We start from the raw sequence: 288358 nt of genomic DNA on the forward strand, positions 1-288358 counted from the left end.
AAAAAACTAAAAAAAAAACATTGTTTAAAAATGTATTTGATGTTTTATATTTACTGAAAATAAATTGACGCATTTTGGATAAAGCAAATGCCTATTAATACTTCTTGAAGAAACTCATTTAACACTGTTATTGTATAAAGTGTCTTGTCACAGTAGTGGCACCTTCACAAATCAAATTTGTACCCTTAATAAAGGTACACTATTGTATATGCAGGTTTTAAAAACCAAAGGTACATTTTGGTTTCCCATGGTACAAATCATATCCTTAAAGATCTGTTCCATAAAAAGGTACTGACCTAGTGACAAGGGTTTGTACCTTCTTTGGTACACGATTTTTTTTTTCTTTTTTTTTTTTGAGAGTGTACATCCAACCTTATTATTTAACATTAAATTTAGGTTGACAATATTTATGGCTTTAATTTTAGTTGTAGAAAAAAATAAAATAACCACATAAATCTTTAATCTTTAATATTTCCCAAATGATTTTTAACAGAGCGAGGAATTTCCTATAATATTTTTTTCTTCTGGAGAAAGTCTTATTTGTTTTGTTTCCGCTAGAATAAAAGCAGTTATTATTATTATTTTCAAGGGCAATTTTATTAGCCCCCTTAAGCAATATTTTTTTAAACCACTGTTGTACAATGACTTGCATAATTACCCAAACTTGCCAAATTAAGCCTTTAAATGTCACTGTAAACTGAACACTAGCAACTGGAAAAATATCTAAAATATTATTCACTGTCATAATGGCAAAGATAAAAGAAATCAATTATTAGAAATGAGTTATTAAAACTATTATGTTCAGAAATGTAAAACTTATTTGCGTTAAAGAGAAATTGGGGGAAAAAAATAGACAGGGGGGCTAATAATTTGGGAATTCAACTGTATATTGAAACCACAACTGACAAAACTTGAAGAAGAAAAATAGTGATGAAAATCCAAAAGAGAGAGTCTGCTTATTGTAAAAAAAAAAAAAAAAAAAAAGTATGAGCGATCTCGAACCGAAAGCAATTAAATAGCCGTTACGGGGGTCTGGTGACATGTGTTCGGTGTTGGTGAAACGCATAGCCCTTCATAAGCCTGAATAATATGTGGAAACGCTGCGGCATTTGTTGTGCTGTCGGCCTGCCATCTGATAGACACTATCCTCTTACACAGACGAGCCTCTCCGTCGCTGGACGCATTCACAACTGCTGCCAGGGCCCAATAAATCAGACACTATCAAAGAGGCCATGTAACGCTTGCCGGATTGCGGCATATGTGGAATCGGGGCCTGTCTGTCAGCGCTGGTTGAGCCAGTCAGGGGCGCGGGGTGGAGTTCAGCGGGACGTCCCGGCTCTAATGCCGACCATGTGTGGACTGCCGCACGGGGCGCTACCTGCTTTCATCCAACTGTCGGCTGTCCCGAATATGAGGGGAGCCTATATCACTTTCGAAAGGGATTTGATAAAGAGGGATGAGTTTTTAAACGCTCACATAAACAACAGGCCAAAGCGGTGGAAATTTAACATGATGATATTTTAAAAAAATAAGCATGTTTTGTCCTTTTCGACAGCAATTGTAGTGTATATTGACATACAATTCATTATTGGAAATCAATATCAAGTTGTTGATATCCAAGATTTTTAATATTTACATTTAAAACAAAATGCTGCTTGTTCAAACTACTTATTAAAAATAAGCTGGGGGCAATTTGATTGTTTTATGCTCACTCCACTTAAATTTGTAAAAACAATTAATTGAACATAATAGATTTTGAAATAGTGTGGAACCCAGCGTTTTTACGGTGTAGTCTGAAAGAACAAAAGTTATCCTGTGATTTTATTTATTTATTTATTTTTTTTTAATATATTTTCCGATCACTGATTTTTTTCAACACATTTTATAGTTTTATGAATAATTTCTTTTCTCTTTGTTATGACGGAATTACATATTTTCCTTTTTCTTTCTCAAGACACTATTGAGCTTCAAGTGCATTTTAAAGGCTTAACTACACTCAAAAATATTTGTTTGCTGTTTGTTTAAACTACTTATTATAAATGAGCTAAACAACATAATTCTTCAGTTTTTCTGGAGACAAATTAATAGTTTTTTTGTTCAACCCACTTAAATTATTAGTCATATATAAGTCATAAGTTAACTTAATTCCATAATGTTGTCCAAACACAAACTGATTGCATGGAACCCAGCATTTTTTAATTTTGTTATTTATTTGGCAGTATATATATATATATATATATATATATATATATATATATATATATATATATATATATATATATATATATATGAGACAGAATTATTAGCCCCCCTATTATTTTTTTATTTCTTTTTTTAAATATTTCCTAAATGATGTTTAACAGAGCAAGGAAATTTTCACAGTATATTATTTTTTTCTGTTTCGGCTAGAATAAAAGCAGTTTTAAATTTTTTTAAAACATTCTAAGGACAAAATTATTCGCCCCTTTAAGCTATTTTTCTTCGATAGTCTACAGAACAAACCATCATCATACAATAACTTGCCTAATTCCCCTAACCTGCCTAGTTAACCTAATTAACCTAGTTAATCCATTAAATGTCACTTTAAGCTGTATAGAAGTGTCTTGAAAAATATCTAGTAAAATATTTTTTACTGTCATCATGGCAAAGATAAAATAAATCAGTTATTAGAGATGAGTTATTAAAACTATTATGTTTAGAAAAGTGTTAAAAAATCTCTCTGTTAAACAGAAATTGGGGAAAAAATAAACAGGGGGGCTAATTATTCTGACTATATATATATATATATATATATATATATATATATATATATATATATATATATATATATATATATATATATATATATATATATATATACTGGCATAAGGTTAATTATGGCAAGATATTGGGCTACTGTGTTTCAGCCAATTGAAATATATATATATATTATTTTATTTATTTATTTTTTTTATTCCAGACAATCTAAAATAAATATTTTTGTTTTATTTTGAAGAAAAAAAATATTGTAGTAATCACTGAAGATTTCCTTATAAAAAGTCAAATTAACAGGAGGGCAAATAATTGTGCCTTCAGTTTTATATATTTTTTTCTTACAATATAATATTTTTAACTTTTCAGTACTTTTCTAATTTTCAATATTTTGTATACTTTTCATCTTTCTTTTTTGTTCTTTTTCATACATACTCTACAACCTTGTTATATCATTACATTCATTACACCCATGTCATTATACAGATTTGTGTCCTGATATGTCACAAAAACACTAAACACAAACACACACACATTTATATGTTACTCAGAAAACTTGTTTCTAAAGGTGCCGCTGACTTGAAATTTTCACCGGATGTTAGTAACAACCAAAGAAATCTATTGATGCAAAATAACCTAATTGTTTACAAATTAAGCTATGTGTAATAAAATTAAATGACAGAGGGAACATGTGAAGAAAGGGAGGTGTATAAGGCATGGAAAACCCAGACAGCCGCTGAAATCTCTCGGTAGTTATTCAGCAACATATTTTAGATAGCACATTAGTGAGGTTATATTTATAGAGTAAATCGTTGTATTTTTTTCTTATTTATGAGCCGTCATCAGCAGTTAATGCAGTCTCAGATGTACTAGTTGTTGAAATGCTCATTTGTATGAAGTGAGACACACATTTGACCATGTCAGAAAGTTTGAGACGACCCTCGCTGTCAGCTGCGGTTTTAATTTCCTCAGAAACCTACTCTAGCATTGCAGACTCTCTCATCTCTCTATCTCTCTCTCTCTCTCTCTCTCTCTCTCCTGCTGCTTTGTATTTAAGCTTTGCGATCCTTCTTTCCTCTCTATGAAGCTTCAGAAATGGGTTTCAGCAACTGTGTTTCTGTTCAAGAATAATAACAACAATAATAATAAAATAATAATAATAACAACAATAGTAGTAGTAGTAGTAGTATAATAGTAATAATAATAGTATAAATATTAATAATATTAATGAGAATAATAATAATAACTGTGTTATTAGTGTTTTTAGATTACTTTAACCAGTTACAGTACATTAGCTGCATTTTTGCAATAAAATACTCAATAATAATAATAATGAAAATAATAATAATAACAATAATGCAATAATAATAGTATTAATAATAATAACAATAGTAGTAGTATTACTAATAATAATAATAATAATTATATCAATAACTGTGTTATTGATGTTAGATTACTTTTATTGATATTAGATTACTTTTACCAATTGGATTAGCTTCATTTTGCAAAAAAGTACTCAATAATAATAATAATAATAATAATAATAACTGTGTTATTAGTGTTATTAGATTACTTTAACCAGTTATATAGCTGCATTTTTGCATTAAAATACCCAATAATAATAGTAATAATAATAGTAATAGTAGTAGTAGTAGTAGTATTTATAATAGTAGTAGTAGTAATAATAATAGTAGTAGTAGTAGTAGTATTAATAATAATAATAATTATATTTATAGTAATTACTGTGTTATTATTGTTATTAAATTAATTCAACCAGTTACATTAGCTGTATTTTGCATTAAAATACTTAATAATGATAATAATAATATTATTATTATGACTATTATTATTATTCTTAAGTATTTCAAAGCACAAACGTAGCTAATGTAAATAGTTAAATTAAAAAAAAGTGAATAATAAAACATTTGCTATTCTTAGTTAATTACAACAATAATATTTTTATATAATTTAATATTAATGTAACTCAGGGGTGACCAACCATGTTCCTGGAGATCCTGCAGGTTTCAGCTGCAACCCATATCAAACACACCTGCCTGTAATTATCAAGTGCTGTTCAGATCCTAATTAATTGGTTCAGGTGTGTTTGATCAGGGTTGGAGCTGAACTCTCCAGGAAGGTAGATCTCCAGGAACAGGGTTGAGCACCCCTGATGTAACCGAACTAAAAATGAAAACCAACAAGGACTGGTAAAATACAATCTGTACCTACAAAACAGCGAGACACTCTGATATTTCACTTAGTTCGAGAACTGATATAGAACAGTATGCTAATGCTCATGACAAGTGACCGCTATTATCCAGCCTGTGTGCTGTGTTATTTGTGCAGATGCGTGTCTGTGTCCTCCGTCCAGCTGAAGGTGACAGAGACTCCAGCTCATCGATCGCTGTCTGGCCTCCTCTCTGTTATCAAAAACTAACATCATTATCTGCTGACCTCTGACCTTTTCTGACGGACACAGGTGACAGCAGTGCTTACATCAGCGCCGCGAGGTGAGAGGGTCATTATTATCACATTATTCTCATCCTCTATCAGCTGCTGCGCTCTGTGTCTGATCAAACTCGTATCTCTGGAAAACAAAAAACAGAGAACCAAACTGAGCTCTTGTTTTGTTAGAGAGAAGAGAATTTGTGGCTCTTGTTGCTGTGAGATTTACATAATAATAATAATTTAGGGATAAAAATTTAAGAATGAAGCCCATACAGGAAGTTGATATCACAGATTAAAGTAATTTAGCTGTTGTATAAGACTGAAGGGCTTTATCCCGCTCATTAAACTGTATACTTGCGACGAAATATAAACACTAGACACTAAACATAGTTCTGAGCTGAAATATTTAATTAAGGGTGCTTTCACACACAGGGCCAGAGCAAGCTGAACTGCCACTCTAGGCAAAGGACGGTCACGCCATCCTCAACCCTTTAGTGAAAACCGGGGGGGTTGGGGGCATCGCGGTCGCCGCCCTCTCTATTCTGCTGCCATAGACGCGGATATAACTGAGGGCGCGGGTGGTGAGGGTAGTGTCGGGGACACCGCTCTCTCTATTCTGCTGCGCTAGACGTGGATATAACTGAGGGCGCAGGTGGTGAGGGTAGTGTCAGGGATGCCACTTTCTCTATTCTGCCGCCCCAGACGCGGAAATAACTGAGGGCGCGGGTGGTGAGGGTAGTGTCAGGGACAACGCTCTCTCTATTCTGCCGCACTAGACGTGGATATAATTGAGGGCGCAGGTGGTGAGGGTAGTGTCAGGGACGCCGCTCTCTCTATTCTGCCACCCCAGATGCGGATATAACTGACGGCCCGGGTGGTGAGGGTAATGTCGGGAACGCCGCTCTCTCTATTCTGCCACCCCAGACGCGGATATAACTGAGGGCGTGGGTGGTGAGGGTAGTGTCGGGGACGCCGCTCTCTCTATTCTGCTGCACTAGACGCAGATATAACTGAGGGCCCGGGTGGTGAGGGTAGTGTCGGGGACACCGCTCTCTCTATTCTGCCGCACTAGACGTGGATATAATTGAGGGCCCGGGTGGTGAGGGTGGTGTCGGGGACATCGCTCTCTCTATTCTGCCGCACCAGACGTGGATATAATTGAGGGCCCGGGTGGTGAGGGTAGTGTCGGGGACGCCGCTCTCTCTATTCTGCTGCCCCAGACGCGGATATAATTGAGGGCGCGGGTGGTGAGGGTAGTGTCTGGGATGCCGCTCTCTCTATTCTGCCGCACCAGACACAGATATAACTGAGGGCGCAGTTGGTGAGGCTATTGTCGGGGACACCGCTCGTTCTATTCTGCTCACTAGACGCGGATATAACTGAGGACCCGGGTGGTGAGGGTAGTGTTGGGGACGCCGCCCTCTCTATTCTGTCGCCCTAGGCAGCCGCCTAGGTCACCTCTATGGATGGCTATATATTTCATAGCAATATTCTAGCAACCACTCAAACTATTGGCCAGCACCACCCTGGAATCTCAGCAACATATTGTAAGTTGCATGAGTAAAAATAAATGCTTTCCTGGGAATAGATTTTTTTTATGGTAGCTTTTAGTCACCACCAAAATTCTATAATTAACTTTTAGCATTTACCCAAACAATTGCATGGCAACACCCTGGCAACTATAGAGGTTCCATAACAAACCTTGACATTCACCCTAAAATTTCTGTCACACCACGTTAGCAACCATCCTTGGGTGTTTTCACAAGCTTTGGAGACGTAACGCAAATTCCGCCTTTTAAATAATAGGTCACCTGAGCCACGCCATGCGTTCAAAATTGCCTAAATGATTTCAAAGTTAGGAAGGGAACACAATCGTCAATCGCAGATTGCTAAAGCTAAGCTGTAGAAATACTTTGAAACTAAATTGCAAGTAAGAGAGATGACTTTAATGTTTTTTTCTTTAATCATTACAAGTTTAAATGTTGGAATGTTTGAAAAGAATAGACATACATATAACTGGGAACAGAACACAGCCAGGAACTATACTTATAACTACAGTTCTAGAGGTGTAGTTGCAAGCCTACAAGTTTACAATGCAGTTTGAGAAATGAACAAACTATGTTAGTAACAACGCAACTTGCAACCTTAGTTGGCTAACCATTGTTTTCAGAAACACACCCCTGAAAGGTCCATAGCAATACACCCTAGATTTGTCATAGCAATACCCTGGCAACCACACAAACAATTGCCCAGCAACACCCTGGCAACCAACCTAAAAACTCAGCAACAAACCTTATGTCGCATGAGTAAAAATGAATGCTTCCCAGGAATGCATTATTACCAGACCAATTTGACGAGTAAACATAACTATTTCACGTTTTGTCAGTTTAGTGGCTACAACTCTAGTTCAGTCAAAGAAAGTGTGGCACTCAACTCAGCCCCTAAACCCAACCATCATTGGGGGATGAACAAATTGTACTAAATGAGATCATACAAATTCATAGAATTAGTCACTAAATAAATCAAAAAGTAATGAATTCCCGTGAGAAATAAATTAAAAAGTTACCAATTCCCATGAGATTGTGTTGCTATCTCTGGTAAAAAAAAAACAAAAAAAGATTTTTTTAAACGTATTTATTGTTTACTGCAATCCGTTTAACTCTTTGTCGCATCATGATCACAGTCATTTAGTGACTAATACAGTCGTACAAATATGTATGATTTTAAAAAAATAGGCATGGCACCCTACCCAGCCCCTAAACCCAACCGTCATTGGGAGATAAACAAATTGTACTAAATTGTACGAATGAGATTGTACGAATTCATACGATTTAGCCACAAAATAAATCAAAAAGTTACAAATTCCTGTGAGATCGTGTTGTTATTTCCGGTAAAAAATAAATGAAATTAAACATTTATTGTTTACCACAGTTCATTTACCTCTTTGTCACATCATGATCGCAGTGATTTAGTGGCTAATTCTTACAAAATCATACGAGTTCAGTCATACAAAAATTAATGATTTTAATAAAAGGAGGCGTGGCACCCAACCCCGCCTCTAAACAAATTGTACTAAATTGTATGACTGGGATCATACGAATTCATAAAAATTAGCCACTAAATAAATAAAAAATTAACGAATTCCCGTGACAAATAATTAAAAAGTTACAAATACCCGTGAGATTGTGTTGTTATTTCTGGTAAAAAAAAAAAAAAAAAAAAGATTTTTTTGAAACGTATTTATTGTTTACTGCAGTCCGTTTAACTCTTTGTCGCATCTTGATCACAGTCATTTAGTGGCTAATACAGTCCTACAAAAATGTGTGAATTTAAAAAAGTAGGCATGGCACCGTACCCAGCCCCTAAACCCAACTGTCATTGGGAGATGAACAAATGGTATTAAATTGTATGAATGAGATTGTACGAATTCATACGAAGTAGACACATAATAAATCAAAAAGTTACAAATTCCTGTGAGATCGTGTTGTTATTTCCGGTAAAAAATAAATTAAACATATTTATTGTTTACCGCAGTTCGTTTACCTCTTTGTTGCATCGTGATCAAAGTGATTTAGTGGCTAATTCTTACAAATTCGTTCAATCGTACAAAAATTTTGATTTTAAAAAAGGAGGCGTGGCACTCAACCCCGCCCCTAAACAAATTGTACTAAATTGTATGAATGAGATCGTACAAATTCATACAAATTAGCCACTAAATAAATCAAAAAGTAACGAAGTCCTATGAGATTGTGTTGTTATTTTAGGTAAAAAAATAAATAAATAAAAGTATTTATTGTTTACTGCAGTCCGTTTACCTTTTTGCCACATCATGATCGCAGTACAATTGAAACATCTGAGAGGACAAAGGAGTAAATAATTAGTAAATGGACTAAACATATAAATAAATAAACGGCCCTCTTCACGCTGCAGCTGCACTAAATTGCCAGATTGATTAAGTTCTTTGTTGTCCGGAGTGAATGAAAGTGTTCTCTCAGGGGAAAGGCTTACAAGACAACATGTCAAAGGCAAGCTTTCGCCTCTCACACACAAACACACACACAGACACACTCCAGAAATGCAGAACAGCTCCGGGCCGTGATTCCTCGAGGGTCTTGGCGTTTCAGCTCTGGGTTATTGGCTCTCTGCTCCACTTCATGTAAATGACTCGTGGTGTAATTGAAAAAAGAAACTCTCAGGCGTGTTTGCCCACTTAATCCTTTTAAGATCATTATGAGCGTAGTCAATTGGCTTGACCCAGCTGCAGCGGGACGGGGAACAATGGGGTTTGTCTTCGGAGCGGGTCGATCTCCAGACCCAGCGGGCCAGAGGTTAATGAATGATTATTTCTCACTTTGTAATCTAGCTGGATCCGTGTCTGACTGCAGGGCTCTCAGTCCCTGGAGGACGTTTTGGGGGGAACGGAACAAGCACAGTCAGGCGTATGGGGACACATTAGACACACACACTGGTGATTACAGTTTTACGTGTGTTTGGGCTTACACTAGTGTAGGAACATTTGCGGTCAGTAAGTTTTCTTTTAAAAAGGAGTCGCTTATTCAGTGTCAAAGTATTGGCACAAAATGTTTCTATATGAAATAAAAAGCTGTACGTTTGATTCATGTTTTAACATTGATCTCTTTTCAGTTTTATGCAGACTGATAAGACTCCTAAAGGACTTCAATACATCATTGAATATTGAGCTAGACATTTGACAACCTAGGCTCATTCTGGAAACGTAGTCCCGCGGACGTTTCTGGAGACCGTGAAATACATCCTGGGACGTACGTATTTATGCAGTTTGTACGTATTTGTGCAGGCTCCTGTGCGCACTTTTTCTCGTCTTGATTACCTCACGCGAGCACGCCCGTGCTGTTCTTGCGCAAAAAACCGCTGGAGGCCGCTGTCGAGCGACCGTCTGTCCGACTTGCTGAATGACTGAACGATTGACTGGGCGGCAGGCCAATCGGTCGACCCGGCCACCCTCCTCCTCATTCTTCCCTAAACCCAAGCGACGATTTATAAAAGCAGAAAAAGAAAATTCAGTAAAAGAAAAGCCCTCGTCCGATTTTGAACGCATTTTCGGATTTCACCGCAGTCTCACCCCGTAACGAATTTGTTCGCTTTATTTTTTGGATTCTGTTTTTTATCTTACGTGATTTCTGAAACCACTCTTCCCCGGACTTGAACCCGGTCGTCGAACGCAGCCTGCTCTTCCGGGCCTCCGCTCCGCCGACGTAACACGACAAGCTAACCGGACAAACTGGTTGCGGCAAGAAAGCCCTCCACACAGAGGAGGTGAGCCGTCAGCCCAGCCGGCTTGCGCGAAGAAGAGCGCTGTATCACTGCCCCATAGCGTTCGCTTGAAAAAACGATGCGGCCATACATACCTCCGGCCATGTAAATCGCGGCCTCCAGAAACGTCCGCGGGGCTACGTTTTCAGAATGGGTTGACATTTGATCCATTTGAATATATCAGAGCTTGTTAATAACTTATTTGAAACAGTGCCAGTAGAATAATTTAGATTGTATCACTTTATTTAAACTACCTACTTAAAAAAACTTTATATATGTATACAGCAGGGGGAAACAAGTATGGAACACGTTGCACTTTTCTCAGAAAACATTTTTCTAAAGGTGCTGTTGACTTAAAAATTTCCCCAGATGTTGATAGCAACCAAAAAAATCACATATGCAAAGAAAACAAATCTAGTTACAGTAGTTTACAATGTTTGAAAGGAATAGGCCATAGGGGGGATAACTGGGAATAGAACACAGCCAGGAACTATGCTTCTAACTATAGAGGTGTAGTTGCAAGCGTACAAGTTTGTGATGAAGTTTGCGAATTTAAGCTGTAACGATGGATTTGGAGTCTGGCAAATTAACAAACTATGTTTGTAATGAGGCTACTTGCGACCTTAGTTGGTTGACAATGGTTTTCTAAAACGCACCCCTGAAAGGTCTATAGCAACACCCTGATAAGACTCCTAAAAGACTTCAATATATTAGGCAAGACATTTGATCCACTTTAATATGTTACAACATTTTAATAACTTATTTAAAACATTACCAGTAGGATAATTTTGGTTTTATCACTTCATTTAATTTACTTACTTAATAAAACTTTATATACAGGTATTGACAAGTATTGAACACGTCGCCATTTTCTCAGAACACATTTTTTTTAAGGGGCTGTTGACTTAAAAATGTCCCCAGATGTTGATAGCAACCAATCATAAATGCAAAGAAAACAAATCTAATTAGTTTACAATGTTTGAAAGGAATAGGGCACAGGGGGGACAACTTGGAATAGAACACAACCTGGAACTATGCTTCGAACTGTAGAGGTGTAGTTGCAAGCGTACAAGTTTGTGATGCAGTTTGTGAATTTTCGTTGGAACGATGGATTTGAGAAATGGCAAATCAACTTGCAACCTTAGTTGGCTGACGGTTGTTTTCTAAAACGCACCCCTAGAAGGTCCATAGCAACACCCTGATAAGACTCCTAAAAGACAGGCTAGACATTTGATCCATTTTAATATATAACAACATGTTAATTACTTATGTGAAACAGTACCAGTAGAATTATTTTGATATCACTTTATTTAATTTACCTACTTAAAAAAAAAAAACTTTATATACAGGTATTGACAAGTATTGAACATGTCGCCATTTTCTCAGAAAACATCTTTCTAAAGGTGCTTTTGACTTAAAAATTTCCCCAAAGTTGTGCTTGGTGCCAAGGGAAACCACATTAACCATAGACCATATTTCCTATATTTTCTGTTTGTTTTTAATAAAGAGACTGATTGATTATATATTGTGCAAAAGATGTAGGTCAACAAAGTGCTAGGATTTTTGAACAGGGCACACTTTTGTGGTTTCCCAAATATGTAGCCCTGGACACATATTCCAAATGAGCCTGTGTTGAAAATATCTTAAATTGGGATCTGAAGATAAATGCAGGTTCTCAAGGAATTGTAATAATAGAGTGAGTAATTAATAACATAATTTTAATTTCTGTGTGAACTAACCCTCTAAGAGCAGCAAGTGTTTTAACTAATCCTGCAGACGTGGAAGTGCATGTTCTGAGACTGGAGAGAGCTTGTGATTCACAGCCAGAGATGAGGAAATCAGACTTCCAGAAGTGTCAGGAATATCTCCATCTGAAATAACATTGACGCATTGTGTCTGCTAGGCGCTCAATGACTAATATCTTCCGAGGTTATTGCGTGCAGCACTTTCTTCTCCAGAAAGCGCTGCAGAATAGAGCGTCCCGGGCCATTGTTTGGCGCTGCGCTGTTTGATGTTGCAGGGGCTTCCTGGACACTTCCTGTATGAGCGTTTTGTTTGGCTGCTAAAGAACTTGTGAGATGAAAGAGGGCCGCTGCGTCCCGCTCACACAATGGGTTCAGGACGGCTGGTGAATGATTGGACTGTGGACAAGGCTAATGCCTTCCGCTCGCCTGATGAATATCAGTGTGTACAGATTTATGCCCTCAAAACTATAAACAAACACTGAGGGTCCAGAAAAAAAATGCCTGCATTGAAACCTATATTGAAATATGATTAAATAAATGAATAAATTATATATATATAAATATAAATATATATATATATATATATATATATATATATATATATATATATATATATATATATATATATATATATATATATATATATATATATATATTTATATGTGTGTGTGTATATATATATATATATATATATATATATATATATATATATATATATATATATATATATATATATATATATATATATAATGTGTGTGTGTGTGTGTGTCCGTGTGTGTGTCCGTGTTTGTTTCTATTATTAATATTTGTTATTATATTTGTGCATACACAATACATTAGATTAATCAGTACCTAAGTAACTAACAATAACACTCCAATAATTAGTAGCCTACATACTGTACACATGTTAGGAAAAAAATATTAAATATAAATTTAAAATTAGATAAATTTGTGGTTTTTAAATGAATTTACACATACTATCTTTCTATTTTTAAAGATGTTCGGTGACTAAAATATTATTTTATTAAATATATATATATATATATATATATATATATATATATATATATATAACATTTGTATATATGAAGAAAACAATAATAATTAATTTATGTTATAATGATTATGATAATGTTAAAAATTATCGTTTGAACTGTTGCTTCCAGTATTAATTTGTAATATTGGTTACAACATTTATGTAGTTTGTAAATAGTAATATTAGTTGTTACAGAAAATAATATTAGTAGTAGTATTTCATATATCAAAACAATTAGTGCTAAAAATATATCAAAATGCCTTGTATGACATTATTAGTTTGGAAATACTAATGCATATATTACATATACATACATAAAATAATAATACATTTTTTTATTATTATAAATAATAATAATTATTATTATTATTATTAGTATGATTACTGTTGCTATTGACAATAGCTTTTCATGACTATATTATTAAAATGCTATTTCGTAATTAATTTACTTCATAAATAAGTTTTGTAGGTATTTTTATTTGTATGGTCCAATAATATTAATAATAATAACAATAATAATAATAATAATTAAATACTATAAAAAACATTTAAATAGATAATTATAATACATTTATAATAATAAATAATAATAATAATTCTATCATTGTTTATTATAATTGTATTATAATTATTTATTTGAATGTTTATTAAAATATTATTATATTTGTGCTCATACAATACATATATTATATAATACATAATATTTAATTGTTACTATTACTATTATTATTATTGATAATTTTGGAAATCTTTCCAGTAATTGACTTGTCAACTGACAGACAGAAAACTGACACTGACCCGTGCACCATCACAGCCCCACATAAACACTTGTTGATTTATCGATCTGCTCTCTTCACCCAGAAAGAGTCGCCGTCTCCTGTCTTTATTTTCACACTTTCATTCTGTCATACTCCTCCACAAAGTCTCCTCCTCTGCTTCAGGTGTCTTTGCGAACTCTCTTAAGCCAAAATAACTCTTCATTTCTGTCCATTGGTGGAGTATTGGTCATTTGCCACATGCCTCTTAGTTTACAGTCAATCACAATTCAACAATCACAATGATACTGAATCAGACTCAAACCTCATTGAACTACAACAAAACAAGCACTCTGTGGAAGCGAATGTACAGTTGAAGTCAAATGATTAGCCTTCCTGTTAATTGCTTTTACTTTTTCAAATATGTCCCAAATGGTTTAACAGAGCAAAGAATTAATATTAAAATAATATATAAATTATTATTTTTTCTTCTGGAGAAAGTCTTATTTGCTTTATTTTGGCTAGAATAAAAGAAGTTTTTAATTTTTTAAAACTATTTTAGGTCAAAATTATTCCCGATTGTCAACAGAACAAACCATTGTTATATGATTTGGCTAATTTCCATAACCTGACTAGTTAACCAAATTATGCCTTTAAATGTCACTTTAAGCTTTATACTACAAAGAACGACAATGAAATGAATTATTAGAAATGAGTTATTAAATGCTGTTTAAAATATGTTGAAAAAAATCTTGTCTCTGTCAAACAACACTTGGGAAATATTTTTTTAAAAATAATGAAAAGTTCTAAAAATTCTAATCATTTTTCTTCCCCGATTATCGCCTGTTTTCTATCTAAATCTGCTTTGACAAAGTTTGCATTGCTTAAAGGACTCAAGAAATCAAAATATAAACCATCTTCACGTTTCTCCCATGGATTTTTTGCCCACAGTATCTGTACCAAATTATTCGGCCATTAAATGTTAACATAAACCAAACACATGACTGAAAAAAAAAGCGAGCTGAAAGTCAGTTTTCTGCTAGATTAAGTTGGGTTATGTGCAGTAGTTTCATGCAGAACACAAAACATCTGAAAGACTTTAAAGTGATTGACAAAGCGTGTAAAATTCAGTCCCATGCAGCAGAAGCCAAGCCTGCCAAACTCTTCAGATTGAGTCTTAAACGTCTTCTTCAGCGAGCGTATACTGTACTCTACTGTACTGTACGTCTGACACTGAGATGATCTAATCATGAGAACTACTTACAGCAGAAGAATTATCGGCATTGTTTTGAGAATAACAAGCCATGTGAGTGCAGCAGGAAACACTATAAATCTTTAAAATAATAAAATAATAAAATATTTATAATTAATAACTACAGTATATTATTTTGCATGATGCTAATTTATTGACAATTTTTTTATTTATTCTTCTAATTTCTTATTTTCTTCTTTCTCACAATTTTAGATAATGATACTTGTATGGATATAATTATTACTATTAATTATTATTATTATTAAAATATAAACTGCATGACTAGATTATTATGTTATATGCTGAATTAGTTTGTTTCTAGATGTTATTAAACTCTTACTAATTTTAATGACATCATTATTAAAGTACTAAGATACTAGCATATATAACTTTATTACCAAGGATGAATGTTAAGTCACATTTCATTTTTTTTATTATATTCTTTACATTTCTTATTTTCTTATATATATATATATATATATACAATTAGAAATATATAAAAATGTATATTGAAAAATTTATTAAAAGTAAATAAATATGTAAAATAAAGATTGCATGACTAGGAATTTATTATACAGTTATTTATATTATTATTATATTATTATTAATAAATATTTTATTGATTTAATTTTGACTATATTTTGTTACATGTTGAATTTACTGAGTATTGTTTTCATTTCTTTGTTTTTAGTAGTTATTATACGACATAATTATTAGCCCCCCTGAATTATTCGCCCCCGTTTAATTTTTTCCCCAATTTCTGTTTAACGGAGAGCAATTTTTTCAACACATTTCTAAACATAACAGTTTTAATAACTCATCATCTCTAATAACTGATTTATTTTTTCTTTGCCATGATGACAGTAAATAATATTTGACTAGATATTTTTCAAGACACTTCAATACAGCTTAAAGTGACATTTAAAGGCTTAACTAGGTTAATTAGGTTAACTAGGCATGTTAGGGGAATTAGGCAAGTCGTTGCTCTGTTAAACATCAAGGAAATATTAAAAAAAGAAAAAAACTAATTTAAAGGGGGGCTAATAATTCTGAATTCAACTGTATATATATATATATATATATATATATATATATATATATATATATATATATATATATATATATATAGTTTTCAAATAAAAATTATTGATTTACTTAATTACTATGAATTAATAATAATAATAAGTGTTTTAAAATATAATTTGATATCATTTAATCTTCTTCCAATAAAGTCTTATAAGTGAATGAACACTTTTTTTGTAAATAAAAAGATTACTATTAATAATAATAGTACTAAAAATATTTATACTTTTACTTAAATTAATAACATTGTTAATAAAGTATGTAGAAATGCAACATTTAATTGCATCATTATTTTATTTACTTTTCAGTAAACTTAATTTCTTTGAATGAATTTTATTGCAATTTTTTATATTTATATAATTATTTTTTTCAAACGTCTTTGTATTTTTTAATAACATGATTACTATTAATAATAATAATACTATGTTAAAAAAAACTATTTGAGATCATTTGAGTCTTAACAAAGTCTTGTCAGCGCATGTACTATACATCAGACATATTGATCCGATCAAATCAAAAGTACTTTAAAGCAGCAGAATTATCGCCGTTGTGTTTTGCAGATAGCAGGCGGTGTGTGTGTGTGTGTGTGTGTGTGTGTGTGTGTGTGTGATCATCTGACTGCAGCAGGAAACAGTATAAATCCTGCTTTCGCCGCTGCACTACTGTAATAGAGCAGCATTTAGGAAAAGCGGCGTCTGCTTGGCAACTCCAGCAACTCTCTCACGCTAAAGGATGTGCTGAGAGCCAGATCCTGTGTCTTTACTAATCACAGAAAAAGCATTTCACGCTCTGTCATTTCCTCTGCTGGAGCTTCTCTCGCCGGACCCCCGAGTAAATATAACCCGTCTGACAGAAATCCAGCGGCTGGAGAAATGATGTGTGCTCGTGCGATTCGGATAAATCTGCTCACCGTCACATCAATCTGTCCGGTGCAGCGCAAAGGCCTATTTCTGAGATCCTGCCTGACAAACACAGGCTGGGCTCTTTTATTCGTTGATATACAAGTGTTATGAAAATACATTAATGAATACTGGATGCTGATTGGCCAATCGTGGCATTCTGTGATCATGTATTATTCTGACGTTATCCATAATAGACACAAATACTGTATATTTGGTAAATATTTTTTGAACATCTGTGATGGCTTGGTGGACATTTAATGTTAGTTTAATTAATTATTTTATCTATCTATCTATCTATCTATCTATCTATCTATCTATCTATCTATCTATCTATCTATCTATCTATCTATCTATCTATCTATCTATCCATCCATCCATCCATCCATCCATCCATCCATCCATCCATCCATCCATCCATCCATCCATCTATAGGCATTATTAGCATTATATATCACATCATTGTGTACCTCAATTTAAATTCTATTATTTGCAGTGATTTAATTAATTAAATATTTTTTTAATTAATTTTTTATTTAAAAGTATTATTACAATTTTATCATTCTCATAGTTATAAAATTATTAATTGTTATTATTACTATTATTTTATTATGATTATTGTGATTATGAATACAATTATTACTATTAATAACACTGTACTTTATCTTATTACTATTTTAATATTATTCATATATTTGTTTGTTTTCAGTTATACTGTTATTTATATAATAACATTATTAAACTACATTCAGAATTAGATTTTATTATTATTATTATTGAGAAAAAAAATTTGCTAATGAATGATAACTATGGTACTTTGCATGATGATTATGCTAATTTAATAAAATATATATTTATTCAAATTTCTTGTTTCATATATATATATATATATATATATATATATATATATATATATATATATATATATATACACACACACAACAGTTCTGTCTGGTTCTCGAATCTGATTGGCTGATAGCCGTGATATATTTAAGTAATATCAGCACCCATACAGCCTCTTTACCCTTTGTGTATTACTCCGCCCACATACAGCCAGCAAAAAGCAAACAATACAGATCTTAAGTTTAAAAGATGCTTGCACAGCTGTTTAACTGTTAGCTTATGATTTGAATCTAATGCGGAAGAAAGTAGTTTCTCATACAAAAGGGTTTTTGTGACACTGCTATGTTTGATTTTGTTTTTATATACACAACTATGCCGTCAAATTGTTGTATTAACGCAATATCACACTCGTAGCAGGCCTGTGGCCTCGTGCCAACTCATGCCTCCCACCAGTGCCGATATACAGCCATCTCTTGTGATATTGCTCATATATATATATATATATATATATATATATATATATATATATATATATATATATATATATATATGTGTGTGTGTGTGTGTGTGTGTGTGTATATATATATATACACACATACATACATATATACTGTATATATATATATATATATATATATATATATATATATATATATATATATATATATATATATATATGAGCAATATCACACGAGATGGCTGTATATAGGCTATATATATATATATATATATATATATATATATATATATATATATATTCTTCTGGAGAAACTTTTTTTTATTTCGGCTAGAATAAAATTAGTTTTTAATCTTTTAAACACCATTTTAGGGACAAAATTATTAGCCCTTTTAAGCTGTATTTTTTTTACAGATCAAACCATCATTATACAATAACTTACCTAATCACCCTAACCTGCCTAGTTACCCTAATTAATGTCACTTTAAGCTGTACAGAAGTGTCTTGAAAATATTATTTACAGTCATCATGACAAAGATAAAATAAATCCATTTTTAAAAATGAGATATTAAAACTAATATACATTCTTCTCTCCAGTTTGTCTGTATGTCTAATAATATTTTTTCTTCTGGAGAAAGTCTTATTTGTTTTATTTCGACTAGAATAAAAGCAGTTTTTTTTTTTAAAAAAACATTTTAATGTCAAAATTATTAGCCCCTTTAAGCCCATTTTTTCTTTTATAGTCTACAGAACAAACCATCATTATACAATAACTTCCCTAATTACCCTAGTTAACCTGATTAACCCAGTTAAGCCTTTACTTTAAACTTTAAAAATCTTCTTTCTGTTAAACAGAAATAGGGGAAAAAATAAACAGGGGGGCTAATAATTCTAATTGTATTTTTATGTATTATTATTATACTATGATGGTTTATAATAATATTATTAATAAAATGTAAAATATATATATATATATATATATATATATATATATATATATATATATATATATATATATATATATATATCCTTACTGATTTTGCAATTAATAATTCAAAATTTCGTTCTTATTTTTTTAAATTCTATAAATAAATGAATTACTATTGCTAATAATACTATTTTTTAAATATAAGTTATAAACTATATTGTTACATGCTAAATTTGTTATTTGTTTGTCTTTACACTGTAAAAAAATCGTGTTTCCTTAATTTTTTAAGCTGAATCAAATTAACCTTATGAGTCCAATGAACGTATATTATGTGTAACTGACTTAAAAATGATTCCATACCTTATAAAATTAAGTTAGAACATGTTTAACTTAGTTTAATAAGCTACAATGAACTAAAACAGAATAGCATTTGCTAAAGTTACTTCTATTAAATAAAAATTTAAATTACTCATAAAAGCACACTGCAAATATCCATTTACTCATTTTCCTTCGTCTTAGTCACTTTATTCATCAGGGGTCGCTACAGAGGAATGAACCACTAACTTATCCAGCATGTGTTTTACACAGCGGATGCCCTTTCAGCTGCAACCCAATACTGGGAAACACCCATCCACTCTCGCATTCAAACACACACATACACACTACATGTGTTTGGACCGTGGGGAAACTGGAGCACCCGGAGGAAACCCAAACCAACATGAGGAGAACATGCAAATCCACACAGAAATGCCAACTGGCCCAGCTGGGACTTAAACCAGCAACCTTCTTGCTGTGAGGCTACAGTGCTAACTACTGTGTTGCCTACACTGCAAATAAGCATTATTCATTTTTTTAGATATGTGTGACTATTTCCAGAGTGCAGCGAGTGTAAATTTAGCCATTCTCAGACGCTTCAGTCTATTCTGTTATTGGTCTGAGGAGCCGCAGAGGAAGAGCAAACGTGTCTCTCAACACCACACAGGAAGTCCCGGCTCCTCTGACGTCAATCAGGGACACTCTCAATGCCGATTGGCTGAACCTTACTCTCCAGGGTGCCAGGGGCCGATGCTGATGCCAGCGGGACGGGAAGCTGCAGTAGGTGGAGTGTTGAAGTTGCCCAAAGCTGACGGGCACCACGCACTCAAGGCCAACAAACGTGCCCGTGTTCCAGAGCCTACATCCGGTCTGGAAACAAACGCTACCTTTCTCAGCCACTTCCTCCTTTTTACATGCCATTAATATTTTCAGTGGGAAAAGGTAAATAAAAGCCCTTTTTGAATCCCTGGCTTTTGAGGATGTTAGTCATTCACACTGATGCAAATAGAGCTGAAAAATCACACTCAAGTAAAAGTATTATATGACAAAATAATGTAGTGCAAGTAGATAAAATAACTGTTCTAAATGCTACTGAAAGTATGATTAATCAGTACCTTTTACCTGAAAATAGTATCAAATTAAAAATGATAAAATATGTAGTTTTTTTTTATTTTATTTTAAAGGAACACTCCACCTTTTTTTTTAAAGCTTCCCTATAGGTAAACGTTTGAGTTTTACCATCTCTGGCAGGAGCACTTTTAGCTTAGCTTAGCATAAATCATTAAATCGGATTGGACCATTAGCAATTCTGTAACAGCGAAGTGACGCTGACAGGGGAGTTGAGGATCTAACCGCATGTTTGTTTAGCAGAGAGATGGTCAGGTAAGCAATGGCCAACACAGGGGCAAACAGATGTACACAGGCAATCCAGAGTCAAAGTCAAATAAACAGGCAGATGATCAAAAGGCAGGCAGCAGGCAACGTAAACAAACAAAACAAAGCAAGGTTCAAAAACACAGAAGGCAAACTCCACACAGAAATGCCAACTGGCCCAGCTACGACTCGAACCAGCAACCTTCTTGGTTTGAGGCGACAGTGCTAACCACTTAGCCACTGTTTCATCTACACTGCAAATAAGCATTATTAATTTTTCAGATATGTGACTATTTCCACAGTGCAGTGAGTGTAAACAGTTTTTAAAGCTTCCCTATAGGTAAACGTTTGAGTTTTACCATTTTGAATCTATTCAGCCGATCTCTGGTGGGAGCACTTTTAGCTTAGCTTAGCATAAATCATGAAATCAGACCATTAGCATCTTTGTAGCAGTGAAGTGACGCTGACAAGGGAGTTGAGGATGTAAACGCAGGTTTATTTAGCAGAGAGATGGTCAGGCAAGCAATGGTCAACACAGGGGCAAACAGATGTACTCAGGCAATCCAGAGTCAAAGTCAACCAAACAATGATTTATGCTAAGCTAAGCTTAAAGTGGTCCCACCAGACCCAGGAATTGGTATTACTTGCCAAAAAAAAATGTAGTGCGAGTAAAATATCTGTTCTAAACACTAGACAAAGTATGATTAAAAAGTATCTTTTAAAAGTACTCAAGATTAGTTTTACAATGTAGGACTGCAAAATATACAGTACCGTTTCAGCTTCAATATCGCAATGTGATCATTCACAATAGGATTTGCGATGTTGAAAACATACATTAATTCATTTCCTTTTCCGCTTAGTCCCTTTAGTAATCCAGGGTCGCCAATGAACCGCCAACTTATCCATCACATGTTTTAAGCAGTGGATGCTATTGACTCTTTTAATATCATTTGGAGGTGTCCATGTCGCTGAGCAACGTGTGTGAAAAAATGAAAAGACTCGTGCAGCCGCCTTTGCTTCTCTCCTGAACTTGAAAATATGATTGACAGGATGGTAGAAATGCTGGATTATTATCGTCTAGGAGGTCAAATCGAGATTTTTACGATTAATCGTGCAGCTCTAATCTATATACACTCATTCACACACATACACTACCGTCAATTTTAGCATACCCAATTCCCCTAAAGCGCAGGTCTTTCAACTTGTGGGGGAAACGTAAAACCAGGGAAAACATGCAAACTCCACACAGAAATGCCAACTGACCCAGCCAAGGCTCGAACCAGTAACCTTCTTGCTGTGAGGCGACAGCACTTCCTACTACGCCATCGCATCACCCTGATGTTGAAAACAAACCTTTTGCAATTAATAATGATTGATTTTCTTTAATTATTTTAACAACGAAGACTACGCAGTATTATTTTGCATTTGAATATTTAATTACTGTTTAATTATATTTAAAAAGAATATTTAATTACTGCTATTAAACTTATAGAAAACAATAAAACATTGTGTATTTAATTTGTGTTTATTTCTTTATTGCATTTTTTCTATGCTTGTAGATTGTTTACTATAACTTAAACAATCTAAAACGATAAATTATTTCCAAGTAGAGATGTTCAAGTCAACTGGTGAAATTGTATTCATATCGCCTGGTAAATGCATTAAAAATGGCAAAACTTAACTTAACTTGTTGCCTCATATATATAGTCCCACCTGGACCAAAAAGCTAAGTGTGAACACACCAAACGGACAACAGAAGCCTGAAACTAGAACGTTTTGTAGATTCTGTGCCTGTTTGAGAGAATTTATCTTTTCACACATGCAGGTGACAGTTTCTGTATTACCATTGCAGAAAGGGAAAGCAGAACTAGTGCTGCACACATAACAAACCTTAAACAAAGCAGCGTTTACAGTGTATCCGGAAAGTATTCATAGCGCTTGACTTTTTCTACATTTTTTTAATGTTACAGCCTTATTCCAAAATGGATTAAATTCATTTATGTCATACCTTTACCCATGTAGCATAAGGGTAACATATCTAAATTGCACAGCATGTTAGCTTGCAAATTTTGCTTGTTTCCCCATCAGACCCCCAGGCTCTCCATCCCCTCCTCATCACTGCCAACATGCCCGTCTACGTCACTGCTGTGTCTATGTGTGCGTGTGTGGTGGGCAAGGGTTCGAGAGGGGATGTAGAGAGTCATGTTGGTCCTTCAGATGTGCTGGTGTCCCGGGGCTCACACCAGGTGTTCACACTGGCGCTAATGAAAGAGAAAAGAGCAAGCGAGACGGAGGGAGCGCAGCCAAACTCAATGAGCGCCGTCTCTGCTTCGGCATTAACATCTCTATTAAACGCTAGCCAACATCTGCTACCGCTGAACAGGCAAACACTGTTCACTTACTCAGCCTGCCCTGCAGTGAGCGATCTGCCATGTGTGTGTGTTGGTGTGTTGCTATTGACTGAAAGGCAACCCGTGAGCCATTTGTCTCTTTTGCCTGCAAGAAAAAGATAGGGAATTTGAAAGAATGGCAGTGCATGATGGGATTGCCTACTACATTTTATTATAGTATATTGTAAACAAATATATGTTAATGAACAATTTCTGTATTTTGTGATTCACAAGAGTTGTGAATTACATTATGACAGCTTGATCTCTGCTTTGTCGACCTTTAATGTTGAAAATTCAACTCTACACTTTAACAAAGAGACTTTTATTCATATTTTATTAATTTGAAATAATAATATAAGCAATAATATATAGAGAAACAAGTCTGTAAAATTAGAGAAAATGTCATTTTAAGGTTCTCGTAGCGTAATATACAACACCAACTCAGACAATGTATCACTTTAAATGACTAAAAATGTTAATAAAAGTCACTTTTTTTTAAGTTTTCAAGGTTAAATGCTGTTGTAAAAAAGATCAAGGTACCATAATACAATTCAAAAGCATAAATAAATGGGAAAAATGAAAACATGAATCACAAAATATGGAAAACTGCTAATTTACGGATATTTTTTACACTGAATGTACACAATAAATCTATTTTTTATTAACTTTCTTAAGTTCTTTATTAAAGCCTAATTCTAATGGCTTTTCTGCTCCCATTTTAGAAGAGAAGCACACTTAATTGCACTGAATGTGTGAATAAAGTTAATATAATTAAAAAACAAACCTTTAACAGGTTGTACACTATTATTAAAGCAATTAAAATGAGCATACCTTCATAGCAAATCATGAAAGTATTTTTTATAATTATTACTTAGAAGTAGCCTACATTGTAAAGATAATAAATGTTTTAGCAATATGTTGTGCTTTAAAGAAGTGAACCAATTTTAATATGTTAATATGATTAGTAATTAAAGGGTTAAATTTTTTAAATTTATTTTAAAAATTAAAACCTGCATTTGGATCCTACCTTCTGTTGTGAGTGTCATCTCCCCGGCGTTACAGTACCACATGTCTTTGAAATTGTGGGGGAAACCTGAGCACCCGGAGGAAACCCACTCAAATGCAGGGAGAACATGCAAACTCCACACAGAAACGCCAACTGAGCCAGCCGAGGCTTAACCCAGCAACCTTCTTGCTGTCAGGCGACAGTACTACCTACTGCGCCACTGCGTCGCCTCATTTTATTATAGTGTTTTTTTATATGTGGTTTGCCAAATTAAAATAGCTTGCCAGGTTGTTTCTTTATGGCCATTTCAGACATAATAATCTACTATTTGTAAAAACCTCAGCTGATGAATGACGTCACCCAGTGAGTGCCTAATTAATACGAGAATACCACTCATTTAACATGGTTTTTTATTACTGTCGTGCAGGAAAAGTTTGCAAATTAAGATGCAGGATCGGTGCCCTCATTAGGACGCTCTTCGTCGCATAAGCAGTTGAGCATGAGTGCGTGAGCGCGAGTAAGAGAGACAGAGAAAGATGACGGAAGAGAGCATCCCAGACTGGGACTTCATCCATCATTGGAATCAGCATGTGCTGTAATTACTGTGTCAAATAGATGGGAAGATGCCTTTGAGGAGGATGGTGTGCGTGTGTGTTCATGTGTGTGTGTGCATCTCCCTCCTGATCATTTTCCTCTCCCGAGTCACTTCCTCCTGCACTGTCATCTGTCATGCCTACATATGCTGTCACTGAGTGCTGGCAGCTCTGGCCAATCCCTCCACTGCAGAACCAGCGGGAGTTCATACGCGCCGAAGGTTATATATCACATCAGTCGATGAGAAGGCTATACGTTAGGGAAGACTGATGCGATTAGGTTGGGACAGCTATTCCACAACACAGCTGTAACCTTTTATCGGCACACAAATATTGTCAGTGCACACTGCGCTGAGCTGAGATCTGAAGCAAACAGTGGAAGTTGTTTAAAAGTGTTAGTCAGAACTGTCGCCTACTGGATAGAACACCACTTTCATACTCACTGAGCCAAAATGTGGTCCGATACGGCCTTAGGCTTGACCTGAAGTTGATGGAACTTTTATGTCAGTATGTTGATGTATTTTTAATTGAAACTGATCATTGAGTAAGGGGTGGGGCTTTCTATCTGTGCATCATTCCCTTTTAGCAAACTAACGGTAAGTGGGGTATGCGCTGTAAATATATCTGTTAATTCACAGTTTTTAAATTAGCAGTTTTTATATTTTGTTTTAAAACTAGATTTGAACCATCTAGAAATTGCTAGCAAATAAACAGTAACATAAAAACTACACTAGCAACTATCCAGAACAACACAGCCCTACTGAAAACAATCAGCCTAAACCAGCCTAGGCTGGTTGGCTGGTTTTAGCTGGTCGACCAGGCTAGTTTTAGAGGGGTTTTGGCCATTTCCAGGCTGGTTTCCAGCCATTTTCAGCCTGGTCTTAGCTGGTCAGCTTGACCAGCCTGGTTTAAGCTGGACATAGCTGGTTTTGGCTGGGCTCCCAGCCTGGCTAGGCTAATCAAGCTGGTTTTAGCTGGATTTAGCTGGTCATTTTCCAGCCTGACCAGCTAAGCCCAGGCTGGAAATGGCTGGAAACCAGCCTGGAAATGGCCAAAACCCCTCTAAAACCAGCCTGGTCGATCAGCTAAAACCAGCCAACCAGCCTAGGCTGGTTTAAGCTGGATTTTTCAGCAGGGAGCAACATGCTAAAATTGGCAATAGTGCAACAGCATGCTAAAACTAACCATCTGGAATACACTTGTAACAGCACAGCGACTTGCCAAAAGTACTGTACATTAGCAATTCTCTAAAACACTCTAGCAACGACATACCAGGATACTGGAACTACACTAGCAACAATCCAGAACAGCATAGCAACATTCTAAATTTAGATTTGCAACCATAATGACATGCTAAAATTAGACTTGCATCCATCTACTGTAAAGTAGAACACCCTAGCAACATGCTAAAATTAACAACAGTGCAACTTGCTAAAACAAACACTCTAGAACACCCAACTTGCTAAAATGGCATTAGTAATTCTCTAAAACACTCTATAACAGTATAGCAACATGCTAAAATTAGCAACAGTACAATTTGCTACAATAATCTAGAATACACAACCTGCTAATATGGCATATGTAATTGTCTAAAACACTCTAAAACACCATGGCAACATGCTAAAATTAGATTAACACCCCACTAGAACACCCTAGCAACATGCTAAAATTAGCAACGGTACAACTTGCTAAAACAAACAATCTAGAACACCCTTGTAACAGCACTGCAACTGGCTAAATGACATTAGTAATTGTCTAAAGTACTCTTAAATATCATAGCAACATGTTAAAATTAGAGTTGCACCCATCTAGAACACCATAGCAACATGCTAAAATTAGCAACTGTGCAGCTTTCTATAACAAACAATCTAGAACACCCTTGCAACTTGCTAAAATGGCATTAGTAATTGTCTAAAACACTCTAGAACACAAGAGCGGCATTCTAAAATTAGTTTAGCACCCATCTAGAACACCCTAGCTACATGCTAAAATTAGCAGCAGTACAACAGCACTGCAACTTGCTAAATGACACTACTGTCAAAAACACTGTAGAACACCATAGCAACATGCTATAATTAGACATACACCGATCAAGAACCAACTAGCAACATGCTAAAATTAGCAACAGTACAACTTGCTAAAGCTAATAATCTAGAACACCCCGGCAGCAGCTCTGCAATAGGCTAAAGTTGCATTAGTAATTGTTTAAAACACTCTAGAACACATTAGCAACATGCTATAATTAGACATACGCTAATCAAGAACCCACTAGCAACATGCTAAAGTTAGCAACAGTACAACTTGCTAAAGCTAATAATCTAGAACACCCCTGCAGCAGCTCTGCAATAGGCTAAAGTTGCATTAGTAATTGTTTAAAACACTCTAGAACACATTAGCAACATGCTAAAATTAGCAACAGTACAGCTTGCTCAAACAAACAATCTAGAATATCCTTGCAACTTGCTAAAATGGCATTAGTAATTCTCTAAATCACTCTAGAACACCATAGCAACATGCTAAAATTAGATTAACACCCATCTAGAACGCCCTAGCAACATGCTAAAATTAGCAACAGTACAACTTGCTAAAGTTAATAATCTAGAGCACACCTGCAGCAGCCCTGCAACATGATAAATGACATTAGTAATTGTCTAAAACACTCTAGAATACCATAGCAACATGCTAAAATTAGATTAGCACCCATCTAGAACGCCCTAGCAACATGCAAAACTTAGCAACAGTACAACTTGCTAAAGCTTATAATCTAAAACACCCTTGCAGCAGCTCTGCAATAGACTAAAATTGCATTATTAATTGTTTAAAACACTCTAAAACATCATAGCAACATGCTAAAATTAGATTATCACCTATCTAGAACGCCCTAGCAACATGCTAAAATTAGCAACAGTGCAACTTGCTGAAACTAATAATCTAGAGCAGTAGTTCTCAAACTTTTTTCATCAAGTACCACCTCAGGAAAAAATTGTCTCTCCAAGTACCACCAAAATGAGCAGTATTGAAATACAGTCGCGTAGTAGGCCGATTACCTCAGATTTTTACCGATTTCTGGCAGATTACCTCAGAAATATAGGCTATGTCATATATGGCATATTATATACATCATTTTTGATAAATTGTGAAATGTGTGTAGCATGTACATGACATATTTAATTTCTCCGCGTACCACTAGAAGGAAGCCTGCGTACCACTAGTGGTACACGTACCACAGTTTGAGAACCACTGATCTAGAGCACACCTGCAGCAGCCCTGCAACATGATAAATGGCATTAGTAATTTTCTAACACTCTAGAACATAATAGCAACATGGTAAAGTTAGATTAGCACTCATCTAGAACACCATAGCAACATTCTAAAATGATCAACAGTACAACTGGCTAAAACTAACAATCTAGAACAGGGGTGTCCAAACTCATTCCTACAGGGCCGATGTCCTACAGACTTTAGCTCCAACTTGCCTCAACACACCTGCAAGGATATTTCTAAAAAGCCTAGTAAGAGCTTGTTTAGCTAGCCAAGATCTGTCTGATCGGGGTTTGAACTTGAAACTAAGCTTTGTAGGACACCGGCCTTCCAGGACCGAGTTTGAGGACCCCTGATCTAGAACACACATGCAGCAGCACTGCAACTTCCTAAAATGACAGTAGTAACTGTCTAAAATGAAATTAGTAATTGTGTAAAACTTTTCTATATTTTCTTTTCATAAAATATTAGTTTAATAAAAGTCCCTTTTACGGTGTTTACATACAGTAAAATCCATAAAAGTAAGTGGCATTGGTGTTGATTCCCCATCCTCAACAGATCCAGGAACTCATGTGTTCACGGAGTGTATAAAAGCGCTGATGTGTGTAAGACATGTTTGTCCTCCCTCACAGGAGCCGAACGGAGAGATGAGGAGAGTCCCGGGGCCATATGGCTCAGCTGGAGGTACCACGAGTGCCCAGGCAGAACCATGAGGTGGAAACGCTTTACTCGCTCTACTGGTTCAGCATGCTATCAAAGAGCCGCTGAACCTGTAAAACTCCCCCAACCCCGTCATCGGCTAAGGTACTGGAGCTGCCTGTGGGACTGGAAAAAAAAATGGCAAAAGCATTTGACCCAGCGCTGGCCACTGTATCCTCCATCCGGATGAGGAGGACGTCTAGTAAAAATACAACAAAGAAGGCTGAGAGACAGCAAGGGGGAACACTGAGGTGGTTTGTGTGGGTTCATGAAAAAGTAAAAAATGGGCTGCATGTAATCAAGAGACGTCAATGTTTGTGAGGATCAATACATCTTTGGCTGGGTCTGATGGGTGTCGGATGATGGGACAGGTAAAAGAAAAGAGCAAGGTTGCTTTTTAAATATATTCTTTTGCATGAAAAAGTGTATGAAATTATCAGTTTTAAAGTCTGCATGAACCAGAAGCTGCAACTTTTTTTGTGGTATTGTGATGCTGTTGCTAAAGAAACTAAATATAATCGAAGAGAATTAAATATGACAGCTGTTGGCATGGGTCATTTATTTTTTTTGGTAACACTTTATTTTGATGATCCATTTGAGTATTAGCAGACTGTCTGCTTAATATCTGTTGATACTGCTATAAGAACTGACTATAGAAAACTTTGCAAGTACATATATGTCCCATAAATGACAAAACACATATGTCCCATATATGCCAGAACCATATATATCCACATATATGCCAGACACATATATGTCCACATATATGCCAGAAACCAATATGTCCACTTATATGCCAGAAACCTATATGTCCACATATATGCCAGAAACCAATATGTCCACATATATGCCAGAAACCTTTATGTCCCATATATGCCAGACACATACATGTCCACATATGTCTTACACATATATGCTACACATATATGTCCACATATATGCCAGAAACCTATATGTCCACATATATGCCAGAAACCTATATGTCCAAATATATGCCAGAGACCTATATGTCCACATATATGCCAGAAACACGTCCACATATATGCCAGAAACCTATGTCCACATAAATGCCAGAAACCTATATGTCCACATATATGCCAGAAACCTATATGTCCAAATATATGCCACAGACCTATATGTCCACATATATGCCAGAGACCTATATGTCCAAATATATGCCAGAGACCTATATGTCCACATATATGCCAGAAACATATATGTCCAAATATATGCCAGAGACCTATATGTCCACATATATGCCAGAAACCTATATGTCCACATATATGCCAGAAACCTATATGTCCACATTTATGCCAGAAACATATATGTCCACATATATGCCAGAAACACGTCCACATATATGCCAGAAACCTATGTCCACATAAATGCCAGAAACCTATATGTCCACATTTATGCCAGAAACATAAATGTCCACATATATGCCAGAAACATGTCCACATATATGCCAGAAACCTATATGTCCTCATATATGCCAGAAACATATATGTCCACATATATGCCAGAAACCTATATGTCCTCATATATGCCAGAAACCTATATGTCCACATATATGCCAAAAACATATATACCCCCTGGCTGTACAAGACTGATCTTGGTAAGTCAGTAAATACAACTTTAGGAAAAAAGAAGTATACTTAAGTAAAGGTCAAATATAAAAGTTTACTTTATTTGCTAAGTAATTAAGCCCAAGATACACTGCAGAGACAAAAGCTACACACTTTGTGGATAAAAAAGATAAAGATAAAAGAAAAATAAATGTTCATTATTAGCTTGTACAGTTGTAAAGTTTAAATAATTATTGTTTCTTACTGTCATTAAAAGAAACAAATTAACACCATGACTCCTTGTGTTGGTGTCAGTCTTAACATGGTAGATGCGGCTCATTGTGGATACGTACCTATCTACATATTTGGAGATTGCAAAATATTCACCCCAGAGGTATGTCTGGCTCCATTTCATCTGTAAACAAAAGCTATGGGATGGTATTATGCTGCTGACAGCTTCTGTTCCTTTTTGCGCAACTGCTGACCGCTTACCTCCATATGGAAGACTATTTCGGTGTTCCCATTTTCCCAGCGACGAGATGATCCCAAGGTTTCCATATCCTGGACCAGGCCGTATCCTGAGCAGCTGCTTTGGTGGTCATGGAGGAGTGGAGAGCATGAGACTGATGCTCCAGGGACAGACGAGTCTTCGTTGAGGCCAGCTTCCAGCTTCCGCTGCTGAGACTGCAGCTCTGCACAAGACTTTTGGTCAGCGGAAAAACTTAAATGGTCGTGTTCAAATGGGTATGGTTTCTCTCAAGGTTTTTTTTCTTCACTTTCGCCAATCGGTGAAGTTTTTTTCCCTCTCCGCTGTCACCTCTAGCTTGCATGGTTTGGGATGGGTAAACCACACTGAACTGAGCTAAACTGAACTGAACATGAACACTAAAAATACTGAACTACACTGTTCCAATTTACTATGACCATTTATGTGAAGCTGCTTAGACACAATCCACATTGTGAAAGCGCTATACAAATAAAGGTGAACTGAATTGATCTTCTGTTTGACATCCCTTACAAACTTATGAGACAAAAAGAGCTGGATCTCAGTGAATATTTGCCTCACAGACATGAGAAATGCATGCATCTGCATAAAGCTAGAAATATTGAAAACGAGCCAACTCTATTTGCCAACAAGCGTTGTGGTGTTTTGCAAACTATATAAAATAGAGTTAAGCTCTTTCCCGTCTGTCCTCATTATCTCTAACCAGGTGGTTGTTTTGGAATTTGTTGCAAGTGTGACACGGTCTAATAGTTGAGACCAGCAAATGGCCATCTAAAACCAGCTAGCAAAACAGCTCCAAGATTGTAGTCCTTTAAAATGCGTTTCATAATTTTCCATTCACGAACACATAATCTCATGCGATCGCGTTTAGGTGAGCTACACTAACAGGTTTTGTGCTTTGAGCGCTGTTGCAGCCGCAGGTCTATTAGGAAGTGGCAGCTCTCATGGGCTATTAGGAGTGTGTAACATTCTGTGCCATATGCTAGCTGGTTGTTTAGGAACAGAAAACGAGCCGCTGTGTGGCTGAATGTAACAAACATTTTGGCAGTTAATTACCACCTTGACATCCATAACCGAGCCTGGACGCCAAAGACAAAGAGACGAGACAAGCCCTTGTGAGACCAATAAAGACAGAAAAAAATTATAGTTTTGCATTTTGCCTGAAATTTATAACCTTTACCATATTTGTTTCAAAAAATTCTAATTATAAACAAAAATCTCCTATTCATTGCAAATAAGGTTGGGTCTCGTTTGGAGTTATTCCGATACCAGTGCTAAATCGCAACTTTTAAAACGTTGCCAAAACAGTGCCTGAACTCCTTTTGAGCCACAAAATTATGGTGGATGACTCTAGAAAAATCTTTTATTTTTAATGAATAATGGTTGTTTTTGTAAATGTTACTTTTATGAATCAAATCAAACTAAATAGAAATGTTTCTATATTTGGTCCCACTTTATATTAAGTGGTCTTAAATGTGTTACTTAATGTGTTCATAATTTATTGCAGAACCCTACTTTTGCTCTAGAGGTGAGATAGGGTAGGGTTCGAGACAGATTTGGTTGTATGGGGAGGTTTAAGTGTAGGTTAAGGTGTTAATTAAAGATGTAATATGCAGGTACTTTTGTATAATGTCATTTGTATAATGTAAAACACATGCTTGCGCCATAAGTATATTGTAACAAATGATTATTTCAGTGTAAGTGTAATGTTCACAGATTCCAAGGAAATTATTTCCATTTCTTATTTCCTGTTTTTACCAGGAATGAACATGCATTTTCAAAGAGATCAGATCACAGATTTACATTTTATGTTAGCATGTGTTCAGTAGTCATGGAAGTTTCGGATAATTTTACTGACTCGGATCTTTGAGTCTCGTTCATCGAGATGAATGAATCTTTTTTCGAATCATTTAGTTCAATTTGCCAAAATATTATTAAAATGTTACGAATTGCTTCCAAACACATCTACAACTAGCCCATAAGGTTGATCACACGACAAATAAGTCATAAATAGAATACTATAAGATGGAGAAAATAATAATTCAATGTCCAATTCTTTTGTCTATGAAGGTATTATTATCTCTTTGCTCAGCTCAGCTCTTCATGTCTTCAAATGTCAGTGGTTCGTTCACGTTACACTAAGTCACATATAAACTTAACCAATGTACACAGTCTGAGTCGATAGGAGCCATGATAATTAGTTCACCTTTCGAGTCTTCTAGTTCTTAAGTCGTTCGTTCATCATGTGACAGAATAACTCAAACCCGAGGACTCGAGAGATGAATAGTTAAATTCTTTTTCTTTTCTTTTTTTTTAAATGACTCAAAAGACTTGAAATGAACGATACCATCTGCACAAATGTGCGCACGCGAGAGGACTTGTAGTTCCCGACTTGAGTCATATTGAAGATTCGTTCAAAATGAACGAATTGTTCATGAACGACCCATCAATAGTGTTCAGGTGAGTCGCCCTCATGAGACCAATAAAGGTAAAATGTTTCAAATTTTGCTTAAATTTTACAACATTTACCATATATTGATAAAAAAAAGAAAAATAAAATCTGTTAATTCTGATGCATTTTCCATTGAAATAAGTGGCATGCATGAAAGTGCACAGCTATTCTGATCACAGCACCAATTCCACTCAGGTAATTGGTTTGCGCGCTCAGTTTCCAAACCTGAACTGTACGCTTGGAGTAACGCCTCAGGTCAGATCTTTATTACGAGAGCAGAATGAAACGTGCCTTTCTTCCCTTCCTCCACTGCAGACACACAAAGCTCAGAGAAGGCGGAGGGTTATTTTAAGCAGCCTCTGGCGGAGTGGCGTGCGGCGGGTAATCAGCATGCAGGGAGAGGTAATTTAAAGATGTCTCGTCGCTGACAAGAATTAAATTGTATTTTGATTTTCTCATTAGCCTAATCTCAAGTGGGCCTCGTTATTGTGTAATTTCCCGGCGTTGACACGACATCTTGTTTTGGGAGCTGACAGCCGTATGCTGTCGGTGGAGGCGGAGGGGTGTTCAGGACACTGATTGGTCCCTCCCTGTGAGCCGATCTGAGCGGAGTTGTTTTATATCGACACCTGGGGCGTGGCTGGGGAGGGGGACGTGACTGGCATGGGCCGCTAAGATGCATCTTTCAATGTCACTTTGTTTTTGAGATGCCATCACTTTTACAACCCAGTAAATTAGCTTTTCAGGGTCCTGGCGTTTCTCTCTGGGAGGCTGTCGGATTTTCCGTCATTTCGCTCACTCTGACACCGGCTTCATATCCCAGTGCTGCCGGTCTCCTGTGTGTCCTTTGAATTTGAGACTGGCGACCTCTAATAGAGCAGATCCGTTCAACCAGTGCTTTTGCCGTCTTCATTATAGTTTTTGTTAACATTGAATCAAAATGCTTGTTTTGTGGTGATATTGCATCGGTCATTTGAAATAATATTAGAATGATTTTTCTGAGTGGCACAGTGGCTTGTTGAGGCACTGTCGCCTCACAGCAAGAAGGTAGCTGGTTCAAGTCCCAGCTGGGCTGGTTGGCATTTCATTGTGGAGTTTGCATGTCCTCCCAGCGTTGGCGTGGGTTTCCTCTGGGTTCTCTGGTTTTCCCCACAGTCCAGACAAGCGCTACAAGTGAATTGGATAAACTAAATTGGCCGTAGTGTATGAGTGTGTGTGTGAATGCTAGAGTGTATGGGTGTTTCCAGTACTGGGTTGCGGCTGGAAGGGCATCTGCTGCTTAAAACATATGCCGGAATAGTTGGCAGTTCATTCCGCTGTGGCAACACTTGATAAATAAAGAACTAAGCCAAAGGAAAATGAATGTATGATATTTTCAGATGATTTACTGGCGTGAGTGAATCTATTAATTAATAGATCCCAATTAATACCCATTGAACAAAAACTACATTTTAAATATTCACTATTTAAATAAAATATTAGTGCAGCAAACATTTCATACTGACTTAAAATATTTATTTTAAATTGTAGTAATACAAAATATTGTGTTTTGTGTAGTAGTTATTTTAATACATAAAATGAACTAAATAAAAACAAATAAAAAAATTAACAAATATAATAATTTAAATAAAATTTAAATAAAAAATAATAATAATAATAAGCCAGAATGAAAGACCCTCGCAATACTGGCCTAGAAATCAGCAACTTTTCATTTTCAGTCAGTTTTAGTGCACAAGAGTCATGCTTTAAATAGGATCATTATCTACACTCTTTGGTCATTTTTGAGTGAGATTCTTATGGTCTTATCCAATTTAACGACTAAGGTAAGCTTAAAAAAAAAAAAAAGCTAAAAGTGCTCTCACCAGACTTTGAGATCGGCTGAATGGATTCAAAAAATAGTAAAAGTTAATTTAAAACTAATTTATTACAAATTGTGTTAAAAAAATAACCAATTGTGTTGTGTATTTACTTTAAGCAAATCAAAGTGTTATGTTACTTTTTAATCTGGGCTGGGCTTGCTTTGTTATAAAAGTACAATGTGAAGTAAATAAACCTCAGGCTGAACAAAACAGCAGAGTTCAGACAATTCTTGTAAAAGTGCTGTTCTCGCATTCACTGGAATTATAGGAATTATTGTTTTTATTGGTTTTAAGGGATACTGAATCTGTCAGTTAATAAATAAGAAAACAAAGTTACTTGCATTACTTTTCTGAAAAAAATTATCTTAGATAATTTATCGGAAATAAAAAAAAATATTTTCCATTAGTTACTTTGAAAAAGTAGTTACTTAAAAAAAGTAATCTGATTATATAACTTGCCTTACTTGTAACACATTAGCTCCAACACTGTTTATGTTGTTCATGTGTTCTAAACACTGTCATTGTTATACACTGAGAAGAATTTTACAATTAATTGTTACTGTTATAGTTATCATGCTTGGTGTGTTACCTTTAGGATAATTCCTAGGATTTTAGAAGTTTCCAAAGTCCTTTTAAGGCAAGTAATTTAACTCGGCGGCTATCTTTGAAACAGCTCTAGGCGTAAGCTTACATTACATATTTGGAATCACCAATAAAATTTAAACAATATCTGTCTCACAAGTTTAGTTTCTTAACGTTCGATTCAAACAAAATCATTGCCTGAGCACTCAAAATGAACGAGATCACAACACTAACCTTATTTATGGCCGTTCTACATATTATAATCCTCAGGATAATGCTTCGTCTGATCACACTGCTCTTCTAAAGTAATCCACTACTTGGTCTTGATGGCGAATCTCCTCCAGAAATGACACCGACTCTTTGTTTACAAGTTTGTGGGCGTTTGAGTAGTTGTTGTCATGTGAGGACGTTTGACAGGACAGACTGTCCCTCGCATTTGTTTCATACAAATTACAAAAGAAAAACTACTTTTGTTTTCAAGTTGGTTTGTTTAAAAAATTTTAAGCTTTATGGGGATATATTTCTTATGTCTGTGAAGCAAGTATTTGCTGAGATTCCAGTGTTTGTTGTCTTCAAAAAATGTCCTAAAAGCACACATCTTGTCCGAGCTTCTCCCCCAGAGAAACGTCAGTCTATATTGATCGTATCGTATTGACCGTTACACTTTTCCCCATTCAAAGCTATACTGTATGAGTGAGATGTCTTGTGTTTTCTATAGTCATTTCCCGTTTCAAGAATCCTGGCTCTGAACTTTTCCACGTAAAAAAAATCCAGCCCAGCATCAACAATTTTTACCTTAACAGAGTAGAAAAAGCGAACTGCACACAATTTAGCAATTACGTTTTTAAAAATACAATTTAGAATTTTTATGAAACAAGGCCCATCAGCATTTCTGCTCAAATCGGAGTGTATCTATTGCATAGTTTCACCCAGAATTATCTCTGACGCATTTTTATAGCCTGTCACCTTTTTGACAGCGGAGATAAATCATCTTCCCTAATATCCTGGATTTTCTCCCTGGTTTTGCTTTCTGTTGCCAGTCTTTAGCAAGCCAAATGTGAACAATGTGACCCTAAGTCTGCTCCCTACACCTGTTGTGCTGAATCCTGAGCTGAGACAGGTATAATGGGCTTCATTTCAAAGCAAAGACAAAAGATCTGTTACGAAACCTGCCTGTGTAGACAGTGTTTTCTGAAACAACAGAGCAAATGGTAGACAGGAATATTACTCTACCTTCTGTTACATCTTATTTTGTTGAAACTCAAAACGTAAAATAACATGTATCCTTTTTGGATTTAATCCCAGAATGCACTGTTAAAAATATTCCTAAATTAGCAGTTTTCCGTATTTTGTGATTCATGTATTTATTTCTTATTTTTCGCAGATTATTTACGCTTTTGAATTGCATAATGGGACTTTGATCTTTCCTCAAACTGTTTAATCTTGAAAAGATGACTTTTATGAACATTTTTAAGATTAAGGTGATATACTGTCTGGGTTGGTGTTTTATATTACACAACAAAAACCTTGTAATAAACTGCCAGTGTGCTTTCTATTAATTTTGACTTATTTCTCCACATATTACTTCTTGTGTAGGATTTAGTTTAAAAACTATTTTTATTCAGAAATTGCTAGTCAATTATTTACAAAGAAAGACGTAATTGCATTACTCAAATTTAAAAGTATACTAAAACTAATTATTGAAATGCATTTTTCTACACTACAGTACACAGTGTGTGTTTTATTTACAACTTTGGAAAAACTTTTCAAATATTTGGAGTCAATAATATTAATTGGTTGGTTTAATTTGGTTTGGTTTGATTTAGTTTGGTTTGATTTGGTTGGTTGGGTTTGGTTTGATTCATGTTGCGTTGATTTGGATTGGTTTGGTTCAGGTTGGTTGGATTGGTTAAGGTTGGTTGGGTTTGGTTAAGGTTGGTTGGGTTAGGTTGGTTTGGTTCAGGTTGGTTGGTTTGGTTTGGGTTTGGTTCATGTTGGTTGGGTTGGGTTGGGTTTGGTTGGTTGGTTTGGTTCAGGTTGGTTGGTTGGTTTATTTCAGGTTGGTTTGGGTTGGGTTTGGTTCAAGTTGGTTTGGGTTAGGTTAAGTTGGTTGGGTTTGGTTTGATTGGGTTGGTTTGGATTAGGTTGATTTGGTTTGGTCTGGCTTGGTTCAGGTTGGTTTGATTTGGTTGAGTTTAATTGGTTGTCTGATTTAAGTGACAACAATATTATTAGCTCCCTTAATTTTGATATATTATTATTGTTTGGCTAAAGCACAAAGTACTGTTGTCCAATGATTTGCCTATTTAACCAAATTTGTCTATTTAACCCTTCAAATGGCATTTTATGCTGAATACTAGTATCTAACCAAATAACTAGTATAAAGTATTATGTACTGTCATCATGACAAAGACAAAAAGAGATTAGTTATTTGAAATATAACTAAAATGTTTAAAATATGTTGAACAAATCTTTTCTCTAATAAACAGTACTTGGGAAATATTTCAAAAAGATTACAAATTTCACAAGAGAACTTTAATTTTGACTTCAACTCTATATATCTACAGTATACATCTTTTTCTGTATCTTGATGTTATTCAATGTTGTTAAAATAAATGCAGCCTTTGTGAGAAGAGAAACTAATTTCTGTGTTTCATCACCATGAAGTGAAGTCAACTACTCTTGGTGAAGAATTATTATATTTAAAGGTAAACCTTCATCCAAACACTTGTAGATTTTCAGCCTGCCCATTTAACCTTTATGTGTTTATCCTGTGTGATAATAATCTACCTTGGAACTGTATAGTGTATTACATAAGATCTTTGTCCTACTCACAGGAAACATTGACTTTGAACACTTTTACGGTTATTGTGTTGCGGTAACTCTGATATAATTTGGAGAGGCACTCTTGAGGTCTATTAGCTCCAGTCAGAATTACGTAAAAGCCTAAAACAAACAAAGGCTCATCAATAAAACAATACCGCTACATAAACAATAGACAGGCTTCAGCGCTCAGACGCAACACTGCATAACCTTGGTTCCCACACCTTAAAACCAGACACGTCATCAAACTATAGGAAAGGGTTTTATGTCGCTCAGTCTTTCGCATCATGACAGCTTCCTGTTTGAATAAGCAAAGGGCTAATTTCCCAGAGTTCCTGCGGTGTCTGTGATTTTTGCGACACACGCACGGACAATCATTTCTTAGCCTCATTTGTCACATTGGCACATCCTGGCCTTTGATTAAGCCAGGTACTCGTTGGTTTGTTTAAGCTAGAGAAGCAGAGGAAATGATGCCTTTTCTTTTACAGTTCTACTGAAAAAAAAAAAAAAACAGTTTTGTGTTAAAAAATCTAATAAAAACACCCAGCAAAACATTTTTTAACTAAATGACTAGAATAAGAAACATCTATAAATAAAAACTAATTTCTGATACTCAAAAGTCTATATTACAGAATTTGTCATGAATGATCATTCATGTAGTAAGAGTTGGTATAACTGAGAAACAAAAGTTATTACAATTGTACATTGTAAAAGTGACTTACAAAAGTGAGTAAACTCAGTGTCTATTAATTATTAGTAAATTAACTTGTTGAACAGTTCTACTGAAAAAAAATTGCATTAAAAAACCCAATAAAAACACCAAGCAAAACATTTTTACCTAAATGATTAAAATAAGAAACATCTATTAATAAAAACCAATTCCTGAGACTCAAGGTCTTTATTACAGAATTTGTCATGAATGATCATTCATGTAGTAAGAGTTGGTATAACTGAAAACCAATAGTTATTACAACTGTACATTGTAAAAGTGACTTACAAAAGTGAGTAAAGTCATTGTCTATTACTTATTAGTAAATTAACTTGTACGTTGTACAGTTCTACTGAACAAAAAACAATGTTTTATCAAAGAAAAATTCTGGATTGGGTTACACTATGGCACCTGTTACAATTAAGTTACTTTTAGGGTGCTTTCACACTTGGGTTACTTGTCTGGTCCGAACCCTAGTTCGATTGTCCCTTGCCATCTTCTCGGCAGGTTGGTGTTCACATTGTCTTTTTTCCTTCTGAACCTGGTACGCTTGTGTCATCAAGCTGCTGTTGTATGTACAGCTGTTGCTAGGTAATGGCCACGAAGGCCAAGGTGCCAAAATGGAGACGCACATCACGGTCATTCTGCTTTTACTGAATCTTTTGGTTTTAATAACATACAGAGAGCCACTTATGTCTATATGTCGCAATAAAATTTAAATTGTTCAGAACATGAAGCCTGGTTTATACCCGAGGCGTCTGCTAGTTCGCTTGAGTGTGCGTGGCGAATGTGACGTCATCGCAGAGTTTACGAAGGTTCACTTTGGGTGCGCGCGACATAATTTCGGCAGGTGAAGCGCATGGTTTTTTAGAGACTTGAGCGAACAGTGTGCATGGCACTGCGTTTGATTTGAGTTGAATATGAATCACTTTAAAGAGATTTTGTTTGGAACAGGTACAACTGCGCAGACATCTTTATGATCCCTGATCATAGAGATAACCAGATGACCAATAATTCTTGGCTAGAAATTGCAACAGCCGTGGCAAAGGAGGAAAGATTTTATTAAAAGGTTTGGAAAAACCTGAGGGATAAGTTTGATAAAGCCAAAAGAGGTCATGGCAAAAGTGGAGACCCAGGTACACAATTACAGAAATTTGTTTTTCCACCATTCATAGGTTGTACACTGATGTATATGTTACAATTTTGAATTTAAAACAATAGTTACAAAACTATAATTAAGGAACAAATTATTATATTGATAACTGGAAAAGGAATAATTGAACCTATTGGTTTACAATATACTCATGGCCTGTTTTTCTAGGCTTTATTGGTGATAATGGTCAGGAATTTTGGAACATTATTGCCTTATAAGCATAAGTAGAGGACAGAAACTAGCTAGTAGGTTAGCTAGATAGTAATGTGTGAATTGTGGAGTTGGCTAAATGTAAAAAAACATCTGTATTTTAAGTAAGTGTACTTTTTTTTTTTGCTTTTATTCTTGCTAAATAAAAACTATAGTTGTGCAGCAACCCATGTTCTCCTGTCATTAATATTTTAATAAACTCTAAAAGGTAGAACTGTCCGAGATATGAACAAAAGCAAGTGATGCATAAAGGTTTAATTTAAAAAAATAAAAAAATCTTGAATTGGTTATAAAAACCCTTAGAATCATTAAAATACTTTATAAAAACAATAAAAATAATTTGTTTAAAAATATTGAATGATATTAATGATATGACAAAGAAATTACTACGTCTCAGTTTATTCTTCTGACTTTACAGTAAATCTTTTTTGACCGACCCCTGTTTAAAGAATAACACAATGGCGTCACAAAGTCAACAGAGGTGCGTGATGCGGCGCCAGGCAAAATATAAATCCAGCTTAACACAATATCCGCAGAAGTCATTTTTGGAGAAAATCATGGTTTGGGGTTGTGTTCAGTATGGGACGTGTGAGAGATCTGCAGAGTGGATGGCAACATCAACAGCCTGAGGTATCAAGACATTTGTGCTGCCCATTACATTACAAACCACAGGAGGGGGCAAATTCTTCAGCAGGATAGCGCTCCTTCTCATACTTCAGCCTCCACATCAAAGTTCCTGAAAGCAAAGAAGGTCAAGGTGCTCCAGGATTGGCCAGCCCAGTCACCGGTTATAAACATTATTGAGCATATCTAGGGTAAGATGAATCCAAAGAATCTTGATGAACTTTGAGAGTCCAGCAGAACGCTTTCTTTGCCAGGTGACTTTATTAATAAGTTAATGAGTCATTGCAGAGATGTATGAATGCAGTCCTCCAAGCTCATAGGAGTCATACACAATATTCATTCTGTTTCTACCCCATCATGACTTTATATTCTGTACTGGACATTATTTCTGTTAAGTGACACGAGTTTTGTCTAAGCAAAGTCAAACCCTACTATCCTAATTAAATAATTAAAATCAAGGCATAATAATATTTTATTTTGGTAAAATAAGCTTAATCTAGAAGCCTTTGCCTTTCATATAAGCCACTCCTGATCCCAAATGATCAACTAGATCTATATTCTGATGTCAAACAAACCTGAGTGCTGACCAAAAGTGCTAGTGTGAAAGAATCCTTAATGAAGGAGAAATAAAAAACATTTGCATGTTTAATTATATTTCAGGATGTCTGCTAGAAGAAAATATAACGTCAAGAGATTGATGCTTTGTCACTGATGAATACAAATGTGTTCTGCGCACAAGTTTAATGGTTTGAATGTCAAATTTGGCACATCCTGGCCTTTGATTATGCCAGCTTTTCATTGGTGTGTTTTAGCAGCAGAGCGGAGGAAATGCTGCCTCGCTGTCTCTTTCTCTCACACTGTCTTTCTTTTACAGTGTCAGAGGGCAGATGACCGGCTCTTTGTTATTATGACAAGTTCAGCAGCTTCTGAAAAAACCCCTCCAGTCGTGTTTCAGCAAGTGATTGAGGTGTCTGTTAAAAATAGCGAGAAAGACCTTGGCCCGACGTCTCTGCTGCTGCTTCGCGGAGATTTGTTTTCCTGCTACCGTTTCATCTGTCTGTTGACATCCATTAGCATAAGAATTAGCCTGCATTTAGGAGACAGGACGGAACATCTGTGTTGATGTGAATTAATTGAAATCCTGAATGCTTGCAGCAGTGCTAATTCGCTGCCTTACTAACAGCATAAGGTAGAAAAAAAACAGTTTTTGCTATTTAGAGATGTCTGTTCTTTTCCGCTAATTAAGAAACAAACAAAGAACGGATGCTGCAGAATTCTTATCGGCTAATTTGCCGCTGCAGTGCTGTGTTGCATATTAAGCATCTTCGTTTGCACACTTGTATCTGCACACTTAGCAATCCTGAAGGTCAAAAAGTCGCCGATCCCATAATGCACTGTAAATGCCAAAGCCGGTGTGTGCCTGAGGTTGGCGTAGCGGTGTGATCTCATTTATATGGGGCTTAATGGGCATGTGGGTGTCAGCTAACGGGATCTGACTCTTACCTACATGTGCATTAGGCAGCCACTGATCTGTAGCGCCTCTCGGTCGGGGTAAACTCTGCTTTACGCTGTGATCTATTGCCACGTTTAACTGCGGTGATCTATCGCACGGAACTGGCAGTAACGGATGAGCCGGCCGAGCTGGAAAAACTCCCTCATTTGTCTCTGTCGCGGCCGCTGAAGGAAAGGAGACGCTAATGCAGGCCGACGGCACAGAGAAGGGATATAATTATGTCTGTGTGCCTCCCCAAGTGCTCGCTGGGTACCCAGCCGTATTAGACGTAATAAAGGCGAGCTTTACCGCGCTGCTCTCCAAATCCCTTCAGGAGCCACAGGAGGCAGACTGTGCTGTGCCTGCATTCCAGATCCTCTCTGGATATAATGCCAAGGGTTAGGATTTCCCTTGTATGCGGGGTTTTAGGAGTCAATTAAAAATGATATTATGTGTTATTAATATATTATATATTATATATATTAGATATTATATTCAATATAAGTAATACATTATTAATATATTCATTCATTCATTCATTCATTTTTTTGTCTTAGTTCCTTTTTTTATTAATCTGGGGTCACCACAGCGGAATGAACCGCCAACCTATCCAGCATGTTTTTACGCAGCGGATGTCCTTCCAGCAGCAACCCATCACTGGGAAACATCCATACAAAATCCATACAATCCTATCCAGTATATGTTGTTACGCAGCGGATGCCCTTCCAGCTGCAACCCATCACTGGGAAACATCCATACAAGCTCAAACACTATGGTCGATTTTAGCCTACCCAATTCACTTGTACCGCATGTCTTTGGACTGTGGGGGAAACTGGAGCACCTGGAGGAAACCCATGTGAACACGGGGAGAACATGCAGACTCCATACAGAAATGCCAACTGAGGCTCGAACCAGCAACCTTTTCGCTATAAGGTGAACGTGCTACCCACTGCGCCACCACGTCTCCTTATTAATATATTATGATTTTTTAAAAATCTTTTATTTTAAGTTGTTGCACTAAAATAACTAAAGCCTACATTTTAACCCTTGCTTATTTTTCAAATGGACTACCCTTTCGTTATGTTTGTGGCTGTTTTTTCATTGAATTTCATTATATGTTCTTCCCATGTTTGCGTGGGGTTTCCTCCGGGTGCTCCGGTTTCCCCCACAAGTTCAAAGACAAGTGCTGTAGGTGAATTGAGTAGGCTAAATTGGCCATAGTGCATGTGTGTGATTGAGTGGTATGGGTGTTTCCCAGTAATGGGTTGCAGCTGGAAGGTTGTACGCTGCATAAAATATATGCTGAATAAGTTGGCGGTTCATTCTGCTGTGGCGGCCCCTGACTAACAAAGCCAAATTTATTAATGGTTTTCTTAATAATAAGGACGTCAATTTGATGTCAAGGTTTAAGATGTTGGCTCGACGTTGGATTTTGGTTACTTTCCAGCACAACCAAAAATCAACCAAATATAAATGTAATTTGACATTTTATTGCAAAGGTAAAATAACATTGTCCATAGATGCCAGCTAGAGATTAAATTTTGGTCATCGGACATCACAACCTAAATCTAACCTAATATTAAGGTCTTATGGCGTTCTGTGCTTTGTGGGATGTGTCAATTCTGACTTTAGATCTCAAAATCTGACTTTATTTCTTGATATTGCTTACATCTCACAATTTTGAGAACAAAGAAAGTTGCAATAACCATATTTTATTATTATATATTTTTTTTTTATTTGGTGGAAACAAGCTTCTTTATTAACAAAATGGGCCTTTTCCCTATGTGATTATTAACGACAAAAGTCCTGCATTGTTCCCCCTACTGCTGAATTTCACCCCACACTCCATATTTTGGTTTAAATGCACATCCGTTTCTGCTTATGAACTTTCCTTTGACTTTATTTGGTAGGACAGCATCTGCCAAGAGCATGGATGCAAATGATGTGTAAATTTAAAACATAATTACCAGAAACCTGAGGGTTAATATTCTCTGACTAGTCCATTGAGAAACGCCATCATATGGTTTATGCGGGATATGAATCAACACACAATTCTCCCTAGTATTGAGGCTGGGAAACGCATGCAGGTCTGTAAATCTGTACACAACAAACACTTGAGCGAGAAGAAGAAAAACACTAGTACACACAAACACTTTTCCTTATGTGATCCTTGAATATTTCACTGTAGAGTCTCTCCAAAAGGCTCCGTTCATCAATATTTTCTAATGCAGTTTTTGTTTTTTACTATTAGCCTTACAAATTAGGTAACTAAACACATTAGAGCAGTGGTTCCCAACCTTTTTCTTAGGGGCCCCCCCCATGAACATATACAAACATTGGAGCACCCCCACCATATAAATACACACGCACGCACACACATATGTACTGTGTATATATATATATATATATATATATATATATATATATATATATATATATTTTAGAGTACTACATGTAGGCTTTGACATACTGTCTAATCTTTTTCTTCACCGCTAAAGAATCATTGCATTTACGTTTCTCTGCCATTTTTGTTTTGATTTTGCCTTTACGAGAAGTTGGACAACCACATTAATTATTTAAAGTTATTTATTTTAATTATTTTTACTATTATGTTGGAATTTTAAGCATGTGTTTTGATTTTTTTTTTTTTTTTGGTACTTAAAAATACATATATAATAGTAGGGCTGCTCGATATTGGGAAAAATCATAATCACAATTATTTTGGTCATAATTGTAATCACGATTATTCAAAACGAGTATCAGAAAAAATACAATAAAATTATTAGCGCTCCTGAGAATTTTTTTTTATAAATATTTCCCAAATTATGTTTAACAGAACAAGGAATTTTAACAGTATTTCCTCTAATATTTTTCTTCTAGGCTTATTTGTTTTATTTTAGCTAGAATAAAATCAAGTTTAAATATTTTGAAAGCTATTTTAAGGTCAATATTATTAGCCCCCTTAAGCAATAAATATTTTTGATGACTTGCCTAATTACCCTAATTAAGCCTTTGAACTGCACTTTAATCTGAATGGTTGTATTTTGAAAAATATCTAGTAAAATATTATGTGCTGTCATCACAGCAAAGATAAAATAAATCAGTAATTAGAAATGATATATCAAAACTATTATGTTCAGAAAAAAAAACTTCTTTCTATGAAACAGAAATTGGGCAGGAAAAGTTAATATTCAGCTAATATTCAGGAGGGCTAATAATTCTGACTTCAAGTGTATACATACAGTTATTTTCCAGCCTGCAAAGGAAAGAGAAATAAATACAATTAAATAAAAATATTAAACAAACTGCTTTAAGCATCTTCACTGTAAGAAAAACACTTTAGCTACAAAAATCCTTCAGAGAAACATTTTCTCGTTATGTTTGATTAATGATAAAACAGGCGGCAGCAGGAATATTTCGCGCTGTCTCTTTAATGGTTTCTCTTTCACGTCTTTTGATTCTCAACTCGTTTGTTTATTACACAAATGGGGGCTAATATAAATAATCACGAAACACCGCGTTTTGACACCTATTTGACCATTAAAGCGCTCACGTTAATGACTTTAGATGTCTGCGCTCCTCTGCTCGTCTCAGTGTGCGAATGAGAGCGAATGCTGACTGGCCGCATGCTTCTGGCTGCGTGTGCGTGCTGCACACACACATTCGCGCTTTTAAGAGCAACGCGTGCACACCTGGAAAGGTGGCGGTATATGATGCATATAATCGTTTATCTTGATTAATGCTTTTTTATAATCGTTTGAAATCGAAATCGGATTTTCGATTAATTGTACAGCCCTATATAATAGTGGAGCATTTTTATGCCTTTTTCTACCTCAATACTTATCCTCTCCCGCGCCCCCCTTGTGAACTCTGGCGCCCCCCTTAGGGGGGCGCGGACCCCAGGTTGGGAACCACTGCATTAGAGAATGTCTTAGTTTACATCTTTTCTATCTGAAATGGATAGTTCACCCTAAAATGTTTCACATTATCATTTTTGTGTAAGTTAAAGAGCAGCAATGCAATGATTCGTGATGGAGAGAAGGTAAAGGATACGGAATGTTCTTTAATTGACTTTTTTTCCTCTTAATATCATACACTTTTCAAAGCTACGTGCCACAAACAATTGAAATAATTAATTGAAAATCAAATGTAGAATTCCATTTATACTTCTTGCATTCATACTGTATAGAACTCACTTTTCTAACAGCTGAGTAGTACGTTTAAATTCAAATTCCGTACCAACTGAGGAGTAGGCGGTATCGGACGCAGCCCAGGTCTACATGCCTAAGTGCATTGAGTTGCTGCCATGTGATTGGCTGATTAGAAGTTTGCATTAACGAGCAGTTGGACATGTGTATATAATAAATAGGCCAGTGAGTGTATAGGGCTTTTATTCCTTTTCAAACATTCCCCACGAAATATTCAACAGACCAAGTAAATGTTTTTTTTTTGTTTGTTTTTTTTTTCTGTATTGTTATTTTTTCTGTTGGAGAAAGTTTTATTTATTTTTGCCCCCTTAAGATTTTTTTTAATTGTCTGCAAAACAAATCACTGTTGTCCAATGACAGGCCTAATTGACCTAACTTGCCTAATTAACCTAGTTAAGCCTTTAAATTACACTGTAAGCTGAACAGAATCTTGCATTATAATAATAATAATTATTATTATTATTATTTTCCCAGAGATGGGTTGCGGCTGGAAGGGCATCCACTGCGCAAAAACTTGCTGGATAAGTTGGCGGTTCATTCCGCTGTGGCGACCCCGGATTAATAAAGGGACTAAGCCGACAAGAAAATGAATGAATAAATGAATAATTATTATTATTCTTATTATTATTCATTCATTTTCTTCCACTTTTTACGCAGCGGATGCCCTTCCAGCTGCAACCCATCTCTGGGAAACATCCACACATACACTCATACACTAGGGACAATTTAGCCTACCCAATTCACCTGTACCGCATGTCTTTGGACTGTGGGGAAAACTGGAGCACCCGGAGGAAACCCACGCGAATGCAGGGAGAACATGCAAACTCCACACAGAAACGCCAACTGAGTCGAGGTTCGAACCAGCGACCTTCTTGCTGTGAGGCAAAAGCACTACCTACTGCGCCACTGCGTCGCCCAATAATAATCACAATAATAATAATAATAATAATAATAATAATAATAATAATAATAATAAAATATGTACTGTCAACATGGAGACAAAATAAATTATTTAACCAAAATATGTTGTTTAAAAATGTGTTGCGAAAAATCTTCTCTCCTTTATAAGTATTTTTTAAATAATAATTTTGCCTTCATCTCTATTTTTTCCAGCAACAAAAATTGTTTTGAAACTTTAAAAGTGTATGGCAACAACACTTGATAAAATGTAACAAATCTAGAATATTAAAACTAAAACCTAAATATAACTAGTTTTATTTAATGCAACGGCCTTAAAATTTATGCTAATATGGAGCAACTTGCATTGAAGACACAAATGTATATCAATTCATGCACTCAGCATTAAAACCATTACATATTGTATTAAGCTTAAGCACACATGGTGTCGTTTACATCATTTTTAGCCCAGTCTCTGTCAGATTCTGGAAATGCTCCAGACCGAGGGTTTGAAACTCTTCAGGATAGCTGCCGTATAGCTGTCGGATCAGAGAAACCCCTTTACAGCCTTCACACAACCAAAGTGACACGGTGGGCTTTGAAGTGTCAGCTGACCACTTGTAGCACGTCTTAACACTTTGCTTTCTTTCACAGCGCAGACCCAGAGACGGAGATGAAGAGCCTGTTATGTCAATTAACCAACCCAGGCTCTCGCGTTTGGCTGCGATTCAAGGTTGCGCAGGAGGATTTGAGCTGCTCGAAGGGAAGGCTATAGTGCTGAACGCCGGAGTTATTCATGTCACCGAGTATTTCCCCAACAACTGCTGCAGACCACATGCGATCGCGCCAGACTGGGAGAGATTATTCCTTCAGTCCTGTAAATGTTGTGATGGATGAAGTCTTCCTGATTTCACATCTTTCTCTTGTGTCTGTGGTCCACTGAACGTCTTGTGCAAATACGATTGGCTATAACGAACAGGAAGACCCCGCTGTTTTATGAGGACCGGCCAGAGCATGAACACACATGTGCTGCGTCTCAATTTGCCTACTTACTGTAGGTCCAATCCTAATTCATTTCTTTTATCCCCTACCCCTTCCCATTGTCTTTTGAAACAGAGAGTGAAATGGAAGGTCTTTACCCCTAAAAAATGGCACACCACACAACAACACTCGCACACGTCATCATATGCGTTGTGAGCTCTTCATGTTTAATTGACTTGATTTTTTCAGTGTGTTCCTCTCATATAAGGTGGAAAGTAGGGCTGGCCGATATGGCAAAAAAATATCAAGATCAATTTTTTATTTTTTCAGTCGATATTGATAATTATCACGATAAATGTCAATCTTTATATCTATAAATTTTTTAAGGGTTTCCAGCCTGCCAATCCCTTTGTGCAGCTGATTTAACACATTTTGCGGAATGTTTTAACTGTCTGACAATATAAATAATAAAATAATAAACAAAATGTAAACAGCAAAGACATTACCTACAAGTTATTGGAAATTATTAGTCAACATCAAAAAAAAAAATAAGTAAAGTTGATTTATAAACTAATTTCGAGAAGAGCACGTGCTTATGATTGCTTATGGTCCCGCATTATTAAATTTACGAATCATCAGTGAGACGATTCTTAAGTCACTAAAAATACCCTAAGTTCCATATCACAGCCATCTTCGTTTTGAAGAACCCCCTTCCACCCCTACTCCTCCTCCTTGCCTAGATGGGTGGCTCGGCAGCCCAGTGGTTAGCACTGTTACCTCACAGCAAAAACGTCACTGGTTCTAGTCCTTACCAAGCCAGCTGACGTTTCTGAGTTCACACATTCTTCCCGTGCTCATGTGGATTTCCCCCGGGTTCTCCGGTTTCCTCCCACTGTCCAAAAACATGCAACTTAAGTTAATTGATTAATCCAAATCGCCACCATAGACATGCTCCTAGTTAGTAGTTATTTTTTAAGAGCAATCACATCTGTTCATTAGCTACTACAGCAGGGGAGTTCTCGAGATCTACCTGAGCTCAAACTTCCCTCTTTGCAAATGGGAGGGAGCCTCAGGCTCGAGTATCTTATGAGCTTAGGGCTCTCTCTCATGGAACAGCATGCCAAAACAATCTTTATAATCAATCTTCAGCTAAGTGTGAACTCTTGAAAACAAGTTTGGAACAAGTAAAAGGTTAGTTAATGGTGATAGGATTTTCAGTTTTGGATGAATTCTCATTTCAATAGTGAATTTAGGGTGAAATATCCTTTAATATATTTTATGTAGGGATGCTAATGATTACTTGATGATCTTTTAATGGTCAAAACTGTTTAATCAATAGACCTTATCGATGACTGATTAAGCATGGACATTTGAAGGTTTAGTTATGCTTTGCACTGTGAGACGTGTTCACGCATTACATAATTAAGTGTGTGCAGGTTACCCTACTTATGGAGTCACCCTTTTGGCATTGCATATTGCAGGATGCATAAAAAACCCTGTGCAGACTCTCATTTTATAAATCGCGCATCACGACGAGGCGTGGGGAGCCTCTCCATTCACTCAACGAGTTTCTGAGTTCTTTCATCCTTCACACCTACAAAGTATGCGGTTCAGGTAGTTGAAAAGGTAGGCTACAAATAAATAATTATTATTTATTTATTTTTATTATTCAAATTGATTTAACTCACCGATGACATAATCCATCGTGATATTTCACATCAGACATCATACAATGTCAAATTGGTCGACATCGCCCAGTCCTAGTGGCCATCTTTGAAATGGATTCAAGCATGCAAGCGCATCTCCTATCATACAATTTTATACAAGACAGTAAAATCCATACAGCTATGGATTTGGACGCTGTATGTAGCATTTACTTAAATTTTTATGTGCAGTGTGTTTTGTAGAATGTGTGCTTAAAAATAAAGCTATTTATTTTAAGCTATGCTATTTGTTATTTATCTGTATGCATTTTGTTTAAAGAAATAAGTCTTGTTATTTGCTGATATTAGCCCTGGTCGGCTAGTACTGGGCAGTAACTTTTGATTGCAAAACAATTAAAACAATTACAAAGAAAGTTTTATTTTCTTGTCCCCAACTGGAAACATTTATTCATTCATTTTTCTTCGGCTAACCATACGTTCACACAAAAAGTGGCAAGAGCGTCAAAGTAGCCAGAAGTCATTCATTTTTTAATGGGAGCCGGTGGCGATAAGCAGCGAAGAGCAGCAAGGCGGTGTGGGCATTGAGGAAAGGTGAAGTCTAGTTAACTTTATGGTAATAAGCTATGACGCGGTTCGGCGGCAAGCAATCAGAATGTAGAAGTCCACCGCTTGAGAGGAGTCCAGAGAACACAGACCTGTGAACTTTGGTTGCGACCACAGTTGTTCCCAAGGGTTTGGTTATTGCGGTCGCCGGTTTTCCAATTATTTGCAATGTTTTCTTACAGAAACATACATTAAAAAGTTACTGGCAAGTTACTGATGTGCATTCATTCATTTTCCCTTTATTAATCTGGGGTCGCCACAGCGGAATGAACTGCAAGTTTTTACGCAGTGGATACCCTTCCAGCCGCAACGCATCCCTGGGAAACATCCACACATACACTACAGGCAATTTACCCTACCCAATTCACCTGTACCGCATGTATTTGGACTGTGGGGGAAACCAGAGCACCCAGAGGAAACCCACGCGAACGCAGGGAGAACATGCAAACACCAACTGAGCCGAGGATCAAACCAGCAACCTTCTTGCTGTGAGGCGAACGTGCTAACCACTGCGCCACTGCATCGCCGACTGATGTGCATTAATGTTATTTATTTATTTTTTCTTTAAAAAAGCGGGAATCTCATGCAACAATATAAGAGTATTTTAGACATATGGACACATTGGATAATTAAATAGAGCACAGCCACACCACATGCAACTTGATCTTCCATTGTTAATTGAATTTGATAAAAAGTGCGCAACATTTTTTTCGCTAGAAAGAATGTTTTAAGCGGGAATGTAACCCTGGAGGAAACCCACGCTAACACGGGTAGAACATCCAAACTCCACACATAAATACCAACTGGCCCAGCCGGGTCTCGAACCAGCAACCTTCTTGCTGTGAGGCGACAGTGCTAACCACAGAGCTACCGTGCTGCCTGACTGGAAACAATTTAATAAAAATTAAAAACATACAAGATGTATGATCCCCATTTTAATTCAACTCATAAATAATCATAAGCTCAATGCTAACTTGTGCACTAAACTTGAAAACATCCCCAGTTTGCATCTCAGAAATCTGGTCACCATTATGAAAGAGCAAATAGTGTTTCAGAGGTCTCTCTTTCAGCTCTTATGATGCAGAAACTGTCTAGAGATGGTTTGCAAAATGAATTACTACGCAAACATACTTTCCAAAAAGTGTCAGGCCTGAGCCAAACTCTGATTAAGCTCCGACCGCAGTGTTACCTCTTCCCTATTCATAACCCTCCTCCCAACCCATTTACCTGGAGAGCGGAGCTGACCTGCAGTGATAAGGACAAGAAGCCTCATCATTAATACAAACAAACCAAGTGAGAATGAACTCGCTCGCACTCTCTTCACTGATGAAGTGCAGTTTTGGTCTGTTCGGCCCATAGGTGTTAAACGTTCACTAATATGTCCAGGATTGTGTCTCCTCAACAGGACAATGTTGCCAAACATGGAAATTACCTGTCATCTTGTGGAGATTAATGTAAGTGGCCTGAGACAAATGCATGTGAGGGGATTACACATATTGTGGATCCTTATAAGAAGCTTTTACAGCCTATAGTTTATTGCAAACTTGCAGTGCAAATACAGTGAGGCTGTCAGCACTTTGTAATAAACTACACAAAAAAGATGTATATAATCATAATAATAGTAGTATATATTTTATACAGGGGCAGGGCCGGAGTGGGACTCCATTTTAGCCCTGGAGTTTCAAGCATTAGACCAGCCCACCTCAGTTCACGACTGACTATATTAAAATAAGGTCATTTCCAATAGACTGATTTCACGCGGCCGCCATTTTCAAAAGCGAAATCGAGGCTGCGGTGGGAAGAAACACGGAAGTATCATTGGGAGTTACATAGGAATGTTGTGTAGCTGGCTATATATCTTATCAGCGAAGATAAAGTGACACAAATTTATCATTTCTCCGCCTTCCGGGTGACCCGAAGGTCCGTTCTGAATGAATGGTGAATGTAAAAAGGGATATCAGAGCTCATTTTCAGCTAAGTTAAGGGAAATGGCACTAGTTAGCTAACGTTTTCTTTCCCAAACACATGTTTTAGATGCTATTTATCAAACTCGAGATAATAAGCTGATTCTTTCATTATATTAGACTTGTCACGATACTAAATTAAAAGAAAAACCGGCAATTTCGCGCTAACATTTAAGGCAATGTTGATGGCTTTCTTAAAACAGCAATGATTTGCCATTGTGTTCACATGTTCAACAGAAATGATTGTGATTGGCCGAGAAGGTCATCAGTTTACCCACTGCTGTATACTAAGCACAAACACAGACGAGCCGAGCCATCCAAGCCGAGTGCTTGATGACTCGATTGTTCTTGACAGCTGCTTCGTGCTCCAGTCCGTGTATCTGTGTTTGCACTGGGTAAAGAGCGGTAAACTGACACGCATACATGAAGACTGAAGCGCGAAGCCGTGAAAATCAGTCTAGTTATCCGCACTCAGCAGTGCTTCCATATTAGCGGGAAATAGCCGGGTTTAAAACTTCAGTACGAGGACAACACTATTACAGACAACACAAGCGTGTGCTGCAGAGGACTGCAGTGTTTTATCATTCACCGGGTTACATGGGCTGAAGCAAGAAAGCATCCTCACGGTGTTTAACTGGTGCCCTGAACTGAAGCCTGGGAGGACACTTAAACGTATCACTAAGATTGTGATCTTGTTTGATGCTAAATTGCTTTTAATTGTTTAAAATAAACTTACTGAATGATATTGAAGCAATGTTTACACCATTTCTGCATTTTGAAATCTCAGCAACAGCTGGAGGTTTGTAGTACACAGCATGTTACTGCAATGTTTAAAGTGCTGGTCCTATACTTCCGGGTTTCTTCCCACCGCAGCCTCGCTTTGGTTCTTTAAAATGGCGGCCGCGTGAAATAAGCGTATTCAGTTTCTAATGACACTATCACGTCTTTTTCAAGAAAACAGCTGCTCTAGAACTTCAAATGTTCAACAACCTTACAGTTGTATATGTCTTAACAATAAAAATGAAAAAAATTTAAATAAAATAATTTCTTAAGTGAGGATTGAACACGGATCGACAACGTCGTAACGCAACGTGCTGACCACTGGACCACAATGGTGATGTTATGATTGTGTTGCCGGAATTATAGTTACATCATCATTACCCTGCAGGCTGCTTTTTGCTCATGGGGCTCATTCATTCATTTTCTTGTCAGCTTAGTCCCTTTATTAATCCGGGGTCGCCACAGTGGAATGAACCGCCAACTTATCCAGCAAGTTTTTACGCAGTGGATGCCCTTCCAGCCGCAACCTATCTCTAGGAGACATTGACACACACATTCACACATATACTACGGACAATTTAGCCTACCCAATTCACCTGTACCGCATGTCTTTGGACTGTGGGGGAAACTGGAGCACCCGGAGGAAACCCACGCGAAGGCAGGAAGAACATCCAAACTCCAAACAGAAACACCAACTGAGCCGAGGTTCGAACCAGCGACCTTCTTGCTGTGAGGCGACAGCACTACCTACTGCGCCACTGCCTTGCCCTGCGGAGCGGAGCTGCAGCAAAATAATGAATAAAAAGAGTGAGGCTATGGTCAAATAAATAAATACATGAAAAAGAAGTGCGACTGCTGAGAGTGCAAGCAGCTAGAAACACCGGCCCTCACGGCCAAAAAACGGACCGGCCCACCGGGAACTCTCCCAGTCCTCCCAATTGGCCAATCCGGGCCTGTACAGGGGTTGGACAATGTAACTGAACCGCCTGGTTAAGATCACAATAATTCAGTATTACAAACTTGTTTAATTTTCTTTCATCTCTTGAACATAAAAGCAGATATTTTGAAGAAAGCTGAAAACCTGTAACCATTGACTTCCATAGTAATTGTTTTACCTACTATGGATGTCAGTGGTTACAGGTTTTTGGCTTTGTTCAAAATATCTTTTTTATATTCAACAGAAGAAAGAAACTCAAGCCGGTTCAAAACAAGTAAATATTGAGTAAACTTTCATTTTTGGGTGAACTATCCCTTTAATGATTGTTACCCAGCCCAGCTGACGCAAAAACATCACTGGCACTACAGAGGCATGAGACAAGAGACGTGTCCACTTGTCCCCTGAAGCAATCGAGTGTTGGTATCTTGGCTGTGGTCTGATCTGGAGCATTTTGGCACATTTCCTCCCCCAGAGATGGTGTTTCTGTGATGGTGTGTGTGTGTGTGAAGGACCTGGCTGGGCTGCCTGTGAGAGAGCTGGAGGCGCTTTACCTTTGTTACCCTCTGCTGGAACACATGAGCGTGTCGTGTGTCATGTTTCATAATTCATGTGTGTCCTTCTCGTTCTCACCGGATGTCCCTCTTTGGCGGATTGCCGTCTTCTGTCTGTATATGACACGGTGACAGATACGAATTACAGACTTACCATGGGATGTCCTCAGTGGTGCATTCCTCACTTAATGTTGAGCTCTCAATGAAACCTCTGCGCAGTCATTCAATATCGTGCTGCGTCATTCATTTCTTAACAGTCTTCTGTGTACTTATCTAGGACCAAATAAGGACAGAAACTATTGCAGGCTCTCAAGAATGTCACATTTAATACTACTTTAGAAATGTATAATGCACTATAGTGTTTTTAAGCCATAATACAACAAATTACTTCAGTTAATTCTTTGTGGTAATTATGTAGATGCTTTGGTAACACAACAACTCTAGTAATACAAACAAAATAACCCAATATAGTAGTTTTCTACAACTATATGGTATTTTATACTGCAATACACCAGTTTACAGTATAAATTAAGTATACTATATTGTGTCCCTGCTGAAAAATCCAGCTTAAACCAGCCTAAGCTGGTTGGCTGGTTTTAGCTGGTCGACCAGGCTGGTTTTAGAGGGGTTTTGGCCACTTCCAGGCTGGTTTCCAGCCATTTCCAGCCTGGTCTTAGCTGGTCAGGCTGGGAGATGACCAGCTAAAACCAGCTTGACCAGCCTAGCCAAGCTGGGAGTCCAGCCAAAACCAGCTATATCCAGCTTAAACCAGGCTGGTCAAGCTGGTTTTAGCTGGATTTGGCTGGTGATTTTCCAGCCTGACCAGCTAAGACCAGGCTGGAAATGGCTGGAAACCAGCCTGGAAATGGCCAAAACCCCTCTAAAACCAGCCTGGTCGACCAGCTAAAACCAGCCAACCAGCCTAGGCTGGTTTAAGCTGGATTTTTTTGTAGGGGTATAACAGGTTGTAGGTTCACTATAGCTAATACAATTATATGCTGTAGCATTCATTAATGAACACTTGTAAATACTATAATAAAACACTTTAGTATAGTATGGTACAAAATCAATACATTTACAATAAATTTTATAGTATTTTTTCATGTGGGTGCTTATGTTCCTGTTAGCATTTAGTAGCATAGACTGTATTAAATTAGCTAAACATTTATAAACTGCCTAACGTCAAGTCACGTCATGAAGTGTATTTCCTTTAAGCTGCTTACTAATAAATATTTAAAGTTCAAGTGCAAGATGAAAAGACATGATTGTACTTTTAATTTTACTTACCAAATTTTGACGTTGGAGTGACCATTTTTTATCTTTCACTTCTCTTGTCGCCATCTTGAGACTGCAAGTTATTGGCGGAAGTTTTTTCCCCTGGTTGTGCTTCGGCGCTGCTTACGCGGATGAATCATCAAGTCAGAGCGGAATCCTCGGCTCGAATCTGAATTGAAATGTCTGTGAAGGCGTATGGGTGGAAATGTCATCTGAACAAGTAAGCAACTTGCACTTATGTTATAAGCAAATGTAATAGTTAATGATTTAACATATAAGTGATGTGTACAGATGATTTCCCAGATCTTATTAAAGAGTTTTTTTTTTCTCGTAGCGCATTATTTACCTCTAAGCCTTCATATTTTGAGAATTCATCATTAGTTAAAGCTGTAACAAATAACAAGCCGTAGATGACTACAAAATAACCTACACAACCGAGTCTTCTTTCTGTTTACAGATGTAACCTCGCAAAGCGGAATGACGTCAAATTGACATTTCCCGCGAAATCGTACCCGTGAGCTGAAATTGCAAATCATTAACTTATACTGAAACACTTGCATATGGTTAGGGATACAGTTTTGAACATTGATGTGTGATGTAGTCCTACTGAATAACAGTTTGTTCATGTTTAAAACAAAAAAGAGTTACTGTATATAGGTATAATGTGTTGTAGCTTAACCAGTTAGACATTTTTAAAGTCAAATGATGGTGAGAAAGTTGTGAAAGTTTGTTCAACATAGCATTTACTTTTCCATGGAAGACTTTTGTTTCAATTGTAGACCAATTTAATGTGGTCATGTCATTAACCCATAAACATTTCCTGTTTGTTATCAAACTATTTCATAACTGTAATAAGAGGCAATAAAATCATAGCCTTATGTTGAAACAGCTATTATAACATTATTTATCATTATGTGGTACTTTATGGATTCTCGGAAGCTATAGAAATTGATAGAAAATGTTTTTCATATTAATGATTTTCAATATTAAATTGAAAGATGCACTCTATTTTGTATTTTTACTGGTATATTTTATATGTTTTGAAAGTAACTTCAAAGTGAAATAATTTGTAATCTGATTACTTTTTACATTAATTAATTAGTAATGTAATCAGATTACAATGTTCCAGTAGTAATCGATTACTTTTTTTAAAGTAACTTACCCTAACACTGCTCTCCAGCACTACTTCTTTTTGTTCACAGCTCATGTGTTGTGATTTGCGATAACCCGTCTCTCTCTTGTTCTTTTTCTTTTTTTCACAGTCATGGCACTTGCTGAAAGCGCTCGGCTTTTCCGTTTCATCTTGGATGATGTGCTCTCTCGTCTCTCCGTGAAGACATTCCTGACGGCCGAGGTAACGCAGATTTACCCTCTGCACCGCAAATGTGTTTAGAAAAGATATGATATACGGGGCCCAGCGTTTTATGACTGGAGCTGTTCATTACATTCCTGAAGTGGCAGCATATCTCAGCCAATACTGGTCTCCTTCACCTCCCAACCTGACCTACGTGTGTCCTCCCAGATCAACAGTCAATTACGCTCTCTCTCGCTCAACTTTCTCCCTCCGAGAAGAAAGGAAGGTTTTCGGTTCGGCCGCGGTGCCACTGCCTGGCTAATTAGAACCAGGGTCTGTTAAAACCAGAGCTTTAGTAAAACATGCAGTAAAACCCTGAAGGCGAACCATAAACTAGCCCATTTCTTTCATTCTTTCTGAGAGGACTCGGCCCGAAACCTGGGCGTAAACTTTTACGAGGACCCCTGGGGTCACCAGTAAACCCGTTAATAGAGATGAGATATGAGGGCTCCCAATGGCCTCCCATTTCGTTAGCTTTTTTCTGTTTTTTTGTGTGTGTGTGTTTTGTATTCTTAAGGAGGGTTAAGTGCTCGGGTTCCAGCTCAGGGTCTCTTCGAGGAGCAGCAGAAAACAAAAACAAAAGAAGCGCAACTCAGACTCTTATTTTACTGCTCCATTTAGAGTATTTAGTTTCGATGTAACAAATTTAGGATTTTGGGTCTCATTTTCTATTGGTTATTATGTTTAAATATTGTGTACTTACATAAAAAAGATTAAATTTTATATATAATATTCTTATTTTGCATAATTTATTGCAAAAAAGAAAAAGTTTGTTGATCCTGAGGTGGGATATTGGTTAAGGTTAAGGACAGGTTTAGTTTAAGGGCTGGTTAAGTCAGTAGTTTTCAAAATTGGGTCCTGGGACTCCCAGGGGGGCACAAGAGAGTGCTGGGGGGTCCTTGGAAATGTTTAGATGAAAGGCAATAAGTATATAAAAATAAAATAAAATAAAACAATAAATAAAAAAATATAAATACAAACAAGGAATATGTAATTGAATTAATACAATAAACCAAAACAGGGGTGAAGCAGTGGCGCAGTTGGTAGTGCTGTTGCCTCACAGCAAGAAGGTCGCTGGGTCGCTGGTTCAATCCTTGGCTCAGTTGGCGTTTCAGCAACCCAAGCTCATTCTGGAAACGTAGCCCCATGGACGTTTCTGGAGGCCACGATTTACGTGGCCAGAGGTACGTATGACCGTGTTTAGTTTTTCTCGAGCGAACGCTGCGGGGCGGTGTGGTGCCGCTCTGCTCCTCCTCTTCGCGCTCGCCGGCTGATGGCTCGCCTCCGAATGGAAGGCTTTCCCGCTGCTACCAGTTTATCTGCTTAGCTCTCAGCGTTACGTCAGCGGAGCGGAGGCCCGGAGGAGGAGGAGCCGGCCGCGGGGACGACCGGGATCGGGTCCGGGGAAGAGCGGTTCCAGAAATCAGGTAAGATGAAAAACAGAATCCAAAAAATAAGGGCGATAATGCGGCGGGATCCGAAAACTCGGTCGAAATCAAAGACGAGGGCTTTTGCTTTTTTTTTTTCATTGAAATAACGCCACAGGTAGTTGGTAGATCTCTTTTTTATATGTTAAGTATCTTTTTTTTTGTTTTACAGTGATCATTCAGAATTCATTTTAGTCTACTGATTCACTGCTCTAGAAAAGAAAAATTGTGCTGAAACTGCTCAAAATAATCATATATATAGTTATAGTTATGTACTTTTGATAGATTTAGTACATTTCATTAAACAGCCAATCAATTAAAACATTATATATTGCTAAATGTGAAATAATTACTAAATGAATAATGACTGAATAATTACTAAATGAATAAACATGAAAATGGCATTAAAGGAACATGTTTTTACATACAAAATATTACATATTAACAAATATACAAGTATTAAAAAATAAAAAATAAAATTGCCAATTTACCAAATGGTTGACCATGTTTTACTGTTTTAAATAATGGCTCACACACACAGCATTGTTGGTTTACAAAAAAATAAAATAAAAATCAAACAAACATCCTGTTGTACTACTACACTTGATATAGTTTTTATTGTAAAAATAACAAGAAAACATGTTAAATGGGAATCTGAAATATTCTTACTTTAAAAAATAAAGGTGATTTAGTATTCAAAAATGTTTTATTTTGAGTATTTTTTAGATTTAGATTTTTCATAAAATGGTAATACTACATTTTTCATGTAGTATATGTATTACGTCTGATACTTTTACCATAAACCAACATATCAACCATTTGGTAGAGGCTGATATTTTAGAAATGATGGAAAGTGTTGAAAAAAAATGCATTGAGTGTGAAATGCAATCCAAATTTAGTAGTTAAAGGGATATATATATATATATATATATATATATATATATATATATATATATATATATATATATATATATATATATATATATAAAACTAAGGTATTTTAAGTGTTGAATGAATTTGATATATTTTTCAAGAGTATTTATTTAGAACTAATGAGACAGTAATCACAATGGCTAAACGTGTATGTATATATGGCTATATATATATAGTCCTTATAATTTAAATTTATTGTCAGTCCATCTGAGACAAATTTAGCAGTCTTTCCCAGAGCAAATGTTTACAGAGCATCTGATACTTTTTCATTTCTAGATATCATTAAGCAAACATACACGTTTAGCCATTGTGATTAATGTCTCATTAGTTCTAAATAAATACTCTTGAAAAATATATCAAATTCATTCAACACTTAAAATGCCTTAGTTTTTATATATATATATATATATATATATATATATATATATATATATTTTTTTTTTTTTTTTTTTTTTTTTTTTTAAATACAGGTTAGTACAATTATCTATTCTTTTTTTTTCTCTATAATTTAAATTTTTTTTTAATTATAGCTAAAAATATGATATATAATAATTAAATTTAGTGGCATGGAAAATCCAAACCTAACTTTATGGAAACTCAAAACATATGTGTTTTAGTAACGTGCAATCTCAAAACCTAAATGGGTTTTGTCATGAAAACTCAAAACTAATTTTTTTAGTAACATGGAATCATAAAACAATTTCGGTAACACTTTACAATAAGGTTCATTAGTTAATGCATTTACTAACACGAACTAATCATTAACATCACATGTACACCATTTATTAATCATAATTGAACATTTACTAATGCATTATTAACATTCAAGTCCATGCTTGTTAACATTAGTTAATGTGCCATGAGTTAACAAACTAACAATGAACTACTGTATTTTCATTACGTAACGTTAACTAACATGAACAAATACAGTAGTAAATGCATTGTTTATTGTTTGTTCATGTTAGTTAATGCATTAGTTAACATTAATTAATGAACCTTATTGTAAAGTGTTACCGCAATTTCAGTGTCATGGAAACTCCAAATATATATTTTTTAGAAACATGAAACTCAAAACCTATTTTTTTGTGTGTCATGGAAAGTCAAAACCTATTTTTTAGCAACATGGACTCTCAAAACTTGTTGTAAAAGCTCATGTTGCTTTAAAAGCAACAGTGTCTTTAGTACTCAATTTGTCTCTAATTTGTATTTGGCTAAATTTTGACAGCACACACACACACACAAACACCCGTTTGGGCCTGAGGGTGAATTTAAGGCCCCGATCGCCCACCCAATCTATTAGCACAGGAATGATGATGCCGTTGAAAAAGCTGACAAAACAATTCGTTAATATTACAAATGATAATGATTTTTCGGCGGTCATGTTGCCCGCGGGCAACAAAAACACACCCGGACGTCACGTCGCAAGGTTTATATGTCAGCGTTAGCATTGTCACAAGGGCAGCGCGCTTCATATTTCGTAACTTTCTCAGGTTACCACGTAGCCTAGCCTTCAGACCACCCTCGATTAATCTTCCCCCTTGTAGCGCCTTTATAATTCGCCATTACAAAAGCCATTAAAGCACAGTCTGATTCAACCCCCGGAGGATATTTTAGCTGAGAGATCGAGAGGCTCCTCGGGGCCCCTGGTGGCCCTTTGCACCTCGGACGAGCCCCGAGTCAAGCGGACAGGTCCTTAAAGCTGGGTGAAAAGATCAGGCAAAAGAAAACAAGCATGATTAATGAGAGAAAACGAGGGCCCTTTGCTTTCTTTCATCTGCTCTGATTCTGGCGAGCCATTAACCCACAGGACAACTGTCCACGGGCCGCAGCGCTGAGAAATGAGCTCCCTGTGCTCGGTTCAGGCAAATGTTTATGCCTCACAAATGAAGGTGGAACTGAGGGACGTTCAAGAGGTGGAAGGTAAAAACAAAGCTCAACTGACCGCTTGGAAGCAGCGCTGTCATTAGTAACGCTCGCGCGGCGGCTAGGCTAATCACTAAATCTCTTTCCACGAGTTCTGAAATGTGAAATGGCTTCATTTGTGGGCCATTTGAAATGAACCGTGAGGTTACAGATCATGTAGTCTACAAAATAATCACAAATCAGTGTTTTTTTAGAAGTAGGGAATCACTCTGAGGGGAGTTCACTGGACAAACTGGAGTGCTGATGTACACTCAGTAAATTGTGTTTGCTGTTTGTTCACTACTTATTGAAAATGAGCTGAAATAAAAAAAAAAATGTTTTGTTTTTTGGGAGGGGCAACTTAATTAAAATAAAAAAACAGGTTCACTTTAGGGCTGCTCGATTATGGGAAAAATCATAATCAAGATTATTTTGGTCATAATTGTAATCGATTATTCAAAATGATTATAAGTTGAAGTCAAAATTATTCATCCTCCTGTGAATTTATTTTTATATATAAATATTTCCCAAATGATGTTTAATAGAGGTTTTTTTTTACAGTATTTCCTATAAATTTTTCTACTTCTGGAGAAAGGCATATTTGTTTTATTTCAGCTAGAATAAAAACAGGTTTGAATATTTTGAAACCTATAATAGCTCGATATTAGTAGCCCCTTTAAGCAATATATATGTTTGATTGTGTGCAGAAGAAATTACTGTTATACAATGACTTATCTATTTACCCAAATTAAGCCTTTGAATGTCACTGAATACTAGTATCTTGAAGAATATCTATAAATATAATGTGTAAAATATAATGTGCTGTCATCATAGCAAAGATAAAAGTAATCAGTTTTTAGAAATGAGTTATTAAATCTGTTATGTTTAAACTGTGCTTTAAGCATCTTCACTGTATTTTTGATTTTATTATTGATTAATAATAAAAACAGTCGGCAGCAGCAGGAATATCGCAAGCTGTCTTTTTAAGAATAGTGCGGCTCTGATATGGTTTCTCTTTCACGTGTCTTTTGATTCTCAACTTGTTTGTTTATTACACAAATGGGGGTTAATATGAATAATCAATAAACTCCGCGCTCTGACACAAATGTGCATGTATTTGACCATTAAATCGCTAACATTAAGATCGCGTTTAGATGTGTGTGTGCTCTGCTGTCCGAGGCCAGACACGGCACGTGCGCACACACAACAGCACGTGCTCTTTTGCGCTTTTAAAATTATGAATGATGCGCATCCCGTGCTGCAAAAGTGACATTACAGCACATGCTTTTAGTCATTTTCATGTGGAACTGAGCTTTGCAGAGGCAAAGAGTTTTCACACGTGTACAACTGGAAAGGGGGCGGTATGTGATGGAATAATCGTTTATCTCGATTAATGGTTTTTCATAATCGTTAAAAGCCAAAATCGAAATCGGATTTTCGATTAATTGCACAGCCCTAGTTAACTTAATTCCTTCATGTTGTCCCAACACAAATCGATTGTGAGGAACCCAGCATTTTTTACAGTGTATTGTACATTCAGAAAAAAACAGAGTTATTCTGCTTGTTCAAACTACTTAATGAGCTGATTCAATGCAATTCTTGAGATTTTTTGAACAACTTGATTGTTTTATGTTCAATCCACTTTAATTGGTACAACAACATCAAGTTTTACCTCAATCTGTTTGTGTTGGGACAACATGAAGGAATTTTGTGCACACAAAAAATAAAACGTTTATATATTTTAAAGTCATGTAATTCACAGAGGCGGTTCATTCCTCTGTGGCGACCCTGGATTAATGAAGGGACTAAGCCGACAAGAAAATGAATGAATGAATTCACAGAACGATGCAGGTAGTTATTAAAATTAAACAACACTTTGAGGGAAAGCATTCCTGCAACACTTCTAGTTTAAAACATTATTATAATATATAATTTTGACACGATTACCAGTGATCGTTCTTCATAAGATCGCTGGATCTCATTCACAATAACCATGGACTACAAATCCGCCATTTCTGGATTACATATTCATACATGCACTCCGTTCACACTTACACATGCTTCCTCATTTAGACTGCTTACACTCGCACCACCTGAGGATTGTCAACGACTGATTACGCACACTATTTAAGCAACACGCTCACTCATTCACATGGCCGAGTCTTGTTATCTGTATAGTAACACTAAAATGCATATATATATATATATATATATATATATATATATATATATATATATATATATATATTTATATATACTAAAAGACTGTGCAGAAAACAAGTGCAACTGTTTTGGCACTTAAGCTTTTAGCTTAAGCATCATAAATTCCCAAGTTAAAATCCATTTAAAATATCTCCTCTTCTTATTGTTTAAACCCCATGTCGAGGACAGAAATAAAAAGCACACATCGGGGCGTAAATATTGGCTCTGTTCTAAGAGTCTGTGAGTGGGTACGGTTCGCAGCAAGTCCAGCCGTCCGCACCTGGACGGGTGAAAGGGAATATGAGCTGAACTCTGCATCTCTGAAGCTGAAGAGAGAGGAGTTGGGGGTCAGGAGAGAGAGAGAGAAAAGGTCACTCGCACAGACACTTTCACACAGTAATGTGTTTCAAAGCTGTTCCCTCGGCAGGGGTAAGAAACACTCGATCACTTTATATCAGTGGAAATCCTGAGGCCTGGCGCTCACCCTGCACTTTTCACATCGCTGAAAGACGTTATGTAGCGATGGCCCAAATGTGATTTAAAAGAGTCTGACCATTTTATATTTCAGCTTTTGCAAATGTAGCTATGACAAATGGCTCGCTGATCTTAAAAAATGGCCTTCATAAATACGAATTTGGGCTGTCAGGCTCAGCGCAACTTCTTTTTTTTTTTTTCTTGGACCAAACTATGAAATCTTGATTCGATCTACAATGCATCAGAATTCATTAGATCGCATTATATGATATTTTTAAAAATGATACATATATATATATATATATATATATATATATATATATATATATATATATATATATATATATAAATAATTATTTTTTTTAGATATTCACTGTCACATTTCTTTAGATTAAAATATTAGAGATATTTACTGTAAATGGTGCAGATGTATATTTCATTTACACACACACACACACACACACACACAAAGAAAACACACACATTAGGTTTTTATTTTTCACTGTGACTTCTCGTACTGATTTTTAACAGAATTGTTTGGTCATGCTTTATTTTTTTTTAGAATTTATGCAATTAACAAACCATTAACTAAGACTTTTAACTCAATAATCTAAAAATAATTTGCTGCTAATTAATAATTATTAAGTTAGTATTTGGGTTTAGGTATTGAGTAGGATTAAGGATGGAAAATTAGATCACACTTTATAATAAACAATAAGTTTGTTTGTAATAGGCAGGTAATAAGCCAGTAGTAAATGGTTTGAATCGTTAAACTAAAGTGTTTCATTTTTTACATTTAAAAATATTTAATTCTGTATGATTTATGAATCGTTTTTCTCATGGGGAGTGTTACATTTTCACAAAAATACAAATCTAAAAATACAGGTTACACTTTAATCAAGGTGTCCTTTTTACACATTCAATGTACTTACTATAGTAATTACAGTTAATTATGCACAAGTACATGTAACTAACTATAGTAAGTTCATGTAAATAATTAATATTACTCTGTAGTCAAATAAATAGTAACAATAGTTATACAACCATACAATAAATAGTTATATGTAACAAATACACCTTAAAATGACCCTATGACAACCTTGAATAATTAATAAATCCAAAATAGCAACATATTATGTTTGATCGATATCTCTGGCGGTAAAACTGCTCTAAATAAACAGCAATAAGGTCACAATTCAAGTCAGTGTTGGTTATTGGTGTAACAATGCACTGTTGTATCAAAAAAAAATTATATATAGACTCAAACAATTGCATTTGCTGTTTGCTCGAGCTACTTATTTTAAATGAGCTGAAACAAAGCAATTCTTGCGGATTTAGGTTCAATCCACCTAAATTTGTATTAAATTTCACTAATCAGTGAACTTAATTCCTTCATATTGTCCCAACACAAATCAGTTGTCTGGAACCCAGCGTTTTTTTTACAGTGTTGAAGACCTGATGATGAGTTTCAGTAGCGTAAAACTATTACTCAATAAATCAAATAAAGTCCATTCTCATAAAGCTTAAAACGTCTCCTAAGGGGACACAAGACTTTAAATGCTTGCAAGAGTGAATAAATTGAGAAACAACTGAAAATGGATTGAGGAAATGGATGAGCTAACGAATTTACACCAAAACTAATTTAAATCACCAAATTACACATAGTTTTAGTAGTATGTTTATTTGAATGCTTTTTTGGTATATTAAGAATATAGGAGCTGAAAACCAAAGACTTGGCATTCAAAAAAATAAATAAAAATGTACTTAAAGTTTACAGTCAAAATCAAGTCTCTATCCAAATAATATTACTCTCTAAATCATACTGCACATAATTAATATATATATATATATATATATATATATATATATATATATATATATATATATATAAAGGTATTAGGTACACCTTATTAGTACCGTGTTGGATCTACTTTTGCCTTCAGGGCTGCTTTAATCCTTCATGGCATAGATTTAACAAGGTCCTTGAAATATTCCTCAGATATTTTGCTCCATATTGACATGATAGCATCACGCAGTTGCTGCAGATTTGTCTGCTGCAAATCCATGATGCGAACTCACATCCCAAAGGTGCTCAATTGGATTGAGTCTGGTGACTGTGGAGGCCATTTGAGGACAGTGAACTCATTGTCATGTTTAAGAAACCAGTTTGAGATGATTCATGCTTTATGACATGGTGCGTTATCCTGCTGGAAGTAGCCATCAGAAGATGGCTACACTGTGGTCATAAAGGGATGGACATGGTCAACTGCAATACTCAGGTAGACTGTGGCGTTGACACGATGCTCAATTGGTACAAATGGGCCCAAGAAGTGTGCCAAGAAAATATTTCCCACACCATTACACCACCACCACCAGCCTGAACTATTGATTCAAGGCAGGATAGATCTATGCTTTCATATTGTTGACACCAAATTCTGACCTGACCATTCAAATGTCGCAGCAGAAATTGAGACTCATCAGACCAGGCAACATTTTTCAATCTTCTAATGTCCAATTTTGGTGAGCCTGTGTGAATTGTAGCCTCAATTTCCTGTTCTTAGCTGACAGGTGTGGTCTTCTGCTGCTGTAGCCCATTCTCCTCAAGTTTGGATGTGTTGTGTGTTCAGAGATGCTATTCTGCAGACCTCGGTTGTGACGAGTGGTTATTTGAGTTACTCTTACCTTTCCATAAGTTCCAACCAGTCTGGCCATTCTCTTCTGACCTCTGGCATCAACAAGGCATTTGCGCCCACATCTCCGCTCCTCCTCTTTGCACTCGCCGGCCGACGGCTCGCCTCCTAATGGAGGGCTTTCCCGATGCAACCAGTTTGTCGGGGACGACGACCGGGATCGAGTCCGGGGAACAGCGGTTCCAGAAATCAGGTAAGATGAAAAACAGAATCCGAAAAATAAGGGCGAGAATGCGGCAGGATCCGAAAACGCGGTCGAAATCGAAGACGAAGGCTTTTGCATTATTTTTTCTGGACGGCTTTTGCAAACCGTCGCTTGGGTTTAGGGAAGGAGGAGGAGGAGGAGGAAGAGAAGGACGGCCGGGTTGGCCGATCCGGCGGCTTTTCGCACGAGAACAGCGCAGGCGCGAACGGCGCACGCTCCCGAGAGGCGCCCGAGACGCAAAAAAACGCGCACAAAGGCCTCTCGCGGATCCGCGAAAACAAAAACCGCTCGAATACATACCTCCCGGGACGTATCTCGCGGTCCGCAGAAACGTCCGCGGGGCTACGTTTCCACAATGAGCCTGGGTTGATTTTATGTATTGTCAGAAAAGTGGATAATTGTACAAATTCATACAGTTCAATTCATACAACAACGTATGACTTTTAAAAAGGGGGCATGTCTCCAATCCCCTCTCCTAAACCCATCCGTCATTGGGGGATGATGAAATTATACTGAGATGATCAAATTATAAAATTAATCAGAATTAGCATTACTTTGAAAAGTTAAAAATTGGTGTGAGATTGCTTTGAATATTTCAGTATTGATGCATGTCTAGTCAGTGCTGCAGCTTCAGTTTTGCTTATAACTTCAGTTTTGCTCTTCACCAATAGTCTCAGTGCAGAAAACAAAAATATATATTACCTAATATTAACAGTCTTTTTAATTAGAGCATTATTGACTAACTATTGGGTGTTTTACTGCAAACAGAAGCCCTTTGAGTCTCCAGCGATTGTAACATCAAAACTGAACTGAATCTAGAAAAGAACAGGCAAAAGAAAACAAAACATCTAAATATTGGCAGGCCAGAAAGCCTGGAGATAGCAATACGCACTCAATCATGTTCTCCAAGTGTCCAATAGCACCTCAGTGTAACGTGAACATGAGCATTGAGTGTTCAGCTCGGCCTTTATGGTCCAAATCGATGAAAGCTATTCTCTAACGGGCCGGCGGAGTCAAAAAATCAGCCATTTCCTCCAGGATGTGCTCTCTTTTTTGCACTCTTTCCATTTGGAGGAAATGTCAGGCGGGTGTTTCTGAAGCGGCTGCTAACAGCTCGGCTGGACGACTGCGGTACTGACACACTGCGCCTCTGTCGATGGCATTTGGTTTGTTTTTACACAACACTGACTCTCGCTGAACTACCGGCGCACTCTTTATAATGTCAGCACGAGGCCTGGGGTCAGTCCGTGTTTATAGCTACTGTGAGAGGGCAAGATATAAACTATGTCTGCTCGCCAGACAGAAATGACAACAAAATCAATGGAACAAACAGCAAGAGTGAGATTTTTAACTGCAGCGAAGTTACCATGATGGGTTTTCAGGCTTATTTCTAGTGTAACAGTGTATAAATATGGAAAAGTCTTCACCACAATAGTATGGGGTCCATCAGATCCTTCAGAGGTGCACCAAGCTTGGTGAATTTTTACGAACTCATCCAGGAGCTGCCTCTAGATGAGGGTTGTTACTTGAGCCAGGGGCTGAGCTAGGGGGTAGCCAGGGCTCAAGGCCCCTCACTGGCCACCCTGCTTGCAAATTTCAAATTTTAAAGAGACAAATGTCTCCCAAATTATGAATAATATCTAGGGCTGGGCAATAAAATCGGTATCGATATTTATTGACTGAACACCATTGTTAATATTGATAAAAAAGATTTGCTCTGTAGTTTCGGTATGAATCGCTATAGTTTTATAAAATTTGGGTGCACCGAGATTCATGTAAGTAGAACTGACTGATCTGCTTCACACTTTGTATGGAACTTACACATTTCAGTAATAACAGCAGATTAAGGCCCAATTCCAATTCTATTTTTGTACCCTACCCCTTCCCCTTGGTCCTTAAAACGGAGTGTGAAGAGGAAGGGCTTCAAAATTTACCCCTAAGAAATGGAACAGCACTACATCACCCTCATATGTCATCGCAATCACATGCTTCATATGAGATCAGACGATTTCGCAATCTGCTGTAGGTTTTCCAGTTGTGTTATCTTTTGGTATTTATCTTCAAGAAATCATTGAAGGCATATATTATGCTATCAAAACGATCAAATGCGGCAGTAGGATCATTACTATACTGTGCATTTACACCGTGGCCATATTCATCTATGAAAACACGCCAAAAACAACATTAGTATTATAGCAGACTTCATGTCAGAACACATGCAAAAATGAGTGCCGTATAGCAGTAGTGAAAAGATTGTAAATAAAAAAGTAAAGTAAGTAAAATGTAAGCATGTCACAAGAGTGGCTTTTTGGTTTCTTTTCTTGTGCATCCCAGCCACAGTCTCCCTATCTGATATAATGACTAATATAGTCAACTTCAACTTGTAATGTTGCAGTGTGTATTTGAATGCTGGTTGTTTTCTGTACTTGAAAGCTCAGATTTGATTATAATAGTTTCTTTTATTTACAGAAATTGAGGTTTACTGATTATTATTGACGTATTTACATATTTACGCGTTACCATTGCACACACCTTTGTAACATTTTATTTATCAAGTTTAAGAGTTTCTTTAACACTTGTGTTTATTTTATGAAGAGATCAGATATTTTGTCTAAATATTTTTGTTTTTGACTATTCAAAGTATTTCCCTTGGTAATGTTGGTAAATTAAAATAAAGTGGGTAAATAACCAAAAAAATAATAATCCTAATATTCCTAAATGGATTGTTAAAAATATTCAATAATTATCGAATTATATGAAACATGATATTGTGAATGTTTTTTTTTTTTTTTGTTTTTTTTGCAATGTTGCCTAGCCCTAATCATATCTATACAACAATGTTTTTAACTGTTGTGAAATGCAGTTTTTCAAAACTGAGAGACAAGGAGTGCCCCTGTGACAGCAAGCTTGGCCCCGTTAAATTTAGAAACTTGGAAAAATGAAACAATAAGGGTGCTTTCACACCTGTGAATCGATTCAGTTGTTCCGAAACAGAGATTACAAATGTTACATTGTTGCTCTTTGCTCTTGGAGCGGTTGCTTTCAAACTGCAAAGTTTCTAATCAGACCAAAAGAGCTAAAACAAGTCACATGTTAGTAAACTCTCCTCACATTGGTCAGAGTTTCAGGGTTTATTTTGCAGCGTCCCGCTCAGCTGTCAGGAGAGGTGGTGGTTTGGTGGTGATTGACAAGGTGCGCGCGCGCGACATGTCTGAGGAGAGATGCGGTGGGGAGGGGTGAGAAGGGTGCGCGACGATGAATATTTGAGGACCAGGAGGGAGATGCGAGATTACCGGGAGATCATCACTCGTTTGCGGGTATCTGGAGACTCGCGAAACTTCCCGCCCTACTCATAATTCTCTCTTCATATAGCCGTATGGCTATTATTTATCCATAAAAGACTGTGATATAACCACGCTCGGATCGGTCGCTTTCTCACTGCAATCGAACCGCTCCAGGTTTCGTTTCAATCGAGCCGAGACCACCTCACTCAGAGCGGTCTCGGAGCGATTACTTTGGCGAGGAACAGAGCGCGATTGCCCTGTTCACATATGCCAAACGAACCGCGCTAACTGGGCAAACGAGACACGTTCCGAAACAAAAGTGTAGGTGTGAAAGCACCCTAAAAGTCCTCTGAAGTGCACATTTTTATTTGATGTTTGACATAATCTCAACCAAACACAAAGATAGGGTGGGACATAGTGTAGCTCCTCCCTTTTTTTTAAAAAAGCCAATAGCCTTTTGTTTTATCACCGCACTGACAGTGAGAGTGGTTAAGTTCAAGTGCATCAAATGAAAAGCAAATGAGAAGGAGGCGGAGCTTGTCAGATACTAGAGAACATTTGATTGGTTATGAGTTGACGAAAAACTGAAGTTTGAGGTGACTTAAATTAAACCGTTGATCCATTTTGATCCAAACTGCAAGCTTTACATGTTTGTATCATCATCTTCTAAATTGTTTTGGAGCACACTAGCTTATAGAGATATCTTAAAAACTCACATTTGATATCATGCAATTTTATCAGTCCACAATTAAAGTGACATGCAGAAGGAGCTGCTGAGGTGCAGCTGTGGAGAACAGAGCTGGTTAATTATTCAGGAGTGTGTGATTAAAGGGAGGAACCGCTGGTCTTTTTATTAAAGCAGGGGTAATTACTGCAGAGCCTCGTTTCAGGCCTACAAAGAGCCGTAACATGGTTAGAGACCGTTCCTAAAGCAAATAACCTGACGTGGAAGCATATTTGAGCAAAGACGGTTGGTACTGTACCAGCCTCAGTTGTCATGATGAAGATAAAGACCAGTTGTGATGTATTTGTTTATGTTAAGTTGTCATAACAAACAATGTCATCCTTGCATTTAAAATGACATGAGCAATTTTTAACTGACACTGTTGTCATAAGCATGCATAAAATCTCCTTCACATTCATGACATGTGCCATGTTGTGGTTATAGAGGTCTTTCAAGAGTTCACACTTAGCTGATGATTGAAAATAAAGCGTATTTGGCATGCTGTCCCGGAAGAGAGCCCTGAGCTCAGAATATCCTTGAGCCAGGGGCTCCCTTCCGTTAGAAGGGTGAGAGATAGTCTGAGTTCAGGTAGGACTCGAGAACTCCCCTGCTTGTGAACGTGCTGAGATATAGCTGGCTAAGAGTTTTTCTTAAGATGCTATTTTGGAATATTCAATTTACTTATGTTGTATGTCTTTGTACGGTGGGAGGAAACCTGGGGAAAACTCACACGAGCACGAAGAGACCATGCAAACTACACACAGAAATGCCAACCGGCCTGGTGAGGGGCCGAACCAGCGACGATCTTGCTGTGAGGCAACAGTGCTAACCACTGGGCCACCGTGCAGTCATATCAGGATAAGGGGAGGAGTAGGGTTGGAAGGGGGATTCTTTAAGACAAAGATGACTGGAGTGGAAAACTCTGGCTATTTATAGTGTGTCAGTATTCATCTGATTGGTGCAATATATTGAGCTGATGCGGTACCAGTCGCGTTCAATCATAATCAGGGTTCAACGCTTAGGATTTTTTTACTGGTCTGATCAGGCCAATGATTCAGATTTTTACTTGCCCTGGCAAATTTTTCGCTGGCCCAAAAAGAGAAGTTAATAGCTATTTTGAGCCACATCTTTTAAATTATGTGTCAAAAACAATGCCTGTGAATCTTGAATTTAAATATTTTTAAAAATTGCATAAAATGTATAATGAGCAAAATTCAAAGTGTTATGCAAACAAAAAGAGCAGTATGGAAAATGTGCAGGTACTGTATTGTCATACTGACAGCAAACTATGCAAAAGATCACAGGTCATGTTGTTCCCTCGTAAATCTCTGCTTCCAAGACGTTAGAAACGTCTTTTCTTTTATCCTTATAATTTGATTTGATTGTTATCAGGTTACCGGGAAAAAAAACATGCTCAAAACAACATATCAGGTAAGAGGAACTGGAAAGCAATATGGTTTTTACGACATCACAGAGAAGGTAGCATCTAAAGACTTAAAGCACAAACTTAGAATGCACACAACTGACAAATTATTGCATGCAAGTGAAGCTTTAGTGACAAGGTGTCAGGGTTCTGCCACTCTGGTCTTGTAAATTCTTGTTTTGGTGGCAGAGTCTGGACACTAGCTCTGTCTTGTCCTGTTTCTGTCATTGTGTGTGTCTCTGTTTGCGCCGTGCAGAGCGTGCGCGATCCCGCTTAATGTGGCCGCGTGGGCTCTGCGTGCTTCGGACGCACGCGCTCTTGTACTCGGGTTTGTGTTTTATTCTGTCGGCGTCACGCTGTTTCATTCTTAGCGTCTTCGTCTAGTTGGTTTCAGTTTTGGTTGACGCTGAGATGAAACATGCGCGTTGCATATGTGTGAGCGCACGGTAAGGTGTTTATCTATCTTGTACTCGTGTCTTGCGTCTATTTGTGTGGTCCAAGCACATGGCTATGTGTTTACATTGTGGCCGCATGCTTCAGTCTTGTCCTGTTATTGCGAACGCGTGGTTAATTAGTTCTCTCATTGGCTACGTGTTCTTGTCCTGTTTTATGTGAGCACATGGCTTGTGTTGTCTCCCGTCTATTGTCTAGTCCCACCCTCCTTTTTAACCTTTTATTAGTATATTAGTTTCACATGTTTAACACCTGTTTGTTCACCTGTGTATTAATTTAATTCTACTTTATATTCCCCTCATGTCTGTTGTCCTGTGCCAGTTCGTCGTCGTTTATACCCCTGTCCTGTCGGGTTTCCAGCTCTGATCCCTCCCAGCCTGCCCAGTCCAGTTTGTGTGTGTATTTATTTGTTTTGTTAATGTTTTCCCCCTTGGGGTAGTTTATTTTGCTGTTTAGTTTTATTTTTACTATTAATAAATACCCATTTCTTGCATTTGAGTCCTCGCTCCTTTTTCCCCAACCCAAGCCATGACACAAGGCAGCACTGTCCTGACTGGGCCCTGTCTACTGTCCCAAACTTCTCACACGTGGCCCCGGGCCATCGGGCAGTCCTTATTGTTGAACCCTGATAAGCACTTAATCCTCTTGAAATTAGTTTTTAAATAAACCACACTTTGAACACCCCTTCAAGTAAAGTGTTACCTTAATATTTTATTTTGTTGTTCTTGTTTTACAACGTTTTGAACTACTAACATCTACACAACTTAATACACAAGCAAACTTAAGGTTATTGCGCACTGAATCCAAAATTTCTTAATTGAAAAGGTCTATTACTTATGTCTATTACAATGTCTTACTATTGGAATCGTAGATTTTTTTTTTACTCTTATGGATATTCAAAGTTTCATTTTTTATATATAGAGATGATGTAGACAGCATATAAATGACAGCTCATCTAAACTGTTTAAATGTCTCCAACTTGGTTTCACTGATCACACAGCGTCTGGATGTGTTTTGATATTCCATCTTTCACTTCTTTCGTTTAGCGCTGGCCCCCTTCTCGTGCGGATCTCATATGCTCTAATGAGTGTGTCAGGCTGCTCGCGAGTGTGTGTGAAGCGTTTTGTCATCACCCCGCGCGTATGAAATGTGTCCGCGCTGATCTTCCTGTCCGTTTGCAGTCTCTACATCACCAGAAAAGAAAAGCAGGAGTTGCTACCAGATGGTTAAACAAACACATCACCCAACTGCACATAACTCAGGCCCAGTTAGTGCGCGCTGTCAAGGGTCCGAGGGGGGAATCGGCGGAACGTTCTCCTCCTCTTTCCCTCTCTCTATCGTTTCTTCCCATTACACACTTCGAGGGAATGAAAACAGGATGGGAAAGATGGAGTGGGATCCATCGCTGTGTGTATTTAATTGTAATCAGCGAGCGCATTTGTCCATGTTGGCGGTGTGTGGAGCGAGGAGTCCGTCTGGGACGTGTGGAGATAAAGGGCTTGATGGGGAAAGTGGAGTGTGTGTTGAGAGATGGAGGACTGGGCTCTTGGTTAAGCGTGTGTTGGGGAGTCATTGAAGACCCGCGGGGCAGAGGTTAAGAGTTTGGAGGTCAGGAGATCACTGCGTTTTCTACTCTCCCTTTGCCTCATCTCGCTCTAAAAGCTCTCAGCGGCGTCCTTATGAGAGTCATTTGTTACTCCCGGTTCATCTGAGCTCACACTGTTTATAATGAAATACACATATTAATAACAGTGTTGGGAAAGCTACTTTAAAACTGTGGGGTTCTTTACAAGATATTACTCTTTATTTCATGTTTTCATACATTAAAAAAGTTAGGCTACATAAAACTATTGTAATTTGTTATACACAAGGGTTAACTATTAAATATCGGCCAAAAATGGAATATTTAAATATTGGTTGTATTTCCCAACAGGGGAATCCACTAATATAAAGAAGACTTCGCAATCAAAAAATGTCACTATAATCGAAGGAAATGGTGCAAAAACAGCCACCAAAATAACCAAAAGGTAGTCAATTTAAACAACACACAGGGGGTTAATTATTAAATATTGGGTGATATTGGAATATTGGCTGTATTTCTTAACCGGAAAAACTACAAACAATCACGAATGCATGATTATATGATGGCATAGCTTTGCGATCAACAAATGTCATTATAATGGTGGTCAATGGGGCAAAAACAGCCACCAACATCATGAAACGGTAGTCATTTTGAACAATACGCAAGTGTAAATTAATGAATATTGGCCAATATCGGAATATTGGTTGTATTTCCCAATAGGCAAAACCACCAACAATCAGGAATGCATGATTGTATGGTGTCATGGGTTTGCTATCAAAAAATGACAATATAATTGAAGTCAATGGGGCAAAAACAGCCACCAACATAACGAATAGGTTTTAATTTGAGCAATACACAAGGGGCTTATTATTGAAATCTGGCCAATACAGGAATATCGGTTGTATTTCCCAACAAGGAAAACCACAAACAATCAAGAACGCATAATTATATGATGCCATAGATTTGCAATCAAAAAATGTTGTTAATATGGAAGTCAGTGGGGCAAACACAGCCACCAACACAATGAAATGGTATTCAATTTGAGCAATAAAGAAGGATTAATTATTGAATATTGGCCAATATCGGAATATCAGTTGTACTACCCAACAGGGAAAATCACCAGCAATCAAGAATGCATGATTTTTTGACGTTATGGCTTTGCATTAAAAAAATGCCAACCCAAGCTCATTCTGGAAACGTAGCCCTGCGGACGTTTCTGGAGACCTCGATTTACGTGGCCGGAGGTACGTAAAGGCCGTGTTTGTTTGTTTTCGACGGCTCGCCTCCAAGTGGAGGGCTTTCCCGATGCAATCAGTTTGTCCGCTTAGCTCACAGCGTTGCGTCGGCGGAGCGGAGGCCCCGGAGGAGGAGCCAGAGCCAGCCGCGGTGGACGACGACCGGGATCGAGTCCGGGGAACAGCAGGTTCCGGAAATCAGGTAAGATGAAAAACGGAATCCGAAAAATAAGGGCGAGAACGTGGCGGGATCCGAAATCGAAGACGAGGGCTTTTGCTTTTCTTTTTTTTTTTCTGGACGGCTTTTGTGAACCGTCGCTCAGGTTAGGGGAAGGAGGAGGAGGAAGAGGAGGGCGGCCGAGTCGGCCGATCGAGCGGTTTTTCGCGTGAGAATGGCGCGGACGCGAACGCCGCGCGCTCCTGAGAGGTGCCCGAGACGCGAAAAAGCGCGCATAGCGGCCTCTCGCGAATCCGCGAAAACAAAAAAACGCTCAAATATGTACCTCCCGGGACGTAAATCGCGGTCCGCAGAAACGTCCGCAGGGCTACGTTTCCACAATGAGCCCGGGTTAAAAAATGCTGTTATGATAGATGTCAATGGGGGTAAAAACAACCACCAACATAACAAAAGTGCATTCAGTTTGAGCAATAAACAAGAGTTAATTATTGAATATCGTCCAATAGTGGAATATTGGTTGTATTTCCCAACAGAAACAACCACAAACAACAAGAATGCATGATTATATGATGCCATGGCTTTCCAATAAAAAAATCATTAAAATGAAAGTCAATGGGGCAAAAACAGAACAACTAAACCAAAAAGTAGTCAATTTGAACAATGCACAAGGGTTAATTATTGAACATTGGCCGATATTGGAAAATCAGTAATTCCCAACAGGGAAAACAACAAACAAGATGTATGATTGTATCTGTCATGGGTTTGCTATCAAAGAAATCTCATTACAATTGAAGTCAATGGGTCAAAAACAGCCACCAACATAACAAAAGGGTAGTCCAATTGAGCAATACACAAGGAGCTTATTATTGAATACTGGCCAATATCGGAATATCGGTTGTATTTCCCAACAGGGAAAACCACCAACAATCAAGAATGCATTATTATATTACGTTATGGCTTTGCAATGAAAAAAATCTGTTATAATGGAAGTAAATGGGGTAAAAACATCCACGAACATAATGAAAAGGTAGTCAATTTGAACAAAATGCAAGGGTTCATTATTAACTATTGGCCAATATCGGAATATCAGTTGTATTTCCCAACAGGGAAAACCACTATCAATCAAGAATGCATGATTATATGATGTCATGGCTTTGCAATCAAAAAATTTCATTATAATGACGGTCAATGGGGTAAAAACAGCCACCAACATAAGGAAAAGGTAGTCAATTTAAACAATACACAAGGGTTGATTACTTAACATTGGCCAATATCAAATTATCGGATGTATTTCCCAACAGGGAAAACCACCAACAATCAAGAATACATGATTATATGATGTCATGGCTTTGCAATAAAAAAACATTGTTATAGTGGAAGTCAATGGGGCAAAATCAGCAACCAACACAATGAAAGGGTGATCAATTAACAATTGTTATGTAACTGGCATGTCATGTGATCAATTAGGCATGTAAACCTATTGTACTTGAGCTTTAAAATCCCATAACATGGGCAATTCACTGGCACTTGTTGCATCACAAGCAAATGCTGAAGATATTGTGAAGACCATGCGTTTACAGTAATGTTGAAGAATGTCAGAAATGCGTTGTGTTACCTACTCATGCCTTTTCTCTTTTAACAGGCTTGCTGAAGTGGACGAGTGATAATGATTATGGCATGCATGTCTCCACACCTCAACGCAGGCAGCTGGGAGGACGCCAACGCTAGCCATGCTCGTTACACTGGGCTTCTCGGTATGTGTAAAAGACGGCTGAAGTTCAAACGCAGCCCAGCGCTGTCACTCCTACAGGTGCTGAAATGTGATTGGCAGAGGAGGATCCGGGGGGAGGGAGCAGAGGTAAACCAGATGTGTGTCAGAGAGAAATGCAGAAGCGGTTTCTCCTGTTGTCTTTGGTTTGGAAGATATTACGCTCGTTCAGCAGATGAGTGAAGGGCTTTTCGTTTTTGAGAGCGCTGCAGTGTGATAAGAGCAATCCATGACGGACAAAGCACAGGCAGCATTTAAGGGGAAAAAGCATATGCTTATGGTTTTATTTAATATCTACATTATGAACTTCAGGGATTCAATATGGCACAACTATCGTGGCTGTTCTCTGTCAGTGACTGTGATTGAGCTTCACTTTTAGAATCAAATAATAATCTGAATTTTTGTTTTGTTTTTCAGTGCCGTAATTTAAGATTAACGATATATTTATTTATTTATTTATTTATATACTTACTCACTTCATTTGGCTTAGTCCCTTATTTATGCCCTTCCAGACACGTTTAATTTAATTTATTTTATAATTATTCATTCATCTGTGCATTTTTTTTGTCTTTAAGTGACTGAATTTATTATTATTATTTATTTTTTATTTATTTATCTATCTGAGCCTAATATGTTTATTTTGCATGAATTATTTTATTTTATGTTTATGTTATTATGTTATGTTATATTATGTTATATTTATTTATTTATTTATTTATTTATTTATTTTATTCACTTCCTTTAGCTTAGTTGTTGATTTATGCCCATCCAGCACCATATTTATTTATTTATTTATGTATTTATTTGTTTGTTTGTTGGTTTGTTTTATTTATTTATTTATTTGTTTATTTTATTAACTTCCTTTGGCTTAGTCCCTGATTTATGCCCTTCCAGCCACATATTAATTAATTAATTATATTAATTATACAAATAAATAAACTATTTATTTATTTATCTATGTATTTATTTTTTTGTTTTATTTATTTATTTATTTATTCATTCTTTTTTTTATTCACTTCCTTTGGCTTAGTTGCTGATTTATGCCCATCCAGCAACATATTTTATTTATTTATTTATTTATTTATTTATTTATTTATTTATTATTTTTTCATTTATTTATCTATGTATTTATTTGTTTGTTTGCTTTATTTATTTATTTACTTATTTATTTGTTTATTTTATTAATTCCCTTTGGCTTAGTCCCTGATTTATGCCCTTCCAGCCACATATTTATTTTTTATATATATATTTGTTTATTTATTTATTTATTTTCATGAGTGAAGAAATTCATGTGGTGCCGTCAACCATTCAACATTGCACTGTGATTTTCTGTGGCTCATTAAATTAAATTTACAACTCAGAGATTGGTTCAGAAAGATTGGTTCTCTGGACCCTTATGCGAAGATAGCAGCTATTTGGAATGCTAACAGATAACATGTATAAACTTTATCCATTCAAAAACCACCATCATTGCCTGCTAACTGTCAGTCTCCATTGGTTGTGTTTCAATGCAGATTATCAGTGAACGAACAGCTCAGAAAAGATGCCGTTGTGACGCCAGACACAAACTGACAGAGTTACAGTGATAAAGCAGGAACTCTCGCTCATGAAGAATGAACTAAAACAGGTGAAAAGGAGTAAAACATCAATCTGTTTACACCACAGCACTGACTCAGCACATATTATTTTCAAAAATCTCTGAAAATGTCAATCACTCATGCCAAACACAGAACTAAGCCTTCGCTATGCATATCTAAATTATTTCAATCTGACAAAAAGGGAGTTTTGCTTCTGATGAACACAAAATTTAAACATTGAGTCAAAGCTGATGTTCCTTGTACTTCACTTGGAATTTCTCTGACAGATTTTTTTTAATATGTGTTGCTAAATCTGAGTAGATATTTACATTTATTTCAACTTGTTTTTTTTTTTGCCTTTTTTTTTATTCCTTTTGAATTTGTATAACTCGCTTCCTCAAGATCTAAGGGGTAGTGATAGTCTTCACACATTTAAATCCCGTCTAAAGACCCATTTTTTTAAGCAGGCTTTTTTTAACAATTTTTTATTATGGTTTTTATTATGTTCTTTTTTATTCGCTATTGTGTTTTAGCCATTTTGGTCAATGATTGTTTTAGTAATATTTGATTTGTTTTAGCATGGCTGTTGATGCTTATTGGAAGGCGATCTTGGGTGTCTTGAAAGGCACCATTTACAAATAAAATGAATTACTATTATTAATTAAATGATTAAGTTGATCTGTTCGATTTGTGTTGGAACAGTATGAAGAAGTTAGGTGGCACCCAGCATTTCTTACAGTGTGGAAAATTCCACCAATCAGAGAGTTGCACATCTATATATACATCATGTATATGCATTCATTCATTTTCTTTTCAGCTTAATCTTTTTATTAATCTGGGGTCGCCACAGCGGAATGAATGTTTTATGCAGCGGATGTCCTATCGGCCACAACCCATCACTGGGAAACATCCATACACACTCATTCACACACATACACTATATATGTATATATATATAGTCAGGATAATTAGCCCCTTTTGGATTTTTTTTTACACTTTTTCAGTATTTCCTAAATTATGTTTAACAGAGCAAAGAAATTTTCACAGTATGTCTGATAATATTTTTTCTTCTGGAGAAAGTCTTATTTGTTTTATTTCAGCAAGAATAAAAGCAGATTTTAATTTTTTAAAAGCCATTTTAAGGTCAAAATTATTAGCCCCTTTGAGTTATATATATATATTTTCAATAGTCTACAGAGCAAACCATCGTTATACGATAACTTATATATATATATATATGGCTAAATTGCAGCCTGGCTTTCCAAATTTTAGAGCAATTTTCAAAACACTTTTACAACTCACACTCTCTCTATCTCTCTATATGTGGTCTTCTTTTGATCAAGAAAGAAGTATGTAATTTATCTCATGCTAAAAAGCTTGTTTTTGTTGTCAGTGAGTGAAGAATTATCTGACAGTGATTTTATCTCTCGCTGTCATGAAGTTAAAAGCTTATTTTTGTTGGACTACAAGTTTGCGTTCAGTTTGGCTCCAGGCTGTTTAGCTCATTCACTCACTTGTTCGCAATCTATGTGTGTGTGTGAATGTGAATAAGACTTCACATATTTTCATTGCAGACAATTTTATGAAAATATCCAACACTATCTCACTTGTAACTTTTCGATTTAGTGGCTAATTCGCATGAATCTGTATGATCTCATTTGTATTTTTTAGTACAATTTGCTCATCCCCAAAAATGGAGGTGAAGTTTAGTGCTGTGGTTGGGCATCATTCTTTCTTAAATATATTAAGAATATTATATTATGAATTATAAAATATATTATATTATAAAATATTATATTATATAAATATTATTTGTATGAATAAGCCACTACACTGAAAAAACGTAGAATAGTTACAGTACGTGCTCTTGCCTTCTTCTGAAGTATTATTTACAATTGTTAATCAACACAATTCTTTGTTTTGTTTTTTTTTTTGCAACTTACTTGATTTCAGTTCAGTCCACTTCAGTTAGTTAAAATTAATAAGCTAACTTAATTCGTTCATGGTTGCCCCAACACAAATCGACTGTGTGGAACCCAGACTTTTTTACCGTGTATGATAGCAGTTCTCTTTTCCATTTTGCAAGTAGTGTTCCCCTTTTTATGTGTGACATTAATGATCAATCTGCAGGTTATTTAGTGCAATAATACACTCTTAAGTTTGCAATCTCTTGAGTTTTTCAGTTTAAAAGTAAATCAGGATTAAATGGCGAGAGTTCCAGTGGGGACGAATGTTTTCAGTGTTTTGGTTCAGATGTTTTATGAAATGAATGCATATTCCCTATAATAATAATAACAAATATTCAAAAATGATAGAAAATGGGAACATTTTGCATTGTTGGATTGTTTTTAAAATATTTGATGGAGCTGAAATTTAAAATGAAAATGCCGTTTAATATTTTTTGCAAAAATAAAGGACAAAATAAGTTTGCAGTTAACATTAACAAGCTCATAGTCTGATATATTTGGTCACACTTTATTTTGATGGTTGGTTTGTTGAATTTAAATGCATCTACATGCCAACTACTCCTCAGTAGATTAAGTAGACTGTTAGGTTGGGGTTGCCATGTACTTGCAAAGTTTCTTATAGTCAGTTAAAAGTCTGTTTAGCAGCAGTATCAACAGATATCAAGCAGACAGTCTACTTATAATCAAATGGACCATCAAAATTAAGTGTTACCATATATTTAAAACAAACTAAATTAAGCCAGTACATATAGCAAATATTGTATTGTATATACCCTACTGACAGGGTAAAGAGTAACAATGTAAAACTTTTGTTTAAAGTAAAGTTATATTGGAGGCTTGATACAAAATAACACCTGATTTTGATAGACCACTCTGGTAAATTAGTATCCAGCAAGCATTTGTTTTTTTCAAAAGATGTCTAATAGATGTCTTATAGTGTCACGAATGGGGGAGAATCACAGAAAACGCAAAAATCCATGTACAGCAATTTATTAACAAAAAGACAAAGGTATCCAAAAAGACAGATTTCCAAGAGTCAAAGGTTTTCAAATCTTGCACAGAACTATAAGCAAAATACAAAAACTAGATGACCAGAGGAAGGAACTGGCAGAAATCCAAAAACGGGTAAATACAAGGACAGGGTAGGAGTGCTAACAAAAACAAACACAAACAGGAATCCAAGAATAATCATAATACAAAAAAAAAAACTAGATAACCAAACAAACATACCAAACGTGAGGAACTAACAAAATCCTAAGGAAACTAAAACAGAGAACAAGAGAGTTTATAAAGACACGACTAAATTAACAAACACGAAAGAGCTGTAACATAACACAATCAGTAATACAAAGGATTATGGGAAATGAAGTGAAACTACAAACAAGTGCCCTCAAGTGTCCAAACTAGGGTACTGCAACAGGTGTGACATAGATAACATAGTTGTCTGAGCTAAAACAAGGCTAAATTTGATCTGTCAGTGAAAATCTAATAGACGTCCAAGGATAGGCCAAAACTAGACTATTCATTCTTTTTCTTTTTGGCATAATCCCTTTATTAATCTGGAGTCGCCACCACAGAATGAACCGCTAATTTATCCAGCATATGTTTTACAAAGTGGATGACCTTTCAGCCACAACCCATCATTGGAAATTATCCATACACATTCATTCACACTCATAAACTACGCACAATTGACCTTATTCTTAAATGCGGAAGTGCGCCTGTTTTCGCGATTGTCTTAGAACTTCCGATTCAGTCGCCTATGGGAGAAATGACTAGGAATAATAAACGGCAGAAAATGGCCAAACTACTTGCTCAACAAACAAATGTTTGCATGACTACACAGACCAAGTAGCATATTATAATAAGAAAATATTAAATTGCAACATCAAGCAGCGTAACGAGCAGTTGTTAACGTCAAAAAATGAATGGAAGTGAATGTGACCGGAAGTCGCGAGACAAAAAGATTCAAATGGCAGCGCCCGCTCGACAGCTGAGAATAAGGTGAATTAGCTTACCCAATTCACCTGTTATACTGGAGTTGTTTCACCTTGATACAGAATAACACCTGGTTTTGATAGACCACTCTTGTCAATGAGTACTCAGCAAGCATTTTTTTTTTTTTTTCAAAAGATGTCTAATAGATATCTAATAGACGTCTAAACATAGTTGTCTTAGCTAAAACAAGGCTAAATTTGGTCTGTCCGTGAAAATAGTAGACGTCTAAGAATAGGCCAAAACTAGACTATTCATTCATTGATTTTATTTTCGGCATAATCCCTTTATTAATCTATGGTCGCCACTACAGAATGAACCGCCAACTTATCCAGCATATGTTTTTATCAGCGGATGCCCTTCCTATCGCAACCCATCAATGAAAATGATCTATACACACTCATTCACACTCATTCACTACAGACAATTAGCTTACCCAATTCACCTGTTATACTGGAGTTGTTTCACCTTGATACAGAACAACACCTGATTTTGATAGGCCACTCTTGTGAATTAGTACCCAGCAAGCATTTGTTTTTTCAAAAGATGTCTAACAGATGTCTAATAGACGTCTAAACATAGTTGTCTTAGCTAAAACAAGGCTAAATTTGGTCTGTCCGTGAAAATAGTAGACGTCTAAGAATAAGCCAAAACTAGACTATTCATTCATTGATTTTATTTTCGGCATAATCCCTTTATTAATCTATGGCCGCCACTACAGAATGAACCGCCAACTTATCCAGCATATGTTTTTATCAGCGGATGCCCTTCCAGCTGCAACCCATCAATGAAAATGATCTATACACACTCATTCACACTCATTCACTACAGACAATTAGCTTACCCAATTCACCTGTTATACTGGAGTTGTTTCACCTTGATACAGAATAACACCTGATTTTGATAGACCACTCTTGTGAATTAGTACCCAGCAAGCATTTTTTTTTTCAAAAGATGTCTAACAGATGTCTAGTTGACGTCTAAACATAGTTGTCTTAGCTAAAACAAGGCTAAATTTGGTCTTTCCGTGAAAATAATAGACGTCTAAGAATAGGCCAAAACTAGACTATTCATTCATTGATTTTATTTTCGGCGTAATCCCTTTATTAATCTATTGTCGCCACTACAGAATGATCCGCCAACTTATCCAGCATATGTTTTTATCAGCGGATGCTCTTCCAGCTGCAACCCATCATTGGAAAACATCCATACACACTCATTCACACTCATACACTACAGACAATTAGCTTACCCAATTCACCTGTTACACTGGAGTTGTTCCACCTTGATACAATATAGCACCTGATTTTGATAGGCCACTCTTGTGAATTAGTACCCAGCAAGCATTTTTTTTTTCAAAAGATGTCTAACAGATGTCTAATAGACGTCTAAACATAGTTGTCTTAGCTAAAACAAGGCTAAATTTGGTCTTTCCGTGAAAATAATAGACGTCCAAGAAAAGGCCAAAACTAGACTATTCATTCATTGATTTTATTTTCGGTGTAATCCCTTTATTTATCTGTGGTCACCACTACAGAATGAACCGCCATCTTATCCAGCATATGTTTTTATCAGCGGATGCCCTTCCAGCTGGAACCCATCATTGGAAAACATCCATACACACTCATTCACACTCATTCACTACAGACAATTAGCTTACCCAATTCACCTGTTACACTGGAGTTGTTCCACCTTGATACAATATAGCACCTGATTTTGATAGACCACTCTTGTGAATTAGTACTCAGCAAGCATTTTTTTTTCAAAAGATGTCTAATAGATATCTAATAGACGTCTAAACATAGTTGTCTTAGCTAAAACAAGGCTAAATTTGGTCTGTCTGTGAAAATAATAGACGTCTAAGAATAAGCCAAAACTAGACTATTCATTCATTGATTTTATTTTCGGCGTAATCCCTATATTAATCGGTGGTCGCCTCTACAGAATGAACCGCCAACTTATCCAACATATGTTTTTAGCAGCGGATGCCCTTCCTGCCGCAACCCATCAATGAAAATTATCCATACACACTCATTCACACTCATACACTACAGAAAACTAGCTTACCCAATTCACCTGTTATACTGGAGTTGTTTCACCTTGATACAGAACAACACCTGATTTTGATAGGCCACTCTTGTGAATTAGTCCCCAGCAAGCATTTGTTTTTTCAAAAGATGTCTAATAGATATCTAATAGACGTCTAAACATAGTTGTCTTAGCTAAAACAAGGCTAAATTTGGTCTGTCTGTGAAAATAATAGACGTCTAAGAATAAGCCAAAACTAGACTATTCATTCATTGATTTTATTTTCGGCGTAATCCCTTTATTAATCTATGGTCGCCACTACAGAATGAACCGCCAACTTATCCAGCATATGTTTTTATCAGCGGATGCTCTTCCAGCCGCAACCCCTCATTGGAAAACATCCATACACACTCATTCACACTCATACACTACAGACAATTAGCTTACTCAATTCACCTGTTACACTGGAGTTGTTCCACCTTGATACAATATAGCACCTGATTTTGATAGGCCACTCTTGTGAGTTAATAACCACAGAAAAAAACATATATTTCTGCTAAAAACATCTTTTAAAACTAGGTTTTTATGAAAAAGGCTACTTTTAAGCGCCCTCACTCCTAAGTTAACTTAATTATTTCTATCTCACAAATGCAATCCATTGTGTGGAACCCAGCAATTATTACAGAGTATGTGTGTGCATTTGTTTCAGGCAAAAGCTGTACTCATCCCGTCTCTCTCTCTCTCTTTCTCTCCGTCTTTCAGCAGGTCCAGAGACTGACAGTGAGACAGTAAGCGGAGATGAGGTGGTGAGAGCGAGTCGTGTGGGGAATTGAGTCGCATTGATCTGTCCTCTCCTCTGTCCCCGAGCCCATAAAAACCATTAACCTTTCTGCCACAGACACGCTAAAGCTACAGCCCAGTATCTAACGGAGGTTAATTAAAACTAAATGCAGGGAAGGGGGTTCGAGAGGTGGCCGATCTCAGGGGAGAGTCACCCAGACTTCTAAATGAGCTCCGCTGCACACACTTCACTTTGACACACACACAATGTCGCCATTGTCCCCATGTTATATGACATGGACGCTAATATTCCTCAGGGTCTTTTCCCAAAGATTAATATAGTCCTTGGCTGTTGCCTGGTAAATTATGACCCCCGTATCGCAGTGAAGGACTTGTTATTGAGTTATTAATAGCGTACTGGTGGGGATTCTAGCGGAGCACATAGATTGTGTCGTGTCAGAGCAGAGGTGAGTTTATTTATATAGTGCATTTTAAACACAATTGTAAATGTTTTACTTAATGGGTTTTGAAATTATCCGTAACAGATGTTTATTGAGGTTTAAGTTTTTTTTGTTGTTGTTGTTCTTCCAAAGCAATACCAAGATTGAAGAAGTGCTGAAATTGGATCTAAAAAAGATTAAAAGATTATTCATTCATTCATTCATTCATTTTCATCTGCTTTTCCAGGGCCGGGTCTTGGGGACAGCAGTCTCAAGAGAGAACCCCAGACTTCCTTCTCCCTATACACTTCCTTCAGCTCCTCAGCTCCTCAGTGGGATCCTGAGGCGTTCCTAGGCCAGCCCAGAGACATAGTCCCTCCAGCGTGTCCTGGGTCTTCCCTGAGTCCTCCTCCTGGTGGAACATGCTTAGAACACCTCCCTTGTAGGCGTCCAGGAGGCATCCGAAACAGATGCCTAGATCGGTACATTGACCCCATTACTGCTGCCACTGCACCAATCCGCCTGTTAATCTCACACTCCATCCTTCCCTCACTCGTGAACAAAACCCCGAGATACCTAAACAATTCCACCTGGAGTAAGGACTTTCCTCCAACCTGGAGATGGCAAAACACCTTTTTCTGTTGGAGCACCATGGCATCAGACTTGGAGGTGTTGATTTTTTAAAATATGGCCGGCAGCTAGCTCTCTGCAACTCTCACATGGTCGCCCACTGAAGCTAAGCAGGGCTGTGCCCGGTCAGTGCCTGGATGGGAGACCACATGGGAAAGCTAGGTTGCTGCCGGAAGTGGTGTTAGTGAGGCCAGCAGGGGGCGCCCAACCTGCGGTCTGTGTGGGTCCTAATGCCCCAGTATAGTGACGGGGACGCTATACTGCTCAGTGAGCGCCGTCTTTCGGATGAGACGTTAAACCGAGGTCCCGACTCTCTGTGGTCGTTAAAAATCCCAGGATGTCCTTCGAAAAGAGTAGGAGGTTTAACCCTGGCATCCAGGCCAAATCTGCCCACTGGCCTTTGTCCATCATGGCCTCCTAACCATCCCCATATTCCAATTGGCTTCATCGCTGTCTCCTCTCCACCAATCAGCTGGTGTGTGGTGTGCGGTCTGGCGCAAAATGGCTGCCGTCGCGTCATCCAGGTGGATGCTGCACACTGGTGGTGGATGAGGAGATTCCCCCATTGTGTGTAAAGCGCTTTGAGTGCCCAGAAAAGCGCTATATAAATGTAAGGAATTATTATTAATTATTATTAAAATAGAAAAAGTAAAAATAACCCTTCAAAATATGTTCCACACAGGGCCGGAGCAAGCTGAACTGCCGCTCTAGGCAGAGGACGATAACGCCACCCTCAACCCCAATGTGAAAACGAAAGTGACCGGTTATGAAAATGAAGTGAGGTGTCGCGGACCTCTATTCTGCCGCCATATGCGCTGATATAACTGAGGACGCGCGGGTGCAGAGGGAGGGAGGTGTCGCCGACGCTGCCCTCTTTATTCTGCCGCCCTATGCGCAGAAATAACTGAGGACGCACGGGTGTCGTGGACCTCTAATCCTACGGCTACGTGTGGATTTAACTGAGGACACGCGGGTGCTGATGGAGGTGTCGCTGACGCTGCCCTCTCTATTCTGTCGCCTATGCGCGAACATATCTGAGGACACGGGTGGTGAGGGAGATGTCGCGGACATAACAAAGGACACGGGTGGTTTAGGGGGTGTTGCGAACGCCGCCCTCTCTATACTACCGCCCTAGGCGGCCGCCTAGGTCGCCTCTATGGACGCGCCGGCCCTGTTTCCACAAAAACCATTCCAAGTAAACAGAAGTTGCACCAATAAACACACATCTACATTAGGCCATTCATACACTGTAAAAAATGCTGGCTTCCATACAATTCCTTCATGTTGTCCTAACAAAAAACGATTGAGTCAACTTAATAATTATTTACAAATTAAGTGGATTGAACAGTAAAAAATTCAATTGTCCAGCCAAAAAAAACTTAAGAATTTTGTTGTTTCAACTCATTTTAAGTAGTTTGATTACTTTTTTAAATTTATTATTAATAACTTAATATAATAACATAGATTTTTTTTGTGTAGGCAACCTACATCCATGCCCAAGATGAAGATGGCTATTTAATGTGAAATATGAAATAGATGTAAAATAATAAGATTACAAAATGTTGTAATAATTTTAGTGGTTTTCAATCATTCATTAGTTTGTTCATTTATTGATTTGATTTATTTTTTCATTTTAATTAAAATAAACTAGTATACATTTTTAAACCTTTGATCAACCAGAACAGCCTCAAAATTCTCAGCAAAATGGACAGCCATGCAGCACATTTTCAAAAATAAAGATTATTAGTTATAATAAAGTTATACGTCGTTGAGTTATCTTCCCTTTGCAGAATAACAGTTTTACAATCTTCCAAATAAAATGTTGTCATTTTGAATTCGAATGAAGATTTCTTTCAGATGGAGCAGGATTTTTAACCCTGATCAGTTTGCGCAAAGGGAACAGAAGTGAGCGATTTTGAGGACAAATATTTATCTAAATGTTCTGCTGAAATAAGACACCAGAGGAATGTTGGTTAGCGTATATTATCATAATCAAGAACTGATCTAAAAAAAAAAAAGTTGCAAGAAAATTTCTTTTAAAAAAATCTAAAAACTGAAACAAAAAACGATCACCTTTTATTATGATTCCACAATCTAAATTCAGATTTTTTTAAAACCCTGGTCTTTTATTGATTGATTTTTTTATTAAATAATACTTTGTAATATTTAAATAACATGTCGAAGGTTCACTCATTAGGATTTTTTTGGATTTTGATTCAAAATTAATTCAATAAAATAAACACAAATAGATTTTTCCAATAATAATAATAATAATAATAATATATATATATATATATATATATATATATATATATATATATATATATATATATATATATATATATATATATATATATATATATATATATTGTGCAAGAAGCTGCAGAGGCTTTTCACTCAATATGTTTTAGTTGGTGATTATGACCTGTACCAGATGTTTATACACTACCTGACAAAAGTCTTGTCATCAATCCCTGTTGTAAGAGCAACAAATAATAACTTGCCTTCTTGTTGATCATTTGGAAAAGTGGCACAAGGCAGATTTTTTTTTTCCAGATGAATCTTCTGTTGAACTGAATCCCAATCATCACAAATACTGCAGAAGACCTATTGGAACCCAGATGGACCCAAGATTCTCACACAAATCAGTCAAGTTTGGTGAAGGAAAAACCATGGTTTGGGGTTACATTGGGGTTACATTCAGTATGGGGGCGTGCAAGAGATCTGCAGAGTGGATGGCAACATCAACAGCCTGAGGTATCAAGACATGTGTGCTGCCCATTACATTATAAACCACAGTCGAGAGGGCAAATTCTTCAACAGGATAGCGCTCCTTCTCATACTTCAGCCTCCACATCAAAGTTCCTGAAAGCAAAGAAGGTCAAGGTGCTCCAGGATTGTCCAGCCCAGTCATCAGAAATGAACATTATTGAGCATGTCTGGGGTAAGATGAAGGAGGAGGTACTGAAGATGAATCTAAAGAGTCTTGATGAGCTCTGGGAGTCCTGCAAGAACACTTTCTTTGCCATTCCAGATGACTTTATTAATGAGTTATGAGCAATGAGTTTTGAGTCATTACAGAGATGTATGGATGCAGTCCTCCAAGCTCATAGGAGTCACACACAATATTATTTCTTTTTCCACTGCAGCATGACTTTATATTCTATACTGTACATTATTTCTGTCTAGTGACGAGACGTTTGTCTAAGCACTGACCTTACTGTCCTAATTAAATCATTAAAAATCAAGGCATGATCATATTTTATTTTGGTAAAATAAGTGTAATCTAGAGGCATTTGCCTCTCATATAAGCCTCTTTTGATATCAAATGATCAACTAGGAGTCAAGATATTATTTGTTTGTCCTAAAACTTGGATAGGCGACAAGACTTTTGTCAGGTAGTGTAGACTTTCAATCAAAATACAGGTCTATTGTTCTCTTTACTTTTTACCGTTTGCTTTGTTTGAATAAAACAGACTTCCAATTCAACATTGAACTCAAGTCAAACAAATAATGCTTGAAGAGTAAATTATTCAAAAGTTTTGCAGGAAAAGCTTTTCTGCAGTTTCTGATTAGACTATCATAGTAATTCGATTGTTGAGGCACATTTATGAATCCTGTCAACTCTGGAAAAGCACAAAACAAAGACAATTCAATCTACAGCGTGCCAATTCATTCCGCTCGTGACTCAAATCTCTGATTATTATACATTTTTAATGAATTTCTTATTGAGGAACTAAAATTACGCCTCGAATAATGACATTTCGAAATTCGTAACCGTAATATAAAGCTGGCTCCGCAGCATAGCAGTGAATTGGATTACTGTAATGCTCTGTAATGACGTACAATATGAGTTCCTCACCGTTTTGTGCTGGATAAACAGATAATGTTGCCGCAGCTCACGGGAACAGGACACACTTCAAGTTTATTGCCGTCTATTGAACATGTTATTGCTTTTCTCCCTGTAGAGTTTCTGTCCCAAGTGAGAGTGGAGACTTGTGTGTGTGTGTATCTGTAATTAAAGCACCGCCGCTGATTCAGCCACTCAAAGAGCAGAGCACAAGAGATCAGCAGCTCAAGTGGAGACGAGGATTAAAGGTGGAAAGTTCAATTCAACTGATCATCATGTTATGATAGTATTAGCACTGGATTGTTTATATATATATATATATATATATATATATATATATATATATATATATATATATATATATATATATATATATATATATATATATATATATCCATCTATCCATCTATCTATCTATCCATGTTTTCATTGGTGTAACCCATCAAATTCAGGTTTATTAGGAAACATAAATTACATTTAAAAACGTTTCTATTTCTTTTAAATTTAATTGTTATCCTTTTTATAGCTTAAATGTATTGTTATCAAACCTGAGCAAACAATTGAGCATTAATAAAAAGTATATTTTACAATATACTACTGAGTATAATCCTGATTAAAAACCCGGATTGATTTCTGATCATTGGATAAAATAACCAGACAAAAAGATTGCCAAATTTTAAGTGAAATGTTTACTTGCAGGTTAATGTTCTTAATCTCTAATGTTTTGCTTTAGATTTATTTTGAGAATTTTAAAACATTTTTTTTATTTTACAAAATCAACAAAATAATAATAATAACAATAATTTATTTTGGCCTTAATTCTAAAGGTAAAAACGCTGGTAAGTTAAAAAAAAAAATTCTGAACAAGGTACATTGAATGTATTTTGTGAGTTTTTTTTTTCATTTTATTTTGAATAAATAATAGAGAAAACAAAAGGTACATAAACACTATATATATATATACAGAAATTGTATTTATTTTTTAACCTATTGAATTAACAAAACAGCAACAAAGTGACATTAATAAATAAATAAACAAATTATTTAATTATTTAATTAATTAAATTGGTAAATAAATACAAATAATAGATAAAACAAAGAATAAATAAAAAAACTATAAATATCAATACAATAAACAAAAAAGAACCTATATTTATTTTTTAAACAAACTGAATTATCTAAACAGGCACAAAGGGAAAAAAAATAAATAAATAAATGCAAATAATTGATAAAAAAGAATAAATAAAGCAAACAATAAATATAAATAATACTATAAACAAAAAAAAGGAAAGAAATTATATGTATTTTTTAACAAGTTGAATTAACAAAACAGCAACAAAGGGAAATAAATAAATACAAATAAAAGATAAATCAAAGAATTAATAAAACAATAAATATAAATAATAATCCAATAAACAAAAAAGAAAGAAATTATTTAGATTTTTAGAAAACAAAATTTACAAAACCGGAACAAAGGAAAAAAAAAAAAAAATATATATATATATACATATATATATATATATAAAGAATAAAGAAAACTAAAATAAAACAATTAAAGGAATGTAAATAAATAAATAAATAAAAAAAATTATATTAAACAACATTTAAGATGATGTTCTTCTTTTATAGAGATGCAGGGAGATGTTCAAGCTTCTGCCAGAAAAGAGCAAGCAGATGAGACTGAAAAAAAAGACGGTAAGAAGTGTGAGGTTGAAACATGTGATTGTTCCTCCTCCACCGGCTGCATGGTGTCCTGCTTGTCAGAGAGCAGCACTACTGATGTATTCAGTATTGTGTTACTGACAGAACCCGCTTTGTTTGTGATGAATGACTGTGCCAGCAGTCCTGACGGCTCTGCTGTTCAATACATATAGATACAATACTGGCTGCCTCCGTGACACGCTGATGGGCTTTTGTCCCCGTTCCTTTCCATACCGTTTAATCTCGGCCACCGTATTGTGGAGATCAGACCAGGCTTTTCTTTTTTTTCTCGCTGGCTGAGCAAAGAGTTTATTAACACACACAACGGCGCAGTATCTGCAGATTTAGGTGGAGTTAAAAGACCTTTTCCTGTTGATAGGAAGGCTGTAGAGTTGGTGTTTTTTATCTTCTGAACGTCACTGGATTGTGAAATGTGTTTGTTTAGAGGAGTAAAACAAAAGAGCCATCAGGCTATTGGAGTAAGGCGGCCTAAAAAGACCTTTTTACTTCTCTTACTCTATATTCATCATGTTATCTGGGATTTGTTTTAACATTTTATAATACTTTTGTTATATGTGTTTAGTGCTGGGTAAAAATGAATGATGAAATGTTTGTTTTGTCATATATATATCGAGTTGAAGTCAAAATTTTTAGCCCTCCTGAATTATTAGCCCCCTGTCTATTTTCCCCAATTTCAAGTGAGGGTAACTAGACAATTCCTTCCAATCCAAAACAAATATTGCTTAAAGGGGCTAATAATATTGGCCTTAAAATGGTTTATTAAAAAAATTATAATAAAAACTGCTTTTGTTCTAGATTAAATCAAACAAATAAGACTTAATTCAGAAGAAAAAATATTATAGAAAATACTGTGAAAAATTTCCTGAATCTGTTAAAAATCATTAAACATCATCAAATATTTCATATTCCCTAAATGATGTTTAACAGAGCAAGGACTTTTTCACATTATTTCCCATATTTTTTTTCTTCCGGAGAAAGTCTTATTTGTTTTATTTCGTCTAGAACAAAAGCAGTTTTTTTTTTTTTTATAAACCATTTTAATATATAGTTGAAGTCAGAATTATTAGCCCCCCTTTAAATTTTCTTTCTTTTTTAAATATTGCCCAAATGATGTTTAACAAAGCAAGGAAATTTTCACAGTACGTCTTATAATATTTTTTTTTCCTCTGGCGAAAGTCTAACTTGTTATATTTCGGCTAGAATAAAAGCAGTTTTCAATTTTTTAAACACCATTTTTAGGGTCAAATTATTAGCCACTTTAAACTATATATTTTCAAATAGTCTACAGATCAAACCATCATTATACAATAACTTACCTAATTACCCTAACCTGCCCAGTTAACCTAATTAACCTAGTTAAGTCTTTAAATGTCCCTTTAAGCTGTATAGAAGTGTCTTGAAAAATATCTAGTCAAATATTATGTACTGTCATCATGACAAAGATAAAATAAATCAGTTATTAGAAATTAGTTATTAAAACTATTATGTTTAGAAATGTGCTGAAGAAATCTGCTCTTTGTTAAACAGAAATTAGGGAAAAATAAACAGGGGGCGAATAATTCTGGGGGCTAATAATTATATATTTATATACACACACACTTACAGTGCATCTGGAAAGTATTCATAGCGCTTCACTTTTTCCACATTTTTTATGTTAGAGTCTTATTCCAAAATGGATTAAATTCAATTATTTCCTCAAAATTCTACACACAACACCCCATAATGACAATGTGAAAAAAGAGTTTTTTGAAATTGTTGAAAATTTAAAAAAAAAGAAACCTTGAAAAAATCACATGTACATCAGTATTCACAGCCTTTGCTCAATAGTTTGTTGATGCATCTTTGGGAGCAATTACAGCCTCAAGTCTTTTTGAATATGATGCCTCAAGCTTGGCACACCTGTCTTTGGGAATTTTGGCTCATTCCTCTTTGCAGTACCTCTCAAACTCAATCAGGTTGGATGGGAAGCGACGGTGTACAGCTGTTTTCAGATCTCTTCAGAGATGTTCAATAGGATTTAGGTCTGGGCTCGGGCTGGGCCACTCAAGGAAATTCACTGAGTTGTGAAACCACTCCATTGAAATTTTTTATCTGTGTGCTTTGGGTCATTGTCCTGCTGTAAGATGAACCGTCGCCCCAGTCTGAGGTCAAGAGCATTCTGAAGCAGGTTTTCATTCAGGATGTCTCTGTACATTGCTGCATTAATTTTTCCCTCTATTCTGAGTAGTCTTCCAGTTCCTGCTGCTAAAAACATCCCCTATGCTTCACTGTAGAGATGATATTAGCCTGGTGATGAGCGGTGCCTGGTTTTCTCCAAACGTAACACCTGAAATTCACTCCAAATAGTTTAATTTTAGTCTTATCAGATCAGAGAATTTTGTTTCTTATGGTCTGAGAGTCCTTCAGATGCCTTTTGGCAAATTCCAAATGGGGAGTGGCTTCTGTCTGGCCACTCTACCATACAGGCCTGATTGGTGGATTGCTGCACAAAAGTTTGTCCTTCTGTAAGGTTCTCCTCTCTCCACAGAAGAATGTTGGAGCTCAGAAAGAGTGACCATCAGGTTATTAATCACCTCCCTGACCGAAGCCCTTCTCCCGCGATCATTTAGCTTAGATAGCCGGCCAGCTCTAGGAAGTGACACTGTGCTCACTGGAACTTTCAGAGCAAAATATTTTTTTCTGTAACAGAAAAAGTCCCAGCCTTGTGCCTTGAGACAATCCTGTCTAGGAGGTCTTCAGCCAATTTCTTTGTCTTCATGCTTGGTTTGTGCATTGACATGCACTGTCAACCCTAGGACCTTATATAGACAGGTGTATGCCTTTTCAAATCATGTCCAATCAACTGAATTTACCACAGGTGAACTCCAATTAAGATGCTGTAACATCTCAGAAATGATCAGTGGAAACAGAATGTACCTGAGCTCAATTTAGAGCTTTATGGCAAAGGCTGTGAATACTTCTGCACATGTGATTTTTCAGGTTTTTTATTTTGAATAATTTTGCAACAATTTCAAGAAAATCTTTTTTTTTTTTACATTGTCATTATGGTGTAAATGTAATAATAAATGTAATATCTATGTAGCAAATGTTGTTCTATGTATGTGTGTCACGTATACGTAATACATATTTTTAATATACAAACATATGTTATGTCAAAACAACCTTTTATATTAGATGTAATTAATCTTTGCCCAACACATTTTTTTTATTAATTTTTATTTATTTATTGAGTTTTACATTTACAATTTAAAGCAAAACGTAACCCCTCACTTTCCCTTCCAAAAAAATGCAAGTATCAAATAAACTTGAAAAAGCCTTCTAGATTAGAGCTGACAGTAATGCCTATAAAGTGGCCTATATTTGTTTAGCGCATACATTATCATTTAGCATAAAAGGCTTGAGAACATTCAAAGAGAAAAAATATATATGGAAAAGAGCATTGTAAAAAAATAAATATGCAAAATTGATGGTAAAAAAACAGCAGCTGCCCAAAATTACCCATAACAACATGGTAGGCACATAAATGTTATTTCTAAATTTAATAGTAAATTATTATTATTATTATTTTTTGGTAAAAGTTGTTGAAATTAAAGTAATGCAATAAACATTATTTCTCAACAGATGTAACAACACTCTAATGTTCATAAAATAAAAAGAAGCATCGTAATTTCAACGAAAAACGTAAAAAGTAAAGTGTCATTCAGGCAAAGGGAATTTACAGTTATTCACCGTATATATTAGGGAAACTTACTGTTAAATAGGTTATGAAATTTACTGTAGCATTTTTTACTTTTTTCCCTAAAAATAAAATGATAAAATGACAATAGGTCATATTAACTTGTTTCAAAAACATTCCAGATTTCCAGAGTTGACAGTGAGGGAGTATTTTGGTGTTATTTAAGTCTATGCTAGAAACAGATGCTGTTTGTGTGTGCTTCGCCACGGTCATTGTCTTTATTGTAACAGCTGTTCTTCAGTATGAGGCATAAAACCAAACCCTACAGTTTTAAATAAATATTTGAGATTAAACTGGCAGTTTTTTTATTTAATTACAGATGTGAAATGTGCACTCTGCACAAACGTTTAAATAAAATATATACAGTATATTAAAACATTATGATAACCTCCTTTCAAAAGTTTGAGCTAATTTTTTTTGCACTTTTTTTGTTAGAAAAGTTATTTTATCTTATAACACAGTAAAAAATCATAAATATTGCAAATGAAAAATTATATATATATATATATATATATATATATATATATATATATATATATATATATATATATATTCATGTAAAAGTATTCAGTGTTATGTAATCATATGATAATAATAATAACAATAAAAACAAATAATAATAATAATAAATAATATTACGGACATTAATACAAACAACAATACTACTACTACTACTACTAATAATAATAGTAATAATAACAATAACAATATAGTAGAAAATAATAATAATAATAATTAAAATAATAATAATAATAGAAAATACAAATAATAACAATATAAACAGTGATGATAATAATAATAACAATAGTAAAAATTAATAATAATAATAATCATTTAAATAATTAGTTAAATGAATAATAAAATTATAAAATATAATATATAATAAATTATAGTAATAATAAAAAATAATAATATTGACAAAAAAAACAACAATAATAATTTTAATAATAATGATAATAGAAAATAATAATAATAATTAAATTAATTATAATACTAATAATAAAAATAATAATAATGATAACAATAAAAACAACAATAATAATAACAAATATTTTAATATTATTATAAAAAGTAATAGTAATAATAATTATCATTATAATATTATACTAAATTAATTATATATTTTTCATTATTATCAAAGTTCAGAACAGCTGCGCTTGCTAAATAAATAAAAAAATAAAAATAAAACTGACTCACTTACTCCAAACACGTTTCCCTCAGAAACCCCCCCAAATTATTATGCAGTAAAAACAAATGCATTATTAGAGTTCAGTATTGTTCTGTTTCAGTGTAATTGCTAGTGTTTGCTGAATCACATTTTTTTGTGCTACTGAGATATGTAAAAACTCAAATCATGCATACTGCTGAGAAGAGGCGTACTCGAAAGTATATTTTACATTTTTACTTGGGAAATGCTGAAACACCTAAAAAACATTCTCTTGAAATAACTAGGCATGTTAACAATCAACCGCAAACATCCAGAACACACAAAAAGAAGTGCACTTAAGCATATTCACAAATCATGGTGGCATTTTGCACGAGAGAACACGTGAGGACTGACTTTAAATGTTTGTTTGATTCATGTATGATTAGATGTAATAGAATGAGCTGATTTGAAATAGATCAGTGGTTCTCCTGTGCCTATCCACTTGAGGAGCCTGCATGTAGCCTTGTTTTCTGACAAATTTACTAGAGAGGTTTAGTTCCTCCTTAACAACTGTCATCTCCTCTTATTTATCTTTTTTCTCCACCAAAAAACAAATCCAGAGTGCTTAAAAGGATAAAGAAAGCGCAACAAAACACACATGCTTCAAAACGTGCAGCAATAAATATCAGTGGTAAGTTAGCAGCTGCCGTCAGCAGAGCGATTGGGTGAATTTGTGTTTCTGCGTTACCTCCCTTTCCATTACCTGAGAGCGGATGGTGTACAGCTGAAGGCTAATTCTGTGTGTTTGGTGACCCCGGACCCCTGGGATATACACACACAGACTCATACACAGACACAGGGACGGCTGCTTGTGAATGGGCTTGAGTGTGAGCCTATTTCTGATATTTATGGGCAACGGGGACACTGTAAGTTATAGCAGGACTGAGGGCCTAGACCTTTCCCAGTTTTTCCCTCGGCATTTTTTCCGATTACATATCTCTCTCCCTCTCAGCTTTCTTGTTATTCCTTTTTTTTTTCTTCCTTTTTTGGACCGTCGGAAAAATTAAGCAGGAGAACAAATATTTAATATTATTTCAGTTGTGTTAACATTTATTATTGTCACATGATCCCCCAATGAGGTGCTTTCGGTAGCTGGATTAGTTTGAGAAACATTTTGAATGGCGATTATCTTTAAACTGTAGAGGTAAAATGTTAGCTCATATTACAACTCTCGCGTATCTCTCAAATCTTAACTAAAGACATAATAATAGATAATAATAGACTTAATAATACACTCAATAAATACACAATTCAGCTTCTGCAAGGAAGGAAAACCTGTACATAAAACAGCAAAGTAGTGTGGCTCAGTGATTAGAACTGTTGCCTCGCAGCAAAAAGGTCACTGGTTCGAGTCCCGACTGGGCTAGTTGGCATTTTTGTGTGGAGTTTGCATGTTCTTCATGTCCGCTTGGGTTTCTTCTAGGTCAGGGGTGTCCAAACCCCTGGGGGCCGGATTTTACTCCAAACAAAAGTGAATCAAGACACCCCTGCCTCTTCATGTGATTATGCAAAACGGATGGGTAAGAGGAAATCGAAGGGTTAAAGCAAGGGTCCCCAAACTTGATCCTGGAGAGCCAGTTTCCAGCAGAGTTTATCTCCAGACATAATCAAACACACCTCAACAACCTAATCAAGGTCTTACTTGGTATACTTGAAACTTCCGGGCAGGTGTGTTGAAGGAAGTAGGAGCTAAACTCTGCTGGTACATCAGCCCTCCTGGACCAAGATTGGTGACCCCTGAGCTAAGGGTTAGAATTGAGATTGGACCTAAATCAGGGGTCACCAATCTTTGTCCAGGAGGGCTGGTGTACGTGGAAGAATTTAGCTCCAACTTCCCTTAACACACCTTTCTGGACTTTTCAAATATCCCTAGCAAGACCTTGATAAGCTTGTTCAGGTGTTTCATAAGGGTTGGAGCTAAACTCTGCTGGACACCAGCCCTCCAGGAACAAGTTTGATGACCACTGGCCTAAATCATGGGCTGTTTTTTGCTGGGGTAATAAAAACCTTTAACTAAACAAGTGTTGACTAATTAGGAACTATGGACACTTAATTGTTCTGATGACAGAACTAAACCTAAAACAGAACATGTGAAAATACATTCCCTTTTTGAAAAGGAAGGATACCATAGCAGAGATGATTAAGGCAGGAGCCAGGGAGGAGGGGAGCGCAGAAACAGCCAGGTGGAGATTCAGAGTCCAACCAAGAGGATGACCTGCTGTGGAGTTGTTGGAAGAGGGATCCTTGGAGGACACTTGGCTGTCAATCCTAGAAGAATAACTGATGGAAACAAAGTTGATGAAGGAGATGATACGGTGTGACAGGCAGAGCTGGAGGCTCACAGGACAAAGGTGTAGACAGTGGAACCAAGTGGAAAAACCAAAGCGACTGAGGTCCAAGGTGGGCAGACAATTAAGAAGACTTTAACTTTAGCCAATGTCAAAAAACTAGTGCTGACAAAAACCAACTGTTGTCGCCTTGTGTTGGCTGTATCTTTGCTTAGTTCCGCCACTTTAGTTTTTGTTCTCATGTTCTAGAGTGTAGTTGAACTGTCAATCAGAGAACTCTCTTTCACTGATGCCCTACATCGATTCTACATGCTGAATTGGGCAAACTCCTTCTGACATGAGCCTGATGAGAGGTGACTTGTGGAGCACACTAAACAAACTAGCCTGACAGATGCTTACCGATAGCCTGATACTGCCCAATAGCCAACCGTTGATTTGGTGTGTCCTGGCCTTCATGGAGTCAGATGTTGGACAACTGTGTCAAGACTAACCAAGGTGGAGTATCAGGGATTCTGGTGGGATTTGAAAACTTATCCCTGTGTAACAGCATGATTGTGGAGCCAGGGTGAAGCAGTAAATTTGAAGGTCTAACATGGAGCCCAATAGAAACACAATGTAAAACCAGTTCATGCTTCTGGTCAGACTCTGGCTCTGGGGTGATTGTTGTTTCACCTTCTCAGGGAAAGCAATTCCCCTGCCTACACTACACTCATCCACTCCTTTGGTTTGGCCTCATACTTAAATCCCTCTGGCTCCATTTGGGCTCCTTTCATCTGACTTCACCTTGGTCCTCAGTCTTCGGAGACCTTCCGGGCCCATTTGTTGTGGCAGACTCGTTGTTTCTTCTTGGTCTTGCCTTCTGTCAGAGTTTAGCTCCAACAAAGATGAAGAAGAGATTAACCAACCAGACTCTTTAAAAAAAGCACTACAACAACGTTGGCACAACATGGAGAATTGAGGATACTGGGGGCTTATATACAGAAAGCAATCAAAGGAACCAACGCAATCTCACGGCAATTCTTAAGTTTTTGATTTAGTGGCTAATTCGTATGAATTCGTACGATCTAATTCGTACAATTTGCTCATCACCCAATGACGGTTGGGGTTAGAGGTGGGGATCAGGCTGAAGGAACAGAGGATAGGTGTGAAATAGAAACTATGGAACCCAGTGACAGGAGATAGATAGATAGATAGAAAGATAGATAGATAGATAGATAGATAGATAGATAGATAGATAGATAGATAGATAGATAGATAGATAGATAGATAGATAGATAGATAGATAGATAGATAGATAGATAGATAGATAGATAGATAGATAGATAGATAGATAGATAGATAGATAGATAGATAGATAGAAATTTGCACGTTTACTAATCTGAAATCTTCCTGTTTGACAGATTTTCTTTTCTTTCTCTCTCCTTTTTTTTTTCAGCAGTCCCCTCCTGTGTTCCGTGAGGAATGTTCCACAGGGGACGAGCTCTTTTTCCTCCATAAGATGACTTACTTCCAGGGAGTGAATAGTTTCTGTTTCGTCCAAAACCAGAGGGGTAATGAAGGTTTGGTCGGGTCTGTTTCTCTGGGATGTTTTGAAAAATTATCTTTTTGTCCTCTCTGACAGGGCCGTTTATCTGCCATTTCCAATTGGACTCTATTTATGGGATCCATCTGGGATATACGCAGCCCTAGTCTTCCTTCTGCGTAATCAGGTTTGGTCTGGTTGTGTGCTGTTTTGCTATTTAGCTAGTCAACCTACATTCCTGTGTGTGAGAGACTCAGGAGCATTTTGATATCTCTAAAGCATAACTAATGACCTTTAAACATTAGAGTTTTCCTCAAGAGAAAAACAGACCCTAAAAATGTATCAATGGCTCACATTTCTGTTAAAGTACTATTAATCGCCTACTAAATTTTGATATAATTAGTTAAAAGTAAAACAAAAGGTTAATTTCAAATGAGAGCTGTTACATATGATACATATATTATTACATATATACGTTTGGGGTCTCTGGGAAACAATACAGTCATTTTCAACCAAACACCAGAGTTAAACGAACACCTTATTCATTTGGATGTGTTTATAAACGTGCATTACTTTTAAAGCAAAATTGGCAATGCGCACTAACAAAGAATAATGCACCTACTGTACTTTGACAACTCTTCCTCTCTGGCTTTCTCCATATGCGCATGTGTGTAGGTGTCATTTAAGTGTGTGAGCCTTGGGAAAGTTCAGCTCTATATACTGGATATGTACTTATCCTAAATATTGTTTGACCTTCCCAGCGCGAGGCCATTACTCTCCATGGAGTCGTGCGCAGATGTATTTTTCATTGCATTAATCCTCCAGATCAGGTGGGTTTTGTCAAAGTGTTAAACTTTAATACTTTGGGTCATTTATCTTTACAGAAAAACCGGCGCTCTGTCAGCGACCAGACGAGCTATTTCCTCATTGCGCTTTCGGAGCGGAGTGGAGCTGGAGAGGGCAGGAGCTGATCACAGCTTAATCAAAGCCGTATGCTCTCCGGCTACGAGAAACTACACACCTCTCCAGAGAGGTGCTTCACCGCATTATATGCAGTATTTATTTGTGAACGCGCAGACATTCAACTTGTAAAATGCTACACGGATGCACCTTCATCACTCCCCCGCTTCCACATGCACTTTACAAAACACTAAACTTTAATGCGTTTCTGCTGTAAAAAATGCTGGGTTCCACACAATTCCTTCATGTTGGCCCAACACAAATCGATTAAGTAACTTAATTGCTTTTACAAATTTAAGTGGATTGAACATAAGTTGTCCCAAAAATGCTTAAGAAGTGTGTTGTTTCAACTTATTTTAAATAAGTAGTTTTGAGTGTATGTTGTTATTAACATAGGTAATTATGCATATTGTACATGTCAGATATTATTGTGTAGGTTAGTGACAAATAAAACATGCCCAAGATGATAAAAAGTCATTTAAAAAGTTAGAATTGGAATTTTTGGTCCCACTTTATATTAAGTGGCCTTAACTACTTGGTATTTGCATCAAAAAGTTTAGACAATATTAGTTAATAATTGCAAGTATTGCAGAACACTTCTGGTGCTCTTGAAGAAAGATTCGGGTTCGGTGGTATGGGTGGGTTAAGCTGTAAGTGATGGTCAATGGTGTAATTATAAATGTAATTACAGAAATTATTTACAGATGTAAATACATGCAGTTGTTTAATCAACCGTGAGAATAGTGTAAAGAGATTCATTTCAGTGTGAGCACATTTTAGTTAGGTACATTTAATACAAAGCGGGCTAAATAAAAAAGAAATTTAGTCATAATTTCATACATATTTCTTTACGTATTTACTATATACATCATTTTTTACCTTGCATTTTGATTATATGAGTAAAAACTACTGCTGAATTATTTTCAAATAATGGTCATGCAGAGAAGAAAAAATATTTTGTTATTAAAATGTACATATTTACAAGAAACAAAACATTATATAAATGTAATAATATAAATATATTATAAACGAAATTAAGCATTTATAAAATAGTGGAAAAATTGTGCAATTTTTGTAACCATTTACATATATAGGAGGCCGCAGGCCAGAGTCATGGTGGCCAGCCAGATTGATTGTCAGGCCACCGTGTGTGTGTGTTTGTGTGTGTGTGTGTGTGTGTATGTGTATATATATATATATATACATATATATATATATATATATATATATATATATATATATATATATATATATATATATATATATATATATATATACACACACACACACACACACACACACAAGTCAATTAAGTTAACTTAATAGTTTTTAGTTTTTGCAAATTTAAGTGTATTGAATTAAGTGGGTTAGGTGGTATGGGTGGTTAGGCAGTAAGAGATGATCAATGTTGTAATCATACATTTATTTATAGAAATTAATTACAGATGTTATTACATTCAGGTGCATTATAAAAAAAGTATTTACACAAAAAGTACAATGTAACAAACGATACATTTTAGTATACATAAATTAGTTATGGCCAGTAAATATAAAGTGGTAAAGTGGGTGGCTCTTTTTTTTTTTTTTTGGTCATAATTTCATTTTTTTTTCCATGTTTAGTTTATAGTTTACAATAATGTTTACAATAATGTAAGACATATATATATATATATATATATATATATATATATATATATATATATATATATATATATATATATATATATATATATATATATATACTTTTTAACTCTGACAAATTGATACTTTGAATTTTGACTATATGAGTAAAAACTGCTAGTGAATTATTTTCAAATACTGTTCATGCAACATTTTTTGTTATTAAAATGTACAAATTTACAAAACAAACATTATATAAACGTAATAATATAAATATTTTATATACGATATAGAAAATGTAAAACAGTGACAAAATGTTTAACTGTCTATATATAATCAATATATAAAATCAGTATTTATTAAACATAAAACAATTAGATTGTCTTAAAAATATTTCAACTAATTGTAAACGAATAGTTTAAACTAGCAGCAAAGTCAGGTGAGATAAGGGTTTGGTGGTATGGGTGGGTTAAGCTGTAGTGATGATCAACTTTTTATTTTATAGTCATATTTTCATACATATTTTTTCTTTACATATTTAAAGATAACAATAGTATTAGACCACATATACACATTTTATACTATATACCTTTTAAATGTAAAAAAATGTAATTGATATTTTGCATTTGGATTATATAAGTGAAAACTACTACTGAGTTATTTTCAAATGCTGGTCATGTAAAGGAAAGAAACATTTATATAAATGTAAAATGTACAAATAAAAAAGAGGATTATATAAATGTAACAATATAAAAATTTTATATATGATATAAAAATGTAAAATAGTGAAAAAATAGTGCAATTTTTGTAAATATTTACATTGTTCACTAATAGGCCTGTTTAATATTTGGTATTTTATGTATAATTTCTTATTTTTTTAAATAATACCAGTTTTCTTTTTTGTTCTTAATAGATCCAATGCTTGTGTGTGTGTGTGTGTGTGTGTGTGTGTGTGTGTGTGTGTGTGTGTGTGTGTGTACTTTCATCTTCAGGAAAAGGATCTACATTTGAATAATTATTAGATACTGGTTCTTCTCTACAATCTTAGTGTTTTCGAAAATAATAATGAGGCTAATTTTTGGAGTCTATTTATTCTTCAACGCTCTACACAAAATTATTATTGCTGCTTGTTCAAACTATTTATTTTGATTGAGGTGAAACATCACAATTCTTAAGATATTTTAAACTGTTCTATGTTCAATCCACTCAATTCTCTAAAACAATTAAGCTAACTTAATTAGTTTGTGTTGGGAGAACGTGAAGTGATTGTGTGGAATCCATGATTTTTAGAGCCTACACTGGGTCCCATGCAATTTCTCCATCTTGTCCCAACACAAACTAATAAAGTTAACTTAATAGTTTTTACAAATTAAGTTGATTGGTCGTGAAACAATTAGGTTATTCTAAAAAAAAACCTTAAGAATTGTGTTGATTCAGCTCTTTATAAAAAAGTACTTTTGAGCAAGCAACAAAACATATCTTTGAGTATAACCTAGTCTACAGAATACATAGAGATATAACTTGTTGGCATTTTAGCTATAAGTAGCAAATTTACAGGATGAGTTCATTGGCATCAAGCTGTGCTGAATGCCGTGCATGTTGCGCGTTTGACAAATCCAGCTTTAAACCTTGGCCTTTGGTCCTCGCGGGGTTTCTGATGAGATGATTCACTCCACCTCTCCTCCATTAAGCGCCCAAGCGGTCGCGGCCAGAATTGCGGTGATTGATTCAGCTGCGGTTCCCACGGAACGGCGTGCTCTTGTGATAGCATTTATCTTCATAAGCGCTGATATGCACCCGGAGTGCACTCCAAATTAAATCCCTCTTTTAAGAAAGCGCACGGTGCTTCTCGGGGAACTACATAAATCGTGAATGATGCTGCGCTTCTCCGGTTACATGCGCCATAATCAGCTGAAGATCACTTATTTCCATCCCGGCACGACATGGTGTCATGAACAGATCTCTTCCTTTCAGATGAAAATTCATTTGCATTTCTGTCTACTGAGTTATTAAAAATGCCTTACAAACGACACCTGGTCGAGCATAAGTCATTTAGATTTTGTATTCATTTATATAGATATATTTTGCTAATATTAACACAAACAAATGAATTATGCTAAGGTATATCTTAAATAAATTATAAAATATAATAGTAATAATTCGATTTTTTACACTTAGTAGCCTGCTAAAATATTTAGGATCATTATTGAACATTGACAAGAAACCCATAAAACAACGGTTTCCAATATATTTTTGTTATTTTGGGTTATTTATTTATTAATTTATTTGGCTTATCACAAATTTGATCCATTTTGTTAAAATGCACGTTTTGTTTAATTTGTGCTTTCCAAACATAGGCTATATATGTGTGTGTGTTAGATTAGACTTCATTAATCCCTAAGGGAAATTTACCTGTCACAGCAGAGCTCTCCGTATGACAAACAAAATAAATATATAAAAAGACAATAATATTAATAAATTTACATTCATACTGCACATTTTAGTTTCAAACAACGAGTAGACATTAGTCCATGTCTACAGTATTAATGCTGTTACAATTCAGCATAATTCATGTGTGCATTGCAGTGCAATAAATTTATTTGTTTATGTCGCTTTTTAAATGTGCTTCGTAAATCTGCTATTGCAAATTGTGAACTACATTACAATCTAAAAAATGCTGAGTTGTTGTAACCCAACTATAAGTATATGGAAAGCGTCAACCGCTGGGTTATGCTAAAATAAATTTAATTTTTTAAAAAAGAACATTGGGTTTGTTTATATTTAAGCCAACAACTGGTTATTATAACAACAGCCCGGGATTTTTAGACTATAGCCTATGCGACAATTGAGGAAATACCGTATTTCATTTATGTAATTTTAATGCAAACATTGCATTTTAACCCACAAAAACGTTATTCTTTACTTTAAAAAAACTTCTCATTACGGAGATTTTAATTTGTCATTGGTCCACGTAGGCTATATCAAGCATATACACAATACATAAATATATAAATAATACACTTCCCAATCGAGTCAGTTTTGTGTTTGTGATTGCAGTGTCGTCAGTGTGGGATCGTGAGCGCGCATCTCTTTGATCATTCGCTCCGTGGTTTTGCATCAGCGAGGCGCTCAAAGGCCAGAATACATCACACATCCGCACGAGACAGGTAAGAGGGAGAGAGAGAGCGATAATGTTTGTCTGCCGCCCCCACAGTAAATTAAAAACAAATCAGACACGTGATACAGGCCTAGTCCAATTTGAAATAGGGATATTTTTCTTTAGGTTTATTTCTTCATATTTATAGTGGCTAAATAATTTATGATTTATTTACAAATTGCGTGCAAGCTAGATTTTTTATTAGATTAAATTCGCAGTTTTCATTATGCAAGTAATTTTTGTCCGCAAAATCAAATCGGCTATGGCAAAAATAGCACAAAAAACATGAGACGTTCATGTGCCTGTAAAAAACCATAAAACAACAAGGATTCACAATATGATTCTTCAATCAGATATTGAATAAAATACAAAATCATGTTTAAAAACGCTGTTTAAAAAATTTGAAATTAATAGCAATTAATTAATTATTATGAGCGTTTATTTTACTGCTTGCTTTAAAATGTTCTTGTTTAGTTGTGATTGTGTAATAATAATAATTATTATTATATTTTATGTATGTTTGAATAATTAATTAAAAAATTCTTTATTTCACCTGTTTTCTTTTGTTACACTATCGATAAATTAAATTATAGACCTCTTTAAAATATTTGGAAAGGATAGTAATTTAAAACACTGTTAGACTGAAACAACCGTTTTTTTTTCTACAACTTGACTAATAATGATAATAACAACAGCAACAAATAACGTGTTTATATAATATGTAATCATGTTGTAGAACAGCTCGCAATTACAGACTTGTTAGTGTCATTGTGATCAATTGCATTCAAATGTTGTCAAATGTTTTTTTTAATTCCCTCCATGAATAAAAACAAATCTGAAAACGAGCTGAAATGAGTCTTCACACATGGACGGCTCTGGCAGCGTGGCACAGTGGCAGTGCCATGGACTGGAACACAGCTCTGTTTTGGCTTCCGCTCATTGGACGCTCAGACGCAGATGTGCGTAATTGCGCGTGTCCATCAGTGAAGTGTGTTGGGGTGTCAACCGTTCATTCAGGTGAGGAGAGAAGGGGTGGAGGGGTTCAGTGGAGAGGGAATGGAAATGTCTCCATGTTAAAATTGATGTGACGTGCAAAAATAACTCGGAGCGACGGTTTGGGTTTTTGGATATACATATGAGGTATTCATTTGTAAGACGTTGACTGTTTGACATGTTTTGATGTTGGTTTGTACTAACAAAAGCATTGATTGCTTTGAGGTTACTGATGTGATTTATTGCACTTTTGTTTTGTGAAGAGCAGTGACCTGCGTCGGATTCCCACGCTTTGCTGATCTATCCAAATAACTGCGTTTATCAGTGCGGACGAATCCATTTCCTCCTGTTCACACCTTTCCTGCTCTTTTTTTCGGAACTCGCGGCGAAAAGCTCCATAATCCTCTGCAGGAGTCGTGCCCCTCACGGACCTTTTTATGATCTCGAGCCGACCCCAGTGGCGCGCTGGCGGGGTGCAACACAACTCTGGTGGGGTCCGAGCCTTTGATCCGCGCGTCCGTTTGTCCGGGCTCGGGGCTGTTGGGGAGGGTGCGTGCGCTTTGGGGAGCCGAGGCATTTGTCATCCACAGAAAGAGAAAACATCAACAGGTACTAAATACGGCTGAACATGACACCATCAAAAGCAACATGGGATGTAAAACAGCAGGCGACTCTGATTATATTGTTTTTAGAGAGAGAGAGAGAGAGAGAGAGAGAGAGAGAGAGAGAGAGAGAGAGGCGTCTCGGTAATAATGAGAGCTTTTTGGACACGTTCAACCAGCGCGCGCCCGCGCAATTAACCTGTGACCGTCAAAAGTGCACGCGCTTCACCATAATGGATTTCCGATTTTGCTGCTCCTTAATTGACTTGAGCTTGTCAAATTGGAAGAAACGCTCATCGATAAGACATTATTAAACACAATTAACACTCATGACCACATTGATTAGCTCATTATAGTCCTGTGCTTCAACAAATTGTCTTTAGTTTAAACAAATAAACCAAAAGTAAATTCTAAATAAAAAAATCAATTAAATAATATGCGTATTTTATGCTGCTATGCTGCACGTGTGTGTGTGTGTGTGTGTGTGTGTGTGTGTATATATATATATATATATATATATATATATATATATATATATATATATATATATATATATATATATATATATATATACACGTGCAGCATAAAATACGCTTATTATTTAATAGATTTTTTTATTAGTATTTATTTTTGGTGTGTGTGTATATATATATATATATATATATATATATATATATATATATATATATATATATATATATATACATACATACATATATACATACATACATGCAAACAATAATAACAACAATAATAGCTGCACATTTTAATATATTTGCATGTAATCTTAAATATAAAAATATAAAAACATATGCATATAAACTCTAATGTGCTTTGCTCATAAATGCTATTGCGCTTTTGATCATCAATTTAGAGGCCCAAATTTTTTTGTTGAAAGCACCCAAATAGATGTTTAACAGTTCAGATACCCTATGAAGGAACGTGTTAATCACACCGTGTGAATTTGCAGCTTCACTGACACTATACCATCCACTTTTTTACCTCTTAATTCTGGATCATAATGGTAAACTCAATAATTCTATAATATTTCTAAAAGAAATCTTACCTCTACCTATATTCATAGGTTCGTTAGCAGTGTGGGATCAAACTGCGTCAAGACAGTGTTTTAGAAAAGAAAAGAAAAGAAATGAATAAAAAAAAATGCACAGAGTAACACCTCACTTCACAACACACCCGATAGGTTCATCACAGTCAAATGTCACCGCTTGGCTCCACGTTAATGCGTATGTCCCCGTATCATGTTTATATAGTAGTTAGTACAGCTGTTTGGGTGAGGGAGAGAGAGAAAAAGAGTGAGCAATGCTAGCAGAAACGAGTGTGTTAAAGTTCAGTGCAGATAAAACATCTGAGGTGTTTTCTGAGAAATACACATTTAATATCAGTCACCGACTCAGCTTTTATTTCTATTCACCTGCTATGACATCTGAGCGTCAAGGATTGAAAATGAATCAGTTAATTGTTTCTTACATTATACAATTGGTATGGATTAAGGTATTTTAGCAAGAACAAAATAAGAGAAAGCAATGCAAAATAAATTAGTTTGCTACGCATTTGTAAAGTATTATTATTTTAGCTTGTTTAATATATCATATTCACCTAGCTTTTGCAACGCTGCAGCTATTTTGATTGAATTGTTTGTAATTGATCAATCTAATTGTGTTACAAACGTAAAATTAAAATAAAATGGTAACAATTTATATCTTGCTACGTATAATATCAGTATAATTTTCGATTACAGAAAAGCGGTAGCAATGTTATAATCTCGTTAGTAGTTATTTGCAAATTCCAAGATTTTATTCATATTTGAGTAATCCATTTAATATTTAACGCGTAAATAGTTCTGTAAGAGAAATAATTTTACACAACTAGATTTTTTAATATTGTTAAATATTGTTCTATTGTGAAAACAATATAAATATATATCAGTTCTGTTTTATGTTGTTCCATTTGTTGCATTGATAAAACGAGTCAATCCCTTGCACAGTAGCTTTATCCCATAAATGTTTGGAGTAGCCCGATCACTGCCACCTCCATCTGCGTATCTGCTGAGGGAAGTGACGCAGACACGGGCTGGGCGAAAATAAAACTCGTGCTCCCCCTAAAGCCTTGATGATTGATGATGTCAGGTGTTCTGTTTCTAATTAACGTTTAAATTAGGCCAAAGAAAAGCTTTCGAATTAGCGCTGCTCCGCTTGAGACCGTCAGGATCCTCTCCGAGCGGTTTGGAGAAGAGAGATGGCGGGGATTATCTTTAGAACTAATAATGCTCGCGCATTTGAGAGAAATGTAACACCATGTTCAGCTTCGGTTTCTCTACCCGCCCTCTGTGGGGTAATGCGAATGTGCTATTGTTGGCGCTGAAGGGCATCATTCTCCCTATCAGAAATCCTATCTATCCACATTACATTAATAGCCGTGTATCATTTAATAGGTTTAGCAGCTTTGCTCTGACCTGGCATTCCGGGGTGACCAATTCGTTAAGGACATTTGAAGCCGACTGGACTGATAAGAGTAATTATTTTTGCTCACCCTTTATAGGTTGTATTAGTTAATGTTAGTTAATGCATTTACTAACATGAACAAACAATGAACAACACATTTGTTGCAGTATTTATTGTTAGTTAACTAACGGTTCATTAACTATTGTTAACAAACACGAATTTGGATGTATTAGTAATTAATAGTGTTTTAGTAATAAATGCTGTACAAGCGTTGTTCATTATTAGTTCATGTTAGTAAATACATTAACTAATGAAACCTAATTGTAAAGTGTGACTTTATTTGTATTATTATTATTATTATTATTATTATTATTATTATTATTATTATTATTATTATTATTATTATTAACGCACATTTTAAACAAATGATAACAAATAATAGGCTGTGTTAAACCTATTTGATTTTATTTACAAAAATGTCAATTGTTGTTTTTTTATTGCATTTTAAATCTAATTAAATTTCTATGATAATATTTATAAAAAGCATGACCTTATTGAAATTTCAAATAGGTGTATTTCTTGTGTGCTCTGTAAAATTGTAAAAAGAAAAAATGTGCATTTCTGAAACAGATGTGACACGCGTAAACTCATTAGTATGTCTTTTGCAGTCTGGTTAGTTACATTTGTTCAATGCATTGGTGCTCATTTGCCATAAAATATTCTATTGAGTTTGGCCCTGTGTCGCCCACGTCGACCGCTTTGGACCCGCACTAATAGAATGTCGTGCTGTTTTTACTGCTCGTGAGCTGTTTGGCTCGTTTCAGTCCCTGTACGGATGTCACCATATGGTGCTCTTGGCACGGACAATGCGATATTTCAACCTGGCCATACATCGCAAATGACTCGTGTAAGAGAGACATCTATCACCCTAATCGATTATTGAAACCCTGTTAAATATTGTCAGATGTCAACGTCGCCGCTTGCTTTATTACCCAGTGTTTTATATTTATAGGGGGACCACCAAAATGTTCACCAGGCCTTAGCAAAGGTTTAAGCGAAGACATTTCAATTGTGTTTATTTTATAGGCCTGTTTACAATTTAGCAACTCAGTCATTAAGTGCCAAACCATTTCATTCATTTTACAAGTGATACAAATTTACCGTTTAAAACAATTAGGAGCACATCAAAAATAGATTATAAAGGCCTATAAAGGAAAAAAAAATGTTAATGTTTAAAAGCAAGGTGAATCGGACAAAGAAAACATATCGTAGCCTATTATGGATGCACCAAGAAATCACGACCTGTTGTGTAAGAATAAAAAAATAGATATGCTTTTGTTAAATATATTCTTCTGGTACATCAGCCGTTGCTTTCATATATCCGGTGCTTTCTAAAGAAAAAAACACGATGTATTCTTACCTGCATATTCTTGCGAGTCCCACGAGCATCATTTGAGATTCTCTCCGACGCGCATTGTGTCAGAACAGCAGTGCTGGAAGTAGGCTATATGCTGCTTTTTCTTCTTTACCCACGAGCATTTTTACAAATTCGTAGAATGGAACTGTCCAGTATATATATATATATATATATATATATATATATATATATATATATATATATATATATATATATATATATATATATATATATATAATTATTGATAAGTTCTTCAAGCGGTCTCTAAAATCATATGAAAAGGAAAAATTCCTGTCAAAAATATATAACGATAATAATCTTTTAAAAAAATGTATGCCCTTGCATAAAAAAGTCATTTAAGTATTGAAGAGGTTACTTCAAAAACCAACACATTTTGTTAGCATCAACATTGAAATGTATGGTGAAATTAGTGTAAAAAGGAATATACAAATTTGTGTATTTATATTGTGTAATATTATTGTTGTCCAATAACTGATGCGGCTTTCTCAGTAAAATAATTTGTATTGTGCTGAAAGCCTGGCGTTATGATGACAGCAGATACACAAGGTGTGAGACAATTACGCTGTCAAAACAGCCTCCAAAAGTGCAATAATCACACCCTGCAATATTAATTAGCAAGTTGTTGCCATTAGGGCAACTCTTGAATATATTATTACTGAAATATTGCATTTTTGAATGTCATCAATGTGGATTTTTATAGACATTTCTATAATGTTTCTGTACATTTTTCATCAATCATATTATTATTATTATTATTATCATCATTGTTGTTGTTTTGAAATTGAGTTGTTGTTTTAAAATGAAATTGTATTAATTAACGTACTGCTTTACTCAAGGCTGTGTTGGTGTTAATGAGCACACACTCTCCCTTTTCAGGGTGGTATACGGGTGGAGCACGTGGTTTTCCCTAAGTGGGAGTGGGATGCATCAACAGATGCATAAACATCCCGAGCCATCTCCCCTCTCTTTAAACTTCAGGGGGAAACTCCTCCTATTCTCGGTCCAATTCATTATTATGGTCTGGCCCTTTAAGACGACGGAGCAGCGGGTCAGCAAGTAGTGTAGTGTTTCTCTAATTGAACTTCACAAAAGCAATCAACAAGAACTCGTTAGCGGTTGCTTGCTGTTTTGAGGCTCCTTGAGACACTAAGGCTACACACGGTGAAGATCTTCATGGAGCAGCTCAGAGAACACCGCGTATGAGGACTAAAGTTCGGGTGCCTTCCTGCATGTGACGCCTGAAGCATGGTGCTTTTGGAGAGCCTCTTCAGAGTGAGGAACAACAACGATTTTTTGTAAAGAAAGGAACAGACAAGGCTTTTGTATGTATAAACAAGTTTGAGCGAGCTAGGTGACTTCTATTCGAAATAGTTTCTTGGGACTGAGATGACCTCCAGCTCTAAAGACATGAAAGCAGGATCCGTTTTGCAGTCCAGCGGCGAGGAGAGGCGGCGGGGTCCCTTGGACCAACTCCCACCTCCGGCCAACTCCAACAAGCCTCTCACCCCGTTCAGCATTGAGGATATCTTAAACAAGCCCTCCGTTAAGAAGTCCGTCGGTAGTTTGTGCCCTCCGCGGGTGCTGGAGAAAGTAACCGGCTCGAGCGCATCTCGGAACGGGATCAGCGCCCCGTCCTCGCCGTTGTGCGCGCTGGAGGAGCTGGCGAGCAAAACATTTAAGGGTTTGGAAGTCAGCGTTATACAAGCAGCAGAAGGTAAAAAGTTCATAATTATTAACGAATTATCGCACTTGTTTTCAATGCACATATGGATTTTTAGTGACGCTTTTGGAAAATGCGAGCCATCATTTTATAAATGCATGTTTTACACGACATCGATTAAACAAAATAGCCTTTTACGAACACATACAAATGTATGTGTACTATTTCTTACTTGTTAGTCAAAAGGAGCATATTTATTTCGCTTTTAGGTAAAAAAGAAGATAACCTTAGCTTATTTATTAAATTCTTTGTCATAGCCTACATATTTTTAAACCGAATTTCAATAGCGGTTCGTAGAGTGTGATTGTCACTATTTCAGGAATTTCACCCACCGCCCTGAAAATCAAAACTTCTTAGATTCTCAAGCAAATATCCCCTCTTAAAACAAGCAATCATTTTCTCGAATTGCTATTTTTAATTCATTTTTTTTTTATGAAATGTTTTGCCTTATCCGTTAATGTCAGTAGCTAAATTACCCTTTTCTACAGAACGAAGTTATTTTTATTTTCATATATATGATATATGATATATATGATATATGATATATATGATAAAAATCGACGTGCGTTTACGAGGATGTTAAAGTGATGGAAATCATTCATGTTTGCTTGACATATTTACTGAAAACAGTTCTAGATCATGACGTTCGTGTTGACATTGCAGAACTGTCTGTCTCTGTGGGTCAAACTAGCAGTTAAGGTCGTCGGTAATACGATTGAGGCCAGTCCTGTGGCGTGATAGGCTGCTTGATTAACACATCAAATATTTCAAATTTACTTGGCAATCAATAGTTCAGATGTTTTGGAAAGTTTCTCCCCTTCTTTCAAGAACAGCTGTTATGCAGCTGGAATGAACAACTGCGGCCTATCACATAACACAACAGTGTGTACACTCAAAAATAAAAGTTCTAATTTGAACCAAACAGGATTTTGCAGCTTGATTATGCAAAAAAAATCTTTAAAAATTATATGTACAGTTTGCTTTGTTGGTGTAAAATTTATAGAAACAAAACACTAATATAAAGAAGTTATTAAGGACTTTTTAGTCTCCAGAGAACCACATAGCAACTCAAGAAACATGTACATCCAAAAATAGGACCACCAAGGAACTTTGAGTAACCTTCATAGAAATTGTAGTCCAAATAAGCAAAAATAGGAAATCCAGTCAAGCTTTTTTACTTAATATAAATCTGTATATTGCTTGAGAATGACTTACCAACTTATATGAAATTGTATAGATCTCTCTCTCTCACACACACACTGCCTGCATGCATTATTTCTGTCATGTGTTCCTGGAAATCAACTCTCCTTTCTTTCCATTTTAAGGTCGTGAACACATCAACGCCTTTGGCCAAAGACAGGCATCCAAAAAACGACGGAAGTCCCGCACAGCCTTCACCAACCACCAAATCTACGAGCTGGAAAAGAGGTTTTTGTACCAGAAATACCTCTCACCGGCTGACAGAGACCAGATAGCACAGCAGCTGGGGCTGACCAATGCGCAGGTCATCACCTGGTTCCAGAACCGACGGGCCAAGCTCAAGAGAGATCTGGAGGAGATGAAGGCGGACGTAGAGTCTCTCAAGAAAATCCCACCACAGGCATTGCAGAAACTGGTGTCCATGGAGGACATGGAAGACGCTCACGGTGGCTCGGGGCCCATTTCTCCCAGTCTTTCCCCAAGAGCCTTTCCACAGTCCCCATCCTCGTCCAGAGGCCAAACCACAGACGAGTTCTCAGAGGAGGACGAGGAAATCGAGGTGGACGATTAAACGCAGGCCCTTGTTTTCAGAGAAGGGCATTTTTCACGACTTTTTGCACGGAAGAACTTGAAATGCAAGGAACGTTTTCTGTCTCCCTTATTTTTAATTTATTGAAAGGACCTCTACATTCTGACGTCCAGATGGAAGACACGGTTTTAAGGAATACGCTTTCATAAGAAACACTTAGAGATAAATGGTACAGTATCAAGACTGCAAAAAGTGTATGTACATTTTAAGCTTTATTTCTCCATTTCTTTTCTCAAAGGAAACCTGTGCAATTGTTTACACCATTTATGACACACATTTATGAACGCTGTAGAAATTCTTAAGCCAAAAGTGATTTTCAATTCAGTTTTCAGCTGAGTAGAATTATATATTTATAAATAATTTCAGAACACAAGATGTCCTCAGAAACCTTTTTTTTCAGTCTTGGTTCTGCACTGTAATTTCCCAAAGTTTGACATTATGTATCCCAGTTCCTGACACAATTCCTACAGGCATTATTTACAAATTATTAAAAAAAAAGATGTATGTCCAAAACAATGCAAGGGCAAGGTTGTGTATATATATAACAAGTTATGATGCATCTAACTCGTTAAATTTATTGTAACATTCTATTTAATCCTCATTTATGTAAATAAAGGGTATATGTAATTTCACAATGTTTCTTTACCTTGAGTCAGTATTTAATCATGCACTGTATATGCTGAGCCGAATTATAAAGTAATATTTCTCCCATGAACACACTTTTCTTTTCCATGATTATGCCACAATTTTAAAATGTCTCTCTGCTTTTACTAAATTTGTAGTTTCTTTGATTAAATTAACAATAGTTTAGCAGCACCTAAAAATTTAAGGCAGCAATTAAATTGAAATTTACCCTTTCATAAGCATTTATACAGTATAATTAAGCACAAGTGCCTTGCATAAAATACTTTATGCAAATTGTTTTATGGCACACTCTCGCGGAGTTAAACAGCTGAAAGAGGCAGAGCACTTTTACACATCGCTTCATTGTGTGCGTTAGGAGTGTTTGTGTGTGTGTTAAGTGCTTGAAGCTTAATTAGGACAACTGAACAAGGTTTCCCCCTCTCACATTGTCACGAGGACAACATAAAGCTTGCGCCATATGGTTTATGAATCTTCTCTAACACAAACTAGTCAACGTGATTGATTAGGTTAACCCGCCTTTGAGCGCGCATTAACAGTTTCGCTCGGTCGAGCCCAAATAATACCCCACATCTGTGCCCGTGTGTTCAAAAAACGCCCATGAATAGCGAATTATTTGCATGCGGTTCCTAATGAATAAATCTCAAAAGGAACCCGATGGAAATGGGGAGGTTTGTTGCTTCTTGACTCTGCCGGATTTATTTCGGCCCATTTGTGTCTGTTGTGAGCAGATCGAGGCAGCGGTTTTGGGCAGCGAGAAGATGGAGGTACAATTGGCCTAATCGCTCGGAATAGTTGGGGTTGAAAAGTCAAGTAGATTTTTATGAGCGCATTGTGCAAAGAGCCGCAGTTCTCAGAGCTGTCTAGGCAGACGCACATTCTCCTGCTGTTTTCTGTCCAGATTGAAGTCTGAACAATAGATCCAAATGCTTTGGGTTCCTACTGAGAATCGAAATGTTTGGAATTCGAAGGTATATGAATATTAATGTGCTCGACTGAAAGCCACGACTTCACAGCGTGAGGCTAGCCTATTAGACAGATAATATTTGCATTTGAAGTGTAATTTCCGAAAAAATACAAAGATAATTTTTGATTAAAGCAGGTAAAATTACTCGATTTGTAAGGCTCAGTGATTTTAACTGTCTTAATGTCTCAAATTTCAAAAACTAAATTTTCGATTTTAAAGGTAAATTAAATATTATGTTGTTGATCTAAATCATTTAAAACAGGTCTTGAAATCTGTCCCAAGTAAAGCTACTCAATTAGGTCCACACCCAATACTAATCGTCCATCTTAAAACATTTTTTTAATATTTGTTTTCATTGCAAAGAGATAAACAACAGCAGTTAGACATTGTTGCAGCGAATTTTCCTTAAATTGCCTAAGCAGAGAAAGAAAACTAATGCAGCACATCCCTACACGAGCTTCCATTAATACAAAAACTATATTTATTAGTAATCCATTAGAAAAGAATACTTAGTGTTTAGCCCTAAGTCTATTTAAATTATAATGGTCTAAAAAGGGTCTTTAAAAAGTCTTAAATTTTACCTGAAGAAACTTGCAGAAACCCTGATGGCTATTTACATGGATAGACAAATTGTTTTTTTTATCAAATATTACATTAAACTCCATTCTGGATGTAACAGGGACTAATCCACAACTACTGGGTTATTTTTTTATTAAATTAATTGGACCAAATTTAACCCATAATTTTCTTAATTTGGGTTTAAATACCCAGCATTTTACATGAAATATCTAATTAATAACCCAGGGTTTTTTTTAAGGAAATTGAGAATAATTTAAATTATTATTCTCAATTTTCTTAAAATGTTGGATTATTTCATATAATATTAAGTATACTGTTGGAATAATAAAAAAAGGTTTATCCATATTTGACCCATATTTTCGTTTAAAATATCCTATAGAGTTTTGTTATTATTAATATTTTTAAGTGTTCCTTTTATTTTTTTAAATTTACATGGCAGCTATGAAAAAAATAATATCAGAAATCAAACGAAATAACGCTTATTTAGTCTGTTTGATTAAATATAGGCTATTAAACTCCATATCATCTTGGACTAAGTAGTTTTACAGAAAAAAATCTAAGCTTGCCCTTTATTTATGTATTTATTTATTTTTTAACGATTAAACAGATATTTTATCTATTTTAGCGATATCATATTTTAAAACAGGCCTTTTATTTTAATCTTAATATGGATTAAACTAATATATTTTATATTGGCCTATAATTATAGGCTACATTAATTGCCTATATATCTGTTTTATTTAAAATATTTAAGTATTAATTTAATTTATAGTTAAGTTTTTAAGATTACTGAAACATTTATTGCAAACAAAGAAGAGCAAAGTCGTGCTCTAAAGCACGTACCTCATAGGGGATTTAACGCATAATATGGCCTATGAAATAGGCCCGTAGCCAGTGGGGTTCGGGTGGTTCGTAAGACCACAAATTCTCGACCCTCAATGACAAGGTCCAGAATGTGTCCCATACATGGACCATTTGTCCTATTTTGACTGCTACACCATCATAAATTTAGAAAATAACCCATTTAGAAAGGCTTTAAGGCCAAGCTGAATCATCTGTTGACTGTCACATCATGTGACTTCAGCTAATCAGTTTTGGCCAATGCAAACTATTATTTTTCATGAGTCCAACATCCAGCTGTGCAAAAAAACATACAATCGGGTGTAAGTGAAGTCATCTTTCACTACTGTATTCTTTTTAAATAGAGAAAACATTTTAAGTAAATTTTATTCTAAATCTTGGAGCTTATTCTTAAAACAAAAAAAAAATATTAATGAAATATGTGAAGCACTAAAAGCAGACCATATTAAAATATATTAATATAAATATTAATATAAAACATATTAATTTAAATACTAATTTGTCTATTGTTGTCATCCAAAAATTTTCGATCAAATGTACTTTTTTTCATAAGACAGGCAAGACAAATCATAAAGCTCTTTTTTTGTTATTATTATTGTTTTATTTTTTAAATTATTTAAATAGGCAAATTCTGACTGAGGAAAGATGATGGTCAGTTTTTTAATTTGCATAATAAATGACAGTAGGCTAAAATTTTTAATCTAAAACTTTAACAGATTCCTATTTTTTTATGTAATAAATTTGTATTTTAAAAATAAGTATTCATTTTTATTTATTCTAAATCAATAGGAAATATGTTGGTACATTAAAAAGTGATTATGATGACCATCCCACAAGCTAATCCAGCTAAAAAATAGTGCTTAAAATGTCACCAAAATGCAGAATGTAAATCCCACAAATAAACAGTAAATGAGGCGAATAGCTGCAAAAAGATCCACAGTTGAGAAAAAAGAACCAACCCTACCGGGCTCGCTATGGGCCTGCTACTGCAGTAGCATAATAAAATAAAACTACACTAATAAACACAAACAAAAAAAATCATATTTGATATGTCTGATTATTTTGAAGCCATGCTGTAAACTACTTTTAAAAGGATGGGGCTGGTCTTAAGAGCAAAAATCAGTGTAGCCATTTAGTCTCAAAGTAACTAACTAACAAAGCGGATACATTCTATTAAAGTGTATCTATTCTTGAAATCGTCCATTTTCAGAACATTGTCCTCACTGACCGACAGAACATCTGAAAATCTGTTGATGTTTGAGTGACAGATTTTTGTTTTCCTGTTTGCGAGAACTGAAGCGCCTAATTACAGTCGTTAGCCTACATAAGAGTTACTATCCCCTCTTGTGACGCTTGAATTTTTGGGGTTGACACAAGTATGTTTTTTCCCTAGTACCGCGGCTAGTACTTGACATTTTGGCTGAGGTTTACATTACATCTAAAGAGCACTTCACCCGAGTTGAAAATGCCTCGAAATGATGTTAACAGTCAATGTGAGGTGACTGACGGCGAGCAGCAGTGTTAGTAAAGCTCTCCTGAAGACCAACACCGCGCCCTAGCGGCTCACTTCGAAATACATCTGTTTAGGTTGTCACTTTATTTTACGGTGTCTTTGTTAACTTTGTAGATTTAAGTAAGGAGTATGTCTACTTACTAAATGGTTTGGAGTAGGATGAGGGTTATGTTTGTACGTATTTAGGCATAACTGTTATTAAGATTTTAAATGCATCGTGTAACAAGGACACTTTTTACGCAATTTTGGTCCCATTTTATTATGCACTTACACTGATATTAATTGTTGGTACAATGCATCTATTTTGTATACATACATTATTGCAAAATACCCGTCTGCACTTAAAAAAATACTTTTGCTGCTTGTTATACTTATTTAGAATAAGTTGAAACAACAATTCTTAAGTGTTTTTTTTTTTGGGACAACTTAATTGTTTTATGTTGAAGCCACTTAAATTTGTAAACACGGTTAAGTTAACTTCATCGATTTGTCTTGAGTGAAGCCCAGTATTTTTTACAATGTCTAATTACACCAGTAACTAATTTCTGTAATTAATTACAGCCTTTAAACCAACCCATTATTCTTAAATTGTTTTTGGGACAACCTAATTGTTTATTCATTCATTCATTTTCTTGTCGGCTTAGTTCTTTTATTAATTCAGGGTCACCACAGCGGAATGAACCGCCAACTTATCCAGCACATTTTTACGCAGCGGATGCCCTTCCAGCCCAAACCAACTCTGGGGAGCCTAATTGTTTATGTCGAATCCAATTAAATCTGGGAAAACATTTACCTTAATAAATTTAACAACATAAAGGAATTGTGTAAAACCCGGTACTTTATACATAATTTCTGTAATTATTTACAGCCTTTAAACCAAGCCATAACAATAAACCTTTTATAAGCGCATTTAATGTGTTTAATCGCATTTATTTTGTTAATGTTTTATTTTAAGGTGTCCTTGTTACAGTAAAACGAATCATTTAATTACTAAGTAATATTAATTAATTGTACTTAACATGTACTTAATGTGGTTCAGGTCAGGGCAAAGGTTAGTTGTACTTAACATGTACTTAATATGGTTAAGGTCAGGACAAGGGTTACATATAATTTTGCGTAATTACTATAGTAGCTACAGTTGAAGTCAGAATTTTTAACCCCCCGGAATTACTAGACCCCTTGTTTATTTTTTACTCAATTTCTGTTTAACAGAGAGATTTTTTTCAACACATTTCCAAACATAATATTTTTAATAAATAATTCCTAATATCTGATGTATTAATCCGCCATGATGACAGTAAATTATATTTTACAAGACACTTCTCTGCAGCTTAGAGACATTTAAAGGCTAGGTTAATAAGGTTATACTGGGTTAATAAGGTTAACTAGGCAGGTTAGGGTAATTAGGCAAGTTATTGTATAATGATTGTTTTGTTCTGTAGACAATTGAAATAAAAATTGCTGAAAGAGGCTAATAATTTTGTCCTTCAAATGTTTTTTAAAAATTAAAAACTGCTTTTATTCTAGTTGAAATAAAACAAATAAGAATTTCTCCAGAAGAAAAAATATTATTAGACATAATGTGAAAATTTCCTTGCTCTGTCAATCATCATTTAGAAAATATATAAAAAAAAAAAAAAAATCTCGAAGGGGGGGCAAATAATTCTGACTTCAACTGTGCATGCAACACGTGCATCAAACACACCTTAAAATGTTTCATGCATATTTTTTTATGCAAAAAGAAAATAATTAAAACCACAATAGAACACGCTCAATACAATTTTAACCACTTAAAATTTATTTTCAAAAAATACAAAACCAAAAAATAAGTTTATATGCACAAGAAATCTATTAAAATAGAATATGTGAAATACAAAATATGTACACCAGTTGATATTTTCACACACTCCTATCTCGTCCGCTTGTCTTTTATAGTGTAATGGAGTACCAGTGGTTGTGCCTAAAAAGAAAGAGAGAGAAAAAAAGAGGAAAATATTCAAATCAGAGACACTTGAATGAAAAAAAAAAAGGCTAAAGATGTTGACACTAAACAGAGACTGCGTTCAGATCATCGGTCGCACTGTAAAACATACAAGACATACGACTACTTGCTTAATTCTCACAACACTCGAAAAACCAAAGCAAGACACTGCATCAGGCAATAAGCAGAACAACAAGACCATTGCATTTTGCAGACCGCAAGGCGACATCAGGCATATGGCTTTTCCTAGTGCTAATAAATCTCGGCCTGCGATTTCCCTCAGAAGATTCCTTCAGCGAGTTAAATCGCTAGTATGTGCCAGATATATCAAGATCCCACCTAATGGGAACGCAAGCAAGGCTGATGGTGTGAAAGAATGCGGTATGAAATTGGCTGGAGATGCTTGAGACTGCGATACCTTTCCAAACCAGTGAGAGAGCCAGAGACGCTTCATGGTCATGTGATCTGGAAGCGATTCGTTATTGAATAACATCTGGACCTGTAGAGCAACAAACAGCAAACAATGAGGACAGAAGAAGAAAACAGGCTGTAAAACAACAGAGCTGAGAGGATTTGATCAACATCTCACTGACTGCAGATCAGTTTGAACCAGCCTGATCTCACGAGGACACGCAAGTATTTTACATTTTGTTAGTTTAGGGATTAATTTGCACGAGTTCAGTCGTACAAAAATGTACGATTTTAAAAAGGAAGCGTGTCACCCAACCCTGCCCCTAAACCCAACCGTCACTGAGAGAGCCGCTGACCCGAATCTCCACCACGTGCACCGCGACAGAAACCCACGCCGAGCCGCTGACCCGAAGCTCCGCCGCGTGCACTGCGACAGAAACCCACACAGCGCCGAGCCGCTGACCAGAAGCTCTGCCGCATTCACCCCGACAGAAACCCACGCCAAGAACTCCAAAATGCACGGCACCGCGCCACGCAAAAGGTACAAGCAATAAATTTGATTACAGCGATAATGTGGTGAATGTTGATCTTGTGTTGAGCCCAATGAGCTTGTCATCAAAAAAATAGAGCAAGGGTGTTCTTTTAGTGATATCGATTTGACTCACATGCTAAAAATGGTGGACGTGCAACAAGTAACTGAGGATATGATCGTGACGCGAGGCTGTCAATCAATATTGGTGGGCGGGGGGACCGCACTCCTACGTAAAATTGCGGTCGGTCTATAACCGCTCCAATTAGTCCACCGTTTTTTTTTTTTGTTGTTAAATTGAAAAAAAAGGACTGTATGTGTTTATATCACCTGAATATGATGGTCTATACACTATACTTACACACATGTCTGTCCAAACAGCTTGAAAAGTAGATTTTTCACCATAGGTGCCCTTTAACATTAAGAAGGGTTAATATGTATTAAATGGATTATAAACCTTACCATTTCGTGAGTGAGTGCATATTTTGAGCTTCTAAATGGCTGTATTTACATTTCTGCCATTTACGCTCGTAATATTTATATAGTTTGCTATTTAATAACCTCATGTGGAACTGAACCTGTCTCATTTCGGAATACATAAGATATTGTCCACCAGATCTCGCATTTCGGTCACGGACGCATGCTTTCAGAGCCTTTCTGAATGAATGAATGAAATACTCGGTTTCCCACCAAGGCAACCCAGGGTGCTGAAATATAATTGGCTAAACTGGCAGTGGACTAGGGCTGCACGATTCTGGCTAAAATGTGAATATCTTTTTTTGCTTAAAATCAAGATCATGATTCTTTCTCACAAATTTTTTAGATGTAAAAAAAAGGTTAATATGAGTGGGTTATTATTATTGTTAATTCTCAAACATTTCGTCACCTTGGAATTATAAGGTTCTATCTGCGTTCTGAATGATTTTGGGATATTGAGCTTCAACGTTTTTGCAATCCATATAGCAAACCGTATACGTGAAATTTTTTTTTTTAAGTTTTAAAATGTAAACAACTTATAAAAAAACATCCGATAATGTAAATAAGTTTTCATTTAGTAAGAATATGTCGATAATTAAATTTTGACAAAAATGTCAGATAGAACTTTATAATTCTAAGGTGATGATATGGTAAAACAACAACAACAATATTGGGCCTATGTGTAGGTCTACTGTTGCTTAAAATGCTAAATTTTGTATAGTCATTATGGTGGACTTAAACAGACTTTCAATATGTCCAGTTTGTTAATTCACAGTAAAATGATGACATCAGAATAGAACTATTCATAATCATGAAGTTGATTTATTATGTTTAAGACATGTGCTCGTCATCTGTTATTGACAGCATTATTAGACCAGTTATTTTTACTGGTAAAATCTGACATGTCATTATCAGATTTCTTTTTGCATTATATTCAACATTACAGGCTAGAGTGCAGACACTGTTAAACATTTATTTTCATGCACAACACTTTGTGTTAGCTATGAAACATATCAAATGCTTGTCGTAATTATATCTGTAAAATGCCATATGATCTGTAGCATTGTTCCATGGCCGCTATTGTTGGTAGAGCAAGCAAGTTTTTTAGTCAGAATCCGTAGGCAAAATAGATGCAAAAAAAAACGTCTTTATTTTCCAATCAACAGAAATCCTTCATCAATTTTCCTTACTCTATAATGTACACTTCTCTGTTACCTTAAGTTGTTACGTTACGTTGAGTTACAGTCAAAAACTGTGTGCTTCCTACCAACGCTCTCTTCCTCCATGCAGTGAAGCCACAGTTATATACTCTCCTACTGACACCTTGTGGCCATTCGCCAATGTACAACGTATGGCTCCTACATGACCATTTAAATGTGTGGCCAGTTTCATTTTCACTTCAAAGTGCTGCTCATGACTGCTGTCACTGTGATTAAAACACACACATGCAAATCATTCTTTCAGCGCAGCTCTCAAATGATCGCTCTGCAACAAACTAAATATTATTTACAACTTCATTACCTGTTATTCACAGCATATGCAGGTTGTGTTCACTAAAGTAGCCGCCATTTATGTGCATGCGTTCTTGACAGTAAACAAACAGCCTCGCGGTCAGCTCACGTGTGATTTGACGGTCGTGAATAAATATTACAAGAAGACAGAAATGACATTTCTGGGTTAATTGTACCATATTAATTCAGTATTTGACTATTTTAACACCATTGGAAGGTGTTCATGTTCCTGTGATGAACTGTGCGACTGCCTTGCTTCTTTCCTGACCTTGAAAATTTAATTGGCTGAATCGTAGAAAAGCTGAATTAAGATCGTGTGTAGGGTCGAATCGAGATCGTGATCCTTTTTTGATTAACCGTGCAGCCCTACAGTGGACAGCTTAAAAGAACATAAACAAAGAGAGCGTTCCAGCAGCATTCCAGAATATCTGACTTCAGCATTGTTTTTCATATAAACAAGAATGTTCACTTAGCATGTTTCTTAAATTTCTGCAAACATATTATGCTATTTTTATGCTTTAGAAGAGTCAAAAACTTACATGCAGCACCTTTAAAGTAATCACAATGAACCACACAGTCAATGAGAGAATGTGTTCAATATTTTGGAAGCATCGAAGAAAAGCAAATGGGATTATAGTCTCAAATGGACAGTGATTTTACTTAAGACTAATAGTACAAAAGTAGTAAACACATTGCTTTAAGCCTTCAATAATCTGTATCTATATCATGTAAAGCTCTGGGCCTGGGGTCTCAGATAACATCCTAAAATTTCTGTTTTTTCAAAGGTAAATGTAGGTGTAGGTTATACGTGCATCGTTAATTGCAGAACTCCTCTAATAATAGAAAAGAAAGAAAGAAAGAAAGAAAAACAAGTTCTAAAGGAGATCAGGCCTCAGCCAGGTCAGAAAAAGAAATGCGAAAGTAACTCAAAAGTAACATAACGCATTACTTACAAAAAAAGTAACGCAGCTGGTTACTCTTTAGGGGAGTAACTCAATATTGTAATGCAGTACTTTCAAAAGTAACTTTCCCCAACACTGCTGACAATATTACTTAGTTATGCAAACTATTGTTACACTGACATTTTAGTGTGTCCTCTGTAAATCACGATAGAACAATCGTAATTTGTATTTTAGAACAAAAAATAAATACAACAACAAGCACATTTAATGTACATGGGGGAAAGGGTTGGCATTACACTTAAAACAGTGTTCATGAGTTGCTTTTGAAATTACAGTCATTCTTTATTTTTTAAAAGTAGGTTTTTGATAGCATTTAAATGTGGGACAAAAAAAGGCAACTGAAGGTAACAATCCGTTTCATTCTGGTGCAAAATATAAAAGCAATGGGGGAAAAAAAGATGAAAAATAGTGTCAGACCTGATGCTTTTCCACGTTGAGTCGATGACATAACACTTTCCTCAAATGCCGTACTTCCGCCCTGACTGAACAACGTACAAATTTCTGCTGCGGAAATAGAAAACATGAAAATGCATCGTCACTTATAATAGTAAAACAGCTAAAGTTAAGAGTAAATGAATGTACGTCCATATTCCTGTTTAGGCTGTTGTCTTACCTGTAGAGTTAATTTATTTTTGTCTTTGCCAGAAAACGACGAACTGTAAAAACAAGACGAAATGATAAGAGGAAGCTTTTGACCACAGAAAAATAAATAAATAAATAAAAATGTAAAATATATACTTCTGAAACATGATTCATAAAGTCTACGTTAACTGGAAGTTGCTGAGACTTTTATTTCAGTATGTTCAACAGAAACAGAATATTGAGCAGGGGGCGGGGCTTTCTTTATGCGCATCACTCTCTCAAAATAAACTAAGGATAAGAGGGGCGTGGCTAAGAATATTGTGGATGAAGTCATCAAACTGACATCATCAGAAAAGGACAGCTACTTCCGACGCAAAAGCAAATTGTCAGATTAAATTAACAATTTACAATTAAATTTAATTTAACAATTAAATTAAAGATTACCAAAACAAATATATTTTGTTTTCAGTAGATTAACTCAATTGATTGAACAATTGATTAGTTATTCGCAAAATAAATGTTGTTTATTTTGAACTGACACATACTTTAGGATTTAACCAATGATGCCTTTACTTACAATACTAAAATATTTGTTTTTTGTTAAAAATGTGTATGATCATTTATGGAAATTACCATATATATATGTTTGATTACTTCATCCACAATATTCTTAGCCACGCCTCTTTTAACATTATTTAACATATATATATTAGGGCTGCACAATATAACTTTAGCATAGATATCGCAATATGATAATTCGCAAGAATCACATCGCAGAATATGCAATGTTAAAATTTTTAACTTTAATAACATCTGAATATTTATTGTTATTTTTACAACGATGTTTATTATTTTGCATTGTATTTTTCAACTACTGTTTCCATATATTATGAAACCTCTGAAAGCATTATATCATTGTGTAATTAATTTTCATCTTTTTCTTCATTGTATTTATCTGCTTGTAGATTTTTTATAAATATTATGCAATCTAAAATCATACATTATTTTACATTATGAAATTGTATTCATATCCCAATATATTGCAGAACAGCAAAACATTGCAACACTAGATTTTTCTGCAGCCTTAATATATATATATATATATATATATATATATATATATATATATATATATATATATATGAATTATTATTAATTTATTATAATTTATTATTATATATTTATGTTTTTGCAAGTTCATATAGCGTTACATTCTAAGAAATTAGTCTATTATGTTGATATGGTGCTCAAAAAACATTCTTATTATTATTATTATAATGTATTTTGAAAACAGTTGTACTACTTTTTGTGGGGGGTTTTTCCAGGCTTGTTTTGAATATTAACTTCAAAGAACAGCATTTACAAGTGTTACTTTTTTGTTTACATGAAAATAATCATGAAAATAAAAATCTAAAAGCTAAGCAACCAACCTCAGAGTTTTGAACAGTGATGTAAAAATAAATTGTTGTCGGCTTACCTTTGTCTTTCCAGACATAAAGAGACCTGCTCATCATATCTGTAGAAGTGGGCTTTTGAGTGGTCAAAGCTTGTGTACGGTAATCCTGTATTATCTGGAACTGATTCTTAAAAAATAAAACATACAATTTTTTACAAAAAAATGAAAAAAAAAAAAAAATCTTAAATTAAAATATAACTAATATCATAATATAATAATAATTCATCAGTATATGCTGTCACTGACCTTCTCCAGATGGCTGTATGATGCGTTCGAGACCTCGTGACTGATAGAACTCTTTTATTCGTTTGTCTTCACCTGTAAAGTTCAAGACGCAGGATTAAACTTCGTTTAAACTCTTTTACGTTTAAACCTTCCACTTCTCTGTACTCACTCTCCTGTAGACCTGGAACCAATTTATAGACGATGTCCTGCATGACTCTGTCCAACTTCAGATTCAGCAGCGGCTGTGTTTCATGGATTTTGATGTTACACATTGGACAATACTTGCTGGTCTGGAGATACTTCACAATGCAACTCTTGCAGACTGGGAAGAGATGGTGGGAAAGAAAATTAGCAGATATTCAACAAAAATAAAGTAGTTGAGAGTTTCTCTAGCATGTAGGCTGTTAAATCTAATAGAGAGTAACTAAAAGAAAGATAGATACTTACATGTATGGAGACATTCTGTGATGGTGGTTGCATCGATAAAGTATCCTGCACAGAGGTAGCACACAATGTGTTCATTTAGGTCCTTTATCTTAATTTTAACTTCTTCCTGTGGTACAATACAGGAAAAAAAACAGGTCAGAGATTATTATGCCAGTGGACATTCAGTAACATTAGCAGAAGTTCATGAATGCGTATCTACAGTAGGTTTGTCAAAAGTGTCGAGTTCGGTACCAAACGGTATTTGGTACTGAAATTTTTAAAACGTCAATTTCTCGCTAACATTTAAGAGCTGTACTTAAACACTGCTGATTGGCCATTGTGTTCATTGTGTTCACATGCTCAACAGAATTTATTGTGATTGTAGGTAGGTGTAGGTCAAAAATTAAGGGGTTTCAAGTATCAAAACAATAAACGTTAAATGCGACTTTTTCATATTATTTTGTTCTAATATATATATATATATATATATATATATATATATATATATATATATATATATATATATATATATTTATATTTATTTATTTTTTATATGTTTTCACACTATTAACAGAAGACAACCAAAAGTATGTCATTCAGTGTAATAATAGTTTTATATACTTACTTTTTTATAAACAGATGAACAAATTACAGGAGACAAATCATGTACAATACAACAAACATAACATAACATACAGGTCAGAAAACTATAGCCAGATCTGTGTGTGAGCATTCATGCATGCATTTTGTAGCATGTAATTTTATAGTATGAACAAGGATAAACGAATAACATTTTAAATTAAATTTTTGAAGATCAAGCAGTTATTGCAATTTTCATTGTGATCTTCATACTATGCCGCTACAATTCCATTCAAACCACTAGGTGTAAACATTTAAAACTGTATAAAATTGTGTATGATCCTTTATTTAAAATTGCGTATCCCCCCAGCTAAGTTTAATTAGTACTGGTCAAAATATTTAGTTATGTTTTTTTGCATCAAATACTGTGTTTTGCTAATTGAAAATGGAGCATTATTTCACATAGATTTTTTGACAATTTATGTTCTCAAAGGAGAAATTCACGCATTATGTATGAGCCTAAACTCACATATGTTAACAGTATATTGAGACATCTGTTTATATGCTTTAAAACAACTAACCACAGAGTTAAGGGTAAAATATGTCAAGGTAACACTTTATTTTGTTGCTCCATTTGAGTATTAGTAGACTGTCTGCTCAATATCTGCTGATACTGCTCCTTTAACAGACACTCAACTGACTATAAGAAACTTTGCAAATACATGTCAACTTACACTAACCCTAACCCCAACCTGTCAGTCTACGTATAATCTAATGAGAATTTCTTGCAATGTAACTTAAATTCAACAAACGGACCATCAAAATAAAGTGTGACCAATGTCAATCTGAAAATGTGTTTTATATTTGACATGAGAGAACCATACATGTGTTATTGATGCTACCAAAGCTTGTCAATTTACAGTAAACAATATAATTTGTAAAAAATTAAGTGAATTAAACTGCACAGTTCAAAGGAAACAATGCTAAAAAAGGAATAAGAGCTGTTTCTCTGTAGAACAATTTATTTTTGTTTACATTTTTGTATATTCGAGGAAAAAGCTTTGTTGTGTTTGTGACAGATGTGAAATTAGCACTTGTGTGACTCTAGTAAATCAAATCAAATACTTTGAACATTTTGAACATTGACGGAGACATTTTTGAGTGTTTGTACAGTACACAAACACCTTAGAAAAAGCTTAATCGCTAAAATAAAACTTATTTCTTTCCATGATATTTGCAAGGAATTGCTCAAAAGTTAATGAAAAACTAATGGACTGTTTACTTGTATGTTTTCTGTGTATTTACAATCCCTTTTCCATATTTAATTTGATGCAGGCTCCAAAATGGGACATCTCGTCTGTGACCCATATACAGTTAAACACTCAATCCAGCACTGTCCTGCATTATAACAGAACCAAAGCGACTTCAAATATTTGAGCTGCTTTAACCTAATTTATCTCCTATAATCATTATGCAGTTTTTATGATCTATTAGTATTTTGAGAGAGTTATTTACTTGGAGTCTGAATTTAAGTAACAGCTGACACATACAGAATATCTAAGCAATGACATCTACACTAACCGGTCACTTTAATAGGTACACCTTACTAGTTCCAGGTAGGCATGGACTGGTAAAAGATTCTGACGGTATGATAATGTTGGATAAAAATATCTCGGTGTCACGGTTTTACAGTAGTGCCATTACTGCTCTAAAATATGTTCTTTTTAAATGTCTGGGTAAAAACAAAAACTGTTTTAAAGAGAATATATTTTATTTTAAGAAACATTTAAAGTATTTTAGAGTAGTAAACATGTCAAGTTAAATAAATACGATAAATCATTGACTTCTGCTGCCTTCATTAGTTTTAAAAACACTGATTTCATGACATCTTTGAATATCTTTTCCACCGGAGATAATGTTGTCCTAAAAAACTTCAAATAAAACATGAATAAAACCCTTACATATATCGTAGGAACGCTATATCTGAAAATGCCTTGCGGTTTTAAAACCTTGACTTTTCCAAAACGCGGTTTACCTTAAAAATGGGTATCATCCCATGCGATTACCAGGTTGGACACCCTTCAGATCTGCCTTAAACCCTTGTGGCATAGATTCAACAAGGTACTGGAAATAAATCAATATTCCATTCTCTTTAAACCCTAGAGATGGTTGTGCATGAAAGTCCCAGTAGATCAACAGTTTCTGAAATACCAACAACCATATCACATCCGAAGTCACTTAAATCCCCTTTCTTCCCCATGCTGATGCTCGGTTTGAACTGCAGCAGATCGTCTTGACCTACATGCCTAAATGTGTTGAGTTGCTGCCATGTGATTGGCTAATTGCAAATTTGAGTTAACGAGCAGTTGGACAGGAGAACCTAATAAAGTGGCCGGTGAGTGTATATTACACTTTTCTTCAGTGGAACAGAACAATCGAAGATTTTCAGCTGAAACCATGGACTCTGGTTACTCATAAAAAGCATGGCAATGGCCACCAATACTTGAGGAGTCCAAAAATAATGCTGGGTAAATATGTGTTAATTATGAACACTTATTTGGTTAACTTAAAAAAACTTGAAGCCAGCAGTAGGTTTTGTGCATATTTTACCCAAGTTTTAGTTAAAGTAACCCACAAACTTTAGAGTATATGTGGATCCTGATGATACACCGAGGTCTTTAAAGCAAAATGTTCAGTCTGAGCAAAAATAACTAACATTATTTAGATCTGTAAAGTTATAGTTCACCCAAAGCGTAAAATTCATACATTATTTTTTCTCACCCTTCACTTGTCAGACTTTCTTTCTTCCATTGAACACAAAAGTCGATATGTTGAAGAAAGCTGGAAAGCATATCATTTGATTTTTCTACTATGGAAGTCAACTGTATTCAGTCAACTATGGAAGAACTGTATTCTGTATTCAAAATATCTTCTTTTGTGTTCAACATTAAAAGCAAACTCAAAAAGATTTGGGACAGCTTGAAGGAGAGTAAATTTGTACTTTTGGGAGGTAAATGCTTGTAATACCTGTATCCCAAACCTCTGGAAATGGTTAAGAGTGCATTAACATTTACAACAGTCTGTTGCAGAAAGCTTCCTGTCACGGACAGGCCGACACTTTCTTCAAGTCCTCAATGTTGACAGGAGTCAAAGGAGTTCATTTTTATTTTGTCTATATATGAGCAATTTCGTGCAAATGTCAACCTTTCCATGAAAAAAATTAAGTTGTCACCAAAATACGGTAACTGTTTCTTGGGGTTTTGTGTAAGCAAGTATTTTACAGTACTTTAGAAATACTCAAAAATGCATCCATCAATGTTTTAAAACTATTATATTTGATTTACTAAAGACACACAAGTGGCAATTTCACATCTGTCACATCCATAACAGAGAGGTGTCAAGTCCATGACGACACTGTTTCCTCATAAATGTGAAAATCTTAAATAAAATAAAATAAATTATGTTTGTTCTATAGAGAGCCAACTCTTATCCTTTTGATTAACATCATTTCTTTTGCGTAGTGCAGTTTAATTCACAGAATTTCTACAAAGTATGTGTACTGCAAACCTGCTGACTTTTTTGTCACATCCATAACGCATCTTTATTTTCCTCATATAAAGTACAAAACATGTTTACAGACTGATATTTTTCTGATCTCATGACTCTGTGGTCAGTTTTTTGGAAAAGATAAACACAAGTTTCAATATAATGTTAAGGTATACTTTCTATGCAAATTTATGTTATAAGTTTTTACTGCAAATGTCACATCCATAACGCTGGAATTGCTCATATTTTTGACTCTCCAGGAGCCAAAGACTGTTTACTTGAGCTTTATAAATCACGAAGGATCACAGTTTCAGCAGAGATTCTTGTTTAATATAGAGGTAAAGTTGGTTTTATATTCGCACATTCTTTCATTTAGAAGTCCCTATACTGTTTATTATGTTACTTTGAATATTCGATTGGAATTAGCATGCAAGTATGACTTCAAACAACATTAACACTATCTAATTCACTGTGAACAATATTGTACTTTGATCGTCATTTGCTGCTAATATGATTGTCCCATTTAGAATTTGCAAATAATACTTTTCTGAAATTATGTTATTTAAGAGAAAGTCTGAATATCCGAATATAAAACCAACTTTACCTCTATTTGTTTAATATCCTACTGAGAGAAAAAAAGTGACCTTGAATGGTCAGAGAGTCAGTAAAAAAACTATTTTTGACTGAACAGTCAAACTGCATGACTGCTTAAAAGTGAAAGGCAAACTAGATATGACCAAAGCAATTTCAACTGTAACAATTGCTTAATTAACTTAAAGCTAAATGATTAAGTATGTTTTTTTAAGACTTAAAAGCCACCCCTGACAACTGTGTGAGTTACAAAAGCGAATTCTGTTGCGTACAACTATCACACGCACGCTCATTTCACTTGGAGCGCGCTTCAGTTTTCAGCAAGTCAGGTGTCAAAATTGTAAACAAACCTGCCATTGGTTAAACGAACCACCAAAGTATCTCCGCGAGTGCGGGTTTAGTATCAATCACTGCCAGCACCACAAGCTACTGAATTAAACATGGAATCGATGTCGAGGTAAGAAAACGCCAAGACACACAAATGCACCTTAGGGGTCACATTACGTCCCATGACTGGATTCTGAAGTGAACGCATATCCCGTCAACACGGGCACGCGCTACAGTTAAAGCACGTTGCATTATATCATATCGATGCACTTGTTCGCTCGTAAGAGCCAGTGCGCATTAATAAACATGTGGGACATCAGATCGCAACACGAGACATGCAGGGTGACCGTTATATTAGTGCAGAGTTTTATCAGCGTGTTCAGTTTTGGAGTTGGGACAAACTACAGGGCACGAGCTTCGACCTGGACCAGATCTGACAAGAAAAGCCTCGCCACGGAGAACAAAAACACAATCGCTAGACACAGTGGATTGATTCTTCGCAACACTCACGCCTGCGCAGACACGCAGCTCGGGCTCGCGCTCCATCTCTCGGCTTTCGCGCCACACAGATTATCGCTCCTCTCACGCGCGTTTACAGCACACGCGGGTGGAGAGCGGCGATGAACGGGACGCTGAAGCGATTTTTGTTTCTTTCACTCACCTCGTTTCTTAGAGGGTCGAGCTTGTAGACGTTCTGCAGCTGATTTCTTAGCCGCATAGCTATCGCCATCGGACCTTGCTCCGCCATCTTTGGGAATTCTGCATACTTCCGGGTAACGGGAGAGTGGGTGAGTTCGGTCGCTGAGAGGCGGGGGGACCTGCTGGTTCTTCCACACACAATCATTTCCATCCCACGCTGACATTATCACCGGGTCTTTCGAAAGCTGCAACTCACAGTAACATAATTGTGAAAGTGGTAGTTGACAGCGTAATAGGCTTCCCACTGTCAGGAACAGATTTCAGACGGAATTTAAACGGAGGTTAACTAAATTAGATATTAAAGTAAATTAAAGTGAATAAATTGCGAATCTGCCATTGAAAAACCCATTATGAGCACTTAATTTTTTTTAACATGAACCTTTTTTTTTGGTTGAAGACTTGATACTAAAACCATTTGAGATGATTTTCCTCCTCTTATAGCTTGTTTCTTAAAACCATAATATTGCATTATTATAATTATGTCACTTTGTTGCTGTTAAATCTGAGTGAAATGAGGATTTTTATTTAAATGATGTAAAACAACTGTGTATTTGTTCTAGTAAGCAGTCAATTTTTTGACAAAATGAATCGAATAAGTGCTAAAAGATATGCATGAGCAGTATTAATTAAAATAGCAGCCTAATATTTCACTTATTTTGCTGGAAATTATAAAAACAAGCATGAATTTTGTAAAGATTCTTGCCCCTTTGGTTGAGTTTGACCAATTACAAACACCTTTTCTTCCTTATGGTTTTTATTTGTTATAACTTTGGCAGTCAGGCAACACAGTGGCTCAGTGGGTGGCACAATCGCCTCACAGCAAGAAGGTCACTGGTTAGACTCTCTGCTGGGTCAGTTGGCATTTCTGTTTGGAGTCTGCATGTTCTCCCTGTGTTCTAGTGGGTTTCCTCCGGGTACTTCAGTTTCAAGTCCAAAGACATGCGCTATTGGTGTATTGGTTAAGCTAAGTTTCCGTAGTGTGTGATTGAGTGTGTATGGATGTTTCCCGGTGATGGGTTGCTGCTGGAAGGACATCCGCCGTGGAAAACATATGCTGGATAGTTTGGCGGTTCATTCTGCTGTGGCGACGCCAGATTAATAGAGACTAAGCGGAAAAGAAAATGAATGAACTTTGGCAGTTTGTTTTTTTTTCAGGTCTGACCAATTATTATGTGACAATAATTTACCATTATCAGCATCAATAATCAGCAGCACAACAACACTTTATTTTATTTTTCACTTTGTTTAACAGTTCAAAAAAGAAATCCAAAAGTTTACATTCTTAATCACCTGTTTCTAAATGGTCTGTCTCTAAAAGGGAGGGCGACGTATACCCCCCCAGTATGTATATATATATATATATATATATATATATATATATATATATATATATATATATATATATATATATATATAATCATTATAATATTTATATATATATATATATATATATATATATATATATATATATATATATATATTTATTTATATTTATATATATCATTATAATATTTATATATATCATTATAATATTTATATTGTATAATAAATGATTATCAGCCCAGCCCTATCTACTTGTGTATAAGTGTGACGAGGTCGACGTGGAGCGGCTTCCAGGTCCAAGCGCTATATCAAACTGTATGGGGAGATTTATTAAATGATAATAATAAATGTTTACAAAGTGATGTAATACTTTCGAAAATCATGAATATATATATCCATGCTTAATATCAGATGACCAGAAAGTGATTAATTTTTATAAATTCTTAACATTTTGGTATTTGTGATGCAGCAAGTCCAGAGATTGTTGTGTACACTAAAATTTACTTTAATGTGTGATATGACTAAAAAGTGGTCATGAACAAAATATTTTCCTAATTCAAATGAGTGGCGGCTTGCACCCGGAAACAGTATTCCATACGTCACCGATACGTCACAACTTAAAAAGCGGATAATGATATATACTTATATGAATCATCTAATTAACCTTTTTCTCTTTCTTTTCCTGGAAGGGTTCCTTGGATGTGAAAGGTTCTTTTTTATGAAACCATTAGTTCAATATGAAAAAATAAAAAATATATGTGTTTTTAAGAGTTTTGAGTGCTGTAAGAATATGTATTACCAATTACCATGTTTATTTTTACTGCAACATTTCAGCTGTCATTGAGTGCAGATGTCACATTCTTAGTTCTTGAATGTGTCACACACAACCAGTTTAGTGGATTGTTGCATAACTGTTTGTTTATCACTCGGCTAATAACATTAAAATGTTTTCTTTCCTAAAACCATAATGATGACAAGAAGTCTGTAAAACTAATATTGTGAAAGGGCAATATCCCTCAGCATATACAATTTTTAACAGTTCAACCATTGTACATTTTCTTTTTAAGACCAAAAATTGAAAATTACTTGCCCTCAATTGGTTCCATAAATGTTTGAGTTTCATTTTGCTGTTGAAAGCAAAATATTATTTTTAGAAAATGTTGGAGACCTGTAACTATTGACTTCCATAGAAAACAAATAATATGAAAGTCAATGGTTACAGGTTTCTGACATTTTTCAAAATAACTTATTCTGTGTTAATGTTTGTGACAAGTGAAGGGTTAGTACATGATGACCAAATTTTCAGTTTTGGGTAACTATTGCTTATACAATTTGATTGCTTCTTATACATTTGATTGTAGCTGTCTAATTTGATTGATTGCTTCCTGAAAAGCTATTTTAAGGTTAACACAACTGAATGATACAAGTTGTCTATAGACCTTACTTATTTAACCAATTTAAAACAACGGTCTTTAAATAGCTAGTTGGCCATGCGTTGAAAAGGTGTAATGCTGCAACATAACCACTAGATGTCCCTGTTCACTTTAACGTTGCTATCGGAGATTCCTGTAATGCTTCAGAAGCAAGAGAACAGCCCACACTTGTTCTACAGCTCAAAGTCTGGTTTCTGCTCTTTTTCATGACTTTTGGAATTTAGCAAATGCACATTCATCATGATTGGTTGCAATTCAAGTTTATTTCTGAACACAATCACATGCGTCTTAAAAACCTTCAGTAGTGGTTAATTATTACCACACAAATGGGGAAATGTTTGATTGTCTTTTTGCAGTTTGTAGATAGTTGGTCTGCACAAGTAATGAAAAAAGCATTTAACTTTTTTTTTTCTTGTGTTTGAAAATTCATTGCACAACATAAAAGATGGGTTGCTTAAACCCAAAGCTGCATTAAATATGGACGAATCCAACAGTTTGGTTTGAAAAATATCATTTAAATAAAAACAAATAACCCTACATTGGGTTTGTATATACAGCATTTCTTTTAGTGTGTAGAACAAAGTATCTTTATGTGCATTGTTTTCCTCATTTTATCCAATACTTTCTCATAGGTGGTCTATTTTGTCTTACCTGTCAAAACCTATTAGAATTAATCCTGTTTTTACCTGTTTGGACTCGATGAGTACTTTACACAAAAGAAACAAGATCTCATCTCGACTGTCATTGTGATCCTGAATGAAGCACTGTTTAACTCGGCAGCAACTGGAGAAATCATATACGTTTTTAACACTGCAAGTCTGAACTGTGAAGCTGTGTTCTCTCTTAACAAAGACATCTGATGGGGTCATCGCACATCTGAGTGACAACACCTGACTCCACATACAAATCACGCCTTTGGGGCGGACAGAACACAACCACAGACTGTGACGATAGCTGAATGCATCAAAGAGAAGAAAGAGACGCCGATCCCTTTGGCGCACTGTGGCATTTGTTTCTACACCTTTATGAACAGTTGTTGTTGCATTTTGTCTAGACACTTATCAATCCCTCTCGCTAGCATCTAAAATAAAACAACAATCTGATCGTTTCACCTGCCTATCAAAGTGAGGAAGATAAAGTAAACTAATGTCCAATACCTGGAGTGGTTTCCATTGGATGGAGATATCCAGTACAGAAGTTTTAATGAACGCATGTCATGGAAATCACAGGCTGATACAATACTTGTTGAGATTCATTCATGTGAGGGAGAAGAACCAGAGCATGTTTTACTGAAGCAATTGCAATCGCCGACCGCCTGCACCCTGAACCCAAGCCAGATCTTGATAAGTGGAAACAATCCGTCTCATTGATTCATTAAAAAGCTGCTTTATTTTCCTCACCGCTAAGATGTGTAAGAGCTCACAAAGGATGACTGGAGATATGTAACCGGTGGAGTGAGTTTTAGATATTCTTCAAACAAAGAGTCTTGCCCAAAAATCGAAATGAATTGTCTGAGATTCCAAAAGGGATTCCACAACACTTATCTGAGATGCTATTTCCTCCTGAATTAAGGGATTTAGTGTGTCTCCTGCGAGGAAAAAGAGAAAAGGAAAAGGCTGTCATGCTGATTTCAGCGCCCCTGGCCTGTAGACCTGTTCGCTCAAAGCTCCAAAAACAACCAAACAAACATCCATACTGGGGAGGAGGCGCGCTTGCCAAGTCATGCCAGAGTGAGGCCTTCGGTTTGGGGCACACAGACTTTTGCCTCCCCTGTCCCAGAGCAATCAGAGCATGTAGGGACGGACACCAAACTTTTTGTTTTCGCCTGCTCCAGCAATTAGCTGCCAAGTGGCAAGCTAATGAAGATAACCCCCTCCAAGGCCTGATCCGCAGCCAGAGCGCTGACGACAGCTCAAAACACAAAGACTCTTACGGGAAGAACAGGGGGGAGTTCGGCATCATTTTATTGTTTTTATTTCTTTTTTTTATAAAATGGGTTGCTGCAATTCTGATCCGTCAGGCATGATTTAAAGCTTATAACATAAGCTTTAAACATGTATATCTGTGACTAGTTGGATTCTGGGCAGCATGGTGGCACAGTGGGTAGCGTTCTTGCCTCAAAGCAAGAAGGTCGCTGGTTCGCGCCTTGGCTGGGTCGCATTTCTGTGTGGAGTTTGCATGTTCTCCCCGTGTTGGCGAGGGTTTCCCCCACAGTCCAAAGACATGCAGTATAGGTGAATTGGGTAAGCTAAATTGTCCATAGTGTATGAGTGTTAATGGAAGACCCATAGTTTCCCAGTGATGGGTTGCAACTTGAAGAGCATCTGCTGCGTAAAACATATGCTGGATAAGTTGGCGGTTCATTCTGCTCTGACATCCCCTGATGAATAAAGGGACTAAGCCGAAAAAATGAGTGCATGAATTAATGAATAATTGAATTCTTTATCAATGCTTTAAGTAAAAAACAGGTTACAGTTATCACTTGGTTTAAAAACAAAAGTTTTTGTTTATAGTTATCGATAATGTTGTGGTTTACTAAAATACTATTTGAAATTAATAGTCACAAATCCAAGGGCGGCATCACGGTGGCAAAGTGGGTAGCACAATTACCTCACAGCAAGAAGGTCACTGGTTCAAACCTCGGCTGGGTCAGTTGGCATTTCTGTGTGGAGTTCTCCTCGTGTTGGCGTGGGTTTCCTCCGGGTGCTCTGGTTTCCCCCACAGTCCAAAGACATGCGGTACAGGTGAATTGAACAAGCTAGATTGGCTGTAGTGTATTCCTTGGGTCGCAGCTGGAAGGGCATCCACTGCGTAAAACATATGCTGGATAAGTTGATGGTTCATTCTGCTGTGGCGAGCACTGATGAATAAAGGGACTTAACCAAAAAAGAAAATGAATGAAATTCAAGGGCATGTAAAACAACGTATTCTTATTTGGTTCAAAAATGCATCCAATTAAATATACTATGTGATTTTTTCATTGAAGGCATATTAAATACAAGTAAATGTAGAATGTTTTAAATTAAATTGGTGAAATATCTTTGAGAAACTAGTGTAACAAATGCATTTATGCATATAAACGTCTACATTGTTGTTTAAATATTTGGCTAATTAGTATGTTTATGGGTTGCACTTTTATCATTTAAACATGCATTTTTATGTCATTAAATGGTTATATATATATATATATATATATATATATATATATATATATATATATATATATATATATATGTGTGTGTGTGTGTGTGTGTGTATATATGTATATATATATATATATATATATATATATGGCTGATAATATAAACTATTGTTACACTGATAGCATTTTAGTGTCTGTTTACTATAAATAAGGGTAAAAAAAAGTATCAAACATGTAATGCATATCAAAAAACAAAATTAGAAAACACATTCAGGATAAAAAAGCAATATTACACTTTTTTGCTTTGATGCTTTAAACCTCTTTTGTTTTTGACAAGTGTAATAAGCTTTACATATAAATTCACTGTATGTAGTTTTTAAGCAGTACAGAAATCAGCTACGTTTCCTAATAGGTAATTAGGCTGTTTCATAGTGAATGAGTACACAATGAAGCTTAGACCTGAAACAATTAGACAGTCTTCCCACTAGAGGGCACTGGAGCAGAATATGAGGTCTTTTGGGCAATTGACAGTCCATCATTCTGAAAATGCCCATGTCTGTTTATTTGTTCTCTAATGACTGGCAGTATTACCCTAATTTGGCTATGCCAGCATACTCTGGTACACTCTGAAGATATTCAACCCATCTTGAGCCGAGAGTGGGCAAATAAAGGTAGGCTATGTTGACTTACATACATCACAATTACATATGTCAGATTTTTAAGATAATATTATATTTATCTTTTAAATGCATCATAAATATATTTCAATAATATTGTGCATTCTATTTTTTCTTTAGGAATACGTCTTTATCAAATGTGAAATAAATGACCAGAAGTTTGGAAGTCCAACATCCACTGGGTAAAGGATTTCATTGATCCATATGATAAACTGTCATTTATTATATGTAGAGATTTATGAAATGTGTTGCTTCAGTGGATATGTTTACAATCTGTTTTCATAGTAACTTCTCAAATCAGAGTGGATTTCGGCAGGGTACACATGATGGCCGTCTCTGATTTCAGCCTCTGGGGAGCAAACTCAGGTGGTCCTATCAGGTGTGAAACTGCCTGCTGTAAAGACAGGGGATCTGTCAAGACAGGCTGGAACCATGCCCAGATTGAAGGGGTTGAAGGCTTTTTAGGCTTTCTTTTAAAATGTCACAATGATGTGATCCACTAAGTGTGGTTGATTGCAAGCAGACGAAATTCAACTGGTTTAGTTGGAACTGGTCTTGACTGATTTTCTGAAGCATGTTCTTAACTTGTGTATAAATGTTGAGTTCTGCATTTAATTTTCAGCATTAAGGATCCATTTTGGGCTCATCTCTGAATGGTTCATACTTTGAATGACAACTTTAATCGAGAAACCTGAAATGACCTATGAATGCAAGAGATACCGGCAAGATTATGTTTTTAATTAAAACTAAACCCAGCAATTCTAAATGATTAAAAACGCAGGTTCCCAATAATCATTCACTTAAATCAGTGACAGGTCTGGGGCCGTTGTCGGCAAAAGACTGAGCTTTTCGGTCTCAGATGAACTGGCATGGCATTCACGCCCGACACTCCTGTTTGTTCAGAGGAGCAGCAGCCGTGCTAGCCTGGCACGGCTTCACATTCCTTTAGAATTGGCTCATTCTGGACTATACCCAATATAAAGAAAATTTGAACAGAGAAGTACCTTTCACAGGTGTTAAGACTGATACAGCAGCCAGTTCAGAAGGGTTGTCCTGAAAGGAATCAGCTAAATGTAAACATCTCTGGGAAGCTGAGTTGTAACATTCTCAGGAATCAGTGGTTTGACCTGCATTTTATTGAGTGGTGCAGTACATGCTTCAAAACATCCAATACCTCTTCAATTGAAATGGAGATTTTTTATTTCCTGTAGTGTCAATAGAACTTTACACAGATTAGGTTATTCAATTAATTGTTCAGTATTTTTCTTGCCAATCATAATTGTTGCTTAATACCGTAGGTGATTGATTAAAATAAACTGCAATGTTTTTATTAAAAGTGCACAAGAATTTTCATGTTTTAAAGCCTTGATAAATCAGTTTAAGGCTTACCCTAAGGTCATAACGTGACACACCAGTTTCCGCTGTCACTACCGAATGGCTGGATGTTTTTTTTCCCCTTATCTGACATGGCTTTTTGAGATCATGTGGGTGCAACTCAATCCTATAAGACGGCAAGAGGCAAAATCCGTGTGCAAATCTAGCCCCACAAGGCCTAAGCAATCACCTAAATGCCCACAATGACGTGAGAGACGCCAGCACCCGATAAACGCTAATCAGAAACGTTGACCGCCCATGAGACGCCCAAGAAACATGTAGCAAGCTGGCAGTGGAAGATAGTGGCCGTCTTTGAAGATTCAGTTACGTTCATTCAAAGCTATGGTTTTGGCTCTTGAGGAGAGCTTTGATGGAGTTACAAAAAAAGGAAGGCAAACCCTTATACCCGTGCTACATTAAGGAGAGGATTGTTTTGGAGACTGTATTCTTCTGTCTGGTCCTCTTTCGAACAACATGCAGGCTTTCTTTCATCTTTGGGTTACATCTTTTTGTTGGTAGCATGCAATGTTACTCGAGTACACTGAAAAAGTAAGAGGGAGACAGACAATGAAAATTCAATCATTTTTTTGTTGCATTTCCAAACAGGATGTTGGCCCTCATCATTTAGATCAAAGAAGGTTTGAGTGTGCATATAGTACTTCTTCGTAGCTGGGCATTGGTATGATGTGAATGGTGTGTGCATTTTGGACTGGGTTTTGCACCAAGGAGTTGAGAATTTAAATTTAAGTAGTAAGTATGGGTGCTGAATTGCAAGTACTTATATAGTCAATGAAATTTCACCAGCCCTAAACTAGTGATGAGAAGTTCTGATCATTTTACCGACTCGGATCTTTGAGTCTCGTTCATTGAAATTAACAATTTTTTTTTCGAGTCATTTCGTTCATTTGGTTCAATTTGTCAAAATATTATTAATGCTTCCAAACACATCTACAACAAGCCCAAAAGGTTAAACACAACAAATAAGTCAAAAATAGAATACTAAAAGAAGGAGAAAATAATAATTCAATGTTTACCTGCTCTTTTGTCTATAAAGGTATTGTTGTCTCTCTGCTCAGCTCACCTCTTCATGTCTGTAAATGTCAGTGGTTCGTTCACGTTACACTGACAGTCACATATAATCTTAACCAATTTACACAGACTGAGCCGATAGGAGCCATGATAATTAGCAATTAGTTCACCTTTCGAGTCTTCTGGTTCTTGAGTCGTTCGTTCATCACGTGACAGAATGACTCAAACCGATAGAGGACTCGAGAGTTGAACGGATCAATTCTTCTGGCTCTAAACGCATATGATTGGCCCGTGAGGAATGAGTGACTCAGACCCAATAGAGCACTCGGGAGTTGAATGGGTCAATTCTTTTTCCGGCTATAAACGCATATGATTGGCCCGTGAGGAACGAATGACTCAAACCCGATAAAGGACTCGAGAGTTAAACGGATCAATTCTTTTTCCGGCTCTAAACACATATGATTGGCCCGTGAGGAACGAATGATTCAAACCCGATAGACGACTCAAGAGATGAACAGATCAATTCTTTTTCCGGCTCTAAACGCTTGATTAGCTTCTGTCTTTTCGCAATGAATGACTCAATAGACTTGAAATTAACGATACCACCTGCACAAATGTGCGCACGAGCGAATTAACGAATCACTCCCTGAGAGGACTCGTAGTTCCTGAGTCATATTGAAGATTCGTTCAAAATGATTGAATCGTTCAAGAATGACCCATCACTACCCTTAACAGAGAGGAACATGGGCACAACAGACAGAACTAATTTTGACCAAAAGATAATTGCACAGCAGTGCATAAATCCATTCTGTAATTAAGAATAACTTATGTGCTCTCTGTCTATCTTGAAGCGCAGCAGGGAGAAGATGCAGGTGAGAATACTTCAGACAGGGAGGGAGCAGATCAACCTTAGGAATTATGTCTGTTCCTGTGAAATTGAATTTAAAAATGAAAACATAAATAATATATGGCAAGTCCATAGATATCTTCAGCTCAGTGGGGTATGTGGCAGACAAAGCACTCAAAAATCACACACAGGCGCACACACACACACACACTAACACAGATAAGGTTGTCTCACTGCCTGAAAATTAAGAAATCATTAGATCCATTCATCATTGTGTTGGTGGGGAAAATCCTCACTCCTTTAAATAATTACTCTGAATCAAAGGCTAAGTGCAGAGAGATCAAAGTCAGGCATTCTTGAGTAATCCTCAAGTGTTGCAAATCTTCGGTAATCTACGTTGCCAGGTCCCCACTGTTTGACATGTCTTTACTGTAGAAAAGGGAAGGGTGCCATTAATTACTGCTTTGCTGTGCAGTTGTTTACTTTCGCTAAACCTGAGTGCTGCTTGATTTGTGGATCACCCTGTTTATGGATCACCCCCATCTTCTTTTTGTTTGCACGGACGTTCACACGATAAGTCTGCCTAGCTTGATGTCTGTGTTTGTGTTTGTCTGCTTGTTCCAGGAGTTAGTAGTGTGTTTGCATGTGTGGGTTTCCGTGCTGGGGGAGTGAGGATGAGATTAGCCATGGACTCTAAGAGATCGGACAGTTTACTTTTGTGTCGAAACGTATTCTTTAAAAAAAGTGGATGAAATTGTGCAATGGTGTGTCCCTCCCTCACCCCAAACACTGCCAATCCCCCCACCACTAAAATCCCACCATCCTCTGCACCTCAGCCCTGATTTCCAAAAGCTATTGTTGTTTAAATTCACAGCAGGGTCAAGGAAGTTCATTTATTCTTTCCCAATGCTAAGCCAAAGAAAGGGTTGTGCACAGGTGGTTTAGGCCTTGCCCTGATAAGTCTGTGCATTTAACATGGTGACCGAGGAGTCACTCCTTCACAATGTGCACCAGCGTGCTGGCAAATTCGTGAGCCAACTGAAGATTTGCGAGTCGGTGGAAGGTCTTTAATTTTCCTCCAGGTCCTGATCAGGGAGGTGGATCAAAGTTACAGTGAGATTAAAGGACATCAGCTTGAGAGTGGAACAGCACACGGAACTCTTTCCCTGCTCCACTCTAATCCAGGCAGCAATCAACAGAGTGCTGGACCACATGGGAAAAGGGGGAGCCCCATTCGAGATGGGAACAAGAGTTTAAAGGTCACATAAGAAATCCAGTAGATTTCTTAGTCATGTGATGAACGACACTGCTAGATATACACAGACGGGCGCTGAGTGATCTATGAGCCCCTTGAGCTATCAATGAGTGTAACTTGGCCAGTCAGTTGAACAGGATAGAACTGATGAAGCACTTTGAAAAGTCTATCCTGGTCATTGACCCCTATTTTAATCTCAGTGTCTACCTCCCATACAGCCACATGTGCAGGATTTGGCCAGAGAAGAACCCTCATCCTCGCCCGAGGAGGCGGGAAAGGGGATTCTGACCGCAGAGGTGAGGTCATCTTTAGCGGAACCTCATTTTCCTTTAAATTACTCTGGCTGATGAACTCGTCTTTTCTTGCAACAATTAACTCTGATTTTCTCATCAACTGAGCAGAAAAATGACCGCAGGGCAAAAAAACAAAGACCACATAGTTAGCCAGGGCCGCTATCTCCCATCAGGGCCGGGATGCTTCTTTGGACGTAACCATTTGCTTTGATTGCAAAGTAGATGTGCTGCTGCCTTCCCTGTCAGACGGAGGGTGACTTTGAGTCAGGCGTGAGGCAGTGGCTGCCGAAACTGACACATATTACAAAACACACTCTTTATCTCAATTATATGTCTCCTGACTTCATTTTAATATCTATATTTTCTCAAGCGTTTACGCAACATTGACGTGTGTTAACAAGCTCTTTTACCGACAATAGGGCGTTAGAAATAAGTCATCCAACAATTCTGAACGTCATCTGTAGATGAAATAACAACCTAAAAGAGAAAAAATGTTGTAATGAATGACTCAAAGATTTCTTACTAAGACAGTAATGTGCGGTATTGTATTCCCCATACTATGCAGCTCATTTGCAAGCTATAAAATATTATGTTAATTTTGTTCAGGTAAGAAGTCCCTTGTGGTCCTCATGAGTGATTAAATGTGCTTCATGGCATTGATGGGAAAGACCTTATTTTGATAACAGCGAGTGATCCACAGGCTCTGAGCTGTATTTGAGAGGACATTGATTTCCCATTTGGCTGGTGTGTTTGGTTCAATCAGTTACAGGTATGTGTGAAGAGCTCAGCCAGGTCAAGATATACCGAGCAGTTCAAACGCTTGCAGAGGAACACGAGATTGCGAGCTAAACCCATTAAGTTAAAAGATGACGAAGTAAACCGAGCGCAGAAAAAAATGTGAGATCGATAACGTTCCAAGACCTCTGACCCCTGGACTCTGTATTCACAAAAGAGCTGAAACTTTCTTGAATTGTTTTAAAAGAGAATAGGGAGTTCAGCTTCCATTTTTGCTTCTTGACTGCTTTGGGTTGCAATATTGTCTTTAGAGAGAAGCTGGGGGAAGACCCTCCTGGACACATCATTGTCTGAGCAGCAATTAAATTTTGAATTACTCCAATGGGGGCAGCCAAACCGTCTGGGATGGAACTGCTGTGCTTGCCAATAGAGTTGGACGTTCTTCAGCTTTGATAACACCTGATCTATGTGTCAATATTTTACCTCTACTGCAAGTGTTAATCGCCTCTAAGATGTCAAATGATCTCATAGTGGGTTCCCTAAAATGGCTAAGCCCACCAGGATGATACTAGATGTCTGTGATCTAATAGGCTATGCAATTGCTTTATAATCCAATGTGTTACTGAAGCATTTTTTCATTATTATGTATTGTCTTCTTGTTATATAATTCAAATTGACCTCTAAATAAAACAAGTGGACTGGACGTTGAATAATTTAAGCTGATTTCAATCAAGTGTTTCTAGGTGTAGTTAGTCCAAACAGTAAAACAAATCAGAAAGAGAATGATTTATTGAGAGTGTAACAGTGATAGGGGTGTAAAGATGTAAGGCTGTGAACAGGAAGAGAAATGTTAGTTTTTATCTTGACCAGCAGGGGGAAGTGTACAGCAAAGCCTTTCAACCTGTCACATTGGTTCTCTTTTCACCGCAAGATGCAAAAAGCACAGTGAATGAAGAGTGGAAAGAGTTGATTTTCATCTTTAAAGCCATATGGATTATGTCATGCAGGCTAAAAAGTATATTTTACTGTAAAAGTGATACGTGCATTCATTTTTTTTTCTTCTTCATAAAACAAATATTCAAATGTTACAGAATTAAGTCTGTAGGTGAGCAGGTCTGTAGGTGAGCAGGTGCCATAAAGAAGAAACCGAAGATATAAGAAACTGTAACCCTAGCAATTTACAACCTACATATGCACTCTAAGAAACTCTGTAAAAGTTTAAAATGCTACAAAATATTTGTAGAAACCAATTACCCAGTGACGGAGTTAGAGAGGTGGACAGCCCTGACATCCGATTGGCCACCCCAAAAATTTTATATGCTGCTGGCAGTTCCTGATGCTGATTGACATCTCATTTGTCTGAAGAACTTTTTGAATTTTGCTGCCGGTGTAACAGAGGCCAGCTAGTGTGTGCTGTGCAGGTAAACATCACTCCTCTGACCAGGCCCGGATTAAGAACTCAGGGGCCCCTGGGCACATTGTCTTGTAAGGCCCCCTACGTGGCCATATATATACATATATATATATATATATATATATATATATATATATATATATATATATATATATATATATATATATATATTTTTTTTTTTTTTTTTTTTTTTAAGGGTATTTCAATGTATTGCCTTTACAAACTTATAAAGCATATTATTGCCATGGCATATAACGCACAATGCTTCTCCAATCCAGTTCTATGAATCTGAGTTCTATGAATCTGAGTCTTTCATAATACAAACACTAATTTACTGTCTCTCTCCTCCTCTCCCTGTATTTTCTCTACTCTTCTCGTGATGAAGACTTGATTATAAACCTAAAAGTATCCGAAATCACAAACACTATACCTCTTCTCTCCCGTCTCTCTCCTCTTCTGGGCCTTTCTCTCTCTCTCTCCCTCTCTCTCTCCTTTTCTGTCTGTCTCTTACACAATGAATCCAGTCCGCGCTGCGCTGCCGTTAGCCTCCTCCGCCTGGTTAATGCTAGCTACTTATTTAAAGTTACCATAACGTCTTCTTCTGTACCCTCATTCTCCTGATCATGGGTCTGTTTAAAGATGGTGTGTATGGAAAATGCCTCAATAAAGATGCCTCCTCTCCTCTTTCTCTCGCGTTTGCTAAATCCACTTGTCCACTCATTTTTGATCTATGACAGATATAACGTTACACTAAAGTCCGCTCAGTTTAGTGCGGGTTATTTCAAAACTGAGGTTTCCGCGCTTGACCAATTACAGCATTCTGTTTAGTTAAAGAAAGAAAGGCAATTTAAATATAATAATAATATTAATATGTGTTCCCGATTTTTTGGCTCAGGGGAAATACAGTTGTCTAAGCAATATAGTTTTTGCAGAGAGGGAGTCACCTATAATAATAAGGCTAAACATTATTAAATACCCACGAGACACTTGTGACTTTATATCACATTTGCATTATTTTTAAAAAATGTTTCCTTCCTGTTAAAAATAAATATATTTCCAATCTGATATGTAAACGGGAGAAAATAAGTAGCACGAGTTCAGCTGATGGTGGATTCGAACCGAGTTTATAATTTATCGCGTCAAAAGACGATGCGGGGCGCCTTACAAGGTGCGCCACTGCAACTGATGATAACAGCAGCTCTATACTGGTCTTGTCTCTATCAATCAGGCATCGATGAGCGTAAACCCTGAATAGCTTATTCCAACTAGATGCGCTATTTGCAATTGGCCAAAAAAGACACTCCGAAATTGTCTTTTTTTTCTCCCCCCTCGCAGGGGCCCCTAGTGCGCACGGGCCCCTGGGCCTGTGCCCATAAGGCCCATTGGTTAATCCGGCCCTGCCTCTGACCCCTAAAGGTGCTCTAGCGACAGACGTTAGGGGCCATGGTTTTTAGCCTCCTTGTTAGAGCAACCGATTCCCATTTGGAAGGTTCCCGGTTCGATCCCAGCTCGGAGCGGGTTGGGTGGTGTAGGTCCGGCGTGGTTACACCGGCAACGTTCAAGCTATTTTCAAATCAATGAAGAGCCAAAGACAAGAGCATGGTTTCAAGTAAGACGAACAGTGTTGGGCAGTAGCGTCGCTTCAGGTAGTGACGCTACTAGCTTAACTACATTTCTCAGAAGCGTGACGGTAGCGTTGCTACTTTCTAAATTAAATAGCTTTTCAGTAGCGAAGCTATTATTTTGAGCAAGTAGCGCTGTAGCGTCCACACAAGCTACATTTACAGATTGCGGATCAATAAGTGACAGTACCGACATTTACGGATGGAGTTCTGAGGCCAGTGTCTAGCCGATGAAAGTAAATCCATATGATGGTGCGAATGACGATTTCTTTCTGATGATTTACAGCACTTGACAACAAACTTTTTGGTGCGTTGCTGCCATCTCTCGCTCTAGTCGGTGACGTCGCCAACCAATTAGGCTAGCATGAGAAATTTGCTTGATGGAAAGACATTTGAGGCAGATAAGTTATTCCTCAAGCAGGATTCCATTGTGACAATACCTTGAGAAGTATATGTTAAGGTGCAATTATGTTAATTCTGTTGTGAGTCAAATTTATTTGAAATAGAATAGCTCATATACTTCAGAAAATTTTTTTTTTAGATCTGTTGCTGATTTTTATTGTGCAGGTATGATAATGGATAAATGTTTCTAACTGGATCAGATGAAACCAGACTTTTATATTTTTGCACAGGGTCAATTAAACATGAAAAGAAAGGGCAAGATATTAGACTTCTCTATAAAAAAGCACAAACAATGTGCTTTTTCTTTTTTAAATCCAGGTCTGTTTGATGTCAGCTATGTGTAATTGCAGTATTTTTTATGCTAATGTTTTTGTAAATAACTTCAGCTTTGTTTTTACAAATAAAACTTTTGAATTCCTTAATTTATTATTTGAGTACAGTGTGTGTGTGTGTATCCCCTGAAATAGCAGTGGCCACCCCATGTAAAAAAAAAAAAAAAAAAATGTAGTTCCGCCACTGCAATTACCTGAAAAAAATAAAAAATTAAGTAAACTTTTGAAAGTTAATATATAAGTTATATAGAAGGTTTTTTGTGTGTGCATGTGTGGTTTTATCAGTAATTATCAGTAGGGTTCAATTTCAAATTTGTTTTAAATAAGTTTGGGTGGAAACAGCACCCAACAAAACATGTTGTTAGAATGTGTGAAAAAAACTAACTAAAATTAAATCTCCATCCATCATGTATGTCTTCAAAGAAAATGATAGTTCATATTGTAAATCTAGTTTTTATTCTATTTCAAGAGTTAACACTTAGCTATTTATTTATCATGAGCTTGTTTGGCATGCAGCCCCGGGAGAGAGCCCTGAGCTCAAGGGATCAAGGGATCCGTTTGCAGAGTGAGAGGGGAGCTTGAGCTCAGGTAGATCTCAAAAACTGCCCAGCTGAAGTGACTAAGGTAAACTACTTTGGGAAGGAAGGGACTAGACAAAGTGCCTGTTTGCGTAGTCTGTTATGTATTATGTATATTTTTGGATGGTGGTAGGAAACCTACGCAGACACTGGGAGAACATACAAACTCTGCACATAAACACTCACCAGGGCCGGCAGAGTTCTTGCTGTGGAGCTAACAGTGCTAACCACTGGGCCACCGTGCCACCCAATCTATGAGAAGAAATGAGGAGAAGTGGGTTTCTTCCAGAGAAAGATAAATGTGTAATGAAAACTGTGGTTTTTTAAGGTAACTTAGGAATCATATGTTTGGGGGATCATGATTAGCTAAGGCGAGACCGGCTGTGGTCATCTTCTTTAAACTAGTTTATTAATAAACTTTACAAATGCAAGCAAGCAGTTTATTTGACGGGAAGGAATATGATAGTTTGAGTTAGTCTTTAGTATTTTTTAATTTTTTAATAATTAGTTAAAAATGTATGCCATGCCGACAATGAAGCCGAAGCATGTTTACGGTTTGGCAGTGTGTTATTCAAGCCTAATTTACCTGCTCTCTAAAGGTCAGTAACTTGGAACATCTCACATTTATTGCCCATATCAAACAATGATGTTATCACTGGAAACTGGATGCTTTCCAAAGTTAAAGGAAACAACCAAGTATACCAGATGTCTTTCTTTTAATCACATAAGTTATGCTTTTTTAGTCTCTCTCTCTCTCCTCAAATATATATTTTTTTTATGTGAAAGTGCGTGTGTTCTCTTACACTAAATGACCAAATTTGTCCATCACACTGTTGTAGGTATCGCAGTACATCAGTTCAGATAAGCCGAGGACTGATTGTGTAGATATGTCCATAAATCTGTTAGATTACCCACATGCACACATAGATGGATACACACAGATGCAGATATTCCTTGCGTGCACATCTCTGTCAGACCTCACGAATCGACACATTTATGCGGAATGGACACATGCAGCAGTTGCATGTTCAAAGTTTCCCCTTTGGCTTTCTTGTAATACTCTTACCTCTCCACTTTTTGGGGAGAATTAACATGCATTGCTTATATTGCTCCAATACATACCCCCAGACACTCACACATGAGTGAAATCCTCCGCTTTTGTTCGAGGTGAGTGTATGTTTTTTTTTCTTCCCCCTTAAGGAAGGGGCTTGCAAGAATGCATGGGGAATAGAAGAATTTCACAGTTCGGAATTCAATCTACAGGTGCAGTGCAACTCAGCTTGGGGTGGGTTTAGTTCGTGTGAGCTTAAATTGAGTCTGACACACATTTTGGCATTTTTGCAGCACAGATGTGCAGCACAGCCTGCCCAGACCTGGCCTGAGCATCCCAGAGATGGGGACATAGTCACAAAACCTCCAAAAATGCAAGAGCGTTGGGCGTATTCAGCATGCATTATCAGTTGGTCACTATTATAACCAAGATCCAGAACTGCTGTCTTTGAAATACTCACATTGACCCTTCAGTGCCACCCAAAATGTTGTTACCTTTAATAGTGCCGCTCATATTTCACATCTGTAGCTATTAGTGACAGATTTTTCTTTGCCTGAAAAAGGGATATGCGGGTGACCTCACTTCGGTTGAAGCTCTAAAGCTAAGGAAAACTCTAAAACATGAAAATAACAAGTGGAGACAGATGTAAATTGACCGGCGCTGTAATCCTGGCTTTCTTCTGAAGTCTTCGACATGTTTACAAAACTCCGTTCATTCATAATGAGTCGTGAATGTTTAAAATAAAAGGGGTTAAACGGAGTGACCGCAGGTTATTTGCTGAATTTGATATTAACTCACCTTTCTGAGACCCGGGGTGAAACCGCGCAGCTTTCAAATCCCACAAGACTTTGCTCTCTGGTCAGCACTTGAAAGACGCTCGTAAATTCCACAGATTAGTTTAACATGACACCATGCACACTTCTGACTTTATGATCATCTTTTTCCTTCTTCAAGGGTCTTGTTAAAATAGCTTTCCTCAGTGGTGGAGTTCAGTCTCAATCTGTGAGGAACCACTGATAATGGTAATAGATAAGGGATGTTGTGTTCTTTACCTAATTACCCTCATTTTAGGATACATTCCTGCATAGAGACTTAACAGCAAGTTGATCGTTGATGTTCTTGTCCATTCCTTCTTTTTTCCAATCTTTTTTCTTCACTTTTTTTTTTTCTGGAGATCACTCACCCACTATCATTCAGGGCTTAGTCCCAGATTTATCAGGGGTCGCCACAGAGGAAAGAACTGCAAATTACTCTGGCACATGTTTTATGTTGCTGATGCCATTCTAGCCACAACCCATCACTGGGAAACACCCATACACTCTTTTACACTGACATTCCCTATACAGCAGATTTTGTCTTGCCCAATTCACCTATAGCGCATGTCTTTGGACTGTGGGGAAAACCAGAGCACCCAGAGGAAACCCATACAGACATGAGGAGAACATGCAAACTCCACACAGAAATGTCTCCTGGCCCAGTCAGGCCTCAGACTAGTGACCTTCTTGCTGTTATGCAACAGCCAACATGCCACCCTTTCTACTTTTCTACATAATACAATTTACATTTAGTCATTTAGCAGATGCTTTTATCCAAAGCGACTTACAAATGAGGACAAGGAAGCAATTTACACAACTATAAGAGCAACAATGAATAAGTGCTATAGGCAAATTTCAGGTATGTAAAGTCTAAGAAGGAGAGCATTAGTAATGGAATTTTTTTTTTTTTGAGTACAGTTAGTGGTAGAACCAGAGAGGTGGTTGCAGATTAGGAAGTGAAGTGGAGACTAAATAGTTGAGTTTTTAGTCGTTTCTTGAAAAAAGCGAGTGACTCTGTCGTTCTTATGCAGTTAGGGAGTTCATTCCACCAACTGGGCAGATTGAATGAGAGAGTTCGGGAAAGTGAATGATGAGAGCAGCAACTGGCAGCCAGTGCAAACGGATGAGCAGCAGAGTGACATGCTCTTTTAGGTTCATTAAAGACCACTCGTGCTGCTGCGTTGTGGAGCAGCTGAAGAGGCTTGATAGAGTTAGCTGGAAGCCCCGCTAGTAGAGAGTTGCAGTAATCCAGTCTGGAGAGAACAAGAGCTTGAACAAGGAGTTGAGCTGCATGTTCAGAAAAGAAGGGTCGGATGCAAAGCAAAGACCCCTTAAAACAACTTCTCCATAGCGCATAGGACAAAAGCTTTTGATGCTTCACCTAGTAATGTTGTCAGGTATGAACCTCGTGAAACTGTATGTTTTTATCTCACTTTTGTTTTTGCAAAACACTCTGTTTGGTTTAAGGTTTGTTGTAGGTGAGACTTTAAATTTAAACCACGGACTGCACATTTCATTCACAAACTGCTGTGATGTGCACAACAGTGTAAAAAACACTGACTGTTTTTGGAGAGTTTCTCCAGACAAACACAATTTAGTACATTTTGTGGTGTAAATTGTTTTTACATGACACTATCCAGCAAGCCATTTTGCGATTAATAGACATCTAAACATAGACATCTTGTCCAAAACAAGGCTAAATTTAACATGTCAATGAAAATGTAATAGACGTGTAACGATAATCCAAAACTAGCCTGGTCATCAAATAGACATAAATCAATGACTACACATGTGACGCCTGTCTATTTGATGACTATTTTATTCTAGTGTTGTTACACGTCTAGTACATTACAAATTAGACAAATCTGTAGCGCGTGGTTTAAATTTTATATATTTTAATAATAGTGCATGTATTCCCAGTGCTGAGTTGCCAGTAATGTGCAATGCAATGACCCCTCAAAACACCTTCTCCATTGTGTTTTCCTTTGTCATTGTCCATGTCATTTACCAGTAGTGCCAATGTGTCTATCAGCCAGTCGGTTACTTTTAGTAGCCAGACTTGCCAAAATGGTAAAAACTTTGAAATTGTTTGAAAATAGTTCCAGATCATTCTTGGATTCCTTCATATATCGTTGTAGAATCTTACAAATATATATATATATATATATATATATATATATATATATATATATATATATATATATATATATATATATATATATATATACACACACACACACACACACACACACACACACACACACACACACATATATATATATATATATATATATATATATATATATATATATATATATATATATTAGTTGAAGTCAGAATTATTAGCCCTTTTGAATTATTCGTCCCCCTGTTTATTTTTTTCCCCAATTTTTTGTTTAACGAGGAGAAGTTTTTTTTCAGCTTATTTCTGAACATAATAGTTTTAGTAACTCATTTCTAATCACTGATTTATTTTATCTTGCCATGATGACAGTAAATATTATTTGACTAGATATTCTTCAAAACACTTCTATTGACCTTATTCTAAAATGCGGAAGTGCGCCTGTTTTCACGATTGTTTTAGAACTTCCGATTCAGTCGCCTATGAGAGAAATGACTAGAAATAATAAACGGCAGAAAACGGTCAAACTACTTACTCTACAAACAAATGTTTGCATGACTATATTGACCTTATTCTAAAATGCAGAAATTGCGCCTGTTTTCGCGATTGTCTTAGAACTTCCGATTCAGTTGCCTATGAGAGAAATGACTAGGAATAATAAACGGCAGAAAATGGTCAAACAACTTGCTCTACAAACAAATGTTTGCATGACTATACAGACCAAGTAGAATAATATAATAAGAAAATATCAAATCGCAACATCAAGCAGCGTATCGAGCAGTTTTTAACGTCAAAAAATGAATGGAAGTGACTGAGACCGGTAGTCTCGAGCCAAAAAGATTCAAATGGCAGCGCCCGCTCGTCGGTGGAGAATAAGGTGAATAGACGAAGTACAATAATATAATAAGGAAATATCAGTTTGCAACATCAAACAGCAAAACGAGCAGTTTTTAATGTCTAAAAATTAATGGAAGTGAATGAGACCGGAAGTCTCGAGCCAAAAAGATTCAAATGGCTGCGCCTACTCGTCGGCGAAAAATAAGGTGAATACAGCCTAATGTGACATTTAAAGGGTTAACTAGGTTAATTAGGGTAACTAGGTAGGTTAAGGTAATTAGGCAAGTTATTGTAAAATTATGGTTTCTTCTGTAGACTATCAAAAAAAGATAGCTTAAAGGGGCCTTAAAATTGACCTTAAAATGTTTTTAAAAAATTAAAAACTTTTATTCTTGCCGAAATAAGTAAGACTTTCTCCAGAAGAAAAAATATTATCAGACACACTGTGAAAATTTCTTTGTTCTGTTAAACATCATTTGGTAAATATTTAACAGAGAAAAAAAAATTCAAAGAGGGGCTAATAATTCTGACTTCAACTGTATGTATGTATATATATATATATATATATATATATATCCTAGGCAAACACATCAGTCTTTAAGTCGTAAGATGTACGTCTAATGCATTCACAAGATTTGCAATGTTTTTTTTTCTATTCAGTGACCTGATTTGCATAAATCAAGGTGCAGAAACAAAGCAGACAGTGAGCGCAAATAAACAACGCTATCAGTGGACACAATTCATTAGTGAATTCCAAGTATGTTTATTTAAAAAAGAATGCGCATTGCGAGGTGTCCTCATTCCAAACGCAGCCTTTGTGATGACAACCACCACAACACTTAGATGAGGGAACTAACCTGTACCGGGGTGGTTTGTTCCTGAAATATTTCAAAATGTTATGAAAATATTTTAGCAGGCTGATTGGGGTAAAAAACTAATTCTTTGGACATGTTTTACTCCCCCAGAGTTCTTATACACCATTAAACTGAAAGACATGTAACACATACCACAAAGAATCAGTTACTCATTAAATGACAGAGAGCAGCTTTAAACATGTGTTGATTCCAGCCACATGCCGTAAACATGTCTGTGCAGTTTTGTGTGAGGGGTGCAGATGTTTCTGCCGTTGATAATGCCATTATCTCTGGGACTGTAATTACCAACAACGAGTCTCGTATGGTCATACGAGCCTCTGCATTCTTCAGCATATTTCTCGTAATGCTTCTTTTTTCTGTTCTTTCTTTTTTAACGGGAGCAAACAGCTGCTTTATCCCAGAGGCAGTGTCCTCCTCCCAGACTTACATTAAACATAGTCTTTACCTTCCTGAAACAGAGAGCATCTGTGCCTCTTCCTGCCAGCGAAATCTGGTCTGCTGAGAGGTGGGGCGTCGTCAGGGAAACCGCTTCATTTGGGGTGTAATTAACATCCATTCTACACAATGGATGCCATGGTAATAAATTCACTTTCAGTGTTCTCAGGGATGACGTTATGCAGGTAATGGGTTGAGCTTGTGTTTTGCTTTTATATCTCAAACAATAGTGGGTCACACTTTATTTTGATGGTCTGTTTGGGGAATTAAGTTACATTGCAACTAATTCTTATTAGATTATAGACTGTTAGGTTAGTGTTAGGTTAGAGGTGCAAAACAGTATGCACTATACGTGTCGTACTGTGTCAAAACAATTTTTTAAATTATCCTTACTTAAAGTTTCAAATAATCAAAATAAATATTTTTGTTAAGAATGTTTATTTTGCATTTTATACAAGTATAATATTGCATTTTATTAAATAAAAAACATATCACACCTCCCCCTCTTTTAACAAATTGATTGATCTGTTACATCTGGATAAAAAAATAGAAAATAATTTTTGGATTAAAAAAATTCCCCTATACTCATTCATTCATTCATTTTCTTGTCGGCTTAGTCCCTTTATTAATCCGGGGTCGCCACAGCGGAATGAACCGCCAACTTATCCAGCAAGTTTTTACGCAGTGGATGCCCTTCCAGCCGCAACCCATCTCTGGGAAACATCCACACACATTCACACACACTCATACACTACGGACAATTTAGCCTACCCAATTAGCCTGTACCGCATGTCTTTGGACTGTGGGGGAAACCAGAGCACTCGGAGGAAACCCACGCGAAGGCAGGGAGAACATGCAAACTCCACACAGAAATGCCAACTGAGGCGAGATTTGAACCAGCGACTTTCTTGCTGTGAGGCGACAGCACTACCTACTGCGCCACTTCCTCGCCCAAATTCCCCTATATAAATTGTATAATGACTATAACGTTCCTTAACCCTGTTAAAACTGACACATGAACAAATAGTAAGAATATGAATATTTTTTTTAAACTGAAATGTTATTTAATCCTCATTTTTATACCATATACATGTTTTTCTAAATGTATTATGTATCATATTGATACATCAGGCCTTTTGGTAAATTTTTTGGTACAGCATTTATTAATCATATTTACTAATGCATTATTAACATCCAAGTCCATGCTTGTTAACATTAGTTAATGCACCGTGAGTTAACATGAACTAACAATGAACTACTGTATTTTCATTAACGTTAACTAACATGAACAAATACAGTGGTAAATGTATTGTTCATTGTTTGTTCATGTTAGTAAATGCATTAATTAACATTAACTAATGAACCTTATTGTAAAGTGTGACCCAAAAACGTTTGCCCATAACATTTTGATAAAACATTTCAGGCAGTTTGTCTCTTGTCTTTTTTTAAACTAAACATTTTACAGTCTTTTTTGTTTCACTTAGTGATAGGAGTAATAGCGATTTCAGTCAATTGTTCATGCAAAAACAGACCCTACACCTCTCACCGTAAGCATGTGAGAAGTGATTGCAAGTTTTTCTCCCTTTAGGACTCATATCTTTTGCTTTGACAAATTCACAAAAAGTACAAAAGCAAGGCATGTTGAGGTGCTGTAATCATTTAGTGAGAAAAACAAAATTGAGAAGAAATTTGGGGTGGGATGAGACGTAAATCTTTGTTACTTAACATGCTTATTGTAATTATACTTTTACTTCATACTATTTCAGTTGTGTTCAGAACTGTAAAATGAATTTGTTTGAAGCATATTGATCAGGAAAAAATATCCTTCATTTATTAATGGGAATATTTTCGGGGCAAAGCTTGAACCTGGATGCCCCTCAGTTGCGCCCCTGGGTTAGGTTTGGGGTTAAGGTTAATTTAAGTTGACATGTACTTGCTAAGTTTCTTGTAGTCTGTTAAATGTCTGTTAAAGGAGCAGGATCAACATATATTAAGCAGACAGTCTACTAATACTCAAATGGGCCATCAAAATAAGGTGTTACCAATAGTGTTAAAAAATGTGTTTGTTATATTTTTATATATTCCCCAAAAGGATAAATTTGCAGTAAAACGGTGGGAAAAAATTTAGGTTCTCAAACTTTCAATTAGCTTTATTTTTAATCTTTCTTCACTTTTACTTTTTTTTTTCATAATCTAAAGTACTTCACTAGCTTGTTTCCATCTAAATATGTGAATTAAATTGCTGAACAAATCCAATCCAATCCAATCCAATGAGTCAAAGAGAACAAAATTGTAACTTCCTGATAAACTGGCGCCAAATATCAACAGTAAAAATTTAATTTATTGTGGTAGGAGTAGCTGCGTGAATCTTTTCCTTAGTTAATAAATTACTTTTGCCTCAGAAGATAATGCCGACATGCAATGAACACGTGGTGGCATTTGAAGGCATGAGACGTAAAGCACAGACGCACTTGACAGTTCTGGAGGTAATTAATAATATAGTAACACTAAAACTGAATTGGTTTGGACATTAAAGAATGGCCAAAACAACATTTCCAATTTGTTGGGTAAAAGCGTATCCATCATAGTTTTGCGCATCTTTCTCATCGAATAAAAAGTTTATCATAGTAAGTTATGCGTGTACAATTTGTATGTGCACTTTCAAAATGTGAATGAAAATATGGAAACAGCTATTGTTGAGTGGATGTTAAAGTTTCTTTTTGGAAACATAGCTATCAATCAGCTTTTTTTTTTTTTTTTTTTAAGATTCCTATAATGCATTTTTACATTCTTTAGCATACCTCTTATGCATAATCCGAATACATCTGGGAAGTTTCAACTCAATATATTTCAAGGATTATTTATTTTACCATGCTGCAAATGCCAAAACACTGTTTTCATGTGTAAATGCAAATGAGCTGCTGTAACCCTTGTGTGTTTTCCAGAAAAGTGCAGAGCATTTTCAACTCATGCCTCAGTCACTCTGTAGTGGGACCAAAATGTAGGACAGTCACAAAATTTAAAGCTTTGTGTGTCCCTATACATCAATTATTACTGGTGTGACCAAATCTAAGTGCTACAGTGAGATCATGTGAATTCATACAAATTAGTCAATGAATGATTTTTTATTTTTTGCTTTGAGATATTGTTGAAAGTACCAGATTAGAAAAAATGGAACACACACACACACACACACACACGCACACACACACACACACACATATATATATATATATATATATATATATATATATATATATATATATATATATATATATATATATATATATATATATATAAATGTGTGTGTGTGTGTGTGTGTGTGTGTGTATGTTATATACAGGGCTTTACATTAACAACCGCCAACCCGAGTAGATTTCAGCTTTGGCGGGTTAGACAGACAATCCCACTAGCCACTTTGGCTGGTTGAAATAAAATTTTTAAATTGTAGTTTTAAAAGCCGGGATTCGACAATATAAGGATGACCCAATATGCGTGAAAATGTGATCTTAAAATCGAGATGTAAAATAATTGTCATCACGCGAGCAGAAGAAAGCAAGTGAATACCGAATGAGAGGATGATGATCACTCGTGCTAACAGCTGATCTGAGTTCTTAAAACGCGTGCGCGCGACTGCTTAACGCGTACACGCTCCCAAATCGTGAAGCAACTGTGTCTGGAACAGGTTGGAAACGCAACTGTCATCGGTTCACTTTCAAATAAACTAGACAAAAAGTGATGAACATGCACTCACAGTCCTGATGCTTTTAAGAGCTCAAAATTTATCTTTTTGTAAGCAGCACCGGTTGCTTTCACTTTGAACAGATTATTAAATTGCCTAAAGTTAACCGTGTGCATGTGATCATCCTTTCATTATCACACACGGTATGTTTCACCTGCTTTCATTTGCTTACGGTTTTCTTTGCTTTCATTTTTGTTAAAATGGTTTAATGACCTTTTTTACAATATTGCTTTAATGGGAGATGAATTTTCCATTCATGTGCAGTTACTGGTGATCCGAGAGATCTTTAGCCACGACAGATTACCAAGCTTATTTTTGATACATGACAATAATTATTTTATTGCTTATCGTTATTTTTAAAGAAATGTTTTGTTAAATAAAAAGTATAGTATACAGCAATATTTTGCTTGTTTTGACACATTAAAAATATATGGCTAAGAAATAATTATTGTTTCGTGTGGTTATAGAGATAAATTAGGTAAATCGTTGTTTTTGAGCTCTAAAAAAAGTCATGTGAAATAAAAACTTATAGCAATATAACATTATGAAACCATGACTCCTTTGCTCATGCTCATTGAGCAAGCTCATACTCGACACACAAAAAGTGAAATGAATGAAGATGCATGTGGACATACCACAAAATTTAAATCAAGTAAGCATTTAAATTTAAATCAAGCAGCATGTCAACGTCAAATTTATGCATATAAAATATATTTTCGCAACAATAATAATTAATAATAATAATAATTTAATTGTTTAAAATTTTTTAACAAAACATCATTAAAGGTTATATATATATATATATATATATATATATATATATATATATATATATATATATATATATATATATATATAAATGGTAGTGTGTGTATGTGTAATATATACATTATATACACATACATACTGTATATACACACTTCACAGACACACACACACACTTATAGTTATTTTTATTCACCTAATGGTAACGAGAGGGTAAGAGAGCTGATTTATCATTCTGATTTATTATTTTATTTATTTATATTTGTATGTAATTATTATTATAATACTATATATTATAATACTATATATGTACTAAAAGTCCTTTTGCTTAACAATGCATATACCCTAGTGCAGGGGTGTCCACACTCGGTCCTGGAGGGCCTGTGTCCTGGAGAGTTTAGCTCCAACCCTAATCAAACACACCTGAACCAGCTAATCAAGCTCTTACTATATACTAGAAACTTCCAGGCAGGTGTGGTGAAGCAAGTTGGAGCTTAACTCCGGCCCTCTAGGACTAATCTGGTTAGCACTGTCGCCTCACAGCAAGAAGGTCGCTGGTTTGAGTCCCGGCTAGGTCAGTTGACATTTCTGTGTGGAGTTTGCGTGGGTTTCCTCCAGGTGCTCCAGTTTACCCCACAGTCCAAAGACACGTGCTAAAGCGGAATTGATTAAAGCAGGGGTGTCCAAACTCGGTCCTGGAGGGCCAGTGTCCTGCAAAGTTTAGTTCCAAGCCCAATCAGAAACACCTAGGCTAGCTAATCAAGCTCCTACTAGGCTTTCTAGAAACGTCTTGCAGGTGTGTTGAGGCAAGTTGGAGCAAAATTCTTCAGGACACCGGCCCTCCAGGACAGAGTTTGGACACCGCTGGATTAAAGTAAATTGACAGTAGTGTACGAGTGTTTTAGCTGGAAGGGCTTCCGCTGTGTGAAACATATGCTGGATAAGTTGGTGGTTCATTCCGCTGTGGCAACCCCTGATTAATGAATGGACTAATGCGAAAGAAAATGAATGAATGAAATTAAATATTTGCCTTGTAAACCATGCATTTCGTTGAATACTATCTGGTAAATGTTGCATGCTTTCTTTTTGCATTCTTGTTTTACCCCAACCAAGTCTGCATCCTCTCAGTTTCCATTTGCTCCCAGACACTGCAAGGCTGGCACAGATTCAAAGACGCACAAAGAACCGTGTACATTAGTCTCCGACAAGCATGAATGGCTTAAATAAACAGCAAAGTGTTGCGAGCGTGTCCTCTGATCTCTGACATGTCTCATTCGTTTGCTCTGGGAGCCCAATGACAGCTTGATTTGGCTTTAGATTGCCGTGATCCATTTGTCAGGCCTTTTCTACAAGACTGTCAGACCAATCGACTGGCACGTTGATCGATTGTCCTCTGCATGTCGGTGCCTGCATTCAACACAAATGCAGAAAAAGAGACAAAAATGGCAGCAGTGAGCTCGGAGATGCCTGCTGGAAATACAGACGAATGAAGAATAGATATTTGTGTGAGGCTCCAGAGTGAAAGCGAAGGCAGAGCCAGATATTTGCAGTGATACGAGGTGAGCGGGAGCAGCTGTGTTCGCTATGCGTACATACATGGAATGCAACACTGCGTCCCAAAGCATACGTTCGTTTTAAAACAAATCACCTACAGAAACAGATGAGTTGTGCAAATACACACCCACCTGCCCACTTACACGCACACACATTATGAAATGGGTAAGCTGCGCTCCTGGGTGGGCCGTGTATTGTAGGAGACGGGTCCCAGTGCATGAAAAGTGAGACTCTGTCAAGGAACAAAAGTGTGTGTGGTGATCGCTGAGCCTGGCCGGTCCTAAGGATATATGGTGAAACAGATTTCTCCAGGGAAGAGGTGTGTGTGTGTGTGTGTGTGTGTGTGTGTGTGTGCGCGAGTCTGAGCACATGGCGAAAAGGAGGCCCAGCAGCGAGTGTATCAGAATGAGGGTGGACTCTCTACGCCTCTCGCCCAGCCAAAGATACAGCACACGTTCCACTCAATCCCGTCATGACCTCAGCCGGCGTTGGGAAACAAACAGCCGTGCTCCGCGCTATTCCTGACGGAAAATCCAGAGCTCCGGGCATGTAGCGCATGACTCAGCTCCCCGCCTCGTATGCGATGGTCAACCTGGAGTGCTCCGGTCGTGATGACATCACTGCGGAGGTCAGTTCCCACCCCGCCATGGGCTGCGGCGTTAATCAGAGTCAGATTGAGCAGGGAGGGGAGAGGACAAACACTCTACCATTTCAGCTGTACATGCTATGACAGAACCATTTCCATGGAGAAATATCCCCAAACTCGAGCCCAGGTCAACAATTCCCAGACAATTAATGGGTACTGGTGCAATTAATATTCTGGGAATTTTCTTCAAACTGTAGCTAGTTTAGATTCATTGTGAACAGACTGAGTTCGGTATATGGGTCAAAGACGAAAAGGGGGGTTATGCCAAAAAATTTCCAGGCATATTTGGAACAAGGAACACTTTAGGTACTGAAACTCGCTATAAACTACTGGATTTTTACCTGCATATTATTAAGATACTGGCTGTTTATTAGTTCTTATGTGACCAGATGACTTTTACCAATCAATTCTATTAAGCAAAGGGTAAATGAAGTGACTTACAATCAGGAAAACATTCATTCATTCATTTTATTTTCGTCTTAGTCCCTTTATTAATCTGGGGTCGCCACAGCGGAATGAACCACCAACTTACTTTTTACGCAGCGGATGCCCTTCCAGCTGCAACCCATCACTGGGAAACATCCATACACTCTTATTCACAAGCATACATTTTGGACTGTACCGCATGTCTTTGGACTTTGGGGAAACCGGAGCACCCAGACGAAGCCTTATAAAAAGGAGGCGTGGCACCCAACCCCACTCCTAACCCCAACCGTCATTGGGTGATGAGCAAATCATACTAAATTGTACGAATAAGATTGTACAAATTCATATGAATTAGCCACTAAATCAAAAAGTTATGAATTGCCATGACATTGCGTTGTGTCAACACAAGGAGAACATGCAAACTCCACACAGAAATTCCAACTAACCCAGCCGAGGCTCGAACCAGCGACCTTCTTGCTGTGAGGCGAACGTACTACCCACTGCGCCACCATGCAGCTCAATCAGGAAAACTATTCATTTTATTTCACAAGTTGTATTATGAAAAAGATACAAATATTTTTAACGTTTAATGTAAATAACAGGTAAAGTAAATAATAAAAAATTAAAACACTAATGACTACCGGTTACCCAGATGAGGCACAGAAGCAGCATTGTTCTCACAACACTCACAGCCACCTAAAAAACTCAAAATCAATAAAGTGACCAAATCACCACACAACCCCAACCACCTTTTTTCCCCCGCCATCCATACAGTGCAGGGAACCCATTTGCAACTGATGGTATAAAGCAAATCTAAAGTAGAGCCTACAAAAGAAAGAAAGGATTAACAAAGGTAAATACAAATAATGCAAGCTCCATTCAAACTCATAGCATAATAAACAACCCAAATTCGCATGCAAAAAAAACGTCAGTAACAAAAATATTAATGTAGATCTAAGGTAAACGGCAATCGTGCATCCCTCTAAGATCCATAAGTTTCCATTCTGACACTCAGGCAACAATCAGTAGGCAATGATCCAGTAATAGCACTCTTTAAATGAGTTTGCAAAGAAGATCTGGCAATATTAATCCTGTTTACTTATCAGCTACGCATCACGTGAAGTGTCAGCTCGGCCTTGATGTGCCGCGACCGGAATGCAAAACCCAGAAGCCAAAAAGCCAAACGAACTTTGTGACACTTATATAGCGCTGAGCAGTCTGGTACTTGTTGTTAATTTACGCTGTAACCAAGAAATAAAGTGTCTGCACGTAAACAACAATACTTACTCACCTGGCGCTAAGCCTGCTGGGACTTGTAGTGCCCATCTGATTGCAATCATAAAATAAATATTCTGCATGATCTTATTCTGCAAAAGTCCATATTTTATACAGTCATTGGTTTTCTCTGGGTGCTCCGGTTTTCCCCATAGTCCAAAGACATAGGTGAATATGCTATAGGTGAATTGAATTAACTAAATTGGCCGTAGTGTATCAGTGTGTGAATGTGTATGGGTCTTTGCCTGCACTGGGTTGTGGCTAAAAGGGCATCCGCTGCGTTAAACATATGCCGGAAAAGTTGACTGTTCATTCCGCTGTGGCGACCACTGATAAATCCCAAAGAAAAATGAATGAATTATAAATACAATTATTTGAAATACCAAAACTACTTACATATTATATGCTTTCTATGTATTGATAAACTTTTGTAAATTGTATTTAATACCAACACTAAAATGGGCCTTTAGTCTTTTACCCAAATACATAAGTAATAGTTTGCAAAACTACAATACAGTTTTTTTTTTCCATACAGGTCACTTCCCTGCTAAAAAATCCAGCTTAATCCAGCCTAGGCTGGTTGGCTGGTTTAAGCTGGTAGACCAGCCTGGTTTTAGAGGGGTTTTTGCCATTTCCAGGCTGGTTTCCAGCCATTTTCAGCCTGGTCTTAGCTAGTCAAGCTGGAATGACCAGCTAAATCCAGTTAAAACCAGCTTGACCAGCCTGGTTTAAGCTGAACATTGGCTGGTTTTGGCTGGACTCCCAGCCTGGCTAGGCTGGTCAAGGTGGTTTTAGCTGATCATCTCCCAGCCTGACCAGCTAAGACCAGGCTGGAAATGGCTGGAAACTAGCCAGGAAATGACCAAAACCCCTCAAAAACCAGGCTTAGGCTGGTTTAAGCTGGATTTAGCAACAGTGTTGGCATATTTTAAAACCACATAATTGTTCGACAAACATTTGCATTTATTTGTAGAAACTGCCATAAAGGCAGGCGCTACAGTACAAGAGGCCCAACAAAAAAAGAGGGAAAGTTGCATAACATCAGTTATTTTTGCAAAAGCTTTTTATTTATATATCGTTTTTTACCAGGTTTCTGTCATCAGGATGTTTCTCTACATTTATATTGATCAAAGCAGCAGATATAATGATGAAATGATTGAGAAAAGCATAATGACCGATACGCAGCACATGCTGACTAGTGATTTTTCTTCATTAAACCAATGCGGTCATCGCATGCCTTTCCCCCATAGAGGATTAGCAGTCGATTGACTTAAAGAAAAAAGCAATGTTGTTGCTACTTTGATGTAGGCCAGAGGTGTGAGGACCACAGAAGCAGCCGAGATCACTTGAGTAACACCAAACCCATCGTCGTCATTAAAGTTTCTCCCGACGGAGCTGCTCTCAAACTGATTCATCGCAGTTACTCGCCATTAGGAATAAACTCAGCACTCATAACTAATAACAAATGCCAAAACATCTCACCTCGTTGACAGTAATGGTCTATGTGAGATTTAGGTGAGCTGCAAAATGAATCACTGAATTCTAGCTGATGAATCACTGCTCTGGAAGTTTGACGGGGGCTTTTAGGAGACACTGAAGAGACCGTATGGGTGTCCGTTCAAACAAAGCTCAGTTACAACAAAATTCCAGTCTGATCGTGGGATAAAAACACAAGATGGGAATCTGATTCTGTTAATTCCGTTGTAAGAAAATCTATTTAAATAGCCTTCAGCTGCTTTTTGGATTGTTAATTCCAGCTTATTTAGTAGCCGAGTAAACAAGGTACATTCGTCCCCACAGGTGATGGCAGTGCGGTCGCCACTTAACCTTCACTCTCTAATGTTGTTCACTGGCCCATGAAGTTTCATCAACTTTATGAGAGGGAAAGGCCTTAAAAGCTTATTTATGAATGGCGAGTGTTTACCCTGTTCTTCTAAATGGATCTCTGAGGGCAACAGGAGAGCGAGGGAAAAGAGAGAGAGGTGAGCTGGGTTATAATAATGAAAAAAACACATTTGTACAGTAAAAATTGTATCATCAGTTTCCCATATATTGTGATCTATTGTTGTTTTCCAATTCAATCTCACGGCAATTGGTAACTTTTTGATTTAGCGGCTAATTCGTATGATTTAATTCGTACAAATTAGTACGATTTGCTCATCACTCAATGACAGTTGGGGTTAGGGGTGGGGTTGGGTGCCACGCCTCCTTTTTAAAATGCATGCATGCAATTCGTACGAATTGGCCACTAAACTGACAAAATGTAAAATACGTCTCCTCTGAGATCAGGCTGTTGTTTTCATGTATTTGTACCATTTGATTGACCTTGATCATCTCTGCTTTTGTTAACTTTTGGTGTTGAAAATGTAACTCTGGAGTTTAATATAGTGACTAATTGACTGTGTAAATAGTTCGGAACAATATATTGCATAAGAAACAATGTTTAAAACTAAATTGTTTAAAAATACCTTTTTAAATGTACAAAAAAAGTTCTTTATCATAATAAAAAGTTATTTTAACAACTGTGAACAGTTTTTAGCAGTTTCAGTTATTTTATTTAGACTATAATAACTAATTTGGGCATTATGGTGGCACAGTGGGTAGCGCTGTCACCTCACAGCAAGGAGGTCACTGGTTTGACTTCCAGGTAGGTCAGTTGGCATTGCTGTGTGGAGTTTGCATGTTCTCCCTGTGTTCGCATGGGTTTCCTCCAGGTGCTCCGGTTTCCCCGAAAAGTCTAAAGACATGTGCTATTGGTGAATTGGGTAAGCTAAATTGTCCGTAGTGTATGAGTGTATGTCCTGGTCCTCCAGGTTGGGAGTTCAGCGTTGGGCTAACGAACCACCACATAAAAATCAGATGTTACAAAACACCAACATGGTACGACTAAATGTCAACTTCAATATAAACGGCCTTGGGAGTAAGATAATAACCCATTTTGATGTGCCAATTTGGTTTCTGCATCAAATTAAATTAAATAATAAATAAGCATAGTAAGTGCAAGTGGCTCTATTGTTTCAAGGAACTTGTGAAAATGAAATGTAATTGCATCATTCAGTGTAGCAAATATATTTATGGAAAAATTAAACATACCAATTCTGATCTGTACTTATTAAAACCCACATGAAACAAAATACTACACAAATTTATAGTAAATACTATAGTGTTTTTGAACCATTATATAATAAAGATAAATATACCGTATATGTATTTACCTTATTAAAGTCCCCAAGAACTTGAAACTGCGATTGTTATTATTATTATTTTTTTTCGTATTAAAACGCAGTTCCTAAAGAAACGGAATATTAAATGAGAACACAGTGGGCGTGCCTTGTTTTTTCTACAGCGGGTTGAATGGATGTAGTAAAGTAGGCATTTTATTCAGAAAGATTGGTAAAGGGGTTTTAGAGGAGTTATTACCACCTAACAAACACCTGCTCACCATTTCTGTTTGTTGTCAAAACTGACAGTTGAACCAGCGTGGTTTAGTATGTATGCCCAATGCTTCAAAATCATGTAATCTGATAACTGAACTGAAAACAAACAGGAAGTGCATTTTCTGATTTATATTAAAGATCACAAGGGCAAACATTTTTTTTTTCTTATGACCTGCAGATAAATTGTTCACCACAAAACTATCAACGTGAGCTAACAAAACCTTATGGTTAGTTTTGATTTCTTGGGAACTTTAATGAATGCTTGTATTAAGTATAGTGAACTGATAAATTGTAATAAATAGCATATTATACTTATGGTTTTTATGACAGTAAACTGTGGTGCATTATAGTATAATATACCCTATAGTTGTTCAAAAATTATAGGTTTTAATATTCCTTAGGAATCAACTATTATTGCATTGCATTTATTTGTTTATATTACTATAGTTTTAGCATTTCCATGGTAACTATAGAACCACCACAATAGATTAATTCAAGTACTTTACTACTATATGGGACAAAAACACTATAATATTAATTATGTTCCTTTTGTATTTTCTTGTTTGTAGGAATATATAGTAAGTAAAGTGTATTTATAAAGCACGTTTAACTTCAGTTTGGCTCTGGCCAAAGTGCTGAACAAAACTAAAACACACATTCTAAAACAGTAAAATAACAATAAAAGTAAGGCAATAGAATAAAAATGTGTCTTAAGTCTGGACTTGAAAATAGAGAGAGAAGAAGCACTCGTAATGTCCGGTGGCAGCTGGTTGCATCTCCTTTCAGTTTAAGTTGTGACCGAGGAATTTGTCGTAAAACTTTATTTGTCGTCCAAAGGGGACAGAGGAGTTGAATGTAAGTTAGTAAAAGTTAGTAGAAAAAAGATAAATAAGCAAAATCTTGAACTTATATGCAGGGCTAGGTCGTGGGGGCAGCAGTCTTAGGAGAAAACTCCAGACTTCCTTCTCCCCAGACACTTCGTCCAGCTCCTCCAGGGGGAATCCCAAGGCGTTCCCAGGCCAGCCGAGAGACATAGTTCCTCCAGCGTGTCCTTGGTTTTCTTCGAGGCCTCGTCCCGGTGGGACATGCATGAAACACCTCCCAAAGTAAACGTTCAGGAGGCATACGAAACAGATGCCCGAGCCACCTCAGCTGACTTTTCTCGATGTGGAGGAGCATGTCGTACTCCGAACTCCTCCCGGGTGACAGAGCTTCTTACCTTATCTATAAAGGTGCGCCCTGCCACCCTGCAAAGGAAGCTCATTTTGTCCACTTATATCTGAGATCTTGTCCTTTCGGTCATGACCATATGTGAGAGTAGGAACGTAGATTGACCAGTAAATCGAGAGCTTGGCCTTTTCGACCTAGCTCCTTCTTTAACCCAATGGACCAGTACATTGACCAAATTACCGCTGCACCGCCTGTCAATCTCACGTTCCATCCTTCCCTCACTCGTGAACAAAACCCCAACATACTTGAACTCCTCCACCTGGGGTAAGGACTTTCCTCCAACCTGGAGATGGCAACCACCTTTTTTCCAGGAGAGCACCATGGCCTCAGACTAGGAGGTGCTCGTTCTCATTCTCATCCCAGTCATGTCACACTCCCCAGCAAACCACGATGAAGCCAACATAACAGCATCGTCTGCAAATAATAGAAATGAAATCCTGTGGTCCCCGAACGGACCCTTTCCAGCCCAAGCCTGCACTTTGTATTTTGTCCATAAAAATTATGAACAGAATTGGTGACAAAGGGCAACCCTGCCGGAGTCCAACATGCACTGGAAACAAGTTTGACTTATTGCCGGCAATGCGAACCAAACTCCTACTCTGTTCATACAGGGGCGAGAAAGCTCTTAAAAGAGCGCCTCCGACCCCATACTCCCAGAGCATCCTCCACAGAATGCCACAAATGACAAAGTTTCATGTCTTCTGCAAATCCACAAAATACATGTGGACAGGTTGGGCATACTCCCATAAACCCTCGAGCATCCTGGTAAGAGTATAAAGCTGGTCCAGTGGACGAAGCCTGGACGAAAACCACTTTGTTCCTCCTGGATCCTAGGTTCAACCATCTTGAACTCAATTCTAAAATTAACACAAAGCCAATGTAGGGATGCTAAAACTGGCCAAATATGAGCATGTTTTTTGATGCCTGTTAAAAGTCTAGCTGCCGCATTTTGAACCAACTTTAAACGTGCAAATAAGGACCAATATACAAGGAATTACAATAGTCTAACATAAAAAATAAAGTGATCATAATCAATTTAATCATGTTCTAAATGTTCAAAAACATGTTGACAAATGGGTAAAACATTTAGTGAATTGAAGAAAATGATAGAGATTTTAAATCACAATTGCATAATGTCTTAAATTACTGTATGCAAGCTTATTTTTGCATTGGTCTTAAATATTTGCTCGGCTAATAATGGATCATATGCAGCATTTAAAAACAGCATAATCTTGCAGAGTAGAAAGATTGTTTGATTTCAATGAGATGGTTGTAGTTTTGCGTCATGTTTTGGATGGGAACATCCCTTTCTCTCCATCCTGCCAGATTCATGACTGGGATTTCAATGTTTGCAGAGAATCAAGAGTGACACGGAATAAAAAGATGAAGAAAGAGCGAGCTTAATTTGTGAAGGTGTTTTAGAAATAGTAAAGATGGCTTTCAATTGATTCCTCAGAGCAGTCCTTCTCCTCCCTGTGCTTTGAAACATGAATTGATGTAAATTCCAGGCGTTTTCTTGCTCCAGCTCTGATGCTCCGTCTCACCGGCATGCTGGAATCTCGTAGGGGTGTGTGAATCTTGCAGTAATGGCATTCCTGCCCGGCTACATTAGCGCTATTTCCCAGGCATCAATCAGAAGGCTGTACTGCAGTGTTATGAGGTGGAGCAATGGACTGGGAGGATGCTCAGCAGACTGATAGCTACTGATATTAGCAGTAGCAGTATGACAACTCCTTAGCCTCTTCAACTTGAGCAATCAAAAGGCCCTGAAGTGTCAAGATTAGAGAGCTGGAGATCATATACTGCTGAAAGTAACATTTTCACACAACTGCAATTTAACACCATGTCCTAACAACACGCAACACATCAAACTTCCAGTGACAAGAAATATGGTTATCTGCACCAAACATGATGCAACATGCCAAAAACATTTCAATACCAGCAACTGCACTCCCAGCCAAATGTTGAAGGCCTTTACTCTAATTAATACATATTAAACCGCTTTAACATAATTAAGTGTGGTTTATTCATAAACTAATTTCGAGAGGATCACATGCTTATAATCAACACGGCTGGCTTTTTATTAGCTCCGTAATCAGCCCTAATAGATGATTACGGAAGCATTATAAATAACCTGAGTTTGTCACTCCAGTTATCTTCGTCTTGAAGCTCCCCCTTTCCACCCCTACATCCTCCCAGTGGCTAGCACTGTTGCCTCACAGCAAGAACACCGCCGGTCCAACCTTTTGGGCCGGTCGGTGTTTCTGTGCGGAGTTTAAATGTTCTCCCCGTGTTCGCGTGGTTTTTTCCCGGGTTACCCGGTTTCCTCCCACCATCCAAAACATAAACCATAGCCAATCGACTAAAACAAATTATCACCCAATACTACCTTAGTTCACACTTCTCACGGTGACAAGCAGGGGAGTTTTCGAGACCTACCTGACCTCGAACTCCCCTCTCGCCCTTCTAACGGGAGGGAGCCCCGGGCTCAAGGATATTACGAGCTCAGGGCTCTCTCCCGGGACAGCATGCCAAATACGCTTTATTGATTATCAGCTAAGTGTGAACTCTTGAATAGGCCACTGAGTGACTGGTGTAGTTGGATTGCACCTAGTCAAAGTTCTGACTCTCATTTTCAAACTGTCTGCTAGATATTTTAATTTCAAGATCTGAAATGATCTGAGGTAGTATGGCCATAAATGCCACGTAAAATGGTATTTAAACTTACATCGGTAGACGTTAACTCTGAATAAAGCACATAATCTGTACCTGAGGTGAAAATGCGATCTACGGCAATTCCTAACTTTTTCATTCAGTGGATAATTCATTTGAATTTGTATAATCTTGTTCATACAATTTAGTATGCTTATCTCCCAATGTCAAGGCTTGGTACCACACCTCCTTTTAAAAATCGCACAAATATGTCAGAAAAATAAAGAAAAACTGCCACTAAACTGACAAAACGTTAAAAAAAATTATGTTTTCTCATGAGATCAGGCTAAAGGTGTTCACTGTTTTAGAAGTACATGCTTTTATTCTGCGCAACATACAGTTTCTAAAATAAAAATTTTGCACATCGTTATCGCAGATTGTTAGGACAAAACTTCTTTGTAACATGAAAACGATTGTGTGTTTTAAAACTGCTTTCATTGTGTATCGCTTCGCAGGGTGTAGTTAGGATACAAGTAGAAAGTGCACTAAGCAAAATATAAAAAGTGCTGGACTTTGTAAAGTATTGGACTAGTGCCGCCGTCACTAGAGTTTGAGCGTGCGAAATTCTGTTGTACAGCATTGCAAAAAGGCACGAGATTACACAATATGATGAGACATTTAAAAGTGAGCGATTGATCCATATTATCATGTTTTGATCTTCGATTGGTCTCACACAGTCACGTGATGCAATTTCGGAGGTCAGAATTCACCGATTTTGAACTTTGCAATGGAGTGAACTGCGAAACTTGTCGCATGAGCTTGTGTTTTTAGTCTGACACATTTGCTTGTGTATGAATGGAAGTCTGTTGAGCGAAATGTGCAGTGCGACCGCAGCTTAAATCTCGAAACACACATACAGCCAATCAACAGTACAGGGGTGTGGCTAGTAACAGTAGCTGAGATTTTTAAAAAGTGTGAGTTTCAGGGGGATTATGGCCGTGTTCATTTTTGGGCTTTCAAGTTTAAAAAAATTGGTTAAGCACAGCTCACACTGATATATCCCTGAGGGAGCTGGAAGTTTTATCACATTCAGTGATCCAATTGTTTCTTGCCTTGACACTCGTAAGAGATTTCAAACTGCAGGAAAGAATCTGGAAATGTCTGACACAGGCAGAATCTCAATAGAGGGGATAATTAATTAAAACTGCCATTAATTGACTGTCAGTGAACATGTCAGACCAACAATATAAGACCACAGATTTTAGGCTAGGATTATAGGGATCTTTTAGGTTTTGACTATAGCCGACTGGATCGATGCAAGGGTCCATCTTGCATTGTGTCTTTGCTGGAATCGGTCTTGACCTCTTGGCTCAGCATTGACCACAGCAATCATCTGTTCTGGATCAGGGCTGGACACAAGGTTATGTAAACCTTGAGATAAAGAGAAACATGAGTGTAGATGCCAAATTCTGTCAAATAACAGTATTTTTAGGGTAGTGTACAGTTCAGTTTTTGTTGTCAGGTACACATAGACAGACTGACACATGCATGACTTAATTTCACTAAATTATGTTTCTAGTTTAGTCAGAGATTATAATAGTATAATTTCCAAAAACTAAAACTGGTTTCCATTTGCAGGCTCCCAAGTACACTTGTGTGAATGAATTGCTATTATTTACAAACAGGGTTAAGTGAATGCCTATAGGTTTTTATCTCTGTTTGAGATATGATTGGGTAAAAACATATGGTTGACTAAACATCCCACTACCTTGCAATCATGGAACTTTATTGACAAATTATTTCTGTAACAATTATCATTGGCCAATGATTAATTTTGGAATTTTGGATGGAAACCCAGTATCTGACTGTTTTGTATTTGGGTTGTTCATTTATTTTCTTTTTGGCTTAGTCCCTTTATTAATCTGGGGTCTGGACTGTGGGGGAAACCGGAGCACCCAGAGGAAACCCACACGAACGCAGGAAGAACATGCAAACTCCAAACAGAAACGCCAACTGACCCAGCCGAGGCTCGAACCAGCGACCTTCTTGCTGTGGTGTGACAGCACTACCTACTGCGCCACTGAGTTGCCCCTAGTGTTTGGGTTACTTTCTAGTTATGTATGTTGATTGCCACCAAAATTGGTCTTGATTTAAAACCTGGTTAGAACTGCTACGAAACAAAAACCAAACCCCCTTCTACAATGCTAAATTGATTTAGGGAACTGTATCCTAACTAGCACTTTGTTATTGAGATTCACTTACAAATATCAATTATGCCAGAAAAGATATACTTTTGCAGCTTGTTACATAACAAAATATTTCAAATGATAAGGGATTTCTTCACATTCCAATACGACTGATTAATATTCCGTTGCATACCAGTCTTCAGGAATATATTAATAGCATGCAATCAATATTGGCAATGTTTACCTTGAGGAATCTCTCAATACCGACAGACCGATCACATCACTGGACACCCAGTTAGTCATGAGAAGCCCCTCCTAAAGTCCTGTCTGTGTGTAAGATATGACATCATCACACATGCGTTATCTGATTGTGACATCATAATTCTATCAGCTGTTGCACTCCCACGAGAGATTGCAGGAGCACTTGTTTTGAGACGTTTTAGAGGCTTCTTTTACTGACACTGGCACTGTACACACTCAGGCATGCAGTACAAACAACCACACACACACACATACAGAGTGAGAGACTGGCGTAAATGGTATAAACCAAAACAAACGGGTGTGTTCTTTGTGTATATCTGTTTCAGAACTTTGAGGGAAGGTCTGAGATACTGAACAATAACATAAAACGTTTACCACCATGAAAGTACTAGCAAATCTTTTACACTAAACCTTTGATGAGCTAAACTAATGTATAAAAGTTTTATAAGTGTTAGTTTGATCCTTTAAATATTTTTTATTTGACTAATGAACAACCTTAAATATTACAAACCGCCCCAGCCCAATGGTGGATATAGAAGGCATGAAGATTTCACATCCCTTAAAACAGGGGTGTCAAACTCAGTTCCCGGAGGTTCCTTGCAGAGTTTAGTTCCATCCTTGCTTTAACACATTTACCTTTAGGTTTCAAACAAACGTATAGGAGTCAGTTAGTTTGATCTGGTGTGGTAAGTTGGGGTTAAACTAAACTGTGCAGAACTGTGGGCCACCAGGAAATGATGTTGACACATGTGCCTTTAAACTCATAACTTCAACCAAAAAAGGCATTTAGTTTGAAGTTAAGCTGCAGTCACACTACACTTTTCGCTCTATGACCTTTCATTCATACTTGCATGAATGCGACAGACCGGAAATGCAAGCTCAGAGTTCAAACTTGGTGAACTCTGACCTGCGAAATCACATCACGTGACTGCGTTAGACCAATCGAAGATCAATACTTAACTTCTTTGTACAGAAATTTTAAATATAGTCCATCGCTTGCTTTTTTTAATGTGTAATTATCTTGTTTACTCCTGCCTGTTTTCGCAGTGCTTGAACTCTAGTGTGACCGTGGCATTAGTCAGGGCTTTAAGTAAAGTTTTACAAACTAATTTCGAGAGGATCACGCACTATGATTGACCACAGCTGGTCCCATGTTAACAATTAGTGATAAACCAATCAGACGAATGCAAGTCTACATAAATAGCATGCTTTTCTCACCTTCCTTACTTTTTGAGGAATTCCCACCATCCACCCCATCTCCTCTTTTTCTTCCTATAGCAAGGGAAGCTCTTAAGATCTACTTGACCTTGAACCCCCTTCTAAGCTAAATGACTAGGCGAGAGCCCTGACCTCAAGGGTCTCCAAGGTACTCTCCCAGGACAGCATGCCAAATTAGCATCAAGCGTTAGCTAAGTGTGAACTCTAGAAACACATTTCACTCAAAGGTTCTTTGGGGAACCAAAAAGATTTTTTTCAATATTGCTGTTTTTGTGGCATTTTGTAAGCTGAAGCTTGGTATTCACTGTGATTTTTATTCTCATGTCACTCTGAAAGATCTCAGTTGTTATGTCAGACTGAACAACAACCATAAAAGCACTCAAGAATACTCATCTGGATATGCCACATTGTCCAGTGCTCATCGTCCAGCAAATATATCCTTCTGATTGGTCAAGGGGTCAGCTTCAGCAACAGATTGGATCCTCCAATCACATGTACCTTCACAATCGACATCTTCCGAAACAATTTTGACAAGTCGAAAATTATTGGGAGCTCATGAGCCTCTCTAATTGGTTCTGCTTATTTTAAAATGAATCTGCTTATTCATTTACCTTCGGCTTAGTCCCTACAGCGGAATAAACCACCAACTATTCCGGCATATTTTTTATGCAGCAGATGCCCGTCCAGCTGCAACCCAGTACTGGGAAACACCAAATCACACTTACACACACACACACTCGTATACTATGACAAACTTAGTTTATTCAATTCACCTTTAGCCAGGGGTAGACTGGGACAGTATTTTCTCCAGGACAGTTATTTAATATTAGACAACTTGAGTGAACGGGGGTGGTGAGGGGTTGGGGGGTCGATCTGTAACTGAAATGCGGGGGTGGGGTGGTGCTGCGATCAGTAACTGAAAAGATGTAGGGGGGCAAACAGAAAACCGAAATCTGCCAACTGATCCAGCCAGGACTCAAACCAGCGACCTTCTTGCTGTAAGGCCACAGTGCTAACCACTGTGTCACTGTGTCGTCTCCAAATTTAAAGTGAAAAGTCAAATAGTTTGTTGAACTTAAAATGTGGAATTAGATTTTTCCATTTGTTGTCATTTGCTGTTTATTGTATTTTCATAGCTTGTTGGAGGAGTTGAGGTTATTACCATTTACATACAGTAGGGCTGTGGATTAGAACGAATTAGATGATATATTTCGATATTTATATATGTTTTTGGTAGAGGAAAAAAGTACAATATTGTGTATATATGATGGATCATAAGATACATTGCTGAAATTGTTTTACCGTCACAGATTATTTGTTCAACTATTTGTTGAACCACTGAAAAAAAAAATTGCTTTCCATTTTCCAATTTATTTTACAGATTGCTGCAGGGATGAGGTTATTGCCCCGCCTGTCATCACAAAAGAGGTAAAGGGGGTTATTTTGATTAAACATTTCGAGGGCACATTCATTTAGAAAAAAGTGAATGATGCACACAAGACACAGTTATCATTCATAGTAAACGCTGTAAACGATATCCCATAATGTAAGAAGAGTTGTCAAATTTAGTTTCATGGTGACTTGGGGAGCGTAAGAACCGCATCAAAACATCTTGGAAATTCAAGCTGTTGTTAGCTTGTCTTTTTCAGCAGGGACAGCTCTTGAAAATGAATTACAAACCCTGCGCAAGGCAAACTAATCCATGACCAATTAGATCAAGCATCCACCTAGTGTTGGAGGGACACTCAAGGAATGGTTATGTAAACCCAAACATTTAAACCCCGCCACAGCGCATTGCTCATCCGGTTGTGCACTATGCTCCAGAGGGCAACTACCTTACTACTTAGTCACCGCTAAAGAGTATGAGCAATGCCTTTCCTCCTTTACAGGCCGGAGTGTTTAGTGCAGATCAAAGAGACGTAATCAAATTTATGCTAGTCTGCATCTTTCCGTCTTGTTCTTTAAACTCATGTGCTGCCATATGCTTTAAAATAAATGACAACATCCATCAAAAGATTGCTGTTATATAAGCTATTTGCTTTTTGGGTGGTTTATGCAACAAGTAAGAAGCATAATCATAAACACTACAGCTGTCAATCACACGTTTTGCTGAAATGAATCCTTAATTTGTGCAACATGCTTTTTATTTGTTTCATTAGCTTCAGAAAACACCGTGCATTTAGCAACCTTAATATTAAATGACTACTGACTCTAAAACGGTTGTTTAAATGGCAACTTAAGGATGAATTGTGCATTCTGGGAGCCTTTGATATGGGCTGGAAACTATTTTTTACTGGAAATTTTATGTTGCTTTTAGAGAGCCATTTCTCTTGTAATCTTAGATTAGAATCAGACAGTGTTTACACTAGACACGCAAAACTTGCTGCGCACTTTGAAGGGTGAAGATCTTCTCATCACTCAGAAGGTAAAGCTCTCAAAAATACCCTGGTTGACCATTTAAAAGCACAACGATGTATCGGCGCCACAAAACGAAAACCTGTTTACCCTTTGGATGAACTCGTTGACATGATATTGATATCCAAAAAAGCTGTAAGCAGCCTAAATAGGCAGCTACCTCTTAAGGAAACATTAGCTGCCACTGAACCTCATGATTTGGTATGATGAACGATTCTTTAAAATGTTGCTTCTGTGGGCGCCTTACTAGGGTTTTTTTTTTAACCTTAATTTTGTTCTTATCGTGACTTATTATTATAAGCTCCTATGGAAACACTGAAGGGGCTTCAAGCAAGTGGTTTACAGAACTTTTAAAGGTGCAGATGTTATGTATGAAACAGCAGTGAAATCTGTTTGGATCCGAGTCTTTCGTAATGTCAGTTTTGGGAGATGGTGTAAGGCAGGGAGTTGGTCATATGTCAAGAAAATCTACTGCTGATGTAAATTTCATACAAACGAATTAAATTCAAGTCATTTGTTTGGCCCGATGATCATTTTTCTTAAAATGTTTACATGTCTTATATGTCATGGTTGTAAAAAAAATGTATGAAAATTACCTACAGTATGATCCAATTTTTTGTGTTATACGAAAGGAGACATGACATTAATCTCCTAAAAAGTTTAGATTTTAAACTTTGAGTTAAAACTTCTAGTTAAACTACTTTAGTTATAATTTAAACTTCTAGTTGGACGAGAATCTAGTTATTAAAGAGTTTTTTTTTGCATGTAAGAATATACAGCCTGATCTCACGAGGAAACGTAACTATTTTACGTTTTGTCAGTTTAGTGGCTAATTCGTACGATTTTAAAAAGGAGGCGTGGCACCCAACCCCACCCTAAAGCCTGGTTTATACTTCTGCGTCAAGAGATCGGCTTGACCCACGACGCATGCAACACGCGTAGCTGTGCATTTATACTGCACGCTGTTTCTGTTGTTCTGCAATAACACTTCCGAAACGCTAGTTGGCAGTGAGGTGTAAATGTTCCTCTGTGTTGAGTTTCTTCACAGGTGTTTTGTTTTTTCTGAACGCTTCCTTAATGTACAAGTGGCTCAAACTCGCTCATTTTTCAAGAGTTCACACTTAGCTGATGATCCATCAAAGCTTGTTTGGCATGCTGTCCCGGGAGAGAGCCCCGAGCTCAAGGGATCCTCGAGCCCGGGGCTTCCCCCCGTTCGCAGAGCTAGAGGGGAGCCTGAGCTCGGTGGATCTCAGAACTCCCCTGCAGCGATAGCTAAGGGAACACTTGAGAAGGGGGGCTAAAAGAGTGCTTGATTCTTAAGCATGATGTATATCTTTAGACAGTGGGAGGAAACCGGAGAACCCGGGGGAAAACCCACGTGAACACGGGGAGAACATACAAACTTCTCACAGAAACGCCCACCGGCTAGGCGAAACTAGGCCGGTAGTGTTTTTGCTGTGGGGCTCTCAGTGCTAACCACTGGGCCACCGTGCCGCCCGATCAATGGTAAAGGAGAAGAATTGGGGAGGAAGGGGGGTTTCATCCAAACGAAGATAAAGTGGACTGAAAACTGTGGTTCTTTATAGTACTTTAGGGCTCATATGATTGTAAGATAATGATTAGCTAATAAATCATAAGCACGTGATCCTCTTGAAATTAGTTTATAAACAAACTTCACTTAAGGCAGGAACTAGTGGACATTCAACAAACTTTACCCATGAGGTAAACAAGCAACAAAACTTTCCATCCGGAGCTCCTTCACGGGATTCCACACTTGTAAACAATCGCTCCATAGGGCTCACGCGGCTCTCGGCCCTGCCCAGAGTTGTCAGTGCTACCAAGCCGACCAATCACAGAGCTTGGGCTACGTGACGTTGCAAAGTGTAGTTACATTTTTTGAGAGGTGCACTCACAAACCCGGATGTATTTTTTTTGTACTTCACTGTAGGCTTTGCTAAGCTAACTCTTTAAAAGCCAATGTCTATCTTTGCATTGAACTTTGAGCGTCTTGCATTTAGAGATGTTGTTTATGTTCACACAGCTACATTACACATAAATTTTAAAACATGATATTGTAGTGGACCACCCCTTTAAATGTAAAAATGTAAACCTGAATTTTCCCACATTAATTCCATTACTAAAAATCTGCTATAAAAATTTTATATTTGGTAGAATAGTCATTTGTTTGGGTCCACTTGCATAAGACACATCAAATTCTACATTTGTAAGGAACGTTTTACAAATTTGCAACATAGCTGACAAAAAAAATTCAAATTAAACAGTTTAAATAATAATTAAAGTGTGATGCCTCGTTGATATCACTGACTTTCTGAATTAGTGACATGTTTTTTCGGCTTGTGCAAGAACGATGACTCAAAGTAAGGTATGGCTCAAACACAAAGCAATAAAAGTTAATTAAGTACTCAAACACCCTGTTAATAATGTCGAGCAATTGTCTGATGTTGTTGCGATTTCTTTAGGTTCAAATATAATTACAGGAAAATGATGTGTGGACTTGGTGAACACCCAAAACTTTCAGCAGCTTGTCACCAGAATAGCTCTGTATTATAAACATGTATGTAAACACACCGAATGACGGAATGATTTCCGATGAAATCCCTTCAATCTCAGAAAGCTGAGTAAGAAAGAGATCCCACGTAAGCTCATGCTGTATAGAAGCAGATTAGTCCTGTTCACTGTACAGCTTTGTTTACGGACAGTCTCATTCCTAAATTCACAAATTAATGCTCTTCGTTCAAGGCTGCACTCAACATGCCGCAGCCAAAACCGTTAAAAGCCAGCGGTACATTACCAGCTCTAAGCCTTATCTTTTTACACATGCTCGCATAATGCCTGAGATCAAGACGGGTCCTCTACAATGTGCCATTAATTTCATCATTCAGGCCTTCTTATCAAAATATTTTGTTCCAGCTTCCATCAAAATACTTCAGTAACCTTGGAATCTGTCAAAACATTGGGGTATTTTGGAGTTTACCTGACGGCCAATGATTCCATCTGAAATTGCTGCCTGAAATATTCTCCCCATCAGAGATTAAAGGCCTGTGTGCTTTAAACAAAGGTGTATTTGAGTGAGTAGAGCCGTGACATTACTGAAAGCGTGAGCCTTCCACTTGGCATAGCGGAGCTAAAATGGGCTGGGAGGAAACATGACTGAGCAATGTTTAACCTGTGACCTGTCTATCTGTCTGCGTCTTTCCCTCCCTCCCCCTCTCTCTCTCTCTCTCTCTCTCTCTCAGCATGTACATATCAGCATGAGACAGATATGTAAACAAATAACTACAGTGTTGCAGTCACTGTTGCTAATATTAGTAGTGTAGTCTGAGAATAAAGTTTTTATCTACTACAAAATTTACACAATATTGTGATAATAAATTTTACTGTTGCAGCGAGTTGGATGACATTTTCATACAAGTTTTTATCAAATTTATACAAAGCAAATGGGGGAAAAATACACAATAGTTACTATTGGGTGTTGGAGAAAGTTACTTTTTTGATAGTAATATTACAGTTACTTTTAAGCAAAGTAACTTTTGCATTACTGTTTTTATCTGGGCTTGCTTAATTGTAAGTATATTAAACTTCTATTTTTACAGATTTTATTGGGGCAGGGTAGCTGGGGCAGCAGTCTCAGCAAGTAACACCAGAATTTCCTCTACAGAGACACTTCCTCCAGCTCATCCGTGGAATCCCGAAGCATCCCCATGCAAACAAAAAGAATACATAGTCCCACCAGTGTGTTTTGGGTCATCTGTTGGGGCTTTTTTGCAGGAGAACAATCATGGGACATCCTGAGGTAGGCATTCAGGAGGCATCTGAAACAGATGCCCAAGACACCTCAACCGTCTTCTCTGAATGTGGAGGAGTTAGGGCTCTACTTTAAGCTCCTCCCAGGTAACAATGCTCTTCACTCTATCTGAGGGTGCGCCCTTGCCACCAAGCGAAGGAAATTCGACAACTTGTATTTCCGATCTTGTCTTTTCCGAGATGACCCAAATCTCATGACCATAGGTTGAGAGCAAGACCATAGATTGACAGGTAAATCAAGAGCTTTTCCTTTTAGCGCAGCTGCTTTACCACAACAGAGTGATACATTCACTGCTTTCCTACACCGATCCATCTGTCCTCTCACGTTTTATCCTTTCTTCTCTCATCAACAAAACTCCAGGATACTTGAAGTCCTCCACCCAAGTCAGAGACTCTCCTCCAGTCTATTTTGCATGTATTTTTTTTTTACTAATATGACACAAAGCCATGTATGCCACAGCCATATCAGTCTGCAGCTCAAGACTTGTTGTCCACTGAAGCTAACCAAGGTTGAGCCTGGTCAGTTCCTGGATGGGAGACCACATAGGAAAACTAGGCTGTAGTTAAAAGTAGAATGAGGCCAGTATGGGTACTTACCCTGCGGCATGAGTCATAATGCCCCATAGTGGCGAGGACACAATACTTTGCGAAAGCACCCTTAAACCAAGATCTAGACTCTGTGTAGTCAATTTTTTTAACCTATTCCATTTTATGTGAAGACTTGGGATGTGATCTTTGTGGCCAAATTTCTTCTGTTGACCCTTACCTATCTTGCCCTCATTATCATCCCCATGTGATGAGAGTCTGAAAGCTCAATATAGTGGCAGGGACACTACACTTTAAGAAGCACCCTTAATCCAAGATCTGCACTCTGTTTGGTCATTACAAATCCTATTGTACTTTTAGTAAAGAGTAGGGATGTGACCCTAGAGTCCTGGCCAGATTTCCTTGGTTGGCCCTTACCTATCACACCCTCATTATCATGTCCATTATCAAGTCCTAATACCCCAGTTTAGTGGCAGGGACACTTTATTTTAAGAAGCACCCTTAGACCAAGATTTGGACTCATTAAAAGATTTGGTGTGGTCATTAAAAGTCCAAATGCACTTTTCGTTAATCTAGAAATGTGACCATGGAGTCCTTGCCAAATTTCCTCTGTTGGCCCTTAGTTATTATGCCCTCATAATCATACCCATACATTGGTTTTATCACTGTCTTTCCTCTCCATGTCTTCAAGTATTACCAAACGTTTGAAAGCATAACAGTGCATTTTCCAAATTGGAGCTCTTGCTCCAACCTATTTGAACAGCTTTACTTTCTCAGATAATCTGGCCAATCCCTCTTATTTTACAACCGCTTTCCTCAAAGACCACATATCACAGTCCATTTGGGTCCCAGTGGATGAAGTTAAATCCCACCGTATATTGTTTCTCATTTATTATCCTGTTTTACTGTGAAATATGTAGGGGTCATTAACAGAGAACAGGTTTCTGCTTTGAAAAACAAAAGATGCAAGAAGTGGAATGATGAAAAATATGCTTTTTTAAGTACCTCTTTTAACTATTGTATGAGGTTGTGGTTGCATAATGCCATTTAATGCATGCTGCAAAACAATTAGTGTGTGTTTATATAGCAAAACAATAAGAAAGTGCAATGGATTAAAATCGTTTATTAAAACAATTCTACAGTGAAACATTTTTACTAGAAGCGTTTCAATTAGAGTTTTGGTCTGGACACAGTGTGGGGACAGCCCTTTTTGGGTTAATGAATGATCTGCAAGTTGCAGCAAATGCTGTGGCTTGTAGCATTTTAGTTTTGCTAGATCACAGTGCCACATTTATTACTATTTGTCACACTAGGCTACTGGACATATTACAAAAGTAGATTGGTTTTTCAGTGTAGCCCTAAAATGGTTTGAATCATATTTTTCAGAACACACTCAATTTGTTTATTCTGGTCCAAACTGATGTGTTCCAGGGGCTCCACTAAAGGGGGGCGGGTGGGGAGTTTAGGGGTTATGGGGGAGTTAGGATGATACTAATGGCGTACTCACACTGTGTACAGTTGCCTTGAACCCGAAGCAGATTGCCCCCTTCCCGTCTCCCCCGACGGCCCACATCCACATTGCATTCGAGCCTGAGCACGCTTACTTCATTGATAATGCGCTGTTCAGTTTAAGAAGCGCTTTCGCTCTGCACAGTAGAGATTTCTTTATATTGTTTTAGTTGTTTTGTGTGCAGTGAGAAGCAGTCAAATATTTAGCCAAACAGATCCGCCACCTTTGACGCTCATAAACAATCATAAACTCCTCATGCTGCAGGAATTATAAGGTTTACTGAAGGTGCAGCTGTCATACAGTGAGGGGTTTGCGTCTTTAATAATATACGACAGTTTACGTTCATTGAACAGTAAGAACACCTCTTCCAACCAGGCCAGGGCCGTGCAACTGAACTGTGCTTGAGCCCGATTCACAGCACTTACACTTCTCAAACGATCCAGAAAATGGGCCTGGGCATGGTTCTGATAGCATAGTGGAAGTGTGCCCTAAGGGGTACAACCCCCCATCCCCCGCTCTTCACTTTTGTCTGCAACACCCACAAAATATTGTCATAGGGCTCGTACAGGCACCCCTGTCTGGTGCAAACTAACTGTTCAATTGTAGGCAGGGTGTGCCTCAGGTGTCGGTATTGGCGCCTACTCTTTTAGTATCTATATATTGCCTCGGGTAGATTAGTCAACAGTAGGGTATATGATACTCTGATTAATATTAGTACTCAACCTGTGTTTGTTCAGCACTCTCAACCTCATCTGCTTATCTGTAACAAAGTAAAAAGACTGCTTTGTAAAAAAGTAAGAAAAAACAACAGTTGCTCGAATTCTTGATTGGAGTTTTGGATTCCATTATGAGACCTTGATCTCTTAAACACTAGAGTTGAACAAAGTGACTTACTTATAGTAATAATTTAATTCATTAATTTTCCGTTGACTTGGTCCCTTTATTCATCAGGGGTCGCCACAGCGGAATAAACTGGCTAATATTCCAGCATACTTTTTACACAGCCGATGTCTTTCCAGCTGCAACCTAGTACTGGGAAACACCCATACACTCTCACATTCATACACTATGGCCAATTTAGTTCATCCAATTCCCCTATGGCACAGGTCTTTGGAAAATGGGGGAAACCAGTGCACCCAGAGGAAACCCACGTCAGCACGGGGAGAACATGCAAACTCCACATAGAAATGTTGAAAACTGGCCCAGCCGGTACTCGAACTAGCAATCTTCTTCTTGTGAGGTGACTGTCCTCACTATTGAGCCACCGTGCCACCCTAGTATTAATCTGAAATTGTATATAACAGTACATCAGAAAAAGTGCCTAATGTCCAATTTTTGCACCATCCAAACTATACAATGTTGAAGGTTATCGAAGCAGAGATCAAGATCCCATAACATAATTTCATAGTGTAAATGAATGCAAAACACACATGAATCACAAAATGCAATTCCACGAGGTTCTACTTTCACATGTTTTCAAAAGCTACTGACCAAAGTGTAAAATTTCCAGAGCCGATAGAACAGAACCTAATATGTTGAAACAGGTTACCTTGCATTTAATTGTATAAAACATGCATGCAGTATTTCACTCAACACTGGTCCTGTAGTTCTGGGATGTTTGAGCAGCTGGTCTCTCTTAACTGAGAGAGATTTTCTCACAGGGTCTTTCTCAGGAGGAAACACCTCTGCCGCGTTTAAGATGACCACACAACTAGCACAAACCAAATTCTTCGGTCACACCACCCATCCGAGCACTGAAACCCCCCCTGTTCTTGAACAAATGCCAGTGTTAGCATTAGTTTAGCGTTGTGTGGACCTGTTTGTTTGGACCGTGTAGCCAGCAAAGCTTCTTCTGTCACAGAGCCGTCAGTGTCTGCCCTTCTGCTCAACCTGCAGAGATTCCTCACAGATGGAATAATCACAGGTGAGCTCGCAGCCTGACAGCGAAGTGAAATAACCCTATATTGTATAAACATTACATCAGTGCTTCTATAAGTTAGAGCTGGCAGTGGTCCACATTTTATTAGCTCCAGTGTGCTTGAGAAAAAGGGATGTGGCTTTATCTTAGTGTCCATTTCACCTCACAAACAATAAACACTTTATAGACATCATTTATATTCGTTAGAGTGAGGAAAGGGGGACTTAGATGAGCATTTTTGTTACCATTGATTATACTACGCATTAATGCAGTGCTGTCCAACGTTGGTCCAGGAGTTCTGGTGTCCTGCTGACTTTTGCTCCAACTTGCTTCAACATACCTGCCTGGAAGTTTTTAGTACAGGGGTGTCCAAACTCGGTACTGGAGGGCCGGTGTCCTGCATATTTTAGCTCCAACCCCAATTAAACACCGGAACCAGCTAATCAAGCTCTTTCTAGGTGTACTTTAACTTTCAGTGAGGTGTGCTGAAGGAAGTTGGAGCTAAACTCTGCAGGACACTGGCCCTACAGGACAGAGTTTGGACACCCCTGTTCTAGTATATCTAGTAAGAGCTTGATAAGCTTGTTCGGGTGTGTTTGATTAGGGTTGGAGCTAATCTCTCCAGGACACTGGCCCTCCAGGACCGAGTTTTGACACTCCTGCATTAAGGGAACTCTCCAGGATGTAGGTGACTTTTTTCCTTCAGTAGAATATTAATTAGGGTGTACCATGAATTGCCTCCCAGTGGTTTACCGCCATTGAGTCAAAATGTACCTTTATTTCGAAACCTATGAAGGTTTTAATAGTATTCCTGTTAAGTTAGTTCTGTCATGACAGATCTCTGAGAGAGTTGGTTTTTAATAAATATCATTATGGCAATGTTGATGTGTTTGGTCTTGGTGGAATAGATCTGCTACGCTGCTGCTGCTTTTATTACTATGGGAGAGCAAGTAACAAGATTTGCTATTGCCAGTGTATTCACAGACTTGGCTTCTGAGAATATAACACACTGCTGCAAATATAATATATGTAACCCCTATAGCAAATCTAGGGTGCTTTTACACTTGGTTTAATTGCCTACACCGTACCCAAGTTTGATTGTCCTCCCTTTTTAGCTTCTTAGCAATGCACCAAAATGGAAAGACATTCACACATTGCAGTCATTCTGCTTTTACTAAATCTTTTTGTTTTGAACATACAGAAAGCGACTCATGTTTATCTGCCGCAAAAATATTATAAACGTTCAGAACATAAGAACAGAGTTCAACATGAACCATACTCTGGACCACCTCTTTCAGGCAGACTCGGGTACGGTTCACGGGTGCACCCGAGTTCAGAAGACACCTTTACACTAGCTAAACATTCCGTACTCTGACATAAACAAACCTAGGTGCGGACCAAAAGTGCTAGTTTGAACACTGGTGGAGCTGGGATGGTGAGGGTCACCGAAAAATTGACATTGTTGCCTAAGGAGGACACATTTGGCTTATTTTGCATGCATCCGTTTACTGTTTCCAATGGAGGTGCGTGGCTTGTGCTCACATATAAGGCAAGATGTACTTGAGTTTTTTTCAGGTGAAGCTAGGTAAAAAAAAAATCAAAATCAAATTTTCCAAATATCGCAAGTGCGCTGCGAGTCACGTGACAAGAGATGATCAATCAGCTTCACGCTTTTGGTTTGACTGGAGAGTGGAAGAACAGCTGGCAGACTCTTTGGAGGAATTTGTTTTAGACACAATATGTGAACGGCCCCAAAAAACAACGAGGCATTTCAAAAGTTCCTACTGAAATATGCTTTGCATTAAAAGCAGGTTTGGCATACTGTCCCGGGAGAGAACCCTGAGCTCGGAGATACCTGAGCTCAAGGCTCTCACCCTGTAAATAAGCATAAAAGAGATTCGAGATCAGGTAGGTTTCAAAAGCTCCCCTTAGAAAAGGAAAGAAAAGGAGGAGATGGGGTGGAATGGGAGATTTTTCCAAAACAAAGATAGATCAGTAGGGAAAACCTTTTATTGTAAGCTTGGATCACTCTGATTGGACTATTACTGATTACAGATGAGCAGCCAGTCATGCTCATTCATTTCACATGCTCCTCTCGAAATTAGTTTATGAAACTTTACTTAAAATACAAAGGAGCAAGCTCATTGGCTGCTGAGGCGACAGCAATCAATCACCAGTGCAATTTAGCTAATGATGTATCAACAGTTTAGGTGTGCCTTATCAGCCCATCCACGCATAGTTTCACGACAGAACATTGTATGAAAGGTTATTTCGTATTATTATTTTCATTACATTTTTGTTGTTGTTTAGAAACTTAGCAAAATGTCTGAAAAATATCCACCAGAAAGTAATAAGTCACAACTAATGTATAAATTCTGATTTCATTAATTTTTCTTTGGCTTAGTCCAGGGATTGACAAACTTGATCCTCGAGGGCCGGTGTCCCTGCAGACTTTTGTTCCAACACTAGTCAAATACACCTGAACAAACTAATCAGTGTCTTCAAGATCACTAGAAATCTAAAAGCAAGTGTGTGTGATTAGAGCTGGAGCTACACTCTGCAAGACACCAGGCCTCCAGGACCAAGTTTGCCAACCCCTTGCTTAGTCCCTGATTTATCAGGGGTTTCCACGGCAGAATGAACCGCCAACTACTCTCAGATTTTATGCAGTGTATGCCTTTCCAGGCACAACCCAGCATCATTCTGGGAAACACCCATACACTTTTGCATTCACACATACTCTACCAAACTACACTATGAAACCCAAAGGAAGAACACCTGGGAACCAACAACCTTGTTGCTGTAAGGCTAACCATTGAGCCACTGTGCAACCTAAATTACGATTTAGTTCTGTTAAAACATCACTTTCTAATGAAGGTTCTGTTAGACCTATTAAAGACAAAATAAGAAGAAGAAAACACTCTATTATCATTACTGGAAGAACATTTAGAGAATATTGCCAGAACGTTAGCCAAAAGATCAACTATAACTTTCTTTGTCATGTAACATTTCCTTATTTTGACTCGTTAGGATATCCGAAGCCAGCGAAATTTAACTTATTTTGTCTCCACCGACAATAAAAGCGAGAATAAGGCCGAAACAGATTGTTCAGAGCGATACGGCCTGAGAAATGGTGCGTTTTTGTTTATGGAGTGTGCGCGAATATATTCCAGACTTTATTGAATTGTGAACTCAGTGGGAAGGAGAGAGCAGCGAATAGCACTTTGGAACAAAAGGCCTCGAGTTTCATGTTATGTCTTGGTTACAAATGACACAGCTTAACCCGGGATAGGAGACAAAGGCATAAATTGAATCTGGCCCCCAAACCACAGACTCCTTAAGCGAAGGAAGGACAGATCTGCAACACTTCTCCGACACCGCGAAGTGATACTCTTTTATATTGTTATGGTTAGACTGACGCCCCGAGCCAAGGAATGGCAGAAAATAGATTTCCACCCTTCGACTTTTCCAGCTTCATCCTGCAGATTTCTCAACAATAACAATTCCTGAGTCACGCTCCGAGCATCGGTGAGTCCGAATGCTTCGGGAATGCGCATCATAATGAAAGCTCATCAATATCCCGAGTCCGCCACTTGCAATTGAAGGTCTTTTGCCGTGCCAAGAAAAGAGCCATCAAACACAGACAACTCCTTCTGCTTCTATTGTTATTCAACTCATTAATAATTCTGTTCGAGCGCTGATCTCCTATTGATATTAAATATATTCCCAGATGTTTTTCTTGTCAGTTTCTACCACTCCTGTCTTGAACATCTTTGCTGTTGTTTAACTTATGAGCAGGAAAACCTCGCAGCCTTTAATAGACTAAAGAAAACACAGGTTATCAATCACTGGTGGTGGTTTGCAGAAGCGCGGCTACACGACAAAGCAACACCTACAAATTGGCTTTGAATTGCTAAATAGTGAAATCAGTGTTTCGGGGCAGGGCGGCTTTTTTCGGTGAGGAATGAATCACTAAAATGTGACATTCATCTTTTTGATGAGTTGTGCTTTGATTAATGAGTGTCTGAGAGTGGAAAGTCCCGATCGAGCATTGGGAAGAAGGAAGGCAGGAGTTTTTTAACGCACTGCTCATCAGAAATCAAAAGTCCTGCTTAAAACAGCCTGCATGATTTCTGTTTTTCTTGTTAATGCAGATGGATGTCTATCAGCACGCCAAGCAAAAACTCCTTCACATTCCTATCAACACATATAAACAATATATATATAGTAGAATGCAAAATTGTTAGCCGTCCTGTGAATTAAATTTTTTTTATATGTATATTTCCCAAGTTTAAAGAGAAGTTTTTTTTTAAACTATATAACTTATTTTTAATAATTACAATTTTATTTTTGTCTTTGTCATAATGACAGTACACAATAGTTGACTGGTTATTTTGCAGGTATTTTTAAGTATTCAGCTTACAATTTAAAGCTTAAATAGGTTAATTAAGTTAGCTAGACAAGTTATATTAATTAGGCTAGACATTAGACTAGTGTTTTGCACTGAAGCCATAATAATAATAATAACAATTCAATCATTCATTTTCTTGTCGGCTTAGTCCCTTTATTACTCTGGGGTCGCCACAGCGGAATGAACCGCCAACTTATCCAACACGTTTTTACGCAGTGGATGCCCTTCCAGCCACAACCCATCTCTGGGAAACATCCACACATACATACACTACGGACAATTTTGCCTACCCAATTCACCTGTACCGCATGTCTTTGGACTGTGGGGTAAAACGGAGTACCCAGAGGAAACCCACGCGAACGCAGGGAGAACATGCAAACTCCACACAGAAATGCCAACTGAGCTGAGGATCGAACCAGAGACCTTCTTGCTGTGAGGCGAACGTGCTACCCACTGCGCCACTGTGTTGCTAATAATAATAATAATAATAATAATAATAATAATAACATCATTAGGGAACTAATAATATTAAACTGAAAAAAATAGATAGTAGGATGGATGGATGGATGGATGGATGGATGGATGGATGGATGGATGGATGTGTGTTTCTTGTTGATGCCAGAGGTGAGAGAAGAATGGCCAGACTGGTTCCAGCTGATATAAGGTTACAGTGATTCAAATAACCACTCATTACAACTGATGTATGCAGAAGACCATATTTGGACACAACATGTCCAACCTTGAGGCAGATGAGCTACAGCAGCAGAAGACCACATACTGTCAGCTAAAAACAGGAAACTGAGGCTACGATTCCCACAGGCTCACCAAAATTGGACAATAGAAGATTGGAAAAATGTTGCCTGGTCTGATGAGTCTCCATTTCTGCAGCGACATTCAGATGGTAGGGTCAGGTAGGGTGTCAACAACATAAAAGCATGGAACACTTTGGGCCCATTAGTACCAATTGAGTGTCAACGCCACAGCCTACCTGAGTATTATTGCTGACCATCCCTTTATAACCACAGTGTGCCCATCTTCTGATGGCTACTTCCAGCAGGATAACACGCCATGTCATAAACAACGAATCATCTCAGACTGATTTCTTGGACATGACAATGAGGTCACTGTACTCAAATGACCTCCACAGTCACCAGATCTCTATCCAATAGAGCACCTTTGGGATGTGCTGGAATGGAAGATTTGCATCATTGATGTGCAGCCAACAAATCTGCATCAACTGTGTGATGCTATCATGTCATTATGGAGCAAAATCTCTGAGGAATATTTCCAGTATCTTGTTGATTTCTTGCCTTGAAGATTTAAGACTGTTCTGAAGGTAAAAGGGGATTCAACATGGTACTAGTTAGGTGTACCTAATAAAGTGGCCTGTGTGTGTGTATGTATATATAAATATATACAGCCAAAACATTTTTAATTATTTTAATAAAGATAATTACAAATTATATTTCAATCTAGAGTCATTAACTTATAATTAACTTATATACTAATAAATAATGTGGACGAGGCAGTGGCGCAGTAGGTAGTGCTGTCACCTCACAGCAAGAAGGTCGCTGGGTTGAACCTCGGCTCAATTGGCGTTTCTGTGTGGAGTTTGCATGTTCTCCCTGCCTTCGCGTGGGTTTAGCTGCTAGAAATTAGACTAGAAATTAGTCAGATCACGTTTATATGTTCTTCTTAATGCCAACCGTGTAATTAATTATCGATAAGATGCTTATAATAAGACGTTGTTTGTTTACCTTCAGCTTTGTGTGTGCCCATGAAACAGCCCATGGGCACACACACATGTACATCTCGACATGCGAAAGTGTTTCTCTATATGTTTTCATCGAAGTTGTTCACAATACTAATTGTTCATTCCGCTGTGGTGACCCCGAATTAATAAAGGGACTAAGCCGACAAGAAAATGAATGAATGATCTAATAAATATTTGAATTACATTCTTATAAACATATTGTCAATATTATTATTAATATTTTTTTCAATAATTATAAATTATTTATAATTAATACAAGCCATTTACTCTAATTTTAAATAAACATTATTAATGCATGACTACTAATAATAAGAAAAAGAAAATAATCTTGGTGTTATATGTACTTTTTACAGTATTTTTACAATTTTGTTCATATTAATGCATACATGTATACAATCAAAAAACCTATACTATTAATTTATATGTATATATTTTTTGTCTCACTTTATACATGTAAACCAGAAGCTTTTTAAAGACAATTTCTTAACATGCAATATGTTTACATTGGATGTACTGAAGCATACTTTATTATTATTATTATTATTATTATTTTTATTTCTTTCCCATCCATTTACTGGAAACCAAAAGAAAAGACATTTTTAGCAAGCTTTAAGAGGCCTGTCTAGGAACTCTTCCTCCTGACGAGGGTCTTTATATGTAAATACCATCACAGATCTCCCCGTGCGACGTAAGATACCTGGATAATCCTGACAGGCATTGTGAAACGCTACAGTATGAATGATAAAGATCGGAATGTCATTGTTTGTTATTGTTTTAGCTGATTCATCCTGAAAACGAGCGTTCCCGGTCCGGGGCCAAGCGCTGTCATGCAAACCTCTGCTCTAATCATTTCTGAACATGTGGAAGGACGATATTTGCGCAGCAACACCTGTAGGTACTTCCCCAGACTATAAAACGCAAGAATGCTACTCTAGGTTTGAGTGATGGCACACAATGACAGTTCTTCGCAGGACTGAGATGAGTGCAGATCTGCTTAAGGCTGCTTTATCAAGTGAAGCTCCTCTGTGATTGAAGTTATGATGGAGAGATAAAATCCACCAGCAGCTCAAAGAGACTCAATGGGCTATATGCACAGCTAGGGTTTATTCCCCTACTGATAAACTTCCGGTGAAAGCTTTATGCGACTGTTTTCAATATTTTGAAAGCGTTGATGTTGAAATGTAATTAAAATACAATCAGTTAAATAAACTTAAGCATTCATTTAGTTGTTCAGTGTAAAACGAGATTAAGTGAAGTTTCAAGAGTTCACACTTAGCTCATGACTTACGAAAGCTCATTTGGCATCCTGTCCCAGGAGAGAGCCCTGAGCTCAAGGCATTCCTCGAGTCCAGGGCTCCCTCCCTTTGTGGGGCGAGGGGAGATTGAGGGAGATCTCAAACTCCCCCGCAGCTAAGGCCAAGGTGAACTTCCTGAGAGCGAGACGATTAGTAAAAAAAGACTTAGGCTTAAGAGGTCTATAATGCAGATCAATTTTTAGGCTTTGGGAGAGAACTGAAACCCCGGGGGGGAAACGTGCCAGCACCACGCAGAGATATCAGAAGCTCAAGTAGGGAGCCAGAGCTATTGAAATTCCTGCTGGTTGCTGGGCCGCTGAGCCACCTATTTTAGATAAGGGTGGAAGAAGGGGGAAGAGGGGGGATTCTTCAAGACGAAGATAGTTGTAAGTGGAAAAGGAGTAGACATATATGGGAACTAGGGATCCTTGATTGGAGGATCGTGATTAGCTAATATGAGCCAGCTGGTTTAATCATGAGCACGTACTCCTCTCGAAATTAGTTTAATAAATTAAACTTCACTTATTTATAAACAAATTTCGAGGGGATTACGTGCTTATGATTGTTCACAGCTGTTCCAGCTTTAGCTAATTAACTAATTATCCTATCAGATGATTCTTAACTCACTATAAATAACCAGAGTTTTCTCATCTCAATATCTTCGTCTTGAAGAACACCCCCCCCCCCCCCCCCCCCCACCACCACCACACACACACACCTAACCCTACTTTCCCTTCTTTCAAATGGGCGACACAGTGGCCAGTGATTAGCAGTTGCCTCACAGCAAGAATGCTCCTGGTTTAATTCCTTTCCAAACCAGGCGACATTTCTGTGCGGAGTTTTACTCGTTCTCCCCGTGCTCGCGTGGGTTTTCCTCCGGTTTCCTCTCACAGTTCAAAAACAAGCCCCCTAAACAATCCAAAATATATTTAGCCAAGCTCTGAGTACTCCTCTTCTCAGCATCCATATCTGACACTTAGCTACAATAAGTAGGAGGGGGAGTCATCGAGATCTACCTGAGCTCAAACTCCCCTCTCGCCCTGCAACGGTAGGGAGCCCAGGGCTCAAGGATCTTATAAGCTCAGGGCTCTCACCCGGGACAGCATGCCAAACAAGCTTTATAATCAATCATCAGCTAAGCGTGAACTCTTGAAATGTCGTTTAAATGCAAGCACCGTCAGGAGCCGGAGGCGAATGCAGAAACTACATTAAAAACATCACATCTTATGCATTCTGAGCAGGCCCAGCGCCAGGATTTCAACCAATCATTTTAAGACCAATGGTTTAATGCACGTTTTAAAAAAATATATAGTCAACTAATTGCTGTAAAACCAACAGGTTTACTCACTTTTTTAATAAAGTCAACTATCACTTTTTACAACCTGTTAGAACTACAAACATTTTTTACTTTAAAGTAAATTACACAAACACATTGCCCTGCTGAATAATCCAGCTTAAACCAGCCTAGGCGGGTTGGCTGGTTTTAGCTGGTCGACCAGGCTGGTTTTAGAGGGGTTTTGGCCATTTCCAGACTAGTTTCCAGCCATTTTCAGCCTGTTCTTAGCTGGTCAGGCTGGAAAATGACCAGCTAGATCCAGCTAAAACCAGCTTGACCAGCCTGGTTTAAGCTGGAGATAGCTGGTTTTGGCTGGGCTCCCAGCCTGGCTAGGCTGGTCAAGCTAGTTTTAGCTGCTCATCTCTCAGCCAAGACCAGGCTGGAAATGGCTGGAAACTAGCCTGGAAATGGCCAAAACCTTTCTAAAACCAGCCTGGTAGACCAACTAAAACCAGCCAACCGGTCTAGGCTGGATTAAGCTGTTTTTTTCATTAGGGCTATGTTACAAAAATGTTCTAAATTTAAAGAGCGCTGAGCATAACCCCTATAAGGGTGGTCTGTCATGTTTCTGTCTGTCTGCTCCAGTTGGTCCTACAGTACAGAGTCTGTTTTCACTCTCAAACTGTCTCACACACTCAGTCAACTCCATAACCTGTTCAGTCTTCTCCGTAACCCAATCCAGCATTTAAAACAAAAAGGTAGACACTCTTCAACAAGGAAAGGTCCTTTATCGCCTTCCCGGGAGGTTTTGAATATCAGCCTGTGTAGATAACATCTCTCCGCGGCTATTCGAGTGTGTCATGGCCTCTTTCATTTGATCTTTATTTACATCTGCCATTGTGTGGCCTGAGCCATTAAACTAGAAGCCGTTCTGAATGGATGAGAAGTTGGGGATAATGCCTCCGCACTCCATTCAGCTTCCTTCATTAGCGAGCTGTCCATCCGTAGTGACGGATGAGAGAAAAAGTAAAAAGACCAAGGGGGGTCGAAAGACAAATGGAGACCCCAAAGAGATTCACTGTAATGCAAGCGAAAGGCCCAGCTCATAGGATGCCATTCAAATCAAGACTTGAAGGCCAAGTCAAGCTCGGTTTCCTACAGACACAAAGAGAGAAAGGAGAGAGCAAGTCTCTGTATATGATGCATGGAAGGGTGAACTTGATAAATAGTGCTTTCCTGTATAATGTAATCTTTGTTTTATTTACAACTTCAAAAAAGATGACTTTACAATATGTGTATAAACTTCTAATTCGGAATCATTTTATGGTTTTAATTATAGAGTCATGTTGTTTTTGCACAAACCCAATTAATATTGGGTTAAAAATACTTTTTAATTAATTCATTCATTTTCTTGTCGGCTTAGTCCCTTTTATTAATCCGGGGTCACCACAGAGGAATGAACCGCCAACTTATCCAGCAAGTTTTTACGCAGCGGACGCCCTTACAGCCGCAACCCGTCTTTGGGAAACATCCACACACACATTCACACACACACACTCATACACTACGGACAATTTAGCCCACCCAATTCACCTGTATCGCATGTCTTTGGACTGTGGGGGAAACTGGAGGAAACCCACACGAAGACAAGGAGGACATGCAAACTCCACACACAAACGCCAACTGAGCCGACGTTCGAACCAGCGACCTTCTTGCTTTGAGGCGACAGCACTACCTACTGCGCCTCTGCCTCGCCCAACTTTGTAATATATAAATTAAATTAAAAATACTTTTTAATATATAAATTAACTTTATTCACAGTGCATCATGAAATAGCAATGCATTCATATTATATACAAATGTTTCTATTAATTATGGCAGTGGGAAATTAATTATTCATTGATTTATATGTGAAATACAATAATTCTAGCCAAAAATAAAAAAAAGCATTTATATGTAATTTAGGCGGCCTCACAGCAAGAAGGTCGCTGGTTCGAGCCTCGGTCGGGTCAGTTGGCGTTTTTGTGTAGAGTTTGCATGTTCTCCCGCGTTCGCTTGGGTTTTCTCTGGGTGCGCCGGTTTCCCCCACAGACCAAAAACATGTGGTACAGGTGAATTGGGTTGGCTCAATTGTCCATAGTGTATGAGTGTGTATGGATGTTTCCCAGAGATGGGTTGCAGCTGGAAGGGCATCCGCTGTGTGAAACATATGCTGGATAAGTTGGTGGTTCATTCCGCTTTGGTGACTCCAGATAATAAAGGGACTAAGTCAAAAAAAAAAAAAAAAAAAAAAAGAAATTAATTTGTCATTTAAATCATTTGTAGTTACAACACACACACAGCCAAAAATGATAACAAATACAAATAAATGCTGATTTAATTTTCACTGCAAAATATAATTTTAAAAAACACAATTGTTTAAGTGCTGATAATAACTGTTTCTCGAGCTACAAATTGGTATATTATAATCATTTCTAAAGAATGATGTTACACTAAAAAGAGTGCTGTAATTTAAATTGTAATTATATAAAATTAGAATCAAAAATTATATAAACATTTGAAAACATTTACAGTTTGAAATTAAAATAGAAAACTTTAAATTGGCAAATATTTAAAAAAAAATTTTTTTTTGAAAAATGCAAAGGGGGCTAATAATTTTGACTTCAACTATATACACACACACACACACACACACACACACACACACACACACACACACACACACACACACACACACACTACCTGACAAAAGTCTTGTCATCATTCCCAGTTGTAAGAGCAATCAGAAAAGTGGCAGAAGGTTGATTTTTCAGATAAATCATCTGTTGAGCTGCATCCCAATCATCACAAATACTGCAGAAGAATTTTTGGAACCCGCATGGACCCAAGATTCTCACAAAAATTTGTCAAGTTTGGTGAAGAAAAATCATGGTTTGGGGTTACATTCAGTATGGGGGCGTACGCAAGGTATCAAGACATTTGTGCTGCCCAATATAATACAATCCACCGGAGAGGGTAAATTCTTCAGCAGGATAGCGCTCCTTCTCCTGCTTCAGCCTCCACATCAAAGTTCCTGAAAGCAAAGAAGGTCAAGGTGCTACAGAATTGGCCAGTCCAGTCACCAGACATGAACATTATTGAGCATGTTTGGGGTAAGATGAAGTTGAAGGCATTAAAGATGAATCCAAATAACCCTGATGAACTCTAGGAGTCCTGCAAGAACACTCTCTTTGCCATTCCAAATGACTTTATTAATGAGTTATTTGAGTCATTGCAGAGATGTATGGATGCAGTCCTCTAAGCTCATGGGAGTCATACACAATATTAAATCTTTTTTTCACTGCAGCATGACTTTATATTCTATACTGGACATTATTTCTGTTAGGTGACAAGACTTTTGTCTAAGCAAAGTCAGACCTTACTTTCCTAATTAAAGGATTAAAAATCAAGGTATGATCAGATTTTATTTGGGTAAACTAAGCGTAATCTAGAGGCCTTTGTCTTTTATATTAGCCACTTCTGATACCAAATCATCAACTAGAAGTCAACTTATTTGTTGTTCCTAAAACTTCAATAGGCAACAAGACTTTTGTCAGGTAGATATACTCATAAATGCTGTACAGGAATTATGACTCATTGCACTGACTCATTTGCATAATAACTTCAATTAACTGAATTCTACAACAATACAGATTGTGTATGCAAATAGATACTATAAACAAGCACAATTCATTCTTAGTGAATTCCCCTTAGTGTGGGTTAGTCTGTCTGTTTTAATGCATTCATGTGTGTGTGCGATTGTGTGTTCATGCTGGCTCTTCTACAAATTGCGCAGGGTGTGGGAATTTCCCTCCTGTAGTGAGCTGTCAATCAGTGTGTGTGTGTGTGTGTGTGTGTGTTCTCTGTGCAGTTCTTCTGTCAGCCTGCTGATGTTGGTTGTTGTGTTAGTGATCATTCATGGTTAATCCTGCTTCTTTCCCTCCCAGGTTGCTGTGTGATGTTGGTTAAAGGTAAAGTAGGCTGGTGGGAGACGGATGACAGTTTTCAGGCCTCCAGGGCGAAGACAAACAAGAGTTCACAAGTTTACATGTTCGTATAATCTAAAGGATGAGGGTCTGTCTGCTGAGGAAGATCTCCGTCCTGAGACTCCACTCAAGCTCAAGTTCCTCCTCTGGACATCATTAAGGGAATTGTGGAGAAAAAAGAAGTTTGTATATGATATGATATTCCTGCTTGAATGCTTTGTGACGGTGTACAAATCATACTAAGTCTGATTATCTGCTACTTAAAGTAGTTCATCCAAAAATGAAAATATACTTATTTATTCACCCTTAAGTTGTTTCAACTAGGAGTTTCTTTCTTCAGTTGAACAGAAAAAAGATATTCTGAAAAAGCTGAAAAACTGCAACAATAAGAAGCTGAAAACCTGTAAACATTGACTTCAATAGTATTTGTTTTGCATACTATGGAGATCAATGTTTATAGGTTTTCAGCATTTTCCAAAATATTTCATTTCTGTTTAACCCTTTCACGTACGATCACACTGGTGTGATTAGCCTCGGCTGGTCACAGAAACGTACGATCACACCAGTGTGATTAGAACGTTCAGAGCGCCGGTCATCAACTGCTAAAATTCTAATCTGTCGGTGCAGGCTGAGGCACAGAACAAGCTGTGCAGCGCTTGTCATAAATCATAATTTATCCATGCTATCAAACAAATAATTTATTTTGGGTTTCGGACATTCATAACTACAAGCAAATATGGAGACTGCAATAATATTTATTTTTCAATATAACTGGACAATGTGCTTTGTTCATGTAGGATACACACTGTTTATGTTACTAGAATATTTTCTCTATTCCTCTTCCAGACAAACAGTTGCTTACCTTCATGTATTACAGCAGAAAATTATGAATAAACATGATGTAAATCCAGCAGCTCGGATCTTTCCTGCGGTTGTTGCTAGAAGGAATACAGCTGTGATCAGAAGTTAATGTGAAGTATTATTTATTAAATTAAGCATTAATTATATTTTATTAGCATCTACCCCTACCTAAACTTTAAACCCAAACCTCACGGTAATGTCAAAATATTATTTTGTTGTCACAAAAAATATGTTATTTACTGCCATGAGTATCCTAGCTGTATCCTATCTAGAATTAACTGCGCTGCAATAGATCTGTGGGAAGTCTGATATTATTGCAGAGGCTAAAGATTATTGGCTGAAAACTGTCAACTGAACATACATTTCATTACAACATCATTAACTGTTCCTAGTTAAAGACCAACAGTTTTAATGGGCAGATGCAAAGCCACTTTGTTCCCATCCAACGACTGAGGAAACATGCTAAACTAGGGCACATTTAATGGGAACGGGGTCGCTATCATGCTGCAGTTGCCTAATGTTTGTAAGGTCTTTGTCCTGAAAACAAGCAAAGAAATTGTCACATTTAATGCAAAAACAATCTCAGATGCTTATCCAATGCAATTTAGAGATGAAACATCAGCTAAGCACTCAAATAGCTCATCCAACAGTTTTGAAATGATTTTATTTGCATGCAAAAAGTGCTAAAAATGTATAGTTTTTTTTTTTTGGTTTGTTTTTTGAAAATATGTTTATTACATTATTGTGAAAGCAATGGAAAAGTATTCATAGTTTGCTCTACATAGACTTCTATTTGGCTAATTGTGTGAAGAGTTTTGAACTTGTGGCTTCAATACTGTGCAATTCTTGTTAGCGGTTGAGGTAAAAAAAAAAAAAAAAAAGGTATTATGTGAAATACCATGATTTGCCGTACTTGTATGATTCAAACAGTCAAACAGCACAGGTAAAAGTAGATTAAAAACAACGGTACTGTAATCTTTATAGAATAGAAAGTAAAAAAGAAACAACAGCATTTATTGGGAGTAACAAAACTAACAAGTCACATTTAATGAAAAAAAAATCTACAAATGCAATTTAGAAATAAATGATCAACTATATGGACTTAAATAGTCCATTAAAAATGGGAATAATCGATTTAAAATTCTTCACGCAAACATCGCTGTCCATTTAACGAGCTCAATGTGAATCCAATATTTAGTCTAATTCTAACGCTCTGTGTGAACGGCAACGCTTCCCATTCACTTTGAATTGGTGACGTCCGGTGTTGCCGAACTGCATTGTGGATCTGTCGGCGCCGCTGCAGAGGCGTTGCTCGCTGCAGAAGTTGGGACTAGCTCAACTTTTCAAGCGCCAACAGAAGCGTCAGCCAATCAGATCACTGTATGCAAATACACCAGCTAGACAGTGGCCTATTTCTGACTAATTTCATTGGAAGACGCTGCTATGACGATCGTGTCAGCCCCAACTTCAGACAAGCCTTCAGTCAAGCGTTGACGCTGAAGCCCTGTGTGAATGGCCACTGCACACGAAAAGCGACAGACCAGAAATCATACATTTCCAATAGAGAGTAGTGCGGGAGCTGCATGGAGTTCCGATCATCTCTGTATGCGGAAAATTTGCATCCGATTTGAGCTGCGGATCTGTTGAAATATTTAAACTCCTACAACTAGACCGTATGCGACCGGATGTAATGTATTCCAATGTTGTCCAAGCAGGTCCGTGCTCGCGACATGAAAAATAGGGTTCTTTAAAAAAGTTCCGAAAAAAATCTATATTAAAAAAAAAAAAAAATATTTCTATTGATAAATGAGTAATAAATATATTATATTTTAATGTTGTCTCCATATTCCCTCCAAAAGTTTTAGCGGTCTACGAGTTTATAGTATTCATTCATTCATTTAACTATGGTAAACGCACTAAGAATACGGGCTCTTGCTTTTGCACTTCTTTATTTCAAACACCGCGAGAATCAGCTTCTCTCCCATGGTGTAAGACAAAACTGAAAATTATGTGCGAGTGCCACAAGGGGGCGTATTCCGACAGTTGTGTTCGATTGTCATGTGCAGTGGAAACGCGGCTTAAAGGTGTTGATCATTTACTGTATTACAATTACAGGAGTAAATATGTTGGGCAACTTGTACTTGTTTTTGTTTTAAGAGTTTAAAAAGTGTAAAAAAAAAAAAAAACCTTTGCTATACGCTTACATTTAGTGGCGTTCCTCCATTACTGTCAAATGGTAATAAATATGATTCATATGACTTTTTTGCAAATATCACGAGGCAATATTACATTGCAGTACTTAAAATATGTAAGAATAAAATACGTTTTTAAAGGAACTGCTGTTAAAAAGAACTGATTATTTTGATATTATTTACATCATTAACCAATATAAATATAACATATAAACATAATTAAACTGTAACTTCACTTACTTTTAAGATTGTTACTTGAGTAAACGTTTCCTAAAGTACTTGATTGTACTTGAGTACAGATTTAGTATACTCTACCCAGTGCTTAATAAGTGAATTGCGAGGACACAGAACAGATCGGGGTAATGGATCCGGCATGTTACCCGAGGATGGAGAGTTGTTGAGCACAAAAGAAGAGACTGTGAGGGGGGGTTTGGCGGTGTATGGCGAAAGGGTGTTGCGGACAAAAGCGAAAAAGGATGGAAGGGGTGTAGCAGACGAAAGTGAAGAGGGTGGAGGAGTCGCGAAAGAAAGTGAAAGTAAACAGTAGGATGGTTGAGGAGGGCTAATGGTAAAATTATGTGCTGGATCAGATTTCAGAGGTGCCAGATACCGATCCGCCATGTTCCGGCATAAATTAAGCCATGCCTCTACCCACATCTGATGTTTGTAGAGAAAAAGGTACTTCCCAGAAAGCACACAACATCATAAGATGTTAATATTAGGAGAGATTTAGTTCTTGACGTCGGGTGACCAAAATCCAATATCTAGCTTGTGTCTAAGACGTTATTTTGATGTCTAATAATGACATCAAATGACATTGGTATTTGGTTGATTTTAGGTTGTGTTGGAAATTGACCAAAATCCAACATCGAGTCAACATCTTAAACCAATGTTATATTGACATCAAATACTGAGAATTATTTGTCACGTATGCTAACCAAAATCCAACATCCGATAGACGTCATAGTGGTAACATCCACACAACGTCAAGCACTAGCATCAATAAACATTAATATTTTGCTGATTTGAGGTTGCGTTGACCAAAATCCAACATCCGACGTTGGACACTGATGTCGGTCTGACGTTGGTTCTGACGTCAACACAATTTTCATTTCCACCCAAAATGTAACATCTCATCTCATTGGGGTACAACATCAATCTGACGTCATGTTGATGTCCTGTGCCTCCTGGGTTAGATTATTAATATGTTGTTCACACTAGTCAAAATTGTCCTAAGATGAAAATAAGTGTTCTATAGTTTTAGACAATTTTCATAAACTTTTTTGATGCACTTCAAATGTTGACTGCTGTAGTACCACAATAGTTCCTCTAGGGCATGACTGTTGGAACCCCAATTTTTCAAGTGTGTGTGTTGGTTTGCAGGCTGTTTCAGGTAGGCTGCTCCACTGCTGGTTAGTGTGTGGAGTTTACCATGAGCAAAGGGTGGGAATATCGAGAATCGAGACCCCCCGGTTTCATAGCAGACGGCACATTCCAGGCTCAGCTTTGATAAGACACAGAGCAGCAGAAGACAAGCGGCGGGGTCCACAGCAGGACAATCATTAATCCAGTCACAATCATTAGTGGACTACAAACCCTCACAGGCGCAGAGGAGAGATGAGGACCAGCCCTGGATCACATACATTTATGGATTTTTCATTGCATTGCTATATCATATACACTGTAAGAAAACGCTATGTTCCAAACAATTCCTTTATGTTATCTCAACATAAATCAATTAAGTTAATGTAATAGTTTTATACAAATTTAAGTGGATTGAACATAAACAATTATGTTGTCCCGAAAGAACTTGATAATTGTGTTGTTTCAACTCATTTTAAATAAGTGTTAAATAAGATACACAAATGTCTGAAGCCGCTGAATTGTAAAGATATTCAAAAAAGAAGGGAACAACTTTTGCATATTAACTATTTTATATCTTCTGTTGTCGAAATTATAGTTTATACTTTTTTTAAACAGGTAAAAAGGCATTTTAGTGTAATGAATTATTGAATTAACAGATGCCCAACCACCGCAACTGACTTCTCCCGATGTGGACGAGCAGCAGCTCTACGCCGAGGTCCTCCCATGTGACAGAGCTCCTCACCCAAGGTGCAACCTGCCACTCTTTGTATCACTCGCTTATATCTGAGATCTTGTCCTTTCTGACATGACACAAAGCTCCAAAAGAGAGAGTAGGAACGTAGATTGACCAGTGAATCGAGAGCTTTGCCTTTTGGCTTAGCTCCTTCTTAACCACAACAGACTGGTAAATCGCCCGCATTACTGCTGCTACAGCATCAATCCTGTCAATCTCATGTTCCATCCTTCCCTCACTCATGATGAACAAGACCCAAAGATACTTGAACTGCTCCATCTGGGGTAAGACGTTTCCTCCAAACAGTGGCGCAGTAGGTAGTGCTGTCGCCTCACAGCAAGAAGGTCACTGGTTCAAACCTCGGCTCAGTTGGCATTTCTGTGAGGAGTTTGCATGTTCTCCCTGTGTTTGCGTGGGTTTCCTCTGGGTGCTCCGGTTTCCCCCACAGTTCAAAGACATGCTGCAGGTGAATTTGGTAGGCTAAATTTTCTGTAGTGTATGAGTGTACGAGGGTATTCCAGCCGACAGGAATGTGTAAAAAAAAGTCGTTATCATATGGACAAGTCTAAAATGGCTTGTTCCACAGAGCCGACCTAGCAACCATATGGGACTAAGGCCGAAGAAGATATATATATATATATATATATATATATATATATATATATATATATATATTGTAAATAGAAAAATCATGTATCATGTTTGACACATCAGGCTTAAAATAAATATATGTAAAATAAATATATCTATATTGCTACGAGATACATAGTGACAGTTGATATTTGTATATATTGTAAGTAGTCACTCTGCTATTATTACGGTCTCTTTAATTTACATAACATGCTATTATTAAAGCCTGATAATACTCAACACGTTCAAACTTTTTTTAGATTTTGTCTAAAGGTACAAAACTGTTCGATTTCAAAACCGTATTTTATCTGACGATTATTCCATATGTTAAGTTCCCCTTCGGGGGGAACTTCAGCACTATAAGTGGATTTGATTTGTAAAATCCACGCATTGGGAGGTTCGGTTCAGAAGCTACTCGTCTGAAAGAGTATTGAACGGGCCAATTAAGAATGAATTGGCAGCGCAAGCCTGCGCAGGTGAGCGGCATAAGCAATCAACTGAGTATATAAGCTCACCTGGCGCCAGCAGACGCTATCCTTTTCGCTTCAGAGACTTTCTGATCGAGTCGATGAGGGTTCCTCCTGCTGTGACCAGCGATTCTGAGCGAACGAGAGCATTCTCCCGGTCCAGAGTGTGTACACGCAGTGGCAGACGGTCGAGCTGGGTTTCTCCCTTGCCTGGCGTTCTTTGGGTCCGGTCCTCCAGAGCGGTGCGTATAAAGTTGCAAACTTCACAGAAAGAGCAACACAGTCGTGCAGCACGTCCTTTTCAGGACGGCGCTCCGACTGTGCGTTTCTGGATGCGGTGGTTTCCTGTCCTCGGATGATGGGCGCAGGCATTGCGTTACATGTCTGGGGGTCCAGCATGTTAATGCGCTGCTCGCGGGCAGTTCATGTCGTCATTGCGATGCCATGACTGTTGCGCAAGATCGCGGTTAGCCTTTGCAAAAGGGTGAACCACCCCAGTTGTCCCCTGCTCTGCAGCGGGCACTCGGGCAGATCTGAGGGTTTCAGCGAGAGATAATCCGTCGCCCACGGGCCCGCGGACCTCCCGCTCCTCTAAGCGCTCCATCCAAGCTTCGGGCGGGGGAAGCGATCCGTCTAACAGATGGTAGCCCTTACGCCCGATGACACCGGAGACCAGATGTCCACCGCGGCATCGGAGGGTGGGCTTTCATTGTCCGATGATGATCCAGACCCGCTCGCCCCCTTCGGGCTGGTGAGCGCTGTCACTACGGATCCTGAAACGGACATGTTAGCCGTGCTTTCCCGGGCTGCTTCGGCCGTGGGTTGGAGATGGTTTATCCCCCAGCTCCGCGGCCGGACCGACTAGAGGGGCGTTCCCTTCTTCCCGGAGGTGCACAGTAGGCTCACGCGGTCTTGTAAAGCACTTTTTTCTGCTCGTGCTGCGTGTTCCTCCACCCTAACCACTCTTGACGGTGAAACAGCCAGGGGGTATGTGGCGATTCCTCAGGTTGAGTGCGCGATGGCGGTAAATCCGCGCGGCGCCTCTTCTTGGCGGGGTCCGCCTCGTCTCCCATCCAAAGCCTGTAAGTTATCTACCTCCCTCGGAGCTAGAGCTTACATAGCTGCGGGCCAGGCTGCTTCCGCCTTGCATGCGATAGCCACCTACCAGCGCTACCAAGCGCAGGCGCTGGCCGAGCTGCACGAGGGTGGGTCCAACCCAGGCTTACGAGCTTCGCACCGCCGCCGACTTAGCTCTTCGGACTACTGAGTCCGCTGCGTGTGCGTTGGGGAGGACGATGTCCACATTAGTGGTCCAGGAGCGCCACCCCTGGCTGATATGCGCAAAGTCGACAAAGTCCGCTTTCTTGACTTCCCCATATCCCCAGCCAGGTTCGGCGACACTGTCTGTGAATTCACCCAGGAATTCAAGGCGGTGAGAGAGCAGTTGGTGGGTGATGTCTTATCGGCGGTCCGTAGCCCGCTCCGCCCGCCGTGCCATTCATACCTGCTCCTCGCCGAAGGCGCCCGCCTACGAGAGCTGCTCCGCCCCCGCACACGCCTCAGGCGAAGCGAGCGCGTCGGGCACCTCGGAAGCAGGCAGCCCCCCTGCCCAGAACGCCGCTAAGTCCGGCAACGGACCGCGAAGCGCCCCTGGGACAGGCCATCTGGAGAAGAGGGAACTTGCTCTTTCCCCGCTGGAGGGCGGGGCCCCATTTCCAACGGCACTTTTTACTGCCATGAAAACATTATGAAAGGGCACTTTTCACTTCCCCAGATGTGACAGCCCGAAATCTGCCAGTCTGGGACGCTATGCTTTCTAGCTTGCAGATTCGGTGCGTTTCGCCAGTGGCTCACGAGCGCTGGGAGGACGGTCTCCTTTCTCCCACCCCTCGAGCCTCCCCTCCGGAGCTCGGGTTTGGAGTGAGAGCAAATATCTCACCTCCAGCTTTTCCGTGGGACCCGCGAGCTTCCCGGATCAGCACACCCACTCCGCGCTGCCCCACTGCTGGTACGTCAGCGATTGTAGCGATGAGTCCATTAGCGAGAGCTCTGCCTGCCTGGTTAGCGCGGGCCAGCTCTTCGCGGTGGCTCATACGCACAATCAGACTCGGCTATGCGATTCAGTTCGCGAAACGGCCCCCCAAGTCACGGGTGTGTATTCACCAGGGTCAGCCCCCTGTCCGCCCCTGTCTTGCGAGAGGAGATTGCTGTCCTCCTGGCGAAGGATGCAATCGAGCCGCTCCCTCCAGCCGAGATGGAGGGTGGGTTTTACAGCCCACGCTTCATCGTGCCCAAAAAGAGCGGTGGGTCACGGCCAATCCTAGATCTGCGCGTTTTGAACCGCTGCCTGCACAAGCTGCCGTTCAGAATGCTTACGCAGAAGCGCATCCTCCGGTGCGTTCGTCCTCTGGGTTGGTCTGCAGCATTAGACCTGATGGACGCGTATTTCCATGTCTCCACTCTTCCTCGCCACCGACAGTTTCTGCGGTTTGCGTTTGAAGGTCGAGCTTGGCAATACAAAGCCCTCCCCTTCGGGCTCTCTCTGTCTCCGCGGGTCCTCACCAAGCCCGCGGAGGGTGCCTCAGCGCCCCTTCGGCTCGCGGGCATCTGCATACTCAATTTCTTTACGACTGGCCGATTTTTGCCCTCTCTCGGAGCAGTTGATTATGCACAGAGACAAAGTGCTCTGGCACTTCCACCTGTGGGGGTTTCAGGTCAACCGAGAAAAGAGCAAACTCGCCCCCGTGCAGAGGATCTCTTCTCTCGGGCTGGAGCTGGACTCGGTCACCATGGCAGCGCGCCTCTCCGGAGAGCGCGCTCAGCTGATGCTGTACTGTCTGAGAGAGCTCGACAGTAAAATAGTGGTCCCACTGAAACTATTTCAGAGGCTCCTGGGGCATATGGCATCCGCAGCCGCTTCATGCCGCTCGGATTATTCTATATGAGACCACTTCAGCACTGGCTTCACGATCGAGTCCCCAGACGCGCATGGCACGCGCGCGCACACCGAGTCTCTGTTACTGCGCTGTGTCGCCGCGCCCTCAGCCCTTGGAGCGACCCCTCGTTCCTACAGGCCTGGGTGTCTCTAGAACAGGCGTCCAGTCTTGTTGTCGTTTCAGCAGACACTTCCAACACGGGCTGGGGGGCTGTGCGTTGCGGGCATGCGGCTGCGGACCTGTGGAAAGGTACCCAGTTGCATTGGCATATCGCCTGGAGCTGTTGGCAGTGTTCCTCGCTCTCCACCGTTTTTTTCCGGTGCTGGAGCGGCAACACGTGCTGGTCAGGACGGACAGTACGGCGGCGGTGGCGTATATCAGCCGTATAGGGGGTATGCGCTCTCGCCGCATGTCTCAGCTCGCCCGCCGTCTGCTCCTCTGGAGTCATCCGCGGCTGAAATCGCTGCACACCATTCATATTAAGGCAAGCTCAACCGTGCAGCCGATGCGCTCTCACGGCAGCCTTGCGTCCTGGAGAATGGAGACTCCACCCCGAGTCTGTTCAGCTGATATGGGCGCGATTCGGGGAAGCCCAGATCGATCTGTTGCTTCCCCCGAGATCGCTCATTGCTAGTTGTTCTTTCCCTGACCGAGTGCTCTCGGCACGGATGCACTGGCTTACAGCTGGCCTCGGGGCACGCGCAAATACGCGTTTCCCCCAGTGAGCCTGCTCGCGCAGTTACTGTGCAAGGTCAGGAAGAGGACGAGGAACAGGTTGCTGGTTGCGCCCCTCTGGCTCAACCGGACCTGGATGTCAGAGCTCTCCCTCGCGATAGCCCTCCCCTGGCAGTCCCTTCGAGAGAGCACCTACTCTCTCAGGGACAGGGCACCACCTGGCACCCTCGCCGATCTTTGAAGAGATTTTAGACGCGAGGAAGACTTAGGTAACCTCCGATTGCGGTGGCTAATACCGTCACTCGGGCTAGAGCCCCCTCCCCGAGCGCGCCTATGCCCTGACGTGGAGTCTATTCACTGAATGGTGTGTCTCTCACTGAGAAGACCCCCGTAATTTGCCAGATCAGCGTTGTGCTTTCTTTACGCCGAGAGAAGCTGGAGAGCAGGCTGTCGCCCTCCACACTCAAGGTTACGTGGCTGCCATCTCCGCTCTCATAACGCGGTGGCTGGCAGCACCGTGGGAACGCATAACCTCATCATCCGGTTCCTCAGGGGCGTTAAGCGAATTAATCCATCCCGCCCCCTCTCATGCCCTCTTAGGATCTCGCCCTCGCTACACAAGCCGCGTCAGATCCCTTCGATCCTCGACTCAGTATCTTTCTGTCCCTGAAGACAGCTCTGCTGGTCGCGTTGATATCGATTAGAGGGTCGGGGACCCGGAGGCATTTTTCGGTCAGTGACTCGTGCCTGTAATTGGGCTGGCTTCTCTCACGTCCTGAGACCCCGCCCGCGATATGTGCCCAAGGTTCCTACCACTCCGTTTTAATACGAGGTAGTGAGCCTGCAAGCGCTGCCCTCGGAGGAGGCAGACCCAGCCCTTCTTTATTGTCCAGTTCGCGTTTTGCGTATTATCCGGACCGCACTCAGAGTTTAGATCATCTGAGCAGCTCTTTGTCTGTTATAACGGTCGGCAGCAGGGAAGTGCCGTACCGAAATAAGTTCCCACTAGATTGTGGATGCCTTTCTTTCACTATCAGAGCCGAGATAAGCCGCGTCCCCCGAGAGCGCGTGCGCACTCCACTCGGAGTTTCGCATCCTCTCGAGCGCGCGCACGCGGCGCCCCTCTAACAGACTTCTGTAGAGCTGCGGGCTGGGTGACACCCAACACATTTGCAAGGTTTTACAATCTGCGAGTGGAGCCGGTTTCCTCAAGGGTATTAGGTAACCCTTGGTGATTGAGGAAACAATTCGGTAGGGTGTTGAAACACGCTTGCTGCGCCATTTTCCCTAACACGGAGATACGTGCGCCTTTTTATCTGTCAGTAAAGTTCCCCGTCAGGTGAGCCCTGCAGATTCCTCCGTGGCCCCCAGCACTGACTCAGCGGAGGAGTCACTTGCTGGCCCACTACGTTGTAGGTCTGCCCGCTGGTCAGCCCGCGTTTTGGGTAAAGGTGCCTGCTATGCGTGGTCCCCACTAGGCGATCCCATATGCTTATTCAGCCACGGTTAAGTCCCCCCCCCCCTGGGCGGACCCGTGTCTTCCCTCCCCGCTAACCACTCTTTTGCTATGCGTACTCCCCCTTTTTAGGGCTAGTCCATATGTAAATTCTGCCATCTATCCCCCCTTGGGTAACGGATGGCCTCCGCAGCGTCCTCCCTATCGGGATTGCACGCTTCCCAACGTACTGTCGTATTTTCCTAGAATTATCTAGATGCTCACGACTTCCCAAAAAATATATCTAAATCCGTAAAACTTCTGTTGAAGTAGGATAAATTAGGGCCAGGGACACGTTGGAGGACCGCGCCCCCCATGATGCGGGTGCGTCACGCTTGCTTGACTATCTCCTCATCGGGGGTGTTGGTAAGGTGCAGTCATTATGGCGCTTTCAATGGGCTCCCAATGCGTGGATTTTACAAATCAAATCCACTTATAGTGCTGAAGTTCCCCCCGAAGGGGAACGTTCGAGGTTACTAAAGTAACCCTTCGTTCCCCGAGGAGGGGAACGGAAGCACTATACTCCGTCGCCATAATGACTGTCCCTTAGCTGTTGAAAGTCTCTTCAGCTTAAAAAGGATAGCGTCTGCTGGCGCCAGGTGAGCTTATATACTCAGTTGATTGCTTATGCCGCTCACCTGCGCAGGCTTGCGCTGCCAATTCATTCTTAATTGGCCCGTTCAATACTCTTTCAGACGAGTAGCTTCTGAACCGAACCTCCCAATGCGTGGATTTTACAAATCAAATCCACTTATAGTGCTTCCGTTCCCCTCCTCGGGGAACGAAGGGTTACTTTAGTAACCTCGAACGTTTTACCGTCTTAAATACAATCACCAACACTTTGACCCTTTTGTCAAGATAATGCATCTTACTGTCCCGGATTTGGAGCCGTCTTAGCAATGGGCCTCTGGGTTTGGAGACAGAAAGCAGCTGCAAGAACACAAAACATCTCGAGCTGAGTTCCTCCGGTCCCTTTGGTCCCCTTGATCCCCTTCTGCCCTGCTTGAGGTTTGATTAGTTGTTCATCAGTTTCATTAAAAGGAAACCCAACCTGCGCACTCATTCCTGCAGTGATGGATTCCCTAAAGCGGGTCTGTAAAGCCCAGAGACTCTACACGAGTTCCTGATCCCATTTAGCATAACCAAACACATGACAGAGTGTTGCAGAGGTCAACATGTGTATGTTATTCTATATGAACTTGCACTACAAGCCATTTTATACACCTTACTCTGTACATGACTGCACTTCAAATTATGGGATGAACTTCTGGCTTGGGGAACTTCCATTACAAAGAACTGCAATGATTCACTTTAAATAATAAGACTAACACTGTGTCCTGACTATATGCAATCTGCGCTAAAAATTTTTTAAAAATGTTTTATGTGGATTATTTTTTGTCCTAACCATCGGCAATAGTGACGAATGAAATTTCTATTTTAGTAACAGTTTTTATTTTCACAACATTACAGCTAAATTTTCAACTATTATTTATCCCCTCAGGTACTAATTATGTGCATTGTTAGTGTTCAATGCAACCATTGTGAGTTTAAAAAATCATTACCCTGCTGAAAAATCCAGCTTAAACCAGTTGGCTGGTTTTAGCTGGTCGACCAGGCTGGTTTTAGAGGGGTTTTGGCCATTTCCAGGCTGGTTTCCAGCCATTTCCAGCCTGGTCTTAGCTGGTCAGGCTGGGAGATGACCAGCTAAAACCAGCTTGATCAGCCTAGCTAAGCTGGGAGTCCAGCCAAAACCAGCTATATCCAGCTTAAACTAAGCTGGTCAAGCTGGTTTTAGCTGGATTTGCTGGTCATTTAGCCTGGAAATGGCCAAAACCCCTCTAAAACCAGGCTGGTCTACCAGCTAAAACCAGCCAATCAGCCTAGGCTGGTTTAAGCTGGATTTTTCAGCAGGGTATACATGACATATTGATTGCCATACTACTAAAGGCAGCAGCAGAAAGCATCGCAAAAGGATGCATTTCTCTGTTTCTTTCCTTGAGCAAGAGTTGTTTAGGGTCACTGGTTTGGTTTGAACTTCTGAGGGCTTTTATTTGGTTTGGGTTCTTTCTCACCTTGACCTTTCGACCCTGTTCAAACACTCTCAAGCGGCAAAACAACACCATTCAATCCGTTGAGTGTTGAAAGAGAGGTGTGCAAGCAGGTAGGCAATCAAAGTATGCTCTCAAAGTCCAGTAGTCTGCTGTCCATGACGAGCCCGAAAGCCATGCTTGACTGTGCAAACACATTAGTAATGCACACGTGCATTCCAGCTTTGTGATGTGTCTCTGTTGCTGAAGCATTCCATTTAAGTTGCAAGTTAACATTCTGCTACATCAACGCCAAACAAACCTCAAAAAAAGTATATTAATGCACCAACAGAACGGTAAGAATATTCTCAAACAATCATCTACTGTCATCTGTAGCGTTGCCTTTGCATATTGCATTTGCACTGTCAAATCTAGGCAAATAGTCTAACATGCTCTCACTATATATATATTTTTTTACAATATGGGAAGAGTAAAATTTACATGTGTTTTCGACAACCAGATGCATTTAGACTTGTCCTGATTTCTTTGCAGTCTGAGCCTGGTCAGTACCTGGATGGGAGACCACATGAGAACTCTAGCTTGCTGTTGGAAGTGGTGTTAGTGAGGCCAGTAGTGGGCACTCAACATGTGGTCTGTGTGAGTCCTTCCACCCCATCACCTCCTTTTCCTCTTTTTACCAGAGGGAGCTCTCGAGACCTACCTGATCTTAGACCCCCTTATATGCTTATTGACAAGGGGGGAGCCCTGGGCTCAATTATCTCCGAGCTTAGAGTTCTTTCCTGGGACAGCATGCCAAACCTGCTAATAGTGTCAAGCAATATCTAAGTGTGAACACTTGAAATGAGCTATATAAATACACATTACATTACTTTTCATGAGTCTTGTCAACTCATGAAATGGTTTGAGTGATTGGCTTTACTGTAATCTGTTTATCTTTTATTACTGTATAATGCGCTTCTGAGGGCATGGCTGGTCTAGAGTGTTCATAGATTCTGTTCTGTTCAAATTCCAGATAAGAAAGCATAAGTGAGGGGTCAGAATCTGTTTCAGCTAAAAAAAAAAAAAAAAAAAAAAAACAGGTAACTGTTTTAATTTTGCCTATTTGTTTAGCCAGTAATGTCTTTTTGGAGGCTGAAAGTGTGTAATCTTTAAAACAAGTTTGACAGTAACACCCAATATGGGACAATTTAAGATAGTGAAGTCATGTGTGTGTAGTATATGTAAGGTATGTAGACCTGTGTTGATTTGAAGGCAGCTCCACAAGTTCCAAACAGGCAAGCCAGTGGCGTGGCGAGGAACAATACTTCACCAATTGACAAAAGCCTGGCTCAGTTGGGCACAACCATTTCTCCTCGGGCAAAACTTCTTGCGCAGGGCTGCAGAGTAGGCGCCGGAGGCTGGAGAACGCTGGACGTCCATCGTGGAGAAGGTGCAGGTGTGAGTAGGTCACCGGCAGATGTTCAGGCTGGCCCACGGGATCAATGTAAAGACTCGTCTGTCACTGGGGTCCTTCAGGAATCAGTCTCATCTGCTTAAGATACGGCCTGCACCAGGGTTGTGGAAACTTTACATCAATGGACCTCTGTAGAGGTCTCGGGTTGAGTATCCCCAGGTGGAAATAGAGAAGAAAGAAAATAATTAGCATTGTTGTGTATACATACAACTTTTTAGAAACGCAAGGGAAAAACTTTTCCATTTTTGTCTACATCATTGACATGTTAAAATAGTCTGAGGTGCAGGACTTTTTATATGAGAAGTTTACCAACCAGCCGGAGAACTTTAAATGGAATCTCTATTTTCATAAGGTTCCATAATGGCCCGTTTCCAATGACTGATGCAGTACGGTATGGTACGGGCCGGTACGGGTCACCTTTAACAGCCTTGCGTTTCCACTGACTAAAGGGTACCAAGCGGTGGGGGTGACATACCTGAAGAGCGGTGGGTGTGAGTTGCACGCAACGTAGTTGAAAAGCTGTAGAAAGGGGTGTGTGACTTATTAAAGGACGCGCGATTTCCGGGAGATTATCATTCGTTTGCGGGCATCCGGGAATCTCTATGCATTTGTGGGATACTCCTGCAACTTCCGGCAGACTTGGGATGTCTGTATAACCTCTCATCAGTATCTTTAATCTTCACCAGCACATGTAACTCCTGTTAGAGAGTAATTCCGTCATTCCAAATTCATATTAGTCCAAAAGGTGAGGATTATAATTAAACATGGCAGTTTGTTCATGTTTTAGGTTGGTAAAATACTCACTCTCTCCTTTGTTTTTTCAGGCTTCTCCTTTGTTTTTTTTCCGCACTTCACTCTCGGATTTGTCCATTTCTGAAAGAATCAGTTGTCAGAAGCACTTAAATAATCATGTGCACATTATTATCATCAGCTCAAGAAATTTGTTATTTCAAATATAGACGTGCACACAAGCGATCGCGAGATCTCTCTGGAGAAAGTGAAACCGCTCGCACTATTAGATGGCCTCGTAAAACAAAAACATGACACGGCAGATTGTGTTCTTCTTGGCTTTGGGGCTGTACATCAAGACAACGGCAAGGTTTAAGCTTGGGTCAACCATGGCTTGTTATAATATGCCTTTCAATGTAATGTCTCAGCTGTGTATTTTAAAATGGCGGTTTCTTTGTTTTCATTCTGTGATTGTGTATGCACGAGTGACATTTCTCTGTAAACTAATTGCGTTCAACGTCTAGCTCTGCCTTTTAGTACCCTTTTGCCGTGCTAGGTAACCTTTGCAGAGGGTGTCCAAACAGTGGTATGATACGGATCGCTTTTAGGTACCTTTTGACAGTGGAAACGGCCATAAAAGTGTACCATACCATACAACTCAGTGAAAACGGGCCTTAAGAAAATAGTGTGAAACATTTTATAATCAGAAAAATGGCATTTAAATAAACCAGAAAAATCCTTCATTCATTAATTTTCTTTTTTGGCTTAGTTCCTTTATTAATCAGAGGTCAACACAGCCAAATAAACCACCAACTTTAGACTGTTGGGTAAACCGGAGTACCCGGAGGAAACCACACAAACACGGGGAGAACATGCAAACTTCACACAGAAATGCCTAATGACCCAGCCGGGGCTCGAACCAGCAACTTTTTTGCTGTGAGGCAACCGCGCTACCCACTGTGTTGCCCCCTGACAAATCGTTTATCATGTAAAATCTTAGAAAACACTGTGTTCATATTTCAAAACTGTTGTGCTGCACAATGTATTTTGGTTCAGTTTGATTTAGGTCGTGGTTTTCTCAATTAGGCAGTGTAGATCATTAATTTTGAACAAGGCCGATCTAACATGCAGCAAGTATAAAGTGTCCAGGTCACCGAAAATGCCCAGGCTGGCTTATCAAAATCCACAATAACCGTGCATATGGTCTATTGGCCAAAATGACAACAGTGATGCGCAGTATGTGTTCATATAAAATTAATTTTGCATAGTGTCAATTCAAGACAGATTGTGCCTTTACATGTAATTGTACAGTGTGTGGCGGGACGTGTCGCAGTGATGGGACGTGGTGGGACTCCCTGCTGTGGGGTGCAGCATGTAGAACAGTGGGGGGCTGTGCTGTGTTTGTTTAAAACTCGCAGGAGCCCCATTAAGCCCTGATTCCACTCATTTATGGCTTCCACAGAAACAGTGAGATGAGCCCCTGGGAAGCGGCATGTTGCAAGGGACACCAATTATGCGGCGGAGGACACAGGCCCGCCTGTTCCTGCTCAGGCCAGCTGTCACGTCGCAGGATGACCCTCTCTGTCAAACCCATTCAGCGGAGCACACAGAAAGCCAGCCTAATTGGTGTTGGGCAAACAGATTTTGTCACAAAGTTGCAAAGGAAGCTAAGTAGCTGAACGTTCACATTGTCCAACCCCTGACCTGCAGTTTGGGGCCATTCCATTCCGTTCCATTCCGTTGATTAATCATCCATGACCTGTGACTCGTCCTTGCGAGCTCAGAAAATTCAGGGCAGCAATTAAAATCAATATTCCAGCAATAAGCGCTGGAGTAAATAAGAAGTGAGCCCTTTTCTGCTTGTGGAGTGATATGATATGTACAGGGGTCTTTGGGGGCACGTTGGAATCGCTTTTGTCTTCTGGTTCATTCTCAGCCTGTACGCGCCTCTGTCCTCTGCTTTCGGGGGGGTCTTTCATTCTCCATGTTAAAAAGAGGATTTTGTGAGGGATTCACTTGACATCATTAGCTCTGGAGAAGAGCCACAATGACTGATTGCTTGTCTTGGCTTATGAAAACACATGTTGGATCAGCGCTCACAGAGCCGGCTCTTGCTCTCAGGTGAAAGGTCCGGCTATTTTGGGGCTAGTTTAACTTGCCTTAAATGCTTGACTTTGATTGGTTGATGAACATTTTAAGGTGTGCAATAATTTTAAGATAAACAAACAGCTAAACTTTGACCTCATAACAGTTCTATATCTAAGGTTGGCCCACCGGTTGTAGACCAATTTTCTAGTAATTCAACAGATGGAATCAATTATTCTTTAAACAACTTTCTATTTTCCTGTTCTTTATTATCAAATTATCATCAGATTATCCCAAAGTATCCTTGTTATTATTGGTAACACCTTACAAATATCATTGTGTAGTTGCAGTGTCCAGAGTTCAGTGTCCAGGGTATGTAGGTTTATCCCTTGTGAAACTATGGTTGGCCTATTTCAGCAAGATGGTGCTACCTGCGAGCATTGTCCCATCCAGAAGTTTTTAGGATATCTGAATTCCAAAGCTTATAATGCTGTGGGCTCGGTCACCTCTCCATTACATGCCATGGCCAAAGACCAAGTCTTTCAGACTAGGGCCCCTTAAGGACATACATGAGGGTATTTTCTCCAGGACTCTCATGTCCTAAGAGAGTCCTATCTAGCTGATCCTGCCCAAGATGAGGATTGCCAACAAAACCCATTGTGTCAATGCTCCCGAAGCACATATTAACTAGTAGCTAACATGATGTGTTCAGAGGATAGACTACATTCTCACTCATATCTGGTCCTTCCATGGGAATCAGGTGAGAGTGTTTACTCTCCATGTCTGGCAATCTTAAAACCTGTATTTCATTCATTCATTCATTTTCTTTTATGCTTAGTATTTTTATTTATCCATTTTTTACGCAGCGGATGCCCTTCCAGCCGCAACCCATCTCTGGGAAACATCCACACACACACACACACACACATACACTACGGACAATTTAGCTTACCCAATTCACCTGAACCGCATGTCTTTGGGGTGTGGGAGAAACCGGAGCACCCGGAGGAAACCCACGCGAATGCAGGGAGAACATGCAAACTCCACACAGAAACGTCAACTGACCCAGCAACCTTCTTGCTGTGAGGTGACAGCACTACCTACTGCGCCACTGCATCTGTTTGTTGAGTTGTGTTCTTGTCGCTTAGAACACTGCACTAGACTAGTCAGTATATTATTATCCAGCCATTAGTATAGTTGAAGCAGAGACTGTCACCCTCCAGAATGAAGGTTTATTTAGCTGTCTTCTCTGCTCACAATGATGTATGAGATGACAGGACACGGTAGATGACAAAATAATAACCTGATCATCTGATTACTTGGGGGCTCCAGAAGGTTGAAACCATCAAGGCTGTCCCTCATACCCTCTTGGGCTCTCTCTGTAGTGCTGGTGGGTTTATAGTAAATATCCTTTAAACAACTCAAATCAATTCAATTTATTCATTTTTTCAACTTAGTCCCTTTATCAATTTATTGTTCCAGGCGAAAGCCCTGAGCCCGAAAGGTCCTCAAGCCCGGGGCTCCCTCCCATTTCATCAGGAGAGAGGGGAGTCTGAGCTCAGGTAGGTCTTGAGAACTCCCCTGTATTATGCTAAGAAAAAAGCGGAAGAGTCAGGGTGGATGGGGGGATTCTTCAAGACGAAGATGGACGGCTAAGGTAAGGAAATCCAGCTGTTTATGTGTGTTTGGATTCACCTTATTGGTATATCATGTGATGGCTAAAGTGGGACCAACCATGGTCCATTATAGTTGATAATGGTTTATAAATAAGCTTCACATATGAACAACATTGTCTTGGCATACCATACCTTGCCATACCCGTACCCTGGGGCCAAGCCATGCCCCCAGGATAGAGAACTAACTCTACAAGGAGTGTTGTACATGGCACATCTTTATCAGACAGTTGTAGAACTGCCAACTGAATGACACTTAGCACATTTTCAAGATTTGACAATCCTCAAAATTACATTCACCAATTTAACTGAGATGTTTCTCGGATAAAAAATAAATAATAAAAAAAAAACACCATTGCACCGTTTACTTTTCTAAGATAGATGTAAGGTACTTGACCATGCAACACACAGCATACGCACCACTGACAGCACATTATTTTTATTTTATTTTATCTTTGCATTCAGTACAGTTATTTAGTCTTTAATAATCATCTATGCATCATTCTGCTTTATTGCTGTACAATGTTCACAAAATCAGGCCAGGCACTTTAGTCATTTAATAAAACAAACAGCACATTGTGGGAGCATTTAAAGGCAGGATTAAGATGATGAATGAAGAAAGAGCGCAGTGATTGGGAAACCTGTAATAAAAGCTCATTGTGAAAAGCGAAAAACCTTGTGTTGAGTTGGTTTTGTCATTCAAGATGATATTGCTACCTGATACCAGCGGCTCATTTTTCTGATTAATTACATGTTAGGTTGAAGGTGATGTTGATAATTATCAGTGGGGCAGAAAAAACGATGTGGGTCTGGCCACCCGCAGAACTGAAGCAGAAACAACGCAGCGTGCAAATGTGTAAATATCTGAAAATGAATGACCTGCATTTTGCTTTGTCCTTTCAGGTCATTGACCAAAGATGCACACTCAATAGCCCCTTTCACACAGTGATACCGGTAAATATCCGAAAAATTTCCGGAACGACTTTACCGTTATATTAAAAAAAGCGCTGTTCACACAGTCGAGGACGTTACGGAAATTTTCCGGAAAAGAGCATTCACACATCCATTCCAAAATACCGGTAAATTCTGACATCATTCACCACAAATGAGCTTTAAACGGCTGCGCTTGTATTTGTAAACATTTGACTAAATTACAAACTCTGTGGATGATCAATATTGTGAACAACTTTCGCAGGATCACTTTCGCATGTCGAGATGTTCATAATATGTGCGTGTGCAGGCGCTCACAGGCTGTTTCACAGGCACACGCAAAGCTTGAAGGTAAACAAACAACGGCTTATCATAAGCATGTCATCGATGATTATTTACACAGTTGGCATTAAGAAGAACATATAAACGTGATCTGACTAACTTCTAGCAGCTAAATGTGTCTGGAAAAATATTCAAAGGCTTTTATTCTCATAAACCGCGTGGACGTAAATGCGTCTGACTGTTGTGATTGGCTAAAGCAGACGTCTCACGTCAGCACGTTCTAGACGTGCACGTGCTTATTACGGCAATCTTCCTTCTGCATTCACACAGCGCAGAATTCCGCAAATTGCCGGTAATGTTACAACTTCTCTTTCCGGAAAATAGCCAGAACGAATTTACCGGTATTTTCAAAAAGGACCTGTTCACACATACAACCTTTCCGGAAAAAGGGGCTAAAGTTAATTTAGTCTAAAAGAGAAAGGAATAAGGACAATTCATTTTAATAGATTTGTATATATATATATATATATATATATATATATATATATATATATATATATATATATATATATATATATATTAGGGCTGTTGATCAATTTGAAAATGTTACAGAGTTAATCACAATTATAGTCTCTGATGAAACACACAGTTTATGCATAATTTTTTTATCATGCATGCATTTATTGTCATAAATTTTGGTCGAGCCTCATGAGGGAACCACATAATTGAATGACGCAATGAACCAATTGAGATGTACTTGTGTTTGTGCCCTCACTTCACATCCATGAAAACACAAACAGACACACACTTCTGGCCTTATGGGGTGTGATCATGCAATAATAATGGATATTTTCCAGATTTAAAAGTATTTGACATTCTGTTCATGGAGGCACGGTGGCGCATGGGTAGCGCTGTCGCCTCACAGCAAGAAGGTCGCTGGTTTGAGTCCCAGCTGGGTCAGTTGGCATTTTTGTGTGGCGTTTGCATGTTCTTTCTGTGTTTGCATGGGTTTCTTCCAGGTGCTCTGATGTCCCCCACAAGTCCAAAGCCATGCTGTTGGTGAATTGGGTTAGTTAAATTGTCCGTAGTGTATGTGTGTATGTCCTGAATCTATCTATCTATCTATCTATCTATCTATCTATCTATCTATCTATCTATCTATCTATCTATCTATCTATCTATCTATCTATCTATCTATCTATCTATCTATCTATCTATCTATCTATCTATCTATCTATCTATCATCATCATAAATGTATTTTTTACATTAGTAATAGATCATGAACAAGCTTTTAAATTGCTTACTAAAGACTTGTTAAGTATCAGTTAATAATTTACTTTAATACTTTAGAATAGCGTCCCAATAACATACATAAGCTAATAACTAACACTTAACTATCACATCAAATTTCTGTAGCTTGAACTTGTTCCATTCATTTGCTGTTCTACAAAGTTTCACTGGTATTAGTAGATGGTTAACAAACGATTGAACAACTGATCTGTAAAGTGTGAGTTAATATATTAAGTGTTAGTTATTGGCTTATGTATGTTATTGGGACGTTATTCTAGTTGCAACTATTCCTCACTTACTAACAGTTAATAAGTGAAGAATAGTAGCAACTTTAGAATAACGTCCCAATAACATATATAAACTATTGACTGATACTTAACAAGTCTTTAGTAAGTAATTTATCAACAGCTTGTTCATGATCTATTACTAATGTATTAGGTGTAGTTATAAATCCTTAAAATACATTTAACAAGTCATTTATAACTTGTTAACTAACAGCTTATAAGTTGTCTACTGGCTATCTATAAGGCACAATTATAAATAACTAAACTCTTACTTTCATTTAAACAAGTAATTTATAACCCATTAACTAACAGTTTATTAATCTATAAACTAGTTATAAAGAATAGTCATTAAAGCGTTACCCTATCTATCTACTCGTAACACTTTACAATAAGGTTCATTAGTTAATGCATTTACTAACATGAACTAATCATGAACATCACATGTACACCATTTATTAATCATAATTAAACATTTACTAATGCATTATTAACATCCAAGGCCATGCTTGTTAACATTAGTTAATGCACCATGAGTTAACATGAACTAACAATGAATTACTGTATTTTCATTAACTAACGTTAACTAACATGAACAAATACAGAAGTAAATGTATTGTTCATTGTTTGTTCATGTTAGTAAATGCATTAATTAACATTAACTAATGAACCTTATTGTAAAGTGTGACCTATCTATCTATCTATCTATCTATCTATCTATCTATCTATCTATCTATCTATCTATCTATCTATCTATCTATCTATCTATCTATCTATCTCTTTCTTTTTATTTGACAAAAAATAAGTAAATACACAATTCATCAAGGATACACATAATAAAGTTTTAAAAACAAAACTTATTTTCTTTGTGGTCTTTGAAGTGAAACACAGATTATACAACTCCCTGTAACTGGTCCACTGTGACACTACATTACAAAAGTAAATACAAATACAATCACACAAAAACATTTAAACATATTGTAAAATCCATCAACATTCTATTCTGCTTAAGAGCCAGCTTTTAGATTGTTTAGTGGTTAGCACTGTCACCTCACAGCAAGATGGTCACAAGATGGGACATGGGTTCCTCTGCATGCTTTGTTTCTCCCATGCTCCAAAGAAATGGTATATGGCAGGAATGTCAAACTCAGGCACCGTTTACACTTGTGCGTTTTAAAACGGCAGTTTAGATCAAAAACAATCTGCGTCCACACTAGCGTTTTAACTATCGTTTCTGAACATATCTCCGTCCACACTACGCCACCAAAAATGTATATCACGTGACCATTCGTTCACTCTGGGCATGCGCATTCTAGTATAAACAGAAGGCATGTGTCACGCTCGGCATTTGGTTATTGTTAGTCAACAAACGCCGGTTGAACAATGAACACAATGGCAAAGAAAGCAAGAGAGGTATTTTTGTGGACAGACAATGAGGTCGAGTTGTTACTAAACGTAACAAATGAATAACTCCACAATGGCGCCTAAAACAGACAATAGTGCAAACAACGTTTCTGTGTCCATGTTGTTGTTTACATTGAAGGCAGGTCTGCTGTCTTCCTGTAGCGTTAAAGCCATGTGTTATAGTCATGTGATAGGGGCTTGATGAATAGGGGAAGGATACGCAATGACACAAAAGCCCCAGTCAGGTAGCGAATCTCAGCAGCCCCGCCTCCGTTTTCAGATGTCTCCGTTTTCCCTCATCCACACTGAGACGGAGCAGCAGCGTTTTAGAATGTAAACAGCCTCTCCAGCGTTTACAAAACGCTCTGTTTTTGGTGCTCGAAAACTCCGGTGTAGTGTGAACAAAACTTATGAGCTTTCAAACTAAAAGGCATTAGTGTAAACGGGGCCTCAGATCCTGAAGGGCTGCAGCCCTGCCTAGTTTAGTTCCAAACCTGCTTCAACACACTAAAGCTGCGGTCACATTAGAGTTCTACGAATTCTGTCGTATGGTGCTGCGAAAAGAGGCGCGATTAAACAAGATGATTAGACATTTAAAAAAGCGAGCGATTTGTCCATGTTTTAATTTCTGTCCAGAGAGGTCATGTTTTGATCCTCGATTGGTCTCACGCAGTCAGATGATGCAATTTCGCAGGCCAGAGTTCACCAAGCTTGAACTTTGCAATGCAGTGAGCTGCGAAACGTGACGCAGGAACTTGCGTTTCCGGTCAAACAAGCCTTGTGCATATAAAAAAATGGACATATACATATAAAAACAATGGTAAATTTTGATTTCATACCGACTATAAGCATTGTTAACATACATAGTAGTAATAAGTGCAAGCAATGCACATATATCTATAGATGTGTTCGTGTGTGATATCATATACCTCACTCCTCTGTTGTGAATCACAGGGTCCAGACTGAAGTTCTCTGATGACCCCGTGTATGTTTTTGACAAAACAAACATAGGGATTTTCCCCCTGTTCATCTAAAGAGAGGGTCTGTGTGAGGGGCGACGGGCAGCTGGAGGGGGGTCAAGAGGCTTTTGCCATCAATGGGAAAGTACTGATTAATTTTGAAGAATTTCTGTGAGAAAAAACGCCCCGCGCACAGTTCACTAATTACAGCCCTGCACAACGCACAACAAAGGGCCATCTCATATCGCAAGACAATGAGGAGCCCGACGGAGCGAGGGAAACAGAGAAACTAATGAGATGAATCACCTGTCAGCACAAGAGGATTCAGGCCCCTGGTGGCCCCCGGGAGGAAGGACATGCATGAGGGCCCAAACGCTGCTCCTCATCAGACCAGATCGCCCCCGTCCCATGATGACAGACAGAATAAAGCTCAGGAGATGCACTTCTGACAACAACCTCACTCGGGTTTATTTCATATGCTTGCTGAGACACAAGGTCATATAGTAGCTTAATCTATCACAAACTTAATCTCTATGGAGGTACACCAACAACTGTCAGCTTTTTAGAGAAAACAGGAATTATCAAAAATGAACAACGATAAACTAATTTTGAGAGGATCACGTGCTTATGATTGCTTGCAGCCGGTCCCGCATTATTCAAATTATAATTCACCAATCAGATGATTCATAAGCTACTATTTAAACCCTAAGTTCAATATAACAGCCATCTTCATTTCGAAGAATCCCCCCTTCCACCCCTACTCCTCCTTCATTCAGAGATGGGTGGCACAGTGGCTCAGTGGTTAGCGCTGTTGCCTCACAGCAAGAATGTCACTGGTTTTAGTCCTTAACAAGCCAGCCGACATTTCTGTGTGGAGTTTACAGGTTCTCCCTGTGCTCTCATGGGTTTCCTCCGGGTTCCCTGGTTTCTTCCCACCGTCCAAAAACACTGTCCAAAAACATGCAACTTAAGTTAATTGACTGATCCAAATTGGCACTATAGACATGCTCCTAGTAAATAGTTATCTCTTAAGAGCAATCACTATCTGTTCACTAGCTACTACAGCAGGGGAGTTCTCGAGATCTACCTGAACTCAAACTCCCCTCTCGCCTTGTAAACGGGAGGGAGCCCCAGGTTTTGAGGATCTTATGAGCTCAGGGCTCTCTCCCGGGACAGCATGCCAAACAAGCTTTATTATCAATCATTAGCTACAGTAAGTGCGAACTCTTGACGTGAGGTACATTTAGTTCCAAAGAATGCCAGTTTGCAAAAATAATGCAAACATATCAGCCAAAATGTTGTAGCGTTTTTACAATTGTGGCAATAGTAAATGCAGTATTTAATAGTAATTTAATGCTGTTGGATGTAATTTATATTTATATTAATGAGGGGTCACCAAAGTGGAATGAACCGCCAACTTATCCAGCATGTTTTACGCAGCGGATGCCCTTCCAGCTGCAACCCATCACTGGGAAACACTCATACACTCTCAATCACACACATGTACTACAGACAATTTTAGCTTACCCAATTCAACTATAGCGCATGTCTTTGGACTGTGGGGGAAACCGGAGCACCCGGAGGAAAACCCACGCCAACACGTGATGAACATGCAAACTCCACACAGAAATGCAAACTGACCCAGCTGGGGCTCAAACCAGCCACCTTCTTGCTGTAGGGTGATAGCGCTACACACTAGTGATGTCTGTAAGAGACTAGTTATGTCGTGTGAAAGACTAGTGATGTCTGTAGGAGACTAGTGACGTCTGTAAGAGACTAGTGATGTCCTTCGAAAGACTAGTGATGTCTGTAAGAGACTAGTGATGTCGTGTGAAAGAATAGTGATGTCTGTAGGAGACTAGTGATGTCTGTAAGAGACTAGTGATGTCCTTTGACAGACTAGTGATGTCCTGTGAAAGACTAGTGATGCCTGTAAGAGACTTGTGATGTCCTGTGAAAGACTTGTGATGCCTGTAGGAGACTTGTGGTTTCCTTTGAAAGACTAGTGATGCCTGTAAGAGACTAGTGATTTACTTAGTAAGACTAGTGATGCCTGTAAGAGACTAGTGATGTCCTGTGAAAGACTAGTGATGCCTGTAAGAGACTTGTAATGTCCTGTGAAAGACTAGTGATGTCTGTAAGAGACTAGTGATGTCTTGTGAAAGACTAGTGATGCCTGTAAGAGACTTGTAATGTCCTGTGAAAGACTAGTGATGTCTGTAAGAGACTTGTGATGTCCTGTGAAAGACTAGTGATATCTGTAGGAGACTTGTGGTTTCCTTTGAAAGACTAGTGATGCCTGTAAGAGACTAGTGATTTACTTAGTAAGACTAGTGATGCCTGTAAGAGACTAGTGATGTCCTGTGAAAGACTAATGATGCCTGTAAGAGACTTGTAATGTCCTGTGAAAGACTAGTGATGTCTGTAAGAGACTTGTGATGTCCTGTGAAAGACTAGTGATATCTGTAAGAGACTTGTGATGTCCTGTGAAAGACTAGTGATGCCTGTAAGAGACTTGTAATGTCCTGTGAAAGACTAGTGATGTCTGTAAGAGACTTGTGATGTCCTGTGAAAGACTAGTGATATCTGTAAGAGACTTGTGATGTCCTGTAGGAGACTAGTGGTGCCTGTAAGAGACTAGTGATGTCCTGTGAAAGACTAGTGATGCCTGTAAGAGACTTGTAATGTCCTGTGAAAGACTAGTGATGTCTGTAAGAGACTTGTGATGTCCTGTGAAAGACTAGTGATATCTGTAAGAGACTTGTGATGTCCTGTAGGAGACTAGTGGTGCCTGTAAGAGACTTGTGATGTCCTGTAGGAGACTAGTGGTGCCTGTAAGAGACTTGTGATGTCCTGTGAAAGACTAGTGATGTCTGTAAGAGACTTGTGATGTCCTGAGAAAGACTAGTGATGCCTGTAAGAGACTTGTGATGTCCTGTGAAGGACTAGTGATGCCTGTAAGAGACTTGTGATGTGCTGTGAAAGACTAGTGATGCCTGTAAGAGACTTGTGATGTCCTGTGAAAGACTAGTGATGTCTGTAAGAGACTTGTGATGTCCTGTGAAAGACTAGTGATGCCTGTAAGAGACTTGTGATGTCCTGTGAAAGACTTGTGATGCCTGTAAGAGACTTGTGGTGTCCTTTGAAAGACTAGTGATGCCTGTAAGAGACTTGTGATGTCCTGTGAACAAAAAAATGTTAATTAAAATTTTTTTTAAATAATATTTTACAATACTGTCTAGTATTTGTGACCAAAAAAATGGAGCCCAAAAATAGACGTCTTTCAAAACATCAATAAGCCTACCAACCTCAAGCTTTTGAAATGTAGTGCATATATAGAATTCTGTCCATTTCTTTTTCCATTATTGGCCCTCCACAGATCTTGAACACTTAACGTCTCAGATGTTTCTTAGAATAGTTGTCGTATGTAATCCTATAAAAACAGTTCTCCGCTACGCATATGCGAATGGCCATAAAGACAGCGAGGGAATAACAAAACGCTCTCTGTGCGTTCCACGGAGGCCAATTGTGGTCAGATTCACTGAGAAGAGAGACGAAAGCTTGTGGCTTCATGAAAAAAAGGAAAACGACAGTCAAAGAGCTGTGACAGTTAGGATTATATTAGAGGTCAACCTTTATTTTGGTTTCGCATGTTTGTTCCCCCTCAGAAGCCTGAGGCGAAGTTAAATAATATTTAAGAAGACAAAGGTTGTTCTGTGTCGAGAATAGAGGGCCACCATATTTCTGTTGACATGGCTCTTTATTAAGTGTGTGGTTGCTGAGAGAGCAATCTTTGGCCCCGCGTCTTTCTCGCAAAGAGAGTTGTGCGCAACAGTGACCGCTCTCCTTATTTTCTGCTTGTCGCTCATGAAAGAAAACAAGTGCTGACTGGTACCCACCAGCCGTGGAAAACATGACCCTTATTTACGGCTCTTACCCAAAGCTGACCCAAGAGTGCAATATTTTTCAAAGACGAAAGCAAAAGTGGCGTCCTGGACAGTCATGCCCTGCTGGAGTCTCCCACGATGGAGTCAGCGCTTCTTTCGGATAAGAATAGCTGTCGGCCGCTGCGGTGAACTTCACAGAGCCTGAAAGGAGCGGCTGCAGAGAGATTGGAGGATTCATTTCAACACGTTGGGTCGATTCCAGGGTCGTCCTGCGCTGATCAAAGGTTACAAAGGAGTAAAGCAGGCAGGAGTCTGGAGTTAAAAGCTTTTTGGATCAAATGATACTTTTTATGCTATAACATTTAGGATCTGTGATGTTTCTAGGCGGGACATATATATATAATAAATAGTGTATGAACGATTATTGCACTGAAATGGTTACAAAAAAAGAAACTTGTTTGTACAAATAGCAGTTTTTTTTACATTCATTCAGAGATTGAGAAAAAAAAATCATGTACAGTTAAAGTCAGAATTATTTGCCCCCCTTTTATTTATTTTCATTTATTTTTTTTATATTTCCCAAATGATGTTTAACAGAGCAAGGAAATTTTCACAGTATGCCTGATATTTTTTTCTTCTGGAGTAAGTCTTATTTGTTTTATTTCGGCTAGAATAAAAGCAGTTTTTAATTTTTTAAACACCATTTTAAGGTCAAAATTATTCGCCCCTTTAAGCTAATTTTTTTTTCGATAGTCTTCAGAACAAACCATCATTATACAATAACTTGCCTAATTACCCTAACCTGCCTAGTTAACCTAACTAACCCAGTTAAGCCTTTAAATGTCACTTTAAGCTGTATAGAAGTGTCTTGAAAAATATTGAGTCAAATATTATATACTGTCATCATGACAAAGATAAAATTAATCAGTTATTAGAAATGAGTTATTAAAATATTTGGGTAAAAAATAAACACGGGGGCTAATAATTCTGACTTCAACTGTATCTGTGTGCATCTAGAAAGTGCGGTGCTGTGAGGTCATTTTAATGTGTACATATTTTTCAGAAACATTTTAAGTCTTATCACCTCTTGCATCAGCCCTCCTACTCACCCCATCACCAAAAATGTGTGCAAAAAAAGGAAAGTTTTGAGTAAAAGTAAACCCAAAACAGCAGCACTGCTTGGACGGACTCCCATGCGTGAACACTTGAGGATCTTCTAGGATCCGTCTGGCCTGAGTAACTCTTGGAGGGGACACCCATGTGAAAAAAAATACGGCCCGCTATTATTCAGCCTCGAGGAAGAAATAATAAAAAAGGGGGAAAGAAAGCGAATCCGTCAGACATCTAAATCAGCTGACATCCCCGCGCTGTAGGTGGCTGAGCTGCAGCGCCGCGTCTGATAACATCAGTGAGAAGTTAAACAAAAGGCATTTTTCCCTCAAACCGGCCATCTTTCAGCTTGACTACTGCTGTAAACATCATTCCAGAACACAACATTATGAGACATCTTACCCTACATTCCAGATCCTCCTTTTTAAAGTCTCAGGGCTTTGCCAAAAGAAGACTCCTAAGAGTTTGGAGACTCACGGAGGGGGGAGAGTTGAAAAAATGTACCAGTGTTCTGACTTTCACCTTCAAGTCTGTTATTGACACATCGAGCGCTGGGATAAATGCTCTCTAGTGGCTCATGCAGACTGTCTAATGAGCTGGCTGTCATCAGCAGAAGTAATTTCTCCCAGAACAAGGTTTCATACCAGAAGTTTTGGAGATCCATTTGGAAAAGGAATAGTTCCATTGACCTTAATACCTTTCCGAACATTCGCTTTGAGCATTCCTTCACTCCCTCTCGGTTCTAATTGATTTCATAAAAGCGGTAATATGTAAAAGCGAGGAGGGGCTCTGTTGATATAACCTTGAATCTAAATGATCCTTGAATCCCCATGTTGTCTGAGAAACTCTTCACTGTCTTTAAACGCCTCATAACTTCCCTATGACACATCTTCTGGACCGTGTCTTTAACTTCCACAGCGCGCTTCACCTCTTTGTCTCGTGTCCTGTGGCAAATTATCTACCGTTACCTCTGCGTCAAAAGCCAAGTCCCTGGCGTAGGCTCTGGAGGCCTACTAGTTACGGCCATCTGAAAACATAATCATGAACGTACACTGCAGATACCAGTGTGTGGAAACATATTTCAGGACCCATCATTTCTTAAAAGCGCTGTTGTCTTTGAAACAGTACTGGACTCTGAGTTTCGGCTCAAGAATACACTGACTATGCATTACATCAGGGGTGTCCAAACTCGGTCCTGAAGGGTCGGTGTCCTGGGGAGTTTAGCTCCAACCCTAATCAAACACACCTGAACCAGCTAATCAAGCTCTTGCCACATAAACTAGAAACTTTCTGGCAGGTGTTAAAGGAAGTTGGAACTAAACTCTGCAGGACAAATAACCTGCCTACCTGCTCACTGTTTATCCTCTTTCTTGCCTAATTCCCACTGTTCCCTTACCATCCTTTTCATCCCTACAATAAAGTCTAACTCAAAGTGTGGAGTGGTCCATTCTGGTTAAAGTCAAGTTCGCTTTTGAATGAGTCCATCAAAGTAGGGCTATGCAATTAATTGAAATTCAGTTTCGATTCAGTTCCCCCACCAATGTCACGGCTTAGTCTCTTATTTATTAGGAGTCACCACAGCAGAATGAACTGCCAACTATTCCAACACATGTTTTGCACAGCAGATGCCCTTCCAGCCACAACCTACTATTGGGAAACACCCATAAACTCTTACATTCACACAGACACTCATACACTATGGCCAGTTTAGTTCATCCAATTCACCTATAGCGCATGTCTTTGGACTTTAGGGGAAATCGGAGCACCCGGAGGATGCAAACTCCACACAGAAATGCCAATTCGAACCAGAGACCTTCTTGCTGTGAGGTGACAGTGCAAACTACTGATCCACAATGTCGCAAATCCACAACTCTTCAATGATAATAAACTGCACATAAGTATGTTAGGTTGCAGTAGTAGTCTTGTGGCAGCTTGAGATTCAACAATGATTAATTGCATTATTCTGCTGATTAAATGAGTCATACGGTTCAAAACAAAAGAAAAAAAAGGGATTATAAATGTTTTTAAAAGAAGAACAGTTCTTGCATCTTTTAACAAGAATAATTGTGACATTTTCCCTTTAAAAATATGTGAATTAATCAAATCCGCGTGCACTATTTATCATGGCACTGAATGTGAATGTTTAGCATCCCAGTTGCTACATTCTCTCTCGATCTCTCCCACTGTCTGTCTCTATAGATTTCAGCATTGAATATCTAAACTAACAAAGAGTTTCTGCTAGTGAAAAAGACATCCAATAAATACCTATACAGAAACAAAGTCACACACTTGATGTCTTATTTCTAAATATCTTGGATGCATGCATTATATCTGATGGCAATCTTAGGTTTTCCATTGGATTTAAAGGCGGCACGGTGGCTCAGTGGTAGCAAAGTTGCTTAACGGTGAGAAGGGGGCTGGTTAGAGTTGGTGTTTTTGTGTGGAGTTTGCATGTTTTCCTCATGTTCATGTGGGTTTCCTCTGGAAGCTCCGGTTTCCCCCACAGTCCAAAGACATACGCTATAGCAGGGGAGCTTAACCCTGTTTCTGGAGATCTACCTTCCTGCAGATTTCAGTTGCAACCCTTATCAAACACACCTGTTTGAAATTATCAAGTGCTGTTCAGGTCCTAATTAATTGGTTCAGGTGTGTTTGATCAGGGTTGGAGCTAAACTCTGTAGGAAGGTAGATCTCCAGGAACAGGGTTGAGCACCCCTGCCCTATAGGTTAATTGGAGTGCATGAGTGAATAAGAGAGTGTATGGGTGTTTCCCAGTACTGGGTTGCAGCTTAAAGGGCTTCCACTGCGTAAAACATATGTCGAAATAGTTGGTGTTTTATTATGCTGTGGCAACCCCTTATAATTCAAAGACTAAGCCGAAGGAAAATAAATGAGCCACCAACTCATTCAAGCCCAGTGCTAGTAAACACCCACCCACAATCTCATTCACAAACATCGACAATGAAGCTAATTCATCTGCTAATTCAAATCCTTTGGACTATAAGGGTAAACCCACACGAATTAAATTTTATTATTTAAAAAATAATAAGTAATTATTGCAAAGCATTTTCGGTTTCAGTATTCAGCCAATTGCATCCAGAATTTTTGCAATAGCAAATGGGGTTAAAAATGTTTTAAGCTTGTCCACCTTCAATCACTTCTAGAGACAATGGAAAACCAGAATGTGGTGAATGTGTGAAGTACATTGCACATCTTTGCTTTGTACCAAACCACACATTTTACAGCTAAAATCGTCATTGCATCTACAACCTTTCAGTTTGCTCGCTACATGCTTATTAGCTGAGGTACTGTAAAGAGGGAAGGGTAATGAAATTTGAACACCAGTGCTCACACGAATACATAATGGAAACAGAACTCTCACTTGATCCTCACAAGTCCTCACCTTAGAATTATAAGGTTACATCTGACATTTTTGTCAAAATTGAGTTATTGACATATTCTTATTAAATGACAACTTATTTACATTTTAAACATTTTTATAAAAAAAACAAAAACAAATGTTACACACATACTGTTTGCTATGGAATGCAAAAACACTGAAGCTCAATTTCTCAATATCGTTCAGAACACAGATAGAACCTTATAATTCCAAGGTGACGAAATGTCAATATCAGGTTAAACTACGCTGGCCGAGAAAGCTAATGCAATGCAATTTAAGAAAGCACATGCATTAAAGAAAAACACCAGCAAGTTAAGGAAAGATTAGTTTGACAGCATACGTATTGCAAATTCCCACAATGCAAAGAAATTAACGCCTGATTCACACGGGGCTTCAGGGTCAATGCTTGACAGAGAACTTGTCTGATGTCAGCCAATGAAATTAGGCAGCAATCGGCTGCTGTCTGAGCTGGTGTATTTGCATACAGCGATCTGATTAGCTGATGCTTCCATCTGCGCTTAAATTGTTGAGAAATTTCCAACTTCTGCAGTTAGCAACGCCATTGAATCGGCTCCAATGGATCCACAATGCAGTTTGGCAACACCTGACGTCACCCATTCAAAGTGAATGGGAAGTGTTGACGTTGACACCCCGTGTGAATTGGGTGTAAGAATACTCGCTGCATTTTCTCACAACACATGCAAATAACATGAAACACACTGGAAAAGTTTCAAGAGGACCCAAAAACGTGACGGACCCGGCTATTTAGGCTACGATTATTGAGACTAATAACATAAAAAATAAAAAAAAACATCTTTTAAAGATCACCTACAACATCACTGAGCAATAGTCAAGGCACAATAAGCAAATCACAGCCATGTCTCGTTATTGAGTGCCTTTGAAACATTTCTGTAATGTTCTGTGCTATTTGCATGTGTTGTGAGAATTTGCAACACGTATGCTGTCAAGCGATGAAGAACTTTTCTTAATTTGCTGGCGTTATAAGTAATTTCATGTGCTTTCTAAAATTGCAGTGCATTAAGCTCTCTCGGCCATCGTACTAAACAGAACTCGAGAGAAAGTCAAAGCAACATTTGTCATCCATATATTCGAATGTCACAAAAAAGTCACATAACATTTGCTCATTTTCTATATATAGTTAAACAGGTTAAACTACGGTGGCTGAGAAAGGTTAATGGGATGCAATTTAAGAAAGCACATGCATTAACAAAAAACACCAGAAAGTTAGGGAAAGATCGGTTTGACAGCATACGTGTTGCCAATTCTCACAATACAAACAAATTAAGACCCGATTCACACGAGGTTTCAGCGTCAATGCCTGACAGAGGGCGTGTCTGATGTTGGGGCTGACACGATCATCATTGCAGCGTCAGCCAATGAAATTAGTCAGCAATCGGCTGCTGTCTGGGCTGGTGTATTTGCATACAGCGATCTGATTAGCTGATGCTTCCATCTGCGCTTAAAACATTGAGGCAGTTCCAACTTCTGCAGTGAGCAACGCCCCTGAATCGGCGCAGACGAATCCACAACGCAGTTCGGCAACACCTGATGTCACCCATTCAAAGTGAATGGAAAGTGTTGACGTTTACGACCCGTGTGAATTGGGTGTAAGAATACCTGCTGCATTTTCTCACAACACATGCAAATAGCATGAAACACACTGGAAAAGTTTCAAGAGGACCCAAAAACGTGACGGACCCGGCTATTTAGGCTATGGTTATTGAGACTAATAACATAAAAAAAAAACATCTTTTAAAGATCACCTACAACATCACTGAGCAATAGTCAAGGCAAATAACAGCCATGTCTCGTTATTGAGTCCCTTTGAAACATTTCTGTTGTGTTCCGTGCTATTTGGAATTGTTGTGAGAGTTTGCAACACGTATGCTGTCAAAGCAATGAAGAGCTTTTCTAAATTTTCTGTCATTTTTGGTAATTTTATGTGCTTTCTTAAATTGCAGTGCATTAAGCTCTCTCGGCCACCGTACTAAACAGAACTCGAGAGAAAGTCAAAGTAACATTTGTCATCCATATATTCGAATGTCACAAAAAAAAAGTCACATAACATTTGCTCATTTTCCATATATAGTCCTCTTTTTAATTATTATTAACAGAGGTCAAATAAATTCATCAAGTCGTATTTACAGAGAAAGGCAATAAATATTTTATAATAGTAATAAAATTATTATTTTTTGCATACATTTGTTTTTTAATCGTACGTGTGTCATGATTGTTAGTAACGTCTGACAGACAATGAGTATATAGACGTGTGTATACTACAGCTATACCCATATGGAGAGTCGACCTCACCAACAGTGGCTGGAGTCCTCTGTTCACATGTGTTCCAGATGCTCTAGAACGTGTTCTAGAACTCGATTGTCAGGTGAACCCATTTCATTGGCTGAATGACCAGGAAGTAGTCAAATCTGACACTTAAAAGAGCATCAGGGGCGTTAAGAGCAATGCATCAAACCTGGTTAATGCATAACATGTTTTAAGCATGTTTTGGTTGCTAACTTTTAGAAAACACACACGGTGATGGCTTAGAGTGATCCCGAAAAACTCATTCCACTCCCTTCATATCTAGACTGTTAGTTCTCACACACATTATTACCACATCTAAAGCTGACATCTGGCTAGTCGAAGCTGAATCTCAGAATACGCATAAATCTCAAAGCGTTCTGCGCGTTTGGTGTCCGCTCAGATGCGTTCGACAGAGAGGAACGACACGGTTCTTCAAAATATTGCACTCAAAGCTTCACGTTTACCTATGGAGGCTTGCAAAGGTCATATGCCTTTATAATCTCTCTCTCTCAGCCGATTCCAGTGGAAAATATTGGATCCTTGTTGTCAGAAATGAAGATGCAAGGTTTCCCAGACGGTGCGGTTTGCTCTAGTCGGTATTCCACAGTTTTAACAGGAAGCAGGAGACACTAGTTCCTTACAGGTCATCCTTAGTTAATCCAGTATAAATAAAATAACAGACACCAATATTACATAAAAAAGACCCACATTCAACAGCTGGGAGAAACTTGATGCTTCTGAAATATAAAAATAAAACATCTTTGAGTTTTTTTTTTATTTTTGTCTCTTTTCGGTAGCCATTGTTTATTTATGTCCTCTTCCTTCTCCAGTTTCGGATAAGATTAAGGTGATTGTGGCAAGAAGTACGTCGAGTCCTTTGTGAACTTGAGTCAGTTTGTATTGGGGTTGGGTTTTAAACGCCGTGCCCTTCGTGTCCTTTTCGTTACCGTTGTGAAAAGGAACTTTTCCGGCAGGTCCTCTTTTCCTTTGGGTTGGCGCTTCATGAAATGCACTTCCTGCTGCGTCTGCGTGGTCTTGGAGCCTTTTTTAGGTCGACCCTTTCGATTGAAGCCCAAATACCAGCCTCTGTATTTGGCCGACATCAGCGCCGTGTAGTTGTTCTCTAAATATTCCTCCACGAAGACGCACTCCTGGCTATTCCCATTGGGCTGAGGAGAAAGAAAAATGTTGAAATATTTAATTATTACCATATTTATTACAGAAATAAAAACACAGGCATGTTAATGCCATTTGAATTTTAAAACAATTAATTCCAATAAAGAAAAACATTATTTCAATGTTAGATTCTAAGTGGACTGCAAAAAAATGCCAAAATGCAGGCAATGCAAATATGAAAATTGGAAAATTATAATGATAATAAAGTATTGAATACAAAAAATTGTACTCATTGTAAAGTTGTATTGCTGATAGTTGAGAACATTGATTGTAAAGTAGAAATAATTTTGCTTAGCAACATTCAGCCAGTTGCTAAGACAGTCCAGTCTGTTGACATTATCGGAGGACAATGTGGACCTTTTGTTTTGAATGATGTGAGCTGAAAGTGAGAACAGTCTCTCACAAGCAGGATCACTGAATCCGCATGTGCATTTCGGTGCCTAATTTTGTTGCCACTGGTGCTGCAAAGGACGTAAGAAGCATCAAGCGGTACATCAAAAGCACCCACAGGCACGCGCTGTGTCACACCAAAGACACATTTTTACAGGGACTTTGGTCACATCCTTTCTAAACATTTAAACAACTTTAAGGGATACGGACGTCAAAATTTGTTTTTGTTGCTAGCAATTGCGCGTGCACACACACAGACACACACAACGCGCGCAGGACAGCACAGCACAGCCGGAGCGACTCCCTTCAGATTCAACACGCATGATCGCGTTCATCATATTTGCTTAAACTAAGCGTTCTTAAGTAAGGCTGAATTTCACAAGGATTCTGACAAAGCAACGTGAAGCAGAGGCTTTAAAAAAGTTGCATTAAAGGGAGAAACACGACAGAATGGGCTGTCTTTGACAACTCACGTCATCATCTGAGTTTCACTGAGTACATTTACATGGATACCAATACTCCGCTTTTAATATGATTAAGATAATACTTTGATTAAGAATCTACCATGTAAACAGCAGTTTTTGAAATGCGGAGGTTTTTCTTTCAGTTTCGCATGTGGTATCAAATTTCATTAAAACAAAATTCGAAAGATTAAAAATGAAACATACGAAATTAGATGAAACTCTGGAGAAAAGGCTGGATAGCCTGGTAATGCGACATTGTTTTAAACCGAAAAGTGCTTCCTTGGTCTTATCCATATTTCTTGGCATGTTGAACACACGTCAGCCACAACAGAATTTTTTTTTTTTTACGTGTTAAATATTTCAAATTAATCGCATGCGTTAATGCACTAATTTTGACAGCACTAATATATATATATATATATATATATATATATATATATATATATATATATATATATATATATAAACTGTATATATATATATAAACTGTATATATATATATATATATATATATATATATATATATATATATATATATATATATATATATATATATATATATATATATATATATATATATATATATGTATGTATGTATATACACAACAGTTCTGTCTGGTTCTCGAATCTGAATGGCTGATAGCTGTGTGATATTCACCCTCCTCACCTTTCTGTATTGCTCGGCCCAGAGTTACAGCAGATCAATAAACTCACTGCAGTGGGACAAATATTGCTGCTGTTGGACAACATAATGTAAGTTTGAGGCTTTTTTAGGTGAGAATGTAGTTGTTTAGATTGCAAATATGCAGTTTATTTAGAAGAATAGAGGCTATTTAAATATTTATAGTTTGGGAGATACAGCATCCATCAGCCTGTCATACTGAGCAGAGCAAAGATGGTTGACGTTCCACCACAAGATGGTGACAGACAGCATAATAAGTCCTTAGAGAAGAAAAAGTCAGTGTAATTTCAAATTACAGCTGATCAAATCATTATAAAAAAGGTGAGTGACATTCCAAGTCAAACTCTCTCTTTTGTATGTTGTAGTGCTGTATTTATACCATAGTAATTGGGTATTGTTTGCTTTGCTTTGGCTTTTTCAGGGTTAATTATTGTTATATCCCAATTGCAACAAAGAAATACTAGGAAATGTCTCTACACTGATGTCATTTCATGCCGTTTAGCCTCATAATCTTAAAATGTGAATGTCACTTTAGATATTACGCTAGAGAATCATTCTAATCTTAGCTCTAAATTGACGTTGGTGAATCAAAGATTTATGCTGTTCTGACATCAGCTGCAGATGTAAATAAGTGGCTAAGAAAGTAGTTTCTCATACAAAAGGATATTTAGACTCGCCATGTTTGATTTTATTTTTTAAATACATGATTATGCTACCGAACTGTTGCATAAACACAATATCACATTCGTAGCAGTGCGATATGGATGTATATTGTCACTGGTGGTACACTTAGGCACGCCTCCCACCAGTGCCAATATACAGGTATATCACACTGCTACAAATTGAATATAGAACTTAAACAGGACAAAATGCAGATTTTCATGACGTGTCCCCTTTCAAGTTTGCTTAAAAACTGATCTGTACTGCAAATACAACTCTAAAACTGGCAACATGACTCACACTCTTTCATAGCATAATGTTTTTAAAGATTGACCAGCCTCTCTGGCCACAAAACACAATATCTGAGCCCTTTAAAATGAGGGTCAATGTAAAACCAGCCTATTCATGGCAGACATGCAGGGTGTTGCTCTTTCCACTTACATTTGTGTGTGGTATAGGGCAGTCGCAAGAAGTTGGAAAAATGGACAATTTAAAGTTCAAAAGCACAGCCTCAATATGTCATTTTTTTGTTTAAATGGATGGTATGGAAATATGTGTTGACTGGTCCCATTTTGTAACCTTCAATGGTTGGATACAGTAGCAGAGGTTTTAAAAACAAATACTCAAAATTGGTCCCAGCTATAAACTTATACATCATAAAAGCTAAGCATGAAACACAAGAGTAATCATAATCTGTACTGGAGTGAAGTTTTAGCTCTAAATACCACACAAATAATGTTTAATAACTCTTTGAATCTGTCCCTTTTAGGCTTTGATTCAAATTTTGGACCTATTGCTTTAAATTCAAATGAGAGTGTGCTCTTTTCAAAAGAGGGCGGAGCTAAAAATGCCTATTTGTCAGCATAGTGGCAGATTCAAAAACAAGGCTGACTTCCTATGCTAATGAGGGAGAGATTGTCACTAATGGGCGGGGCTTTCGCCCTCTGATGACACGTATAATGAGAGAATATCAATCAAAGTGTTTCTGCAGACTGTTTAAATTAAGTGTGCTTATAAAAAATTAATTAATTAACTTTTAGCATTGGAAGCTAAATATATTCACAGACTGCTGCCACACAATTGGGTTTAAACTCTTTATAAAGTGATTTTTGCATAACAGGTCCCCTTAAAAGTCCAAAACAAACACCCAAGATCCCCCCAAAAAGTATAGCCCTAAATAATTTTTTCTGTTCCTTTCTTTATTTTCTTTGCATGACAGTGTTGGGGTCCGTTTACACAGAATGCATTTTTCCTTTTCAAATCGCTTATTTTATATTGTTTTTCGGACTACACACACGCTTGATGGAAATGTGTCACTGCTACGCTTGCTTCTCGAGTCATTTGAAGTTGTTTTTAGGCGCCGTGAAAGACGGTCATTTGAAGCGCTGCTCATTACTGTCAGTCCCACAGCAGTGGACCAATTAGAAGAGTTTGGAGGTGGAACTTCTGTTGCAACTTTCTGTTTACAGGCACTCTGTGGCTGTGTCCAGATGTTGTACGTGCTTTATGCTGCCCTATTTTTCCACAAACATTCTAAAATGTTTCATCCCGCTTTTTTAGAAGCAAATATTATTACCCTTGTGGTTTATGCTGTGCTTTTTTTACCTAACCATTCCGAACCATTGCGTCTCGTATTTTTAAGCAAAGATTCATTTCGTGTGAAAGAGCCTTTAACAGTCCTTCAAAATTAATCAGATATTTTCAAATGGGATGTGTGACAGTAAACCTACCTTTCCAATAATTTTGCCGTTCTTGTTCATACAGATGTAGTATCCGCTCTCCTGCCCTTTAATTCGAACGTGACTCCCGAAAGTCTCTGTCTCCACCACAAGCAGAGCTGCAAAATACAAAAGACCAAAAATTAAAACACAGTTTGCAAAAAGGCACTGACATCAACATAACGCTCACAGAACTAAAACATTTTCTTCAATTTCATAACAATCATTTGTGACAATTAAGCACATTTTTGACAAAGTTGAAAAAAACCTACATGTAATAAAATCTACATGGTTTAATGATAAAATAAATAATAAAAATGTACATGTATTATTTCAAGTATACTTGATTTCAAATTCATGTATTTATTGTAGTCTTATTTATTATTTTTATATTCTTATTTTTGTGTAAGAAAAAACAGCAAACACATAAATTAAAAGTAACTTATTTACTTTTCAATAAAATACATTTTTAAATTAAATTAAATGAAACAATTAACTGTAAATTACACTTATATTTTTTTAAATGAATGCCAAATAGATATATTTTTTCTTTTGCATTTGCAGTGAAATATGACTTAATACATTTGAATAAAACATTTGAATAAATTATTTATTTATTGTAGTTCATTATTTTATTCATTATTCATTATTAATTGTAGTTCATTATTATATTCTTATTTATATGTATGAAAAATAGCAAACATCAATTAAAAGTAATTTGTTTACTTAAAATAAAAAAATCAATTCAATTAAAAAATTAATTCAGTTAAATTAAGTTATTTACTGTCTTGACAATTAGACACATTTCCCCCTTTTTTAATTAATGTCAAATATATGTATTGTTATTTTTGCATTTTGCAAATGTGATTTAATAAAAAAAATTATATATATGAAAAAATACAGAACACATAAATAATAATAAAAAAAAAACTTAAGACACAAGGCTTACTTAAAATAAAAAACAAAATAAATAAATCCACTGTTTTGACAATTAGGCACATGTCCTACTTTTTTTTTTTTTAACTAATGCCAAATACAAGTTTTTTTTTTTTCACTTACATTTTTTTTGTTAAATGACTTAATAAATGACAATACACAGTAACACAGTGAATTAAATTAAATTAAATTGATTAATTAATTTAACGTAATTTAATTTATTTTTAATTATATTTATTCACTGTGTTAACAATTAGGCACATTGTTTTAAATTAATGCCAAAAATATAAAATTATTATTTTTTTGCATTATTAGGAAAATATGACATAAGTTTGTAACAACCATTCATTTTTATATTATATACACAAAATGCATTGTCAACTAATATAGCATACAGAATACAGTATATATACATGGATTAATATAAATAAAAGAAAATGTTAGAAAAGTCTATGATTCATTGCACACTACAGCTCCAGAAATACCAAGCTCTCTCTCTCCTTCACCATTTTTCTTTTTGGGTCTCTTCTCTTGGGGGAAAGCAATCTGCTCGACTCCTTAGAGCAGTTCAGATCCCCAGAGATTGGGTTTCCACTTGCCTTTAGTTTGTGCCCACTCAATCAAAGAGTTTAAGATGATCCATTTGTTTAACACACTGGCCTATTCAAAGGTGCTCAAAGCACAGAGGCTTAGAGCGCAACACCAAATCTGTCCCCTTCCAAACAGCCCCAGGGCAACACGAGAGGAACCACTAATCCAGACTGGCCATTTCACAATACACAAGAGGGAGAAGTGTCTTAATATTCCTGGATTTAAAGGAGACATAATATTCCCCTTTTCATAACATAAAATAAATCTTTGGTGTCCCCAGAATTTTTCCGTGAAGGTTAAGCCACAGATCATCTATTAGAGGTTGATAAATTTGCCTCTATTCAGGTATGACCAAAAACAAAGCATTTTTGAGCGGACATGTCCCTTTAAATGCAAATGAGTTACAGAAGAGGGTCTTTAAATGCTATCAGAAGCTCCAGAAACAACATCACTAGCATAATTCATGCAACCAAAATTTCAGGAATGACCAGATTGAAGCCTTACATGTTCTTTGTGTTTGTTTTTTAACATGGTTAGTGGTCACACTGTAAAAAATATCCATAAATAAGCAGTTTTCCATATTTTATGATTCATGTTTTTTTTAATTCTTGTTTATTTATGTATTTGAATCGCATTATGAGACCTTAATCTTTCTTCAGACAACTTTTAACCTTAAAAAGTTCAAAAAAGTTACTTTTATTAACGTTTTTATTAGTTTAACGTGATATAATGTCTGGGCTGGTGTTGTATATTTTTACAGTCTACATGTATGTAGTTGTTGATTTAGTAAAGTTGATTGTAACCCATCGACTAGCAAGTTAACGCTCAATTCTGATGTGGTTGCTTACATTACACTATCAGTACATTCCTCTTATCTTCACAAAAATACTAAGACTATACACTGCATCATAAATGAATGTTTATGAATTATGCTGATGGTGAGCGTTTTCACTGTAAATCTAATGAAAGATCTCTGGTCTCTGTGAATACAGCCTGAGACAATGGAACCATTCTTAAAAATTTAAGTTAGACCAAAAAGTATTGGTTTTTACCCATCCTTAAGAGTTAAACTGACCTTCACATATGAAGCAGTGATGCCATGGGTGGAAACATGGATTATGGCCCAATCACGATTCTACCCTTTAGCCCTTCTTCTTATCCATTGCGTGTAGAGGTGACCTGATTCTCTTTCGCTTGAAAGCGTAGGGCTAAGGGGAAGGGCTATAGCCCTTTACAGTCATGCTTTTAAAAAAATTATAAATATACTATAATAATACAATAAATACTATAATGATATACAATAAAAATACTATATATAAATTGTAAATTTCGCTATCTATAATCCATAATAACAACTCCTGTATAGTATTCCCACAACACACTGAAATACCCTGTCAGAAAAGTGGCTGGGAATGACCTTTTTACGGTATAACATTCATGTTGTTTCTTGTGTTTACATGGATGAATATGGCCACGGTGTAAATACATGGTACAGTCGCAAGCTTATTGCCGCATTATATCGTTATGATAAAATTATACCCAATTAGTTGTCAATCTCAAATGAGCTCGCGATGACATATGATGACGTGTGCGGGTGCTGTAGTGCTGTTCCATTTCTTAGTGGTAAATTTGAAGCCCTTTCCCTTTACACTCTGTTTCAAGGGCCAAGGGGAAGGGGTAGGGGTACAAAAATAGAATTGGAATTTGGCCCAAGAATGATATTATATAATAAGATCGCCTAACTATGTCACAACCTGAGAGCTTGAAATCAAAATGGTAAATCCGACCTCATTCTTCCACACTGTAAAACCCAAAAAGTTAAGGTAACTCAAACCATTTGAGGAAACCGATTGCAAAAAAAAACATTTAAGTTAAAAAACAAATCCCAGTGAGTGCTTTGAACTTAATCCATTTGAGTATACGAAGCAATTTGAGCACAGTACAACCCAATAAATGAAGAGAGCTCAACTGTTAAGTACTGTAAAACCCAATAAGTTAAGTCAACTCAAACAGTTTGAGGAAACCGATTGCTACAAACCATTTGAGTTTAAAAACTAATCTATATGTGTACTGTGCACCTACTCAATTTAAGTTGAAGTAATGAGGTGTTTAATTAACTCATTACCTTCAACACTGAGTTCAAAACTCTTTTCAAACAAGTAGAATTCACTTTCAGTAAATTCTGAGTTAACTACACTCATTTCATTTGATAATGTTGACTGTTGGCTTTTACAGTGCAGGATAAAGCTTGCAAATACAAATTTACAGTTAAAACCAATGAGCTGACTAAACCCATAGTTTTTAAAGCGATAAATTGACTTTACTCAAAAAAGCAAGCCTGTTGCCTTAACATGATCAAGCAAATTAACTATGTGCATAAGTATATTGAAATTACGCTAAAGGTACAGTACTGTATGTAGGCTTGACACCTAGTGGTGGAACTAGATATTGCAGTCCAAAACAAAAACAAAATATTTTTTCTCCCAAAAAAAAAAAACAAAAAAGGTTCGAACTTAGTGGAAGGTTTTTGTGCATTTTGCGGATAGGGATGCAAAAAAATAATGCATGAGAGAAAAACACTTGTGTGGAAGTCTGAATCTGCATCTTATTTTGGAGGCTGCTACTGTCCTTTGGAGGTTTCATATTTGGTCTAGTAATAAAGATAAAGATGAAATACACTGCGTTTTCTGCCAAGACAACACAGGGTGCTGAAAAACAATTGGGTACAGTGGCAGTGGGCTGGTTATAGAGACCAAAACAAAGACAAACATTCAGACACTGAAAGCACATTTTTAAAGAAGACTAACTGACTTTAGCATTGTTTTTCAGATAAACAAGTATGTTCACATAGCATGTTAGCATGTTTCCTAAATATCTGCTTGCATATTACAGGATTTTTATACTTTAGATTACTCAAAAACATTTGTATTTATTGTTTTTTTTTATGTTTTCTGGGCTTGTAGACCTGATTATAGCATTAAGACATAACGAAAGTCAGATTTTCATGATATGTCAACTTTAAATGAACACAGTACATAAAACTCCTGCCATCTGTGCATCTCTTACAGCAGCTGATTTCCTACTGGTGCAGCTTATTAATGCATAGAAGTCAACATGAAGCACTGACCTTCACTAATGTGAATGTTTTATTACCCCAAGCAGGGGTGAAAGCGAAGACGCTTTTGAGATGTTTGTGGGAAGCCGAGCGTTTGCTGATAAATGAGCCAAACGAGTGTAAGATCTGATCCAGCACTGTGTGAGCTCAAGGAAATATTCAGATATAAGATGTTTTCATGTTGGTTTTGCTTTATTCTGGGAAACTGGTATCATTAAAGTCAACTGTTCACCACCCATTTGATGTGTTATTGAATAAAACTGGGTATTCAGTTGGGATGGGTCATCAATTCCTGTTAGATAGAATCAAGTGTTCTTTATTACTGAATATTAATCTTTAGAAAATTGATGGCAAACAGCAATTCCCATTGACTTATAAAATATTGACTTGTACAGTATTTTTTTCTGTTCGAGTTTGAGTTTTATGATTCACTTATTCAAGTGATTCAGTCAGAATGAGTCTCTAGTTAATGATTCACTGATTTAAATGATCCAATCAGAGCGAGTCTCCAGTTATAGATTCACTGATTCAAATGATTTTGTCTGAGAGAGTCTCCAGTTAAAGATTCACTGATTTAAATAATCTGGTCACAGCGAGTTTCCAGTTAAAGATTCACTGATTCAAAATATCTGGTCAGAGCAAGTCTCCATGCAATGATTCAGAGATTCAAATGGACCATTCTCAGCAAACTATAGTTAACGGGTCACCGATTCAAAAGATCCAGTTAGAGCAAGTCTATAGTACCGATTCACTGATTAAAATGATCTAGTCAGAGGAAGTCTCTATTAATTATTCACTTATTTGAATCATCCAGTCAGAGTGAGTAACCAGTTACAGATTCTCTGATTCAAATGATCTGGTTAGAGCGAATCTCCAGTTAATGAATTACTAATTTAAATGATCCAGTCAGACTGAGTGTTCAGGTAATGAATAAAAGAATCAAATGATCCATTCAAAGCTAGTCTCCAGTTAACGATTCACTGATTAAAATGATCTGGTAAGAGCGAGTCTCCAGTTTATGATTCACGGATTTAAATGATCTGGTCAGAGAGAATCTCCAGTTAACAAATCACTGATTCAAATGATCTGGTCAGAGGGAGTCTCCAGGTTATGAATCAGAGATTCAAATAATCCATTCAAAGCTAGTCTCCATTTAATAATTCACTGATTGAAATGATCTGGTCATAGCGATTCTTCAGTTAAGGATTCACTGATTGAAATAATCAAGTCAGAGCGAGTATGATTCACTGATTCAAAAAATGCAGTCAGAGCGAGTTCCAGGTAATTATTTATGAAATTTACAAGTTTAACTTTTTAAAATTAGCCAAGAAAGGGAGATCCCCAGAGCTTGGACATAGCAACATTTGTGTAAAATGACAGGGTAGATTGATTTTAAAAACATAAACATAATATTCAAATCACACACATATATGTACATGTAACTTGCCCTCTGCTGAGGGCTTAAAATAACCATTAAAACAGCAATTACAGTACCATACACAAAACACAAAGATGAATCAGTTGCTTCTAACCGAATTAACCAGTCAATCAAATTGTACAAAGACAATTCACCCAAAAATGTCTGTGATCATTTACTCGCACTCTTCTAAACCTCAGACATCAATAATCAATAATCATCTTGTGAAGTACTTTATTTCATACCAAGATCAATAACTCTAAAGACAGTAGCAACATATAAACAGATACTTTTACTCTACTGGCACTACTTTTTTGACAAGTTATGGCACTTTTACTTTGGTATGGTTTCTTTAGTACTTTTTCCACCACTGAAGAAAAAAAGATGTAATATCTGTAATCCTACCTTCTGAAACAAACTATTAACATTTGTGAGAGAGGTGTGATTGCTTGAGTAATATACACACATGTTCTGAGAATGCAAGACCCTTTCTAAATCAATATAAGGACAATCCTAGGCTCTTCCAAATCAAAACTTCATCAAATGTTTTGATAAATTTCTTTATGTTTTAATAAGTGTTTTTCATCAACAGACACCCTGTTTGACTAATTATGGTCATGTAGTAAAATTCAAACATTTTGAAAAATATGTATTTGCAATTTTCTCTGGTGTGTATTCTGTTAATCTGGAACCTGATCAATGTGTTCGACTTTGTTGGTTTGTTTGTTGGCTGGTTTGTTTGTTTGTTTGTTTGTTTGTTTATGTGATTGATTAATTGATTGATTGATTGATTGATTGATTGATTGATTGATTGATTGATTGATTGATTGATTAAATGATTGATTGATTGATTGATTGATTGATTGATTGATTGATTGATTGATTGATTGATTGATTGATTGATTGATTGATTGATTGATTGATTGATTGATTGATTGATTGATTCATTCATTCATTCATTCATTCATTCAATCAATCAATCATTGTGTTGGACTTTGGTTGGTTTGTTTTTTGGTTAATTGATTGAATGATTGACTGACTGACTGATTCATTGACTGACTGACTGACTGATTGATTGATTAATTTATTCATTCATTCAATCATTCATTTGGTTGGTTGGTTGGTTGATTGATTGATTGATTGATTGATTCATTTATTCATTCATTAATTAATTAATTCATTCATTCATTCATTCATTCATTTATTGTGTTGGACTTTGGTTGGTTTGTCTGTTGATTGATTGATTGATTGATTGATTGATTGATTGATTGATTCATTCATTCATTCATTTATTTATTCATTGTGTTGGACTTTGGTTGGTTTGTCTGTTGATTGATTGATTGATTGATTGGTTGATTGATTGATTGATTGATTGATTGATTGATTGATTGATTCATTGATTGATTCATTCATTCATTCATTCATTCATTCATTTATTCATTTATTCATTTATTGTGTTGGACTTTGGTTGGTTGGTTTGTTTGTTTGTTTGTTTGTTTGTTTGTTTGTTTGTTTGTTTTGTTTGTTTGTTTGTTTGTTTGTTTTGTTTGTTTGTTTGTTTGATTGATTAATTCATTGATTCATTCATTCATTTATTGTATTGGACATTGGCTGGGTTGGTTTTTTTGGTTAGTTGATTGATTCATTGATTGATTGATTGATTGATTGATTGATTGATTGATTGATTGATTCATTCATTCATTCATTCATTCATTCATTCATTCATTCATTCATTCAATTATTGTGTTGGACTTTTATCTGTTGGTAGGTTGATTGGTTGGTTGATTGGTTGGTTGATTCATTCATTCATTAATTCATTGATTCATTCATTGTCATAGACTTTTAGGAGCGTGAGGTGTTTGTAGTAAAAACCAAATGCAAGCAGTTTTGTTTTGTATGAATGATGAAAATAAATAATATAAACAGATCTTACAGATGTGGAAAACTGATTCAGTCCCCACCTTTGAAATGTGGGCAAGAAAACTGAGAGATTTGTGGCACATGGAGGAACTGAAATTTATATTAAGAGACTAATTGTATATGTTTAACAAGATTTGGAATCCAATCACACTGCTCTTGCAGTTAGACAGAAATGTTTTGAAAAAATTACTACCTTATATCCCTCATTCATTCATTCATTCATTCATTCATTCATTCATTCATTCATTCATTCATTCATTCATTCATTCAAGTTCTTTATGTTATAGTTACTCCTTTTCACTTGGTTTCATTGTCTGGTTATGTCTTACTTTAGATTTTTACTCTGCCAAATTGGTAAAATAATCACCAGTACCAACTGATTATTCATTCATTCATAATGTGCCTTTTAAAAACGTTTCTATGAACCTTCTGCCAACATTATAATCTGTGTAAAATGGGTAGGGGGTGAAAGGTTTCTTCCTAGAGAGCCTCGATATATATATATATATATATATACACATATGGTCCATCATTGTACAGGGATAACGTACGTACAGTTGCAGTCAGAATAATTAGCCCTCCTGTATATTTTACCTTCAACTTCTGTTTATCGTAGAGAAGACTTTTTCAACACATTTCCAAACATAATAATTTTAATTTCTAATAACATATTTCTTTTATTTTTGCCATGATGACAGTACATAATATTTAATAAGATATTTTAAGACAGTAGTGTTCAGCTTTAAGTGACATGTAAAGGGTTAACCAGATTAATTAGGAAAGTTACTGTAATGAAGGAAATCATTGTCTAATAATGGTTTGTTCTGTAGACAATCAAAAAATATAAATATTGCTTAAGAAAGCAAATAATATTGACCTTAAAATGTTTTTTTTAAACCATTTATTGCTTTTATTCTAGCCGAGATAAAACAATTAAGACTTTCTCCAGAAGAAAAAAATATTACAGAAAATACTGTGAAAAATTCCTTGCCCTGTTTAACCAAATTCACCGGAGGGCTAATAATTTTGAGTTCAACTGTATATGTTCTTCAATAAAAAAAACAGCTCACAATAAGCCACTTCTTCTCACACGAAAGTACAGTGAAGCCTAGATATAAGGATAAAACTCACAAGCAGAGTGCTAGAAATCCACAGGATTATAGGACTATGTGAGAGACAGGACTCTGCAGGTATAGAAGGTTTATGGCGTGGAATCTTTATGCTGAGCAGCTCTGACTGACACAAACGAGCACAAGACTGCAATATAAACAGGCTTGTATCAGTCTGTAGAGTTAAGTGCAGCATTCACTGTTTATCTTCACTGCGAGTCTCTGTTCTCACACTAGTACCGCTGAGGGCAGCCTGCCCATCAGTTCTGTGCTTTTTTTGTTTTGTTTATACTTTCATACGATTTGATTAATAACGGTTCAGGTTGGATGTTAAAGAGAAGAAGTTCATCTCTGATATGATATTAGGAGGCCCGGACAAAGTTCTCTGCTGATTTAGGTTTTTTAAATCTGGTAATAATGTCTAAATTTGAGTTAAGAGATGATTTTTTAAATAGTTTTAATGACTATTTCAAATAACTGAATTACTTTATCACTGCCATGATGACAGTATATAATATTTTATAAGATATTTTTGAAGATACTAGTATTCATCTTAAAGTTTAAAGGCTTAAGTAGGTTAATTAGGCAAGTTAGGGTAATTAGGCAAATCATTGTAAAATGATGGTTTGTTCTGTAGACAGTCAATGTTGCCAGATACAGCCAACTTTTTCCAGCCCAAAAAATGTCCAAAGCCCGCCCAAACGCCCAGAAAATTTTGATTAATATTTCATTTCAATTTATTTAAATTGAAATTGACCTATTCACTTTAACTCTCATCATTTTTAACCATACAGCAACCAACAGCAGCAGTCACAGAACCACAACATAACCGGATCACATCGTAACACTTCCCCCCTCCTACCTACTCACTGCACTTAATGTTGTGTAGCTTACACTACCTATTAGAGCATGTTTTACTTTCAAAATGGGGTATAAATTCGTCTCATTTTGGAGTTTTGAATTCTTTTGAACATAATTAGCTGCTGCTTGTCGATCTGATTTGTTCGAGGAGTCCGATTTTAATACAGCTTTACTTAGCCTGCTCTTGCGGGTGGGCCCATGTGGTTTGCAATATGCACTAGTCAATACTAACTGAAGTATGAGCACACAAATATGTTTTGTTAAATAAGTTGCATAGAAAATTAACGTTTTAAAACCGCACAAATTTTGTCAAGCCGCACAATCAAATTCAAAACCGCCCAATCTGGCAACACTGTAGACAATTTAAAACAAATATTGCTTAAGGGGCTAATAATACTGATGTTGAAATGTTTTTTTTTTTAATAATACTTTATTTTTTCTTTCTCCAGAAGAAATTAAATATTATAGAAAATACTGTGAAAATTTTCTTTAAATTTAAAGAAACTATGTTAAACATCATTTGGGAAAAATATGAATAAAAACAATTCACAGAAAGGCTAATAATTCTGACTTCAACTGTATACAGTATATCTGAAAATGTGGACATTTTTGAAAACACCATCATTGTCATGTCCGATTAACTTTGACAAAGTACTTTCAGCTCCTGATACCTTTGACTAAATCTTTTTTTTTTTTTTGTTGCTTTAGATAAAAACATATTTTAAATGCCTACATTTAAACATTCAGAACCAGATTTACTAACATTTTTGGCCATTAAAGTGATAATTTACCAGAAAATGAAAAAACTACTCATTATTTACTCACTTTTTATGAGTTTAGTTTCTTTTTTCTGTCAAACACAAAATAAGTTATTTTGAAAAGCCTATTGACTTTCAGAAAAAGAAATACAATGGAAGTAAATGGTTACAGGTTTCCAACAGTTTACAAAATAACTTCATTTGTGTTCAACAGAAAAACAAAACTCGAGCAGAGTTATGACAAGTAAAGGTAGGTGAATGATGGCAGAAATGTAAGTTTTGAGTGAACTATCCATTGAAATGAAGAACTATCAGCACTCAAAAAATGAATTTTGCTGCTCAATCCAATTCATTCATTTTCCTTTGGCTTAGTTTCTATTTCAGAGTTCACCACAGTGTAATGAACCACCAATTATTTAAGGATATGTTTTAAGCAGCAAATGCTCTTCCAGCTACAACCCAGTACTTGTAAATACCCATACACACTCATACACTGTGGCCAATTTAGTTCATACAATTAAACTATAAACCGGAGCACCTAGAGGAAACCCACATGCGAACACGGGGAAAACATGCAAACTTCACTCAGAAATGTCAACTTACCCAGCCGGGACTCAAACCAGTGACCTTTTTGCTGTGAGGTGACAGTGTAACCACTGAGCCATGGTGGCACCTGCATGTTCAATCTACCGATTTAAAATGAGCTGAAACAACACTTCCTAATTCATTTCGGGACAACTTAATTATTTAATTAAGTTACATTGGTACAAAAAATATTAAGTTAACTTTATCGATTTTTGTCAGCTTGAATGAATTGTGTAGAATCAAGTGAGTACTATTTTACTGACACACTGTGAAACAAAAGCAGTGGACCCTGATTTCTGTGGATCATTGTATTGTTTATAACTTGGAGGAGTTTCTCTTTCGGACTTTAAATTTGTGTTAGTGTTCATATGAATCATGCACGTTGATTTACTAAGGTTTGTGGTAGGCAGTGCACATTTTAAGGAATTATTTTACACCCAAAAAAGCCTATCTAACTCACAAAACTTCCCACTCCCACCGCCGCTTTTATGGGATTGCGCTCTCATGCCAATTTCACCAGGTTAGTAAATCTAACCGTCAAAGAGATAAAGTTGACCCAAAAATGGAAATTCTGCCATTGTTTACTCATTTGTTCAAGAACATAAAAGGAGATATTTTGAAGAATGCTGGTAGCTGGCACCTACGGAGGCTTTTTATATTATTATTTTTTTCATATTTCAGATTTTTATATTGATTTCAGCATGCTTTCAAGACTAAAATATATCAGAAATATGGGAAAATACTTAATGATTATACTTAATAATAATATACTAATACTTAAGGATGATAGAATGGTAACTTCTTCTTCTTTGGCCTTAGTCCCATATGGTTGCGGGGTCAGCGCTTTGGAACAAGTCCTTTATTTACACTTGTCCATATGATAAAGACTTTTTTTTACACCTGTCGTCTGGGCCTGTCAACCTCATACACTAATACACTAAGGACAATTTAGCCTACCCAATTCACCCGCGGCATGTCTTTGGACTGTGGGGGAAACCGGAGCACCCAGAGGAAACCCACGTGAACGCAGGGAGAAACTCCTCACAGAAATGCCAATTGAGCCGAGGTTCGAACCTGCGAACTTCTTGCTGTGAGGCAACAGCACTACCTACTGCGCCACTGCTTCACCCCTGGGATAGAATGGTAACATACGGGAGAATTTGAGCAAAAACGGGAGGGTTGATATGAATGAAGTGAACAGGAAGTGTTTGTAGAGAAACAGTTTTGCGAGATAACGCAAGACATCTTTGCGAGGGAATGCAAAAACCTTTAAAAAAAAGTTTTCCTATACCTATTTTTTTTCTTAAACCTATTTATTTCCCCACCATCACGACCCTTCCGGGTCTCTGGAAAATGAAAACCCTTCCAGGTTTGAAAAGCTGGTAGTTGGCACCCATTGACTTCCATAGTATTTTTTTTTTTCTACTATGGAAGTCAGTGGGTGCCTGTACTACCAGCATTTTTCAGAATATCTTCTATTATGTTTAACTCATAAAGGTATAAAAAAGAAAACCAACAGCTGGTAGACCATCAGCGGATAAATCTGCTATAGCAGAGAACATTCAGACTAGTGCTGCGCAGGAGAGATTTTTGGTTTGGTCTCTATTTTGCGCAACATCTGTGTCAAATTGTTGATTGTAACTTAAGCATTGTCGGAAACCACGACTCGACCAGACAAATGCTTTCACTAGGAGAGATACAGGCATCAGTGTGCGGCAAATTCATCGCTTGTTGCTTCCTGAGTGAAAGGGTGTTAATGTGTCATTGCTTCTGTGAGTTTGATAAATACCATTAGATTTACATTTGAAAATAATGTTTTTACATAGGCCTATACTCATTTTGCAGGACTGCTGCGGATAATTTTGGACAATTTCTTGGGTAACACTTTATTTAGTAATTTGAGTATTAGTAGACTGTCTGCTTAATGTCTGTTGATTCTGCTCCTTCAACGACATTTAACTGACTATAAGAAACTTTGCAAGTACATGTCAACTTACATTAACCCTAATCCTAACCTAACCGTCTACTTATAATCTAATGACAATTACTTGTAATGTAATGTAATGTGTATTTATATAGCGCATTTCACCACCACTAGTGTGTAGCATCCACTTGGATGATGCAACGACAGCCAAAGGACAACGGCACCAGTGCGCTCACCAGCTATAGGGGGAGTGGAGAGACAGTGACGGAGCCAATTCAATGGATGAGGATGATTAGGAGGCCATGATGGTTAAGGGCCAAGAGGGAATTTTAGCCAGGACACTTAACATGTAGATGCAATGTAACTTAAATTCAACAAACGGAGCATCAAAATAAAGTGTGACCATCTTTTGAGCAGGTTTTAAGCATCTTAATGCCTGCACTAACTTATTTTATCAATATAAGTATTATCTTACTTCTCAAACCTTGGATGGGCTAGTGCAGGTACTTAGTTCAGGCAAGCAGTCAAAATCAGTAGAGAACTAGAGCACAATGTATTGTATTCAGCAAATATAAATAAAACGTATATCAATAATTTAAAACACTTAAACACCATATTAGTCATAATACATTCAATTATGACAAGACATTTTGTATTAAAAATGTTATTTTTATTAATAACAGCTGCAATACCGTCCCACAGGTTAAAAACCACTGACCTAGACAATAGAAACGTTTTATTTCCTGTCATTCTTAGTACATAATGTAACTACTCTGTAAAAAAGCTGGGTCCCACACAATTCCTTAATGTTGTCTCAACACAAATCGATTAAGTTAACTTGAAAATTTTAACAAATTTAAGTGGATTAAACATAAAAATTGAAAAAGTTAAGAACTGAATAAGTGTGTTGCTTCAACTCATTTAAATAAGTAGTTTGAACAGGCAGCAAAAGTCATTTTGTAAAGTGTACAGAGGATTGAAAATCGTCAAAACTGAAATGTGAGATGCTAATGGTCTAATCTGATTCAATGATTTATGCTAAGCTAAAAGAGCCCCCACCACGGCAGAGATCAGTTAATTGAATTGGAAAACTGTTTAACTCCAGGGTAGTTGTAAAATGAGCCTATTTTCAAAAACAGTACGAATGTTCCTTTCTACATAATGTGTTCAAGAGCAGATCAGAGAGTCAAGAGCTAAAGCTAGAGCTGTCTTATAGTTCAGAATTTTTATTCCAAAAATCTGAGTTTAGAGCATACCTGTCAACCCTCACGTTTTTCCTGGGATTCACCCGTATTTTACAGTTCTATCCTGCTATCATCCCTTAAAGGTATTTTCCCGTATTTCTCCCGTATTTCCAGCCTGATCTCACGAGAAAACGTAAGTATTTTACGTTTTGCCAGTTTAGTGGCTAATTTGTACGAATTCGTACGAGTTCAGTCGTCCGAAATGGTACGATTTTAAAAAGGAGGCGTGGCACCTGACCCCACCCCTAACCCCAACTGTCATTGGGGGTGACAGTTTAATTTAAATCGTACTAAATTGTACGAATTAGATTGTACGAATTCATACGAATAAACCATTAAATGAAAAAGTTATGAATTGCCATGAGATTGTGTTGGTATTTTTCCTTCTCTGAAGGATGGCAAATAAACATTTAAGGAGTCGAGCCTCCCTATGCGCAACCCGTACCGCCAGACCACCAGGGGCCGTCCCTTACTCTTAAATGTGAGTCTGTTCTGTGCTTTTGCTTTGTTTAGGCTTCAAATAAACATAAAAACAGCGCGATTCCCTTCATATGCAATCCTCAAAACAGTCTGCATTACTGTTCGCTGACGCGCTCCATAGTGATAAATAGACACTGTTTCCCAAACGGATTCTGTACTCATTATTTGAAGCAGAGCAAAAGTCTGGGTTTTGGGTGCTTGTTTAAACAGATATACACATAACTAATAATAATATTTAAAGATGTTGATCTTGGTGGGTTTTTTTCAAACACAAGTAAATGTGTCCTAAGTGAGCATAAACAGTTAGGAAAGCAGTCAGAGCAGGAATCCCTTATTATCGTGGGCATATCCCTTATTTTCACATCCCAATGTTGACAGGTATGGTTTAGAGTCAATTCAGACTTTTTGTGTCTTGTTTCTAGTCCAAACATCTAAAAAATCTTAAATCAAGACACTTTTTCTAGACAAGCAAAAGATGTTGTTTTTTTAAGCACAGGAGACTCCCGTACCGTACTTGCCCCCATCGTCTCCATTGGCGTTAATCTTCTTGCCGAGAATTTGCACGTGTTTGCCGGTGGTTCGGCTGTAGAGCTGATAAATCCGCACCTGCTTTCGGCTCACGTCGTCTCGAGTGTGGTTCTCGATGTAGAACCGGAAGTCAGCAGAACTCTGGTGAGATTCCTGGAAACAGCAAGAACAGAAAGTGATCAGAACTACCGTATCTCTTGATACAGCAGCACCAATGGAGCACACGTTTTGCAGTCAAAATCGAATGGCAACAAATGGGCTGGAATTCTATCAACTGGGAATTGATTGATAAATGGCAGTTAGATGTCAATGGGCCAGTGGTCCTCATGATTTATTATGATTTGATGAGTTTTTTCTTCTTTTTTAGTGAGGATTAACACAAAGTAATGGATTATTTATAATTATGAGACAATTCTGTATTTTTTTATGCAAGTTATCTCACAATTCTTACCTTTGTTCATGTAGTTTTAAGTTTATGTATTACAATTTAGCATTTTCAATGCAATTTTCAAATTAGATCACATAATTATTACTCTTTTGTACAATTCCAAAGTTTTATCTTAAATTTTTTTGAAGGGGTTGAATCGCATCCCACAGTTTGGCCATTATTTATGCAGTTCTACACTAAGCACTTTTTATTAATAATTTATTCACAATATCACAATGTTTGTGTAATACAACGGTGCTGGACAACGGGGTTGAAGATCCACATGCAGTTTATTTATAAGATTAGTCAGGCAGGCAACGGTCAAAACAGGGGTAAACAGATACATGCAGATTATCTAGAATCGAGGTCACAAATAGGCGAATGGTCAATACAGGCAGCAAGAAATCAAAACGAGAAAACAAGGCAAGGGTTCAAAACACAGCTAGACAGGAAGAGAGAGGACAACGCTTCGTAGTGTTACAAGACTCAGCAAAGTCTGTGTGTTTGTGTGCTGTCCATGTAATCAGTCTTTGAGTAGCTCCCAGCTGTGTGTGTGTGTAATCAAAGAAGAACCGGAACAGGTGTGGGTGTGTGGTGCATGACAGATTTGTAGTTTTCCAGCAATCTGTATGGACTAGATTGCTGGTGATTTTGACAGATTAAAGCAAATCTGACCTTAAATCTCACAATTTTGAGGGTTGAATTATATGTTTCTATCTCAAAATTTAGATCTTTTCCCGCATGTAATTCTGAGTTTATTTTACACAATCTGAATTTACTTTTCATGCAATTTCGAAATAATCTCACAATTTAGATTTTAATTTCACTCTTCCTGCATTTTTCAAGCAAATCTGAGCGAATGTTCCACAATTCAGCTTTTTGGGAGGTTGAATTTTGATTTATATTTCTAATAGTTCTAGTTTTAATAGTAATTCTAATAGAATTATTTATTCTAAAACTTTTTCAACCAAATCTGAGTTTAGTCAATTTAGAATTTTTTTGTCTTATTTCTAGTCCAAATATTTTACGATTCTTAAATCAAGATACTTATTTTAGACGAGCAAAAGATGGTGTTTTTTTAAGAAATAATGTCAAAATTAAGTGAGTTTTTCTTTAAAACAAACAAAAATAAAAAATTTTAAAAAATAAAAATTTAATTTGGACTTTGATTTTAGGTTGCTTTTTTTTAATCTGGCAGGGGGCAAGAGATAAAAAATTGCCCTTGTGGCTTATTCTGGCTTATTTACAGTTTTATTGTTGATTAATTAGCATTGACCTTGTTAAACAAAATAAATAAATACAAACAAGACAAAAAAATGTAAGATTTAGAAAAGTATTTTTTTGCAATGCAGTTTCTTTTTGGTCTATTTAGACTCAAGAAATGGAAATGGAAGACAAACTAGTGTAAATTTGGCAGGAGCACCTGTGTCTGTTTGACATGTCATCCGAGCTATTACACAACTGGGTCGAAAAAGAAAAAATGTTTGAGAGAAATTGCTAGTTCCCTTTAAAAGTCAAGTGAGCAAAATAAGTACATTTTCTACCCCACTAAAGGCTTCTTTCTCATTATGTAGGAATAACAAAAGATATACTACATGACTTACGTTGTTTCCATGTCACTTCTTACATTTGTTTGGTTGTGAGATGTAGGTCGCGTTTGATGTTCAACCGGCGTTTGTTGACTAACTATAACCAAATTCCGAGCGAGACACATGCTTTCTGTTTATACTAGAATGCGTATGCCCAGAGTGCGCGAATGGTCACATGCTATACATTTTTGGTGGCAAAGTGTGAACGGAGATATGTTCAGAGACGCTAGGTGAAACACTAGTGTGGAGGCGGATCGTTTTTGATCTAAAACGCCGTTATAAAACTAAAACGCTCTAGTGTAAACGGGGCCGTAGTTTGTGGACCAAGACAAAGATGTCTGCGATTCTTCCTATTGTAAAGTCATGCAGTGTCAAACCTTGATGCTGATCTACCCTACAGTGTAAACACAACACGGACAGAACGCTACCCCAGATAGTCATGCAGTGTGAAAACATCTATGACGTGACTACTTTGAAAATCGTGAGGTCTGAACTCGGCATTACACAACACAATCTGTCAAATATAAACATATGAAGCAACTCTGATTTTTAAAAAGTCTGAACTGAACTTAGTAAGTGCGAGAAAAATGTAAAAATTGAAGCAAAAAAAAAGTCAAAATTAACACTTCCATAGCGGAAACAAGCTTCTAAAGATTCCTGCATGTTTTTGCTGCTCTCACTCTCTCTTTCTCTCTCTCTCTCTATATAAATAAAACATCTGAATACTTTGAGCCCGGAGCTACACGGAGAAGTCAAGTTTTCAATTTCCACAAGCAAGTCTCCAGCAATTATCCACCTGAAAGATCCAACTCTGTCATCAAACAAATATCTGCCTAAGGTAAGAATCGCACTCATAAATCATGCATACACACCTGTAAGTATGGGAAGTACATGTACACAACTGAAGACCGAACTAGCACACACACACAAACACACACATACAGAACACTAAAATAAAACACAATGGATCTCCAGTCGCTCACATTCACACTCACCCCAGGCTTTATACAAAAAAAAATCACCAATGCAATTCTCATCCAAAACCCTCCTTCCCCTGTCATATCTCCATACGTGAGGAAAACATATACCTCAGGAAAAAAACCTGGAATCTCCGTCCCAGCCAAGACTGCTCTCACGGGCTGAAACCAGCAGTAATTATCCTGTAATGAGCTTTTATGTGGCTTCTCTCAGGTGGTTAATTACGCTCACATTACATGCTTCCATTCCATGTTATTTTAACCTCGGCTAATTAATGACATTTAGGGAGCATGAGGGGAAATGTGCAGCTCAGAAAGAAAAAAAAAAGATCTTTCCAGGAGAGTCGAGAAAGAAACGTTCACAGGAATCCATGCTGCTGGATGTACATTGTAAAAAAAAAAAAAAAAATCAAAAGTCAATACAGCAAATGTGTTTATGTAGCTTAACTTTACCTTAGCTTCAAATAATCTTGCTCCTGTTTATCTAACCAACCTTTTGTCCCACTACAATCCATCCCGTTCTTTAAGATCTCAAAACTCAGGGCTTCTGGTAGCACCTAGAATAGTAATGTCTACTAAAGGAGGTCGAGCCTTCTCATTTATGGCTCCAAAACTATGGAATAGCCTTCCCAATAAAGTCCGAGGCTGTAAAAAAAAACTGTAACAATGTAAAAGCATGAAAAAAAGTCAAAACAATAAATGTGTTCATGTTGCTTAACTTTAGCTTAAATTTAAATAATCTCACTCCTGTTTATCTAACCAACCTTCTGTCTCGCTACAATCCAACCCGCTCTTTAAGATCTCAAAACTCAGGGCTCCGGGTAGTACCTAGAATAGCAATGTCTACTAAAGGAGCTTGAACCTTTTCATTTATTGTTCCCAAACTCTGGAATAGCCTTCCTGATAATTTCCGAGGCTGTAAAAAATGTAACACTGTAAAAAAAAAAAAAAAATGACAAAAAGTCAAGACAACAAATGTGTTTATGTTGTTTAACTTTAGCTTTGCTTTAAATAATCTTGCTCCTGTATATCTAACCAACCTTCTGTCTTGCTACAATCCAACCCGATCTTAAGATCTCAAAACTCAGGACTTCTGGTAGTACCCAGAATACAAAAGTCTACTAAAAGAGGTCGAGCCTTCTCATTTATGGCTCTAAAACTCTGGAATAGCCTTCCCGATAATGTCAGAGGCTGTAAAAAAAACTCTAACACTGTAAAAAAGACGAAAAGTCAAGACAACAAAAGTGTTTATGTTGCTTAACTTCAGCTTAGCTTTAAAAAAATATAGCTCCTGTTTATCTAACCAACCTTCTGTCTCACTACACTCCAACCCGCTCTTTAAGATCTCAAAACTCAGGGCTCCAGGTAGTACCTAGAAAAGCAATGTCTACTAAAGGAAGTTGAGCCTTTTCATTTATTGTTCCCAAACTCTGGAATAGCCTTCCAGATAATGTCAGAGGCTGTAAAACAAAATCTGTAGCACCTTTAAAAAAATATTTCAAAAAGTCAAGACAACAAATGTGTTCATGTTGCATAACTTTAGCTTAGCTTCAAATAATCTTGCTTCTGTATATCTAACCAACCTTCTGTCTTGCTACAATCCAACCCGATCTTAAGATCTCAAAACTCAGGGCTCTTGGTAGTACCCAGAATACAAAAGTCTACTAAAGGAGGTCGAGCCTCCTCATTTATGGCTCTAAAACTCTGGAATAGCCTTCCCGATAATGTCAGAAGCTGTAAAAAAAAACTCTAACACTGTAAAAAAGACGAAAAGTCAAGACAACAAATGTGTTTATGTTGCTTAACTTCAGCTTGGCTTTAAAAAAAATCTATCTCTTGTTTATCTAACCAACCTTCTGTCTCACTACACTCCAACCTGCTCTTTAAGATCTCAAAACTCAGGGCTCCGGGTAGTATCTAGAATAGCAATGTCTACTAAAGGAGGTTGAGCCTTTTCATTTATTGTTCCCAAACTCTGGAATAGCCTTCCCAACAATGTCAGAGGCTGTAAAACAAAATCTGTAGCACCTTTAAAAACATATTTCAAAAAGTCAAGACAACAAATGTGTTCATGTTGCATAACTTTAGCTTAGCTTTAAATAATCTTGCTCCTGTATATCTAACCAACCTTCTGTCTTGCTACAATCCAACCCGATCTTAAGATCTGAAATCTCAAGACTTCTGGTAGTACCCAGAATACAAAAGTCTACTAAAGGAGGTCGAGCCTCCTCATTTATGGCTCTAAAACTCTGGAATAGCCTTCCCGATAATGTCAGAGGCTGTAAAAAAAAACTGTAACACTGTAAAAAAGACGAAAAGTCAAGACAACAAATGTGTTTATGTTGCTTAACTTCAGCTTAGCTTTAAAAAAATATAGCTCCTGTTTATCTAACCAACCTTCTGTCTCACTACACTCCAACCTGCTCTTTAAGATCTCAAAACTCAGGGCTCCGGGTAGTACCTAGAATAGCAATGTCTACTAAAGGAGGTTGAGCCTTTTCATTTTTTGTTCCCAAACTCTGGAATAGCCTTCCAGATAATGTCTGAGGCTGTAAAACAAAAACTGTAACACCTTTAAAAAAATATTCCAAAATTCAAGACAACAAATGTGTTCATGTTGCATAACTTTAGCTTAGCTTTAAATAATCTTGCTCCTGTATATCTAACTAACCTTATGTCTTGCTACAATCCAACCCGATCTTAAGATCTCAAAACTCAGGACTTCTTGTAGTACCCAGAATACAAAAGTCTACTAAAGGAGGTCGAGCCTTCTCATTTATGGCTCTAAATCTCTGGAATAGCCTTTCCAATAATATCAGAGGCTGTAAAAAAAACTGTAACACTGTAAAAAAGACGAAAAGTCAAGACAACAAATGTGTTTATGTTGCTTAACTTCAGCTTAGCTTTAAAAAAAATCTAGCTCTTGTTTATCTAACCAACCTTCTTTCTCACTACACTCCAATCTGCTCTTTAAGATCTCAAAACTCAGGGCTCCGGGTAGTACCTAGAATAGCAATGTCTACTAAAGGAGGTCGAGCCTATTCATTTATTGTTCCCAAACTCTGGAATAGCCTTCCCAATAATGTCAGAGGCTGTAAAACAAAATCTGTAACACCTTTAAAAAAATATTCCAAAATTCAAGACAACAAATGTGTTCATGTTGCATAACTTTAGCTTAGCTTTAAATAATCTTGCTCCTATATATCCAACCAACCTTCTGTCTTGCTACAATCCAACCCGATCTTAAGATCTCAAAACTCAGGACTTCTGGTAGTACCCAGAATACAAAAGTCTACTAAAAGAGGTCGAGCCTTCTTATTTATGGCTCTAAAACTCTGGAATAGCCTTTCCAATAATGTCAGAGGCTGTAAAACAAAATCTGTAACACCTTTAAAAAAATATTCCAAAATTCAAGACAACAAATGTGTTCATGTTGCATAACTTTAGCTTAGCTTTAAATAATCTTGCTCCTGTATATCTAACCAACCTTATGTCTTGCTACAATCCAACCCGATCTTAAGATCTCAAAACTCAGGACTTCTTGTAGTACCCAGAATACAAAAGTCTACTAAAGGAGGTCGAGCCTTCTCATTTATGGCTTTAAAACTCTGGAATAGCCTTTCCAATAATATCAGAGGCTGTAAAAAAACTGTAACACTGTAAAAAAGACGAAAAGTCAAGACAACAAATGTGTTTATGTTGCTTAACTTCAGCTTAGGTTTAAAAAAAAAATCTAGCTCTTGTTTATCTAACCAACCTTCTGTCTCACTACACTCCAACCTGCTCTTTAAGATCTCAAAACTCAGGGCTCCGGGTAGTACCTAGAATAGCAATGTCTACTAAAGGAGGTTGAGCCTTTTCATTTATTGTTCCCAAACTCTGGAATAGCCTTCCTGATAATGTCAGAGGCTGTAAAACAAAATCTGTAGCACCTTTAAAAAAATATTTCAAAAAGTCAAGACAACAAATGTGTTCATGTTGCATAACTTTAGCTTAGCTTTAAATAATCTTGCTCCTGTATATCTAACCAACCTTCTGTCTTGCTACAATCAAACCCGATCTTAAGATCTCAAAACTCAGGGCTTCTGGTAGTACCCAGAATACAAAAGTCTACTAAAGGAGGTCGAGCCTTCTCATTTATGGCTTTAAAACTCTGGAATAGCCTTCCCGATAATGTCAGAGGCTGTAAAAAAAAAACTGTAACACTGTAAAAAAGACGAAAAGTCAAGACAACAAATGTGTTTATGTTGCTTAACTTCAGCTTAGCTTTGAAAAAATCTAGCGCTTTTTTTATCTAACCAACCTTCTGTCTCACTACACTCCAACCTGCTCTTTAAGATCTCAAAACTCAGGGCTCCGGGTAGTACCTAGAATAGCAATGTCTACTAAAGGAGGTTGAGTCTTTCATTTATTGTTCCCAAACTCTGGATTAGCCTTCCAGATAATGTCTGAGGCTCAGACACACTCTCGGTTCAAAACCAGACTTACAGACTTACATTCACACAATGCATCAACGATCAAGCTTCATGCAGGTGAGTGGGCTTTTGCAAACCACCTGTAGGACACAGTCCACCTGTCTTAATACACCAGACATTTTGTTGGAAATAGGCTTTATATGTTTGTTTCTGTGTTTTGGTTATATAACTCCTATTTTCATTCACAATGCTTCATTTTTGCATTGACATTTAATATATCTTGTTCAAATACATTATGGACAGCAGCTATGCTAATTATTTTAGGCCTCTAGAAACTTTGCAGTAACATTGATAGGATTTAAGACCTGTGAAGAGATGATGCCATTGCCAACCATCAAGAACTTCGAGGACATTACATAAACTTACTACACAAATACACTTCATTAAACATGTACACAGACATTAGCCCCTTTCACACATATGTGTATGTGTGAACAGGCCCTTTTTGAAAATGCTAGTAAATTCGCTCCGGCTATTTTCCGGAAGGAGAAGTTGTAACATTACTAGTAATTTGAGGAATGCTGCGCTGTGTGAACACAGAAGGAAGATTGCCGGAAAGAGCGTGTGCACATCTAGAACCTTCTGAGGTAAGACGTCTACTTTAGCCAATCAGAACACACGCATTCACGTCTGCGCGGTTTATGAGAATAAAAGCCTGTGAATATTTTTCCAGACACATTTAGCTGCTAGATGTTAGTCAGATAACGTTTCTATGTTCCTTCTTAATGCAAACTGTGTAAAAAAATATATTGATAAAATGCTTATGATAAGCCATTGTTTGTTTGCCTTCAAGCTCTGACGCGTGTGCATGTGGAGCAGCCGGTGAGCGCCAGCACACACACATAGTATGAGCATCTCGACATGCGAAAGTGTTTCTCTATATGTTTTCATTGAAGTTGTTCACATTACTTATCCATCCACAGAGTTTGTAATGTAGTCAAATGTTTACAAATACAAGGGCAGATGTTTAGAGGTCATTTCTGGTTAATGATGTCAGAATTTACCGGTATTTTATAATGGATATGAGAATGGTCTTTTCCGGAAAAAAATCCATAACGTCATCGCCTGTGTGAACAGAGCTTTTTTTGAACACTGGTAAAGTCGTTCCGGAAGTTTTCGGGATTTTTACCGCTATCACTGTGTGAAAGGGCCTATTACCTATATGCAATAAAATTGAAGGTTAATGATGTCTGTATGTAGTTAACTTATATTTGATTGTAACTAAGCTGCTTTGAAACTATACAAATAAACTGGAATGGAATTGAACTTATTTTAATTTGTTAATCGGGTTTCAACTAAATTTTTTTTAAGTTATACAAAGTTTAACTTATTTTTTTAGTCAGACTGACTGTTGTAAGTTGAGATGACTAGAAAAATTCATTAGATTCAACTAAAAAAGTCAGGTCAGCAAGAGTTTTTTTACAGTGTCACTGCTAACAAAACTAGTGAAATTAACCAGTTAATAAATTAATTCTTAATAAACTAATTCTTCAGTCACAAAGGGAGTAATGTTTATTTATTCATTAATTTTCCTGCAGCTTAGTCCCTTATTTATCAGGGGTCACCACAGTGGAATGAACTGCCAACTTTTCCAGCATATGTTTTACTCAGCGAATGCCTTTCCGGCTGCAATCCAGTACTGGGAAACACCCATACACACTCATTCACACACATACACTACAGCCAATTTTGTTCATCCAAATCACCTATAGTGCATGTCTTTGGACTGTGGAGGAAACTGGAGCACCTGGAGGAAACCCACGCCATGGGGAGAACATGTATATACTTATATATTTAAACTATATTTATGTTATAGCCACTTTTTTTTTTACTCATTTTCAGTAAGGTATATTTGAGAGTCTCTTTTTTTATTTGAGGTTTAGACAAATCTAAGCTGAATAAATAATCTGCCCACTGATGTATGGTTTGTTAGGATGGGACAAGATCAGATATTAGACTATTTGATTATCTCTTATCTGAGGGGGAATAAAGTAAATATTGAAAAAATGACATTTTGAATGTAACTAACCTTATTTAAAATATTAAATGACAAGTTCTTAGAAATGCTTATTGGTAATCACAAATGGAGTTTTGAGATATTTACAGTAGAAAATGTCTTTAAAGAACATCATCATCATCATTACCTAATATTCTAGTATTTTTTTAAATAAAAAAAACATTAATTTTGATTTGTACAAATGTGTCTTTATTTATTCCAACAAATATACACTAAAATATATCCGTAAATTAGCAATTTTTGTATTTTATGATTCATGTTTTTATATTTTTCCCCATTTATTTATAGTTTTGAATTGCATTATGGGACATTGATCTATCCTCCAACAACTTTTAACTTTGAAAAGTTTGAAAAAGTGACTTTTGTTAACATTTTTTATAGTTTAAAGTGAAATATTGTCTGGGTTGGTGTATATTACACTACAAAAATCTTGTATTGAACTACCAGTACTTTTACTGTTAGTTTACAGACTTATTTCTCTATATATTATATGTTATACAATATATTATTTCAAACTAATCAAATGTCAATAAAAGTCACTGGTTGTGTTTACACTGCGAGGCTTAGTGCCTAAATCAGATTTTCTTCACAGATCTGACTTTTTTGCATAGCTGTTCACACTGTTGTTATAAATGTGGCCAATATCAGATTTCCAGTGTAAACAGATCATGGTCCTAAACTGACCGGGACGCGCAAAACTACAGTTACGGACAGCACAAAGTCTAATTCTGCACACAATGTGTAGCCTATATGAAGTAAATAAAGCATGTTGTCAGACTTTGTTAATATTAATATGATTATTGCCGTTTTCATGTGTTTTTTTATTACCTGTAAATGTTTGTTTTGCTAGTACTAATGTGTATTTCGGTGTTTGAAATCTAAAATAAGTGTTTTGTGATCAAAAACACTGATGATTTGTTATTTGATCTGACCATCGGTGTGTAGTGAACTCATTAAGGGGTAATAAGCAGCCAGTTGTCAAAAAATATTCAAAATGAACAACCGTAATGTTTGGGGTAAAGTATTTGCCCTGTGTGCTCTCCTGCTATGCTGCTGAGGAGTAGAGGATGTTTGCAGCAAGAACCAGTACAGAATAATGATGTATGTTGAACTAAAATAATGTAAAAGTAACATGAATTCCTAAATGACCGTTCACACTGTGGTTGGATTGCAAAACATCAGATCTGTATCTGATTTAATACCATATATAAAATTGGCACAAGTTTTGAAATTGAAAAGATCAGATTCCATGTGCTTTTACTGTTCATATTGTCACGACAAAAACAGATGTGAGTCACATGTTGGCAAAACAGTCAGATTCGGGCCACATTTGCCTGCTGTGTAAACGTAGCCTTTGTTAGAGTTGCATTTTCAACATCAAAAGTTGAGAGAGCAGAGATCAACATCCCATAATGCAAATCACAACCGCAAATAAACTTGTGAATCACAAAATACAGAAGCTAATTAACAGATATCTGTTTACAGTGTGCAGGATTTACTCTGAAATCCCATCAAGCACAGAGCTGTGTTGTGTGTAGACAGTGGTGTATGGATGGACGGATGGAGGGCAAGCCTATGCAGAGATCTAGTCAAGGCCAAATTTTTTTTAGTATTATTAAATCTTTCAAAGCCAACCTAGGCAAACGGATCTCAGCGGGACTTCAAAAGCCGGGCAAAGAAGCCGAGCACTCTTGCATGTCAGATAGGGCGTATCAGCAGACAGCACTCTGTGTGCAGGAAACAACGCTTCACTGCACCGCCACTTCAACTGGCCTTATCACCACATCTCCTTAATAACAACTGTGTTTGTTTTCTCAGGGACGATCTATAACAACAGAGGAGCTTCACCTTTTTTCTGCAAAGTCAGATTGTGGGCAGCACTTCCAGTTTGAGGAACTTCCATTGAGCACAACTGAAAGACGATTTAGATTGAGAGATCTGAGATTGAGAGATTTATTTTTATCCGCTGTGAAAATAACGTTATGCTTGGTATTTTAAAGGAGACATATTATGTTTTTGTTGTGAAATGAGATGTGAAATGAATCTCTGATGTCCCCTAGAGTGTGCATGTGAAGATTCAGCACAAAATAACACACAAATATTGTACTAATTGAAAGATCCTTTTAAGGCCAAAATTAATTCAAATTTTGCTGACTGTATCTTTAAATTCAAATGAGATTGTGCTTGTGTCTAAAGAGGGGGAGCTGCAAATGTCTGTGTGTCAGCATAGTGGCGAATTCAAAACAGGACTATCTCGACATTTATAATGCCTGTAATGGCGGATGGCTGCATCCCACTCAGTGCTGTCTATGCTAATGAGGGAGAGATCAAATGGGCCGGGCTTTCCCCCTCTGATCACAATTACAATGGGAGAATGTCAATCAAAAGTGTTTCTGCGGACTGTTTTTATAAAATGTGAATCTAAAAAATAGAATTAATACATTTTTTTACATTAGAGGCTGGTTGTATTCACACACTTTTACTACACAACTGTGTTTAAAAGTGATTTTTGCACAATAGGTCCTCTTTAAAGTGACATTGGAATTGCTGTGGTCGAAGATTGTTTTACTTTTTGTTCTTTGAGATTTTTCATCTATAAAATGTTTATGATATTGCTCTATATGCAGATATTTATAAGCCCCTCTTTGATTGTTTTTGTTTGTTTCTTTTTTAAATATTTCACAAATGATGTTTAACAGAGCAAGGAAATTTTCACAGTATGTCTGATAATATTTTTTATTCTGGAGAATGTCTTAGTTGTTTTATTTCGGCTAGAATAAAAGCAGTTTTTAATTTTTTAAAAGCATTTTTAAGGTCAAAATTATTAGCCCCTTTAAGCTATATATTTTTAATAGTCTACAGAACAAACCATCCTTGTACAATAACTTGCCTAATTACCCTAATCTGCCTAGTTAACCTAGTTACCCTTTAAATGTCACTTTAAGCTGTAAAGAAGTGTCTTGAAAAATATTTAGTAAAATATTATTAACTGTCATCATGACAAAGGTAAAATAAATCAGTTATTAGAGATGAGTTATTAAAAATATTATGTTTAGAAATGTGTTGAAAAAACTTTTCTACTTTAAAGAGAAATTGAGGAAAAAAATAAACAGGGCATCCATTTCTGTTTCATTACTATTTGATATAGTTGAATCTAAAAAAACATTAGTCCTCATGTCAAATATTCTCCAAGTGTTGTTTACTGGAAGATAATAGTATCAATTTCTAATAACTAATTTCTTTCGTCTTTGCCATGATAAAAGTACATCATATCTCACTAGTTATTTTGCATGATACTAGGTTAATTTAATGACTTAACTAGGTTAATTAGGTTATAACTCATTGGACAACAATGGGTTGTTTATTAGCCAATCAGGCAAAAAAATATATATATATTTCTTAAGGCAGTTAATAAAATCGACCACAAGAAAATGGTAAAAAAATAAAATAAAATAAACTTCTTTATTCCACAACTAAAAGAAATAAAACAAGACAAAATACTGTGAAAATTTCCTGGCTCCCTTAAAAATAACTTAAGTAAAATATTTAAGAAAGAGGGCAGCACTGTGGCGCAGTGGGTAGCGTTATCGCCTCACAGCAAGAAAGGGGCTGATTCGAGCATCGGCTGGGTCAATTGAAATTTCTGTGTGGAGTTTGCAGGTGCTCCGGTTTCCCCCACAAGTCCAAAGACATGCGCTATAGGTGAATTAGGTTAATTGTTCGTAATGTTGGTGTGTGAATGAGAGTGTATGGGTGTTTCCCAGTGATGTGTTGCAGCTGGAAGGGCATTCGCTGCGTAAAACATACGCTGGATAAGTTGGGGATTTATTCTGCTGCGGTGACCCCAGATTAATAAAGGGACTAAGCGGAAAAGAAAATGAATGAATATTTTAAAAAATAAAAAAGGATTCACAGGAGGGCTTTTTTTTGTGCATCTTTTTTTATACAGTGCTGAGAATTTCAACCAATCCCACACTTTTCTGTTGAGCTTATGAATGCAGCAGCCAATTGCGCGCTCATTAGTTTGGTTTCCATCACACTGAATGCAAATTTTAAAGTATGGCATAAGAAACTAATCATAGAAATGCCATCTTTTAAAAGGACAACAGCTAATGTATTCATTACTTCGGCTTAGTCCCTTTGGTCACCTCAGCGGAATGAACCACCAACTTTTCCAGCTTATGTTTTACTCAGCGGATGCCCTTCCAGCTGCAACGCAGTACTGAGAAACACCCATACACTCTTGCATTTACACACATGCACTCTCAGAAATAAAGTTACACAAGCTGTCACTGGGGTGGTACCTTTTCAAAAGGTACACATTTGTACTTAAAGGGTCCATATTGGTACCGCAAAAGTATATATTAGTACCTAAAAATTTTAAGAGGATCACTTCTGTACTTTTTAAGTACTAATATGTACCCTTGAGGTATTGATATGAACCTTTTAGGTACTAATTTGTACATTTTGAAAAGGTAGCACCCCAGTGACAGCTTGTGTACCTTTATTTCTGGCCAATTTAGTTTATCCAGTTCACCTATACCGCATGTGTTTGGACTGAGGGGGAAACCGGAGCACCCAGAAGAAACCAACGCAAACATGGGGAGAACATGCTAACTCCACACAGAAATGTCAACTGGCCCAGCCAGGACTCAAACCAACGACCTTCTTGCTGTCATTCAACAATGTTACACTCTCAGAAATAAAGGTACGCAATCTGTCACTGGGGTGGTCCCTTTTCGAAAGGTACAAATTTGCACCTAAGAGGTCTATATTGATACCTCAAGGGTAGATATTAGTACCTAAAAAGTACAAAAGTGTTCCTCTTAAAATTTTTAGGTTCTAATTTGTACCCTTGTGGTATTAATATGGACCTTTTAGGTACAAATATAAACCTTTCGAATAGGTACCACGCCAGTGATAGCTCGCATACCTTTATTTCTAAGAGTTTAACCTCTGAGCCATCGAGCCACCCCATTTAGATTAACTTTTTTTTGCAAACTTTAAGAGAGTTTGCATCCAATCGACATTACAGCTTCAGTAGCTGTTTTGATCCACCTATTTAATCTTAATTCATGATCAGAGGTAGTTGTACACTCATACTTGCACCATATTTCTTGGAAACAAAGATATACAGTGTCTATTTATATTGCTGTATCAAGTATGCATCAATCTGTTTTATTAATGTTGGTGAGTTTTCGGTCAATTGATTTATAATAATTAACTTACGATCTGTGTTATTGGTATAACAAGCATACAGTTGAAGTCTGAATTACTAGCCCCCCTGTATATTTTTCCCCTAATTTCTGTTTGAAAGAAAGCTGATTTTTTCAACACATTTACAAACACAATAGTTTTAATAACTCATTTCTAATAACTGATTTATTTCATCTTTGCTATGATGACAGTACATAATATTTGACTAGATATTTTTCAGATACTAGTATTCAGCCTTTAAGACTTAATTCGATTAACTAGGCAAGTCAGGGTAATTAGGCAAGTCATTGTATAACAGTGGTTTGTTCTGTAGACAATTAAAAACAAAAATACTTAGGAAGGCTTATAATATTCACCTTTAAAAATAAAAAAAAAACTGCTTTTATTCTAGCCGAAATAAAACAAATAAGACTTTCTCCAAAACCAAAAATATTATAGAAGATACTGTGCAAAACTCCCTGCTTTGTTAAACTTGAATTGGAAAATATTTGAAAAACAATCACAGTAGGGCAAATAATTTGACTTCTACTGTACCTGTAGCCAAAGCTCTTTTATATAGTGATACAGTACAGCAATATTCAATATACATCACATTCTGGGGCTTATTTAAAGTCTGCTAATGGTAATTTGTTAAATCCAATGAGCTGTCTTTTAATATTTGATGGATGATCTGTGAGGAGAATAAAGCCTCCTCAATATCCAAATTATTTAAACATTTCTCTGATTGTTTAACAGAAGTTATTCCCATAATTTATGCAATGCAGCAGGGGCAAAGCAAAAAAAGGGTGTATACTAAGTGTTTATCAGTGACCTGAAGAAGTACTACACTCATCCTTACACAGAAAGCAGGCTGTTCCACACTAAAGCTTTGTTTGCGCCAACCGCTTTGGAACAAAACTGATGGTGCAGAATTATATAACCGCCACGGGTCTCGTTTCTTCAAACCGGCGGCTTTTGTTCCTGGTTCGAGGGGTGATCGGCCCCTTCTGTTACGACACTCTGATTCAAGTTTTATAATCGCTATGCCTTGACCCATTTGCCAAAAGAACAAATAAATAAAATAAAAGGCTCTTATTTAGTTTTTCCCGCCTTGTGAGGAATATACGTACATCTGTCAGCAAAGACGGATCTTGAGAAACTGCACATATCTTATTACACTCTTGTTAAGGTATATTTTGTTGGCACAGTTTAAAGGATTAGTCACTTTCTTCAGAGTCTTTTGAAAGCCTGAGATCGCACCTGGTCTTAACCTATAATGACATCTCAAAGGAATTGCAAGTTGTTTGGTCATTTAGCTGCCTTAGATTTACCGTTTTGTTAATTTTATTTCACCAACAAACCTATCTGTGTGGGGTTTTAATCAATCTAATCCTTATTTCAAGTCATGCATTGCTTATTTCAGTCAATGTTTATGTTTATTTTAAAGTAGCTAGCCCTACAATTTTTTGTTGTTGTTTTTGGTTTAATCTTAGTTTATTCAATTGAAGTTGCTTTTAATTTCATGATTACGTAAGAAAGACAGAGCAATCTGTTTTGTCATCTAGCTGTTTTCATTTTTAAAAACATTGAATTTATTATTAGCCCCCCTTTGATTTTTTATTTTCTTTTTTAAATATTTACTAAATGATGTGTAACAGAGCAAGGAAATTTTCACAGTATGTCTGATAATATTTTTTCTTCTGGAGAAAGTCTTATTTGTTTTATTTCGGCTAGAATAAAAGCAGTTCTTAATTTTTTAAACACCATTTTAAGGTCAAAATTGTTAGCCCCCTTATACCATAAATTTTTCTTTTCGATAGTCCAATAACTTGCCTAATTAACCTAACCTAATTAACCTAATTAATCATTTAAATTGCCCTTTAATCTGTATAGAAGTGTCTTAAAAAATATCTAGTCAAATATTATTTACTGTCATCATGACAAAGATAAAATAAATCGGTTATTAGAAATGAGTTATTAAAACTATTATTTTTAGAAATGTGCTAAAAAATATTCTCTCTTTTAAACAGAAATTTGGGGGAAAAAATAAACAATAATTCTGCTAATAATTCTGACTTCAACTGTATTTATATGTATAATATTTTTTTTATGTTTATATAGACATATAGACATACATTTTTATAAAGACATACTGTATGAGCACATAATTGTACGTTTATGTATATAAAGATAGTTTAATCATGGACTATCAAAAAATATATGGCTTAAAGGGGCTAATAATTTTGACCTTAATAATTTTGACCTTAAAATGGTTTTTAAAAAATTAAGAACTGCTTTTATTCTAGCCGAAATAAAACAAATAAGACTTTCTCCAGAAGAAAAAATATTATCAGACACACTGTAAAAATTTCCTTGCTCTGTTAAACATTATTTGGGAATTATTTAAAAAAGAAAAACATATCAAAGGGGCCAAGTAATTCTGACTTCAACTGAATGAGCATTTTTCTCAGCCTTCTGTGTTTATGTTCAGTTATTTCACTTTAAAGGCAATAAAAATAACATATTATTTGCTCTAAAATTCAAATTACTGAACCTACACACAATAGCTTGGAAAAAAAATGCTAATTTTATAGCAAAAATTCATATGGCACTTAGAGCTTTTTGTATATGAACTCTTCAAATTAAAACAAAAAACAAATTATCTGTCAGTCTTGTCTTAATGTTCTTTTCTTTTAATTTCATGGCAGACAACAGTGTTCATCCTTTTGCATGTTAAATAAACGTAGCACAAAACCAGAAGGTCACGAGTTCATTAAAAAACAAAATGCACATATCACGTACGTCAATCTCCAGCGTTAAATCTCTCAAAACGAACTGTTTACTAACTGTTCTGAAAGATACAATGATGCTTTGGACGAGCACGAGCCGTATTGTTAGAAACTGACAAGTTTAATTTTCTCCAGGCTGAATAAAACACAAGGACGCACAAATGCAAAACCCAGACGTGTTTTTAGAGAAGAGAGAAATTCTATTCCCCTGGCAAGACCACCAACAAATCCAAAGTCACTTTTTAATTTCACAGCCTCTGGGGTGTAGATTTCCCATGCGCCTGCTTTCAAAAACCTTAAGACAACAAATTAAACAAGCTTTGTGTTTGCGCACCGGCGGCGCATCCTCATAATCCCCGCATTAACCCAGATTCACGATGACAATCAAAACAGCCAGACTTACCTGCAACTGGAAGTAGAGCACCAGCAAATGTAAACACCTGGAAAGAGAAGAAGAAGAGGGGGAATGAGAGGGAGAGACAGAAGGGAAGTAAGGAGGGGTGAATCACAAGCAATTACACCAGATATAAAAAAAAAATGTAGCCGTACATCTTAAGGCTGGCTTTGAGCGACTTCTATTGGCAAGAATGCAGGAGCTCAAAGCGAATCAAATATATTATTAAGAATGTTCCTTACACGTAGATGAACCTTGACGGCAGAACAGACATCTTGGTCAAATACACCTGTTTCCAGCGTTTGCCGCTCCAGTAAGTGGCGCGCGGAGCCCCGCCAGTGTCTCACAAACAAAACCCCGGAGGAGAGGTGCAATCCCAGGGAAAACAGAGATGAGGGAAGCGTAAATGTGCCGCTGGAAGCAGCATGAGGCTGTTTCGCGTTTGAAAAGAGATCGGAACAAACGCAAAACGACGTCTCCCCGGTGGTGTCCGCGCGCGCTGCGCTCTCTCGCCAAAGCGCGCAAAGATTGAATCGGTTAAAGGTTCAATCGGGGTGTCTCCTTCTCGGCGAACAATCCGTGAACTTCACTGCTTCTTCTCGATCCAGCACGCGATATAAAAACGATATAAATCCTGCTCGTACCTGCTGAAGACACCTGAAAGCGCGCGCCTCATTCCAAGCGTCCCGTGTGCCCGCTGTTCAAGAGGAAAACTTTCCCAACTAGTCCTAAAGTTGTCAGGATAGATGATCTTTTTTTTCGAGAAGTCTCTTCTTTACATTTTCTTTACTGTTATCCGGGTGGTTTGTACAGGGAAAGTCGCGTGGCAAATCCTGGATGAGCGCTGGATGATGGTACAGGACTGTGTATGTCTGTGTGCTGCGGAGGGCTGGAGCGCACTGAGGGGTTTTGGGTTGGTGGTGGGTGGAAACCTGTCAGTGGTTTTGCACCTGATAGGGTGATCCGAGAGAGTCCATCGGTGCGCGGAATGCGCTTTCCCTCAGTCTGGGCGCCGCTTGCTTTGCGCTTCTCCGACTTTCTCGAGCTCGTTCGTCGAGTCGATGCGATTCTGTGAGAATTCCTGGCGGATTTCACATGCGAACTCGTAAACAGGTGCATTTCAGTTGAGCAAAACCAGACACGCGGGCTTGAGATAACCAAATTCTCATCTGATGGGGTAAAGAGAAAGAGGCGTTACACTTGTGCGAAGCTAAAAATACATATACTGACAATCAATGTTTTTTTATTGCCGATAATATTCATTAAAGGTCGGTTATGGATTCATGCAGTGTACTAAAAAAGTCTACAACACTGTAAAACCCAATAAGTTAAGGTAACTCAAACCATTTGAGGAAACCGATTGCGACAAACCATTTAGGTTCAAAAACTAAGCCCAATGAGTACTGTGAACTTAATCCATTTGAGTAAACGAAGCAATTTGAGCATAAACCCGATAAATAAAGAGAACTCAAACAACTGAGTACTGTAAAACCCAATAATTTAAGGCAACTCAAACCATTTGAGGAAATCGATTGCAACAAACCATTTGAGTAAAAAAAAAAAAAAACTAATCTATATGTGAACCTGCTCCATTTAAGTTAAAGTAATCAGGTACCTTCAACACTGAGTTCAAAACTCTTTTCAAATGAGTAAAATTAACTTTCAGTAAATTTTGAGTTAACTACACTCATTTCATTTGATAAATTTGACTGTTGGGTTTTACAGTGTTTAAATTTAATAGTGAGTGAGCCAGTGAGTATATATATATATATATATATATATATATATATATATATATATATATATATATATATATATATAGTGACACTGCTTCGGCAAGCTGTTTTTTTTTATCTAAATGCACTTAAAAAATACTAAAATGTAATTCAGAGTACCATAATTTCAAATATCCAAAATAAATAAATAAACAAATAAATAAATAAACAAATAAATAAATAAATAAATCCTGTCATGTATTTAGAACAACAATTTTAATGACATATTAAAAGCCCTGGATTTTAATACGTTGATATTTCCGGGCTTGTATGAAAAATCCGTAATTTTATGGTTTATTTTTTGGGGTGTCGGAAAAAAAAAACATAAAATAACAGCCTTTAAATTACAAAAAAATTACAGTAAAATAACAGAGGCTGAAATACAGTAATTTACTGTAAAGTAACAGTGGCTGAATTACATAAATTTACCAGAAATTAAAATTTCTTTTTACATTTTACATTTTTTACATTTCTGTAATTTAACAGCCGTTATTTTACTTTTTTTTCCCCGACACCCCAGGAAATAAACCATTAAATTTACAGATTTTTTTTTTCATTTCAAATCTTTATACTTTGCCACTATGTTTCAAACAACTAGGTTGTACCAAAATTTGTCAGAAATGCCCTTTTTTATTATGCATATTATAATTCATGTAAATTGTAATAACATTACTTTGAATTATTCCTTGTTCTTATATATTTTATTAAGCAAAAGTTAGAGTATGTATAATAATTAAATAGTGCCTACACACACACACACACACACACACACACACATATATATATATATATATATATATATATATATATATATATATACAGATTGAACACAATTGAACTCATATTTTTGACATTTTATTTGATGCATTTTACTGTATTTTTTACACCTATACAGCAACATATTTCTTAAAGAGACAGTTCACCTATAAAAATGAACATTCTGTCAATGTTTACTCATCCTTGACTTCTTTCAAGTGTTTTTTGTTTGTTTGTTTGTTCTGTTGTTGAACACTAAAGAAGATATTTTGAAGAATGTTGGAAACCTGAAATCATTGACTTCAATAGTACTTGTTTTCCGACACTGTAAAAAATGCAGGGTTCCACACAATTCATTCATGTTGTCCCAATACAAATCTATTAAGTTAACTTAGCACTTTTAGCAAATTTATCTGGATTGAACATATAAAATCTCAAGAATTGTGTTGTTTCAGCTCATTTTAATTAAGTAGATTAAACAAGTGCCCAATATTCTCCTAAATATATTCTCTTTTGTGTTCAATAAAACACTTTGAAACAGGTCGAGGGTGAGTAAATGATGGCATATTTTTAATTACTATCTCTTAAAAGGTAAACATCTTTTTATTATTATTAATTGGGTTTCTCCATTTGACCTTATCAAAATATATGGCAGAATATGTTATAAATGTGACGACTTTGACACACAGTCTCAACAAATGTCACATCACTACATACACGCATACATACACGCTTATTTACTTTTCTGAGGTGTAATTAAGATCCTTAAGATGTAGTTAATAACATTTCAGTTCCCAAATTGAAGTATTTAAACTTCCCAAAGCATGCAGCGAATATATCTTTCAACTGATCACCCTCGTTCCAGCTCGTTTGTTAACTTCCCAGCGCTGAAAGTGTTTTATTGCTGGAGTTTGTTGATTCCTCTCAGACAGCATTGAAATGCAAGTGCTTGTCGAACTCGAATTTTCAATATTGTGCTATAAGTCATGTGGCATTGAAATGCAGCGGAGGTGTGAATGTGTTTACAAGCTCTTCTGAACATGCCCCCCTGCCAGCTGCAGGTTTATTCCCTCAACAGCCCTCTCTCGGCTCTGATCTGAGGAGAACAGAAACATTTACTCATTTACATTACCGCTCTTACATGTTTGACCGGTAGTGGAGTCTAACATTAGCACAGGATTCACTTACAGCTTTGATTTAGAGGGTTAAAGCTAGCAATGTGGCAACTTTTTATGCATGATTTAACCACAAATGATATAAAATGCTGATAACTTGATTTCTTTAAGTCAGTTTAATTGATTGAAGTTGAAATTACTTGTACACTTCATTTGATTGAGCTTACATTTTTGTGTCAGATTTGATTTAATGTCTTGAGTTGTTCAAAGTTGTTTAACAGTAAAAATCTTGACAGTTCTGTGGGTTTCGTCTATCCAAACTGATCTTTATTTTGTATTGAGTTCAAGTCAGGTGATTGGCTGGGCCATTCTGTTGCTTGGTTTTCTTTCTCTGAGTTTCATTGCCTGTGTTTTGGACCATTGTCTTGCTGAAATGTCCACCCTGATAATGTAGGTGTTGGACTTAAGAAACGAATAGTATTTACACTGAGGATGGGCAGAGGGTTGCTGAAGAGCTACAGAGAGATTTCAGCTGCTGTCTGGGCCTTCACTGCCTTTCTACACCTTCCTTTCTTCATGTTTTCAATCATTTTTCCCTGCGTCATTACATTTTATTACACATAAATTAATTTGTAAATGAATTATATTTGTTTTATGTATTTCTTTGGCCGTTACCTTCCTCTGGTAAAAATTTCAAGTCAACAGCACCTTTACAACAATGTTTTCTAAAAAAAAATTATGACGTGTTCAATACTTATGCAAATTTTATTAATTGCAGACAAGCTTTTTCTATATAATAATAAAAAATGAATAAATATGTAAAGAAAACGTCTAAAAGTAATGCTAATAATGTTGTGTAAAACACATTTTATGAATGTTCTAACTAGATTTAAGTCAGTTTAATTGACTTGTAAACTTTATTCATTCATCCATTCATTCATTAATTCATTCATTTATTATATAGGAGAAGCTTTACCTAAACTCTAACCCTAACCCTGTAACCCTAATTTTTCTCAGATTAGTTTGAGAGACAATACATGTATTATATGGAAAAATATATAAAATGCAAAACAATATTCCCAAGAATTGTCGTTATTCTTATTTTTTAATACGAAATTTGTTCTTTTCATAAATGCATGCAATCATGTCTTTTAAAAATATCTAAATATGTATAATGCTTATAATTTGGTATAAAATATAGACCTGATTGACATTTTTAACATGCATTAACCAAATCAAATGCACAACATTTTAAGTATTACAAAATGTATCATGTTTTTTTAAGTCAGTTTAATTTGTGCAAGTTGAAATTATTTGTAAACTTTAATTGATTTAACTTAAAAATATCAATTAAATAACATTTTTGGTTGTTCAGAATAGTTTGAAAGACAATACATGTATTATATGTTTTATATATATATATATATATATATATATATATATATATATATATATATATATATATATATATATATATATATATATATGTGTGTGTGTGTGTGTGTGTACTACTACTACTACTACTACTAATATCTACTAATCAAAGATACATTTTTTTTAAAATATTACAAAATGTAACCTGTTTTAAGTCAGTTTAGATGATGATGAAATCTGGTCTTAAAAAGCACATGCCACAAAATATAGTACCCCCAAAATATAATAACTTATTTTTATTTTTGCACGTGCTCTTTTTTATATATATATATGCATGCACACACTCTTTATTATTTGCAGACAAGCTTCTCTTCATTAAAAAAATGTACAAAAATAATATCTAAAAATAATGCCAACCTAAAAATAAGCGAGTGAACAAAAGACCAATATTCCACCACAAAATCTTAATTTTTACTTTAGCAAATGCTATTTGTTTTAAATATCACAGCCTGTATTTTAATCTGTTTTTAAGTCTGTTTAATTAATGTAAGTTGAAATTTAGTTAATTAAAAATGTATATATAGCTTTGGGTGAACTATCCCTTTAAATCTAAACTAGAGCAACACATGCCACACAATACTCCTCCTAAAATTGGTATCTTAATTTTTTTTTTTTTGCAAATTTTATTTGTTTTAAACACCACAACCTGCATTATATCCAGTTTATGTCAGTTTAATTGATAGGTTGAAATAACTAGTAAAATTGTGTTGATTCCACTTAAAAATGTAAATATATTTTTGGGTGAACTATCGCTTTAAGTCTGCCCTAAAACAACAGTTGCGACACAATATATTCCCCCCAAAAACAATGTTATTTTTATTTTTGTATGCATGGCACACATTCTTGATCATTTGCAGACAAGCTTCTCTTAATAAAAAAATGCACTAAAAAACATCTAAAAATAATGGCAACCTATAAATCAGGGAGTGAACGGCCTTTGAAGTGGATCACCTGGACCATGCAGTAAGCACACAATTATCCATTCGGGAACAACCAAAACAAAAGCGGTCTCAACGAAGAAGCAAACACAAAGATCAGTCCATCATCATCCAAAAAAAAAAAAAAAAAAAAAAAAGAAAAGAAAAGATCAAGGAAGGGGCTTTGGCAAGATGACAACCTGCTGAACATTTCCTGCAACAACACAGAGATTGGGACAAGCGAATAGGAAGTTTTGCAGTTCAATTCGGAAGTATGTGCTGGATCTTCCTAAATATTCAAAAGCTTTTTGGAGAACGCAGAGTATTCATTACACACAAAGCGCAACTTATACTGCAGCGGATCCAAATTCATTCATCTGCCTTGAAGCATAGACATAGTTGTGTTTAAATTGTCTTGGTTATTTATTAGAATTGCACTACTTGGACGAATAAAGACGAAACGAATGAGCGATAGAGTCCAAGTTATTCCTGGGAGAGCTGGAGAGGTCTACATCACGCATTTAACTTGTGAAAAAGCGCTAAACCTTAAAGTGGGTCAGGCTTTGTGTGCGCAGAACTTAAGTGGACTGAGGAGTGATTTAGCCAAACAACAAAGGATCATTAGTCAAAGGGGCTTAATGACAGGATAGAATGCATTAAAAGAAGATAAATATGTCAGATCAAGCGCAGAAGGCCTAAAAAAAAAAAGTAATAATAAAAACGGCGTGTCCTGGGTGCATCGAAAGTTAGCAACTTCTGCGTCCCTGAGGTTTAATAAAGCGGGCAAAAAAGGTCACGCACAGTTGTTCAAAGGCTTCAGAGGAGCTTTTAATGCTTCACGGGTTGTGGAAGTAAAGCCCGGCGTACCACATTAGTGTCAGGACACCTCCGACACACACCCAGCTTCCTCCCCGCTTCCGCTTTCATCTCTGACACGAACGTATAGGCGGGAGGGAGTCGCGGCATCTGTGTCTTATTGAATCTGAAGGCGACAGAGAGACCTAATTGGCTGATTGATCTCTGATGGACTTTTCGAGGCCATGGTGTGAACAGAAAGAGCTCTGTCAGTGTCTTGCTCAAGTGGATTAAAGGGTTTATCAGTAAACAACAAAAAAAAAAATTGACAGTTTTAGTATAGGTGATTTGTATGGGTCAGAAGACGTCTCATTTCGCTACACAAATCGAATAAAATATAAAGCCAAAAGTTTTTTTTTTTTGTAAATAGGAAGAATAATATTGAATGTTTACTTGAACATTGAAAATCTCACGGACGACGCAGTGGCGCAGTACGTAGTGCTGTCGCCTCACAGCAAGAAGGTCACTGGCAGCTGGAATAGTATCCGATGTGTAAAACATGCTGGATAAGTTGGTGGTTCATTCCGCTGTGGTGACCCCAGATTAATAAAGGGACTAAGCCGAAAAGAAAACGAATGAATGAATGAAAATCTCACGAGAAAACGTAACTATTTTTTGTATTGTCAGAAAAGGGGCTGATTTCTAGGAATTCATACGATTCAATTTGTATGACAAAATTTTTTAAAAATGTAAGTCGTAGTAAAATTAATGAATGAGATTGTACAAATTAATATTAATTAGCCACTAAATCAAAAAGTTACAAATAACTGTGAGATTGCGCTGAAAAAACGTGACATATAGCGTAATATATATTAATGTAAATAATAAAACAGTGGTCGTATTTTGACCTGTACTCAATAAAACGATCAATTCAGACTCATTCTGAAAACGTACCGCTATATACATTTCTGGAGAGCGCCATATATGTCCCTGGAGGTACTTTGTTTTGCAGTTTTTGTTTTCGCAAGTCCACCAGAGGCCGCTGTGTACACTTTTTCAGATCTCAAATTTCAATCGCGAGTGTCATTCGCGCCTGCTGTTCATACGTAAATCCACCAGAGGCCGCTGTCGACTGACTGACTGACTGACCAATCAACTGACCCACCCTCCTCCTTTTCTAAACCCAACCAATAGTGTTTTCAAAAGCACCGATTGACCCACCTACGCACTTCCCTAAACACAACTGATAGTTTAAAAAAACAATCAAGAAAAAGAAAAGCTAATTGAGAAAGTGGCTAATTTGTATGAATTTGTATGTATCTCATTTGTACAGTTTAGTGCGATTTACTCATCCACCAATGACGGGTGGGTTTTGGGGCGGGGTTGGGTGCCACCCAAATCATACATCGAATTCGTACGAATTAGCCACTAAACTAACGAAATATAAAATAGTTATCTTTCCTCATGAGATCTGGCTGTTCATTTGATAACATTTAAGATTATTTTAAGAGATCACACTCAAGGCCCATGCACACCGGGACGTGTGTTGATTGTGTTTTATGTCAACATTTAACACCTGACTAAAGAAAGGGCGCCATAACGTGCACACGAACACGCAAAACGGCAGGCGCAAAAGCATCCTTTTTGAAGAAACGCCTCATGCTCATTTTTTTTTATTTGAAGCGCCGCGACAAAACTTTCTCCACCAATCAGATTGGCACTTTAGTTCACATGTACAGAGCTGCTGAAGTTACAGTAAACAGCACTTGGAGGCGCTCAAGCGCAAAACTGTCAATGCAAGCACACATTGAAAAAGATGTCCAGGGGCGATATGAATGTGGAGCTGCTTATTGCACTGGCGAACAACAATTATTTCTTCATAGCTAGCGCTGGAGCTGCTACTTGAACCATCTATGCTTGTTCGAATTGCCGGTAATTTTAACAACAATGGTGTCTACTATTTGTCTTCTTCTTCCTCGGTGTTACAAGCAGATGTCAGAAGCTTAAAGTTGTGTAGTGCCATCCAACGTCAAGGAGTGTTGTTGCATACTCTTCTGCTCAACACCAGTGAAAATCGCTTAGGTTTGAAAACATCTCGAAAAACACTGATGATAAACGCAAACGAAAAGCATCCCAGTGTGTATGAGCCTTTAGATATTGCTTGATGCAATTAGAAGGTTTGGCATGCTGTTTTGGAAGAGAACCCTGAGCTCTGAGATAATTGAGCCCAAGCCTCTTGCCTTGTCAATTAGCATGTAAGGAGGTCCAAGATCAGGTAGGTCTTAAAAGCTCCCTCTGGTAAAAGGAGGAAAATGAGGAGAAAAATGGGAAAAGGGGGATTCTTCCTAAACAGGTAAAGGCAGTAGGGTTAAATCAGTCTATTGTAGGCTTGGATCAATCTGATTGGATTATTGCTGATTACGGATGAGACACTAGCTGCGATCAATCATATCACATGCTCCTCTCAAAATTATGCTGCACCCCAATTGGCATACTATCCGTCCTAAATAGTGTTTGAAAATAGAATTAGTAGTTCCCAAACCATAGTATGCTGAAAGGAGTATGCTCCTGAATGGTTTACTATTTCCAGTAATAAATTTAAGTGGAGAAGCGTCCATGCTCTAACCACTGACATTACCCACAGTACATTGCGCATTAGGTGCGAATTCGATTAGAACTACTAACGGGTGTGAAAAGTGTAAATAAACTACGCGCAAGATCAACTGTCAAGTAGAGAGGCTTCGGTAAAGATGTTTGAATGACTATTATTCAATATCTAGCCCACTGGAAAATATTTAAATCATATTATCTGTGTTATATTTCATCTGCAACAACAATACTGAACTTATAAAGACACATTTGGACATCTGAATGCAGAATTATCCAAAGACCTGAGGAGATTTCTCTGCATGAAAGACTCGGGAATGGAAGATTAACCTGCTGCTGTTTCTCTAATAAGGTAGGAAATTAAATTTGACAGAAATGTGGATGGTGTGTGGATGATTGACAGGGGGCATGACTAAACAACAAAGCAATCTGTTAAAGAGGAAGTGGTATGTCCCAAAGCTTGCATACTCGTCTGTTACACACTCAAAAGTATACTTTTCCTTTACAAATAAAGTACATACTTTTAGGGCGTAGGATAAGTATGTGAATTGGGACGCAGCATTAGTTTGTAAAACTTTACTAAAAACTTCTTGCTGACAACTGGAATAACTAGGTGGTCTGAAGGATGGTAGCAAAATATCAAATTTAAAATGACAAATAATTCATATTTTGTGTTGTTTGTTCATTTAAATAGGTCAGTACTTTCCTTGTTGGAGGAACTCTGGGGTAAAAGAAGCACATCATGCGCATATATTCTGGCAGTGCTCAAGAATTGATAGTTTTTGGGAAATGGTGCACTCCGCCATCAATGATATTTTTGATCTTTATATTCCTAGATCATTTGAAATACTTTAGCTGGGAGATACACCAATTAATCTTAAAAAGGAAGATAAATATCTATTTCAGATATTTTTGGCAACAAGTAAAAAAGCTATATCCCGGAAATAGTATAAAGAAAAGCCACCAACTAAAGACGAATGGTTTAAAATTATAGCAGAAGTTAAGGAAATGGAAGAAATGACACATGCACTTCGATTACAATTAGAATCCTTTGAAAAGAAATGGAGTAAATGGCTGGCTTTCTCCTCAACGACAATATAATTATTTAAAATTGATCATTTACATAATTCTAGAGATTATGTATCATTGTGAAAATATGTTTGGCAACCTTTTATTATATTTTACTTCATACTTATTTATTTTGATGAGGTTAATTTAACATTTTTATGTGTGTATATGGATATAGATGTGTGGAATGGGTGTATTTGCCTATATAAGTATGTATACATATGTATATTTATGTATATATGTATTATTTTTTATTTGCTTGTTTTGTTCCCACTGGTTATATGTTTCTTAAAAAAAATCAATAAAAACTAAGTTAAAAAAAATAATAATAAATTGGTCAGTACCTAAATGAAGAATGACACTGTAAAAGGGATGCTAAAATAAAGTTTTTTTAAATCAATATTAAGTTAAAGATTTGCATTTATTTTAGTAAAAGTATTGACATGCATAATGATTAAATACCAAATAAACTTAAATAAACTATATAAATATTGATTCAAATAGCATGCCTTAAATCACCACTAAAGTGACAGCTCCCTCAAAGTTTGGTCTTCGTTTAGTCATTCTTCCTCTACTCGTTTCAAATCTGTTTGGGTTTATTTCTTTTGTTGAACACAAAGTAAAATATACTGAAGAACAATGGAATAAAAAGCCATTGACTTCCATCATATGTTTTATTCCTGCTATGGATGTCAATGGCTGCCCTTTCCCATCATTCTACAAAATATCTAGTCAACAGAAGAACTACAAATCAAGTCATAATAGTTTAGACCTGTCGAAAATGCTGGGGAAATCAATTTTTTGGGTGAACAAAACCTCTTTGTATTCATTTGACAAAATTGCCATCATTAGAACTGTTCATAAAGTAGAATTGTAAGAAAAAGGAGCCATGCCCAGGAGCCAAGTCTCAACATCCAATCAGAATGATCTCTTGTATTAATGGCCCATGTAGTAGATTCAGTAGCAAACTAGGCTGCATTTACACTAGTTAACGAATAGCTTTTTACAATGGTATCACCCTGAGCACTCCAGCAAAGAGTAATGTAGAGAGCATGATGAAATAAGATTGAAGGGTCTCTGATTAAACACCAATGCTCATGAGACGTGAGATTTCGATGCAATACCAGCCAGATTCATCAATCTACCTGTCTGTCTATCTATCACTATAGTAATGGCCAGTCCCATGTTTTAACTCCTGCTAGGTCGCTGTAGGGTCATGTCGTGTCGGACTCTGAAGGTGACAGAGAGGGTGTGTGGGGTGAATCAAAGCCTTGATGTTGCTTTGAGGGTGTGCTTGCATTCCTAATTTGTCCCCCATCACACGTCGGCTGCATGGAAGCGTTTAGTAGCCCACTGAAGTGCAGGACGCGGCGTGTGTGATGTTGGATAGGTGTGTGGGTGGGAACAGTAGTCTGCGTGTGGGGGGCGAGGGGCATTTGAAGGTCCGGGGTGAAGGGGAGTGTATCGTGGTCTGTGGGTCTGAGAAGGTAACACTTGTTTGGCAACTGGGCTTGTCCACCAAAGTAGTTTAGGGGTGCTTTTACACCTATAGATCGATTGTTTTGTTCTGAAACAGGGATAAAAATCGTTACAATGCTATTTGTTGTTCTTGGTGTGGTTTACAGCAAAGTTTCTAAACATGATTTTCTAACATGATGTCAGATTGAGATTATACACCAACATCATGGGAAATTGCATTTGATTTAGAAATGAAAATCGGGTTGACGTCAGAACTCAACATCAGGCTGACATCAATGTCCAACATCAGGCAGAACTTGCATTTTGGTTACTTTCCAACACAATCTGAAATCAACCAAATATCGACGTCTAATGATGTTACAGCTTGACGTTGTGTGGACGTCTATCAGACGTTGAATTTTGGTTGCAATACCTGACAAATAAATGTCAGTATTGAACGCCAATATGACATTGGTTTCAGATGCTGGCTCGATGTAGGATTTTGGGCACTTTCCAACACAATCTAAGATCAACTAAATATTGACGTCTTGATGTTGGAATTTGGTTGCAATACCTGAGGAATAATTGTCAGTATTTGACATCAATATGACATGTCATTTCCAGTTGTTGAATGTCAAAACAGCATTGTTCTTAGACGCTGACGGCCTAAATCTAATCCAATATTAATGACTTATGATGTGTGTCTGATGGCATAGTTCAAACAAATAAGGTGCGAGTAAACTCTCTTACATTGTTCAGAGTTTGGTTTATTTTCTAGAATTACAACCCAGGCTCATTCTAAAAACGTACCGCTATATACATTTCTGGAGATTGCGAAAGACGTCCCAGGAGCTACATTTTTTTTTTTTTGGCAGTTTTGTTTTCACGCATCCACCAGAGGTCGCTGTGTATGCTTTTTCAGATATCGAAATTCTCTTGTGAGTGCCATTCGTGCCTGCTGTTCCTGCGTAAATCCACCGGAGGCTGTTTGTCGACTGACTGACCAACTGATCGAATGAGTGGCTGACCGATCGACTGACACATTCCTCCTTCTCTTAACACAACCAATAGTGTCTTCAAAAGCACTGATTGACCTGCCCACCCACTTCATTAAACCCAACCAACAATTTTACAAAGCAATCCAGAAAAAGAAAAGCTCTCATGTCAGCATGATTTTTACCAAGTTTTCAGATTTTACCACATTTTCATCCTGTTATTTATTTTACTTTTTGGTTTCTGTTTTTGTCTTACAACCGAGCTGTTCTAGAGTTCATTTCAACTGAGCGGAAACCACCTCATTCAGGCTGTGTCAGATCGATTGTTTAGGTGTTGATCAAAGCATAATTGCAGGTTTCACATCTACCCAAATGAACTGAGCTAAAAGTGCAATCATGCCAGGTTCTGAAACAAACGTCTAGGGGTAAAAGCACTGTAAGTGCTGGGTCAGAGCTTAGATCTAAGGCCCCGTTTACATGAATACGTTTAAGTTTTAAAACGCATAAGTTTTGCTATGATTACGCCATCCATCCACACTACGCAGGAATTTTTGAGCACCGAAAATGGAGCTTTTTGGAAACGCTAAAGAGGCCATTTTCATTTTAAAATGCTGCTGCTCCGTGTTAGTGTGGATAGGGGAAAATGGAGACATCTGAAACAGATTGATTTGAACTTTTGATCTGA

At 37.3% G+C, this 288358-nt stretch overlaps 3 protein-coding genes and 5 long non-coding RNA genes across 17 annotated transcripts in view; 4 read left to right on the plus strand and 4 right to left on the minus strand.

Annotated features, from left to right (window-relative positions):
* Positions 1–33512: 33512 nt before the first annotated feature.
* LOC141377669 (uncharacterized) lies at positions 33513–57074 on the minus strand. Of its 3 annotated transcripts, none has more exons than XR_015507151.2 (3): positions 56974–57060; positions 54950–55959; positions 33513–34675 (listed from the first exon to the last, which is right to left on the minus strand). It is a non-coding gene; the product is annotated as an uncharacterized LOC141377669 (long non-coding RNA). The 3 variants fall into 3 exon arrangements; XR_015507149.1 differs by lacking the exon at positions 33513–34675 and adding an exon at positions 45733–47796 and having other exon boundaries at positions 55052–55959; positions 56974–57074; XR_015507150.2 differs by lacking the exon at positions 33513–34675 and adding an exon at positions 45733–47071 and having other exon boundaries at positions 55466–55959.
* A 56-nt stretch (positions 57075–57130) lies between these two features.
* LOC137487508 (uncharacterized) lies at positions 57131–108285 on the plus strand. 3 transcript variants are annotated; one of them, XR_015507133.2, is made up of 12 exons: positions 57131–57181; positions 58224–58315; positions 78670–78781; positions 80310–80422; positions 87125–87168; positions 92181–92310; positions 93692–93757; positions 100845–101127; positions 102451–102565; positions 102637–102724; positions 103422–103570; positions 108175–108285. It is a non-coding gene; the product is annotated as an uncharacterized LOC137487508 (long non-coding RNA). The 3 variants fall into 3 exon arrangements; XR_015507134.2 differs by lacking the exons at positions 92181–92310; positions 93692–93757; positions 100845–101127; ... (2 more) ...; positions 103422–103570; positions 108175–108285 and adding an exon at positions 57419–57475 and having other exon boundaries at positions 87125–87798; XR_015507135.2 differs by lacking the exons at positions 92181–92310; positions 93692–93757; positions 100845–101127; ... (2 more) ...; positions 103422–103570; positions 108175–108285 and having other exon boundaries at positions 87128–87798.
* Positions 108286–114846: 6561 nt separating this feature from the next.
* On the plus strand, positions 114847–117915 carry lbx2 (ladybird homeobox 2). Its single transcript, NM_001007134.1, has 2 exons — positions 114847–115483; positions 116815–117915. Exons 1-2 carry the CDS (start codon positions 115156–115158, stop codon positions 117258–117260), a joined length of 774 nt encoding a protein of 257 aa, NP_001007135.1. The 5' UTR covers positions 114847–115155; the 3' UTR covers positions 117261–117915.
* Positions 117916–123620: 5705 nt separating this feature from the next.
* pcgf1 (polycomb group ring finger 1) lies at positions 123621–136388 on the minus strand. Of its 3 annotated transcripts, none has more exons than XM_087280269.1 (9): positions 136105–136206; positions 130422–130527; positions 130144–130296; positions 129996–130067; positions 129771–129876; positions 128325–128367; positions 128129–128212; positions 124240–124320; positions 123621–123800 (listed from the first exon to the last, which is right to left on the minus strand). In XM_087280269.1, the coding sequence occupies exons 1-9, from the start codon at positions 136189–136191 to the stop codon at positions 123750–123752; spliced, it is 783 nt and encodes a 260-aa protein (XP_087136395.1). In that variant the 5' UTR covers positions 136192–136206; the 3' UTR covers positions 123621–123749.
* Positions 136389–142526: 6138 nt separating this feature from the next.
* On the plus strand, positions 142527–144053 carry LOC141377671 (uncharacterized). The gene is made up of 3 exons (XR_015507224.1): positions 142527–142711; positions 142838–142899; positions 143003–144053. It is a non-coding gene; the product is annotated as an uncharacterized LOC141377671 (long non-coding RNA).
* A 24888-nt stretch (positions 144054–168941) lies between these two features.
* On the plus strand, positions 168942–202843 carry LOC141377672 (uncharacterized). The gene is made up of 3 exons (XR_015507212.1): positions 168942–169123; positions 179507–179553; positions 201082–202843. It is a non-coding gene; the product is annotated as an uncharacterized LOC141377672 (long non-coding RNA).
* Positions 202844–236099: 33256 nt separating this feature from the next.
* On the minus strand, positions 236100–275654 carry fgf24 (fibroblast growth factor 24). 2 transcript variants are annotated; one of them, XM_087280258.1, is made up of 5 exons: positions 274996–275654; positions 274763–274799; positions 256880–257042; positions 241434–241540; positions 236100–237500 (listed from the first exon to the last, which is right to left on the minus strand). In XM_087280258.1, exons 1-5 carry the CDS (start codon positions 275025–275027, stop codon positions 237222–237224), a joined length of 618 nt encoding a protein of 205 aa, XP_087136384.1. In that variant the 5' UTR covers positions 275028–275654; the 3' UTR covers positions 236100–237221.
* Positions 275655–287424: 11770 nt separating this feature from the next.
* The window catches only part of LOC147833839 (uncharacterized), a 27810-nt gene continuing 26876 nt past the window's right edge, over positions 287425–288358 (minus strand). For all 3 annotated transcript variants that reach the window (XR_015507200.1, XR_015507198.1, XR_015507199.1), the window contains exon 2: positions 287425–288358. This exon is cut by the window's right edge and continues 1888 nt beyond it. This is a non-coding gene — a long non-coding RNA (uncharacterized LOC147833839).

Source organism: Danio rerio, chromosome 14, assembly GCF_052040795.2.
Source record: "Danio rerio strain M-AB ecotype USA chromosome 14, GRCz13ab, whole genome shotgun sequence".
NCBI classification, from domain to species: Eukaryota; Metazoa; Chordata; class Actinopteri; order Cypriniformes; family Danionidae; genus Danio; species Danio rerio.

Coding starts and splice junctions, on each gene's coding strand:
- lbx2 (NM_001007134.1), top strand. CDS start 115,156: ATGACCTCCAGCTCTAAAGACATGAAAGCAGGATCCGTTTTGCAGTCC. Junction 115,484..116,814: donor CGTTATACAAGCAGCAGAAG/GTAAAAAGTTCA, acceptor TTCCATTTTAAG/GTCGTGAACACATCAACGCC.
- fgf24 (XM_087280258.1), bottom strand. CDS start 275,027: ATGTCTGTTCTGCCGTCAAGGTTCATCTACGT. Junction 274,800..274,995: donor CCGTCAAGGTTCATCTACGT/GTAAGGAACATT, acceptor TTCTCTTTCCAG/GTGTTTACATTTGCTGGTGC. Junction 237,501..241,433: donor ACGGCAAAATTATTGGAAAG/GTAGGTTTACTG, acceptor CTTTCTCCTCAG/CCCAATGGGAATAGCCAGGA.
- pcgf1 (XM_087280269.1), bottom strand. CDS start 136,191: ATGGCGGAGCAAGGTCCGATGGCGATAGCTATGCGGCTAAGAAATCAG. Junction 128,368..129,770: donor TTATGTCTGGAAAGACAAAG/GTAAGCCGACAA, acceptor TTGTTTTTACAG/TTCGTCGTTTTCTGGCAAAG. Junction 128,213..128,324: donor AAAATAAATTAACTCTACAG/GTAAGACAACAG, acceptor TTTCCGCAGCAG/AAATTTGTACGTTGTTCAGT.